The 243,793-nt window shown below is 50.3% G+C and overlaps 3 protein-coding genes, 1 long non-coding RNA gene and 1 pseudogene across 8 annotated transcripts in view; 3 read left to right on the plus strand and 2 right to left on the minus strand.

Annotated features, from left to right (window-relative positions):
• Positions 1-16,762, minus strand: part of YY1 (YY1 transcription factor) — a 33,790-nt gene extending 17,028 nt beyond the window's left edge. The window contains exon 1 of the mRNA XM_055303887.1: positions 15,978-16,762. Coding sequence (XP_055159862.1) covers positions 15,978-16,644 — 667 coding nt within the window. The 5' untranslated portion in view covers positions 16,645-16,762. The remainder of the gene's footprint in view (positions 1-15,977) is intronic.
• Positions 16,763-23,008: 6,246 nt separating this feature from the next.
• Positions 23,009-39,177, plus strand: LOC129496095 (uncharacterized). Of its 2 annotated transcripts, none has more exons than XR_008661659.1 (3): positions 23,009-24,100; positions 29,861-30,074; positions 38,838-39,177. It is a non-coding gene; the product is annotated as an uncharacterized LOC129496095 (long non-coding RNA). The 2 variants fall into 2 exon arrangements; XR_008661660.1 differs by lacking the exon at positions 38,838-39,177 and having other exon boundaries at positions 23,009-23,754; positions 23,958-24,100; positions 29,861-36,494.
• A 32,583-nt stretch (positions 39,178-71,760) lies between these two features.
• On the plus strand, positions 71,761-93,903 carry DEGS2 (delta 4-desaturase, sphingolipid 2). The gene is made up of 3 exons (XM_055304151.1): positions 71,761-71,897; positions 89,321-90,063; positions 91,670-93,903. The coding sequence occupies exons 1-3, from the start codon at positions 71,816-71,818 to the stop codon at positions 91,814-91,816; spliced, it is 972 nt and encodes a 323-aa protein (XP_055160126.1). The 5' UTR covers positions 71,761-71,815; the 3' UTR covers positions 91,817-93,903.
• A 44-nt stretch (positions 93,904-93,947) lies between these two features.
• Positions 93,948-238,379, minus strand: EVL (Enah/Vasp-like). 4 transcript variants are annotated; one of them, XM_055304149.1, is made up of 14 exons: positions 238,101-238,379; positions 148,675-148,843; positions 145,010-145,187; positions 114,617-114,680; positions 111,191-111,258; positions 109,309-109,538; positions 108,506-108,627; positions 105,518-105,578; positions 101,723-101,786; positions 100,074-100,140; positions 99,921-99,983; positions 96,337-96,403; positions 95,922-95,979; positions 93,948-94,121 (listed from the first exon to the last, which is right to left on the minus strand). In XM_055304149.1, exons 1-14 carry the CDS (start codon positions 238,103-238,105, stop codon positions 94,084-94,086), a joined length of 1,254 nt encoding a protein of 417 aa, XP_055160124.1. In that variant the 5' UTR covers positions 238,106-238,379; the 3' UTR covers positions 93,948-94,083. The 4 variants fall into 4 exon arrangements, with proteins under 4 accessions (XP_055160124.1, XP_055160121.1, XP_055160122.1 ...); XM_055304146.1 differs by lacking the exon at positions 238,101-238,379 and adding an exon at positions 200,820-201,004; XM_055304147.1 differs by lacking the exon at positions 238,101-238,379 and adding an exon at positions 164,373-164,492.
• Positions 233,129-233,333, plus strand: LOC129496501 (U4 spliceosomal RNA; annotated as a pseudogene).
• Positions 238,380-243,793: the final 5,414 nt, after the last annotated feature.

The raw sequence follows: 243,793 nt of genomic DNA on the forward strand, positions 1-243,793 counted from the left end.
AGTGGGACCTTCCGTTTCTCCTAGGCACATGCCCTAGCTACTGCAACCAGGCTGTGTTCTTCCCAGGTTAACTCACAAACATCTGGCAGGAGAGATTCTTCAACAGCTTGTTGATTCTACTGCTCTAGCCTCAGATTCCTACCTTTTCCTTAAACTCCTACATTATTTCTTGATAACAATGCTGACAAACTCTAAATCATGCTGTTTTGATTTTTTTTTTGTTGGTTTTGTCTCTGACACTAGGGTGAAGTACAGAGGCCCAACTGGTTGGTCTTCAACCCCTTTGGTGCTGAAAGCAGAAAAATAAAGATGCTCCAAAGTTTTCCATGCTCACTGAAATGTTCTATTTCTCCATCAAAATGTTTCACAAAGAACAATAACAATAGCTTTCTGAATTGAAAACTAGCTTGTTCAAGTCTTACCTTTCCACCAGTGTTACAAAAATAAAATGAAAAGCGGTGTCTAGGTGGCTCAGTAAGTTTTAAGTGTCCAACTCTTGATTTTGCCTCAGGTCATGATCTAAGGGTCGTGAGATCGGGCCCTACATTGGTGTAGGGTTGTGTGCTGAGCATGGAGTCAGACTCTCTCTTCCTCTGACCAGCCCTCCCCACGTCCCTCTGCGTACCCTCTCTCTAAAGTAAAATCTTAAAAACAAAAATCCCACAAAACCAAAACCCAAACAAACCATACCCTCTAAGTGACATCACTCACTATCAAAAAACTATGCCTAGGGATCCCTGGGTGGTGCAGCGGTTTGGCGCCTGCCTTTGGCCCAGGGTGCGATCCTGGAGACCCGGGATCGAATCCCACATCGGGCTCCCGGTGCATGGAGCCTGCTTCTCCCTCTGCCTGTGTCTCTGCCTCTCTCTTTGCTCTCTCTGAATGAATAAATAAATAAATCTTAAAAAAAAAAAAAAAACTATGCCTAGCTGTTTATCACCAGGATCTCTGACATCAGGGTATGAGGACAAAATAAAGACAATGTAGGGGGCACCTGGGTGGTACAGTCAGGTCAGCCTCCCACTAGTTCAGGTCATGATCTTGGAGTTGTGAAATGCGAGTCCGTGTTGGGCTCTGTACTCAGTACAGAGTGTGCTTGTGTTTCTCTCCCTCTGCCCCTCCCAAGTAAATAAATAAATCTTTAAGATTTTATTTATTCATGAGACACACACACACAGGCAGAGGGAGAAGCAGGCTCCATGCAGGGAGCCTGATGTGGGGACTGGATCCCGGCACTCCAGAATCATGCCCTGGGCCGAAGGCAGGCGCTAAACCGCTGGCTGAGCCACTCAGGTGTCCCAAATCTTTTTTTTTTTTAAGGTAGAATGTAGGTTCACCTGATTGAAGTGGTCATTATCATGTTCAATCAACCACTCCCAATGATAAAAGCACAGAACAGGATACTCTTAAATGTCTCTCTTCTCCTACCACTCTTCATTTTATTATTTTTTAAAATGATTTTATTTTATTAGTTTATTTTTTCATGGGGGGGGGGCACAGACACAGGCAGAGGGAGAAGCAGGCTCCATGCAGGGAGCCAGATGTGGGACTCGATCCTGGCCTGGGCTGAAAGCAGGCACCAAACCGCTGAGCCACCCAAGGATCCCCAAAAGATTTTATTTTTAACTCATCTTACACTGAATGGGGGCTCAAACTCACAACCCTGAGATCAAGAGTCACATGCCCCAGCGACTGAGCCAGCTGGACTGGACTCCCCTACCATTCTTCATTTTAGAAAACATTATAGGTCACTGCCAGGAAGAGAATAGCAGCATTTCACCGAATGTTTACTGTGAGGGCACTATTTTCATTACTGCGCATATCGCCGTAGAGCTGGGCAAATTAGCAAGTTCACTCTTCACAGGAGAAAGCTGAGGCCCAGAGAGATCTGTAACTTGCTCAGGGCTAACTAGTCAGTAAAGGGTAGATGTGAATGCAGGAAGCCCTGATCTCGGACCCGGGTTCTTTACTGTTAAGCCCATTGCCTCTAGTTTGGAACTAGAAGGATCTCAACAACATGTCCTGGGTAACCTCTTTACAGACGAAGATGAAGATCATAGTGAGATGCACTAATGAAGGACAAGAAATGTGGTTAATGATCATAAGTTAGAAAGCTGGGACTCTGCACTGTAATCTGATTATTTTCTTAGGGCTGTGAGAATTCCTTCACCCTCCAATCTCCCAAATGAGGAACAACCACATGGACTTTCAGGGGCTACAGAAATACACAGGGAGGGAAGCTAATTTTCCTCACTTGACGTTTTGTACTTCTAACACAAGAATGCTAGCAAGGCTGAGGATCGCTGCTGCTCTGAGGAAGCTACTACGGATGAGGAGAGCTGCATCTCAAGTGTGCTACGGCAGAAAGATGGCTCAACTTCAGGCTTACGGAACCACTGGCTAAATCATTCCTTGCACAGTTCAACACATAGAAACTGAGGGTCTCCTGTGTATGCCTGGCACTGTTCCAAGACACCAAGAACAAAACAAAGTCTCTGCCCTCAGGAACTTGCTTGTCAACAGAACCTTCTTGGTGTGCCCTCACATGGCAGAGACATGCCTCATCATTTCTGTGTCTCTTCTTTATATGTAAAGAGCACTAATCCCACTAGAAGGACTCCACCCTCATAACCTAATTACTTTCCAAAGGCCCCACTTCCAAATACCATCATTTTGGGGATGGGGACTTTAACTTATAAATTTGGGGGGAGGACACAAACAAGTCAAATGAGGAAATGCTTCCTGAGGCTTGAGACTCAGTTCTTTGTTCCAACATTCGACAAAACCAAGCACCCAGAGAATAGTCCCTATCATCTCAGAACTACATGTATGGAGTCTAAGTAGAGACTGACAAGTTTCAGGGTCTGCAAGTACAGCCCATGAGCTGGACTCAGCCCCAACATTTTTCATTTTTCACAGTTCCTTTTCTGTTATTTTTTTATTGAGAGAATAAATCTGTGTCTGGCTGATTTCACTAAGCATAATGTTTCCAAGGCCCACCCATGTTGTAGCATGTACAAAATTTCATTCTTTTTCACAGCTGAATAATGTTCCTTTATGGACAGACATATCACATTTTGTTTGTCCACTCATCTACTGACAGACACAGGAGTTGTTCCCATCTTTTGGCTACTGTGAATATAATGCTGCTATGGACGATGCTGTGCACATATGCCATCTATTTTTATCTTTTAATATTTATTTATATAAGATTTTATTTAGTTAGTTATGAGAGACACAGGCAGAGGGAGAAGCAGGCTCCCCGCAGGGAGCCTGAAGGGGAAGTCAATTCTGGATCCTGGGATCAGGCCCTGAGCCAAAGGCAGACATTCAACTACTGCCCCACCCAGGTGTCCCACCACCTATTTTTTTAAATAAAGTTTTACTGAAACACAGCCATGCTTGTTTATATGTTACTTTCCCGCTACAGTGACACTGGAGTTGATTAGTTGCTTTTGGATAGCCTTAAAACCTAAAACACTACTACTATCTAGCTCTTTATAGAAAAAGCTTACTGACCTTTCATCTACATGATGGGATTTTACCTCAAAAATATGATTAGGGATCCCTGGGTGGCTCAGGAGTTGAGCGTCTGTCTGCCTTTGGCTCCGGGAATGTTCCCACCCGGAGTCCTGGGATGGAGTCCCCCATCAGACTCCCTGAATGGAGCCTGCTTCTCCCTCTGCCTGTGTCTCTGCCTCTCTCTCATGAAGAAATAAAATCTTAGGAAGGAAGGAAGGAAGGAAGGAAGGAAGGAAGGAAGGAAGGAAGGAAGGAAGGAAGGAAGGAAGGAAGGAAGGAAGGAAGGAAGGAAGGAAAAGAAAGAAAGAAAGAAAGAAAGAAAGAAAGAAAGAAAGAAAGAAAAGAAAAGAAAAGAAAAGAAAAGAAAAGAAAAGAAAAGAAAAGAAAAGAAAAGAAAAGAAAAGAAAAGAAAAGAAAAGGGATCCCTGGGTGGCGCAGCGGTTTGGCGCCTGCCTTTGGCCCAGGGCGCGATTCTGGAGACCCCGGATCGAGTCCCACGTCGGGCTCCCGGTGCATGGAGCCTGCTTCTCCCTCTGCCTATGTCTCTGCCTCTTTCTCTCTATGTGACTATCATAAAATAAATAAAAATTTAAAAAAAAAAGAAAGAAAAGAAAAGAAAAAAGAAAAAGGAAAGAAAGAAAGAAAGAAAGAAAGAAAGAAAGAAAGAAAGAAAGAAAGAAAGAAAGAAAGAAAATAGGGTTAAACTAGAGTGGAGATTTTTCTTTGTGAAAAAAGAAACAACTTCTGTGAGATTACCCAGTAACGGGATTTACTTCCAAAAGAGACATTTGTCAGCAGGTCTTTAAAACAGGTTAGATTGTTTTATTTTGGAGGACTCCACAAATCTGGGTAATGAATCAGATGGGTGGGGGGGTAACGTGGGTGGAAAAGGATGTTAAGTATGCCTTCTAGGTTTCTGGTTTGCATTTCTGGGAGGATGTCATTAGCCAAACTGGAGGACGTTTGACAATGCAGCAGAGGACCTGGAGCTCTGCTTTAATTTGAGGTGTCTGGGAGACACCTAGTGGACAGACCTCAAGGAGATACTTGGATATGCAAATGTGGACATAAATGAAATCAGGGCTGAAGAGAAATATGTAACATTATCTATTGGAAAAAAGAGAGGAGAGGGTTCAGAATGAACAGAATGAACACCTGGGTAACTCCAGTGCTAAACGAATGAAGATGACTTTGCAAAGGAGACTGAAGGGATATGTCCAGATGCAGGAAGAAAACTAGCTTGGTCTCAGGAGAATTGTACTCAGTGACTTACCAAGTGAAAGTGACACACAGTCAAGCCAGTCTGTCCCGAGTACGGCCAATAACTACAAAGTCTGTACATAATAAAATCACAATCTGATTAAGGACAATCTGCTTTTGATGACCACTCTATACCTGCACTTCTGAACAATGTCAGTGATAAAATATTCTTGCCCTAAAAAAAATATTTTGTTGGGTCATTCTAAATAACTGCTGTATGCTTTCATGATACCTATTTAAACTTCACATTATCACGTTTGTTACTTATTCCTTAATAAACAGTGCATTACACAGAAATTAATTTGGTAAACTCCTCAAAGACCAGCACACAGAAATCAACCAAAGGGTCATTAACTCTTCAACAACAAAATGCTAGGAAATAAACTATATAGAAAAAAAATATTTTCAAAAACCTGCTAAAGAAATGACAAAAGATGCTTGGTTTTATGGTCAGAGAAATCAAAGACAGTATTTGCCTCATTCTTTTTTCTTTCCTTTTTTAAGTAGGCTCTACATCTAGCATGGAACCCAACGCAGGGCTTGAGCTCTCGACCCTGAGGATCAAGACCTGCACTGAAGAGTTGGGACACTCAGCCAACTGAGCCACCTGGGCATCCCACCTCATTTTCACTGAGAACTGGACACACACTAAAACAACAGATCAAAGAATGTTAATATCTGCTATTTTTTTGGTCATTTAAGTTTTGCAAAAGAAACCTTTGGAAGTTTTTGCAAATATAAATTTATGATGCTCTAAAAGAGAAACTATTATTTTTATTACATTTATAGGCCATATGTACAAAAGCTTCCCTCTTAGTTCAAAAAATATTAGTGAAATGTTTTTCTTTTTTGTACAGTTTTATTGAAACATGTTTTACTGATATATAATTGCCCCTCTCTGCACTGGCCATTATTTGATTCCTTTCATTTCCTAATGACTATGAGAACAGATTTGCTCTGTAGAGTGGGGAAGAAGGTGTTAAGCGATCTGCTCTGAATGTCAAGTATGTAGGCCTACTGGCTGGCAATAGGGTAATAACGAATACACATCTAGGCAAGCATGTTTATGAAGCAAAATATCTAAATCTCCTTTAAAAATTGTTATACACATGTATATGTGTGTGTGTGTGTGTGTGTGTGTATATATATATATATATATATATATATATGCGTCTCTCTGGAAGTTTCCTTGAAGGCAGGACTTAGCTAATTCTCTCTCCACTGTTGTTTCAGGGAGACAGGGTTAATCTACATGAGAAATTTCACTGCAATGAGTTTCTATAACCAGTTTAACTTAAATTTATGATTGTGATTACAAGAACACAACTGGACAAAGCAAATTAAAACCAAATTTCAGAATTCCAAATTGGAAAAAGCTGAGAATATAGGTCACTGATTCAAAGGGGGTAGGAGTGGTGTGGAAGGAGAAAATGTAACAAGACCTTCGAGTCAAATCTGATCAGGTGATTCCGGTATTCACTAATACTGGCTAAAGGCAGATGACCTACAACAAGCAAATCAAAGTAAAACGGCTTCAGGTGGAAGATGAAAAAAAAAAAAAAAAACCTAGCCAATAGCACCTATAAATGGAGCACACACTTTGTATTCAAATGGTTTGGGGGCAGAGGATCCTCTCCAGCTACCTCCCAAGATCCCTCGAGGACCTTCTCCTTATTGTCTCCTCTCATAAGCATTTCACCATCTCATCATCACGAGAATGAGTGTAGCACAAGATATTTTAAGAGAGAAACCACATTCACATAACTTTTATTACAGCATATGGTTATAACTATGCTATTATATCAGTAGTTAAATTTTTAAAAAAGAGATTTTATATATTTGGGGGGGGGCAGAGAGTAGGAGCAGACTCCCTACTGAGCAGGGAGCCGGGACATAGGGCTCAATCCCAGGACTCTGGGAAGGCAGACACTTAACCAACAAAGCCACCCAGGTGCCCCTCAGTAGTTAAGTTTGAAGTGGGAGTGGCTTCAGGCCTCTACTGGGGGTCTTGGAATGCACTCCCACAGATAATAGGGAGGGGAGATGGGTTCCTATAGAAATAAGCCCCTGTCCTATCCCCATCTCTCAACTATTCAGTCTGGTTCTATATTACCAAAGCTGTCATCACTCCCATCCTAGTTTGAGAGGCAAAGCAAGAGACTTAAAATAATCTCGTCAAAAAGAGCAGTGAGGCACTCAGCCGGCAGAACACGCGACTCTTGATCTTGGGGCCGTGACTTTGAGCCCCACATTAGGGAGGTAGACCGTACTTTATTAAAAGATTTTATTTATTTATTCATGAGAGAGACATAGGCAGAGGGAGAAGCAGACTCCTCACGGGGAGCCCAATGTGGGACTCGATCCCAGGATCATACCCTGAGCCAAAGGCAGTCGCTCAACCACTGAGCCTTCCAGGTGCCCCAGACCGTACTTTAAATAAATAAGCCAATAAATAAGTCTTTGAAAAAGACTCAAATATATATATATATTTTAAAAAAGATAGGATTAAAGAACTAAACAGAAAGGCCGGAAGCACTCTACGGATCCAGGGAAGAGGAGCCCTCCCGACTTCTACCAATACGGCCCTCTGGCCATATTACTCAATGTGGGAGAAAAGGTGTAAGGTAACTACAACTACACCTTTCCCTCTGCCCACCTCTCACCACCACCCCCAATTCACTCTGCTCTCCAAAGCACAGACCTACTTCCTTCAAGAAGCCTTTCACTCCTGTCACTAAACTTCACCTGGTTTCCTCATTTCTTAAAAAAGAGAAGACTACCGATAAGGCTTAAAGCAGAGAACACTTTAAATGGGAGCCACTGTGTTTGGGAACACAGGGAAGAGAGAGCCAGAACACCCTTGTTCCACTTTCCCTACCCTCATGGGCTTAAGGGGAACAGTAGGTGCCACGCTGAACAGTTGTGAAAGAATGCTGAACTTTTCTTAAAAGAGAATAATAAGCCTGTGAAGAACATGAAAATTCTGAGTTGCCTTCAGTTAGATTACATTTGAAGTCTTTGACTGTTCTAAGACACCACGTGAATATACTGGTTGGAATCTGTGCCTCAGTACTCAGTGGTCCTCTTCATATATGAGCAGTTTACTTTGGAATTCAGTCCTCAGAAAAGCTTGATTTCCCTACAAGCTTTTCTCATCTTAGTTAGAATCAGTTATCAGTAGTACACTTTCCTTTTTTATGTGACCTGCCAGGAAGCTCATGAGGTCTGACCCTAATGCTCCCCCCCCCTTTTTTTTCTGTGATCTTGATTTTCTATTTTCCCCAATTTACATATTTATTTACCTATATGGGTTGGCTAGGTTTTGTTCCTCCATACCTTTCATCTTAGGCTGCTGGCTTCAGTCTGACCTTTTAGGTGACTTACAGCAAAAACGACATCATCGATTCACCACTACCATCACCCAAACCTTCACTGGGGAAATGGGGGAAAGCCAACTGTTAAGCAACAGGCAGAAATCAGTCACAGGCTATTTCCACGTTTCCCCACCAAGAGACCTTAAGACGAGGTCCTATCATTTACTGAGTACCTGCTTCATGCCAGCAACTGTCCTATTCCTCAATGCAGACAAAACCTCAAAGATACTAACCCCATGTTTTTGGTTTTAAGAAAGAAGCCTCAGAAATGCCAAGTCATATATCTGAAGTGCTGTTAAGTTGCAGATCTAGGATTTGAAACTAGGATCAACTGTGTAGTCCATGCCTTTCCTAAAAAGGGAACACTCCTGCATACCCTCTCTCCTCACCCTTTATCCTTCTTTTCCACCTATGCAGTCAGAGAGGAGGACCGTATTCTGGTCTCTAGGCCACGATTCTACCTTACTGTGTGATTTTCATGTGCTCATTCGCTCAGTTACTGAGAATCTTCTATATGCCAAGTGCCATCTAAGGCTGCAGGGTTACAGGCCCCAAACTTAGTCTCTGGAGGAAACAGAGAGAAGGAGGTTAAAAGGAAAAAAAAAGCAAGATAATTTCAGACAGTGCTACAAAGAGCATAAAATAGGGTTAGGAGACAGAGTGAGAGCGGAGGACAAGAGGGTAAGGGCCGAGATGAGAACTGAGAGCTGAGATGGGAACAACAAGACAGCACAAAATATGAACCTCTGGGGTCACCGTGCTGGAGGCAGAGGTAAGAGCAAAAAACAAGTTCAAGGAATGGCAAGTCAGCTGGTTAAGGCTGGAACATAGAGGGAGGGAGTGAGGAAGGGAAAAAGCAGGGGCCAAATCATGTGTGGCCTCATAAGGAGTTTGGATTTTACTAAATGTGATTGAGACATCTGCAGGACGTGTGTGTATGTATGTGTATACAAGAAAACACAAAACAGTATTTACCATTTTAAAGCCTATAGTTTGGTGGCATTAAGTATATTCACATCGTTGTGTCAGAGGTGTTTTAAAGCAGAGGAGTGAAGCCATCTGATAAGTCTTAGAAAATTCAGGAAGGTGTAGATTGTGCGCACCTAGATCTACAGACGTGAAATCCGGAAGTCTGTATGTAGTCCTTTTTTTTATGATTTATTTATTCATGAGAGAGAGAGAGAGAGAGAGAGCGAGAGAGCGAGAGAGAGAGGCAGGCAGAGGGAGAAGCAGGCTCCATGCAGGGAGCTCTGACGTGGGACTTGATCCCAGGTCTCCAGGATCACACCCTGGGTTGAAGGCGGCATTAAACCGCTGAGCCACCCGGGCTGCCCAGCATTTAGTCTTTGTTAAGAATCTATATAAAAACCAGGGCACCTGGGTGGCTCAGTTCATTTTAACTGTCCGACTCCTGGGTTCAGTTCAGGTCATGATCTTGGGGTCATGAGGCAGACCTGTATCAGGCTCTGCGCTCAGGACTCGGCTTGAGATTCTCTCTCTCTCTGCCTGCCCCCCCCCCCACTTGTGCACTTACTCTAGCTCAAGCACTCACTAAAATAAATCTTTAAAAGATCCTGGAGACCCGGGATCGAATCCCACATCGGGCTCCCAGTGCATGGAGCCTGCTTCTCCCTCTGCCTGTGTCTCTGCCTCTCTCTCTCACTGTGTGCCTATCATAAATAAATAAAATTTCAAAAAAAAAAAAAGAAAAAAAAAGAATCTATGAAAATCTATTTAATATAGGAACCATATGTATTAGCACAAACTGTAAGTGAGTTACCAACAAAGTAAGCAATTAAAAGCCAACTGTCAACTTGGAGAAGTAGCAGCAGCTTCTTTCCCTCAAAGTTCCCAGAAAACATAAAAGGAAAAGAAGCAGAGAGGATTGAGTTGAGAACTGCGAAAAGAGAAAGATACTTCAGAGTGTTTTCGGGAGTGTGATCACCTGTGAGATACTAGAAATTCTACTGTAGTTTGGGACTCTCCTGGAAGAGACAGGGTCCGGGCTCCAAAACAATTGTTTCCAGCACAGCAACAGCAGCCTCCTTCCCTACTCCACATTCCTTACATTTAAGAGAGATCACTTACACAAGAAAAAAAAAAGAGTCCTTCACAACCACTTACATTGTCCTCATGTGAAATCGTATCTGAGACCACTGTGTAACACTCAAGTGATGGAATGGTTAAGAATTTTACTCAAGAGTTCCTAATACCTCATTCACCAGGCCACATTAAAATTTGAGCATTCTTCTTTAAGAAAGTTGAGTATATACTGCTTCCTACAGTCATGTAGGAGTTCAGAAAGGAGTAGAATTTCTTTGTTCTAAAGGAACTGGAAATGCTTTCAGTGATCCTCCTACTCTAAGTCATTTTACAAAGAAACCAAGGTCAAAAGTTAAGATGTTCTAAGGCAAGACAGTTTGGTCAATGCCCTCTAAAGTGGAAATTTGATGCTGTTACTAATACGATTCCCAGAAACCACTGAGCTTGTTGTTATTGATAATTACTCATAAAGCTAAACAGAATGGGACCCACTAACACAAGGCACTTAGGAACAGGCGACAGTTCTCTTGTGTATACTGTAATTAAGTCCACCACACATAGGAAGGTACAAACTCATACACTATATTTAACTAACGTCTGAAACCTTCACACACCTTCCTAATATACTGCTAAGAGTAATGAGATTAATATTATCACAAACCTCAAGTAGCATTTCAGATGCCAAATTAAAAAATGCAAGGTTTGAATGTTTACCCAACAATACTAGAGAATGCAACCCACTGGTAAAAATTCACATTTAAAAGTTAGGGACCCCTGGGTGGCGCAGTGGTTTGGCGCCTGCCTTTGGCCCAGGGCGCGATCCTGGAGACCCAGGATCGAATCCCACGTCGGGCTCCCAGTGCATGGAGCCTGCTTCTCCCTCTGCCTGTGTCTCTGCCTCTCTCTCTCTCTCTGTGACTATCATAAATAAATAAAAAAATTAAAAAAAAATAAAAGTTAAAACAAGTTTTCACTTTCACATACTCCTATGGGAAGAAGAGCAGAGTTTACAGAATGGTCCCCTGGGAAGAGCAGATCGGGAGTTAACAAAGGAATGCAGACCTTAAGAAACATTCCTTCTAATAATTGTTTTTGCTAATAACCTGTTACAGGTCCTAAATTTCTCAGCCTTAAACCCACCTTACTAAGCACACTTCAACAACAACAACAAAAGTAGGAAGTTTCTGGTAAATATTCACCCAGGAGTCTAGCTTATGTTTTTAAAGTTATTATTTTGTTTATTCTCTTTCAAACCCTAAAATGCTGGTTGTAGGTAGGTCAGCAGCCCTAACCTTTTCCTGAGAGGGATTTTTCCTTTCCCACTAGGGGGAGTCAGCTGTTGATGGTGGGAGGGAAAAATAGAGGTGAATACCCTGGAGTGGAGAGTCCGACAGCAATGAAGCTGTCTCAGCAAGCCAGGCTTTCAGAACTACCCTGTCAGGAATCAGAATCTAGGACTTAGACTGCCCTATGTAGATCACAGGCTTGACAAGATCACTTTGAGGGGGGGGGGGACTTCTGTGGCTTGGCTCCATGGGAATTTATGTGTACGGCATCTCTAGTTAAGGATAAACCACGGGTAAAAAAAAAAAAAAAAAAAAAGGAGGAAGTGGAAAACCCACAAAAGAGGCAAACAGGACTAGTGACTTTTAGCAAACTTAGAACTTTCTGAATATATAAAACTAAGAAACAGATACTTTAAACTTTCTTTCAGTTTACTGATTTTAATATCAATGGTTTTCTGGCCTTAGATGTTTTGCTCAATCCAGCATAAAGCACTTCTATATTTGGTCTAACAAAAGAGAAGTAAAATACCAACAGCCTTGAGTGAAGGTCACAATTTCTAAATAACTGAAACCTCAAGATTTTATTTTTTTTTAATTTTTATTTATTTATGATAGTCACAGAGAGAGAGAGAGAGAGAGAGAGAGAGAGAGAGAGAGAGAGGGAGGCAAAGACATAGGCAGAGGGAGAAGCAGGCTCCATGCACCAGGAGCCCGATGTGGGATTCGATCCCGGGTCTCCAGGATTGCGCCCTGGGCCAAAGGCAGGCGCCAAACCGCTGCGCCACCCAGGGATCCCCAAACCTCAAGATTTTAAAGCCTTCTTAGGTTTTTCTCAAAACAATGTTTTAAGGGCACCTGGGTGGCTCAGTTGGTTAAGCATCCAACTCTTGATTTTGGCTCAAGTCAAGATCTCAGGGTTGTGAGATCCCAAATGGAGCCTGTGGAGAGTCTGCTTGAGAGTTTTTTTTTCCCTCCCCTCCTCTCTAAAATAAATAAATAAATAAATAAATCTTAAAAACAAAAAACCTAACAGCTAAATGTTTTAAATACCCAGTTTTTAGCATGAGCTTCCCTACTCGGCCCAATGATTAAGTGGTTTAGTTTATAGGAACCTCTATAAAATAGGATGTTACTCCTATACGATAATGATGACAATCTAGGGGAAAATATATGAATGAGACTCTGCCCTACATTTGGCAACATGGAAATGTTCATTAATCATATGCCAGGAAAAAACCCAAAAGTAAACGAGGGCCTTAAAGCAGTGTATTAAGCACGTTTAAGACACAATGGAAGTGTGATAAAACACCACAACACACTCAGCCTCACAGGGCCTTCATCTTCCCATGTGTGAAAATACAGGTCCTGCTCTAGCATCTAAACAATAGAATTTTATTCAGCCTTAAAAAGGAATTACATACACTCTACAATGCGGATGAACCTTGAACACAGACTAAGCTGGACACACAAGACCAGACTGTAGGAATTCCATCTCAATGAAACGTCCAGAATGGGCAAATCCAGAGAAACACAGTAGATTAGTGGCCGCCAGGGACCGGGGGAGAGAGGGAAAATGGGGAATGACTGCTTATGGGCATGGGGTTTCTTTTTGAGATGATGAAAATGTTCTGGAATTAGCTAGCAGTGATGGCCCCACACCCTGGTGAATGCAGTGGAAGCCACTAAACTGCGCCCCCGTGAATTCTATCACTTAAAAAGGGGGAAAGAAAAAAAGCCTATCTCTAAGGACCTTTCCAGGTCTAAAACTACTCTAGCAGAACCACTAGATTCCCTTACCATTGCTCCATTAAAAAGATGCCTATCACACAGATTGCTGTGATTCTGTGGGCAATTAGAGCAGGATATCACCTAAGCAAAAGAAACCCATACAATCCAAAGATTTGGTTTCCAGAAACATGCTGGCTCTAATTTTTTTTTTTTTTTTTTTTTTAGCCAAGAGGTCCTAACGAGTAACTAGAGCCCTGAGAACACCCTGTGTACAATTATTTTTATAAGGACTTCAGGAAACTCAGCTTGGACTCAAGCAAAACTGTCACCTCACAGCCCATTCCCACCTAAAGGGCTGTTCTAATGAAAGCACAGTGTTGTTCAAACTCTTCTTGCCTAGGATCAGAGGAGATGGGAGTCCGTGAAAGCACTGAGCATACTGCCTACCACGGTCAATACACACACACCGAGAAATTCAACTTAGCAATTAATCTACTACTCTGATTTCTCCACCTATTACCAATTACCTCACTTCAGTTCCGAAGATTCCACTATACCCAGAATTTGAACTTGGGCCGTGCATAGTTAATCACAAACTATTTAGCTTCTCTTTGGTAATAACTCCAAACCACAAGGACAAGGAAGAGGGATAGTTCAGCACAAAACATGTCTGATGAAACAGGCCACGCTACGTTACTGCCATCAAATATTTATAACTACCTTTAGGCACAGAGTACTCTAACGTGCCAGACAACTAACTCTGCAAAGAAATGGGCATTAAAATAACCCCAAACTGTGTAACTCTGTAAGCAGCCACTTGCACAGGGGAAGTAATGACTTTTAAATGCTGGCTTAATTGTAAATTAACTCCCATTAGTCAGGCCCCTCAGACCAGACCATACCATTCCACCCCCACCCCCCCACTCGATACACATCGCTTCATCAAGGAAAGCCATCCCTACCAAGTTTTCTGGGTATGAAAAAGTAGGCAGGCTATTTGGTCAAGACCAAACACAGAATATGTAAAACAACAAAACACCCCGGCTTTCTAAATTTTTATGACCGTGAGAAAAAGTACATTCAACTTTACGTGGTTAAGGCCTCTCTGTATCGGTATCTAATTTTAGACGGGACCCTGAATCCAGCCAACTCCACGATAACACATTGGTGCGAAGACACGGCCTTTAGTTCCAACAGCACCGGCGTGCGTGCTACCAGTCCTGCGGAAGGTATCCCGGTCACCATTAAATAAGCACACCGGTCTCACCGAGACATATCCCTGCTGGTAAACTCGCCCCACTCAGGCCTCCACGGGGCCCTCAAACCCGCAGCAGCAGCGCGCGAACACCTGCAGACTGTGGCAGCACCTCGGGTTCCTGCGCCCGGTCCCGAGTCCTAGCTCCACCCAACGACGCCAGTCATCCCGCCGCGGGCCTGATTTCAGGAGGTACAACCCGGCCAGCCTTCCGCCTCCCACTTCACCGGTTCCTCCCAATCGTTAACGGGCCCTTCACTCAAGGGTCATCGCACCTTGAGGCTCCACCCCGCCCTGACCACGGCCCTGCGGTAACCAGGGGGAGGGGAGGGTCCTGCGAGTCAGGCCAGGCACGGAGGGTGACCCTCCCAGTGTTGGACTTCAGCAGCCGCGGGAGGGGAGGATCGTCCTCGTCGATCTACCATCGCGGCAACTTAACGAGAGCGTGTGACTGAAACAACAGGACACCGACAAGGGGAAGAAGAAAGAAATCCAGCTTGTGTGTGTGTGTGTGTGTGTGTGTCTGGTAAAGTGAAACAGAGAGGCCTTAAAACACGCAAGTAGGTCCCTTTCGCCCCAGTTCTTTCCTCTGGGTTTCTAGAATCTTTCTCTTCACTACCCACTAGAGAGGGCACCGACGCCAGGTGCCCGATCGTGCCCCTTAGTGACAAACGTCCCCAGCTGCGCGGCTCCTGCCCTCCGCGGAGGCAAGCACTCAAGGGGAGCTGCCCAAACGCAAAGGGTTAAGGACGACTCCGGACCCCGCGGACCCGCTCCCCGACCTGCCGCGGGCGGGGGGGGGGGGGCCGGGGCGAGGACCTCGCGGGCGGGCGGGCGGGCGGGCGGCGCGGAGCCCGCACACGCGAGCCCTACGTGCCGCCCAAGTCCCGCCCCAGCGAGGCGAGCGCAGGGAGCGCGGCCGCGGGAAGGGTCCGGCCCGCGCGCCGGGCGTGGGAGCGGAAGGCGCCTCTCGGGAGCGGCGGAGGGTCCGGGGAAGGGAAGGGAAGAGGAGGGGGCGGGGCGCGGACGCCCCCCTCCCCCAGGAAGGCCGCGGCAGGCCCGGGCGAGCAGCCAGGCCGGGCGCGAGGGCGGCGCAGCCCCGCCGCCGGGCCCCCCCACCCCCACCCCCACCCCCGCCCTCACCCTCGGCCTCGCGGGGAGCAGGCCGGGCGGGGGTGGGGGTGGGGGCGGGGGCGGGGGACAACGGGCCGGCGGCCGTCCGTTGGCCCGAGCGCGCCCCGCCCCGCTGCGCCGCGCCGCCCCGCCCCGCGCCGCGCGGCCGCCCCGCCCGGGGAAACTACGCCATTGCGGCCTAGCGGGCGGCGCCGCGCCTCCCGCCGCCATCTTCGGCCCGCCGGCCCGCCGCCCGCCGCCCCCGCCGCGGCCCGCCATCTTTTGGGGCCGCCATACTTGCCCTGCGAAGAAGATGGCGGCGCCCATCACACACATAAAACATGGCTTCCCTTCAAAACAAAAACATCCCGGGGGCCGGCGCGCGACGGCGCTCACCTGAGGACCACATGGTGACCGAAAACTCGCCCTCCAGGGTCTTGATCTGCACCTGCTTCTGCTCCCACTTCTTGTTGCCCGCGTCCGCGCCGCCCGCCGCCCCGGCCCCGCCGCCGAGGTAGCCCTTCTTGCCGCTCTTCTTGCCGCCGCCCTTCTTGACGCGGCCGCCGCCCGACGACGACGAGCCGCCGCCGCCGCTCTTGCCGGCCGCCGCCACGGTGACCAGCGTCTGCTCGATGTAGTCGTCGTCGCCGCCGGCCGGCGCGGGCACCGGGATGAGGATCTGGTCCTCGAAGCCGTCCTCGGCGCGCAGCCCGTCCGAGTCGTCGCCGCCCACCACCTCCTCGCGCGTCTGCACCAGGATCACCTCCTGGTGGTGGTGCACCTGGGTCGGGTCGTCGGTGACGAGCGGCTGCAGCGCGATCATGGGCGGGTGGTGGTGGTGGTGGTGGTGGTGGTGGCCCGCGTGCCCGTGGCCGCCCCCGCCGCCGTGGTCGCCGCCGCCGCCGTCCTCGTCGTCGTCGTCCTCCTCCTCCTCCTCGCCCACCACCGTGGTCTCGATGGTCTCCACCGGGATGGTCTCCACCTCGATCTCGTGCAGCTCCACGATCTCGGCCGGCATCTCCGAGCCGTCCGTGGCGATGTAGAGGGTGTCGCCCGAGGCCATGGCTGAGGGCTCCGCCGCCACGGCCGCGGCGGCCTCGGCTCCGGGGCTACGGGCGGGCGGGCGAGGAGGCGGCCGGCCGTGGGGAAGGAAGGCAGAGGGAGGAAGGCGGCGGGCGGGCGGGCGGGCGGGCGGGGGGAGAGGGGGCGGGCGGCGGGGGGAAGGGGCGGGCGCGGCGGCGGCGGCGGCGGGCTTCCCCGCCTCCTCGCCTCGGTGCGCCCCGCGCTCGCTCGGCCGCTGCTCGCCCCGGCGCCCCGCCTCGCCGCGCCTCGGCCGCCCGCTCTGGCCGCGCCTCCTCCCGCCCTCCGGGCCGGCGCTCCGCTTCCCCCTTCCTCCTGCGCCTCCGCCTCCTTCCACACAAATACCAACTCCTCACCCCGAGCCCAGATCTCGCCGCCGCCGCCGCCGCCACACTCCGCTCAGCCTCGGCCTCGCGAGACTTCCGCGCTGGCCTCGGCCCGCCCCGCCTCGCTCCCACTCGCCCGCCGGCCCTCTCGCTCCGCCCCCTCCGCCAATCGGTCTGCGCGTTCGCCGCCGCGGCCCCGCCCACTCACCCGGGCTCCTCCCGGACTGGGGTCGCAGGGGCGGCCCCCCGCGCGCGCCGGCCGGCCGTGGCGCGTGACGTCAGCACGCCGCCGCCGCCGCCCTCGCCGCCGCCGCCGCCCTCGCCGCCGCCGCCGCCCTCGCCGCGAGTCGCGCGCCTCCCGCCCTCCGCGGTGGCCCAGCCGCGAGCCCCGCGAGCCCCGCGGCCCCGGCCGCCCTCGGGACAGGGCGTCGCCGCTGCAGCCGCCGCTTCGGGAGCCGGTGAGCGGTGCGCGGCCCCCGGCGCCGCGGGGGAGGGCGGGGCCGGCTGCGCGCGGGGGTCGGCGGGCGAGCGGCCCGGGCGCCGCGCGGGGGAGCGGGCGGCACGCGGGGCGGCCCCGGCGCCCAATAAAGTCTGCTTTGACGGGACACGCCTGTGCCTCCTCCTTCGCGTCGGGCGGCGTTTGCTCATGGCGCGGGGCTCCGGGCGGGCGGCGGCGGCGGCGGCGGCGAGCGCGCGGGGCGGGCGGACAAAGGCGGGCGCGCCGCGGAGGCGCGGAGGCGCGGAGGAGCAGGTCCCGGGCCTCCGCCGACGCCCTGCCTTTCCCTTCCCTTCCCTTCCCTTCCCTTCCCTTCCCTTCCCTTCCCTTCCCTTCCCTTCCCTTCCCTTCCCGCGCCGGGGCTGCCCGCCCTCCTGCTGCTGCGGCCCGCGGAGCTCGGGAGCACCGGGCCGCGGCCGCTCGTCGCGCGGCTCGGCCCCTTGCGGCTTTCTAGAATTCCCTCGGGAGCGCCCCTTTCTTCCCTCTGCAGCCAATCGGTGTCGCCCCGACCACCGTCCTCACCAGTTTCGCGCTTCGCGGACGCTCCTCCTCGAGCCCCCCCCGCCCCCCCCGGCCTGCGCCGGCCTCACCCCGGGGGCGCCGCGTTGCCCGGCGCTGGCCGCTCCACCTGCCGCGGAGCCCGGGTTCTCCCGCGCGCGCCCCAGCGGCGACCGAAGCCTCCCCCGGTCCGAGTCTAGCCGCGTGCGGCGAAGCGGCTTCGCCCTGACTCGTGCTTTTGGCCCACCCGACGGGTTGCTTTAAAGCCCTAAAGACTCCCGGGTCTTCAAGAAAACCTCGGAAAACCGTACATCTGGGAAGGTGTCCTCGCCGTCGTGCTCGTGTGGCCAGCGTAAGGCCCGTGCGAGTGCCTTGATCTCCTGCAGCAGCCGTCCTGCAGTCCACGCCCCGGGAGGGATCAGGCCCAGCCTGTTTGAAACAGCAGGTGTCTTTGGTTACATGTTAGAGAAGAGTGGGTGCATGCTGATTAAAAAAAAGCGACTTGGTCAACTTAGGTTTTACTTATTTCTGAATGCCGTCATTTGAACTTGACTTTTGAGAGTTTTAGTGTAAGGAGCGAAAAATTAGATCGTTTTCTCTCTGAGTCTCAAAACCTGAGTAATTCCCCTTGGAGTGCTGCACCCACACAGTTTGGCAAAGTCGGATCTGTTGAAAGAAGTCATTTCTGGCTTCATAGCTTATAAATTGTGCGTAAATATTTCACAAGCGAAAACCGATTGCGGGAGAATTTTTGTGTGTGGCTTAATTTCCCTTTCCCCACTCTCCAGTAATTGATGGGGAAACCCGTCTAAGTAGTTGATACGTCCCCATAGATAGGAGAGAAATGGGGGGAGTACCTGCTTAAGTAGCCTAGCTTCCAAGTGGTAGATCTATAGACGTTCACCATCAAGTGGAGAAAGCTCAAAGGGGTTTAAGACTTGAGAAGGATGGCAGGTGCGACACCGCATTAAGGTGTTCCTTTTTTTTTTTTTTTTTTTAAGATTTTATTTATTTGTTCACAAGAGACACAGAAAGAGAAAGGCAGAGGAAGAAGCAGGCTCCCTGTAGGGAGCCCGACGTGGGACTTGATCCCGGGACCCCAGGATCACGCCCTGGGCTGAAGGCAGCACCAAACCGCTGAGCTCCCGCCCCCCACCCCCCCCACCCCCCTCACCCCGGGCTGTGTTCCTAACTGCTTTCCCAGCACCTGCTCTACAAGTAGGTTTTAAAGATTTATTTTAGAGGGAGGGAGTGTAGGGCAGGGAGGGGCAGAGAGAGCATCTCAAGCAAGCTCCACTCCAGATGTGAAGAGCACGATGCGGGGCTCTGTCTCCACCCTGAGATCAGGACCTGAGCCGAAACCAAGAGTCAGTCACTAAACCAATTGAGCCACCCTGGCACCCCTCCACAAATAGTTTTTACAATTCCCCCAGAGCAGGGGCACCTTGGTGGCTCAGTGGGTTAAGTGTCTCACTCTTGATTTCAGGCTCAGGTGGTAAACTCAGGTTGTGAGATCGAGCCCAATGTCAGGCTCCTTGAGTGCAGAGCTTGCTTGAGATTGTCTCTCTTGCTCTGCTCCCCCCATCCCCCCCCCCACTAGCATTCTCCCTCTCTCCAAAAAACAAAAAACCCAAAAAACAAAATTTACCCCAGAGGGCTGTTGTGACTAGATGCTCAAAGATAGTGTGTTACTTTGGCTCTAGCTTGCTTGCACTCGCTACTAAAAGTGACAATTTAAAAGGACAGGTTAAATTGCCATTTCAGAGCCATGGGACTTTAGGGATAATTTAACTGTCTTTACTCTTCTGTTTGGCCAGAATGAATTGAGCCAATGAGTTCCTTCTGAATGTCTAGAGTCTCTTTTTGCTTTGACAACCGGACAGGTGATTAATGTCAGTCTACAACTGAGTGCCTTGTACATGGAATGATTGATTGCTTTTTGGTTTATCAAAAAGTGAAGTTCAAAGCACCATGACAGTAGTTGTGCGTGATAATGCTTGACTCAAACATCTCAAAAGCTCTGACTTTGCATGAGGCTTCCAGTCTTCCACAGAATGTCATCAACTGCAGAAAAAACTCGAATATTGGAAGAATCCTAAAAGTCATGCAGAAGTTTTATTGGGGCTAGAGAAGTCAGAGCTTACTAATGGCTGAGGAGATGGGAAGACAAATATCCTTTTTTTTTTTTTTTTTAAGATTTTATCCATTTATTCATGAAAGAGAGAGTTGCAGAGGGAGAAGCAGGCCCCATGCAGGGATCCCGGCGCGGGACCCGATCCCCAGTCTCCAGACTCCGGCCCTGGGCTGGAGGCTGTGCTAAACCGCTGAGCCACCTGGGCTGCCCCCTGATGACAAATATCCTACAGGGATTGTGCCCTTTGGCCACCTGAGCGGGACAAAGATGCGGACTGTTAGCTACAACTCTTGAAGTCTCCTGCCTCCCTCATTTCCCCAGTGGTTTCTTTCCAGAAACTCCATTAAATGCTCAAACTGAGTTTTAAGAGGATGTAGTTTCAGGACACATGGAGAGGGCAAAGTTCAGGAGTGAGAGGAAGAATAAAGGGTGTGAGTTAAAAGATGCTGGTATTTACCATTTTCAAACAGTCTTATTTGTGGATCATAAGGAGGCTGGCTGTTAAATCTAATTCTGCCTTATGTGTATCTCTGACAGGTTAGGAATGGTTCAGGTAGTGAACTCAGGATGCTAAGTAATTTCCCTTACCACAGGGATGCTGGGGTGGCTCAATCCGTTGGGTGTCTGCCTTTGGCTGAGGTCATGATCCCAGGGTCATGCGGGGTCCGGCTCCCTGCTCAGTGTGGAGCCTGCTTCTCCCTCTCCCTCTGCCTGCCACACTCCCCCTGTGTGTGTTCTCTGTCAAATAAACGAATAAAATCTTACAAAAAAAAAATTCTCTTACCACAAACTAACGTAGCTTCTTCATGAAATTGCCTTTGGTTAGTTTAATGTGTCGTCCTTGGGAGATTGCCTTGGTGGGCAGTTAGGCACAGGACAAAGATTGTTAGAGCTGTGGGTATTTTTGCATTTTGCCTGCAGGGAAAGCAGCTGAGAGAGGACCTGCTCAAGGTCACAAGGTCACGTTGCCAGGGCTGCAGGTAGAGCTGGCATCTGCATTGTGTTAGCTCTGTGGGGAGGGGCGGCAAGGTGGGGGTGGTGGGAGGAGGTTGAACGCCATTCTAGTTTAGGTCCATGCTGAGTTTCAAATAAAATACTTGGGAAAATCAGGTTGGAATTTCATGCTCGGGCATATAACTTAGTTCTACCCAGTTGGTATCAATACAGGTCAAATGAAGGGCACCTTGGGTGACTCAGTTGGTTAAGCAATCTGTCTTAGGCTCAGGTCACGATCCTGAGGTCCTGGATCAAGCCCCAGGTCACCTGGCTTCCTGCTCAGCAGGGAGCCTGCTTCTCCTCCCTGCCCCCTCTACTTGTGCTCCTTCTCTCTCTCTCAAATTAAAAAAAAAAAAAAATACAGGTCTAATAACACATAGGTGTGTACTTGAATAAACTAGTTCCTGGTTGTGGGGTCTGTGAAATCTCGGCTGTCAGAAGGATGCTCCCTTTCCACCGATGCATATTAGATTCAGAGATTAAGTGGCTATAAGATATCCTAACTACCTGCTTCTTAAGCTGCTATTTATGTAACATCTTATGTCCTTTACTTTTGTAAGATCTTCAGTAAATTCTTTTTCTGAGGTCAAGTAGGTTATTTCAGTCTGTCGTCTGGTTACCACCCATGACTCTAAGTTGAAGTCTGCAGTCCTAAATTAGCCTCGCTGTTCTCTACTTCTTAGTGCGGTAGGGACAGAACAGCTTACAAGGTCTAGGGAATTAGCTTGGCCTTGCTGAGAGTCAGGGGCATAGCAGCCTCCCTGTTTTCTCCGGAAAGAGGGGTGACCTGGGGAGTTAGGCAGGTCTAGCTGATTGTTCCTCTTGCCGAGTGCCCCAGGGACACAGCCGTGAACCAGATGACACACTTGTCTTCATCGAGCCTGCAGTCTGGAGAGGATGGGTCATGAACAGGTGGGTCACAGGTACTTGCCATGAATCTGGTTGTGTAAAGTCCTAGGAAGAAGAGGAGAGGCCGGGGACCCTGTCAGGTAAAAGCCTTCCTGGGTAAAAGGCAACCCGGCCGGGACTCACAGGTTGAAGGAGCCAGAAAGAGCCTGACCCAGCACTTGGCTGCGTACTGGCCTTTTTTTTTCTTTTATGCTAATTTCTATTTGGAAAAGGAGTAGATAGAGTAAATCAGGTGATGAATGTGTAAATAACGTGGCAATCCCGTAACCCTTGTTTTTTGTCTTGGAAACTCATCAAATTCGCGGATTCACCCGCTGAAAATGCTGCTGGCGTTGGCTACGGTTTTCTCGCCCCATACTTGGTTCCTAACATCATGTCCTATTTTGTTTTGTTGTCTTTTATGAGCTATTCCCCGTTCAGAATTCACACTTGAACTTGGGGATTGATAGCGGAAATCATTTTGGAGTTCCAGGCCTTGCAAGTTAGAGGAGCTATAACACTGATCAGTGGGAAAGGCAGATTGGAGTCACCCAAGCTTGGGTTTGGGTCCCTGTTGTGCTGTTTATCATCCATGTAACATCAGCAAAGGCTCGCAACCTCTAAACCCTCCATTTCCTGAGCTGTAAAGGAAGCCTAATGATGCCAGCCTTCGGATGTTATAGGGGAGTGCACGGTCATGGTAAGTAAAATGCCCAACTTGGGCGTGTGGGGTGCTTGTGCTCTTCAGAACCAGTTATATTTTTTTCCTACCCTTCTCTTTCCTAGGTTAGCCAGCTCCTGCCACTCACATCTCAGTTTCCGGGCTCGTGCTCTGCATCAGGCACTGCTGGCTTGATGGCTAATGCTTATAGACGTGCTTATAGAGGGGACCCAGCACTCCTGTGGTTTCTTAAAGCAGATGAAAATTCACATACCAGCCAGCCTTTTTTTTTTTTTTTTTTTGAGAGATTTTTCCTATCAATGGTAAGTATTAAATCTCTATAAGCTAGGTGGATTACTGTCTGTTAAAAGTAGAATAAATAGCTTGCTTTTATGTTTTCCATGTTGATCAGAACTCAGTTTCTCCACATTGGAGCTTCCTTTGGAAGGGTCTATACTGTGATCCAGCTGCTGGTGTCTTACTGCTCACTTTTCTTGTGGCACAGGTGCTTTGGCTGGTGGCGGGGTGGGTGGCTAAACCTAAGGAGACTTGGCGGGGGCGTTGTCGTGGGGTTCAGCTGCCATGGAAACAGCAGCCTGAGGTGAGAGTCAGGGAAGAGGAAGGCTGTTGGTCTCTGCCCCATATTCTAGCGAACCAGGTTCTGTTGCAGAGTTGCCACGTGACTTCCTTGGCACACTCTGGTGCATGATTCTTTCCTCCCTTAGGTCACATTGCAGTTTTGAACTTGGCATTTAAAGGATGATGGAGGTAGGCAGGAAGGACTATCCTATCTAAACCGTGCCATCCTATTACTACCCGAGGAATGGATTGGGAGCGTCCTTGCGCCGTTTCTGCTCAAATGGCAAGAATGCAGTCATGGGTGGCCTGCATCTTTTTCTAGTGATGTTTTCAACCTGAGCCTTCCAAAGGTGGTGTTTGCCCTGAGGTGGTGTGAGGCTGTTGCCATTCTAGATGCCACTCTCCACCATCTTGCCTGCTCCCGTGTTCGTTGAAGAGCTGGCGCTTCATCTACACTCTTCCTCTCGAACCTGAGCCACACCAGCCCTTAGCTGACTTGAGTCACCAGCACTCAGGTCTGTATTTTGTCCGCTGCAACTTCCATCACCTTGTTTCCCCCCTTCAGCTGCTGTATCCCGGTCCTTGTTCCAAAGAGCAGCACTCCATCTGGAACCTCAAAACCCGATTCCTTGTCCTCTCCAACTCCTACCTTCTCTCCCGTTGACCCTCGGCTTGAGCCTCAGACCTTCAGTTTTCTGATCCCTCCTTTCTTTCCTAGATTGGAAATCAGTCCGTGGTTAATCATCAGCATCCTCAGCATCACACTCTGCTTCTCTCTGACCAAACATCATCCTCGGATCAACCCACTTTTGTCTCTCTCCTTCTGGAACCCTGGGACTTTCTGGAGGAAACACTACTCACGTAGGTAGACTTTTGCCATAACTTCTGGTCTCTAGCATCAGCTATGTGTTTAATGTCACTTGACGATTCTCCTTGTTTGTCCTAATTCCACCTCTCCATCATTTTGTTCAGCAAATTCTCTACTTTCCTCCAAGTCCTTAAGAAATGTGCTTGTGGCCCTCTCTCCCCCTCCCCGTCCAGCCTCCTACTTGAAGAATATTGGAGGGATCTGGATTCATTTGTCCAGACACCAGCTGTCCCTTTGTAGCTGTCTCCCCTGCAGAATAAGCAGCAGGCTCCCTCTGTTCTCTGACCCTGCAGGGCTGCTGACTGAACCCCTGTCCCCCACCTGTGCTCTGCTCCCTGCTCTCTGTCCTCTGGGCCCTTCTACCTTAGCTTGTCTTCGCTCCCTGACAGGCCATCTTTCCCTGGCTCTTCTCATTGGATTGTGTCTCTCCTAGTCTTTAAAAACTAAGGCTCGGGCAGCCCGGGTGGCTCAGCATTTTAGCACTGCCTTCAGCCCAGGGCGTGACCCTGGAGACTGGGATGGAGTCCCACATGAGTACCACATCGGGCTCCCTGCATGGAGCCTGCTTCTCCCTCTGCCTGTGTCTCTGCCTCTCTCTCTGTATTTCTCATGAATAAATAAATAAAATCTTTTAAAAAATAAAAAAATAAAATAAAAAACAAGGCTCTTGCTTGACCCCGTGCCTCCCTCTAGCCATTACCTGTCTCTTGTTCCCATCCAGGCATCCTGAGCCTGTCTTTCCAGCCTTTATTTGGTGTGTGTGGCCCCAGGCCCCGTGTCTCCCAGCAGCCTGCCAGTCATTCTGTCAGCCACCAAACAGATGAAGGCTTTCTGATCTCGCCTCCTTGCCTTCTCTTGCACCTGACCTGATGCCAGCTGCTGCTCTGTCCCCGGACTTCCCACCTATGCTGTCCTCAGCTCTCTGCTTGGGCTCCATCTTCTCGAGTGTGACTTCTTTTCTTTTTGCCACCCTCCTTGTTCCGCATGGCCCCCCAGGTCATTGGGTCCCCACATGTGGCTCCAACAGCCCCCTGCGTGCTGACTGTTCTTCACTTCTGTGCCTATTCTGGGTTCACCCCAGAGCTCTGTTGCACTTCGCCCTGTTCCAGACAGCCCTGCTCCGTGGCCCACGGCACCCTAGCCACCCTGCCAGCCTACCTGTGTCTCCATCTGCGCCAGCCCGGTTCCTCCAGCAGTTTCCTCTCCTTAACACCCATTGCTCAAGACCAAATTTGGGACTCCGTCTTAGACTCCTCTCTCCCCCTCATCCCCTCCTAAATATTTTTCAAAACCAACTTTTCTGCATTCCCGCTCCTCTCATCCTTGTGTAGGCTCTGGCTCTCTGTCACCTACGCATTTGCCAACCAGCTGCTCTACCCGCCGCCACCAGCCCCTCCTTCCTCGGGGGTCTCCTGAATTTCTCTCCCGCGCTGATGGGACCACGTCACTTCCCTTTTCAAACTTCTCAGGGGCTCTGGGAGCCTTAAGACTACCAGCCCCTCGGTGTGATGTTCCTACCTGGTGGCCTCTTCTTCCAGCCTTTGAGCCCCCTGCAGACATGCACACTGTGCTAGCTCGTACCTTGTTTCCAGACAGTTCGTTTTCCTAGGCCTAAAACATCCTTTCCTACCTCCTCCAATTTTGTCTCCCAAAGCTGCTCAGGTGACTACTCTGGGAAGCTTTCGCTGGAAGGGTATTTCCATAGTTACCATTGTTCTCCCATTATAGTGGAAGTGACCGTTAATAGTTCTGCTTTCCCACAAAATCGTACAATGTTTGAGGGCAGGGATGGTGTCTGGCTGGCCTCTTGTTCCTGGAGGGAATTGGGGCCAGTCCAGTGCAGGACACGTGGCAGGTCTATCTGAGCAGGAGTCCCTGCTGATGCTGCTCCCTTGTCCTCCTCCACCCTCCTGCATGTAGAATGAAGTCCAGCTGGGTTTTAACAGGCATAGCAAAAAAAAAAAAGAGAGAGACAGACCTGGATTGAATATTTGTTTCACCATTTATTAACTAAGTGACCTTAGTTACATGAGTCTTTTACCCCTGGGGTCAGTTTATCTGTAAATTAGAAATACTAATGTTCAACGTTGTTGCAAAGTTAGATTGAAATCACGTGCATGGGGGCGCCTGGGTGGCTCCGTTGGTGAAGCATCTGCCTTGGGCTCAGGTCATGATCCTGAGGTCCTGGGATCGAGCGCTGTGTCTGGCTAAGCAGGGAGCCTGTTTCTCCTTCTCCCTCTGACCCTCCCCCCGGGCTCATGCTCCCTCTCTCAAATAAATAAATAAATAAAATATAAAAAAAAGAAACCATACGCACAGTGCTCCTGGCTGTAGGAGGTGGTAATATGCTTCCTCCTTGTTACTATTTCTCTGCTTCCTCCTGCCTCAACCCCTCCCTCCCGAAACATCCAGCTTCACAAATTTCATCTCTAGTTTCCCTGCTTTTGGTAGTTCTCCCTGCATTAAGGAATGCCTTCCTCAGATCCACCAGCCTCTTCACGCATCTCCACCCATTTGGCCTCCAGGCATGCCCAGGTAATTCAGTTAGAAATAACCCCTGTAGCATAGGGTGTTCCCTGCAGACTATCCTGTTAGCAGTCTTTTAATTACCTGTAGACAGTTCCTGCGTTGAAGACCTTCCAGAAAAGGCAGAGATGTTTCTCCTTCAATTTTGTAGCTCTCCCTTGCTTCTGACAACCCAGGGCCTGGTACATCCTAAGTGTTGAGTGAAGGGCTGTTGACTGTGACTGGTGTTGGAAGGAAGAGGAATGCTTCTTTGTGGGGTTAAAATGTTGTCAGCGTCTTAAAGGAATCAAACCCTCTGGGAACTTGGAATTTTAGCTTATTTGCCCATAAGATTTTTTGCATGATGTGAATGTCCACTTGCAACCAAGTAAGTGTCTAGAAATTAAACATAATTCTAGAAAATTCATTTCAAGCACAACGAAAAATTGTTAGTCTGGAAATTAGTTTATAATGTGAAGAAAGTAAAGATTGTTCTTTGCTCCGAGCTACAAGAAAGTGGTGTGTATTTCTAACATTTTTCAAAAGCATATTCAAAAAGGAAATTCTTAAAAAAAAACAAAAGAAATTCTTTAAGTAGAAAGTGCTTTGGGAAGATAGTTTTTTTTTTTTTTTACTTTATTTTTTTTTTTATTTTTTTTATTCATAGAGATGCAGAGAGAGAGAGAGAGGCAGAGACACAGGCAGAGGGAGAAGCAGGCACCATGCAGAGCCTGACGTGGGACCCGATCCAGGGTCTCCAGATCACACCCCAGGCTGCAGGCGGCGCTAAACCGCTGCGCCACCGGGGCTGCCCTGGGAAGATACTCTTATTTTGACCTGCTCAGAGGAAGCTGATACCATTCTTCGTCCAGCCCTTTTATTTTTTTCTAAGTTTTTATTTATTTAAGTAAACCCTACACCCAACGTGGGACTCGAACTCGTGATCCTAAGATCAAGAGTCGCACGCTCCACCAACTGAGCTGGCCAGGCGCCCCTCATCCAGCCCTTTTTTTTTTTTTTTTTAATTTATGATAGTCACACACACAGAGAGAGAGAGAGGCAGAGACATAGGCAGAGGGAGAAGCAGGCTCCATGCACTGGGAGCCCGATGTGGGATTCGATCCCGGGTCTCCAGGATCGCGCCCTGGGCCAAAGGCAGGCGCCAAACCGCTGCGCCACCCAGGGATCCCTCATCCAGCCCTTTTAAAGAGAATGGTGTCACAAGTGAGGTCCTGTCACAACCACCACAACAAAGAGAGAGTCCACATAAAGAGACCATTTCCTGTGGAAATAAATGCCTTATTGATTTATGTGTTAATCCAACGGTTAGCAGGTTGGCAGAGCTCTTGGCGTTACCGACTGATAAAGGTGTTTATAGACCTGCTCCCACGTATCTCTCACAGCCATTAAGTAGTGATTTCCCTAGGACACAGCTCCTCCCCTTTCTTCCCCAAACCAGTGAATTCTAGATGCAAAGCCTCCTCATTGTGAGCATGGAAGCAGTCCACTTCTGGCTGCAAACGAGGCAGGTGGCCATGGCCTGCAGCGAGCTTCTGGTGTTCCAGGTTGCGAACTAGCCACTGCTTACTCTTCACACACGCTGACTTTTAAATCCCATCTCCCAATGAAGCAACTTACCTGTTACGTAACAAAACGTGTAAATCTTCACAGGCTGGAGATGGGGAGGTGTCTTGACTGTACGGCAGCATATTCTCCCCATCAGCTCAGTACCAGCAGCTGGCTCTCAGGTGGCCCTCGTGTAAACTGAGGTCCCACATCAGAAACATCTTCTAGAAATGACCTAGAGGAATAGCCAAATGCATTACTGTGTGTCACAGTATGTTTGTGGAGCAGGATGTGGGGGTCCCTGTGGCGTCCACTTTGTTTATGGCTGATGACTGCCCTTAGCACCCAGTGCTCCCTCCTTATAGAGCCCCAAAATTTTCATGTCATGGGGCAGGGAGAAATCCGATTCCCTAGGAAAGGGCTGAGGAACTGCCTTTGCTTCGCAGATAAATCGTGCTTGGCTAAACATCCAGGCCCATCTTGTTTCCTTTAGCCAGTGACTGTTCTGAGAGACAGTCAGAGGGAATGTGACCCAGTTCTGGCCAATGAAATATTAAGGAGAGGGTGTATTATCGGAGTGGCTTCGCTTCCCAATGAAAAGGTAAAGCTTCCAGAAAAGACTGCCTCTCTTCCTCGTTCCTGCCCCAAAACAATGTGATGACTAGGGCTGTTGCAGCCATTTTAGGACTGCGAGGAAGAGACTTACAGAATTAAGGTCATTGGTGGTAACAGCCCCGTGGAGCTGGGAACCCACGGGTACCACCCAGGCACACACACGAGCCATTGCACGGGTCTGTTCATGAGACTCAGGAGCAGGTTGGACCATCAGTTCCCTCTGAGAATAGGGTGTGCCATGGAATGGAGGAGTTGGCGCATCAGAAGGGGAATCTCGGGGATCCCTGGGTGGCTCAGTGATTTAACGCCTGCCTTCAGCTCAGGGTGTGATCCTGGAGTCCCAGGAGGCCTGGAGTCTCGAGTCCCATGTTGGCTCCCTGCATGGAGCCTGCTTCTCCCTCTGCCTGTGTCTGTCTCTCATGAATGGATGAATAAATCTTTTTTTTTTTTTTTTTTTTAAAGAAGGGGAATCTCTGTTCTATATGGCTGAAGTGTTTTCTCTTGGTAATCTGATAGCCCATCCGTGTGGAACATTATAAAGCCATTGATTTTTTTGTATATGTCGGGTTTCAGTTTTGTTAATGGTTTTAATAATATAAAGAAATGCAGGTAAGATAGTCAGAAATGTAATAGAACACTGAGTTATGTAATGTAGTCCCGACTTTCTTTGGAAAAAGGTAGAAAAAATTGGGGAAGTAAGTATGTCAAAACAATGGTTTGCCGCTGGGAATTGGCATTCTGGGCAGTTGCTTTGTTTATGTTTGTGTGTGGTTTTCACATACGGGTTCCCCCCCCCCCCCCCGTTTTAATTTTTTATTGCAGTTAAAAGACAAAGCATAAAATTAACCATCTTAGCCTTTTTTTTTTTTTTTAATTTTTTATTTATTTATGATAGTCACAGAGAGAGAGAGAGAGAGAGGCAGAGACACAGGCAGAGGGAGAAGCAGGCTCCATGCACCGGGAACCCGACGTGGGATTCGATCCCGGGTCTCCAGGATCGCGCCCTGGGCCAAAGGCAGGCGCCAAACCGCTGCGCCACCCAGGGATCCCCTTTTTTTTTTTTATAGTAGGCGACACACCCAGCACAGAGCCCGACTCAGGGCTGAGCTCACGACCCTGAGATCAAGACCTGAGCTGAGATCAGATTTGGATGCCCAACCGACTGAGCCCCCAGGCACCCATCACCTTCTCTGTGTGTTTAAGTCCACAGCACGGGGGCATCAAGCACATTCACTGTCATGCAGCCACCACCGTCTCCAGTACAGGTCACCTTGCAGAACGGTAAGCCTCCGTCCCATCCCCGCAGCCCTGGCTCCCACCGTTCACCGTCTGCCTTGGCGAATGTGACCATTGCGGGTGCCTCACATGTGAGTGCCTCCTGCGGGGTCTTTCCCTTTGTGACCTTCACATCTCAGAATGTTCTCCGGGTCTGTCCATGTGGGAGCAGGCATCAGAATTAGTGTGGTATGTACGCATCGCATCTTGCCTGTCCGTTCTTGTCTCAGTGGCCGCTCGAGACTGCTTCGATGTTGTGAATAATGCTGCCATGCACACAGGTGCACAGATAAGCAGGTATTTTGTAGTCAGGAAAAGTAGCAGGGGTGCCTGGCTGGCTCAGTCGGCAGAGCATGCGATTCTTTCTCTGGGGGTTGTGAGTTCGAGCCTCACCTTGGGTCCAGATCCTACTTCAAAGTGAGAGAGTAGCAAATGAAGGTCTTGGGGCACCCAGATCATCTGTGTTGAATTTGTACGTCCCCACCTCAGTCCTCATGCTCTATCAGGGCTTCTGAACACTTAGACAACAGTAGCATTTCCCTGCCAGAAGGGAAAATTAGAACCTGGACACTCTCCCCCCGCTTGAAAGCCTGATGGCCGCACAGGGTTAGCTGCGCTCACGTGCTCCACCTGCTTCCTCCGGGAGTCCTTCCTGTCCTTCCCTTGCTGGGCAATGGTGACTCCAGCCCTGACGCTGTCCCCAGAGAGGCTGGTGCTGTGCCTACACCCTCCTTCCCTGTCCTTCCAAGCTATGTCGGCTGTCTGTCTGTCTGTTTCCCCAGTGAACTGTATGGAAGACAGAACAGCCACAGGTCAGTTCACCAGCTACCTGGGGCTCCCTGTGGTCACCGCCCTGCAGGGTGCCTGGGACTCGGGGACAGGCAGGGCGAGCAGTGCAGGGCACGCTTCACCCAAGCCTCTTCAGGTAGAGGAGGTCCTGTGGGAGCTCGCTCACTTGGTGGGAAGCACAGCACTCGAGGCATAAAAGACCCTCCAGGGGCACCTGGGTGGCTCAGTGCATTAAGCATTGGACTCTTGGTTTAGGTTTTTGTTTTTTTTTTTACTTATGATAGTCACCGAGAGAGAGAGAGAGAGAGAGAGAGAGAGAGAGAGAGAGAGAGAGGCAGAGACACAGGCAGAGGGAGAAGCAGGCTCCATGCACCGGGAGCCCGACGTGGGATTCAATCCCGGGTTTCCAGGATCGCACCCTGGGCCAAAGGCAGGCGCTAAACTGCTGCGCCACCCAAGGATCCCTTGGTTTAGGTTTAGATCATGATCTCAGGGTCGTGAGATTGAGTCCCTCGTTGGGCTCCACGCTCAGTGCAGAGTCAGCTTGAGATTCTTTCCTTCTGCCCCCTCCCCCTGCTCTCTCACTCTCTCTCAAATAAACACAATTTTTTATTTTTTTTTTAAGTTTTATTTATTTATGATAGTCACAGAGAGAGAGAGAGAGAAAGAGGCAGAGACATAGGCAGAGGGAGAAGCAGGCTCCCTGCACCGGGAGCCCGACGTGGGATTCGATCCCGGGTCTCCAGGATCGCACCCTGGGCCAAAGGCAGGCGCCAAACCGCTGCGCCACCCAGGGATCCCAAACACAATTTTTTAAAAAAGCCCCTTGAACTGATGTAGTCCAACTACTTGAGATACCCAGGCCAGGTGTCCAGGCATGAGGCTGAACTGAAAAAAGTGCCTTTCCTGCCACCTGGCAGCCCCCAGCAGGGCTGGCCTGAGCCAGCTGTGGGGCACTGACCCGTCCTCAAAAGCCTTTGGTGGGCTCTGCTCCCCTCTGCCAGCTGGCTCTCGCTGCCCCTGCAGGCTCTCCTCGGACACCCAGATGTGCCTCCTCTCTGCCTGCCTTCTTGCCTCCGTCAGGTCTTCCTCCCCAGGCTCTGCCTCTGCACACGGGCCCTCACTGCCGCCCCCAGTGCCCCCCAGCACTGCAGCCCCCAGAAGTCCACCCCCTTCTCTGCAGTCGTGGTCCTGGTTCCCGGTGCCTGCCCACCCACCCGTGCGTGTTTATGGTGCTGGCGCAGGGCTCTGGGCTGGTGTGTGTACAGGGCCTCTCTCCCCTCTCCCCTCCTCTTCCTCTCCTCCCTTCCCTTCCCTTCTCCACCCCCCCCCCGCGCCATCCCCTCCCTCCTCCCCCTCCTCCCTCTGCCACCCTGTACCCCCATGCTACCTGAGCCAGGAGGAAGGGCCCAGGGATGCATGCTCTTCAGTACTGGTGACCTTTGGCACGGCTCTGAGAGCACAGAGAATTGAAGACCAGCCTCTGTGTGGAACTGGAGCAAGTTGGGGAGTAAGGGAGGGCCGGGAGCCGGAAGGAGGCTGGCACCCACCCGTGGGTCACTGGGAGAAGTGCACCAAAGCTGCTCCTGCCGGTTAGGGAGCTGGAAGCTGCTTCCAGAAGCACGGGGTTATCTCTTACACGTACAGTGAACTGAACAGAGTTCTTTCTTGGAGAAGGAGGAACAAACACCCCTCCTTGCTCGTCGCTGCCTCTGCAGCTGTGCGCCTGCCATTCCCCGCTTGCTGCACCCCCCTCTCCCTTCTCGCTCCTTCCTTCCCTCCCGCGCCTCCCATGTCCCTCTCCACCTCTGTTGTTGGCCCTGCCCTGTCCCTGTGGTCTGCCTCCCCTGCGGCTCCCCACAGACCCTCTTTCACACGGAGGCCGTGTCTGTACATTCCACACCTGTGTCTGCCAGCCACGGCGCTCTGTGTTATTAATAGAGCCAGTAGATGACTTAGGGCTTGGAGCTTTTTATTCTCCTAGAAAAATTCCAGCTGGTTATTTTTTTTCAGTCAACGGGTTTTCATTGATTTTCCTCCCCATGGATCAATGATCTTGTACCAAAAAGCTCACCACCACCCTGAGAAATGCAGGCCTGGGCAGGAGCCCCAGAGCCTCAGAGGTCTGTGTTTGCAAAGCGGAGCCCCGGCCCTTTTGCTCGCCCTTACAGCCCACACCCCGGCACACACCTGAACTGGGCACCCACCTCCTTCCTCCCCGTCCAGTTATCCAGCCGGCGCGCAAGCAGAGTTAGGTCTCTGAGGCACTTTGCTCTCCTAGCCTCATGCTGGGTCCTGCGCCGCTTATGGGAAGGCAGAGACCAGGTCAGGACCATCCCTCACGCTCCCTGGTAGCTGGGGTTCTGGACGACAGTCGGGTTCCTTCCATCAGATGCCCTATTTGGAAGGCAGACGTTAAGGGTAGGCTTTGGGGTATATGGGCGGGTGCCGTGTGCCCATTACAGGCTGAACGGCTGTGTGAGGAACCGGGAGGCAGAGGCCCCTCTCCACACGAGGCTTCCCCAGGACAGGTTTTCTGGGCATCACCAGGAGGGCCTCTGCGCCCCGGGGCCTGGGCAGTCGCTACAGTAGCGCCTGCACTGCTTTCTGATCCCTGCACCTCCCTCCCCCCACTCCTGTGCTGCACATGCTTGGCTCTGGGCCTGGTGGTGGCCTCCTGGTTCCCCACCTTCTGACCTGAGACCTTTCTGGCAGCTCAGCCATTCCTGGGTCCCTGGCGACAATTCTGTAAGCCATTGTCCCTTTGAAATATCACCCCTGCAAAGAACCCACTAAGGGCTGGATGTCTGGGTCCCTGCTGGAGGCCTGCGTTGCAGCCTAACCCCATTGGAGGGCATGAGGAGGCCAGGCCTTTGTGGGGGAGTGGGTTGTGTGGGTGGAACCCTCCCCGAATTGGTTAGTGCCCTTGTGAGTGAGACCCCAGAGAGCTCCTCTGCTCCTTCAGCTGAATGAGGTCACCATGCAGCCTCCAGGACCATGAGAACTAGTGTTGTGGGTGAGCCTCCCCCCCCCCGCCCCATGGTTACGGTAGCCCCAGAGGACCATCCACCCCTCCCCGTTTCCAGGTTGGGGTGCCTGTTGGTTCTCCCCATTTGATTGTCAGCTGCTTGAGCACGGGCATTGTGCATTAGTGGTGCCCCTGCAAAGAGCTCACTCAAAGCTTGCTGAGGAAAAGCTGGGGTCAGCTGCCCCCCACCAGCCCCCCATGCCCCAACAGCAGCATGTCTGGCTGCAGTGGTCACTTGGGAACTGGACTGAGGGTCACAGCCCCTCCGGGAGCCTCTGCCTTCCAATTCCCAATGCAGATGGCCCTTGGCGTCAGGGAGGGGACAGAGCAAACCAAACCACCGCCACTTGGTACCTGGAATTCAGCCTGTTATCCTTGCAGGTGCCTGGTGTTGCTTCAGGCTGTTGAGACCCTGGCCTTGGACTAAATCGCAGATTGGTTTTACAGAGTTCTGATCCCACAAACAACCCAAACCCATCCTAGAATCCAGGAACTCTGGAGGAAAACCAGGGTCATGGGTGTGTCTCTGTGTCCTGAGGGCAGATTTCTAGACAGACCACAGAAAGAACTCTGGAACCTAAGTCAGCTTACAAGTTGTAAAACAAGTACAGGCTATTTCTGGAGGGATCACGGGGAGGTGAGGGAGCCGCCTGGATCGACCCGGGAGGTCAGTGGGGCGGTCAGCATGAGGAGACTTCCTGGAGGCAGTTCCTCCACCGGGGCGTCTCTCCTGTGTCCAGCTTCAAGACGAGCTCAGAGTGTGTGGCAAAGACGGTGCAGGGCACCTGGGTGGCTTGAGCATCTGCCTTTGGCCCAGGCCATGATCTCAGGGTCCTGGGATCCAGGCCCGCATCAGGCTCCCTGCTCAGTGGGGAGTTTGCTTCTCCCCCTGCCTCTGCCCCTCCCTGCTGCTTGTGTGCGCTCTCTCAAAAAAATAAATAAAATCTTTAAAAAAAAAAAGGCAAATTAAGTGGGACAGAACGTAGGAAGAGAGCGAACCGAGCAGCCTGTACCTGTGTTGGCATGAGAGCATGCGTGGCTGGGGCCCCTGTCTCTGGAGCCTTTCCTGGTTGTGGAGGGAAATGCTGTGGGGGACACTGCACCCCCGCATCTGGTGGTGCTCTGACCAAGGCTTTGTGTGGAGGCAGGGAGCATTGGCCCGCAGCCCGAGACCTGAATCCTGTTTATCTCTGCTGCTAACCCCCTGTGTGCCCTCTGGGTTGAAGTATTTATTTTATGGCATCTATGAGAAGTATCCACCCCCACCCCCATCACAACGTGGCCCATTTCTGCTAGTTTTTTTTTTAAGATTTTTATTTATTTATTTATTCATTCATGAGAGAGACACACACAGAGAGAGAGAGAGAGAGAGAGAGAGAGAGGCAAAGACAGACACAAGGCAGAGGGAGAAGCAGGCTCCATGCAGGGAGCCCGACATGGGACTCAATCCTGGGTCTCCAAGATCAGGCCCTGGGCTGAAGGTGGCGCTAAACCGCTGAGCCACCCTGGCTGCCCTCTGCTAGTTTTTACCTGGGCTTTCATCTCTAATTTGCAGTAGCATCCTGGAGCTCAGGGCCCAAGGTGGGGAGCCTGCGGACCAAGGAGCACCCCGCAGCCAGACTGGGGCAGGGGCTCCATCTAACCTGCTTCTGTGGGTGGAGTCACCTGGCTATGGAGGCCGTCCTCTTGGGAGATAGCTTTCTCTTGGGAGATTGGTCACTAACCTGGCTGGGTGTCAGGTGCCTCAGTCATCCTGAGGGGCCAGTTAGTGAACAATCTCCCAAGAGAAAGCTATCTCCCATGAGGATGGCCAGGGGTCAGCTGTCTTTCTCCCCGTGCCCAGCCAGCGCACAGGAAATGCAGAAAATGTTGGTTGATCCAAACAGAGGTGCTCGACAGTGAGTGGGCAGTCAGTTGCTTTGAAGCCGGGTCCAGGCCATACCTAACAGGTGTGTGAGCAGGTGCTATGCTGCAGACAGGTGCTGCTGCTGCCTGCTGTGGTGAGCCCTGGCAGCTGGCACAGGGGGCTCTGCTGGGTAGTGACAGCTGGACCTAGCTGGAGCCCGTTCGGGATGGGGCTCGCAGGTGGGTGCTTAGCAAGCTCAAGTGGCTGGTATAACCACGCTGGGTGCAGCAGGCAGGCAGCTGGGTGAAACACTGAGACGAGCAGAACGGTGGGGGTTTGGAGCCGTGGGACATTGTCTCCAGTGCACCTGGGCAGGCGGCCAGAGCCCTGCTGGCTGCATCAACCTCAGGAGCGTCGTCCCCCAGGTCTCTGGATTCAACCTTCATTCTTACTCCAGGAAGGCCTCCAGGGGCTGTTGGCTGGGTGCCAGGTGCCTCAGTCGTCCTGAGGGCCTGGGTACCATTCCCACCATTTCACGCAGGAAGAAACTAAAACCCAGAGAAGAGGGATCCCTGGGTGACGCAGTGGTTTAGCGCCTGCCTTTGGCCCAGGGCGTGTTCCTGGAGACCCGGGATCGAATCCCACCTCGGGCTCCCGGTGCATGGAGCCTGCTTCTCCCTCTGCCTGTGTCTCTGCTTCTCTCTCTATCTGTGTGACTATCATAAATAAATAAAAATTTAAAATATATATATATATATATATTTTAAAAAATCACTTAAAAAAAATAATAAAACCCAGAGAAGAGAGATGCGTGGGGGGGCTTAGTCGGTGAAGCGTCTGCCTTCAGCTCTAGTCATGACCCCAGGTCCTGAGGCCTGGCTCCCTGCCCCTCCCTTGAGCCTTCCCCATGCTCATGCTCTTACTCAAATGAATAAATCTTAAACCCCAAAAAGCAGAGAAGAGTGGCCTTGCCTGATGTCAAGCAGCTAGTAAGTGGCAGAGCCAGAATTCAAACCCCACTGCTGGATGCTGAAGTTTTACTCTCCTGGTTTTCAGTTTTGCAAATAGAGTCGGCAAGGAGTAAATTATGTTTTTTTTTTTTTAATCATTGGGATTATTTTCAGGAGAATAATTACAAGGTCAAAGCATAGGACCACTTTCAGAAATCTTGATGTATTAGTTGTCAAAATTTGCCCCCAAAGAGGGTGCATCAACTTATGTGAGGCCAGCAGCAGTGAAACAGCTTCACTGTTAAATGGAGTCGCTCCTTCTAAACACCGCTTCACCTTAGAAAGGGCCCCTGTCCTGGCCTCAGCCCTCCCTTCTCCCTGCTGGTCAGCCCACCACAGAATTTTGTGATGAGCTCTTTAGGGTTTTAACTAGGATTGCATTGAACTTATGAATCACTTTTCATAAAGTTAAGTCTTCTAATCTGTGGTCATGGTCTATTTTGCCACTTACTGAGGCCTCTAGTTCATAATGGAGTTGTTGGTTTTTTTTTTTTAAGATTTTATTTATTTATTCATGAGAGAGAGACAGAGACAGGCAGAGGGAGAAGCAGGCTCCTTGCAGGAGCCTGATGTGGGACTCGATCCCAGGTCTCCAGGATCACACCCCAGGCTGAAGGTGATAAACTGCTGTGCCACCTGGGCTGCCTGTTTTGTTTTAATTAAGCTCTAGGCCCAATATGGGGCCTGAACTCAAGATCCCAAGATTAAGAGTCACATGGTCGGGGCAGCCCTGGTGGCTCAGTGGTTTAGCGCCGCCTTCAGCCCAGGGTGTGATCCTGGAGACCCAGGATGTGATCCTGGAGACCCAGGATCAAGTCCCACGTCAGGCTCCCTGCATGGAGCCTGCTTCTCCCTCTGCCTGTGTGTCTCTGCCTCTCTCTCTCTGTTTCTCATGAATAAATAAATAAAATCTTAAAAAAAAAAAAGTCACATGGTCTTCCCAATGAGCCATCGAGGCGCCCCCACAATGGAGTTTTCATTTTCATTTCTCCAAAGAGATCTTGGACTTCATTAACATGCGTATGTTTGAAAAAAGAAAAAAAAGAAAGATGCGTATGTTTGAGGGGTGCCTAAGTGGCTCAGTCAGTTGAGTGTCTAACTCTTGATTTGGGCTCAGGTCATGATCTCAAGGTCCTAGGATGGAGCTCCCGGGCTCAGCAGGGAGCCTGCTTCTCCCTTTCCTTCTGCCCCTCCCCCCACTGATGCGAGCTCTAAAAAAAAATAAAATCTTTTTTAAGAAGATGCCTATGTTTGATGTCCTTGTAAATGGCTTGTTCTTCATTTTCTAATTGTTGTAGCTAGAATATTTTAGATGGAGGGATTTTTTTTTTGCATACTGATTTTTATGCCCGGCAACCTTGCTAAACTGTTGTGTTCTGATAACTTCTCCGTTAATTCGTTGACTTTTCCTGTCATCTGTAAATAATGCCAGTTTTGTTTCTTCCTTTCGAATCTTTATACCTTCTTTTTTCCTTTGCCTTAGAGCCTTGACCAGGACCTCCAGTACCATTTGACCCACGCTGGACGTGGTGACAATGGGCCTCTTTGTCGTGTGTCCGTGCTCACAGGAGAGCCTTCAGCGCCCCAGCATTGCCTGTGATGTGTTGGGGGTTTGTAGCTGCCCTTTATCAGGGCGAGGAAGTCCCTTCTGCTCCTAGTTTGCTAAGGGCTCTTCTCATGAATGAGTCTCCAGTTTTATCTGCAACTGTAGAGAGGATGCTAGGACTTCTCCTTTTTTCTCTCAAGTAGTCTGTGATGCTGCCTTTTCCGTTTACCGAAGCAGCCTTGCACTCCTGGGAGAAACCCAATGTGACGGCATTGTATTATCCTTTTTAGGTATTGCCAGGTCCAGTTTGTTACTCATGTAGGACTGTTGCATCTGTGCTCACCAATGAGATTGCCCTGTGCTTCTCTTTCTCACGTTTCCTCTATCAGATTTTGGTGTCAAGGTTATGATTGCCTCACAGACTAACTGGGCAGTTCCCTCTTTGTGTTCTGAGTTAACCTAAGGCCCGAGCCCTTTGTTCCCTAAAGGCTGTGAAGGGGCGGCTGGGTGGCTAGGTTGACCGAGTTTCCAACTCTTGATTTCATTTCAGGTCATGATCCCACGGTTGTGAGGTCCAGCTCTGCATTGGGCTCCATGCTCAGTGGCTGGGGAACTGCAAAGCTGCCATATCCTCAGCACCTGCCTTTCTCACTCCTTCCCTGGGTGTGGTGGAGAGCCTCCTAGATCTCTTCAGGGCAGCAGGTGATTCATTTTGGAGATGGAAGGAATCTGTCCTGCATTGGGAATAAACTTATGATGCACATTTGGGGGGAAAAAAAAATCAGTGGGGAGGCTGCTTGAGATTCTCCCTCTCTCTCTGCCCCTCTCACCCCATTCCCTCTTGCTCACTCTCCCTCAAACAAATAAATCTTGAAACGCGTATGAGGAGACATCTGGGTGGCTTAGTGGTTGAGCATCTGCCTTTGGCTCAGGTTGTGATCCCAGGGTCATGGGATCGAGTCCCACATCGGGCTCTCCGCAGGGAGCCTGCTTCTCCCTCTGCCTGTGTCTCTGCCTCGCTCTCTTGTGTCTCTCATGAATAAATAAATAAAATCTTTAAAAAAAAAAAAAAAGCCTGTGAGAACCCCAGGTGGGACCATCTGGGCCTGCTGTCTGCTCTGTGGGAAGGTCAGCTCCTGGGCAGCTTTCTCTTCCAGAAATCATAGCCCTTACTTCCCAACCTGTCAGACCACACAGACTCCCACCAGACCGTGTGCGACGGTCAGGGTCACGCCCAGGCCTCCCTAGGGAGTCTTCCTGAAGCTCGTCTGTGATCTGAGCTCTCTCCTGCTCCAGAGAGCCCACTGGCCCCCAAGTCCAGGTCTGCAGCAGGACACTCTGGGCCTGGTCAGTGGCCGTACCACCTGCACCCCCCCACCCTGCTTCAGCTGCGCCCTGCAGAGCCTGTGGCACACCAGGGCTTCCTCCACACAGATCGCTACACAGGCTGTCCCACCAGACCCTTCGTGTACCTGATGCATGCCACCTCTTCCAGCGAGTCTGCCTTCCCTTTAGCTCCGGATCCCCTTTCTCCTATGGCTCTGTGTCTGCCTGTTACCACAATCACTGCATCTGAGTATTCTGTACTCCAGTGAGTGTTCTGATCGTTCACTTAGTCACCAGATACGTCCTGGGCACTAGGCACTGTGCTAGGTGCCTACGGTCGATGGGTTCCAGCCACTCTGGAGTTGTCCAGTGAGTGGGAAATAAAATAGCTTGGACTCTATAGGTCAACATAAAACCCCACAAAACTAAATCACCTAGAATCTCACAGTTCATGTATTAGCACATTTCTTTCTGGCTTTAAAAAATGCTTGTAATAGCATATCTGAGTAGGTAGGTACTAGCTTGTTTTACAGATGAGCAAAGCGAGGCATGAGCACGCAAGCCAAAGGTCACAGGAATGGCTTGGTCAGGACTTTTTTTTTTTTTTTAAGATTTTTATTTATTCATAGAGACACACAGAGACAGAGAGTGGCAGAGACACAGGCAGAGGGAGAAGCAGGCTCCGTGCAGGGAGCCCGATGTGGGACTTGATTCCAGGACCCCAGGATCATGCCCTGGGCTGCAGGTGGCACTGAATCGCTGCACCGCCGTGGCTGCCCTTTTTTTTTTTTTTTAAAGATTTTATTTATTCATGAGAGAGAGTCAGAGACGCAGGCAGAGGGAGAAGCAGGCTCCCTGCAGGGGAGCCCGATGTGGGACTCAATCCCAGGACCCCAGGATCATGCCCTGAGCTGAAGGCAGACGCTCAATTGCTGAGACACTCAGGCGTCCCAAGGGTCAGTACTTTTACTCAGGCAGCCTGGCTGTGAGCCCCTGACCTTACTCCACTCCCTATCTTTTAAAAAATATAATGGGTAGAGCTGTGTGTCCCTGCTGGAGGCCCTAAATTTTCACTTCTCTTACTACATACATCTTAGGTTGAGAACACAGAAATGTGCATTCTGTCCCCTAACCTGGTATCACCCCAGGCCTGTTCTACCCTCTGCCTTCACAGCCTGTGCTGGGGACAGACTCCACTGGGGAGTCCGAAGGCCTGAGCTCTTGTGGCCTTGATATCAACTAGCTGTGTGACCTCAGACTAGTCACTTGGCCTCTCTGGGCCTCAGTCTACACATCTGTAACAGCGCTGGGATTCAGTCACACTCCTGTGGGAGTGAAGAACCCTCTGTTTAGGGAGCTGAGTCCCCTGGAACTCTACCTGGTGCAGAACCCAGAGCTCTGCAGCTTTGGGCAGATGGGGAGAGGGGCTGGGGCTGTGCTGGGTGCTCCGTGGGACATCTGGGGACCTCTGCCCCCTTTCCCACCTGGCCGCCTCACCTGTATCCCCACGAGGTGTAAGAGTAACCCCGAGGATGTGCTCAGAACACCGGGTATGCTGTGGCCAGCATGCCAGGCCTGTCCGGGTCTCTGCTCCGTGGGCTGGGCGGCCAGTCCTTCGATGGTCCTGTCCCCAGCAGCGTGCCCCTGCTCCCCGCCTGCTGGTTCACACCCCACCCCCGTGACTTGTCCTCTCTCTAGACAAGGCACCTTTGACCTTTGCATGCCATGGGCCCCTGAGTCCATCTGGAGAAGAGTATGGGCTGCTCAGAACAATATTTTTATTTTTATTCAGTTTTTAAGCGCATTAATTAATTTTAGTCCTCTCTACCCCAAACGTGGGGCTCAAACTCACGACCCCGAGGTCAAGAGTTGCACGCCCTTGTTCCTGAGCCGGCCGGTGCTGCCCCAGGACAGTATTTTTAAATACATAAATAAATGGAGGAAAACCATGACATAGAAAAGCAATTCATAAAAGGTCTAGATAAATGTGCGGTGTGGTAGTGTATTTATTACCACGTTGGTGAGCCCCAGGCTGCAAGTCTACCACTCATCATTTTGAAGTAGCAGTGAGTGTAAATGATACGTAGGGATCTCTGCTTCTGTCGCGATGTGATTGGAAACTATCTGGGTTACTGTTGGCGACAAGGTCACTGGTGCAGCTCACACCACTGAGGTTTTGCGGCCCCCATTCCTAACGGGATGGCAAATATTAGACGTGGGTGAAGAGGAGGATGTAAATGTTTTCTGCCCAGTTTCAGAAACCCCAGGCTCCCATCCCTGGGCCCCTTCCCCTCCCAGGGTTCTCCTTGTGGACCCTGGTTGAGAAACCCGACCCCAGGCAGCATGGTTATGTAGGAGGAGCTAGGAGAGAAGTGGGTGGGGTGAGGGGCTGAGAGGGAAGGAACAGTTGATGTATGGTCTCTTTAAGAGGGAGGGACTGGGGATCCCTGGGTGGCGCAGCGGTTTGGCGCCTGCCTTTGGCCCAGGGCGCGATCCTGGAGACCCGGGATCGAATCCCACGTCGGGCTCCCGGTGCATGGAGCCTGCTTCTCTCTCTGCCTCTCTCTCTCTCTCTCTCTCTCTCTCTCTCTCTCTCTCTCTCTCTGTGACTATCATAAATAAAAATTAAAAAAGGAGGGACTGGGCAATTTCTGTGCCCCTGGGCCTTTGTATATGCTCTTCTTTCTGCAGGGCTCCATCTGCCACCCTCAACGCCAGCATCTCCTGGGAAGTGGTCCTCTTCCCTCTTACCTGCACTGAGTTCCAGGTTTGGATGCTGGGCTGAGCCAGGCGAAGCTCTGCTGGGGCTGCTCTATCTAGATCTCCAGGGCCCAGCTCCACACTGGTACTTGGTTGATGCTTGTTGAATAAATTTATGAATGAGTGACTAAATAAGTGGGTAAATGAATAAATGAATAATAAAGTCATGCCTTGCAAGCAACAGCACTCCCTACAGGTCTCACATTTCAGAAAGGACTGCTTGCAGTGATGTGTGGCCTTCCTAATACGCTTCTTTAAAAAAAAGTTACTATTTTTATTTTTTTTAAGATTTTATTTATTCATGAGAGAGACAGAGAGCGAGAAAGAGGCAGAGACACAGGCAGGGGGAGAAGCAGGCTCCATTCAGGGAGCCCGACGTGGGACTCGATCCCAGGTCTCCAGGATCAGGCCCTGGGCCAATGAGTTAAAACCAAGAGTCAGACACTCAAAAGGCCACCCAGGTGCCCTAAAAGTTACTTTTTTAAAAAAAGGCAGATTAAAACAACGCATAACAACAATGGAATATTATTTGGCCATAAAAAGGAATGAAGTACCAATTCACACAATATGGATGAACCGTCAAAATGTGGTGCTCAGTGAAAGAAGCCAGCCACGAAAAGCCACATATTATGGGATTCCATTTATATGAAATGTCCAGAATTAGCAAATCTAAAGAGACAGCAGATTAACAGAGCTAAATCCTCATCTTTCAGCTGCAGTCATTGGATTGTATCTAAAGGCAGCAAATCAGCAGCTGTCAGCATAAGCCTGTCACACGTGTATAGATGAGAGCCAGAAAAAAAACATCTAGAAGAGCACAAATGGCTGCTTCTCAGGGAGGACCCGGGCTGTGCAGAGCTGGGGGCAGGGGACTGCCGCTTGTCATTATAAGCCTTGTAGTTCCATCCGTCCCTTAAAAGCGTGTGCCTGTTACTAATTTTATTGGAGATAAAAGCTAAGGGGGATGCCAGGGTGGCTCAGCAGTTTAGCACCTGCCTTTGGCCCAGGGCGTGATCCTGGGGTCCTGGAATCAAGTCCCACGTTGGGCTCCCTGCGTGGAGCCTGCATCTCCCTCTACTGTGTCTCTGCCTCTCTCTGTGTGTCTCTCATGAATATATAAAATCTGAAAGAAAAAAAGAAAGAAAAAGAAAAGAAGAGAGGAAAAAGATGGAGGGTCAGAGGCGCAAAGTAACTTGCTCGATGTCACACAGGATTCAGAGCTGAGCCCGTCTGAGTTCAGGCTCGAGGTGGAGGTGGATCCTGAAGCCCCACTGGCCTGATGCCGGGCGTGGGTGGTTGGCCATCTGTGTGGCCTCTGAGCAAGCAGGTTATTTTCACTCACATGTTGAAGTGAGAGGCCGTTCATGTCAACAAGCTTTTTTTTTTTTTTTTAAGATTTTATTGATTTATTCATGAGAGACAGAGAGAGAGAGAGGCAGAGACATAGGCAGAGGGAGAAGCAGGCTCCATGCAGGGAGCCCGACGTGGGACTCGATCTGGAGTCTCCAGGATCACACCCTGGGCTGGAGGCGGTGCTAAGCCGCTGAGCCACCCCAGCTGCCCCTCCACAAGCTTTTTGAAACTGAAAGGCCCTTTTCGTGTGCCTGACCCTGCAGGCTATGTCCTGGGGACTCCATGTCCACCAAAGCCCCAGCTCAATGCCAGCAGATCAGGGTGCTCCCAAAGTAGACTGTACTGTTCTGCAAGCCTTCTGATAAGCTGTTCTCTGAGGGCAGCCACAAATGTGTCAGGCAGAAGGGCTGGGTTTGAATTCAGGTCTCAGCATCTGCATGTCCTCAGGACAGTGGTGAGGCCAATGCTGATCAAGGTTTGGTCTGGAAAGTAGACTCAGGTCCTGACAGTGTGATGAGTCAGGACTAGGTAGACAGACCCAGGAGGGAGTAGCATGTGCAAGGGCCCAGGGGTCTTGGTCTGGGAGTCAAGATGGGTCAGTGAAGCTGGAGAAGGGGTTGCAGTAGCAGGCTTTGAAGGACTTTCAAGGTGCCATCCAGTCACTGGATGGTAGTGGAGGCTTCTGGACACCCTGAGTGCGCACCTGTGCATACCTCCCCAAGTCCCTTTCCCTTTCCTTTTCTTTTTAAAGATTTATTTATTCATGAGAGAGACACACACAGAAAGAGAGAGAGAGGCAGAGACACAGGCAGAGGGAGAAGCAGGCTCCATGCAGGGAGCCCAACGTGGGACTCGATCCGGGGTCTCCAGGATCACACCCCAGGCTGTAGGCAGCGCTAAACTGCTGAGCCACCAGGGCTGCCCTCCTTTCCCTTTCTAATCTGCCCCAAGCCCTGACCTTCCCTTAGAGGGGGGTCTGCCCATCAGGGACCCAAGGCCCAGGCTGCCTGGCATGGGGTCTGGCCCTCAGATGATGCCCTGAGGTCATAGTTCCTTAGCCGTCAGTTCCTTGGTTCATATCCACACGAGGGGTGGGAGTGGGGTGTAAGTGCCTACCGTGTACCAGGCTCTCTGCTTGGGGAGATAGAGATGAAAGATCCTGGGGTGTATACAAGCAGGCCAGCAGCCCAGGGTCAGGTGGGCAGGGCAGGGCAAAGGGAAGATGCCCAGGCTCTGCGCAAGCCCCCAGTGCAACCTTACTTAACCCTATGCCGGCAGGGTCTGGAGCGTCAGCCAGAGCAAGCCAGGAGCAGCGGGAGGAGGAGCAGCGGGAAGGGCAGGCTGAGCAGAGGACACAGGCCAGGGTAGAGGCCTGGGGCTGGAGGGAGCAGGTGGCCAAAGGCCGGGGAGCTGGCGGGAAATTCGAGGCCACAGGCGTCACCGCAGGGCCGAGATCCGAAGGGCCTGGGGCCTGGCGAGGATTGGGCCTTTATCCCCAGAAAGCTCGGAGGGCCGCTGGGTGGGGAAGGAGCGGGGAGCCGCGGCTCCGGGGCGCTGGGGGCGCTGGGGGCGCTGGGGCCCGGGACCCCGCGAGGCCGGTGCGGGCGCAGCTCGCCCTCCCCACCGCTCACCGCCCTGGGCGGAGCCGTCGGTCCTGCCGCCCCGCCCACAGCCGGCGGCGAGGCCCCGCCCCCCTCTCTGGTTGGTCGGGGCGGGGACACCTGAGGCCGAGCGGCCAATCGTCGCGCTGGGCTCCGGAGCCCCGCCCTCCCCGGCCCCGGCCCCGACCGCGCGCCGCGCAGCTCACCGAAGCGCCGGCAGGGGGCGGCACAGGGCGGGCCAGGCGGGCCAGGCGGGCCAGGCGGGCCAGGCGGCCCGGACGCACCGGCTCCGACCCCAAGGCCAGTCGGAGGTCAGCAGTTCCCGAGTCGTCCCCGGGCCAGATGACCGGTTCCTACGGAACTTCCCGTGACGTGTTCTCCAGGCCGCCCCGCGGGCCGCGATCGCTGCTTGCGCGTCTGGCACCTGGTCTCCGTCCCACGCCGCCCTGCCGAGCCTCGGCCCCGGTGCCCGGGCCGTTGCAATTACAAGTCCCTTCCCCCTCGCCCCTGCAACGCTCCTCCCGCTCTGCGAGATCCCGGGCTGCAGGCCGCCTCCTCCGGGAAGCCTTCCCTGCATCCCGCCTCCTCCGGGAGGCCTTCCCTGCAGCCCCTGCAACGCCCCTCCCGCTCTGAGATCCCGGGCTGCAGGCAGCCTCCTCCGGGAAGCCTTCCCTGCATCCCGCCTCCTCCGGGAGGCCTTCGCTGCAGCCCCTGCAACGCCCCTCCCGCTCTGAGATCCCGGGCTGCAGGCAGCCTCCTCCGGGAAGCCTTCCCTGCATCCCGCCTCCTCCGGGAGGCCTTCGCTGCAGCCCCTGCAACGCCCCTCCCGCTCTGAGATCCCGGGCTGCAGGCAGCCTCCTCCGGGAAGCCTTCCCTGCATCCTGCCTCCTCCGGGAAGCCTTCCCTGCAGCCCCGGGCGGCGACTCCCCGCCATTCCCGGGGCTCCGCGCTACTCTCCCGGCCTGGAAGCGTCGTTATTTGGGGATGTCTCTCCCGGAGGGCACGGGGGCACGGCGACTTCGGGGCCACCTGTCGTCACCTACAACTGACCCGAGGGAGATGCAGATGGGGCGTCCCGTGTGAAGTGCGGGGGTCTGGGAGGCAGGGAAGCCCCCACCTGGGCGGGTCCGGACGGGGACGGAGTGTGTGCCGGACCCTTTGCGGGAGACGCGACCCAGGGGTCACCCGGCACCCAGTGCTCAGCCGGTGGAAACAGCAGCTTAGCGCCAGGAGTCAGGAAGGCGCTAGGGGAGCGCGGGCGGAGCCTCGGGAGAGGGACGAGGGGCGCGCAGGCCCTGCAGCGGGGGCGCTCACCCGGGGGCGAGGGCTGTGCCGGAGCGGGGCGCCCAATGGGACCCTACTGCTTTGGCTTGCCGGGGCCTCCTCCCCTCTAGAAGGGCAGCTCTAAAGGTGCCACAGGTGCTGCCCCTAAAAAGTTTACCCCGTTATCCTTCTCTTTACCATGTTTGTATTTATTTTTTTTTCCTTTTCTGTTTTTGTTTGCTTTTTTTAAGTAATTTCTACGCCCAAGTGGGGCTGGAACTCACAACCTGGAGATCAAGAGCCCCATGCTCCACCAACTGAGCCAGCCAGGCGCCCCTTATTCCGTTCGTTTTTTCACTAGATGAACTACTGATTGATGATTGATTGATTGATTTAAAAGATTTTATTTATTTATTCAGGAGACAGAGAGAGAGAGAGAGGCAGAGACACAGGCAGAGGGAGAAGCAGGCTCCATGCAGGGAGACTCGATCCCGGGTCTCCAGGATCACGCCCTGGGCTGAAGGCAGGTGCTCAACCGCTGAGCCACCCAGGAATCCCCTGACATAGTATTTTTAAAAAAAATTTTTTTAAAGATATTATTTACTTATTTGTGAGAGAGAGAGAGCGAAAGAGCACCAGCGGTGGGGAGGGGCAGAGGCAGAGGGAGAAGCAGATTCCTCACTGGATCATGACCTGAGCTGAAGGCAGAGGCTTCTTTTTTTTTTTTTTTTTTTTTTTTTTTTTTAAGATTTTATTATTGGGGGCAGCCCTGGTGGCTCAGCGGTTTAGTGCCTGCCTTCAGCCCAGGTTGTGGTCCTAGAGTTCCAGGATCGAGTCCCACGTCAGGCTCCCTGCATGGAGCCTGCTTCTCTCTCTCTCTCTCTCTCTCTCTCTCTCTCTCTCTCTCTCTCTCTGTCTCTCATGAATAAATATATAAAACTTAAAAAATAAATTTTTATTGGGGTAGCCCAGGTGTCTCAACGGTTTAGCACCTGCCTTTGGCACAGGGCGTGATCCTGGAGTCCTGGGATCCAGTCCCGCATCAGGCTCCCTTTGTGGAGCCTGCTTCTCCCTGATGCTGAACCACTGAGCCACCCAAGCATCTCTGAAGGCAGAGGCTTAATGGATTTTGCCACCTGGATGCACCAGCTATTTAGAAAATTTTTATGAATTGTTTCTACTGGATTTATTTTTATTTTTAATTTTTTTAAAGATTGTATTTATTCATGAGAGACACAGAGAGAGGCAGAGACATAGGAAGAGGGAGGAGAAGCAGGCTCTATTCAGGGAGCCGGATGTGGGACTCGATCCCAGGATTCTAGGATCATGCCCTGAGCCAAAGGCAGATGGTCAACCGCTGAGCCACCCAGGCGTCCCTACTGGATTTATTTTATTTGGATTATTTCTACTGTTATTTTTCTTTTCTAAATCATAATTTTACACTTTTATCTTTACTATTTCCATCCTGTTTTGTGTGTGTGTGTGTGTGTGTGTGCTTACTTCTATCTTGAGTTAGGTACTTAGTTCATTAATTTTCATTCATTCTTGTTAATGTAAGTATTCAGAGCTATGAATTTGCCTCTGAGTACTGCTTTAGCTGTTTACCTTAGGTCCTGATATGCAGTGTTTCAATTATGGTTGTTTTCTAGATATCCTGAAATTTCAACTTGATATCCTTTCTTACTCAAGAGAAACTTAAGAGTTTTAAAATGTAGGGACGCCTGGGTGGCTCAGCAATTGAGCATCTGCCGTTGGTTCAGGTGGTGATCCCAGGTCCCAGGATCGAGTCCTGCATCACAGGGAGCCTGCTTCTCCCTCTGCCTGTGTCTCTGCCTCTCTATCTCTCATGAAAATAATTTTTGTAAAAAAAGAGTTTTAAAATGTACAGGTAATAAGGTTTTTTTGGTTTTGTTTTGCCTTGTAATTTGATTATTAATTTCTGGTCTGATTTACATTGTAATTGGAGAATGCTATATGTTCTAAATCTGCTTTTTGGAATATATTGGTTTTTTTAAAAAATGATTTGACCTATGGTTGATCTTTGTGAATACTTAGATGTCCAGTTACAAGGGAGTAGTCTGTTTTTAGGGGAGAGAGCTTGATATAAATTAGTTAAATCTAGTTCAATAATTATGTTTTTATGTCTTCTCTAATCTTGATTTTTTAAAGATTTTATTTATTCATGAGAGACACAGAGAGAGAGGCAAAGACATAGGCAGAGGGAGAAGCAGGCTACCCGCAGGGAGCCCGATGTGGGACTCGATCCCAGGACCCCGGGATCATGCCCTGAGCCCAAAGCAGACGCTCAACTGCTGAGCCACCCAGGTGTCTCTTATTTAATTTTTTGTACACATATCTGTGAAAGATGTATTAAAACTTCTACCATTATGCTCTCTCTCTCTCAAATAAAATCTTTTTTTTAAGATTTTATTTTAAAAATAAATAAATAAATTTTAAAAAATAAAAAATAAAGATTTTATTTATTTATTCATGAGAGACATGAATTCTTCTCCCTCTCTCTGTGCCCCTCCCCTGCTTGTGTGCTCTCTGTCTCTCTCAAATCACTAAAATCTTTTTTAAAAATACTTCCTACTATTGATGTGCTTTTTACTCTTCCTCCTCATATTCCTTTCGTTGTTTGAATGCGGCTACCATATTATTTGATGCACACATATTAGTGTTTGCTCTTTAGCACATAGGAGATATGTTCTATTATTGTTGTGACTTGCATTTGTCATCATTACAAAGTGTTCCTCTTGATCTCAACCAATATTTTACCTTGAACTTGGCTACTGCTTGCTGCTGTGGGCATTGCCCCTTGCGCCATCCTTTTATTTTCATTCTCTGAGTCTTCTTGTTTGGGGCGTGTCTTTTGCCTCCAGCTTACTGCTGAATGTGAACCATCTGACAGGCATTTCCTTTTACAGATGAGTTAACTCATGTGCACATATCAATGTGACAAATCTATCCCAGTCTCAAGTCATCTGATCTTATGCTTTCTATTTTTGTAGGTTATAAAATATTTGCTTAATTTGGGTGCGAGTGGGGTTTTTTGATACTTTGGAAATTTTGTAGCTCTGTACTTGTGGTTACCTTTATAAATAATTTTATATATAACACACTTCATCCTTTATTTCTCTAAAGATTATCTATTGACTCCCAACAATGAGTAATGATGACACTATTATGTTTTTTCTCCCTCCTTCCCTCCACCATCCTTGTCACAATATAATTTTAAGTGGAAACAAACGTCATATATACCTACATACATCCTTGCGTCTAAGGTGTCATTGATTTTAAGATGCTCCACTGATGTAGTAACAGCTTCTCGAAGGAGAATGAAAGTCTGTCCCATGGTAACGGAGGGCTAGCGGTGGCCGTGCTTGATGTGGAATTCAGGGGCATCTTGGTCTTCCTCCCTCTGAGCCCTATGTCCCCATGTCCCTGCCTAGGCACCCTGACAGATGCTTGTCCTCCCACCACCACTTGGAGGAGGCATCTGGTGTCCTTGCCAAGGACCACAGCCATGCGTGTCTCATCAGGAGCCACCTGTGTCGAGGGGCTGGGCTGCGTCCTGCTAGATTTCAGGCGGCCCAAGGCTCTGTGCTTAGGTACATGATGTCAGATGCTCCTCTTTTCTGAATCTGGGCATAGCTGGCTGACACTAGCTCCATGATTGATACCATCTTATCAGAGCATTCTGGAGGCTTCTCAGGACCCCATAATTCCCAGAAGAACCCAGCATTCTCTGGTCCCGGCCGGTGGCGTGCCAGTCACACCCACCCTGCTGAGCTTCCTCTAGCTCCTGTCCTCACCACACCTTGTACTCACCCCTCTCCGGGCCTTTCCGTCTGTGTTTCTTCCGCCCAGGCTGCTGTCCCCCCTCCAGTTGCCAGAAGCATCAGTCCCTCCTTCTCTGGCTCCTCACAGCCTGCCCATGGGAGCTGGCCCTGGTGCTCCCTGGATGCTCAGGCTCCATCCTCTGACCTCTCTGCCTCTCCCCCCAGAGCTGGGGTGGCCACAGAACTTTCTGGGAAGAGGTTTGGAATCAGGACAGGCTTCCATGAAGAACGCAGTCTCCAAGGTTGTAAAATGGGGACATGGGCACGTTTCAACCTCCGAGCCTCTACCAAGGGCAACTACTATTTTGACATTTGCCACTACAGATTAATTTTGCCTGGTTTTTGGACTTTATTTATTTATTAAAGATTTTATTTATTTATTCATGAGAGACACACAGAGAGAAGCAGAGACACGGGCAGAGGGAGAAGCAGGCTCCCTGAGGGGAGCCCAAAGCAGGACTGGATCCCAGGACCCCGGGGTCACGCCCTGGGCCAAAGGCAAACACTCAACCACTGATCCACCTTGGACTTTATTTACATGGAATCACGCAGTGTGTGCTCTCTCAGTTCTCGCTCCTTTCACTCAACACTATTATATGTTATTCATCTATCTGTTGTTGTAATGATAATAATAGTATGGCAGGTGGTTAGTTCACAGAGACTTGGTTAAGGGAATTTGACCCATTCAGCTTTTTTTTTTTTGTATACTAGAATGTGACCTGAACCAACTCCATTGTTGAGAAAGGCACTGGAGGTGGAAATCTGAACATCAGAGCACACCAAGGAGCTCATTTTACAGGTCACTGGCATCTGGGGTTTGGCTTGGCTGTGTATAAATGCCCCTGGCAGCAACCTGAGGTCACCTTGGGCTGGTGGCTGTGATCTTCCCATAGGGTCACACTAGGCCCTGCCCCTCCTCTCCCCCGGCCCTGCAGGGAGAAGTGCTTGTCCCTTGCCTAGGCTTGGTGTCTCTGCCTGTCAGGTGGACTCCTGCCCTGGTCTAGAGTGGGCCCCCAGGAGGTGAGACACGCAAGACGTCCCTGGGTTTGGTCTTGAAGAGAGACAACATTCCCTACTCCTTCTCCGAAGCCCCCAGGTAGAAATCTCTGGGCGGATGGCAGCCCAGAGGCTCCTGGGGGTGGATTCCCAATAGCCCCAGTGCCAATCACTCCTGTGCACCAGGCATTTCTGGAGGGACAGGCCATGATTGAATTTCCCAGCACCTACTCCACAGCTGGGAAACCAAGCCTCCTAGTGCAGGCTGAGTCTTTATTTGGTGGGTGGGTGAGGAATGCACTCAGTCTGCACCTATTAGATACCTACTGTGTGCCTTGTATTGGGACTGACAACCCAGAGGTAAGGACAGCCATGCTCAGGAGAGGTGTCTGGGAAAGTTTCACCAAGTAAGTGGCCTTTGAAATGTGAGTGGGACTCCTGCCAGGCCCAATAAGGACATTCCAGCCAGAGGAACTGCCGGAGCAAAGGCATACCAGCGTGAAAGGCGCCGGGCCTCATTGATGAGCAGAGCATTCAGAAGGGAGGGTTGGTTGAAGCTGGTCAGAGACCCTGCTTGGAGGTGGTGCTGGTGAATGCTGAGACTCTTTTTTGGGGCAGGTGCAGGACCTCAGCTCTAGGCTCTCCCCTCCACCCTCTGGGTGACCCCGTGCTGGCCCACTAAATCCTCCTCTGTGGCAGATGGATGAATAGGGGTGCTGAGTCAATGAGTAGGGTTTAAAAACAGGCAGGGCCAGGTCAGCAGGTAGGGTTCAATAAGCCAGGACCCTGGGCCCATGAGGTGATAAAGTCAGCACAAGGATTAGTCCCAGCCATGCTGTCTAGCCTTGCCTCCTGGAGCAGGCCATTCCTGCACTCCACTCTCCAGGGGAGCCAATATCTGGTGGGACCAACAAGAGGCTTGGCAGCCCCTGGTTCCATCTGTGACCAACAGGCTAAGCGTACCGGTCTCTCAAGATCTCCCTTGCGGTCCCCCATTTGCCTTTGCTCTCTGCAGAGATGGATGTGTCACAGATCCAGCCCCTGCCAAGATGGCCCCAGGAGCAGGAGACCCAAGAAGAAATGTTCAAGGAGGAGTCATTCTTGGATGGATTTCTTTTTTAAGATTGTATTTATTTATTCATGAGAGACACACAGAGAGAGGCAGAGACGCAGGCAGAGGGAGAAGCAGGCTCCTCGCAGGGAGCCTGATGCGGGACTCGAACCCGGACCCTGGAACCATGCCCTGAGCCAAAGGCAGAGGGTCAACCGCTGAGCCACCCAGGCGTCCCTTGGATGGATTTCTTTTACAGGACTTTTAAAAGTTCTCTCTTGTGGCCGCGTCTCTTCCATGCCTCCTGTGACCTCCCAAGCCTCTTGCCATGGCCCTTCCCCAGCCAGGAACACAGCAAGCGGCTCCTTCCCACCGCCAGGCCTTTCCTCTGCTGGGAATCTCTTTCCTCTCAGTCAGGAACCCTCTCTCCTCCCTGTCCTTGAACCTGAACCCAGGAGCCCACCCACACCTTCAGGACTCACCTGTCCCCAACCCCAGACCGTGGCGCTGCCTTAACCACCAGCTTTCCTCCCTTCCAGCACCAGCCCCCCGTGCGAGTGCATAGAGCCCTGACTTGTCCCAGGATGGAGGGGGAGTTGGGGGGAGCGTGGGGGGCTGTTATCCTTCCCCTCCCCAGATAGGGGACCTGTGGACCCCTGGCAAAGAGTTTAAAATAAGAATTCCAGGGATCCCTGGGTGGCGCAGCAGTTCGGCGCCTGCCTTTGGCCCAGGGCGCGATCCTGGAGACCCGGGATCGAATCCCACGTCGGGCTCCCGGTGCATGGAGCCTGCTTCTCCCTCTGCCTGTGTCTCTGCCTCTCTCTCTCTGTATGACTATCGTAAATAAATAAAAAAATAATAAAATAAAATAAAATAAGAATTCCAAAAGCCAGTTTCTCTGCGCTTCCTTTTGCCCAGTGCTGAGACACTCTCGGCCTCTGTGGTCCTCCCCTGTGGGAGAGTGGGAGGGGGGCTCCTGGACAAGGGCGATGATGCGGTTCCCACCAGCTGCAGGCACATTCTTGCCCCAGGAGAGCCCCCAGGGCAGGAAGGGGATTGGGTTCCTGGGTGGCACCTTGCTCCTGGGCCTGAGGGTGGTGCTGAACCGTGACTTGGTGACTTACCCTCCTGAAGGCGGTGCAAAGGCCCTGGGGCCATCGGGAGTGCTGGCGGACCTCCTGCCAGCAGGGGACACAGAGCTGCCAGCGGGCAGGGGCGAGTCTCAGGGATGCTGCTGGCCCTAAGGGGTCCGCTAGTTCTAAACATTAATTAACTATCTTTTATTCTTTTAAATGACCTGCGCTTGTAAAACAGAGCAGAGGCGTTGAAACAACAGCCCTGGCCCTCACCTCCCCGAAGTCACCCCTGCCTCCGGCTTGGGAGCTTCCTTCCAGGTTTTTTCCAGAGCAGTTGCTCTGACGCAGGGCACGTTCACACACAGAGGCTGCCATGCTCACAGGGGTACATGTGGGCGTGCACATGCACGGGAACACGAAGAGGTCGGAATAGTCCGTGCTGTGGGCGTATCTGTGCAGACACATCCAGAGCCGAATCCACAGGCGCAGTTTCTTTCTGCAGGTTTTCCGGCCCTCCTCCTGCAGCACCATCGACACGCATTCCTCGTTTCCAGCACATCTTTCCGGCGGCGGGTGGGGCGAGGCCGAGGTTGCAAGGTTGCAAGGTGCAAGGTGCAACTTGTTTGGGTGGCGGTGACGGGGTGCCCTGCGCGCAGGCTTCGGGATTCAGAAAGATGCCACGGGCGTGAGGGCAACAGGGAGGGTGACCCTAAGCCGGATAGAGTCCATCAGTGGGGCCCGGCGATTGACGGACTTCCACTGTATGTGCCTTGGGTGGCGGGAGGTGACCATGGTCCTGCCTCCCCGCCAGGCTTTGAACCATCAGCCTCCTCTGTCCAGGGACCAGCTCCAGGCCCTGGCTTGGAAAGTGTTTGGGTGGCGCCAGCACACCCCACACACGATCTGAGCTCCTGAGTGGGTCTCTGCAGACTGTGGGGTCCAGGAGCTGGCCCTGGGGAGGGTGAATCCTGACGAGACCCACAGGCAGGTGACAGGGAGGAGGCAGGAGGGCAGTGAGTGTGCAGTGTGCCAACCCCAGACGGGCTGCCCCAGTGCCTGCCTGCCTGCCACGCTGTCACACCTGGGCCTGGACTGGAGTCCCAGCCCTGGAGACCAAGAACATTCTAGAACTTTGATTTGGAAGCCTCAGCTCTGCGGACGTCAGTATCCTGGAGGAGTGCACACAAGCCGGACAGGCCCGGGCCGGAGCTGTGCCTCGGCTTCTAGCTGAGCCCGGGTCCTCCACTGTGCGATGGGAGAGTGAGCGTTCCCCGATTAGAGAAGGGCAAGAACTGTCACTGCTGACCCGGGGTGGCCTTGGCAGGGATCTACAAGGGCCTGACTCCTTGGGGCCTGGAGCTGGCTCCTGCCAGAGGGGCTGACGCCGCATGCAACGTCCACACCCGATTAAGTTTGTTTGTTTGTGGTGAGCAGCTGAAATCCCCCTCCCCTCCCCAAAACAGGGCCGACTTCTCCAACCGGTTTTTATTTTGTCCTTAAGCCACATGTCTGAAAAATGACTTAGTCAAAGAGGTGCCATGAATTATATCTCGGGGCCTGGCTCTTGGCCCGGCTCCCAGAGCCCGATGGAGGGGACCTCGGGTGATCGGGGCAGCTCTCTGGGCAGCTGGTGACTTCCTACAGGCCCCACGTGCACTCCCGGCCTCCGCAGCCGCTGCTCCCCGCGGACCACTGCCCAGGACTGTGGGCCCAGTGCCAGGCGCACAGAGGCGGCGCCCGGTGCCTAGGGACACGAGGCCAAGATAAGCCTCCTGCTCTGCCTGGCAGATCAGGAAACTTCTGGGAGGAGGCGGCACTTGGCCTGGGCATGAGAGATTGGAGACAGAGATGAGGCAGGAGGGCGGGATAAGAGATTTGGGGACACGGGGAGGGGTGTGGGTGTGCACTCAGCTGTGTGTGCGCGCGTGCATGCAGGGGGCAGGCCGGGGTCTGCAGAGGGAGAGGCTCAGGGGGGTGCCGGGCCCCCCTGCTCCACCGCCTTCCTGGCCACAGCATTGCTGTTGAGGTCTATGGCCAGGTGATGTCTTTCCTGTTTCTTCTTAGGGACTTTTGGGGATTTTTCTGTTCCCTGGGTGCTCGGAAATTTCTGTACAGTGTTTCTAGGTGGTGATGTCCAACTTTTTGGTTATTGTTTTACTTTGTCTTCACTTTTGAATTAAAGTGTAACATATAAAATGCACACATCTTAACAATACAGCTCAATGGAGTTTTTACCTTCCTCTACACTGGGGTAATCGCCGCCAGGTCCAGATATACACCGCTCACTGCCAGCCTCTCTCTGCTCCCCTGCTCTCTTTTATCTCCAGAAGAAATCACTTTTTTTTTTGTTTTGTTTTGTTTTAGTGAAATCACTGTTCTGACCTCTAGTACCACTGACTAGTTTAACTATTCTTGAACTTCTTATAAATGGAGACATGTAGGGGGCACCTGGGTGGCTCAGTGGTTGAGCGTCTGCCTTTGGCTCTGCTCATGATCTCGGGGTCCTGGGATCAAGTTCCGCATCGGGGTCCCTGCAAGGGAGCTTCTTCTCCCTCTGCCCGTGTCTCTGCTTCTCTCTGTGTGTCTCCTGTGAATAAATAGGTAAGAAATCTTTAAAAATAAAAATAAACGGAGGCATGTAGTGGTATGCTTTTATCTACTTTTTAAAAAAATAAACATTTAAATTTTAGAACAGTTTTAGATTTACACAGTTACTAGAAAGATGGTACAGAAAATTCTTGCTTCCTATTTTATTTATTTTTTAAAATTTTAAAGTCATCTCTAGGTCCAACATAGGGCTTGAACTCATGATTTGGAATTTAAGAGCCGCAGGCTCTACCCACTGAGCCATCCAGGAGCTCCTCCCCTCCCCTTTAATTAACATCTCATGCTAACGATATGGTGTGGTAGGTTTGTTACAACTAATGAACAAGTCTTTATATATCGTTACTAACTAGAATCCATACTTCATTTAGATTTCCTCAGCTTTTTTTTTTTAACATCCTTTTTCTGTCCCAAGACCTTGTCTAGGACACCACATTGCATTCATTCATCATATCTCCTTAGGCATCTCTTGGCTGTGACACATTCTCAGCCACTCCTTGCTTTTGATGACCTTGATAGTTTCACGTAGTACCGGCCAGGTATTTTGTCTCGTATGCCTGAACTGGGATTTGTTTGGTGTCTTTCTCAGGGCTGGATTGGAGTCATGGGTTTGGGGGAGGAAGACCACAGAGGTGAAGTGCCCTACTCATCACATGATTTCATCATCTCAAGGGTGTATCCCATCCACCTGACACATCACTGTTCCTGTTGACTTTGGTCACCTGGCCGGGGTATGTTGGTCAGATTTCTCCATTGTAAAGTGACTCTTTTCCCAGGTTCCACACTTTGGAAGTCACTGGGCAGCCCACACGTGAGGAGTGGGGAGTTGTATGTACCCCACCTCCTTGAAGTGCTACATCAAAAGGACACAGGAGCGATCTGAAAGAGCTCCTAATGGCCAAAGCTAGCAGAATGTGAGCAACAAATAATAAAGCAGCATTGGATTGTAGACCAAAGTGGGACACCCAGGTGGTTCAGCGGTTGAGCGTCTGCCTTTGGCTGAGGTCATGATCCCAGGGTCCTGGGATGGAGTCCCACATCGAGATCCCCACAGGGAACCTGCTTCGCCCTCTGCTTGTGTCTCTGTCTCTCTGTGTGTCTCTCATGAATAAATAATAAAATCTTTAAAAAATTATAACCCAAAGTATTAAATACATCTCATGAGTCCATACTGATACCAATAAATAACTGAGTAACTAAATGGAGAAGAGAGATCTTCCATGCAGAAGAATACTGAATAATTTTTTAAAAATATTTTATTTATTCACGATAGACATAGAGAGAGAGAGGCAGAGACGCAGGCAGGCTCCATGCAGGGAGCCTGACTTGGGACCTGATCCCGGGACTGCAGGATCAGGCCCTGGGCCAAAGGCAGGCGCCACACCGCTGGGCCACCTAGGGATCCCCGGAATTCTGAATAATTTATGTAGATACCCCACCTTCAAGGTGTGTGTGCACAAGCGCCTGTGTTCTGAGCACTTAATTTCTGGCACTGCAGATGCTCCAGGCTCATCTCATATATCTTCCTTTGGTCCTAGAATCTGCCATTTCGGGGATCCCTGGGTGGCGCAGTGGTTTAGCGCCTGCCTTTGGCCCAGGGCGCGATCCTGGAGACCCGGGATCGAATCCCACATCAGGCTCCTGGTGCATGGAGCCTGCTTCTCCCTCTGCCTATGTCTCTGCCTCTCTCTGTCTCTCTCTATCATAAATAAATAAAAATTAAAAAAAATTTAAAAAAAAATAGAATCTGCCATTTCTCCAAGGAGCCCTGGTTCCTTTTGCTGGAGAAGGGTGTTAAAAATCAAGATCAAAAAAAAAAAATCAAGATCACAGGGCACCTGGGTGACTCAGTCAGTTAAGCGTCTGCCATCGTCTCAGGTGCTGATCCCGGAGCCCCGCATCAGGCACCCTGCCCAGTGGGGAGGCTGCTTCTTCCTCTCCCTCTGCCCCTCCTCTGCTTGTGCTCTCTCTCTCTCTCTCTCAAACAATTAAAAAATTAAAAAAAAAAAAAAGTCGAGATCACATGTGATGAAAGCTACTGGGATGTCCTTGCTTCTGGGTGCTGTCAGCTGACAAAGCAAGGAAATATATGGACATATTCTAACCTCTGTGTATTCACATCTGTAATTATTTCTACAAGTAACCATCTGTATCTAAGTTAAACTAAACATACATTTTTTTATTATTTTTAAAATTTATATTTATTTATTTATTTGAAGAGAGAGAGAGAAGGAACAAGTAGGCAGGGTGGCAGGCAGAGGGAGAGGGCGAAGAAGCCTCCCCGCTAAGCAGAGAGCCCCATGTGGGGCTTGATCCCAGGACCCCGGGATCATGACCTGAGCTGAAGGCAGATGCTTAACAAACTGAGCCACCCAGGCACCCCCTTTCCTGGGATTCCTGACTCGTAAATGGTTTTATAAAATGGCGTGTACATCACGGTTTGCTCTGTGATATCAAGTTCTACGAGTTTTGACAAATGTCTTCTAGCACTGTCTCAGGATCCTACACTATGATTTCACCTCCCTAAAAATTTCCTTGTGCTGCTCCTGTTCAACCCTCATCACCCCCAGCAGCCCTGGCAACCTCTGTCCTATTTATAGTCTCTATAGTTTTACCTTTTCCAGAATGTTATATAATGGGAATCATAGTCTATAGTGTTTCCAGACTGGCTTCTTGCCCTTAGCAGTTTGCTTTAAGGATTCCTTCATGTCGCTTAGTTACTTGTTAGCTCATTTCCTTTTTTTAAAGTTTATTTTTTAGTAATCTCTACACCCAACATGGGGTTCCAACCCATGACCCAGAGATCAAGAGTTGCATGCTCCTCCCACCAAGCCAATCCAGGTGCCCCTCCCTCATTTCCTTTTATCTCTGATATTTCCTTGTCTGGATGGACCAGAGTTTGTTTATCCATTCGCCTATTGAAGGGCACCTCAGTTGCTTCAGATTTTAGGTAACTGGAAATAAAGCTGCTGTAAACTTTCACATGCAGGTTTTCACATCGGTTAGGTAAACACGGAGCGCAACTGCTGGGTCGCATGGTAAAATCATGTTTAATTTTGTAAGAAGTCACCACACTTGGGGCACCTGGGTGGTGTGGTTGGTTAAGCATCCGACTCTTGGTTTCAGCTCAGGTCATAATCTCAGGGTCATGACGTCGAGCCCTATGTCAGGTTCTGCACTCATTGTAGAGTTGGCTTGGGACACTATCTCCCTCTCCCTCTGCCCCTACCCTCTCAAATAAATAAATAAATAATTTAATTAAAAAAAAAAAAAAAGAATCTGTCACACTGTCTTCCAAAGTGGCTGCGCCATTCTGCATCCCCATCGACGATGAATGGGAGTCCCTGTAGCTTAACATCCTCCTCAGAACTTGGTGTTGTCAGTGTTGTGAATTTTATCCATTCTCGTAAGTGTGTTGTAATATATCACTATTGCTCTAATTTGCATTTCCCTAATGACAAATGATCCTGAGCATCTTTTCATGTGCCCATCATCACCTGTATGTCCTGAGGGGAGGTGTCTGTTCAGGTCTTTTGCGCATTTGTTGATTGGGTTATTTGTTTTCTACTGTTGACTTATAAAATTTGTTTATATATTTTGGATTCAAGTCTTCATCAGACTTGTGTTTTGTGAATATCTTCTCCCAGTCTGTGGCTTATCTTCATGTTCTTATGACATTATCTTTCACAGAACTAAAGTTATACATTTATTTTTTTAAAAGATTTTATTTATTTATTTATTTATTTATTTATTTATTTATTTTATTATTTTTTTAAAATATTTTTTTCTTTATTTATTTATGATAGTCACACACACAGAGAGAGAGAGAGGGGGATCCCTGGGTGGCGCAGCGGTTTGGCGCCTGCCTTTGGCCCAGGGGGCGATCCTGGAGACCCGGGATCGAGTCCCACGTCGGGCTCCCGGTTCATGGAGCCTGCTTCTCCCTCTGCCTCTCTCTCTCTCTCTCTCTCTCTCTCTCTGTGTGTGTGACTATCATAAATAAATAAATAAATAAAAATTAAAAAAAAAAAAAGAGAGAGAGAGAGAGAGGCAGAGACACAGGCAGAGGGAGAAGCAGGCTCCATGCCAGGAGCCCGATGCGGGACTCAATCCCAGGACTCCAGGATCACATCCTGGGCCAAAGGCAGGCGCTAAACCGCGGAGCCACCCAGGGATCCCAAAAGTTATACATTTAATAAAATTGAAGCTATATATATTTTTTCTCTTTCATGGGTTGTACCATTGCTGTTATATTTAAAGTCTCAACACCAAACCCAACGTTATGTAGGTTTTTCTCCTATGTGTTCCTTAAGAAGTTTTGTCATTTTGCATTTTATATTTATGTCTGAGATCCATTTTGAGTAAAAAATTTTTAAGATCTAGGGCAGCCCCGGGTGGCTCAGCGGTTTAGCGCTGCCTTCAGCTCAGGGCATGATCCTGGAGACCCGGGATCGAGTCCCACGTCGGGCTCCCTGCATGGAGCCTGCTTCTTCTGCCTGTGTCTCTGCCTCTCTCTCTCTCTCTGTGTGTGTGTGTGTCTCTATGAATAAATAACCAAAATCTTTAAAAAAAAAATTTAAGTGTGAGGTCTGGTCTGGGTTCATTTTTTTCTTGTGCATATGGACGTCCAGTGGTTCCAGCACCACTTTCTGAGGAGACTCTCCTTTCTCCACTGAATTGCTCTGAAAAGATCAGTTGGCTTCATGAGTGTGAGTCTATTTCTGGCTTTCTACTCTGTTCCAATGATCTATGTGTCTGTTCTTTCACCAGGGACACATTGTCTTATAGTTAAGTCTAGAAATCTAGTCTGTCCTCCAACTTTGTTATTCCTTCCTACTGTGGTGCATGGGCTCTGGATTGATAAACCTGTGTGTGAAGGCAAACTTCCAAGCTCATCATTATTTCTAGGAACTGGCCGTGGGAACAGCAATCTCTTCATGGTCAACAAGATAGCACAACATGAGAATTACAGAGAAGAAAAAGGCATGATTAATACAGTTGGCACTCTGATGCTTTGACATCATGTTAAGGAATCTCTGCGGTGATGATAAGGGGATTTGTGGAGAGTAGGGTGTAAGTTTTCCTGAAAAGCACAGAAAAAAATTATATAAGAATAGAAAGGAGTGACACAAGTGGAAATATTTGGGGCCCTTCTGGGCTGGCCAAACCTAAGTTTCTCATTTATATGGCCCCGACCTAGAAAGTTGATCTGAAATTCCCAGGGTTTCTAACAATATCTTGGTGGGGTTGGAGATTGTTAAAAGTGTGCATATATATAGTTGTTTGTTTGTTTTGTTTTCTTTCAATAATTCTACCTTTGTGTGTTTTGGGGGGGTCAAGCTGGCAGGTCTAGGTTACACTATTGGGAGTATGAACTGTTTGTTGGTTTAGTAAAGTCTGTGTGAAGAGTCGTGGTGTTGTGCGTAACCAGGGGAAGCACAGTTGTAGTCATGGTGGGAACCTCAAGGCTTCGTGGAAAGCTGGCGGGGTTAGTAGGGAAAGACACTGGGAGTGGGCAGTCCTCTCCCCAAGGGGGTCACAGGGTTCACTGGTATGAGGCAGGTGCCCCTGGGGGAAAGCAATACCTCCATTAATTGTTGAGTGGCCCAGATAGTAGTGACCTTGGTTAGATCTCCCTTTGGGCGTGGAGTGTTGACACATACGTGTAGGTGTGTATGTTTCCACAGAGAGCAAGGAGTCAACCAGGATCCTGGCTAAGCAGACAGCAAACTCAGAAACATAGTAGGACCCCTAATCCCAAAGGAAGAAAAGCAGTCAGGGTCTGTGTCCACTTTGTGCCTTAGCAGAGGCAGCCTGTGGGAGTTGCTGGGGCAGAGGTGTGTGTTGGAGTGAACTTGTCCCAGGGGTCTCCAGCAGCCAGCTCCCGGGCCATGGAGATGTCATCTGAAATGGGGGCCCGGGTGTGCTTTCCAAACTGATCCCCACTCAGGGAGATGTGGGTGCCATTCTTGTGGCTCCGTGATGTTGTGACAAGGCTGAGCTGGGGCTCCAGCATGAGCCTGTAGGCAGGGCCTCTGATCTGGCTGATGACTCCGAGTCCTTTGCTACAGTTGTTGGTTTGGTTGGAGATGGCAAAGTGGCGAGGTCTTTGGGTTGTAGGGCTTGTATTAGGCAAACTCGATGCCTGGTTGAAACAATGGCTCACTTGGAGTGTTGGGGCCTTCGCTTATGAACCAACAAAATCTTCCAGAGAGACAGGTACTGAGATCGGTAGTCGACAGAATGGTGTGTGGTTGCACTTGACAGGTTTTGTGTGTATTTCATGTGTGTGTGTGTGTGTGTGTGTGTGTGTGTGTAAGTTTAGCTTTGGATGGACCCTCTAGCAGATGAGCAGCTGCCTGGCCCAGGGGACGATCTCTGATAAACAGGTCCTAGGAGAATAGGTGCCCTCCCTCTGGCCCCAGTCCTTTGGGAGGGGGGCAAGATTGGAAATTTATAAAGATGGGGAGACATTATCAGAGGCCTGCATATAGTATATAATAAGTCTTTATGACCATGGAGGGGAGACAAATCCCCCTTTAAGTGTAGGAAAGGGAGTGTAGGACATTTTTAAACTTGACATTGAGTTTTGAGTTAGCCAAGGATTTGAATGAAGAGATATTAAGGCCGGAGGCAAGAAAGAGGCCCTGTTTGGGGTCCATTTGCTGGAGCGGAATTTGAAAAGAAGATTTTTGAGGAAACCATTATGTCTCTGAGCTAAATCTCTCTGACACCCATCAGGGACATAAGAGCTCGAGTGAGTCCCTTTTCTAGGAGCCCAGTACTGTGTATCCTGAGAAGTGAAATGTGTCCCTGGTTACTACCAGTCCTGTCTGTAGCTCCAGAGGGGTAGGAGTGGGCTGGCCAGGCCTTGCTTTGTGGCCTTAGGATATGGGGAGACAGTTTTGGGCTATCTCTTGGACAAGAGATTCGAGTCCTTTACCCTCAGTCAATGGCCCTACAGTGTGTATAATCCACGTACAGATGGGGCCAGTTGTTGCCCAGGGGGCCAGTGCCACGATGACTGTGTTGACCATTGAGTCCTGACCTTTGCCAGGACATCCTAAGAGGTGAAGAGCAGCAATGTTCCAATGAGTGCTGTCATGGCTATGATTGTTGCCTGTCCAAGTCACACAGTCAACAAGCTCTCACTGAGAGCTGATGTTCATTCAGTTCATGGGGGGCTCCTGGTTAGCCAGGGGGCCTGGGGGAGGGGGACCTCCCTCCCCGCTGGCAGGAGCACAGGGCTTCTGGCCAGGGACTGGGGACAGGGGAAGCCAGGTGGTTTATGCCGGAGGGCCCAGGCTTGGCTCCTTCCTGTTGTAGGGGGGCCTCGTCAGCTGTGCTGAGCTTGTGGGGTACAATTTCCATGACCCAAGCAAAGGGGCAGCTGCATTTGGAGGGCCTCAGGCTCAGAGTCCCGTGAGTACCTCTATCTGCAGGAAAGCCCAATATGTAGCCAGCAATGTTTTTTTAAAGATTTTATTTATTTATTCATGAGAGACAGAGACAGAGAGAGAGAGAGAGAGAGAGAGAGAGAGAGAGAGAAGCAGCTCCATGCAGGGAGCCCGACGTGGGACTCGATCCTGGGCTGAAGTCAGCATTAAACGGCTGAGCGACCCGGGCTGCCCAGCAATTTTGGTTTTAATGGTGTTTAGCATGAGGCCAAGAGAGGCAGTTTCTTGCATCAGAGGCCAAAAGAGGCAGTTTCTTGCCCCTTGGGCAGCTCATGGCCATCCTGGGTGGTCAGAGATCAGAGGGGGGGCGGGCAGGAGAGGAGGTTGCGGGCCTCCAGGGTGAAGGAGTCTCTGAGGCCCTGCAGGGAGGGCCTGCTGACTTCATTTGCTCGGATCTTAGAGCCTTTCATTAGAGGGGGGCCTCCGAGGTGGGCCGACTCGAAGGAGCAGCCAGAGTTGGATTTCGGCAGAATTTCTCAGTGCGGAACCCGCCGCCAGGTGCTGGATTCGGAAGCCCTGGGGCACAGCGTGTCGGGTGACTCTCGCCAGAGGGAGCCGCCATCCACGTGATGTCCCAGCTGTGCTCCTGGAGGAGGGAGGGCCGGGTCTTGTCTGCGAGGCTGGCGGGCGGAGGCAACGCTGTTGAGGCCACACGTAGCCTGGAAAAGGCGCGTGTCCCTTCAGGGGTGAAGGTGGACAGGCTGAGGGGCCACTGAACCTATTAGCCAAACTCTACAGGCGTTGGTTGGTGGAGTTAATTTTAGCAATATTGGGTATTGGGTGGGGGCTGGGTGCCCATGGCCAGCTCCTCCCCCTCCCCCTCCCTTTCACCCTCTCCTTCCCCTCCCCCCCTCCTCCTCTCTCCCCTTCATCTTCTCGCTCCTTCCCCTCCTCCTCTCCTTTTCCTGTCCTTCCCCTCCCCTCCTCCCCTCTCTCTCCCCTTTACCCTCTCCCTCCTCCTCCCTCCAAGTTCTCTGTGGATGTGATCCCTCCTACCCCACTAGATCAGAGGAGGAGTGGGGCTTTAGCAGACAGCACAGCTAGGGCAGGACCTGTGCGGATGCCATGGTGCCCGAGGGGGGTGCCCTTCACTCTCAGTGTGTGGTTCGAAATTCACGGGTACCTCTAAGGAGTGCTCCCCACCTGCTCCCCTGGACAGGCTGATAGGTAGGGAGCTCCGCACCTCAGTTTGCGCTGCGGGCTCAGGCGCCGCCCCGGCGGGGGGGGGGCGGGGAGGTAAGGGATACCTGTCCCTCCGGAGGATCCCCTCATAAACTCAGACCCGAAGAAAAGGGGTGCCCGGAGCATCGTCCTGGAATCTTTGCACGTAAGGGCTCTGGTCAGAACCTAGGGAGGACCCGGCCTCCGAATTCTAGGGTGGGATCTGTGACCATGGGGGTGGCGGTGGGGGCAAATGCGCAGGCCCAGTGGCCCCAGCGGCCCCAGCAAGTGGCCCGAGCCGCTCACAGCTGGTGTGGGCAGTAGGTGGGCCCGGGCAGGTGGCCTCCTGCTCCCTGGGCTACTTGCTTACGATGTTGGTGTTACTACTGTTCAGGTGGGTGAGGCCGCAGCTCGGGAGGCGGCTGCCACGGGCGAGATGGTTTGCTCCGTACAGTTCCCAGGAGCGGAGGGGACACGCCTGCTGTCACCTGTCACCCCACTGGCCAGGCGGAAGGTGGGGGGTGCGGTGAGGAGGGGAGGCGGGGAAAGCCTGGGCGGGGTAGACAGGTTAGGACCGGCCACGGATCATCTCTTTCAGCTGCCTGTCCCCAGTCCTTGGCTCCCTGGCTGAGGGGGACCCTGGTCCCAGCTGTGAGCCCCAAGGCCGCGGCTGTGGGTTGGCGGGTGCGCAGGAAGGCTCCCGGGCTCCGCACTTACTGTCGCTAGGCACTGGTTAGCCCTGCGAAGGGCGGTCTCTTCAGGCTCGGGGGTGACAAAGCGTCAGAAATACAGAGATTGGGGTGCTGGCTGGCTCTGTCGGTGGAGCGTGCGACTCGATCTTGGGGTCGCGAGTTTGAGCCCCACACCGTGGTAGTGATAACTTAAAAAAAAAGAAAAAGGAATAGCAAGTCGGAAGGCCTGAATAGTACCCCGGGTTGGGGTCCGTGGAGCATTTCCTGCTCCACTGCTGCACAGCATCCCAGGGCGCTCACTGCCGCGGGTGTCTGTCCGTCCATCCTGCTGTGCGGGGCGGCTGGCCTGGTCTCCAGGAAGGGGCTTCGACCAATGAACATCCTTACACACGTCTTTGGTGGCTGTCTAGTTTCATCTCTTTGAGCCAAGCGCCCCGCTGTGAAATTCCTGGATCACAAGGCGGGTGTAGGGATGCTGGGGTGGGGGGGTGGGGGGGGCTCAGCGGTGTGCCTGCGTTCAGCCCAGGGCGTGATCCTGGAGTCCGGGGATCGAGTCCCACATCGGGCTCCCTGCAGGGAGCCTGCTCCTCCCTCTGCCTGTGTCTCTGCCTCTCTCTCTCTCTCTGTGTCTGTCATGAATAAATAAATAAATAATCTTTAAAAAAAACAAAACCCAAGGCGGTTGTATGTGGTGCTTTAAGGAGATGGCCCCGCACCCAAAGTGGTGGAACCAAGCTTCAGTCTTGTTGGCCCCTTAAGCCTTTTAAGGCTGAAGGCTCATGTCTGTCTTCTGATCTGGGGAATCCCTTTATTCCTTGTTTGATGGGACTCATCCATTCTTTCATTCAGTAAATTAGTAGCTATTGAGGGCATCTCTTTCCCGGGCATTAGAGACATCAGGGGCGAACCCACGAGAACAAGAGGCTCTAAAGAAAGAAACAGACAATGATCAAGTATGTAAGTACATGCTATAAAGATTTATTTCAGATAGGGATACTCATCCTTACATATAATTAAATTATAATTATAATTTCGGTGACAGATGACTTCTGTGAAGACACTAAGGCTGCAGAGAACAAGAGCCCCTCCCCTCTGGTAACTGATGGTTTGTTGCCTGTACCCGGGAGCCTGCTTCTGTTTTGTTTTGTTTTTTAGATCCTACATGTAAGCAAAATTGTGCCATATGTCTCTTCACTTAGCATAATACCCCCTAGGTCCATCCATGTTGTTGCAAATGGCAAGATCTCATTCTTTCTTATGGCTGAATAATATGCCACAGTGTCTGTGTGTGTGTGTGTTTACACACACACATCTCCTACCTCTTCTTTACCCATTATCAGTCAATGGACACTGAGGTTGTTTCCACATCTTGGCTATTGTAATTAATGCTGCAATGAACATGAGATGCATATCTCTTCAAATTGGTATTTTCTTGGGTGGCTGGGTGGCACAGTTCGTTAAGCATCCAACTCTTGGTTTCAGCTCAGGTCATGATCTCAGAGTCGTGAGATCAAGCCCCGTGTATGGCTCGCACTGAGTGAGGAGTCTGCTTGAGATTCTTGCCATCCCTCCCCCTCTGCCCCACCACCGACCCCTCAAGCATGCTCTTTCTTAAAATAAATAAGTAAATAAATAAATAAATAAATAAATAAATAAATAAATAAATATTTTCTTTTCTTTAGATAAATTCCAGAAATGGGATTACTGGATCATAGGGTGGCTCTGTTTTTAACATTTTGAGGAACCTTTGTACTGTTTTGCAGAGGGGCTGCACCAGCTTGCATTCCCATCAGCAGTGTGCGAGGAGGGTTCCCCTTTCTCTATATCCTCACCATCACTTGTTACTTTTAGTTTTTTTGTACTAGCCATGGTGACAGGTGTGAGGTGATCTCTCATTGTGGTTTTCATTTGTATTTCTCTGATAATGCATCTTTTCGCGTCCTGTTGGCCACTGGCATGTCTTCCTTGGAAAAATGTCTGTTCAGGTCCTCTGCCCATTATTAAATCAGGTATTTTGTTTAAAAAAATTTTTTTTTAATTTATGATAGTCACAGAGAGAGAGAGAGAGAGAGGCAGAGACACAGGCAGAGGGAGAAGCAGGCCCCATGCACCGGGAGCCTGACGTGGGATTCGATCCAGGGCCTCCAGGATCGCGCCCTGGGCCAAAGGCAGGCGCCAAACCGCTGCGCCACCCAGGGATCCCGGGTATTTTGTTTTAATATTAAGTTGTGTAAGTTCTTCATATATTTTGTACATTGACCCCTTATCAGATGTATTACTTGCAAACATCTTCTTCCACTAAGTAGGTTGCCTTTTTGTTTTGTTGATTTTTTTTCTTTTTTTAAAATATTTTATTTATTTATTCATGAGAGAGACAGAGAGAGAGGCAGAGACGACACAGGCAGAGGGAGAAGCGGGCTCCATGCACCGGGAGCCCGATGTGGGATTCGATCCCGGGTCTCCAGGATCGCGCCCTGGGCCAAAGGCAGGCGCCAAACCGCTGCGCCACCCAGGGATCCCATTTTTTTTTTTTTTTTTTTTAAAACAGGTAACTTTTACCTGCCCATCTCTGGTTTATTTATTTATGTACTTTGCAAGTGAAACAGCAATAGCCTTTTGTGGCTCTTGAAATAAGAGTCATTCTCATTTCTCAACTCACTTCTGCCTTTCCAGTAGCTCCTTTTCCTAGGTGGGAAGTTCTTCCCTTTCTTGGGGTGGGTACCCTCTTTTCCCTTCAGTGACTCCCTCCTGTGTGGGCTGACTGTGAGTCACGGGCTGTGAGCCTCCCCTGGCTTCGGGCAGGGTCGGGAGGGGCTGTAGGGAATGCATTCTGGCCTGTTCTCCGCAAACATGCGTGGCAAAGAGGGCTTTGTGCTGGGGAACAGCGAGTACTACAGTTAAGACTTCATGGGTGTAGGTACCCCCGCTCCTCACAGGCAGTGGAAGACACCTGGGTCTGCAGTCAGGGTCCCTCCTGTGAGTCAGTGAACCCCCCACTCGGGGTGCTGCTCCTCCCAGGAGAAATGGGAACAGGGAAGATTATGGAGGAGTCACAGAAGTTTGGTTATATATACAATGTATGATAAAGATTTTTGAAGAAGAAATTTCATTTCAAAAAGTAACTTTTGGGCAGCCAGGGTGGCTCAGCGGTTTAGCACCGTCTTCGGCCCGGGGCATGATCCTGGAGACCCCAGATCGAGTCCCACGTCGGGCTCCCTGCATGGAGCCTGCTTCTCCCTCTGCCTGTGTCTCTCATGAATGAATGAATAAATAAATAAATCTTTTTAAAAAGTTCCTTTAAAAAAATATTTTATTCATTCATTCATGAGAGACACAGAGAGAGAGAGAGAGAGAGGCAGAGACATAGGCAGAGGGAGAAGCAGGCTCCACGCAAGGAGCCCGATGCAGGGCTTGATCCCAGATCCCGGAATCATGACCTAAGTCGAAGGCAGCGCCCAACTGCTGAGCCACCTGGCATCCCAAAAAGGAGCTTTTTAAAAAAAGATTTTATTTATTTATTTGAGACAGACAGAGATAGAGAGAGAGCATGAACAGGTAACAGGGGCAAAGGGAGGAGGAGGGAGCCAGATGTAGGGCTTGATCCCAGGACTCTGGGATCATGATCTGAGCTGCAGGTAGATGCTTAACTGACTGAGCTGCCCAGGTGGCCCTTAAAAACGAACTTTATGATTTCTAGAAATATTGGGAAGATAGTATCAAGAATAACTTCCACACCCAACATTGTTTAAGATCTTATAGTAGTATGGCGTGTTTGTTACAATTAGTGGAATCACAGTTGATATTATTATAACTGAAGTCTATATTTTATTCAGGTTCTCTAAGTTTTTACTTAATGCCCCTTTACTGGTCCAGAATCCCATCCAGGACACCACCTTACAGACAAATAAGTATTCTCTGTCATTGCCAAAACCAGGGGCATGCTGGGGAGGCTATATCACCTGTGCTATGATCAAGTCCATCATCTGGAAGTCCATTCTGTGTTTCCGGCTGGCCTCAGGGATGTGGGAATTACTTGGCCGGGGTGCCAGATTGGGAGTCCCTGGGCTAGATTCATCTGGACAGGTTGAGTCTTGGGATAGATGTAGGAAAAGAAGGTTGAGTCTTGGGGAGGTTGAGTCTTGGGGTAGATGTAGGAAAGAAGGTTGAGTCTTGGGGTAGATATAGGAATAAAGGTTGAGTTTTGGGGTAGATGAGTCTTGGGGTAGATGTAGGAAAGAAGGTTGAGTCTTGGGGTGGGTGGTTGAGTCTTGGGGTAGATGTATGAATGAAGGTTGAGTCTTGGGGTAGAGGTACAAAGGAAGTTTTCTGACCCTGTCCTGGGGTGGAGGGAGCTGGTGGGAGTGATGGTACCCCAGAAGGCAGAGCTGGGACCCAGATCTCACTGAGTGTGACATGGGGGTTAACACACTGACTTTGGGCTTTTCAAGTCAAAGATCAGGGGCTTGTCCCTGTGTTGCTGCTTATTCTTGTATTCTTAGGCGAGGCCCTCATGAGCTCCGAGCCTCGGTTTACTCATCTGTAAAGTGCCAGCTGGTGGGAGGTCCTTTTGGCTGAGAATAGAACAGGTTGCCCTGGGGAGCAGTGAGTTCTCTGTTTTTGAGGATGTGCAAGCTGGGCCGGGTGACCCCGATGGGTGCTGCGAGGGGTGGTGGCACCACTAGGCTCTGAGGGTCTTCGTGTTGGACTGGGAATCCAACCTCTGTGCGGGCCCATATCCCCACCCCTAAGCCGGGCAGGTGGCTGGCTGCCGAGGGATGCCCACACACGGTTGCTTTCCTTTCCAGCTCAGGCGGGGACTGCCTTTGGGCCTGGGCGAGGGGAGGCCTGCCAAGTGTACCACACCCCTGGGCCATGCACTTCCAGGAGACTGGAGGGAGACGCACCATCGTTACCTCCCTGCCTGTGGTACCTTTGGCTGCCAGGCCAGTCTGCTCCCCAGGCGGCTCCCAGCACAGGCCAGCTCCGGGCCTCAGGAAAACCAGCCACACCCTACAATACAAGGCTCCGGAGGAGTGAGAGGAAGAAGAGAGGGATCCCTGAACAGGTGAAAATGAGGAGCCTGGTCTCCCTGTGCCCCCAAACCCTGGACCCTCTATTTTAACAAAGTCAGCGTTCTTCCGAGCTCCCAGCTTTTGCACCTGCTCCTCCCTGCACCGCCAGCACGCTCCCCCTTTGCTGGCTGCCGACTCCTACTCATCCTTCAAGGCCCAGTGCAGAAGGCTCCCCTGCTGGACCCTACCTACCCCTGCCTGTGTCATGGCACGTCTCACCCTGAGTCATAATAGGCCTCTTCCGTGTCTGTGTCCCTGTGTCCCTCCATTTTCCTGAAGGTAGGGGCGGGGCTGACTCACCTCCATTTGGTTGCCACGGACACACCGTCTGCCCCTGGCGATGTTGTGGCGGGAGAGGGCCGGGTAGGGGACGGCTGGGGGAAGGGAGCGTCGCTGTGAACCTCTCTGGGCGCCTTCCGCTCACTGGCACCGTCGCCAGCATCGCACCTCCAGCCCCCCCCGACCTCCCCCCCAAGCGGCCGCTAACCCGGCAGGTGCCCCGAGGCAGGGGCGGCGGGCGCGCCTGCGCGGCTGGGTCTGGGCCGCGGAGAGAACGGGCGCTCCGCCGGGAAACCGGACCGGCCAGGCGGGGTTGCGGGGCGGCCCCGCTCGGCCTGGGGGCCGGGGACTCCGGCGGGCCCCTGGGTAATAGTCCCATTTGCAGCCGAGGTGACCGAGGCTAGGGAGCCGCCGCCGCCCGGCCCAGGTTCCGGTCGCGCCCGGGTCCCCGCGGACCTCCCGGGGGGCGCCTGGCCCCGCCCACCGGAGGTCCCGCCCACCGGAGGCCCCGCCCCGAGCCGCGAACTGGTCCCCGCGGGTCTCCCCGCACCTGGCCCCGCCCACCGGAGGCCCCGCCCACCGAGGCCCCGCCCCGAGCCGCGAACTGGTCCCCGCGGGTCTCCCCGCACCTGGCCCCGCCCCACCCGAGGCCCCGCCCATCGAGGCCCCGCCCCGAGCCGCGAACCGGTCCCTGCGGGCCTCCGGGGATGCACCTAGCCCCGCCCACCCGAGGCCCCGCCCCGAGCCGCGACTGGTCTCCGCACCTGGCCCCGCCCACCGAGGCCCCGCCCACCGAGGCCCCGCCCCGAGCCGCGAACTGGTCCCCGCGGGTCTCCCCGCACCTGGCCCCGCCCCACCCGAGGCCCCGCCCATCGAGGCCCCGCCCCGAGCCGCGAACTGGTCCCCTCGCCGCGCGGGCGGGCAGACAGGTGGAGCGGAGTCGACCAGTGCGCCGCGCTCCCACCTGCGCTCCGACCTGCGCTCCGGGCCGCACCATGGGCAACAGCGCGGGCCGCGCGGACTTCGAGTGGGTCTACACCGACCAGCCGCACACGCAGCGGCGCAAAGAGATGCTCGGTGAGCGCGGCCCGGCCCCTGCCGCGGGTGGGAACAGCCTCGCGGGGCCGGGAGGTGCGGGCCAGCGCGGCCCCGGTGCCCCGCGGGTGCTCCTGGGCCCCTGCCTCAGGGCGGGTGGGAGCGTCCCTCCTCCTCCCCCCCGCCCCGGGGACCCGGCCCGCCCGCGCGGGTCTGACACTCCTCCAGCGCCTCTGCCTCGGCCCGGGGTCCAGGGGTCCAGGGGTCCAGGGGCCCAGGGGTCCAGGGGTCCAGGCGTCCAGCATCCGAGGACCCGCGCCCGGATCGCGCGCCTCGGGAGCACGTCTCAGCTGCTGCATCCCCGCGCTGGGACGGGAGCCAGTCGTGGGGCGGGGACCGCGCGCGAGCTCGGGGCGCGGGGACGTGGCGGGGCAGGGGTCTGTCCCCGGGGGCCCTCCGTGTGCGGGATGCGCTCGAAGGCAGGGCTCGCGGGGCGCCAGGGGCCGCTGAGCTCGGCCCAGGCCGGGAGTTTTCAGGCAGGAGGAGCGCCTGGGGGGAAGCAAGTGCGAAAAGAGCAATATACTTAAAAAAGAAAACAAACAAACAAACAAAAAACAAAAAACGAAGATATGCCAAAGGATCCCATTTGTCCGTACCGTCCTGTATTTTAACGGCCACCCCTCCCTGTCATTTAGTGTCCTGCGAAGTCATTTTTACCTACGTGGTGGCTGTCCTTCAAGCCAGTGGCTCCTTTTAGACCTGGGATGTCCAGTCCCTTTGCTGGGGACGAGGGTAAAAGGGCTGGCGCCTCCAGAACGGTTTTTTACTAGATGCCACCAAATCGCCCCGCAGCACCAGGCAGGCTTCCAGCAGGGCGGGCTCGCTACCCTCCCTCCTGAGAAATGCCCAGGCTATGATTTCCACACACCCTCACCTACACCTGGGGTTGGCAAACCTTTTAATCAGATTGACTAGGTGTCATGTACTATTCATTGTGTTTAATTTGCAGGTTTTGGATGATGGTTTCCAATGTTTAATTGGCCACTTTAATATTTCCTTTTTTTTCTCTTGGGTTGGTCTCTGGTTTGTTGATTGTTAGAGCTCTTTGTACAGGAGGCTTGTAACTCTTTGTCTTACGTGTTGCAAATATTTTCCCCCTTTATACCTTGTCCTTTGCTATCATAAAAGCTTTTTTTTTTTTTTACAGAAGCTTTTTTTTTTAAGATTTTATTTATTTATACATGGGAGACACACAGAGAGAGGCAGAGACACAGGCAGAGGGAGAATCGGGCTCCCTGTGGGGAGCCGATGTGGGGACTCGACCCTGGGATCACGCCCTGACCCAAAGGCAGACACTCAACTGCTGAGCCACCCAGGCGTGTCCCTGGAAGTTTTTTTTTTTTTCTTAAAGATTTTATTTATTTATTCATGAGAGACACAGAGAGAGAGGCAGAGACACAGGCAGAGGGAGAAGCAGGCTCCCCGCGAGGAGCCCAATGCGGGACTGGCTCCCAGGACCCCGGGATCACACCCTGTGCCAAAGACAGATGCTCAACCACTGAGCCACCCAGGCGTCCCGGAAGCTTTTGTTTTTAACGCATTCAAATGGATTGGCTTTTCTCTTTAGTTTTCCATTTGGTGTCTTCCTGCCCCACTCCAAGACCCGGGGAAATATCCATCTTATTTTAAAGCTTTCAGACACCAGATGCAGTGAATGGTTAGTGCATGACTATTCTCCACTGTGGTGCGTCCCTGGCTGGAGACCCCTGGGTGGGTTTGTGACTTTTGTGGTTTTCTGTCGTGAGGTGAACAATAACCCAGCACTGTTGTGGTCTGACCCGTGACAGCATCCTCTCCTACACCTGTGAATTTCTTGGGGTGGCTCAAAGGGGTCTTAGTGATCATCTGGTCCTGCTTCTCCCAAGAGGGCAGGTGTCTTGGCTGCTTTCCTCAGTGGGGCTGAGGCAGGGCTCTGTTCCTCCCCTCCCCGACTGTCCCCTACCTTGCTCGTACAGGACTCACTGGGCACCTGGCCCCAGGTGGAGAAGGTAGGGAGACTTCTCCTGGCCCCCTGCCTGCAGGGGTCCAGACCCTCTGGGCTGCAGGCTCACTTTCTGAATCTGCAAAATGGGCACAGTCATCCTGTCTGGCAGAGAGGGTGCAACATGAAAAGGAGATCTTGGTTGTTAAAAGGTGCTCAGTGCCGGTATCCGGCACCCCAGGACACGGAGAAAGATCTTTCTCTGAAGAAAGGAGACATGGGCCCTGAAACCAATAAAGGAAACTTCCAGGACAGGGTGGCAGGGAAGGCTAGAAAACGTGGGGGAGAGGAGGTGATGTGGGCCAGGGTGGGGACGGCACCACGATTCGGGGGCTGGCCCTCTGGGGAGCTGTGCTCATTCCCAGTTTCTACTGGGTGCTGTGGATTCCTCTGTACATGTCTGGTTTTGAACTCATGAACTTGGAGTGTGCCATTTTCTCTTGCTCCCCAGCATTTGAGAGCTCCTGCCCTGCCTGGATGTCCTTCCTGCTCTGCCCAGCTGGCTCTTTGTTTTTAAATATTATTATTATTATTATTTAAGATTTTATTTATTTATTCATGAGAGACACAGTGAGAGAGACAGAGGCAGAGGGTGAAGCAAGCTCCATACAGGGAGCCCGATGCGGGACTCAATCCTGGGACCCCAGGATCATGCCCTGGGCTGAAGGCGGTGCTGAACCATTGAGCTACCCGGGCTGCCCTTAAATATTATTTTATTGAAGTGTAACTGACATACAATATCATGGTAGTAAGTTTCAGGTGCAAGTGGAGTCACCAGTGGTCACCACACAGTTACCACGGTTTCGTTGACTACCGTCCCCTTGTGTTCATAACGTTCCCATCACCCACTTTCTAACCGGAAGTTTGTATTTCTTGATCCCCTTCACCCAGGCCTGCGTGCCCCTGCCCCTGCCCCCAGGCAACCACCACCAGTCTGTACTTTGAGTCTGGATTTGGCTCGGTTTTGTCTTTTAGATTCCACCTATAAATGGAATCATGCAGGATTTGTCTGTGTCTGTCTGACTTACTTCACTTAGTGCAATATTCTCAGGGTCCATCCACCTTGTTACAAAATGTCATTCTCTTTTATGGCTGAGTAGTTTTTTTTTAAAAGATTTTATTTATTTATTCATGAGAGACACAGGGAGAGAGAGAGAGAAAGAGAGAGAGAGAGAGAGAGAGAGGCAGAGACAGAGACACAAGCAGCCTCCGTGCAGGGAGCCCAACGTGGGACTCGACCCTAGGTCTCCAGGATCACACCCTGGGCCTAAGGCAGCGCTAAACCACTGGGCCCCCCGGGCTGCCCTGAGCAGTTCCTTTTTTTTTTTTTTTTTTTTAAAGATTTTATTTATTTATTCATGATAGAGAGAGAGAGAGAGAGAGAGAGAGAGAGAGAGAGAGAGGCAGAGACACAGGCAAAGGGAGGAGCAGGCTCCATGCAGGGAGCCTGACGCGGGACTCGATCCCGGGACTTCAGGATCTGCCCTGGACCAAAGGCAGGCGCCAAACCGCTGAGGCACCCAGGGATCCCACCTGAGCAGTTTTTGATCATACATGTGCCACCTCTTCTTCATCCACTCATCCGTCAGTGGACACTTAGGTTGCTTCCATATCTTGGCCCTTGTACGTAATGCTGCAATGAACAGGGGGGTGCACCTATCTTTGCGAATCAGTGCTTTCGTTTTCTTTTCTTTTTTTAATTTTAATTTTAATTTTAGTTTTTTTGCTTTATTATTATTATTTTTTTGCTTTCGTTTTCTTTGAATAAATCCCGTGGGGTGGAATTGCTGGGTCATGGTAGGGTAGTTTTAGTTTTTTAAGGAACCTCCATACTGTTTTCCAGAGTGGCTGTACCAGCTTACATTCCCACCAACAGGGCATGAGAGTTCCGCTTTCTCCACATCCTCACCAACACCTGTTTCTTGTGTTGATTTTAACCATTCCGACAGGTGCAAGGTGGTAATCACATTGTAGTTTTGGTTTGTATTTCCATGATGATGAGTGATGTTGAGCATCTTTTCATGTGCCAGTTGGTCATTTGTATGTCTTCTATGGAAAAATGCCTGTTCAGGTTTTAACCAAATTTTTGTTGGTTTGCTATGGAGTTCATGAGTTTTTTAATATACTTTGGATACTAACCCTTCATAGGGTATGTGATTTGTAGATTGCTTCACCCATTCCATGGGCTGCCTTTTTGTTTTGTTGATGGTTTCCTTCGCTGTGCAAAAGTTTTTTAGCCTGAGACAGCCCCATCTGTTTTATTTTTGTTTATTTTGCCTTTACTTTTGGTGTGAAATCCAAAAAAATCATTGCCAAGACCGATGTCAAGGACTTTACTGCCTGTTATTTTTGTCTAGGAGGCTTTGGGTTTCCTGTCTTACATTCAAGTCGTCAATCCATTTTAGGTGTATTTTTGTGCCTGGTGTAAGAGAGTGGTCCAGTCTCATCTGCATGTGACTGTCCAGTTTTCCCAGCACCAGTTACTAAAGAGTCTTTTTTCCATTGCATATTCCTGCCTCCTTTGTTGTAAATCAATTGACCATATGCGTGTGGGTTTATTTCTGGGTTCTGTATTCTGTTCCATTCATCTCTGTGTTTATTTGTACGCAAACTTACACTGTTTTGATTACTGCAGTTTTTTTTTTTTTTTTTTTAAGAATTTATTTATTGGGATCCCTGGGTGGCGCAGCGGTTTGGCGCCTGCCTTTGGCCCAGGGCGCGATCCTGGAGACTCCGGATCGAATCCCACGTCGGGCTCCCGGTGCATGGAGCCTGCTTCTCCCTCTGCCTGTGTCTCTGCCTCTCTCTCTCTCTGTGTGACTATCATGAATAAATAAAAATTTAAAAAAAAATAATTTATTTATTTATTCATGAGACACACAGAGAAAGGCAGAGACACAGGCAGAGGGAGAAGCAGGCTCCCTGTGGGGAGCCTGATTCAGACCCCAGGATCCCGACCTGAGCTGAAGGCAGACACTCAGCCACTGAGCCACGCAGGCTCCCTGATTACTGCAGCTTCATAGTATAGTTTGAAATCCAGGAGCCGTGATACATTTTTTTTTCCTCAAGATTACTTTGGCTATTCATGGTCTTTTATGGTTCCACAGACATTTTAGAATTATTTGTTCTAGTTCTGTGAAAAATGCCATTGACATTTTGTTAGGGCTCTCTCTCCCATTTCCTGCAGGAAGGCACCCTGGCCGCCCTCCTGGACTTTGGCCTCCACTGGGTGAGGGCATTCCTCTGGGACTTCCTTCCATGGCTCCAACCCATCAAAGTTCTTATCTCTCTGGGGCTGGTTGCAGGGGTCTAGAGCTCGGCTGTGGAGCTCATCTCCTAGCAAGTGCCTTAATGCTCACTCATTAGCCGCGTGACACTGGGCAGGTCAATCATCAGATGAGCAAATTGAGGCTTGGTTGAGTTAAAAGGGGTTATTATTCCTTACAGAGTTGTGTGGATTAAATGAGGTGATGTTAAGTGCTTAGCCTCTCACACAGTAAATGTTACAATAAACGTTAGCTACGATGATAAATATTACCTCTGGCAGGTAGTCCCGAGTTCTCCCCAAGGACAGGGAATGCCTCTCCGCCTCTCCGGCTGCTTGTGCTTGAGGATGTGCTCAGGGCCCCACCTAGGTGGCTGCTGGAGCTCCTGCCAAGCCTCTGGGGGCCAGTGGATGCTCAATAAAGATCCTAATCTGGGAGGAAGTCAGAACCCAGGAAGCCCTTGCACAGGGCTGGCTGCAGTTGCTCTGGGGGCAGAACCAAAGTCCATCTCCAGCTCCTGCCTAAATGGAGACGTGCTCCCCAGGGCCCAGGGTCCCGAGTAAATGGAGTCCCACGCAGCCCCTAAGAGCCGTGTCTGCCAGGCCGAGGCTGAGCCTCCCTGTCCTTTGAAGGCAAGAGCTACGAGACTGTGATCCCATGGCAGGCCAGGGCCCAAGCCAGGCGTGGCAGTGGAAAGAAGCAGGCTTTGGGTTTGTCTTTAAAAACAAATAGCTTTGTGATTTTTTTTTTCCCCTTATGAAAACAGGGCACACACATGGTAAAACAAAACAAAACACACAAAAATTCAAATAATCAAAAGAAAACAAAAGAGGAAACAAGGAAGTAAGACTCTTGGCAATTGTTGGATTATTTGCTTAGGAAAGGCCCCTGCTGGGGCTTTCTCAGGGGCAAGTGGTCAAATCCAGAACCAGAACCGAACTGGCTGAGGCTCTCAGGGGAATTTGTGAACTGGCCCCACCCAGCCCCAGGGATGCTGGCCCCAGGGGAGCAGGCATGCTGGGGCCTTTTACTCTGTGCCCCTGGTCCCTGCCACCACTGGTTCGTGGCCTCCTCCCTGCCGGGCAGGCTGCACCAGTGCGGGCTTGTGTCCACCCGACTCTGACAATCCACAGGAGGAAGAGAGCCGCCTCCCTCGCCTCCTGACGCCTCCTGACCCCGGGAGCATGACCTCCCCTTGAGCCACTAATCTCTGGCCGGAGCTGTGAGTCCTATGGCTGGTCAGAGGACAGGGGGCTGCGGTGGGCAAGCCTCCCAGTGTCACGTGGTCAGGGCACAGAGGAGTGGCTCTCCAAGAAAAGGAAGGGGTGCTGTGACCCTGAGTGTGTGGGGAGGGGTGGGTGTACGGTGCCCAGTGGCACAGACCGCAGGTGATCGATCACTGAGGGGTTACTCCTGGACCCTCTTTGACCTGCTTGTGTCCCCTTCTGCTGAAATTCTCCAAAGGCTTCCCTTTCTAAAAAAAAAAAAAAAAAAAACAACTCACCTCTGCCCTGACCTCTGGGGCACCCCCATCTCTGGCCCCTGCCCTTTCTCCCCACCTTTTGTCCTCTAGCCACTTTGTGAAAGGCACCCCATCTGCCCAGTCCCCTCTACATGGCTTTTGCAAATGCTGTTCCCTCTGCTGGAATTCTTTTTCCCTATTTTTCATGTACCAATTCTATGTATCCTCCAGGTTCTGCCTAAATGTCCTTTTAGGAACACTCTCTAACAACCCACACCCGGTATTATGCTGCAACTTTCTGGAGGGAACACCCCCCCCCCCCCGCCCCAATTTGCAAACTGGCATTTGGCAATTTCTGCAAATCTCTCTATCGTGGCCAATTTCAAGCTACCAACATGCATCGCCAAGCACGGATTTGGGAAGGGAGGAGTGCATGCGGGTGGCCTGCCGTGCTCCCCCCCCAGCTCCCAGCTCCAGGGTCCTCCCTCACCCCCCTGCAGGGTGCTTTTGCCTCCTAGCCCTGGCCTCTGTGCACCTGCGGGCACCTGTGGGGTGACTGCGCTTGGTCTCCCATGTCCCATCTAGCACGCGCCCCTCGCCCCCCAGCTCGACTCAGCCTCCTGGGGCGGGGGCAGGCCCACCTCGCGCCGCGGCTCCCCTGGCCCGGCCGCCGCGCTCCCCAGACTGGCTGGTGACAGGTGCATGCACCTTTGGCGCGGCTTGTGCAAAGGCTGCCGGGAGGCCGGGCTCCCTCGTCCAGCACCCCAGCACTGCCGGGGACCCCTCAGCCCCGGGCTTCCCATGGGGCTCCTTCTCGCCAGCCAGGGAGCGGAGTCAACCCCACCGAACCCGCATTTCCAAACTGGTGGGCGAGGCTGAGGATGCTTCCTGGATATCCGGGGTGACCTGTCCCCTCCTGCCCAGGCTCCTCCTCCCAGCCCAGCAGCCCTGGCTCGGACCCTGGCTCACGCCCTTGCCCTGCCCCTGTCCCCCCGGCCCCCCCTGGTGAGGTGCTCCCCGGTCCCCCAGCCGACCTCCTGCCCTCCCGCGTGTGGCCTTGGCATGACCCGAGTCCCTGTCCCCGCACGCGGTGCCTGCGCAGCTGCAGCTCTGCAGCCGGGCTCCACGCTGTCCCCCCCCCCCCACCCCGCTTCGTTAATTTGTACCAGCTTTTATGAGGCTTGATTTACATGCCCTCAACTCCCTCATCTGGAAGGTACGGGCCAGGGCCAGTGACTCGGGCCAGTGACTCGGGGGAAGCTATAATGCGGTTCTGGAGTATCTGCATCACCCGGAAGACCCCTGTGAACACGTGCAGTCACCCCAACCCCGCCGCCCGGGTTCTCACACCCAGACCCCCCATCCTTCGAGTTTCGGCTCTGATGTTGCAGACGTGTGTCCCTTTCCTGGGCCGCTGGGGGGGGCGGGGGTGGGGAGACACGCTGTGTTGGCACCCCAGGAGGGGGCACCCCACCCCCGTGCAGCCTGGGAACCCTCCCTCCTCTGCGACTGGGGCCTGGCTGCCAGAGGTTCTCAGCAAATATTTGTCGCTGAACAAAAAGCAGGTTTAGTGAGAGGTGGTGAGGAGGCGGGTAGAGTGGCTTCCGAAGGCACTTTGGGCCACTTTCCAAGTGTTCTGCCTCGAACCGGGTACCCCCCCCGCCCCTCCCCCGTGCCTCCCACACTGAACAGTCGGGGTTAGGCAAAGGAAGCAGGTGGGGGGTGGGGGGCGCTGTGCAAGGGAAGGCCGCTGAGCTGGGCAGGGCTGCAGCAAGCCCTTTAGGAAGGAGGGGATTAAGAGGCTTTAGGTGCCTTTGTTGGGAGAGTCGTCAGTTTACTCAACAGTGGGTGGGGGATGTGAGGGAAGGAGCCCAGGATGCAGGTGGGCAGCTGCTGTGTGCGATGGAATGTTCTGGATGGGAGCACACAGGTGATGAGCAGCAATGACAAGGACCTCCCCATAGCTATCTAGGCTGTCACACGATGGCATTTGGCCTCTTTGGAGAAGTGGTAGGAGGATGCAGTCCCAGCTGGTGCCAGGCCCGGGGGCACGGAAGGGTCCAGCGTGTTGGCGGAAAGAAGCCCCGTGTGGTCCCGGGGCCCCCAGTCAGAGTCCAGCCGTTGGCAGGGGAGGGCAGAAGGCCTGCATCTGGGACGAGCAGCCCGGTGCTCGGCCTTGGGGCCCCCTTGGCTGCCTGTGGGGGGCAAGGGCCCAGCAGCCTCCCCGGCCAGCTGCCTGCTTCGGCCTTCCCTCCCCCTGGTGGCTGTCAGAAGTTTGGGGATGCCCTGGTATCCATGGGGAGTCTGTTCCCAGGACGGGGGTGTGGGCACTGGGGGTCCAGGGCCCACCATCCTGCTCTGCGCCCTGCCTCCTATGAGCAGGTCTGTCGTGGGTGGATCCCCGTGATGCATGGAGGTGAACAGCTCTGGGAGCCGAGCCTCCCCACGCCCGGGGCCCTGGGGCACCTCCACCTGCCCACAGCCCGAGGGCCCTCAGAACCAACACCTTCCAGGGAGAGGCCGAGAAGCAGGCCCAGAGAGGGCCCGGACGTGCCCGAGGGCACCCCGCAGCGGGGCTGGGCGGGGCTGCGAGCAGGGCTCCAGTCCCGGACCCAGGATTTTCTCTGGGTGCCTTGCCCTGGTGACCCCCTGGCTCGGCCCGGGAGCGGCTCCCCTGGGGCCTGCAGAGCGCTTTCCGGGCTCTCTGGGCGTGTGTGTGTGTGTGTGTGTGTGTGTGTGTGTGTGTGTTTCACCTCGTGGTAGCAATCCCCGTCCCGGGCAGGGTGGCGACGGCTGAGTGACAGCGTGTCAGACCCACGCGGAGCGCCCACGGCCTGCGCAGCCCTCACCGGGCCTGGTGCCGGGGATCCCGAGGTTGGCCTGGCCCTGCTGCCGCGGGCTCCTCCCGGGCCTCCCCGGACCTCAGACCCTCCTTGTGCGGCGGGCCTGGGCAGCGCCACGTCCACCGATGGCTGGTGGTGGCAGTGCGTTGCCCAGTTGACTGGTGCCACGGCCGGGGGACGCTTGCACGGCTCTGTCTCTGGTCCCAGGTGGCCGTCCTGCTGGGCTCCGCGCTGCGTGTCCTGGCCCAGCTACTGCGTCCCTGAGCCGGGGGCCTGAGCCGGTCCGGCACCCCTGCCGTCAGCTGGGGACCCCGCAGCAGGGCCGGGCTTGGGTGTCCAGCCGGGGCCGGGGCTCCTCGGGGGGCTCCCGGGGAGTGTGTGGTCCTCTCCCTCCTCTTCGGGGATCCCCGTCTCTGGGGCCCAGAGAAGCCGGGCCGGGAGCCCTGGGTTTGTGGGGTCAGCACCCCGTTGCCCGCCCCGGGACCCCTGGCCCAGCATCTCTGTCCTGTCCTCTGCCATCCCTGGTGCCTTCCTCTTTCCCGTCTTACCACTGCCCTCCCCCGTGCCCACACTCAGCCTGCCCCCCACCTCCTGCCCCCCGCCACCCCCTGGCCCCGGCTGTGCTGGAACGACCCCTGTCAGGCCCTCATGACCTTGCCAAGTCCAGTGGGGCCCCTGCTTGGTCTTCCTGTCCGTGACCCTCCTGGGCCCCAGCAGCTAGACACCTCGAGCCCTCGGCTGCTGTTCCCTGTCCCTGCTGTGCCTAGTGGCCTCCGCTTCTGGACTGAGTGGCCGGTGGTCCCCAGAGCATCTCCCCTGGGACGTCCCCCAGGCCTCCCCCCTCCCCGGGAACCAAGAAGCTCTGGAACTGAAAAGTTAGACATTTATTGTTTTCCTTGAGTGGGGATTGACCTTTCTCCCGGTGGGCAGGCCCAAAGTGGCTCCTCTCCTAAGATGGGGAGTCCCTGGGGTCTCCCCTGAAGGCCTGGGGTGTTCAGTGAGGCCTGCCAGCCGTGCCACCTCCGGAATCTGTGGGGCTCCCAGCTCCTGGGCACCATCTCTGGGCCCTTCTAGTGTCCTGCCCCTCATCCGCTTTCAGCCAAGGGCCCTGGGCTCTGCCTCCTGCCCCCCCACGCCCCCAGGCCGCTGGGCCCTCCCCCCGGCTCCGTGGCCCAGGAAGTGCCACACGCAGCGTGGAGGTGAGCTGGGGCGAACGTGCTCGGCCGCTGGGAGCCATCCCCCCTGTGCGGCCTGCTGTCCGGCTTGGACACCGGCCCCGTTTTTCACTGCTGCCAGCAGGATGGCTGGGCCCAGTGACCCTCGCGGCCTGTGCTCGCAGGTCAAAGCAGGCCGGGCCAGATGGGCCTCACAGGTAGCACCCAGTGCCCCGAAGATCAGGAGTAGGAGGTCCTCACCCCTCCCGGCTAACCAGGAGTAAAACAGCTCGCAGGGCCCAGAGCCATGGTCCCAGCCTCGCCGAAGCCCAGAGGGGCAGGCGGGACCGTCATCCCCACCTCTCAAGGTGGAGACAAGGGTGGGAGGCCGTGAGGCCACCCGAGCTGGGAAACTGTTAGGAAAAGGAAGAAGGTGCAGCCGGGGTGGGGCCTTGGGCGGGGGGGAGGGGTCCCCCTTTGCTCCCTACAGGTAGGACTTAGATCTTGGGTTGACAGATGGGACGCCTGGGGCCCATCATCCAAGGTCATAGCTGCCTCCGAGGCACACGGGGGTGGCCTGTTTGCATCCCAGAGCTGGGGTCCCACTGCCTCAGAGCTTGCCTGGCTGCTCACCTGCTGCAGGTGTGGCCTGCCCCGCCCTCCCGCCCCAGCCATGGCCTCCTTCCAAGGGGAAGCATGGGAACCAGCCCTGCAGAAGCGGGTGACCTCCAGCTCCCCGGGTCTTCCTCTAGGTGTGCCTCGGCAGGTGAGGGCCAGGCTCCTGGGTGCCCCAGAAGAAGGCTGATGCCCAGGGGCTGTCCCTGATGAGAAGGAGGCTGGTGGACCTGTGATCCCAACTGTGACCTGTGGTCCCAACTTGACACCCAGGTGTGCAAAGGTCAGGGGGCTGTGGGTGAGCGCATTCCTGATGCGCAAGGTGGCCAGCGCTTCCTTGTCGCCTTGGCCATCGTGAAGTCATTCTTCTGCTCCACTTCACCCTGGCTGCTGGATTCCCACCTCCCCCGCCCCCCAGGTCCCCGCTGGAAGCACCTCTCTTCCCAGGCAATACAGGCCTACTTTCTGAAGTGTCCCCTCTCACTCAGACCCCCGTTTTGGGGAAGGAACAAGATGGGATGAGGCCTGCCCCATACCCGCTCCCAAGTGGGGCCCACACGGTGGCTGTCCCTGCTCCCAGGCTCCGGTCCTTTTGTCTCTTGTCCCACCTGGTGGGATGACAAGTGCCGGGCTGGCAGGTGCCGGGCTGGCAGGCCGTGGCGGCCCTTGGGGACAGGGCGGGCTATGAGTGGCCCTGGGCCCTGGGTACTAGAGTCCTCACGGTTGCCGCATCCCCTGCTCAGCTGCCCTGAGTGTCCTTGGGCTGTGGGGACAGACGGCCATAAACTGGGGGGCTTCGAACCACACACACGTATCTTCTTACAGTTCTGGAGGTGGAAGTGTGACTCGGGGTTTCACTGGGGCTGAAGTCAGGGTGTTGCAGGGCCATGCTCCTGGTCTTGGGGAGGATTTTTTTTTTTTTTGAAGATTTTATTTATTCGTAAATAAAAGACACACAGAGAGACACACAGAGAGAGGCAGAGACACAGGCAGAGGGAGAAGCAGGCTCCCTGCGGGGAGCCTGATGCGGGACTTGATCCTGGGACCCTGGGATCATGACCTGAGCCGAAGGCAGATGCTCAACCACTGAGCCACCCAGGGGTCCTGGAGGATCTGTTTCCAGGCCTTTCCAGCTTTGCAGGCACCTGCAGTCCTGGGCTTGCGGCCCCTCCTCCACCTCCACCTCCACCTCCACCTCCACCTTCTGGGGCCCCAGGGCTCCCTCTCCTGCCCATGGTTCACCGTGACACCGGGCCACCTGGATAATCTAGGCCATCCTCCCGGCGTGAGGTCAGCCGCGAGCACCCCGGCTGCCCTGTGCGGCCTTGGTTTCCACTGCCTCAGAGCCTCCTTGGTTATGGGGTTGGGACATGCATGTCTTTGGGGGCACCGTTATCCTGCCCCCCCATTGCCGTATCTCTCCCCACTCTGCGAACGGGCTCTCCTGGCTCCACGTGGCACCCCGAGTGTTCCAGGCCTCCCACGGTGGGAGGTGACCTGTGTGGCAGCCAGGTCCCATCCCGTGATGCGGGCACGCCGCCAGAGGCCACTGCGCAACATGGCAGGCCCCGGGGCGAGCCGATGGTCAGCCTGGTGCTGTCCCCTTGCTGTCCCTGGGGCCTGTTGACACAGCTGCCCCGTCCCGGGTCCTGCCTCTTCTTGCCGTCATCCCGCGGCCGCCGCCGGCCTGTCCCGGGCCTCGCCTGTCGGGCCTGCCGGTGACCCTGGCCGTGGTTTGGACGCCGAGGCTCGCGGCTGAGCTGACCTGAGGTTACTTAGACTTTTCTCTTTTGTTTTTGACTTTTTTCTTACTGTGGTAAAATACACAACATACAGCTCGCACTGGGACTGCGGGAAGTGTCCTATTTGATGGCATTCACAGCGTTGTGCACTGCGGCTATTTTTCTTAAAAAATTTTTTTTTTTAAGTTTTTATGTATTGGGGTGGCCAGGTGGCTCAGTTGGTTGAGCATCTGCCCTCGGCTCAGGGCGTGATCCTGGGGTCCTGGGATGGAGCCCCGCATTGGGGTCCCTGCTCTGCGGGGATCCTATTTCTCCCCTTCCCTCTGCCTGCAGCTTCCTTGCTTGTGCTCCCTCTCTCTCTGTCAAATAAATAAAATCTTAAAAATAAAAAGATTTTATTTATTTATTCATGAGACACAGAGAGAGAGAGAGAGAGGCAGAGACACAGGCAGAGGGAGAAGCAGGCTCCCTGCAGGGAGTCCGATGAAGGACTCGATCCCGGGACCCCAAGATCACGACCTGAACTGGAGGCAGATGTTTGACCGACTGAGCCACCCGGGCGCCCCTGTTTGTGGCTGTTTCTAAAACCTTCTCAGGGCTCCAAATAGACCCGTTCCCAGCCCCCCCCCCCCCGCTGACCCCTCTTTTCCATCTCTGTGAACCCCCTGCTCCCCACACCTCATCCAGCGCCGTCCTACACCGCGTGGCCTTCGCGGCTGGCTTCTTTCACTTGGTGTCGTGTCTTCAAGGCCCATCCGTGTGTAGCCTGTGTCAGCACCTCCTTCCTTCTAAACAAATGGTTTCTGGGAGCCGGTCGTTTACTTGTGAGTCGGTTTCAGGCAGCAGGAGTAGGGTGTCGGCATTGTGAAACAGGGACGGTGGAAAATTCAATGTAGAAATGTTTTTTATTGAGGTATAATTATATAGAACGTGGTCTTAGTTTCGGGTGCATGACTCCGTCTGTATTGCAACATGATCGCCGCCGTAATTCTACTTAACGTCCATCACCATACATAGTTATAAAAACTTCTGTTCTTGAGCTCTTGGATGAGAAAACTTTTTTTTTTAAAGATTTTATTTATTTATCCATGAGAGACACACACAGAGAGGCAGAGACACAGGCAGAGGGAGAAGCAGGCTCCATGCAAGGAGCCTGATGTGGGACTCGATCCCCAGACCCTGGGACCATGACCTGAGCCCAAGGCCACCCAGGTGTCCTGGATGAAAAACTTGATGAGAACTTTTAAGATCTACTTTTAAATTTTTTTTAAAGCTTTATTTATTCATGAGAGACACAGAGAGAGAGAAAGAGAGGCAGAGACACAGGCAGAGGGAGAAGCAGGCTCCATGTAGGCAGCCCCACGTGGGACTCCATCCCGGGACTCCAGGATCACGCCCTGGGCTGAAGGTGGCGCTAAACTGCTGAGCCACCTGGGCTGCCCAAGATCTACTTTTTTTAAAAAAAAAGTTTATTTACTTAGAGAGAGAGCAAGAGAGCGAGTGTGCATGCACAGGAGTGGGGGGATGGGCAGAGGAAGAGAGAACATCAAGCAGACACCCCACTGAACGTGGAGCCCAACGTGAGGCTCGATCTCACGACCCGAGATCATGACCTGAGCTGAAACCAAGAGTCACTCAACCAGCTGAGCCACCACGCGTCCCCAACATGGTATTCGTAACTGTAGTCATCGTGCTGTACGTTACCCCCCAGGACTTCATTATGTTTTGGCTGGAAGTTTTGTTCCTTTTTGTGGCCGAATCAGATTCTGTTGTGTGGACAGAGCACGTTTCGGTTATCTGGTCACCTGTGGATGGACACTGGGGTTGGTTTCAGCTTTTGGCCGCTGCGAACAACCTGACGAACCCTGGGGTACAAGGATCTGTGTGTGTCCCCGATGTAAAGTCCTTTGGGTGCACACTTAGAAGTGAAGTTGCTGGGGCGTATGGGATTCTACATCTAACCTTTTGAGGAACGGCCAAGTGGCCTCCCGCGGCACCATTCTGCATCCCCGCCCGCCGCGTCCAGAGGGCTCCAGTGTCCTCGGAGCCTCGCCAACACTTGCAGGTGTCTGATGTTGAACCTGTCCATCCTGGTGGGGTGAAGCGGCATCTCATTTGTGGCTTTAGTTTGCATTTCCCTGGTGACTAATGATGTTGGGCATCTTTTCCTGTGCTTCGTGGCCAGTTGCACGTCTCCGCAGCCACGTCTACTCAAGTCCTCTGCCCATTTACATTGGGTTGCTCATCGTCTTTGTTGTCGAGTCGTAGGAAATCTCTATGTATTCTGGATATGAAACCCCCACCCACCCAGGGTGAGGACTTGAACCCGCTCTGAGGGATCCCTGGGTGGCGCAGCGGTTTGGCGCCTGCCTTTGGCCCAAGGCACGATCCTGGAGACCCGGGATCGAGTCCCATGTCGGGCTCCCGGTGCATGGAGCCTGCTTCTCCCTCTGCCTGTGTCTCTGCCTCTCTCTCTCTGTGTGACTATTATAAATAAAATAAAATAAAATAAAAATAAAAATAAAAAAAAAAGAACCCGCTCTGAGCTGCTCCTCCCAGGCCCCTGTGCTCCCCGGTGAGTGGGGCTGAGGACTGTCCCCTGGGCCGTGGCTTCCTTGGTTCTCTGCTCGTGCTGTGACCACCGTCCTGGTGGGGTCCTTGGCCGAGCTGCAGGGAGAGGGCCTCCGGGATCCAAGGGCCCGGGCGGCTTTGTCAGCTTGGAGGCCCGGGGGCTGGCGCTGCCCCAGGCTGGAGGTGGCCCCTGCGTGCAGGGGGAGGGCAGCTGCCGGGGGAGCCCCGGTCCTGTCCGCCCGCCTGGCTGCCGGGGGTTCCGGCCCCACCTCAGCCACCCGCAGGCTGTCCTTAGGGCCGTGGAGAGCGGCTGCTCGCTGGGCCAGAGCCCCAACCACCGGAGCTGCCAGATGAGGCGAAGGCTTGGGGGGCGCTCGTGGGGGATTCTGCTGGCTTCCGGGCAGAGGCGGCCGGCGGTTCTAGGACTTGAGAGCCCCAGCTCCCCGCGGCGTCTCCAGCAGACGTGGCTCTGCTGTCCTGGAGCTAGGATCCTTCATGGGGACAGGTACTCCGCAGAGCACATGGCACCCCTGCCATCACACACCGGGACACCGACTAACCCCAAGATGGGCTTGTGCGGTGGCAGCTCAGGCAGGAGGATTTTGAGCCGGAGTCTCCCTTCCAGACTCCCGTTGCCCCTGTTGTGTGTTTCTCCTTGCATACTCCCAGGGACAGTCGGCTCACTACCTCTCTTCAGCCTGTTCCATTGCCGGCTGGCTCTGACAAAGTTTTGTGGGCTGGGAGGAGGGCGGAGGGGCCTGGCTGTGGGGACCTTGGGCAGCTGAGCCGAGCTGTCACATCCTTCCCTTCTGAGCACAAAGGGGAAGTGACTTCCTGGGTCAGCTGGAGGAAAGGGCCGGGCAGGATCTGCCCTTGGCCTGGCCGGTTCCGGGCCCTGTCGGAGGGTGGAGGGTGAGCCCGAGGCTGCCCGGCTGCTCTGTGGGCAGGAGCGGGGAAGACGCTGGTGACCAGCACTGGCTTTCCCGAGGGTGCCCGGGTAAGCCCCGGGGACGTGGGCCCGGTTTCCAGGTCTGTGCCTCACGCGCGGCTCTGCCTCTGAGGGCCTGGGAACCGGGGGGCAGGTGCCGCCCTGAGCGCGTGAGCACCCCTGGCCGGTCCATCCCCAGCCCTGGACACAGCACCGGACTCCTGACCCCCCTCCCACCGAGCAGCCAGGGAGGTTTCTGGACGGCACCGCCGTCCTGGCCAGGGGCACCCCCGTACCCCACTCTTGTGCTCGCCCTGCGGGGTCTGGCCTGGCTGCTTTCTGGCCAGAAGGCCCTCCCCTGCTTGGCTCACTCCCACCATCATTGTCTTTTTCTTTCCTGTAGAATAAAGTACAGAAAAGTACAAAAGATCCTGTAACGAGCACCCCCCACCCCCCAAAGTAAATGCATTCAACATTTTATCGAGCTTCCTTAGGGCTGGGCTAGGAGCGGGAACCCTGGCGACAGAGCCGGGCCCCCCTGCCGCCCCCCTGGCCCCAGGGCGCTTACCCTGCGGTCTAGGCCGCTGCTGGGCTTCGGGCCTTAGTGTCTGTGACCCGCGGTGACACCCGCTCTTTCTTCAGGCAGGTGGCGAGGACCGCCTCCCGCCCCCCTTTCCGGGGAGACTTCCCCAGAGCCCCCAGGTGGGGCTGCCCCAGCGGCCCCGGGGGCAAGGCTGTCCCTAGGCCCCCAGGGCCCTGGTGTCACGGCGGCGGCTCGGGGGCTGGTGCGGGCGGCGGGGGGGGGGGGGCCCGGCCTCACGGTCTGTCCTCGTCCCCCCGCAGCCAAGTACCCGGCCATCAAGGCGCTGATGCGGCCCGACCCGTGGCTCAAGTGGACGGTGCTGGCGCTCGTGCTGGCGCAGCTGCTGGCCTGCCGCCTGGCGCGGGAGCTGCCGTGGCGCTGGCTGCTCTTCTGGGCCTACGCCTTCGGCGGCTGCGTCAACCACTCGCTGACGCTGGCCATCCACGACATCTCGCACAACGCCGCCTTCGGGTCGGGCCGCGCGGCGCACAACCGCTGGCTCGCCGTGTTCGCCAACCTGCCGGTGGGCCTGCCCTTCGCCGCCTCCTTCAAGAAGTACCACGTGGACCACCACCGCTACCTGGGCGGCGACGGGCTGGACGTGGACGTGCCCACGCGCCTGGAGGGCCGGCTCTTCTGCACGCCGGCGCGCAAGCTGCTCTGGCTGGCGCTGCAGCCGCTCTTCTACTCGCTGCGGCCGCTCTGCGTGCACCCCAAGGCCCTGACCCGCATGGAGGTGCTCAACGCGCTGGTGCAGCTGGCCGCCGACGCCGCCCTCTTCGCCCTGTGGGGGCTCAAGCCCGTGGCCTACCTGCTGGCCAGCTCCCTGCTCGGCCTGGGCCTGCACCCCATCTCCGGGCACTTCGTGGCCGAGCACTACATGTTCCTCAAGGGCCACGAGACCTACTCCTACTACGGGCCCCTCAACTGGATCACCTTCAACGTGGGCTACCACGTGGAGCACCACGACTTTCCCAGCATCCCCGGCTGCAACCTGCCCCAGGTAGGCGGTGCCCGGGCGCGGGGCCACCCCCAGCCCACGCGGCCTTGCCCCCTCAGCCGCGGTCCCGCCGGCCAGCGCCCGGCTGCAGGGGGAGGCGGGGGCAGCGGGGCGGGCAGGGGCTCGCGGCCGCTTTATGGTCAAGGGCACCTGGTGGAATGAGAACCTGTCGGAACCCAGCTGCGACATTTGCGCTCTGCGGGCTGACGTCCTTGGGCAAACCGCTTGCCCTCTCTGTGCCTCGGCTTCCCCCTCCTTAAGCTGGGGTGGCACAGCCTTGGGCTTGCGAAGGGCCTCCCCTCCCTGGCTCCTGCCTCCCCTGTCCCTGCTCATCTCGTCATGGCCCCGTGACCCTCGAGGGCCCCCTCATGGCACAGAGAGGACAGGGTGGGCCTCGCCCTATGTGACCAAGGGGCTTGGCCTGAGCTGCACCCCACCCTGGGGAATTTCTGAAGGTGGGAGGAGGGAGGGGGGGAGGAAGAGAAGAGGAGGAGGAGGAGGAGCTCTGGCCCATGCTGGTGGGTTAGACAGAGCGGAGGGGACCCCAGGCACGGGCTGGCTGGAGTGGGCATGGGGGGGGGTGTCGGAGTGTGCGTGCCTGCCCTGTGTGCAGGTGTGAGTGCTCGAGTGCACGCCTGTGTGCAGATGCTTGCATGGGTGCCTGAGTGTGCCGGTGCTGGTTGCTGGCCCGTGTCCAGCCCTGGCCGTGCAGCCCCCGCGCCGTCCCCTGCCCACGCTGCTGAGGTCCCGCGGGGTGCCTGCGCCTTCTCAGCCTCACCGCGGCCCAGCCCCCCATTATCCACACTTCACAGGCAACACAGAGCTCAGACGGGGCGTCTCTGCCTCAGGAAGTAGCAGAGCCAGAGTCTGGACCCCAGGCCACGGAAACTCCTGTCCTTAGCTGGGAGCCCGTCCTGACCTCCCCCAGGCTGTCACAGGCTCCCTGCCCCCGCCCCCGCAGGTGGGCTGGTCACCTGCTATAAAGCGCCTGTCCTGGGCCTTCCCTGGGGGGAGAGAAGGTCGTCCTGGCAGTCAGCTGAGGCTGGGAGTGCTTCCCGGAGGAGGTGGGCTGGGCCTGTGTGGGTGCAGAGGCTGCAGGAGGCTGGGGGTGTGTGTGCGTGACACACATTCGGGGAAATGGGAAGCACCGGGCCTGGGAAGAGGGCGGTGGGGTGGGGCCTGGTGGGATCCGATGCCAGAGGGGCTGGGGCACAGGAGAGGGTGTGGGACGCTGCGTGACCAGCTCCGGCGGGCCCGTGGCTCAGCGGAACCCACGCCGGGCTGGGGCTCAGGAGTCCTCGGGTGCTCCCCCAGGATTCCCTCGGGGGAATGCAGGTCGGCCCCCGGGGGGCTCCTGGATCAGACACTTGCACGGGCTCCAGAGGGGGAGGGTGCACTTTTAACCGCTCACCCCTGCGTGGGGCAGGGGGCTCACAGCCTGTGGGGTGTCGCAGGCCAGAAGCCCCTCCACGTCGGGCAGCACCCAGCCGGACGTGCCCCGGGGGTGACGGGGTGTGTGTGCCTGTGTGCATGCTCACGTGCATGTGCATGGGTGGGGGGCGGCGCGTGCCCGGACCGCGGCCTCTGACCCTGCTCGCCCTCCCTGCAGGTGCGGAAGATTGCACCTGAGTACTACGACCACCTGCCCCAGCACCACTCGTGGGTGAAGGTGCTCTGGGATTTTGTGTTCGAGGACTCCCTGGGGCCCTACGCCAGGGTGAAGCGGGTTTGCAAGCTGGCCGAGGACGGACTGTGAGCCCCTGGTGTCCCGAGTGGACGGACCCCGCGGATCCCCGGCGGCCGGCTGCCCCGCCTCGCTCCTCTGCCGCCACCAAGCTGCTCGTCACTGCCCACCCCACCCCCAGCCTAGGGCCCAGAACTGGTTTGGTTGCATTTGGTTCCCACACCCTGGCTGCGCCCGGTCACCCAGAGCCCAGGACCACATCTGGCCTGGAGAGGCCTGGTCTGCACCTGCGCGGTCGACCCCCGGCCCGGCCCCCCTTTTCTGGGGCTCGGGAGAGAGGCCTGGCCCTGGCCTGGGTGCTACGTGCCCACAGTCTCCACGGGGCTGATTTTGCTGCTGTTCCCACGCCCTAAATTCAGTTCAGCGTTTGTTTCCACACCCGCAGATCAGATCATGCTTCCCAGCGGCGGTCAAGGCTCCAGCCTGGCCTCAGAAGGGGGCCCTGGCTCCCCCCCACCCCGCAGGCCTCGGGGCCCTCCATGGCCACACCAGGTGGCCCTGAAGCCCCTCCTTAGCAGCCTTCCCTCTCCTCTGGCCTGTCCGAGTGCTGCAGACACTGCCCCCCTCAGCCGCACCCCTGCTCCTGCTCCACCTTGAGGCCTTGGCCTGAGGGGAGCCCTCCCGGAGCCCCGGAGGGTTCGGGTTGGACAGGGTGGATCTGTCTCCCTGGCCAGCTCCCCCAGGACTTGAAGAAATCTTCAGGGACAGGTGCCGCAGGCCAGATGGACGGAGGGTAGACAGGTTGGCTGGACAGACAGGTGACTGCCTGAGTGAACTATAGCTCAGGGGAGGCAGGCTGGTGTCCTTGGTGAGGACCCTGTCCTGACGGGTGGGGGCACAGCTGAAACCTCGGGAAGTCTTGTCAGCCCCTTGGCCCCAGGGGCTGGCGGCAGGAGCAGGAGGGGCACCTGGCCCGACCACGGTAGGTGTGGCCCTGAGGCTGGGGCGCACCCCCTGGACAGGCGCAGAGGGGCTGTGCTAGCGGCCGAGGAGAGGGAGGGCTGGAGGCAGGCCTGTGGCAGCCCTGGAGACCCGGCAGGTGCTGAGCAAGGACTTCCTGCCCAGGGCTGGGAGTGGCCTCCTGTGGTGCCAGGCACCCCCGTCCCCAGGGCCTGTGGGGTGAGGGAAGTGTGGCTTGGCCTGGGCAGGCCCCCCACCCCCACACAAACAGGCTGGCCTGAGTCGGGGGCCCCAGGAGCACGGCTCCTGCAGGTCACCCACCTGTCCATCACCACCTGCCAGCTCCCCCCACTCCGGACCCTAGGCAGGATTCCCGGGGCCTATGGGGGCAAACGCAGCTAGAGAGAGCAGCTGCGGACCCTGCCGCCCTGGGATACAAGCGCTGCTGGATCTGGGGCGGCCACTCTGGGGTCCAGCTTCAGGCTGCTCACCCCCAACAGGCAGAACCATCCTGCTTCTGTCCTTACGGTTGTTGGGAGCACCTGAGCAGGTGGGGTGTCCAGAGCCGGACCGGAGAACAGCGGTCGCTTGACGTCAGCCAGACTGCGGGCCCTGCCTCCTCCCCTCCCCAAGGCCCTCCCAGGACGGCCTGCACACTGCTGAGTCCCTGGGGGACGGGAGGTGGCTCAGCATTAAGGCATAGAGCCAGCCCCTGATGCTCCAGGTGTGGGCAGGACCCAGGGCCCGTCTCCGGGGGAGGTTGTGGGGGTAGGCCCCCTCAGGCTCCCCCAGACCCCTCTGCCCCCCCCCCCAGGCCACCCAGGCTCACTCCCACCTTCCCGTTCAGCGCGGCCACCTGCCAAGGCCGCCTCCTTGTCCCCGCGGCTCCTGGCCAGCACGCTCGAGGGCCGTTACCCAAGGGAGCATCCTCAGCCCGGAGGGCCCAGAGCCGTGAGAGAGGGAGCCGGAGCCCGGTGTGGACAGTAAGCGTTTATTACCACGTGGACACAGGCAGCGCAGTGCGTGGGCAGATGCGCCACGCCGCTGGGGACGGCTCGCCACTGCCGGCCAGGCTGCTAACAGCATCACCTAGGAGAAAACTCGGAAACCATCTAATGAAGCGCGTGATTCGGGGAGTCCTCTATAAACCAAAAGGAATGTACACTTAAATAGGCAAATATAAAATACAAAAAAGGCGATAGACCTGGAGTTCTGTCAGGTAGAATCTAAAAAAATCCAGAAGTTGAACTTGTTTCCTCATTTTAATATTTCATCACAGGTTAAGACTTTGAAACGAAGCCCCTCCGGCTCCAGCGCGAGCTTGCGTGCGCCGTCCCCCGCCGTCGCGGGCCTGGCGTCTCGGCGGCGGGGCCAGGCCGTTACGAGGTGCTGATCCCGCTCAGCTCCTGCCTGATGGCTGCGGGGCGGACAGGGAGGCTCAGGGCGGGCCTGCTGGTTCTCTGGCGCCCTGTCCCCGCGCCCCCGGGGGGACTCTGGGCTGTGCCCGGCCCCGTGTCCTGGGCGCCACACCCAGGGGTCCCCAGGCAGCGGGCTCCGGCGCAGACCCTGGGGCGACAGCACAGCCCTGCGGGCGACCCGACCTGCCTGCCACCCCGAGCCGGTGCGGGCCTGTGAGCCGCTCGGGCAGGTGGCCCCTGGTTCCGGCAGCGGCAGCAGGTAGCGCTGGGCCTTGAGCAGGGGGACTGTCCTGGCAGTGCTGCCTCTCGTCTTCTCCCCACCCCCCGTAACCCCACCCCTCTCCCCACACTTGGGGGAGAGCGTTTAGTACCACGTGGACACAGACACCGCAGTGTGGGGACAGATTTCACCACGACGCTGGGGACAGACCCCGCTCGCCCCCGGGCCTGGAGCCAAAAGAGCCAAGTGCTGGGCACTCATCCAACCAGAGGATGCTCCTCGGAGCCCTGGCCCGGCCCGTGCTGCCCCGGCCTCAGGGGAGGCCCACCCTCGAGGCAGCTTCCCCCCGGGCCTGGCCTGCGGCACCCCCTCCCCGTCCAGCCTCCAGCCTTGCCGGGTGCCCTGCAGTCAGGCTGGCTGTGCAACCCCGCTCTGGCGCCCACGGGCTCTGGCCCCGGGGCCAGCTGGCGGCCCCTCCCTGACGGGGCCCCCAGCAATAAAGTGGAGTTAATAGTTGGCCTGTGTCCTCTCTGGCTCCCCGCTCAGCCTCGCTCTTCATTCATTAACTCCTTATCTGCCCATCCCAGGCCTGTGGGGGGACTGGACAAACAGGAACACCAGTTCTGGGCTGGGGCAAGGACAGGGCGCGGCGCTCACAGCTCGGGGCAGGGGGTTGGATCTCTGGCCCCACACGCAGGCTCCCATCCTGGCCTCCCCTCTCTCCAGCCGCCTGCCACCAGCCCCCACCCCTTTTAGCTCATTGCCCGGGTCCCCTCTGCTGCCTCAGGGGCCAGGCCCAGGCTCGGTGGGGGGGGGGGGGGGCTCAAGCTGCGCCTCTCTGCTTGCTCCCGGGGCCAGCCGGCTCTGCCTGAACCTCTCCTCTTCCTCTGGCTTGGGACCTGAGCCAGTGTATCAAAGGCTCTGGCAGGAACCGGAAGGACGGATGTGATCCACTACAAGGGCCCTGCCCTCGGGAGCCCGACACTCAACACTTGGAGCGGGAGACACATGCCTGCCCTCCCTGCCCAAGGCCAGGCCCGCTGGGAACTGTGTCAGACCCACAGGTCGTCCTGGAGCTTCTTGGTGTCCGTTACCCCCCCACCCCCACCCCCAGGAAGGCAGCAGCCGCCCTCCTAACCCAAACCCGGTGATCAAAGGTGGGAGACTCAGGGACGGCGGTCTGAGTGCACAGATGCTGAGGCAGCCAAGGATCACCGTTGAGGCTGCTTCAGTGGTCTTGCTCAGGAACGCATCCTCGGATCACTCTCCCGGTCCACACTCTCACATGTTCACCCCAGGGAGGAAGCCGGGTGAGTGCAGATCTAGCTGTCACCCCACCAGGAACATACATATCTTGGGCAAGTCACTTAACTGAGCCTCAGTTTGCTTGACCACAGAACGGGGGTGATGTGATCAGCAGGAGGGACGGAACCGTGGCCATGGGACCTTGGGCGTCTGGGCCCAGGATGGTCTCCCTGCTGGGCCAGCACGGCTCTGCTGTCTCGCAGCCCAGGGGGCGGGCCGCCCCGCCGCCCCGCAGGGACCCTGGGTGACGTCCCGGGGCAGGCCCTCCACTCACCGTCGATGATTTCCTCCTTCACTTTGTGGAGCTCTCGGACTACCTCCTCGAGGATCTCCTGTAGGGAGCAGAGCTTCAAAGTGAAGGGACAGGAAACAGAGTGGAGGAAGCTGGCTTTGCCAGGGGCGGTGTGTCCCAAGGACGCGTCTCATTAGCGTCCCCACAGGGCAAGGTCGGAGTGAATGGGAGACGGCACCCCACCCCAAGTCCCGCTGCAGAAGCCAGGGGCGGCCCCAGAGCAGGCTGGGGGGTCCAGAAGGGCAGAGGGAGGCTTCTCTGCTGCTGATGGGGTTGGGGGCCCAGTGCTGAGCGTGGGCGCCCCGACAGACCTCTGGCCACCCTGCCTGCCCGCGTGGACAAGAGAGGGTCCCAGCCTCTGGCTCCTGCACAGCCTCTCAGGAAAGATCACACTCACCTGTTTCATCCGATCCAAATCTAAGGCATCCAAGGCCACGTCATTCACGCTCCCCACCGGCTTCATCCTGGAGAGGGTGGCAGGGTGCGGTAAGGAGGGCAGCAGGTCCTGGAGGGCACCCGCCACGCGGGGACAGATAAGGCAGGCGGGTGTGCCAGGGCCTCCAAGCGCAGGGCCGAGGCCCGGGCGCCAAGCACTGCCCTCTTCCTATCAGAAGCTTTTGCTTTTACGCCTGGCCAGCCTTAAGCTACCCTGAAAGTAGTGGCACGTCTCCACCTCAAGAGGGTCTCATGAACACCGTGGCCAGCCTTCCCAACCGCGGGGTACAACGAAGGGGCTGTGTGGGGACGTGAGAGCTCGTACACAGACGTGGCAATGCCACGGTCACTGTTCCAGTCGCACTGCCCGCTCTGGACAGCAGACACCGGCAAGCTCCTCGTTGGTGAGGGATCTGTCCCTGCCTAAACCGAGGCTCGGGGAAACCAGTGACGAGGACTTTACGTAGGATGCAAAGTCACAAAAATCACACAGTAAACACTCATCCCAACAGCATCTGCTTCCAACAAACCAACCTCCCTGGCGCTGGGAACTGGTCCTAGCGTGTAACTTTTTTTTCAGGAAACGTCCTTGGATGTGGTGTTGCTCTTCTCAGGCAAAGGGGTCTCGGTCACACGGACTGTCCTTTGAAACGCTGCTGAACTAAGGTTAGCTAGTTCGATAGTTAGTGTCTCTTGCATGGGAACCATCCCTGGAAAATCTCTACAAAATGCTCATCCGGGCACTCAGCCTCTTTAGAACAGGGCAGTGGGGGCGGAGGGGCCCACTTTCTGAAGCCCACTCATCTCCCGTGGAGAGAATGGCGGCTGGAGCCTGCGGGACCAGGGAAGTGGTGTGGCCCGAGCCGGCTGTGAGGACCACGGAGGTGACGGATGGTGGACACACACGTGACCCGGCAGGGCCAGCATGGCTGTGAGGGGCTCCTCTCTAGGGACAGGGCAGGCTGGGCAGCCGCAGTGTGTGTGGGCGGCCACCTCGGGCAGCAGGGAGGGCCCACGACAACCCAGGCCGGAGCTGCTGCTGGGGGTGTCTGAAGGAAGGAAGACTGCGGTCCTGAAGGCAGGGCCCCCCGGGTCACGGCAACGTTACTGACAGTGGCCTCGCCGTGGAAGTACCGTCTGCTGACAGACGGACGAAGAAGATGCAGTGCACCCGGCCCTAAAAACCGAGTCCTGCCCGAGTGACAACAGGGACGCCAGGATGCCCCGAGGGTACGACGCTGGGTGGATCAGCAGGCAGAGGAAGACAAGCACTGCTGGTCTCACTGCGCTGCGGAATCTCGGGAAGGCGAGCCCACAGGAACCGGCCGATAGGTGTCCGCGGGGGGCGGGTGAAGGAGGTCAAAGGGCACACGCCTCCGGGTGTAGTCGTGAGTTCTGGGATCTAATGCGCAGCAAGGTGGCCACAGCTGAGCGCATGGTGTGGCACCCTAGAGGCGGCTAAGACACGGATCTTGACCCCGAGCGGTGGCTGTGTCCGCTAACCTCATCACGGTGAGCATCTCACAGACATCTCTCAGACACAGATCACACAGACATCGGTCGCCGTGTTGCACACATCACACTCAGACGATGTTGGATGTCAACTATATTTTTAAAAAGCTGAGAAAACCAACCCCTGAATAAATCTAGGGGTATAATACCTAAACCTGGAATAAAAAAAAAAAAAAAAAAAAAGGAGGGGCTCAGTTGGTGAAGTGGCTGCCTTTGGCTCAGGTCATGGTCTCAGGGTCCTGGGATCGAACCCTGCGTGGGGCTCCCAGCTCAGCGGGGAGTCTGCTTCTCCCTCTGCCTCTCCCCCCTGCTCTTGTGCTCTCTCTCAATAAATAAAACCTTAAAAAAAAAAAAAAAAGAAATCCAAGAAGAACATGCTCCTGCTCCTCTCCTGGCTGAACTGGAGAGAGGCCAGTGTGGTTCTGAAGGAGTCTAAATAGCTTTGGATCCTGGTGGGGAAGGAGGTGCAGCCTGAGACCCCTGGCCCACACGTCCGTCTGTGGGGTCGGGGCCTGTTCCAGCAGCCATTTCTGGGGCCACCTGGACAAACTGCTTCACCTGTCGGGGCCTCGGTTCTCCCACATGCACACCTGACAGCTCCCCCGGGGTCACCCGAGGCAGACTGCTGCCGCCTGCCCCCTTCGGAGCCCTCCGTGGAACTGGAGAGCACACTGGTCTCAGAGCTGGAGAGCCCCATCCCAAGTGGGAACACTTGGCAGCCCACCATGCTCCACCCGCAGGAAGTGCTGGGGGGCCACAAGCGCACCCCTGGCCACCTCACCTCCTTCCTCCTCCCGGGGGCCCCTCCTTTGGCTCCGGCCCCCTCACAGCCAGAGAGAGAGTGTTGGTCCACCACGGTGAGCACATACAGAATGCAGCCCAGCCCTCCAGCCATGTGACCCCTGCTGACCCCTCCCCACCTGCTGCCACCTGCTAGCCACGCTGGCCAGCTTCCTGTTCTGTGAACTGCCAGGTTGGTGACAGGGCCTCAGCACTTACCATCTTCTCCAGCTCGGAAGACTGTCCCCACGCTCTTTGTAGGGCAGGCTCCTCCTCATGCAGGTCAACTCAAATGCCACCTCTGAGAGGCCTGTCCCAGCCCCTGTGCTAGAGCACCTCGGTCCCCAGCATGGTCTGCCATGCGACCCTCTGTGTTCCACACAGCACCTCTCAAACACACGGCCGCCTCGTGCATGGGCCTTCCCAACAGAAAATGGGCTCCTTGCAGCAGGGACCTGCAGGACCCAGCTCAGAACCTGGCTGACCCGAGACCTCACTCCTGGGGGCCGCGTCTGTCCTCAGCGCTCCGGCAGGAGCCAGGCCAGGGCCCTCCCCGACAGGCTCGCTCCACTGCTACTGCTCTGAGAGCGGCTCCCCTGCAGTCTGTGCCGGGCAGTGGCGACCTTTCCTAGTACGGGTTCCAGAGACCTGCAGCTTTAGGCCGCGCTCGGCTCCGGTGACTAGGGGGCTGTTTGCCTCTCACTTTTGGGGACACCTCAGCTTTGAACATTCCATCCTGCTATGCACACCAGCTTTTGGTCTGGGAAATATGGTCTCCCTGGGGGAGGACGGCTGTGTGCTGTGGGCAGAGGAGGGAGGGGAAGGAGGAAGGGTGCCGGCCGGTCCCGGGATCAGTTGAGCTGTGGGACTGTGTCCAGCTGTTGCCCACTAATCGCTGTCACAAGACGCAAGGGCTCACAGACCTCTTTACGGGATCGAGGAGGGGGGGCCGGGAGGGGCCACCGGCTTGCCCGATGTCACAGCGAGCCCGGAGCACTGTCATGGGAGTCCGATGTCAGCCTTGCCTCACTACCTCCCCAGGCCCCAGTCTCTCCCTCTGGGAGGGGACAGCCAGAGTAGGCGTGCACAGTCCCTCACATCTGCGTCCCTCCAGCCCTGCCTTCCCCAGGTCTGAGGGAACAGGCCCACCCTTTCCCAGAGCAAACTGTTAGGTGACAGGACAGGGGGCAGGTTTGGGAGTGTTAGTCACGGGCAGGGGACAGAGGAGGCCCCCGAGACGGGGTTGTTCGGTACCTAGAGTGAGGCTGCGCCTGAAGGGGGCTCTTAGCTTCGGGGCTCTTGGCCACAGACGGGGTTCTACGGCACGGAATGAAACAGACATGTGAATTGGCCCGCCGCCCGCCGTGGCCCGCCGGACTCGCAGTGCCGCCTCGTGGGGCAGCTCACCTGGACAGCAGCGAGGACACAGGCTTCTCCACCGAGTTGCTCCGCTCCCAGGGCTTCCGGCCAGTCTCTGTCAATTCATACCGTAGACAGGGAGCCTCAGAGCTGGGAGACCTCTCGGCGGCCACGTTCCCCCCACAATCCCAGGCAGGGGGCCCCCCAGTGCTGAGGGTGAAGAGCTACCCCATCAGGAAGGGCTGCTGCAGGTGGAGCTGAAGCCTGGCCCCTCGTTCCCAGTCTCCCCATTCAGGACACAGCTCCCATTCCCTCGACCTGGTTGACCTTGACTTGTGGCCTGGTTCTGAGTCCTCTCACCACAGCTGGGTTTCATCTTGATGGGGGAGCCTCTCAATCGTGACTCCCAGAGTTGAGTCATGACTCCAGCAAAGGGCTGGGGGGGTACAGAGGGAGCCCTAGCCGGGATGCTCTCAGGTCAGCCTGAGGGCCACGTATACACCTGCTGCCCAGAGACCGCTTGTCTCCCCTGCACCCTGCAGCCGGCCCCTTCCTGCCCCGGCCCTCAAAGCTACTTTCTTTTTCCATTTTCTCTTTTAAGTGGTGTTAAATTAATGTTTCATTTTACTTCAAGAGATTTTTGGACTGAATTGAATTCCTAGACTTTGCAGGATGAGCGTAGAGGCAGGAGAAAATCCCTAGAGGAAGCAGGGAAGCCACCCAATGGGTGTGAGGAGAGTGTCCCCAAAGCCACACTCCAGGGCACATGCTGGGCCCACAGGCATAGGGCCTTGGGCAAATCACGTCACCTCCTAAACTGGGAAATAGAACCATTCACTGGGGTGTGCAGTGTTCATGGAGTCATTCACCAAGAATCCATGGTGGCAGCTCTCAGGAGAAGAGGACACAGCGGCAGTCTCACGGGGCAGGCAGGCAGCCACACCAGCAGAGTGGCAGGACCAGAGGCTGGTGCAACAACTGGTCAGAGCCTCCCTCTGCTGAGGGGGGCTAGCGGGGTTCCCCTCTGTCTCTCCTACTTGTTTGGGAGTACAGGCCCGGTGTGGAGCAGATGCTGAACAAATGTTTGTTGAACGACTGACCAAGCACAATGGCTTCTTCCCACCCTGCAGCCTCCAGGAACTGTCCTAACTCCATCTCTGTACCCTGGGGCTCGCATCCTGGGGCTCACACGGGGCTTCTGAGCAGGGCTGGGACTGTTTTTCCTCTAACGCATAACTTTGGAAGCATCGCCTGGTAGACTTTCTTTGAGCACCACAACGAGCAAGACTCATGGGTGATCCCTGTTATACCTGCCACAGCTGGCGTTTCACAGGGAGACAGGAGTGTGGCAGGTCCGTAATCCTCCTCAGAGCCCTGGCCTGAGGCCAGGAACCTGAACCCCAGACGCAATGCCCTCCTTGTCTCTGTGTGGGAAATGAGAGGGCTGGATGGGGGGTTATGGTCTGGCCAGCTCTGATGCCCTTGGGCTGTCGGCACAGGTGGCCACACCAGCATCTGCTCTGCATCAGTGTGGAGGCTCAGGGCTTTCGGGTGTCAGGGAGACCAGCTAATGCCACCTCACTGGCCCTCACAGCTCATCTGTACAGTGAGATGGTTGGGTTGAGTCATCTGCCTGGAGGGGGCCCCTCCTGCTCTAAGACCTTGTGCCTGTTGCAGGGCAGGACGGCGCCCCTCACCTGAGGAGTTAGGTGGCTGGCTGGCTGCTCGGGTCCCAGGAGATGGAGAGGTGCTCGACTCTTCCTGAAACGATAAAGAAAAACGCTGCCCTGGGGGATCCCTGGGTGGCTCAGTGGTTTAGTGCCTGCCTTTGGCCCAGGGCGCAATCCTGGGGTCCTGGGATCGGGTCCCGCGTTGGGCTCCTGGCATGGAGCCTGCTTCTCCCTCTGCCTGTGTCTCTGCCCCCCCCTCTCTCTCTCTCTGTGTCTATCATGAATAAATTAAAAAAAAGAAAAAAAAGAAAAAAAAGAAAAAGGCTGCCCTAAGAGTCTGCATAGGAAAGCCAGTCGGGGCAAGAGCAGGGTGCCTCTGACCGGGTCACGAGGACACGTCAGTTTCTCGCATTTTCTAAGGAGCACATATTACTTTGACAATCAGCAAGACAATGAAAATTATCATTAACACGTGAAACCCCCCAATCTTGGTGGGGAGTAGGGCTGGCCCATGGACAGTCAGGGAAGGAGAAGGCCGCAGGGAGAGACATGGGCTCCTGTAGAGTGGGCAGACAATCTTTGGGGCTGGCGACAAGCCCTGCCCATTACTGAGTCCCCTGTGAGCCCACCTGGCCAACTCCTTATGAGCACAAGCACGGCCTGAGCCCCAGGGGAGTTTCTGCCCCACTGTCCACTGGGCCCCTTCTGCTGCCTGCGGGAGTAGCCGGGCAGGACCACGGAAGCAACCTCCCTTCTCACATCTCCATGGGCCGCTGTGAGGACCAGATGTTAGGGAACCCTAGAGGGGGGTGTGCAGGCAGGCTGCTGCAGGGCTGGGCTGCCCAGGGCACGGCCCATGTCCTGGTTGTGGAAGACCCTGCTCACTCTCTTTTACCAAGAGAGGAGGATGTGGTAAGAACCCATGCTCTCTCTCCTCCAACCAGTCCACAAGTTCCTCAGTGTTGCTGCCTAAGTGAGCTCTAGAACCTAGCTCTGTCCTCAGTGCCCCTCTGCTAAAAGTACCCACCTGCCGGGAGAGGCAGGGTTGACCAGTGGGCCGGGCGGAACCCAGAGCAGGGCCGTCTCTTGCTGCCCAGCAGTGGGTGTGTCCCACACCACTCTGTGCCTCTGCCTCCGTCCCCGCTAGCACCGTCCACTGTGTCTTCCCTGCAAACTCCGCTCACCATTTAAAGCTCTGGGTAAATGTCACTTCTCTTGGAGGCTCTAGGCATGTTTTAGGACTTCTCCCTCTCCCCCAGGGCCCCTGCTGCTCCCTCTCTCTTTGCCCTCAGCACTTTCTTTGCTCACTGTGTCCTTTCCCTTGAGGACAGTGGTCACATCCTATCGGCTCTGGACCCCCCGCACACATACAGCACCTAGCCCATGGTGGGGGCACTACAGACCCCAGCAAATGCGTGTCTGCTCTGCCTGGGGGATGTCCATGGTGACACGCAAATAAAGGAGGTGAATGACTCAAATTAATTCAGAAGTAATAAAAGCTGACGTTTGTTGCACACCTGTACTTTAGAAAAATTTTATATTCTTGGGAAGGTGGTATTTACTAAGTAATAATAATTCCTCTGCTTTTATTAAGCAACATGCACAACTGCCATGTGGAGCACTGACCAGGGACAGCCAACCGCCCTGCCGAGGCTGAACTGGTGTAATTCTGACCCGAAGCCAAGAACTACCTTCTCTTGCTGCCCATGCCGCATCCTGTCAGCTCTCTGCTTCCTTCCTCTCTGGTCCATCAGAGGCTTGGGGTGGAAGGACTGGGGCCCCATGGCCACCTCCAGGGTCAGGACACCGGGCTCAGCGCTCTAAGCAGGAGGCCCCCCAGCACCCGCCCTCCTACAATGTGAACCTGTAAGAGCCACTTGTTCTTAGATTGTGAACAGATCTGGCACCCACCAGGAAGCACCTAGATACCTGCGGGGTGAGCAGGCGAATCCTGAGAGCCTCTGGTCTAGAAACAAGAGAATGTGCTGGGCTCTGGTATTGGGAGGAATCTCCTCGGGCCTCTCATCTCAGAGCGGAATAACTGAAATCACGTGCATTAGCACATGTGCATGGGGACCCGAAGGAAACAGGCAAGAACGGAGGCCAGGGTGAAACTAGGATAACTGAAACATTACAAGTTTTTCTCCCATGCCATCCTATTATTATTTCACTAATAATTCAAAGAAATGCTCCCTCTACAAAGGGAAGTTCTGCTTCCCCTCCGAGCTGGGAAGGAGAGCATTCCACACCTCCGGGGCACCTTCCCACTCCTGGCCAGCAAGCCAGCTCCACCCCCAACTCCACATTTGGGGCTTTTTCCCTCTTTTAAATAACACCTGCTTGTTTGCCATTTGTTATTGAACCTACTACAGGTTCAGTGAAGAGACTTTGGAAAACACTGAGCAGTACAGAACAGGAGAGCCCTGGCCCGCAGCGTGCTTGCTCTGGTGCTTGGGGGGCTCTCTCAGCTCCTGCTCTGTGGGGAGGCTGGCCCTGGGCGTGTGGGGGGCTCCTGACTGTGCGTGGGACCACAGCAAGCTGAGCCAGCAGTGACCCGGATGCATATTCTAAAAGGAAAGAAAGAATGGGGGTCAGAAGATGAGAACTCCCACTTGGAGTGGAAGGGTTCTCCCAGAAGTGCCTGGGATTTGAATCCACTCTTCTCAGAGCCGGGGACTGGGGTATGTCGAGGGTTCTGGACAGGGCTAGGTGGCCCTGCAGTTGCCTGGAAAAGCCAGCGCTGATTCAGGAACGCAAAGCGAGACCACAGGCTTTTGGTTCCTGTGACAGCCCTGCAATTGTAGAAATGCGTGGGGCGTTAGCTGGGCCAACTCCAGGGAGCGGTACACCAGCCTGGTCCTCCCAGGGCCTAGTACCAGCAGGACAGAGTGCATCTGAATGAGCACAAGTGCGTGCACAGGGCTAGGGATCAAGCAGTGGGCAGCCTCACTTAGCCTGGGGGTCTGGGATGCTATTTTGGGGGGAGCCATGTTTACACAGAGATGAGGAGAAGCTGGCTGGAGGGGCCGAAGGACTGCATGTGCCCAGGCATGAGGGTCAGAGAAAGGGAAACCCGGTTGGCAGGGCCAGAGCGGGGGCGGGGAGGGGGTGTTATCCCAGATGAGCCCAGCCTGCTGATGGAGGCACATAAGGCAGCAACCAACCTGCTGGTTATACTTGTCCTGGCTCCTACCCCTGAGATGCAAACTGTACACCCCTTATAGTTAGGGTCTAAGATCAGCCACTGCACCAGGGGCCTATTTTTGTAAGAAAAGCTTAACACAGAGGGAAAGTCAGCCACCCCAAGTAGAAGCAGATGCTTGGAGCCCGTATGGCCAGATTGGGCTCCAGGGTCCTCTGCTCAGCTCACCTGCAGCTCCTAGTGGAATCGATGGACTCAAGTGGAATCTTTTTAGAAATAATTTGAGAACATAAACTGCCCCAGTCTTCCAGCAGACGTCACCTACTGCGAGTGCACTCTGACTGCAGGCCTGCAGGCTTTTCCCTCACGGGACTCCTGGGCTGGATCCTGCTTCTCAGCCTTTTATCCAACCTCGTGAAGTTGTGACCTCCAGGGCAAAGCAGGGCCTGTTGGATGCTCAGAGAGCCCAGGCCTGCTGCCCAGAGTGTGGGGAGGGCCAGACCGAGTGCTTGGCAGGCTCTTCTGCACCCCCCCACCCCAAACTCTCTTGTCCATCCTGTGAAACACCTGGTGAAGTTTCTATCACAAGTATGTCCAAACCAGGCGCACATCAGTGCCTCAAAGGCCTGGCATCTCCCACTGGCGAGCGCCCAGGGTGGCGAGGGCTGGGGTCTGCTTACCGCTTGGCTTTCGTCTTCCTTTTTATCAGCCGGCTTGTCTGTTTGGGAAGCTGCTTTTCTCCTAACACAAGGAGGAAGAAGGTGCAAATCAGCTCCTGAAGATTTTCACGCTGACCCAGATGCCTCTGCTGGACACAGCCTGGTCCTCAGAGGAACCTGTGGTGGGGATCTGAACCCTGTTTGGTGTGAAGGAGGCAATGCCTTGTTGAATGCCCAGGGCTTCTGTGCTCGTTGCATGACCCTGGACACAAAACTGGTCTGGGCAGGGGTTGGGGAACATTCCTGTGTCTGTTTACAGCACCTGAGGGCTAGAAGAAGTTGATTTGCACCCTGTCTAGGTTCCCAGGGGCCTGGGCTTGGGTGGGTGGCAGCTCTTCCCCCAGGATGCTCAAGGCCAGGCACGTGGGATGGGGAGAGGTGCCCCTGGGTCACAGGTCGGGGCTGAGTGAGCATTCTGTCTTCAGCCTGACTGGCTTTGGTAAGTGAATCCCACTGCCTCGTAGGAGGCAGAAGTACCTCGTCCTGCCTCAGAACTCAGTCCTGCCGCGGTGCCTTCCCTGATCACCGCTGAGTCTGCCGCTGCTCAGAAAGGGGAGGATCCCAGAGAGCTGCAGCTGATGCCCTCTGGTCAACCTGCCTGCTCCCCACTTGCATGGACCCCTTCTCTTAGCCCCTAAAGCCCACCTGTGTTTTGGCCTCCTCAGTGGCGAACGTCTGGCTGACGCCCTGAGCTACACACCCCTCCGTATTCCTCAGAGTATGCCCTCGGGGCTCCTCAGCTCTGCGAGGCTGAGGCTGTCACAGCCGAGAGACACCCCCAGGGAATCCTCCCCACCAACCTCTTCCTCACAAGAGCAGAGCCAGTTCTGGGGGCGCCTGGGTGGTTCAGTGACGTGTCTCCTTTAGCTCAGGTCACGATCCCAGGGTCCTCAGATCGAGTCCTGCGTGGGGCTTCGTGCTCGGCAGGGAGTCTGCTTCTCCCTCTGCCCTTCCCCCGGTTCATGTTCCCTCTCTCAAGTAAATACACAAAAATATTAAAGAAAAAAAAAAAAGAGTAGAGCCAGTTCTGCCTCTGCCTGGTATTTCACGTCTGTCCTGTCTTCCTGCTGATACCCAGCACCAGCCGGCAGCCCCTCTTCCTGGACAACGGTGGCCCCCTGGCTGGGCTCCCCACTGCCACTTTGCTCTATGACACTGTCTCCCCCCAGAGCCAAGCTTTCATTTTCTAAAGACACAGAGCAGGCAGGCATGCCAGTCCTGGGAGGGCTCTTGGCCGTGCGGACTTTCCCGCCTGTGCCCCCTGCCGCTGGGAGAGAGGCCAGGCAGAGGCCGAAACTCCGTGCTTCCAAGAGTGCCTCGCTGAACCGTGCAGGCGGGGTGTGCGGGCGGGGTGCACTCATGCTTGTTCTTGGCAGGGCCTCGGCTGTCCCGCCAGCATCTGGGCGTCTCACGGGCTCCTGGTGACACCAGCCTTTTCCTGTCCTCAGGAACTTCCTCTGCATTTGGTCTGAACCAGCTAGGCCTACTTGTTATTGTTGATGCACTGCTTTTGGACTTGGAGAAAGTGTATTTTCTTTTCAAAAAACATCTATTTTTACCCAAGGCTCTGTTCACCTCTGTGAGATGGAGCCCGACGTGCCTGCAAACAAGGCTATCTCTTGCAGCCTGACCTTTGTCACTCCTCCACGCCCTGGGCTCTAGGCCCAGCGGCTATCTCAGCCTTCCCAGTATTGTAACACTGCCCACTCGCCTCTGCCTGGGCATGTGTTCTCCTCCTTCTGGGCCGTGCGCATGTGGAACCTCCCCTTTGGAGCCCTCCTGGCTTTCCCCAGGGAGTGGCTTGCACTGGTGGGTAGCCATATCACCCTGCAAGCCTCCATTCTGTTGTGTGACAACTGCTCACAGTCTGTCCCTGTTCTTGGTTACCTTGTGTGCCGTAGGTACTCAGCCTCACGGCTCTTTCTGCCACTCACAGCAGGCTCCTTCTCCTGTCCCTTGCCATGTGTGCAGAGGCCCTGGGCAGGAAATGCTGGCTCTGCCCTTGCTGCAAAGCCCAATGACCCGCACTCTGGGGGCCTAGGTTTCCCACTTCATCCTCTCAGAGCTGTGTGCACTTAGTGAGGTGATCCCCCAGCCCAGTTCTCACTCAGGGTGAGCCCGCTTGGAGGACAGGGGACGTACCCAGAGAGTGAGAAGAGGTTGGGGGGTGGGTATCACTGTTGGAGCGGGCTCGGATGCTGCTTCGTGGACAAGAAGGAACATTCTGATGGTTGAGGTCTGCCCCTGAGCCCCCTGCTCTGGTGCCCAGGGGAGCCATGGCATTGGCAACCTATGTCAGCACATTCCTGCTGCTGTGCCACGTTTATAAGGTCTGCCTGCCTGGCCTCTCCAGCTGGGGAGTCACTGTGTGGCACAGGGACAGGCTGATGGCCTTGGGCAAGCTGGAGCCACACCTGCTAGTGTGGTAGAGAAGGAAATGACTAGGCCCGCGGCCCCAGCACTCAGCCAGGACGTGGGTGGAACTCCCAGGGTGGTGCCCTCTGGGCTCCTCTGCTTCAGAATGCCTTCCCTGTGTCCTCCACAATGGTCCCTGTAGGACTGGTCCCGCAGCACGCATTTGCCCTGGTAGACTGAGTGGCTCCAGCACTGAGGCATCTCATTTATGCTGGGATCTTAAGTGTGAGGAAGGAGCCTCTTCCCCCCCGAACCAATGTCTAAGATTAGCTCCAAATTTCCCCCTGCTTAGGGTGAGGTTGGTACATGGAAGCTGCGTCAATCAGTGAGGTCAGGAGGAGCTGAGAGCTGAGACGACTCCTCTGGGCTTGATGCCTCAGGGTGAGCCCTCGAGGAGAGGAACTTGATTAAAGTTCTCTGCTTGGCTGAGCCCAGGTGACAGTGGGCCCTGGGACTGGGCAAGGGCTATGCTCTGATGCTGAGGAGCAGGAAGTCCCTGACAAGTAGTTGGGTCTGGGGGGCCTGAACACCCACCTCTTGGCCAGCAGCTTGTTCATTTCTTCCATGAGGCCTCCTCCTCCACCCCCACTGCTCGCCCGGTTGGCGTCAGACTTGGAGGTCCCGCTGGGGCTGGAGCCTCCAGAGGCATCTTCTGGCTAGGAGGTAAGGAGGTAGCATTAGTCTGGGGTCTTGGGGGGGATGCCACTGGAGGGGGAGGGGGCACATGTAAGAGTGGATGGGATTCCTATGATGGTGGCAAGGAGGACCACGGCTCTCGAGGCTCATCCCCCCAGTTCCACAGGGGACCAAGCCAGAGTCCAGCAAGGGAACAGGACTGGCTGGTCGCTGCCCAGCACTGCTGGCTCATGTCAGTACCCTTGCTAAGGTGGGTGTAGACATGAAGGGAAGGAGAGGCAGTGTCAGAGATGCTGTCAGAGTCACAGCCACTCAGCTGCCCCATGGCCGATCCCCCTTCCAGGTCACTGCAGAGGTGCTGGGACAGGCCACGGGGCATGGCACTGCTGACATCTAGGATTGGTGTGGGAAGTGAGAGGGACCCAGATCCAGGAGACCTGGGTCTGAGTCGGAACCCTGCAGTTGACCGCCACACGGTGGGCAAAGTGCTTCCATGCCTGTGCCTTGGTCCCCTCATCTGCAAGGGGATGCTTCTTGCCCTGCCTATGACGGTCAGCGTGAGGGAGGTTAGAAACTGACAGCATCTTGTGACTGGCACAGTGCCGGGTGGCACAGATGGTGTCTACTCTGGAGGGCTTTCCTGGGGTCTTATACATGGGGGCAGTTAGGGGCCCGGCCCGTCTGTACCCGTGGACGCTTACCCGCTGGACTCTCCTCAGCTTGGCCCCAGCCAAGGCGGCAGCCAGGCCGGACACGGAGCTCTCGTCGTGGCTGGCACCCTGTGCTCCTCCGGCTGGCAGTGGGGGTGGGGGTGGGGGGGTGGCCCCCGTGGGTGGAGGTGGGACAGGGGGTGGGGGCGGGGGCGGGGGTCCGCTACATGAGAGGGGGGCACTGGCTGCAGATGAGGGGTGCCCCGGTGGGAGGATGGGTCCTGAAATGCAAGAGTGGGGCTTAGTCAGTCCCTAGTCCCCCGCGGCTACTTCCCTGGGTGGAGCAACAGAGGGAAGCCTGCTCCTCTGAGGGATCAGCTCAAGGCTGCTTCTTCCAGGAAGCCCCCAAGGGATGCGCCTAGCCCTGGTCCCTTCCCTCCCTATGCTGGTCTCCCCAGCATTCTGGGGCTTGGTTGGACTTACAGTGTCACATAGTGAACATCTGTTGAGCTCAGCTAACTTTCTCTTGCTCTAATCATGGTCTGCCCATGGGAGATGAAGGGCTTTGGTGGCACAAATTGTATCTCTTTGTCCTTCTCTGTACCTAGCACCACCCCAGGGACCAGCCCTTTTGGTCTCTGAGATGCAGCTGTGACTGACCCAAGGCCTCTGGGGACTGTAGCAGGTAACTGTGGTCTCAGGGCCGTTGGGGGCCTATGTGAGGGGGCAGTGCTGAGCAGTCCTCTGTCCACCATCTGAACAGCCCTCCACCCAGCGCTCACTGAGCCTCCCTCGTGTGCCCAGCACAGTAGCAGGTGCTGGGGAAAGCAGCCACAGGCTCCCTGCTCATGGCCTCGTGGGCAAGCAGGGAACGAGTCACAGATAAATGCACATCTACAACTGCGGCAGAATGACACGTGCTACTGGGACCAGGCACATGTGCCACCCTGGCATACAGAAGGGGGGGCTCTGACCTCAGAGCCCAAACTGCAGGGAAGTGGCCACCGTGCCAGGACGGTGACAGATGAGGAGTCAAGTCTGGTATAGGAGGAGTGAGGTCGAAGAAGGAAAAAGAGGAAGGGAAGTGCAAGAGGCACTGAAAGAGTAGGAAGAGGGGCCAGGAGTGCTGTGGGCACCAGGCCTCTGCACCTGGGGGCCAGCTGTGACAGGCAGGAGTGACGGGCAGGGCTGACACAGGACGGGCGGGGGGGGGCCCACCGGAGGTCTAGCGGAGCGGGGGGTGCTACCAGCTAGCATTTGCATGAGGTGGGGGTGCTCTTGCCACTGGGCAGAGGCTGGTGCTTGGTTTTTCTCATCAGTGAAAATCCACCATCCACCCGCTTACTGCGCAGGGCGTTGGAGGGAAGTACGTAAAACAAAGGATCTGAAAGCGCTCGCTGAGCCGGGAAGTCCTGTGCTCACTAACCAGCATCGTCACTCTTCAGGGAACCTCTGGCCTTACTGTGCTCAGTTCTGGTCAATGCTTAGGACGATACTGCACCTTGTCTGCAGGGCTCCTGACTCCCGGGGCAGGTACGCCTCGCACTGACTTAGTCGCCCTGCGTGCACTGTGATGCTTCAGTGTTACCCTGACAGGGGCTCCCTGACAGGATGTCCCTGACAGGACGCTGAGCTGGGGCTGTCTCTGCCTTGTTGACTGCTGTGTTCCTAACCCTTAGCAAGGTGCCAGAGACACAGGCTATGCCCACCGAGCATCTGCTCAGGCACTGAGTGCTGGGGACCAGAGGCTGGTGGCGAGGGCCGGACAGAGCTGAACTGATCCTCTTCCCCGAGCTGTTCTCTTGTCCCCCTGCTTTCATGGGACTATCACACAGGGAGATCTATGCAACCAGCAGCTCTTCATGGAGGGCCAGAGGTGCCCAGTAAAGGAGCCGGGAGCAGCTAGAGAAACAGGCCCCACAGGGCCTCTCACCTGTGGCTGAAGTTCTTCTCTCTAGAGACTCCTGACGCTGTTGCTGGTGCTGCTGCTCCATCACTTGTCTGAAAAACAACAGCAGAGCAGGTCTGACTTCTCAGAGCTGAGAACAATGTGGCTCTGTGTCTGGAAGCCTGGGCTGCAGAGTTGGGTTTCACTGGCACTCCCTGAGAGTCACTGCATGCCCGGGGCTGGGGGCCTCAGCGGTGAGCTCGCCCCCTCCACCCTGGCCCCGCCTGCCAGGCTCGCTGTCCTCACTGAAGGGAGGTGGGGCATGTGACTGGTTCCAGGTCCCCGAACAGCTGAGTGCTGGCAGTACCCTTGAACAATCTCATGAAGGCTGGGGCGACCATCTGGCTGAGTGACCAAGCTTTTCCCCAGGCTGGACATGTTCATCTAGCTTTTGGGGGGCCTAGAACCTCAGCAGACCTGACCTAAGGGTCACCCATTCTTAATACAAATGACTATGTTTCCTGGAACGATTTTTAGGCATTGTTGGTTGCCAAGAGAAGGGACACTAAGCCGACATGTCCTCATTCTTTTTACCCCAGATCTAGCTGCAGGCCAGGCCTGCATCAGAGAGCCATCTGGTAGGCTGCAGTGTGATGCTGTGTGTGCCTCAGTGGGCACTAGCATCCTGGGTCCTTAAGGCAGAGTGACCTTGGTGCTCTTGAAGGCTGGTCGAGTGAGGAGACCAACCCACGAATATTTCTACAGAATCCGGGACTGAGATGTCGAGGCAGAAGTCATGCAGACTCCGGAGAGCAGCAAGGCTTTAACTGGTTCAAACCACCTTTAATTAGCTCTGCTGATGAAGCACAGGGTGAGGGACGTTCTCACACCTACTCTGGGCTCAATGGGAAAGCGTGCTAGAGGCAGGCCATGGTTTCTGCCCTGGCCACGAAGGGCAGCGGCAGAGTGGGAAGCTGCTGGCCATGGGTCTGCACTGCACCCTCAGTTTTCAGTGAGCTGATGCTTCTCTGGTGCTGGAACCATGCCTGGCACGTAGCAGCTGCTCAGTAAGTGCTTTGTGAAGCAACAGATACACACAGGAAGGAATAAATACAGCTGCCTTCATCTTCAAGAAAGGTCAATGACACAGCACCTTTTCCAGAGGGGATCCAGAGTTTACTGCAAAGACCATTCAGAGGTAGCGAGCTTTCTGGGCTCCTGTTCTGGGATCAAAGCTTTGTTACTGTGGGCAAGTCACACCCCTTCCCCAGACATCGGCTTCTCTGCAGAAGCACCACAACACATGTTCAGGGGGCTCTTAGAAGGGCTATGTGTGATCCCTATGAAATCACGGTAAAGACCCTTCTGGCACAAAAGGTGTTTGAAAAGCTCCCAACAGTGCCTGCATCAGCTTCTCTATCCAAGATGCTGACACATCACCCAAAACTCCAACTTCCCAGCAGGATCCGTATGCTTAGCTGCCCCTGGTAAAATGAAGGCACTTGGAAGTCCTCAAAAATCAGGTGTGGATTTCAGACCCTGTTTGTGAGAGGGTACAAGGTTCCTGGGCTTAGAGTCACCACCTCGTGTTGGGCCCCCACGGAAGTCATCTCTCCCCTGGGCCTCCCTCGGTGTGAGGTGACCGGCAGGGACAGAGGAGCAGGTCGTGGCCCTGTGGCCGGTGCTGACTCCTGCAGGTCGCAGGCCTCCAGGGGGCGCTCCAGCCCACGGAGCGCGGATTGTAGGTGGCCTCCGAAGGAATGCTGGCCTTCCGTGGTGGGGCAAGGTAATGCAGGCTGGTGTGTAACCAGTTCTGAGAGCTCTGCCCTGTACATCATTCCTGAGTCCACCTTCTCAGGGTGGAAGCAGCCCCGAGACCCAGCAGAGGGCTGAGCGGGGGCCGATCCTGGTGCTGCCTCTAACTGCTCGTTACCTTGGATAAGTCCTTTCCACTCTCCAGGCTTATGTAAGGGATGGTACCAGTAAGAGGAGCCTTGGAAGGTTAGTGTGAGAAGTAAAACGAACCAAAGCCTGTAAAAGCCCTTCACAGGCAACAACATGCTGTATTCTTGAGGGGTCCGGAAGACAGGCCCATGGAATCAAGAGACCCGTGGGAATTGATAAAAGGAGTCTCCTGTCCATAGGCAGTCTAGAAGCACAGTCCCATCTTTATTTCTTTGAGGTGGGCAGGGTGAGGAATACCACTGTTATGTTCCAATGGGTAACAGGCCTAGAGCAGGAAGGTGCCCAGGGTTACAGAGCACCCCGTGGGCCAGAAGGCACTCAGAGGTTACCAGCTATGGCCTTCAGTCCTCAGGGTGGGGGAAAGGCTAGAGGAAGGAGGGCCCTGGAGATCCTCCCAGCCAGCTGAGGGGTGGGGATGGGGCCTCCCCAACTCCCAGCCCAAGATTCCACATGAGGCTAGCTGCAGGCCCCCGGCTCAGCCCGTCGTCCAAGAACCTGGGTGGGGAAGGCCTGCACCCGGCCCTCGTCCTGGGCACAGCTCCCACAGAGCCCGATGCAGAGCCTCTCAGAGACGCAGAGCCCCTGCCGAGGCGATGGTAGGCCGGGTACACGCCCTGGCCCTGCCTTTCCTGGCAACGTGACCTGGGGTGGCTGCTCCCTCTTTGGCCACCACGAACTCTTCTGTAAGTTCAGGACAATGGTACTGGCCCCTCCTCCCAGTCTGAGTGCTTTAGAAGCTCCTTGGAGGGGATCCCTGGGTGGCTCAGTGGTTTATCGCCGCCTTCAGCCCAGGGTGTGATCCAGGAGACCCCAGATCGAGTCCCACGTCTGGCTTCCTGCATGGAGCCTGCTTCTGCCTGTGTCTCTGCCTCTCCCTCTCCCTCTCTCTGTGTCTCTCATGAATAAATAAGAAAAATAAAATCTTAAAAAAAAAAAAAAAGCTCCTTGGAGTGGGGGTGGGTGTCATTCAAGGCTCACATCCCATGGGAGCTGCCTCCTCCACGGCCTGGCAAATGAGGACAACCCGGCCCCGGCCAGTTGGAGAGCAGCTGCAGCCGCTGAAGGGCATTCACCACCTTTGTCCATCTTAGTCTCAACTGGGAGGTGAGTGGGCCGGGGTCAAGATCCTCCTGAGAGGCTCTGGCACCCGCCCAAGGCAGCCAGTAGGGAGTGGCGGGCAGCCCTGGGTAGGTCGGCCTGCCTATCTCCAGCAGCGTGGCCTTGGTCACATCACTGAACCCCTCCACAGCATGACAACCACCTCCTAACACACGTGGGAGGGCTGAGTGAGATAAGTGAACAGCACCCAGGATGCTGCAGACCGGAGGGCTCCATGAGACCGCACGTTCCCTTCCTCGCTCTGGCAAAGCCACAATGAACGTGCTCCCTCTTCCTTCTGGTCTGGCCTGTCCCCACCCTAGTGTGTGTCTCTGGGAGTCCTGGCCCTAGCTGCAGGCGTATCCTCTGCTTGCCGCAGGGTGCCACTGGCCCTGGCTGGGGGATTACCTTCTCTGGATGTCCATCTCTTCAGGAGAGGGGCCATTCTGCACCTGACGCTGGGTGGAGGGGCCTGTGGGGCAGAGAAGCACAGAAGCACAGTGGTTAGTGGAGAAGGAAGGCCCTGGCAAAGCAACCTGGAGCTCTCCCCGTCTCTGCCCTCCTGGCCCACAGGAGCAGTCCCTGTCCTTTCAACGGGTCGCTAGCCTGTCCCATCAATCACCTCTCTCTCCCCGTCTTGAGGTTCTTCTCTCAGAGCCCAGTACAGGACAACATTGGTCGCGTGGCTCAGAGTCCATCACGTACCTACTGAACCCTCTCTCCTTCCCTTTCACACTGCACACACTTGCCGTGTCCTTACTTCTTCACTGTCTCGGGCCTCTCCACATCCCACCAAGCCGTTCCAACTAAAATCACCAGTGTGCTCAGCATCACCAAACCCAGGAGATCCATTCTGTCCTGCCTTTGGAGCAGAGGGTTCAGTGGGTTCAGTGTCAGAGCCAGGGATTTCACACCTGGTCTGGTGGGGCCGCAGCCCGGGCTCCTCACCACGATGCGGGGCCCTCCTGTCTGCATCTAGGAGCCTGCAGCTGTGGGTGGGAAGGACACAGTGAGGCACAGATGGCAGAGGCTATCACGGACAGGGCCTTCCAGGCCACACCCTTGCCCTGGACTCTGAAGGCAGGGCCCAGAGCAGTCCAGGTCTGCTGCGTGCACCCTATGTTCAGATGGGGGCTGGTGCTGTGCCACACGTGCAAGAAAAGGCAGGCTTCTGCCCTAAACTGAGAAAGAGCTGATTGTTCCCTTCTCTTTGCCAGCTCAGATGTCATTGAGGAACTGCACAGAGTCACAGTGACAGGGAGGGACCCTGGGCAGGCTGGTCCGACCTCACTGACTACATGGGGAAGGAGCTTGTCTCCCCTCTAGGACAAAGGGGCAGCCACAGTTAGCCCACAGCAAAGCCCACAGTGTGTGCAAGGCTTCTCCCACAAGTGCTTTGAGCTGCAGAAGGACTGGCAGGTGGTCCCTGGATCTGGGGCACAGCTGGGGACAGAGAACAACAGAATCTCAAAGCCAAAATGGATCATCTGATTGTAGGGCAGTCTCCTGCCCATGCAGGAGTCTCCTGTGTGCCTCCCAGGCAGCTACTGCTGCCCAATCCCAGCAAAGGAAGCCACTACCTCCACGTGACCACGACCACATGCTTGCTTCCACAGAGGTCTTAAACTTGCCCACCTCAAAGACCCTGTCTCTACCACCAGGAGGGACACAACATGGGTCAAATCTTTCCGTGCCCTGAGCGAGCTTCCATGTTCAGCAGTCTCTAGACCTTGCTGTCCTGGGCCCTAGTACCCACTTTAGTCAAGTTCTCAGGGAGCCACGTCTTGCTGCTTTCCTGGCCCCAGTATGAATGTTCCAGCTGGGGAAGGAGGAGGCCAGTGGGCCTTCTGCTTGGTGGGAGGAGAGTGCCCTCCAGCACTCAGGGAAAAATGCTTCCCTGGGTCAAGCTGCTGGAGCCCGCCCTTGCTTGGTGCCTTCTGCTGCTCTCTCATGATGGGCAGGAGAGAAGGTGCCTAAGTGCTTTTACAGACATGACTTGTAAATACCTCGCGTGGCGGCCTGGCACACGATAGGCATCAGATCAATCTCAGCTTTCTTTCTCCAACTCTAAACACGTTTTAAAAATTAAATAATTTAACATATAATTTTGATCTTTTTAATAGAAATTGGTTTTTCTGACTTTAAGTAACATGTTCAGCACAGACTTTTGAAAATTTAAAACACATCCTTGGGGCACCTGGGTGGCTCAGTCAGTTGGGCATCTGCCTTCGGTTCAGGTCGTGATCCTGGGGTCCTGGGATTGAGTCCCACATCAGGGTCCCTGCCTCTCCCTCTGCCCCTCACCTCACTCGTGTGTGCTCTCTCTCCAGTAAATAAATAAAATCTTAAAAACAAACAAATAAACAACAAATCCTTGATGGGGCTCTTTCTCTCCTACAGGGAAGACCCAGGTGCTAGCGCTCCTTCCTCCTTGTTCTCAGGAAGTAGGAGTGGGAGCAGATCTCTGCTATACGGCAGAGTCCAGGCACTTTCCTAAATTGTTTTAAAAAGATTTATTTATTTATTCATGAGAGAGAGAAAGAGAGAGGCAGAGACATGAGCTGAGGGAGAAGCAGGCTCCATGCAGGGAGCCTGATGTGGGACTCGATCCCAGGACCCCAGGATCATGACCTGAGCCCAAGGCAGACGCTCAACTGCTGAGCCACCTAGGGGTCCCCACTTTCCTAATTTAATTGAAATTCACCTTCATTCTCGCAACCCTGTCAGCCACTGAGTGGAACTGTAATGGGTGAGGTGGCCTGAAAGGGGAAATGACTTGCTCTGGGTCTCACAGACAGCAAGTGGCAGAGCCAGACTCAATTGACCTGCATAAGGCCACTCTCCCTTCCGTTCAATCACACCATGGGGTCGGACTGAGACCAGCTTAAGAGTGAAGAATGAAGGTGGCAGGGTGGCAGGCTGGCTCTCCAGGGCCACAGGTTGGACAGGTGTCCTCTGACCCCCACCCAGAGGGTCTATGCCTCTACCCACTTGTCCTGGCTGAGGCAGGAAGGATTTGAGACATCTCAGCCTCCCCTCCTCACCCCATTCTGGGAATCAGGGGCAGCTGCTCTGCCTCACCTCAGGGCCTGGCCTTGGCTGAATCTGGAGTCGCCCTTCTTCCAGGGTTGAGCCCGTCCCAGAGACCCTGTCTAGCACGTGGTCTAAGGACTAGAGCCCATCCTTATCCGAGCTAGGCTCTCCTAGCACTGAGGTCATGTGATGCTTGAGCTCTGCTAACAGCTCAGACATCTGTGTGTCTGCTGGCCTGGTCTGGCCTCGGTCACTGGGACTCTTTCCCATCCCATTGTTAGGACCCTAGATGGCAGCAGATGGCCTCCACAGTGGTCTGTGGTGGTCTTGTGCTGGTGACCCTCAGCACAAGACCTGTTGGGCCGGACTTCCTCCCAACACCTTCAGCCAGCCAATTCCTTCAGAGGGTGTAGGATGTTGGACAGGAACCTGGCTGTTCCCAGGGGGCTCTGGCCCCTACACTGCAGGCATATTTCAAAACTAGACAGTTGGGGGACGCCCAAATGGCTCAGTGGTTGAGTGTTTGCCTTCGGCTCAGGTCGTGATCCCAGGGTCCTGGGACTGAGTCCCACATCGGGCTCCCTGCAAGGAGCCTGCTTCTGCCTCTACCCATGTCTCTGCCTCTGTGTCTCTCATAAATAAATCAGTAAAATCTTACAAAAAAACAAAACACTAGACAGTTGGAATTTTAGACACTGCAAAGGAGGAAGAGAAAAGGCTTGGCTGTATAAGGCGTTCCATTCTTCTCAAACCAAGAAAATGTTAGTCTGTTTTGAACTACAAGGATCCTTAATGTTAGGAAGCACGGTCCCTTTGTCTCAGAGGTGGGAGCTGCGGCCCGGGAAAGGGCCTGGGAGTGTCACACGGGGTATCTGCAGCAGCCATGAGGTTCCCACTGTCTCCTTCCTTACTCCTGGCCTATTCCCCCACTGGCCCCAGTGGCAGAGCAGGGAGGAGGGCAGGGGGGAGGATTTCTCCTCCTGAGCTGTCTAGGATTCCTTGGGAAAGCCCTGGCACAGCCCATTTGCAGGAGCTTTCTCAGTGGGAAATCCCGGGGTGGGAACACTGGGTGGCTGTTAATCACTCCCATGTGTCCCAGAGCCGAGTTATTTCTGGGTAGTCCCTGTGGTGCAACTGGAAGCCAAGGTGGAGGCCATGCAGAGACTCCTGCCATGGAGTCGTCTCAGGTCAGCCATGCCCTCGCCTTCAGGATCCTGGTGAGAGGGGTAGGGGGGACCCCTGGCTCCCCCGCCCTCCTCGGCCTCCTACTTCCAGTTGGTGATCAACTCTTACTGCAGCATTGTGCAAGAGCCCGACGGAGCCCACCCGCCTCTCCATGCCCACATGCCTGCCTCGGCATCTCTCTCCTGGACTGACGGGACCCTCTGTCTCCACCCTCTCCCCTTGCTTCCTGCCCCTCTTCCACACACATCACCGCCTCCATGATCGGTGGCAAACACAAGCCTGACCCCCCAGGGGGTTGGGGCTACACTTGGTAGAAGAGGACTCCAGCTTACCCGGTAGCTGCTGCTTCCAGCCCCACCTCTGCAGCAGACCTTTCACATCTGCTCCCTCAACTGACCACATGCTGTGCTCCCCACCTCTCTGTCCTTGGCTGGGGCACTCAGTCTACCTGGGGTGCTGTCTGCAAGGCTCAACGCCAGTCACCTCATCCAGGAAGCCTTCTTATATCCTCACACTCCTCACTGCTTGATATGCAAGGGCTTGTCACAGCACAGCTTTCTCACTAATATTATTAATATAGTTTGCAAGCACTCTTCTCTTCCCTATGAGGTCTTGGGCTGCTTGAGGGCAGAGACCATATCTCTTACTCATCACCCCGTGCATAGCACCCAGCTCACACCAGACACTTGGTATGTTTTGCTGAATTGAGGTGGGATGGTTAGAGGGAATTCGTGACCACAGGTGAAGGGATGGGGCTGAACTCACTCAGATGAAAATAAAAATCCCTTAAGAGATAAGCCACAGAAACACAAGCGATCCCTAAATTCAGGCTTGTTCAGAGAGGAGGCTGGTCAAGGGAGGGTTTCCTGGCCAACTATCCCTTGCCATAACTAGGACTGAGCTGGCAGCAGGACCCAGCCTTTGTCACAGGGCTCTGTGTTTGATGTGCTCTTCGGCACAGAACCCCCTCGGCTCTGCACATAACTGTGTGCTGACACCCCTCTGTGGAAACGTAGGCCAGACACTCGTTTGGGGAGATCATGTTTATCTGCCTTGTCCCCACAAGGTACTGATCTGGGCAGGCAGGCAGGGAGATGGCCCAGGGTTGGGAGGGAGAAGGCCTGGCCAGGGCTTGGGCCCACACCTGTCAGCTGGGCCTCCTTGCCTATAAAATAAATGTAAATATGACTTCTAAAGCCAATAGTGGCACCTCACAAAGCTGCTGTGAAGAATAAACAGACTGCATGAAAAAGTACTCTGTAAACCATAAAGGCCTGGAAACTTTTCTTTTTTATTAGTACTAAAAGCAAATTCCTGGGGTGCCTGGGTGGCTCAGTCGGTTAAGCATCTGACTCTTGATCTCCGCTCAGGCTGTGTGAAGATCTCTGTGCTGGGCTCTGTGCTGAGTGTGGAGCCCCCTTAAAAAAAAAAAAAAAAAAAAACAAATTCTCTGGTTGGCCTCTCCTCCGAGTCCAACATCTCTTGCTAATCACAGGCCTGCCTGCATCCTTGCACACTCAAACGGTCCTTTATACCAGTCGGGCTGCTGGTGCTTTTAGGAAGGCTCCCCACTCACAGAGCAGTCCTCTCTGCCAGCCTCCATGCCTGCCTGCACCGCCCAGTCGGTCCCACCACAGCCCTGTATAAGGTGTGGTGGTGTCTCTGGCAGGTGAGGGGACCTGCTGAGGCCAAGGGGCTCCTGACGCTGGCCTCCATGTCACAGCTTGCTGAGGATGGGCGTTGGTTTGGGGCTTCAATGAAGACAACCCTCATCCTCATGCATCTCAGATAAGTGTTGCCAAAGTTACAATAGAGAACCTGTCGGCACTACAGACATGTGAACGAGAAAAAGGGAAATGTGAGGTGGAACAGCAAACAAAGGTGGGGAGAAGCAGGGTGCTGGTACGTGACCGGTGTGTGGGCCCGGCCCGGGCGGGGGGTGGCCTGTGCCTGCCCTGGCAGACGCCTGTCTGAACAGAGCGAGGGGCAGGGCACGGGGGTGAGGCCCACACTGATACTCGCAGCCGGCCGGGCCTGTCTGCTCCACGTCCCGCTGGACAGTGATGCTTCTCGGGGGAAGGAGCTGACTTCCTGCCATCTCTGAGGCCCACTTTCCAGACAGCTTTAAGATCCATCAGACATCTGCTCCTACAGAACATGCTGGTGACCCAGAGGAGGACTATTCATCCTTAGGGGTCAGGAGGTGGGAGAAGATAGAGGAGAAAACAAAGTTAGATGGGGCTGAGGCTGGGCCAAACTCCAGCCATGAGCCCATCTTGGAGGGGTGATGCAGGAGCCTGGCCAGAGGGGCTGGGGCTGGCCCCCACACCACAGAGGCTGGGGTTACCGGAGGGAGAGTCCACATGACTACCTGGGGCACTGGTGTCAGCCAGACCAAAGGACAAAGTGGGGCCAGGGGGTCTGAGGTCATCTCTGAGCAGTGGCACTTCTCCCTGGGACTCCTGGAGGATGTGGGACCCACAAGCAGGGTGGCAAAGATCATCCCACCCTTCACAGGGCTGTTGTGAGGTGGGATGTGAGCACACCTGGCGCTGGTACTTTCTAAAGGCTTCTACAGCTCTGTCTTTGACATAAAGATTTGACAGAGGATTCTAATGTGAGGTACACTCATCTTTGGGAAAGCCACCCTTGTGTAACAGAAAGGGGCTGGGGGAGAGCAGCTGAGACAGGAAAACCAGGTCGCACGACTGGCTCCAGGAGAATGAACCAACCGTGGGGGATGCTTGGCCCCGGTCCTGCCCAGTGGTAGGGGGCACCTCCCTGTGGGGACTCAGCTAGTGCGGAGCTCCTTGGCCACGAGGACACAGTATGTACGCCTGCCGGGACCAGGAGAGACAGTCAAAATGAACCCAGGCCAACAGCGGTCTGACTTCTACTCTCCAGGGACAGAACTGTTTTGTTCTCTGTATCCCCAGGACATGGTTTCTGGCCTACGATCAACACGCGGGCAGCATTTGTTGAATAAACGAACGATGAGGCCCCCAAGCAAACTGTGTGAAGATTTCCAACCAAATGTCGAGACTACAGCAGGTGAAGTTAAAGTTAAAGTTAAAGTTAAAGAACTTAAAGTTCTCAGCTCACAGCTGGAAACAGTCAGTGGTCAGGCCGGCGACTGTGCCTCATAAGCCTTGAGATATTACAGCAGGAGAGACACGGCAGGTCGCCAACAGAGGTGGTGCTCAGAAATGACCACAGATGGGGTAAGGGAAGAGGGAGCCCAGGTTTCCTGAGGAGGTATTATGTTCTGCGCACAGGGTCTGTGTGGGGTTCCCACTGCTGGTCCTCGTCCTCATGGGCGGGAACCTTGCTAGCACTGCTCCCACGGGTGCCTTCAGGACCAGGCAGGCGGCCTTTCAAGTGCTGGCCTAGAGGCCTCTGCACCGGGGACAGTGCTCATGCACCCAGCAGCCCCCACCGGGAGTGAACAGCCCAGGCTTCCTGCTCCCCCTTGTTCCCATTTTCCCTCCCCATTCCTGGCTGGCCTCTTCTGTACTGCTCCAGTTTATACAAATCCCCTTCAGAGTGAATTTGGGGCCAGGACACCCAAGTTCTTGTTTGAATTCTGAGTAGTTAGGTACCTTGAGAAATCCCTCCTTCTCACTTTACCATAAAGTGAGAAGGATGGAACCAATGATCACCTAGTTCTAACTCTCTGAAACTGAAAAGGACAAAGAAGGAAAGAGACCAAGATGGGGACAGTGGTTACCTGCAGATTGTGGGATTATTTCCCTCTTTTTCAACTTCCAAATTCTGTACACGTGTGACCTATTACCTTACAATAAAGAAACACATGGCTGAGAGTCCCCACGGAGGGAACAAGTGCTCCTCTGTGATTCCATTCTCCATGAGTCTGGTGGTGCGGGGTAGATGGAGGCCCTTACGGCTCCTGGCCCAGGTACCCCACTTTAAATTATACAGCCTAAGGTAGGCAGATAAGCCGAGGTGTTGCTGACACCTCCTCCTGAGAGAGACTGTCCTCCTGCCTGTCCATTAACATTCATGAGGCTCTGGGACATCGACCCCCTGGGCTCCTCTGGGACAGAAGGGACAGGCTAGGTTTCGAGTTAGTCTCTATAGGAAAGGCATCCCCCGGGCCTCCTGAAAAGATGGAACCTGAGATCCCAGGAGTGCCAGGGACAAAGGATCCAGCACCTGCTCAGTGATGCTTGATGGCATTTCTGGCCAGCAAACGACAGCTACTTAATCTGGGTTGGGCAGAGTCCCAAGCCCCTCTGAGGTCCCCTCCTCCTCTCTGCCATCTCTGGCTGCCTCCTTCCCCTCTCTCTAGAAGGCCCCTGCATTTTGGGTTGATTTAAAAGCGGCTCTCTGTGATGGAGGCAGCCTTCCTAGACCAACGCCTTAGCACCCATTCCCTCTCCTTTCAGGGCTTCTACTGCCAGGTAAGCTAGTACCCCGGGAATGGAGTCTGTGGTCTGGGCTGGAGTCTTTGGAATTGCCTTGCCAAGGCCACACAGGAATTGGTGGTAGAGCTGGGACCAGCGCCCAGGACAAATGTCTCCCAGCCCAGGGCTCTGGCTGGACAAGCAGCTGTCTCCCCACTTCCACGCTTACAGAGCCAAGGTGTCTGAGCAGTAGACAACCCTGACTGCCACATGCTGCTTGTCTGGGTTACCCTGGGTGAGTCTTCCAGTGCCTTTCCCGCCAAGGCCTTGCTAATGAACCGAGGCTCACGGTGGGCTGATACGTGAGGTAGCTGAGGGGTCACCCATTATGCCCTTGTAACAGACCCTCACTCCTGAGCCTGCACGTTACGGTTCAATCATCACCCCCTGGTGACCAATGGCTAACCCTGCATCAAAGAGGCCAGTGTCTAAATGACCCGAAGCTCTGGAAGGTCAGCCAGTGCAGATGCGAGGACTGTGATTCCGAGAGGGAGCTAAGGCCTGGGCCATACAGTGAGAAGCACCTGCCTGGAGTCTAGAGAGGACAAGCCTTTGCACTGTGTCAAGCGCAGCAGGAGGCCTGTGGAGGCAGCAGCCCCTGCTCCCTGTCCCCATCCTTGCATTAGAAGGCCTGGGAGGCCCTGTTCTCGGGACAAGTGAGGCTGGGACCTAGGCCCCTGGCTTCCAGGCCAGGATACCGCCAACCAGCCTGCCTCATCCCCTCAGGCTGTGTTCCTCAGGCCACTTATTTTCCTGCTGAAATAACTTGTCTCCCTTTCCTAATAAGCTCACTGCAGCGCATATAACGAACCTTGAAAAGAATCTCAGAATAAAGAACAATAGAAATCTGTCATACCTTGACAGTGTGCATGACAAAGTGCCCCTGCATGATTTGGTCATTAACCTGCTCAACTTTCCAGGGTGGGGCCTATCAGACCTCTCTTAGAGGCGAGGAGACAGAGGCTCGGAGAGGGTGAGTGACCACCCAAGGCCACAGAGGAGCCCACGTCTCCTGAGCTCAGTCTGTACACTGCTTCTGCCCACATTTCTGTGATGCCTCAGTGCAAAACAAGGTTTACCCTCTGGTCAGCCACTAATGGGTGCTCCATCCCAAGACCCAGAGCTCATGCCCACCATCCCAGCTGATGGGAGCAGAAGGAGAGGCCCGTGAGGGGCAGGGAGGAGGGGTCCATGAAGAGGAGCAGGGAGGAACCCTTGTGAGGAAGAGGAAAGACCCCCCCGCCCCCACCCTGAGAAGAGCAGGGAGGAGCCCCCCGTGAGGACGGGAGCAGCCCCCTTCCCACCCTGAGGAGCACGGAGGGTCCCCATCACCTACAGCTCACTCTGCAAAGCACGGTGCAGTCGCAGTGGCAGAAGCAGAAGCAGTGGAAGGTCCACTCTCTGCTGACCATTACGGGCAGGCCCCCGGGCGCAGTGCAGGAGGGCGCTTCTCGCATCCCGGCCACTTACCTCTTCTTCCTCAGCCTCCCGGCTTATGCAGTGGGAAACCGATATGCCAGCCAGCCGTCAAATGGGCTTCACTGTCTCAATCTTTAATGAGGCTTCCCAGCTAACCTATCAGAACCCTCCCACCTACCTGATCCCAGCAAGCTCTGGGGGCTGTGGAGAGGTGTCCAGGCCCCTGTGGGGTCAGCTCACAGGCCCTGGTGACAGCAGGTGTCTGCCAGAAGAACCCCCCGCCACAGCTCTCCTCTTGTCCACTGTGGGCAATGGGACGGGGCAGGGTGGGCACAGAGCCAGAATGCAACAGGTGAATAGCTGGAGGCCGGGGTCTGGGCACTGTGCGCCTAGGCCACCCGCCCTCCCCAGACTCCCCTGGGGTCCCGGCTGATGGTCCTCACGCGTCCCCTCCTTGCCATCATGTTTGCTTCCTCCCAACCAATCCCTGCCACTCCTGGTTTCTTTCCCAGCCCAACCAGCTTGAAGGCCTGCAAGAGCTCAGTCCTTCTACCTGCCAGCAGGCATGCATCTCTTGCACTGCCCTGGGACCCCTTCCTGTCGTCACGGCCATAGGCACGGAGGCCATTCCTTCTGCTGAGAAGACACATCCGCCCTTCCCTGACTGGCAACCCCACAGAGCCCAGGCTAGGTGGGTCTGTCTCTGCGGAGCATTCCCTGGTTCCCCAGGGAGCAGCATGGGTAGCATCCCCCTCAACCCTTTGCCTGCTCTACTCTAGTGACCTTTACTGTCATGCCCTAAGGAATGCACCCACTGCCAATATCTGAGTTTCTCCTCGGTTTACTCCACTGAACTGTGAGCTCCAGAGCAAATCCCACGCTTCTCCCTGCTTGTCCCCAGTCACCCTGCACAGGGCCTGGTAGGAAGTGCACCAAGCATGTCCATGCAGCCTGCCCAAAGCCAGCGTCACATTCTCCCTGTGGGTACCTTGTCAGCCCTGGTCCGACTAGGCTTGCCCCTCTGTGCCTTTTCTCGGTCCCCAGGAAACGTCGTCTCTCCAGAAAACTACCTCTCAGGTCTGCCTTCTCCGGGCTGTCTGGGCCCCAGCTCTTGAATGGGGTCTCTCAGCCTCAGGCTCACCCCTTGAGCCATACCTACAGACGAAACATCAGGAAGCACAGCTCTTCTGTGCCGTTCCCCGGCCAGGGCCCGAGCAGGTCCTACCAGCACTCACGGGAAACTCTCACTTTTGGGCCTGAGGCCTCCTCTGCTCAAACGTGCCTGGCCCAGCCGCTAACCGCCTTCTCCAGCTCCCTCTTCCCCTACCAGTGACTTACTTGGGCCAGACCCCACCCTCTTTACCATCTTCCCTTGTGGATACTGATTGTTCCCTCTTTCTATCCCTGGGTATAAACTGCAAATATGCAAAATATGCACAAATTTGTAAGGGACAGCACTGGACTTCAAGGGAATTGGCATCTCCGTCTTCCCCAGACACTGACTGGGAGGGCCACCTGGAAGCTGGCAGCTCACCTCCCCCTCTACTTCCCTGAAGCAGGGCTCACGTGGTCCTGCCTGTCCAGACCATCCTCAACAAATGACATCCATTCTCAGGGTCTCTGGGACCCTGGGCTAGGTAGTCAGGGTCCGTTTTTGGGATTGTACCTTCCCGTCTGTGAGTTTAAAGTAGAGAGGCAGCATCACTGTGCGGACAGCGGCCCCACCGTTATGAGGTTCTCACCATGTGCCAGGCACGGGGTGCCTGGACTTAAAGTCACTTGGAGCTAGATGCAGCCCTGGCTCTGTCACTTACTCTTGGCCTTGGATGGGCTACTGTAACTCTGTTTTCTTATCTGAAAAATAACAAAAACACCCTCTGTCTTGGCTGATGCGGCCCATGAGGCCCTCTGCAAACTAGCTAATTAGATATATTTGTTTCTTCAACAGGTATTTATTCCCAATTTTTTACTCTGATGGAGGAAAGCAAGAGAGGGAAGTTATTTCTAGACCAGATCATGTAAGAACATTCTGTTAATGGTGTGTGGCTTGGCTAATCTCCAGCTGTGCCGGAGTCCCCGGGGTCAAATCTGGTGGGCAGCAGTCCCCCTGTGCCAGTCATTCCTACCCGCTGCTTCTGAGGCCGGTTTACTCTCTGCCGTCCACGCCTAAGCTGAAACGGCTCCCACACCTGCAGCAGGCCCTCCCACTCGGGGGTGGGCACCCCAACAGCTTGGTGGTGCTCTGGGGGTATATGGAGGAACGGAGAATGCAGACCACCTGGAGAATCAGGTTTACCGCAAATAATAATTCAAATAATTCAATAATTCAAAATTGGGAGATAAGCACAGATAGATCAAGGAGTAGAACAGAAAATGTGCATGAGTCTGGAGTGACTTTGGGCTGCACCACAACCAGCACAGGAGGGGCAGGCTCCCAGCCAGCACACCCAGCCCATCCGTATACTCCAGCCCAGCCCCAGGTGCCCCATCGCCTAACGGCTGCTCCTCTTCAGGAGGTCACGTGCATCTTCCTGAAATGTTTCTGTCTTTCCTGCCTCTCTCTGGTGGTCCCTCTGCTTGCACTGAGGCGTGTCCCCTCTTGTGCCCCACAGGCCTGCCATCCCCCGAGGCCTGCTCTGGGACTTGCACGAGACACCTCCTGACATCTTCACTAGGGAATGCTCTTCCCTAGAGTCCTGCCTGGCCTGGCACCCTGACTGTCTTTTATTAGAGCCGTGTAGGTGCTTGTCGGCACCCCTACTGGACTTCGAGTACCTTGCATAAGAGAAACACCCTGTATTTATGCTTCTGCATCACCGTGTTGAATTCTCAAAACAATGTGACAAGGTATTATTATTGCTCCACATAATAGAACAGAAAATGGAGCTTCAGAGGCATGAATCACCCATCTAAATCAGTGGCAGAGCTGGGTCAAGCCAGGAATCTTTCAGTTACACCTTTCTGCCATCACCAACGGGGCCTGTGTTGCTCTGAAACGGAGAGACAGGCAGGTGTGCTGTCTGTGCACAGTGGTGACCGAGGCCAGCCTCCAGACAAACCATCACTGACTCCATCACTGACTCCATCTGGGAGGAAGTCAGAATGGCTCAGAAGCGGGGCAGTCAGAGCCTGAAGCTCTCAGGCAGCTGCAGGTCAACTGTGAATCTGCTGGGCCCCTGCTAAGCGCCGTGGCTCCGGGGCAGAGATATCCAGGCTGTGATTCTTCACCTTTGAAGAACTGTTTGGCCGGGAGAGGAGGCCATGAAGGCCTGGGTCTGGGGGGGAGGGCTCCTTCCTCACAGCTCCGGGGAAGGGCTATGCCTTAGAATGTTATACTCAAAGGTGGTCCTTCAAGCCCTGGCCCTGCCGCCTATTCCGCAGCCTCGTCCTGTCTCCCACAGCATCCAGGATGGGCAGTGCTCCTGGCAGTGAGGGGGGCCAGACGCTGGCAATCTCTGTGCCTTGCACACATAGCTGCCTCTTTCCGGAACTGCCTCTTCCCTCACTGGCAAACTTCTCCCCGTGCTTTAAGAGCCAGATCAGGCTCGCCCACTGCAGAGGCTTTCCTGACAGCCCCGTCCCTCTACCTCAGCCCTCGTGCCAGGCCTCCTCTCTAGTCTCCACAGGCCCTGCCCTGCCCTCTGCCATAGCACCCGCCATGCTGCACTGTCAAGTCTCCCTTCTCCCCTTGACTGAGCCCCGAGAACACTGCACCCTGCCTCCCCACCTTTGTGTGCTGGTGCACCGCCCAGAATGGATGCTCTGTAAATGGCTGTGCATTCATTCATCACACAAATATCCCTGTGAGAGGTGTACAACTGCTCCCTTGGAACTTACACAATGAAGACATACATGTAACAAGAACATAGGAGGTAAGAAAACCAAAGTGGTAGGTGATAATTAGGGGATGAGTGAGCAGAGGTGAAGGAGCTACGGGCTATGTGTAGGGAGGAATGCTCCAAGCCAAAGGGACATAGGTCTAAGACCCTGTGTCAGGAGCATGTGTGGCATGCAACAAGGAGGCCAATGTGCCTGGAAAGAAGTGGCTGAAGTAGAGTGAGGGGGAGGTGGGCTCAGAAGGTGCCAGGACCAAGTAGTCCTTGCAGGCCTTGCTAAGGATTTGGGTGTGATTCTGAGTAAGACTAGAAGTGTCTGGAGAGTCTTGAGCAAAAGTTGACCTGACCTGAAATGGACTCGAAAAGACCAATCTGTTTGCACGTGAAGAACAGACTATCATGAGCTGAGCATAGAAGCAGGCAAAACAAGTAGGTGTCTGCCGTGAAAACCCAGTCATTCACTGAGTGAATAAAATGGGTGAATGAAGACAGGCAGCAAACAGGTGCGGGGCAGGGCCTCAAATGCTCACACCCTGTCCACTTCGGAAACTGCAGGTCGTACTCAAGTTCTGCACTTGGGTTCCTGAGTCCTTGTGACTATTACTTATTAAGAGATATGAGTTGGCTCTTATCCTGCATGAGCTAAACTTGGCAGGAGGCTGACCTGTGAAATGATCATTCTTTAGGGAAGAAAGACATGCTAGATGAGCAAACAGAAAAGGGATGCTAATGAATTTTTGACTTCCTTCAGATGTAGGAGTTTGGCCACAGAGCTGGGCCCGGCTGAGGGCACCTAGGAGTCCACCTATGATCAAGCTGGGTTACCACACTCAAAGCGTGGAGGCCACCAGCTGGCCAGCATCTCTTCTGAGAAGTGATCAGTGCGACAGGAGAGACTTGGATTGGCAGTTAGGAGGCTGGGGCTGTGTCCCTCCCCAGTGTGGCCTTGGGCAAGTCACATACTGCTCTGAGCCTTCATTTCCTTGTCCTGAAAGTGGGGACAACTATCCCTAATGTCTCCCTGATGATCGCAGAGGATGCTGTGAGACCCAGTGGGATGAGCAAGCACGACGGCGTATGGGACATAGGGGGCCCTGTCCTCTCCTCAAGGAGTGGGAGGATGAGTCCCTGGGGCATGCTCCAGCTTCTCCCATGCCAGTCATGACCCTGCCATTGTGGAGGGGTGAGGTCCCAGGACAGTGTTCTAGGAACAAGGACACTCCACTCAAACGCTCACAGGGCTTTATAGCTGACGAATGACATTCCCATCCACTGTCTCACTGAGCCTTGTCGCGACTTTGTAGGCGGTTACTGCATCCATCGTAAAGATAAGGAAGCTGGGCTGAGGGTGGCTTGCTCAAGGCTGCCTGGCTGCTCCGTGTGCCAGGCCAGAGGCATGGGTCTGCCACCCTGTCATCTGTCCCCAGGGTCTGTGTCATTTCTGCCAATCACCTGTGCCAACCACAGGCTGCTCACCATGCCCCAGGCAAGGCCGACCATGCAGCATCCTGAGCCCTGACTGGGCCCTGGCATGTAGGCCGTGGCTGTAGAGAACTAAAAGCCCCCAAAGACATCTGCCCACTGGTGTTAGGGAGAAAACCTGGGGGCTGGTGGAAGGGGGTATTTCTTCTCCAGGAAATGAACTGCAAACAAACCAGCAGTTCTTTAAAGGAAGACAATGGTGGGACGTTTGGAAATCAGAGGTCCCCAAGAGGGATACAGAGTGCTGTTAGCGGGTAGAGGGAGACTCCAATATCAGGCAGAGCTTCTTTCCAGACCCTTGATTTGAAGTCCCAAACTACGGAGACCTGCTCGTGTCCCATCCTCCTTATCCTCGGCTGCTCCCACCTACCCTGCACTCCTGACCGTCCCAGCCCTGCAGCCTGGCCTCCCCCTGTGTCCCAAAGCAGGGCGGTCAGCATCACCACAGGAGTTGATACAATTAGTTAACATTTCAAACATGGGGGAAAAAAAAAAGTAACTTCAAAGTGTTATAGTCATTTCCAGGTGACAAAGTCATGAACGCCATGTCAGGTTACCCTCACAACAACCCTGTGAGGTAGGTATGATGAACCTGTTGTACAGAGGGAGAAACGTCTCCGAAATGTACGGTAGCTTGCCCAAGGGCACACTCTTGGCACAAGCAGTGCTTGAACCCAGATCCACCTGACTCCACGTATGATGTGCACACGCCGCAAACAACTGTAGGTTCGTGAACACAAGGCTGCCGGCCGAGGAAGGTGCGCTCCTTTGTTTAGGGGTGGTGGTAGGCGGGCCAAGGTGACGGGTGCGATTTCTGTGTGAGACAATTCTATTTGCCATGTCCCTCAATCACAGATAGCACCCCTCACCTTGCGCCCAGTTTCACAGGCTTGCGAGCGATGCTGGTTCAGGAATGCCGTCTTGGTCTCCAGACGATGGCGTGATGGCAGGAAGTGCCAGGCGACGTGAGGCACACAACACAGACACAGAAATGAAGGGGTGAGCTCCCCCACTCTAGGGCGCTGGAGATGGGAGGAGCAAGATGCCTGCCCTCGAGGGGCTCACAGTCTAGATCAAGTAGGCTGGATGACTGCACATTCAGAGCCAAGGAGTGAGCCCTGAGGTGCACTGGGGCACCTGGAGGCTCCCCTGGCACAGCAGCACGAGGGACGGAAAGGCCAGCCAGCACACACAGTGGAGGACCCACAAGTATGACAGCGCTGTGAGGGGACAGCATGGCATAGCTGGTGTGACTCATGCACACGGTAGGAGGACAATGTACATGGGGCAGGAGTGGGCTGTGGAGGGGCTTCCTGAACTGACCCCGGTTCTGCAGAAAGGTCATGCTGGAAGCACCAGCAGGAAGGACAGGCCAAAGAAGGGAGGAGACGCTGACCTGTTAGGGTCCTGCTATGAGCCTTCAGGGGACAGACAGTGAGCGTATGGGATGAGTCAGAGACATGTCAGGGGTCAGGCACATTGCACATGTCATCAGTGTAAACTGCCCAGCGCCATCAAGGATGGGATTGGGGGCCTGTGCCGAGTTCTAAGATACGACAAGCCTTTGAGTCTTGATTTGCTCACTTAACCTGGCATGATACAGCAAGAGCTCCTAAGTCGGACAGTGTGCTGGTTTCTGAGGGCCCAGTGTCAGGACACTTAATGATGCCCAACCGACTGGATTCCCATGGGACAATGCCAAGTGTTGTGAACCTTGGTGATGGAGGCAGAAGTAAAGCTGGGGTAGGGGTGGATGAGGCTGCCACAGTGGCTGGAAAGGCTTCATCCGAGGGTACCTTTTGGACAGGAGGAGTTGGCCTGAAAGTGTGGGGTGGTGAGTAGGACAATAGTAGGGGCATCCAGAAGTGTGGTAACATGCAGGCGTAACCAGGCACAGATGTCTCGCCATCTGTGGATCTTGAGCACAGAGGCTAGTCAGGAGCTGGCCAACAGAAGGCGGTCAGGAAGAAGGGGGTAGGACGGGGAGGAAGTTTGTCTTTCAGGTAGGGCCCTGCTGGCCCTATGTTCTCGTGTCACAGGTGAGGCAGGTGGGAGGTGAAGACAGCCAAGTGTTTTTGTTTAGGGAAAAAAGGTAGGTCCATTTTCCACAGAAAGGTTTATGAGAAGGGAAATTAAGCCCCGAGTCTAAGAAGCTATGAAGTGGAATGGTGTGAAGACATGGAGCTGGGCCTGTCTTCATGAGCAGGTGTGTCTAGAAGTCCCGTGCTGGGACTCCTTCCCACGTCTGTTTCCCTGCTGCCTAGGGTATCAACCAAGGACACAAGAGGCTGGGAAAACTGGGAGAACACTGCTCGCCCAGCACCAGCACAGTCAGATCTCAGAATGTACCGATGATGTTATTACAAGCAAACCAAGAAAGAAAAGGATATTCCGTTACATTCCTTGAGGTCAATGAAAATATGAACTTCACCATGTGTTTTAATTCACTCCATGTGGATTTCCACTAAGCTACCAGGTTTTTCTTCTTTTTCTTTTTTTAAGGGCCCTAATATAGATAAAATAGATACAGGGGAACAATTTTTGTTGCAGCAGGGTAAGGTCCCTGGTACCTAGTTGGACCCTTGGAGCTCCTCGAAATAACAGTTTGAAACTCACCGCATGCCACCCAGAAACTACAACCAAAGTGGCCTTCCACTCGACGGCTGCTGTTCCAGCCCCTGCCCAGCCTTCCAACATCAGGCTTTAACGTCCTGGGGGCATTCCCAGCTCTAGCCCATGGCCTGGTCTAGGCCTGTAAAGGAAATCTGATACACGAGGCATGAACTCATTTCTAGACAGCTAGCCTTCAGGACTCCTGCCCTCAGCACTGCGCTTTCCTGGAACCCTCGACCTCACTGAGACAGGCATCACCAACTCATCCGACAGATGAAGAGGCAGAGGCTCAGAGGAGCGGTTCTACCTGGGGCCAGACAGCCTATCTGCAGCTGCCCCGCTGCTCCTGACTTGCACCCGGCGATGCAGCTTTGCGTTACCGCCTGCTGTCCCAGGCAGCCTATCCTGCGACAGATGTCCGGGTGCTGGGACAGTGTACTCCAGGACACCCCCCTCAGGAAAAGCCTCCTTCCTCCAGCTCTGGGGACTATGGCTGCCTACCGGGAGTGTCCATGGGCCCCAGACCCAGGCGATCTGTGTGGAAGGCCTCAGAGCCACTGCGGGGCGTTCTTTTCTTTTTCCTGACATGGTCTGGCTCAGTCACAACATGAAGTTTGGCCAGCTCCCTGCCAACCCCCATCATTCCCAGTGACCTACTGGGAGAGGCCATGACTCTGGCATGAGTTGGTGGTTGCTGGATCTGCTGATTTCAAAAGTTTCTTGGGGTCTTAGTGGGAGTCTGAGGAGTGAACCCTCTGTTTTGGTCCGGGGTCTCCCCACCCTGTCCTGAGTTGACAGCAGGAAAGGTGAAGTGCTGGGAGGGTGAGGTGAAGGACGCTGTGGCTCCTTGAGGCTAGAACAGGGAAGGACTGCCAGCAAGGGCGGGCTGTCCCTTCACCCAGAAACTGACTCAACACCATCAGAACCAAGAGGGGAAATGATGGACAAATGAAGCTATCTGGAGCCCTCCTGAGCACTGCCCTTCACGTTCCTCAGGTCTCTTCTCAAAGAACCCGTGGTCCTAGGTTCCAGGGAAAACCCCTTCTTAGGAAGGAGCAGATGGATCCAGCCTGGGTCTCTGGGGCTAGTGGGAGAGACCTTGGGTGCAGCCCTGGCTCTGCCCCCGATTTTCTGCGTGACCTGTAAGTCCATCTCTTGTCAGGCCTCGGTCCTGTCATCTGCAAAATGTACACTGCTTCATGGCACCCAAGGCTCTCTCCTGGTTCCCACTCATTGGCCCACCTGGGCCTCAACTGTCTTCCACATCAGCAACGGCCTTGAGGAGGAGGCAGCTTTTCTCAAAAATTCCCTCCACTGGGTGGCTGGATCCCATCAGCTGGGGGGCTCACTTCAGGTGTCGCTAGGGCCCTACCATCCTGGAACAGCGGGAGAAGATGATACAGAGATTGTGGCAAATTCTGAGAGAACCTCAAATCCTCCAACAGAAGAGTGCTGGAGCTGAGGGCGAACAGGGGAGCAGGGCTGCGGGCAGCGGAAGGAAACAAGCTCTATGTCCTGACACCTGTGAGTATCTCACACAGGAACTGTGTCCCGGAATCCTCCGACAATCGGTGTTTCTATTCTACTCAGTTTACAGATGGACTGACTTGCTCTAAGCAGCAGAGTAGGAATCGGAGCCTAAGTGTGGGGAACAGCACAGCCAGAGAGCATGGAAGCTCCTTCCCCCTTCCCTGCACCTCACCCTCAGCATCTCATCCATCCACCGGGTTCTTCCTGAGTTACATCCTTTATAATAAACCGGTGATCTTAGAAGCAAAATGTTCTCCTGAGTTCTTGAGCAAGTTACTCAAACCCGAGGGGCTTGTGGGAACCTCTGATGTACAGCCTGTTGGCCAGATGCACAGGTGACAACCTCAGCCTGACTGGCGTCTGAAGTGGATGGTGGGGCAGGCCTGTGGGGCTGAGCCTTAACCTGTGGGGTCTGACGCCACCTCCTGGCAGACAGTGTCAGGACTGAGTTAAGTTGTAGGACACCCTCCTGGTGCTGCGGGACTGCCTCATGTGTGGAAACCGCACACACCGGGTATCAGAACTGAAGGACTGTGGGCAGAGGAGACACACAGGAGTGTGATGGGGGTGGCCTCCCTTCACCCAAGGGACCCTGGTGCCAAAATGGACATTCTTACCACTGTGACATTTTTTTTAAGATTTTTAATTTATTTATTCATGAGAGACACAGGAAGAGAGGCAGAGACATAGGCAGAGGAAGAAGCAGGCTTCCTGTGGGGGAGCCTGATGTGGGACTTGATCCCAGGATCCAGGATCATGACCTGAGCCAAAGGCAGACGCCCAACCACTGAGCCACCCAGGCGTCCCCGCACTGTGCCATGTTGCTTCCATCACACCTCCTTGTTTGGGAATGAGAAGAGGAAAGTGAGTTAACCCAGCTTCTCTTATTGCCTGGCCAAGTGCTCACTTTTTCCCCCTGGGACTCAGTTTTCTCAGCTGCAAGATGGGCACAGACAGGGTGTTATCCACCTGGCTCTGTCAATCAATCTGTGACAATCAAATGAGACTTCAGACACCATCAAGAAGGAACGAGTCTGATTTTCACAGAACTTCAGGCCTATCCTTTCACACTCAACAGACCTTTTTATTATTACATGTTTTATAATGCTCCTTATATTAAGTGAGGTTCGCAGATTATATAACCTACCTACATAAATTAGAAAAAAAATACTGCCTTCAGGGTACCATAAAGGAGAGTAAGAGAGGAGTGATCCATACTGGAACGCACACTGCCAATGTGCCAGGCAGGCAGAGCTCCACTAGCAGACGTGGGGGGCTGGATGCTTGCACCTGCCCACAGACTCGCAGTGGACACAGACTCACAAGGAAGGGCTGTGTGGATGGCAAACAATTTCAAAGTGACAGCACTTCCAAAACAGAAAACAATTCTTGGTAAAGTCATAAACTAAAGCAGACTTTTAAAGTATGCGGTGGCTGTGTTCCTAAAAAGTTCAGCACACATTAAGCCTGGCTGAAGGAAAAAGGAGTGCTTTTCCTTAAAGCAGAGCTAAGTTCTGGCTCTAATAATTAAGTTTTTCACCTCCATGTGCTCAGTGGGACATGCAAAACTATTCTTCATCTGTAGGACTGCCTTGCACACTGCAAGACATCCAGCAATCCTCGGCCCCTGTTCACCAAGTCCCTGTGTCTCAGCTGTCCCTGCTAACTACTTGTCTAGTCCAGCCCGGGCACTTCAAGTCTAGACTATGCAGGGCCTGCAGCCTGCCTGAAGTCATGTGGAAGGCAATGGCTGACTGGGCCCAGAACCGGACTCCTTATGTCTAGGCCAGGCTCTCCCATGGGCTCAAGTGAACTCCTGGAGGGTCAGATTTTCCCAGAACTCAGACACTGAAGCAGGAGAGGCATTTTCCTTAGCTAATGGGATTTGGCCAAGCCACTACCGCTGGTCACCAACACAAACCTTCATACCTGTGCTGTGCAGGATGCCTCAGAAGCTGTCCACACCCATTTCCTCTGCACCCCCATACTGGGAGGCACACATACCACCCATCTTACAGGTGAAGAGGTTGAGGTCCAGAGAAGGAAAGTGATTTGGCTCAGGACACATGTCAGTTAAATGTCATGCCAGGTCCAGCATCCGGGTCTGCTGACTTCCTGGTTACCATGGCCTCTTAGTCCCTGAGCAGACAGCGGCTTAGTATGACACAGAAAGGGCTGTGACTGGCCACTAGCCTCGTAAGAGACCTCGGAGGACAGCTGATACTCCATGTTTTAGCTGAGGGAGTGGAGGCCCACAGAGGTCACTGGGCCTAACTGAGGTCCCACAGCCAGCACATAGCAGGACCAGGACCAGAGCTGGGCCTGGTGAGTCTCAGTCCAGAATAGATCCTGGGGACTCTGGTCCCTGCAGGATTGCTAAGGGCCAGATCAGAAGGCTGACGCAGCCCCTCCCACCTCACGAGTTCTGGGGAGTAGTGATTACCCAGGCGGGGTGCATGTGCAGGGCTGGGGTGCTGCTTACAGCTGCCCAAGCATGAGGCAGTGGTGACGCAGCAGGGACGAGGCTGGGCCGCAGCTAGTCCCACCAATGTCTATGCTCTCTAGAGCCTGGGGCTCCCCTGCACCCGTGCCTTCAGCCATAGAAGCATTTCTGCAGTCAAAATGGAGTTCTGGGGAAAAACCGAAACTAAATCTAAGATCTTTCTCATCTTTAACCTCATTTCTAAATATAAGTAAATATAAATACATAGCTCAGTGAGGGAATAATTTACCTATTTGAGTGGTTTTCCAAAGGAGCGGCCACATTTCTTTCCTGGGATACTTCTGTGAATCATTCAGGAAGATGCTTTCTCCAACAAGCAGCAGACCCCAAAATTATAGCATAAAGACCATCGCTATTCCTGTCATTGTTTCTGTTACTTTTAACGCATAGCTATTTCATCCCCACCATGACGGGAGCTTCACAAAGATTATGAAAAGTTGTCCATGGCAAGGGCAAAGAGGGGTGAGAACCAAAGGGGAGGAGACCCGGCAGCAGCCTGGAACACCACTTCACTGGGGCGCAGATGGCCTGCCGACACACATCTGCCGCTGGTGTACATGGTGCCACATTCCCTGGGATTTTCATGAACAAATCACAGGGTCAACGCCACCAATTAGGAGGCATGACCTGGGCAATAACTCATGGGTTGGGACAGAACCATTGGCATTAATAAACAGGAGAAAAGGAGCACCAAAGCCAGGTCTCTGATCAACAGTGAGAAGTAGTGGCCTAGAACTTGACAGAGAGGAAGGAGATTTAAACAGCCACCACCAAACAAATAGGAGAACTCGAAGAGTAAAGTCCTCTGGGGCTGAGGAATGCAGAGGTTGGTACCTCCGCATGTGTCCCCAGCCCAGCACCCGCTGAAAAGATCACAATGGGTTTTAAAAGAGCGTATGTTTATTGGGCAGGTACTGTGTGTCAGGACTGTTCTGGGCACTGTATAGGGACAAGCACGGCTAATCCTCAGGACATCCCATGAGGCACAGTGCAACGACTAACATTCCCTCTCTACGATTCAGGAGCCTGCGCTCAAAGAGATCAAGCAGCTTGCTCCCCACACACAGGGACGTATGCAATACCTGTATCACTCACATGTCTGCAGCCTGCAGCACGCGGGCACTGGACTCCTGGCTGTGAACACAGAGATGGTAATAGGTGACCCCTGCTCTCATGGCCGTGCATGCAGAAGCACTGCAAAGGTGCTGGGGCACCCTGGGAACAGGTCACATACGACAGACATGACTATGTCTCTCTCACAGTAGCCGGGCTTGAGCATTATGCTGGCAAAGGCAATGTGGAGACGGAAGCTCTGAGAGCATGGAGAGCTGCAGACTGGGAAAGGGGTGGCACACAAAAGTTCCGGTGAGAGAGGAAAGGTTAGTACAAAAGGAAGTACAAAGAAGGAAGAATGAATAAAGAGAGGCCAGATGAGGGAGCTGAGAAGGTGGAGGAGGGGTGAGCTGGATGAGCAGGGCGGGGGAGAGCAGGGCTGGATGGGCAGGGCTAGGGAGGGCAGGGTGGGGAGGGCTGAGCTGGATGGGCAGGGCTGGGGAGGGCAGGGCTGGGAGAAGTAGAGAGGGAAAGAAATATTCCCAGGGAGGGAGTAATATTTGAAAAGCTTGGCATCTACCCCTGTGATTATCTGCCCTTTCTAGATTTGTCCTTGGCTACGTGCCCTTATTCTACTGGTTGCATATTGTTTGAAAAGACCACAAGCTCAGCAGAAGGCTCTCCGTGTGCCCTTATCACTTTTGGTATCCTTTCTTCTTTTTAAAGATTTATTCATTTATTAGAGAGAGAAGAAGATTGTGTGCATGTGCGAACACCCACCTGCATGTGTGAGTGGGGAGAAGAGGCAGAGGGACAATCTTGGGGAGACTCCCCACTGAGTGCAGAGCCTGACATGGGGCTTGATCTCATGACCCTAAGATCAGATGAGCCAAAATCAAGAGTCAGATGCTTAACCCACTGAGTCTCCCAGATGCCCCTTGGTATCCGTTCTTCTTTTAAAAAATATTCCTGAGATAATTTAAAACGGTCACATTTCCAGCCTCCTCAAACCCTAGAGCCATGGAATCCTGCCTCTCTGGTTTCTGTCCATTTTTAAAGTAGGGGACAGTAGGAGGGTAGGTACTGGGGCCAGCAGGCAGCAGGGAAATACCCTGGCCAGACATACCCTTCGGAAGGGGGAGAAGGGTGAGTGGGGCCTGTGCTAACAGGAAGCCGCTCTACCTACATCTGTGCTTCTGGCAGAACTGAGGTCTTCTAAATCTGAGGCCTCTCTTCCCTCCTTTAAGAAGCCAGATGAAGGAACAGCCAAGCAATCTCCCTGCAACCTGCTGACATGATTCTAGATACTGAACTTGAACAAATTCCTCCAGTGGAAAGAGAGATCCAGGGAACAAAAGACAAGTGAGAATTTTCTCCTATGGCCATGCAGACACAAGTCACGAGTCACGGTAACGATGCCTAAAGCACAGATAATGCAGATGCAACTCTACAGTGGCCTGGGGAGGGAGGCGCATTCACTATCTATCACATGCCTGATTCACACCACATGATGCCAGACTGCCTCCATTTTTCTGCCAGAGGAAATACAAGACCCCATTGTCCTTTGAGGACACACACACTTTGGGAAGCCCTGCAGGTCTGACTCAAGGTGTGGGAAGCTCACACTTGGCCATACTGTCCTGCATCTAGTACATCCACTGCTGCAAATAACGGAAAAATGAAGTCGCCAATTAATGTGAGAGAAATGTTCACCCATACTAGTAAACAGGAACACAAATGACAAGGATATGTTTTTCCTTGTCTTGTGCTTACTGGGATGAGCAAGAGTGTGAATGTCTGGTACTGGTGGAGGCTGGGGCAGAGGGTGACTGTCACACATGCTGGGGAGCGTATTAACTAGTGCACTCATTCTGGGAGGCATTTTGGCAAAATAGATCCGAACTTTAAAAGTGTACATATTGTTTGATGCAGAAATATACCCAAGAAGTAACTGGACAAGTATGCAAGGATGCACCTGTACAGCACAAAATATCCATACAAATACTCAGATAGACATACGTTAAGGCCCTCTATTACCTCGATGTAACAGTGAAAAATGGGGACATCTTTTACGTTTAAAAGCAGAAGACTGGTGACATCATGGTGCATCTTCATACAGCACGCAATGCGATACTCTGGCCACTCAGATGGTGTGAAGACCTGATGTCTTGGTATGGAAAGACATTCATAGCATAGGGCTAAGTGAGAAAGGGTTATGGATAGTATATACAGACTATTTATGAGGAAAAACTATTCACTCATCTATAAACACAAAGAAGTCTGGAAAGATATATATGAGTTTTAATAGCGTTCATCTCCGGGTTATAGGATTACAGGCAATTTTTGTTTGCTTATCTGTATTTTCTATTTTCCCTGACAACCAAGCACTGACTTGCTCAGTGACTCTGAATGACAAGTGGCCCTGACTCTCCAGTGTGTGGGGGCCCCACAAGGGGTGAAGAGGACATCCCTCCGTTCCAGTTTCTGCACAGGGCTCTGCCCACTGCTAGCCATGGTCCCTAAGCAGTGAACTGGAACTCACTCCTGCGTGACACCATACACAAAACCACTAGGCCTTACAGAGATCTGATCAAGTCCCTAGCTTTTCATCCCCAGAAGGGGAAACTGAGACCCCAAGGAGGTTACATAGTAGGTCCGAAGCAGGCTCACACAGCAGCATGTAGAAGCGGATGCCTTTATAAAGGCTACTGAACTGTGAGAGAAGACAGTGTGGGGGAAGGAAAGCCGAGCCCGGCTGGGGTGGGAGTGCGGCCCCGAAACTGGCTCTAATCAGGTGGGGTTGTGCTCCCACTAAAGACGGTACCCAGAGCAAGTCAACGTAAGCGCTTTCTGGAGTTGATGTCAGTGACACAGGGGTCATGATGATGTGGACGCACTGACACAGAAGCTAGAGAATTTGGCTATCCTGTGAGTGGCTGTGACATGCCATGAGCCTCGCTCGCTGCCCAGCCCACGTTCCTGCGATCCCCCCAGTGAGAAGACTGGATGCAGCTGGCTTTCCTCTCTGACCTCCTGAGGCCGAGTTGAGGGAAAAACCCTGGATTTCTAGCCAGAAGCCCTAAACTTGTGTCTCACTCCCACTGGTAGGTTCTGGCAGACAAGCTACCTTTTTAAATCTCCCGTGCCACCCCCACCCCGTCTGCATAAATGTGTGTAACAGTAGCTGGCCTATCTCCTTGTAATAGAAGCCAAATCATAAGCACTTTGGAGTGTAAGGAAGCACTTTCTTAGCCAGCTAAGGTTTTTCTATTGCCCCAACCCCTGAGGCTACTTGATTAGTGGGGACCTTTCCTTGAGAAGGACAGAGAAGGGGCATGTGGGAGAGGTAGCTTGGTAAAAAACAAAGTGTTCAGGCTTTTTAAGAGAAGGTACAGTATTACTCTATTATTATTATTATTATTATTATTACTGGTGTCCTCCAATTAGGCCAGAGAAGCCTCACTCTGAGTTCCTACCTCAGCACAGGCACCATCCTTAGCCATCACACCCTGTCGTGCAGCACCTGGAAACCCAGAAAAGCGGAACCACACAGTCTGCGAGCCAAGCTCTGAGAAGAGCAGGGGCTGGGAACCTGCACGGCAGCAGTGACTACAGTGAGAAAGGACCCACCCTTTCCACTGACGGGGGCCACACGGAAGTGATGCTCCTCCCTCCACTAAGAAGGCAGCCAAGCGTTAGGAACATTTCCTCTTACCTCCCAAAACCACCTCCAGATGTCAGTTCCTGTAGAAAAAGCTCCAATAACCCAGTGACTGGCTGCCCCTAGCCTCTGGGATAATCCCTGAGCCCAGAGATTGTGGGTCCCAGTGAACCCCAAGCTAGCTTTGTATCCTTGTCCTCCACCCAGGGAACCGAAGCCACGGAGCTCCAGGGTGATTATTTTACTTGCTAAAGTGACTTTTGGCTCTCTGGGTTGGGCCTGAAGTTGACAAGTGAGTATTGAAAAGTTATTGCAGAAGAAAAACAGATTTTGGGAGTACAAGGAACAGTGTCACTAGAAGACCTTCCAAGGTCAAGTGCCTGACCATCACTTCCATGTAGGCATTAGGTAGCAAAAATAGGATGGTGTTGTGTCCGTCCTATTCTTTCTCCAGAATCCTGGCTGACAGTGAGCCTCACGAGGTGGAGAGGCAGGAAGGAACAAAGAAAGAGCACAGGCTTGTGGTTCTCTGTGGTCTTTAGCACACGGACGGTGCAAACTGCTGAGTGAGCACAGCTCTGGGTGTGCATTTCAGCTAATTCTCTGGCTGGGGAATCAGGGAAGTCACTTTCCTCCCTGAGCCTCAGCTTGCTAACTAGACTTATCTGGGCCCTCCTCCCCCAGGACTGGGTCGGTCGAGAAGTCAGGGAAGAGGAGGGGGTGTGACGGCAGTTTGCTACACAGTGCTTGGCATCTACAGTTTGGCATGCCGGGCGACTTTCAGGTTTGTAGACAGGCGTCGTGTATATACCAAGCTCTGAAGACCCCAGAGGGGCCCCACTAGTGTCTGCCCACAGGGGAGGAGGTAGAGGTGGGACATGCCCCGTAGGACTCAACCTGAGGAGACCCAAATCTTAGGAAAGGCTGTGATGGGAAGGCAAAAGCCCCAGAGGCCCACCAGGGAGCGAGGCATCCACTGAGGGGGGGGGGGCAGCAGATGAGCACTTAGGAGGTGCCAGACACTCATGGGGTCCCGTCCCCACCCCCAACTCTGTAGTGGGACCGATAACCCTATTTTAGCAGGAAGGACACTGAAGCTTAAGGAAGATAATCACATCTAACAAGGACAAAAGGCAAAGAACCAATAGTATTTGTGCTCTTATCACATACCAGGCACCGGATGCTAAGTGCTTTATAAACGTTTCTAAATGAATCTCCTTAACAACCCTGGGAAGTAGGGTTTATTATCCCAGGGCCCCAGGCGGCAGAACAAAGACTTACTCTAAGATTTACCTGCCCCCCCAACAAGTGCTCTTTTGACTACAGCGAGTTGCCTCTCCCCAAGGGAGGGTAGGATGGGATTTCCCTGATACAGAGGGGATTCAGGAGAGAACAGCACAATGACCTGGCAGCCTGAGGCCTTCTGCAGTGGCTGGTGGACAGAGCTGGGGGGTGGGGGGATTCGGGTGCACGCCTGGGCTCTGACAGGCCAAACTACGTACAGCAGATGGGGCAGATCCATGGGCCATGGCCACACAGTGCAGACGTCGCAGCCACAAGGAGTCGACAAAAGAGATGAACCATTCCCTGAGTGGATCCCTCATACACACTGCTGAGGGAGAGAAATCAGGTACAAAGTACGCCCTGTACGAGCTACACACACAACAAAGTCCAAACACAGGCAAAACTGCTCTGTCATCTCAGAGGTGACATCCCCTGTCCTTGGGGATGGGGGAGGGATATGGTTGTTCTGGGGACCTACGGGGCTGGGAGGGGGCTGACATATACACGTATAAAAGTTCATCCAGCCGCATACTTCCAGCTTCTGCACAGTACTGTCAGTAGGTCTCACTGCACATGAAGGAAAAGCTAAACTTGCTCAGAGGGCCTGGATCTCCTTCCACCAAAGGTCACTCTTGCAGAAGTAGATTAGGCCTCCGACAAAGAACTGGGACAGGCCACTGCTATACATGGTGTGAGCTGCCGGTGAGGCCACCCTCACACGGTGACCCTAGTCCTACCCTAACCAGGATGTTCGTCCAGCCCGAATGAGGCAGAGGAGCTCTGGGTCCTAGCTGACGGGGCTGAGTGACTTCCTCATCATGGTCATGGGCTGCTCATTTGGAAATGAGGGCTGCATTAGCTAACTCCTCTGTGACTATGGTAAATTTAACAAAGCAACTAGTAGTTTTTATTTAATGAGCAGTTGCTTTGTGAGGGTCAGTTGTCTGATTAAATTAAAACTTTGTGTTTGGGGCAGCCCTGGTGGCTCAGCGGTTTAGCGCCACCTGCAGCCCAGGGCGTGATCCTGGAGACCCTGGATCGAGTCCCACATCAGGCTCCCTGTATGGAACCTACTTCTCCCTCTGCCTGTGTCTCTGCCTCTCTCTCTCTCTGTGTCTCTATGAATACATAAATAAAATCTTTAAAAAAAAAAAACAAACTTTGTTTTTGACTCTTGATGCGTCCACCTGTACAGATCAAATAAAGCTTAGCTCTCACATCCTGGGGCACGGTGAGGTGGTTCAGATCAGAAACCTTAAACCCAGCTCATTTCACCATGAAGTACAAGGCCCTTGGGTGGAAAACAGTTTAGTAAACATCTGTTGGGTGCCTTCAATGCTTCAGGTACTGCTCCTGTCAGAGGCTTTCTGAGGTGAGGAGAACACTCCATGAGTTCCTGTTCTGTGCATGACCCATGGGGAGCATACTTAAAATGTATTCTTTATTTTCTTGGAAAATTCTCTTAGGGTTTAAATTGGGCTGCCACCTAACAGGCCCAATAGATATGTAGAAGCCATCTCCCTCTAAGTACCACGTCCCCCACTTCCCACCCCGACTCTGGCAGCAGCCACAATGGGAGTGACACTACCGACAAGCGACAACGCTGGGTGACTGCTGTGTGTCTGGCAGCCTGCTACGTATTTTACACTCTACCAAAGAAAATTAAAAACAACTCTTTATCACCCTCATCTGACAGATAAGAAAACTGAAGCCCAGAAAATGAAGTAACTTGTCCAAAGGGTCCTCAGCTAGGATGTGTGGCAGAACCAGGACTCAAACATAAACCTTGCTCTTGATTATCAGGCTCTACCAAGGTTAAGACCTCCAGCAAAGCACAGGACCGTATCCGTGGATATCAAGACACCTGCGCCCTGGACGGCTTCTGGATTCCCTCTGAAGCTAACACTGCAAATGTTCAATCAAAGCCACATACGTTTTTGCCCTGCTTAGAAACTTTTGCTAGTACCACCCTGCCCCACTCCCTTTTGCAGCTCCACTGTTAACCCCAAGTACCAAGCCCGCCCATAGTCTTCCAGGTCCTTGGGACCCTTCACTGTGAAATTTCACGTCCAGCTTCTTTCCTCTGTGTGCCCAAGGCCCCAGAAACATTGCAGTACACTCCCCTGCACATGCTGGGCTTTTAGGCCTGGATGCCTTTGCCATCAAGCCAGCGCTTCCTCTGTCTTGTGACCTCCTGGGCCTTCCAAACTGCAGCCCAGATTTCCCTCTGTGTGTTCACTAAGTACCACACCCACACCTGGCTGGAGCACTCACCACGACTCATTGTGTTAGCAGTGTACGAATCCATCTACTTAGAAGTGTCCTGAGCAGAAGGACTCCATCTATTCATTTCTTACCTATTTGCCTGGCCAGTTTCTTACACTCAGTAAATATTCAGTAAAAGGTCATTAGCCGCATGAATGAATACTTTAATTCAACAATGATTTGTTGCTTGTTCCCTCCCATCTCTGCTAAATATATGTTCTAGAATACAGAAGATGATGCACATAAAACATATTTGGATATATGGCTTCGGGAACACATCAGTGCAAAGCTCGATCTCACAAATGGCAAGAAGATGTGAACACCATTCTCTCTTCCTTCAAAGTGTTACTAGGTCCTTTCAGGCTGGAGTCAGGCAGCAGGCCTCTCTGAGAACCCAAGTCATGTCAGCCTGATGCAGTTACTGGGCTAGGATAGCAGGGAGCCAATGCCCAGGAGGGAGGGCGCGGTGAAGGCCAGGGTCCCGGCACGGGGCCGAGACAGAGCCCCACTTACCTCCTTCTTGGGAATTCATGATGTTCAGGGCAAACAGCATGGCATTGGAGAAGGTGGTTGCCTCTTCCTTACTTGCAAAGTTCAAGCCGTACACTTGGCGGGCATCTCGCCACTGGTGGAAGGTCGGCGTCGCCTGATTGTACTTCAGCCCTTTCACGATTGAATAATTGATCACAACCTGGAGGGGAAAAGAGACAGAAATACGTGTAAATAAATACAAGGTAAGTGAGCTGGAGAGCGCAGCTCTGGGGCATGGATCCTGTATCCCCTGGGGCCACCAGAGGACAGAGAGGTGGGGGTGGGGTCAGAAGGAGGGGAGAACGTGCCCAGGCAGCTATTCAGTATGACCGACAGAAGGGTGAGGCTTTGAAAACCAGCTATTTCTTTCTTTCTAACAAATTTATTTGAGAGACAGAGAGAGAGAGAAAGAGAAAGAGAGAGAGAAAGAGAGACAGAGCAGGGCGTAGGAGCATAGGGAGAGGGAGAAGCAGACTCCCCGCTGAGCAGGAAGCCCCATGCAGGGCTTGATCCCAGGACCCTGAGATGATGACCTGAGCCGAAGGCAGACGCTTAGCTGACTGAGGCATCCAGGCGCCCTGAAAACCAGCTATTTCACCTAACTAACAATGCTGTGTCGTCATACCCTCTAGACGAGAGGTCTGAGCTGGGAGTCAGGTTCCCAGAGTCCAGAGGCTGGTCCCTCCTCCCGGCCACGTCACCCACGTCACCTCCTCCTTCCACATTATATCAAGAATGGTTAAGGGGTCTTGAAGTAAGATGAAAGAAGACTCCAGTCAGTGTATCATGACCACTACAAATGGTCTATTTGGTAAATATTCAATGCAGACTTGAGAAGACTGTATATTCTTGTTGTTGGCTGTAGTTTCCATAAACGTAAATTAGGTCAAGTTGGCTAATAATGTCATACAAATTTTCTATCACTTTCTGATTGTTCAGTCAGTTTCTCAGAGGTTTTGAACCTTGGACAATTAGAACCCCTAATTCTATTTCTGGATTTGTCTATTTCTCCCTTTAGATCTACCCAACTTTGCTTTATATGTTTTGAAGATATATTATTAGATGTGTACAAATTTAGGACTGTTAGGTCCTCCCTTTCAATTGATCCTTTCATCATTAAAAAGGTACTTATCTGGGCAGCCTGGGTGGCTTAGTGGTTTAGTGCCATCTTCAGGCGTGATGCTGTGCTACATATGTTGCTATGTATGTACACATATGTATGCAAGTACTAATGTATGCACATATATATGTACTACATATGTATGTATGCCCCATCCATTTGGGGAAAAGAGTGTCAACCACACTCTAGGAGCCTGTCTCTTGAACATGCAATTCCAGGTAGAAAGCTGTGCTATTTGACTGTCAGATTCTGAGAGTCTCTCAGAGTCAACACAGCCTTTGAATTTATGGCCCAGGAGGCCACTGAGGACTGCTGCCAGTCCCTCCCCACATGGGGAAAAGGTCTCCTCCCACATGAGCCTTGAAGTGTGGTTTCTGCTGAGGGGGCAGTGAGGTGCTGAGGCTTCAAGAACAAGGTGCACATTGGTTTCAGGGAGTCTGGTTAGCCAGTACCCTGTCATTTCCAGCACACTGTGCTATCTTCCTAGTATGCCCTGGAGGACAACCACAAGGTGTGAAGGAAGGGCGGTGTGGGAAACTTGTCATAATAGAAGCAATCGTTCAGGGAATACCCACTATGATTTAGGAGCTGCACCAGGTAATGGACCTCATGTCAAAGGCAAGTAGCAGGGAGGTACTACCGTACTGGCCCCTACCCATGTGTGTTAGGGAAATGTGTCAGATGCTTTTGGTTGTCACCAAAATCGGGGCTATATATCCTGCAATATATAGCACAGCGTAGCTCTAAAAGGCAGAGCCAGAACCAATGAATTGGAAGAATAGGGAAGTGGCTTCTGGAAGGTTTCCTTTTCTTTTTTCTTCTCTTTTCTTTTCTTTTCTTTTTTCTTTTCTTTCTTTTCTTTTCTTTCTTTCTTTTGATTTTATTTATTCATGAGAGACAGAGAGAGAGAGAGAGAGAAAGAGAATGGCAAAGACACAGGCAGAGGAGCCTGATGTGGGACTCAATCCCAGGTCTTCAGGATCACACCCCAGGCTGAAGGCGGCACTAAACCACTGGGCCACTGGGGCTGCCCTTCTAGGTTTCTTGAGCTGCCTGGGCGGCTCAGTGGTTGAGTATCTGCCTTAGGCTCAGGGCGTGATCCTGGAGTCACAGGATCCAGTTCCATTTTGGGCTCCCACAGGGAGCCTGCCTTCTCCCTCTGCCTATGTTTCTCTCCTCCTCTGCCTCTCTCTCTGTATCTCTCATGAATAAATAGATAAAATCTTAAAAAAAAAAAAAAAAAGTTTTCTAGAAAAACCTTCCTACTGGTAAGGCTCACTGACAAGGGAAGGCAATGAAGGTACCGGGAGTTCCAGGTTAGACCTTTTATCAGGGGTCCCGAAGTGGGGCTGTCCCTTTTAGCCACAGACTTTGAAACTTAACAGAGCTGTTCTGGCCATAGCAGAAACCCATTCAACAGGCCACATACTAAAAATAGAGTCCTAAGTTTCTGTTCTTTGTTTTCTAATTGCCAACATGCTGATTTTTACAGAGATAGCAGCTAACGTGCTGCTTAGTTTAGCAAGGCCTTGACCAACAAAGGAGGCCAAGAGAGGTTATTTGGGTAGAGTTTTTCATAAATGCTGAAACCACAGAACTGTTAATTTCACTGCTAAAAACGCCCTTGTTGATCTCAATGAAGAGAGCTGGAGGCAGAACGCTGAAGAAGTAACCAAAGTCGCCGACCGCGGGTAAGCTACACAACCCCTTCCTCCACATGTCTACTTCATCCATGTCATGTCAGATTACTCTTAGTTATGTGCACGACTACTTCAGACAGAGGTGGACTTCGGTTTGTGTACCAGGTATACTCATAAATGATCTTGTCTGATTTGCCCAGGAGGTACCCTTAGGGATAGAAATGATCCCAGATTCTTCGAATCATGTTTTGTTTCTTAAGATTTATTTATTTATTTATTTATTTATTTATTTATTTATTTATTTATTTGAGAGAGAGAGAGAGAGAGAAGCACGAGCTTGAGTGGGAGGGGCAGAGGGAGAGAGAATGTCAAGCAGGCTCCATGCCCTGCATGGGGCTCTAGCCCATGACCCTGAGGTCACAACCTGAGCTGAAACCAAGAGTTGGACACTCAACCAACTACACCACCCAGGTGCCCCCAAATCACCTTGATATTCTTTCCAAGGTAAGACGGGTGATGGTGGGGGGGGGGGGCTGATGAACCAAACATCGTCATGGCATGTTACCTACGGCTGTGCAGGTGGGAAGAGGCAGAGATTTAAAAACAGCCCTGCAATATCACTTCTTCAGCTGTTTCCCATCTATTATGCTACTCTAAAGTAATAACATGGTGAGGCACATAGAGTATGGATTACTGTCTCTGTAAGACAGATGTGAAAAGTGAGGCTCAGAAGAGTTTGCTCAATGCCTCAGACGTTGGAGCAGAGTGAACCCAGATCTTCCAACTCCAAATCCTAACCTTATTTTTTCCTGACCTCGTTTTGCTGTATGTGGGGAGGGGAAGGGGGGCGTATGTCCATGAGTGTAGCCTGCCACCCGAGAGCCTACCTGCTGATCCTGAAGCTTGACCCCGACGACTCTGAAGGTGTTGCTGGCAGTGTTGTGGTAGATGTTTATCCGGCTGAATCCCTGCTGGCCAGGTTTGATGGGCACCCATTTCTTACTGGTGTCATCGTAGACCATCACGGAAGCCCGGGCTTGGCAGATACTCTGTTCACTGCGGACCAAGACAAAAGTGAAGTGTCAGCCTCAGCTGTAAGGGGTGGAAGCTGGCTTCCCTTTACTGAAACAGAGGCCAACTGCTCCTTGACACACAGAACGTCCAACTGTCCCCGGAAGGGCTGTTCTATGAGGAGACGGGTTTTCATTCGCCAAAGTCCACAGGGAGCAGAGAGCAAGGTCTGTGCCAACATCTTCCACCGCTCAGAAGATGCACAGCTTTCCTTTCAGGGAATAAGTACTTGAATGACAAAGAGATTCTGATTACAATTTGCTAACTGTCTACAACAGCCTAGGCACTATGTTAAGTAAGACCTGCATTAAAGCATCTAAGTGTCACAACTCAGGACACAGCCGTCCACTGCCTCCATTTCGTACATGAGAAAAGAGAAGAGAGTGGCTCAGAGACTTACAAAGATTTACACAAATTCACGCAGGTATTCAGGGATTAAATTTGGGACTTCAAGCCAGTTCTGTTGGACTCTAAGCATGTGACATAGATAATATTCTTCACAACACCCAACAAAATGTTCTATTTATCATATTACAACAGGATAGTATCATACAAGTTATATAGACAACAAAATGATTAGATGACTTTCTACAGAACAGCGATATAAAAAAACTAAATAGATGGCTGCACCCAACTTTGCTGAAGACATTTCCCAAACAACTTCATCTGTTCAGAACATGACAGAAAACCAGGGAAGAATCACTAGAGCTTCTCAGAGTCCACTGGCCTTTTCATTTGCATATGAGCCAAATAATATTGAACACGTAGTTTCTTAGTATCTAGCATACTAGAATTCCCAAATCGAAAAGGCCTGCTTACTATAGGTGGGCATGCCCACAACAGTGAGAAGTGGTTGTTACCAGAAGAGAGGCCATATAAATACAATTTAAGAATCAGGAACAATATTTAAAGCTCAATAATTTGAGGTCAATTAATATAGAAGCAAAAGTGTATATCCTAACGGATAACCCTAATGATGAGACTAAGTAGTCAACAAAAAGTCACATTATGTCCACTTTACCATATTTAAGAAAGCAGGAAAAGCAAAATATTTGAAAAAGATCCCTCTCACCACCCTCCAGTAGTTGGGTGACAAAACAGTTTTTTATGAGATTAGCCCTCAGTGACTCGGAAACCTCAACTTGACCTACACAGTCAGTTCCTAAGTGTTCCAAAGGCCTGAGCTCCCCCAGGACTCAGACAGTGGGTGATCCAGTGGACAGACTGTTTGTTACAGTCTTAACAAGGATTTTGTGTTCAGCGCATATACAAGCCTTTCCACACATACTCCTCCACTTCACTGCACGTGAACCTCTACACACATTATACGACTGTACAGGCAGTGACTTAATGTGCCAGGTGCTGGGTCTCAAATTCTTGGCTGCCCCCTGAGCTGTGTGCTCTGGGGGCTCAGGAGCCTCCGGTGTGTTTAACATCAGCCGACCATGCCATGTGCTGAGAGCTCTGTGGTGGGCAGATGTATCGGGAGTGAATTGTAAGGGTTTTGTCGTGTAATTGTGCTACTTCTTTTTTTCCCCATAATTTATTGCTCATTCAACAAACATTTAAGGGGAAATCAGTGATGTTCAAAACAGGCATGGGTCCTCCCAGGAGATAACTATATTAAGGGAGAAAAAAGAAAAAAACAAAAATTTTGCCATGTCTTGACTTCTCTGAGTTTGGGAGCCTGAAATCACGTATCTTTTAAAAGACTACACCTTGGAGGAGGAGTTCCCTTTGTATCTGGGTCCTAGGAGTGGATAGGACATTTTCATCTTGGTCCAACAAGCACAGATGCCAGTAAGTCAAAGATATTTAGTGATGCAGAGACAAGATGACAGTTCCTGCCCTCAAAGAGCTCGCACCTACCTCAAAAATGAGACAACTCATCACACACTTCGGTAAACCTGGAGGGGCTGGGGGAGCCAGGAGACTTTCTGAGGAACTGCTGCCTGTGCTTCAGACGAAGAGCTTCAACCCCAGGTGAGCTGAGGAAGGGGATGTGGGATTCTCGGTGGGGGAGGCAAACAGCCAGTGGAGGCAGGGAGGCAAGAAGTGTGTGTTCTGCAAGGAACCACAGCTCCTGGGGAGCTGGCGTGTACCCGGGGTCACCATATACCTTTTAGGGTACCCACTACTGTGCTCGCCCCTAGTTGGTGCTGAAACACCAAGCGATATTTTTCTTATTGTAATTATAGCTCTGGTTCCTTGTTGTTAACACTTCATGTTCAAATTGAACTTGGAGTTAACCAAGAAACCCACTTTTTTTCCCCCATGTGAATAGCACTCGCTATCTCTGCTTATTTTATCACCACTACAAAACCTAAATGGAAGAAAATACCTATTTCTTCTACTTAAAGATTCATCTTGTTTATATTCCTTTGGGATCTTTTGTTTTAATAAAATCTCGATTGCTGTCCAGCCTGGACATTGTCTCTGAGCTCCATATAGCCAACTGTCTTCTCTGCATCTTCCCTGGATATGAAAACTCTGTAGTATCCACAGGCATCATAAACTTCATCTGTCTAAATCAGTTATAATTTGAGGGCAGTCAGATAAATGTTTTCTTTCTAAAAATCTTATTGGACAAATGAGCTATTTATGAAAATGTACATATAAAATTTGCTTCACTAAATGAAAACAGACAATTCCTCCCCACCCAGCAGGCCACATATAATCTGACCTGTGCCTGCCATGGCCTCAGAGCTTCCCCACCCCGGCTCTGAGGAGCCCCAAAATGCATGAAGCTGGAGGGAAAGCTAAGGTCAATTTTGAGCAGGGCTTCATTTCTGACGGGCTGTCTTTAAGTGATCCAAACAACTAGCTGATTAGTGGGGGAAAATCCGTCACAATACACCGTTTGGTTTGTGCCACATGGTCCTGCATCACCAGGTTGGTGGACTTTCCCCCCCTGGGGATCTACTGCTCTGAGCAGTAGGACCAACCAGTGTCTTTCCCAGAGGAAGGCTCTCTTGGAACAAGTGGTCCAATCCCACTGTCATCTGGCTTTCGGACAGATGCACACAGGAATTTGTAAAAAAATTGAAGCCTGTCATTTCCCTGCTAGTGGCATATGAGACATTCATGAAGCTTTAAAGAACCCTTTCATCAGGAGCTCAGAGAAAGACTATGTGACTCTGGGCCTCAGTTTCCCCATATGTTCAGGCTAATCTGACTTCAGGGGGTCCCTCAGACAGCAGGGAGTACTTTCTGAGCCCAGCTCCCAGCAAGGCACTGTTCATGGCTTGTTAGCAGTTTGGCATTTTACTCTTTTAGACCACACATTGGAGACTATATTGAATATCTGCTGAGATCCCTCACTTTCAAAGAGCAAACCACACTGCAAACTTTCTGTATATGACCAGGGATCCTCTTGGACTTGACATAAAATCCCCACTCATGTGTCTGGAGAGAAAACTTAACTGGCAGGGCACCCTGTGGCATGGCCTGCAGTGCCGGCAGCTATAAGTGCATTTCATGCTCTCAACCCATCGGTGCTTCTGGAAAAGCACAGGACCCCGCCCCACCAGCCACAGGACCTGACCCACATGACTGGGAAGAAGGTTTCCAAACTTCTCCCAGGATCACATGGACACAATATCCCAGCCACGCGCTCTCCAACGCAGTCAACTGGGAAGCCCTTTTCACCCCCCCAGGTTCAGGGCCCTTTCAACAAAAACTTAAAGGATGGTGTGTAAATTCACCTAAGGACAAGGGATGTAAAGCCAAAAAGGGCACAGAGAGGAACAGGGCTGATTGCAGGGGCTTGCTGGAGAACAAAGTCTGGGGTTGGGCTGGAGAAGGGACAGCCTGAGACCCTCCAGCCAGAGCAGCACTCGTCAGTTTGTCCCGGGTCAGTTTCCCCTGCCTCACTAGACTGTGAGCTCCTTAAAGGCAGGACCCTGCTATTTGCCCCTTTGTAGCCCCAGTCCCTTGCATGCTGTGGATGCTAATAACTGGTGAATACATGACTCTCAGTAAGTACGTTTAGGATGGTGAGCCCGTGGGAACATTCCATTTACAATCCTACTCCATTTATTCTCAGAGATCGAGTAGCTGCCAAATAAAAGCCTCTGTTACAGATTACCACTGCTCTCTGTCGCATGACATCTGGGATGGGAGAGCCGGGAAGTGGAGACTCTGAGGTGGGCTCACCATACACGGTGCCTGGGAGGCGGCCACCTCTGCAGGAACCCCTCAGCCTCGCCTGCCTTCCCACCCAGGCTTGGGGAGGCAGAAGGTTGTTCTGGGCAAATGTGGGCTGCTGTCCCTGGCGCCTCTGACTGAGGAGCCACATTCCCTGTCCTCAAATCTCTTCTGCAAAGACGAGGACTATATCTCCCTGCCCCCCAGCTCTGGCAAAGCCTCCTGCTCAGCCCAGCGCCCTGACGTGGTCGCCCCCTGCAGACAGAACAACTCATCACGCTGTCCAACTCCAGCAGGACTGGGAACCAGGTCTCCTTGGGACTGAGGGGTTTCCTGGGAGGCAGGCAGGTCATTTGTTACGAAAACCTCAACAGTCCCAGGCAGACCAGGGTGAGCAGTCACCCTACAGGTAGCTCCTTCTTTATCTTTTACTCAATAGCCATGACAGGCTTAAGCACCTGATACACATCCATGAACATGAGTTTGGCTGATGTGAGTTGGTATGAGCTGGTGCCCACTGCCTACCCCCCACACCCCCACCCCACTGCTCCTGCTGGCTGTCCCTTTTTTTCCATCAGGTTTCAGCCTGCCTACTTCCCCCATTTCCTCGCCACACGCTCACATGCTCCAAGCCCCTTTGGAACCTGGCTTCTGTCCCTGATGTACACTTACACAGCTCCACACAAGGTCGCCAGTGGGCACTTCCCAGGACAGGTGGCTGCTCTGCAATTCTCAAACCTCTCATCTCTCTTATTGAACAAATGCAGCAACAACGTCCATACTTTTACTATGTTCTCAAGGGGGTCTTTGCTCCAAAACAGATGTTAAAACCACTTTAAATGCTGGTGCTCCCCAATATGAGCCATTTAGAATTTCTTTTCTTCTCACTTTGTGTCTGTGACTCTCAAAATTGCGTGGAGCATAAAGGTCAAGTAAGGTGTTTATGAAAATACAAATTCTCAGAGCGCTCTTCAGGGGATCCTCCATATGCGTAAGCACTTGGAGCAATACCTGGAGTCCTAAAGCACAGAAAACTTGGATACAATCCCTGCTCTTGGCCCTTCACGCCTCTCCTCCTTGCCCACCTGTTCAAGACCTCTGTCCCCTATTCTCTCTGGTCCTTCTGCTCTAGCTCGTGCTATTCCCTTGGCCTGGGATGCTTTCTCCAGCCTAGCTTACCAGTAATTCCTACTCATCCTGAAGACTTAAGATACATGTTACTTCTGTTAGAAAGCTCTCCTTGAAGCCCCGGGCTGAGTTAGATGGTCCATCTCTGAACCCACTTAGCATATCCTGTACCTTGGCACCTAACAGCTCTCACAGCAAGGGACTCCAACCACCTCCTACCTTGGGTCCCTCTACTGGGCATGAGTGCCACCAGTGCAAGGACTACTTCCTCAAGACAGGCTTCCCTGTGGGGTTTAGGCCACAGTTCCTGTCCCATTTGTTTATCTCTGGAGTTCTGAGACAATAGGGCAAATTCTTTGTGCTCTCTGGGCACTGGGCTGCCCACTGTGCTTGGCACAAACCTGCAAGGAAGGGCAGTCTGTCTGCACAGCCCAACCAGCAGCCTGCTGATAAAGTTGGTCTCACAGCAAAAGCATCCTCCTGACACTGGGCCAGTTACAGTGACTGGCCAGTATTATTCAAGAGATTGAAGAAGAAAGGTCTTTCCTTGGCCCAAGGTGCCTTCCCCCTCCTATGCCCATAGGTCTGAGTCTCACCTTTTCTTTCTTTTTTCTTTTTTCTTTTCTTTTCTTTTCAAGATCTTATTTATTTATTCATGAGACACACAGAGAAGCAGAGACACAGGCAGAGGGAGAAGCAGGCTCCGTGCAGGGAGCCTGATGCGGGACTCGATCCAGGGTCTCCAGGATCACACCCTGGGCCAAAGGCAGGCGCTAAACCCCTGAGCCACCCAGGGATCCCCAACGTCTCACTTTAAAGCTCAGGACAAGCGTCACTGCCTTTGGCAAACACCTGCTTCATTCCCACTCATGTAGTAAGTGGGAATGAAGGGAAGGGAAAGGCACTAAGGGAAGGGCACTAAGGGAAGGGCACACAGTGAGCCTCTGGGGAAGAGCAGGACACATCCTTGACCTTAAGGAGATTACAATCTTGCAGGAAACACAAGGTGTTACAAAATGGGCACCTGCTACTAGTGCCATCACAGGGAAAGCAGGGGTTCTCTGGGAGAAATGCTCTTCTGTCAGAGCCAACAAAATGTAGGGTTTTTTTTTTTTTTAAATGTAGGGTTTTTTCTATATGAAGGTGCCTAGCATCCAGTAGTCTGTGTGCTCAGCAAGTGTGTCTGCCCCTTCCCCCCTCGTTGGCCCCATGTCCTCTGACCCCTTTCAAGCTGCCAGAGGGCAAGCCCCATTGTGAGCCACTAGCTCCCCACACCCTCCCCGATGTAGTATGGGGCCACCACCCTTGCAAGTCTGGGCTCAGTGGCTGCCGAGCAAACTAATAAGTGACGAGGGAAAAGGAGAGGCCAGAGAGAAGTAGCCATAAATAAATGTTCCAAAAGCCAAGCAGAAACGGAGCCAGACCCTGAGGCGGCTGGTAAAGTCCCGACTTGTTTATTTTCAGCATGCATGCAACGAAAGTGATCTTGAAACGTAGGCTGAGAACCATTGGGAAGGAAGCCCCTCAGCTGGCAGGATGCAGCCGCTGTGCAGGAGGTTGGGGCCACAGGAACGTGTCTGGGCGTGTGAGCGTGAGAATGTGCGAGGCTACCCCCCAGCACTACGGTGAGGGGCAGTGGGGAGGGGGGCCTGTCCTCTCCTCCACCACTCTTTCTGTCTGAAGCACGAAGCATACCTCCCACCTCACGGGCAGGCCCCTCGCAATTGAGGCCTGTGTGATGTCATGGGATGCTCAAAACAACACTCCCAGGCAAGTGATTACATTTGTCCCTATTAAGTGATTCGTCCCCAACAACAGATGCCACTAACTGAAGACCACTTTTCTTCCTTTCTCTGGAGGCCTCTGCTTCTGGCTCCCTATGCCTCACCCCGAGTGCTCCCATCGCCCTTCAGCACTCCTCCACGCCTCGCCCCTCGCCTACCTCGCTGTCTCCTCCCGGCCCAGGCCAGCACAGCACAGGCCTCCACCCACTCCACTCACGTCCCTCCCTCCAGGGCTGCTGGTGGCCTTCCAGTAGCCAGTCTTGGAGTCTCACACTCGCCCTCAGTCTTGTCCTCTTAGCCTCCTTTCTGCATCTTTCCGTTGGGTCTTCTGATGGTGCTAGCTGGGCTCATCTCTAGACTGCCTCTTCTCTGACCAGGACTTCCCATGAACAGGGGCAGAAAGAAAGTCATGAGAAGTCTGAGTGGCTGGTGCTGGCCAGGGACCAGAGGTATATCAAAAATACAGGTCAGGGGCATCCAACCAACACTGCCCCTCATGGAGACAGTGCAGGAATTGAAGGGGGACAGCATCAAAGTCCAAGCTCTGCCAGGCCTGGCCTGTTACCTGTTAGCCATACGACCTCAGGGAAGTACATGATGGTTCTGTAAAATGAGGGAAATGATTTTTCTTGATAGGTTTTAAATTTCTTAGAGCTTGGATAAGTCTGAGGAGATAAACAGGAGCGTAGTTTACTAATAACATGATTAGCTCCCGAGCTACCACCTTGAGCAAGGAAATGTTGGCTCTGGTAATGGCAGATGTACATGAGTGGAGACTTATGGAATCAGTATGAAGTGCCTTTGTACCCACACGCAGAGCCATCAGACCTTATTCTTTCAATCTCTACAGAGAAAACCCAGGTCTCCAGCAGGTTCTTCAGGGTGGCCTGGAGGGGCAGGTGCAGAGAGAGCCCAGTAGCCAGGCCTGGATGCAGGGGTAGCTCAACTGCCAGGCCCTGCTCTGCCTTGGGACTCTCCTGTCTCCAGCCTGTCCTCTGTGTCACCTCCTGGGAGAGTGATCCCTTCCCACTGAGAAGAGGCTGCTTCACTTTTCCCTATACCATTCAACATTGTACCGAAGGTCTGTTGATTTTCTCTCTCCCCCATGAGGAGAGAAACGTTTCTTTTTCTGGTTTGTTTTAAAAATATTATTCACCTCTGTAGCTCCAGTCCCTGTGATTAGTGATTGCTCAGTGAATACCTTTGGATAAATGTCTGCTTTTGGGTTTGCCTACTTCTGCTGGATATTGCATTTTAGACCTTCAAGGGCTCTTTAGTGGAGGTACAAAGGCCACAACTCACACATGAAATCTGGCCAACCTCTTTTTCTGAATGCTCTCTCTTTGCACTCATTTAAAAACAAACCCCATTTACTGTAGTACTGACCACATGCCAAATATACTCCCATGCCTACTACTTAAAGAAACTCAACCACTTGTTAAACACAAGATGTGGTCTCTGTCCTCAAGTGGAGGGCACACGTGCACACACCACATAGTCCACAAGGTTCAGGTGTGTGCCAAGAACCATGGGTACAAGAGACAGTGGACATTTCAGGCACACAAACAACATCAGTAAAAGCATGGAGGGGAGAGCTCAGCTTCCCTGGCCATCGCTCTGGGCATCCTGCCAATATTCAACACACATTTAAGACCCATTTAACCTACACCACGGGTGTCACGATGACCCAATTCAGTGACTGAGGAACAGAGGGACTTGGAATCACAGCTTTGTCAGAGCTCAGAAATACCCACAAGTACTTTATTTACGTGGAGGAAATAGGCCTCAAGAATGGGAGTATCCCAGGGTCCTGTGGTGTTATGCGGATGGGCTGTGTCTAGACCACAGATCTTCCTTTTTACCATACAACAGGACTTTGTTGCTTTACTTAGTAAAGCATTTTTATTACCACGTGACTTATCTCTTATGTTTTTCTTCCTGAACTATTTGAAAGTTACAGATATCATGATACTTTAATTCTAAGGTTTTTAGCACATTTTTAAAAAATAAAGACATTCTAATGGTATAATTAAAATACCATTATTACATCTAAGAAAATACTTTACTAATAGCTAATACAGAACCTGTATTAAAGTTATCTAATCTCCCAAATGTTTTGATTTTTATAGGTCCAGGATCCACTTATTTGATTAGGCAGTTTGCTTACTCTCTTTTAAGCTAGAACATTAGGCCATTTTTTGCTTTTCGTTGGTGTTGACTTTTGTGTGTGAAGCCTTCTGGCTAATCGTCTTGTAGGCTGTCCATGTTCTGTACTGTTTCCTCATGACTAGGTTCAGAGCAAACAAGTGAGAACCAGACATAGGTGATGGTGGATACTTACTGGATCCCAGCACATTAGGAGGCACATGAGGGTAGCTGCCTCCTCTTCCAGAGGCAAAGTAGATTAAGGAAACTACCACCAGATCTCTCCGGTGGAAAGGTACATTCTCCCCTTGGTATTCCCCCCCTTAGCGGCAACAGGCTTGAAACATGTTTAATGTTATGTTTTCAACTTAAAACATGTATCCTGAACTATTTCATACCTGTGAGAAGTGGTTCCCACAATCCCACTGCTCAGTCTGGGAATAGGTATCACCTCAGGTGAAACTGTTGCACCTTCTCCCCAGATCTCAGGACCCCTCCCTTCCCATAGGAGCCGGTGTCTTGAACTGGATGGTTACTGATTCTGTGGGTGTTTCTTGTAGTACATGCATATGAACTATTTTACAGAAGTGGTTCTTGAGACCTTTTTGTTTCAGGACCCTTTCATGCCCATAAAAACTACTGAGATGCCAAAAAGCTTGTTTACGTAGGTTCAGTCTATCCGTATTTACCACAGTTGAAATCAAAACCGAGAATTTTTTAAAACACAGGAATGCACAAGCACACATTTCATTACCTGTCACATTGACTATGTCAACACATGTCATGAAGCCTCTGGAAAATCCCACCGAGCGCTTATGAGATGAGTGAAAAAGGCAAACAATGTCTCAGTGTTATTACAAATATAGTTTTGACTCACAGATCCCTAAAAGGGCAGTTCTGACCACATTTGAGAATGGCTGAACTACAGCAAAGAAAACAGTGGGTGAGGTTTGCATATTTTCACACGCAGAAACTCAGTGCTAACTGTTTGAGCCCCATTTTTGTAAGCATCAGAATGAAAGAAAGGCTTTGGGTGAATGAAGCCTAAACTCAGTGCCCAGATCTCTTTTCTTCCAACCAAATTGGTTGGGAGAATCAGATCACTACGTCACCTGCAATCAAGATGTTTGCCTTTTCTGTTATAATGCCACTGGCCCAGATGCTTGGACAGCTGCTCTCAACTTCTCCGCAGAGGCTAGTGGAATCTGGAAAAAACACTCCAGCCAACTGTTGAGAGAGTCTGATATTCTTAGAAGCCGTCTCACAGCCACTTCCCACACTTTCTTTCAAGGCCACCAACATAGACCTTTCCTTGGGAAGCCGTTTGACAGTCCATGTGGACACTAGGGCTACTTGAACCTCAAAACCATTTATAAATTCTAATACATGCCCGTTTCCTCACAGTATATGATTCCAATCACTTGTGGACGTAGAATGGGTTTCAACACAGCCTTGGGACAGCTGCAGATCTCTGGCAGGACCAAGGACTGGGGCAGTATGCTTATCTCCAAGGGCAAATTAATAGCCCAGGAATGAGACCTGGCTTAGCCCCTGATATTATCAGCTCAATACACATCTGAGTAAGCATAGGGACAAGCAGAGAGGAGTAACACCAGGTCCTGCTGCACGCTGGGCACACAGTGATGAATGACTGACAGAGACAGACACGGTGAGCCATAGGAGGACAGAGCTGTCCTCCTCTCTTGTGGGATGAACGGTGTGAAATCAGAGACCACAGAGGATAACAGGAACGAGGAGGCCCTGATCTGAATCTTGACTGCAATTTGGGGTGAGTTCCTTCAAGAGGCTACAGCTAAGGCTTAGCTTTTGAGAACACAAGAGATCTGGTTTTAAATCCAATTCTGTCAAGTGATACCACTGTGACCTGGAATCAGTGACCTCTCTGCTGACCCCTGTTCTTACCCGCAAGCTGTGACTAACAGCACAACACATCAGAGGATGAGGATAAATACAGTGTCCACCGCATGACTGGAACAATGCTTGGCAAGAAACACTCTAGAAAGCGTAGCTGTTTTTCTTTTTCGCCTTTAGGGGTTCAGCTACAAAAGTAAAATGACTGGATGAGACCAGTTTTCAGCCACCTTCTGCCCAGGACGCAACAGGAACGCAACATACTCCCAGGAGAACGGCCTAGAAGCATTGTGGTAATGTTTTTCAATTGGAGGCACATTGGGTTCTTTGGAACAGAAGAAGACAGAAGTCTCAAGAAGCTCTCCAAATGACCTGGCTACATGTCCCTGGGAGCAGCAACTGAACAAAGTGATCTCTGAGGGCTTGTTTGACCATAGGCTTCTGGGACTCTCTGACTCGCCTGTGAGGACAAGACGTCTAAGGAAATGCCAGCTACTCCTAGAAGCAGTCTTCCAAGCCCTGCTACAGAGACAAAGGAGGGGGCTGGAGGGACTGTGGGGCAGACTCATGCTGTGTGAGGCTTCTCACACCTTTCCATATTCCAGATCTGCAAGGCAGTGGAACAAGTGGTAATTACCATGTCTGAGGAGCCAACTATCTGACTGTACAGGGAGCCTGGGTGCCTTCACTCTGAGAACAAGCAAAATGTCTGCTTTTCTGGCCTCTTCTCCACCCTGCCACATCCACTGAGCAGGAGCTTTGGTAGCTCAGGCATCTCTAGTATCAGGCATCAAAAGTAGTTAATTAAATCCAGCAACTGGATAAATGTGTATTGTTTTTGGATTAGTGAGCAAGACAGACAAAAGTCTGGGCTCCCTTGTGGAACTTACATTTTACAGGCATGGAGAAAAAGATGAATAATAAAAATAACAAATAAGTTATGTAGTATGTTGGAAGGTGATAAGGCTTTAGAAAAAAACAACACACCAATCAGGCACGGTAATGATGAGAGGGAGACAAGGGAAGGGACTGGAATGAGTAGGCTCTACCAGAAAGGGGCAGATACTCTCTCCGCAGCCTTCCTGCTGCGCTCTGGGATCAGCTGGTTCCCATTTAGTGCAGTCTGGTTCCACCAACATTTACTGGGAGCCTGTCCTGCACAGGCTCAAAAATCCTCCAGAACTCCCAACTAGCCCTCCAGCTGCTTACCTCAAGCCCCCCACCCCACGCTGTGGTGAAAGAAACCACAGGCCACCTGAGTTGGGATCTGACCCAGCAGAACGTCCTGGAGGCTGTGCCTTCAAAGTGCATCCCAAAGCCCACTGCTTCTTCCCATCTACACTGACTGCCTCATCCGCAGCCCCAATCACTGCCTCCTACCAGGAAGAGGGCAAGTGCATTGGGAGGTCTCCCTGCCTCCACTCTTGCTACCAGACAGACATTAATCCACCCAGCAACCACAATGATTTTGCTTAAGCCTCTGTGGGATGCCTTTCCCTGTGCTTAACCATCCCCCAAAGGGTTCCCATGACACAATAAATAAAATCTACTTCCTCATTAGGCTTGCCAGTCCTATATGAGAAGGCCTGTCCATTTCTTGGCCTCTATCGCCTTTCCCTGTCCCCTGGCTCAAGTAGCTTCACCCTCCTTATTCTCTGACCCCTGACCTCACCAAACCAGGAAACCATTCCTGTCAGGGCCTTTACATTTGCTGTCCCCACTTGCCCCTGCCTCATGTGTCCATCTTTGGATTTTTGCACAGCAGCCTCGTGACCTCACAGCTGAGTGTCTGAATACATGTCCCCCACCTGGGTGCTAGGCGAGGTGATGGCCCAGTCATTTGCTACCAGCCTCTGGCGCTGTTTGGTTTTTCTCTCTCATCTTTGGTTTATGGTTTCTTGACTACATCCCCTCCCTACTCTGCCCCAGTGCAGTTTTCTGGACAGGACGGCCTGTCTTGTTCCCTTGTTTCCCTGGCACCTAGAGCAGCCTCTGGCTGACACTGACTGGAAGGCTGGCTCGGTTCCTTTCTAAAAATCATGCCCTATCCTCCAGGGTCACCCAAGGTCAGAGTCATTCCCAACAGCCCCAACTTCTCAACCCCTGTTGCTCTTCCTGTCTGTGCTCATCGCTGTGTGTCTTGTGTGGAGCTGCAGACTCACAGGCTCTCCACCTATGAGTGCTATCTCCCTGACTCTGCGTGTCTCTGCATCTCTGAGCAGAGACCAGCTCTTGGTCATGGCAGAAGGACAGAGAACGAAGCATCTGGAGTCAGCAGCTCAAGGCTATGTCGCCTAGTAGGTCGCTCCTTCTCTGCTTTGGTTTCTTCCTCTGTGAAATGAAAGCAATAAAAACAAGACCTGCTGCCCTCAGAACTGCTGACAGAACGGAAGGCAACATTGCCAGCGAGGGCAGGCTGGACACTACCATGTACTCAGCGCACTCCCACTCCCAGCCCGCAGCTAAGCACTCGGGGAAACGTTTCTTGGCTTATGGATGGCCAGAGTGGGGGCTAGAAGACAAGTTTTCATGATTCCAAGACCCTGTGGACCCCCCCCACAGGCACGATGGTGTCTGCAATCTAGATGTTATATACCTGTTATATCCTAGTAGGAAGCAAAACAAAAAGCTTGCTGGTTTTCTAGCTGCTGTGCTTGTGGATCCTGCGGCGGCCTTACCAGCCTTGAGTGGGGAGGGAGATGCAGGACACCTGGGGTTTCCGTTTGGTTGGGCCACTACTTCATTCACCAGCCCAGGCCTGCCTGAACTCTGGGCCTCTATTTCTTGATCTGTGTACCTCAGAACTGGACTCACTAGGAAGTTTTCAGATTTCAAAACCAACATCGCAACAATACACACTTTTTCCCTCAAAGAAATACTGAGTAATACTTTAAAAAGATAAAAGAGTTAATTTGGTTGAAGTGGAGGGTAAGAGGCCTAAAGCACCACTAACCTGGATGATCGACTGTGGATCAGCTCTAAGGGCCTTTCAAGATGGAAAACTCTAAGACTCTTACTATTTTAAAAGATCTTCAAAAAATTGTTTTGCTTCCTCCCCATTTATTTCAGATATGCTTTTCTGCAGCAGCAGTTGACAGGATAGAGTAAACTGCATGAGCTTCTCACACTATAATTCATAGCTGAAAATGACTCTGATCCTTACCCACTCTGGAAGTTCACATGGTTTTGAAATGAAAGTTTTCTGTTCTCCACAGCTCCACCCACAAGCCCTTTAAAGTTACAGGAAAATTATTAAAATGATAGAAAACCGGCTGCAAAGGAGCAGGTATAAAGCCAACCATTAAGAGAGTTTCCCTGGCCCTGACGACTCTGGACCTAGAGAAAGGAGACTCCAACAGCCTGTCCAAGATTGCTACGTCCCCTCACCAAACACTCCCTTCTGTTGAGCAGAAGGAGTATCGGCCAAGACCTATTTACCGTAGGGCCGGTTTTATTAGCTCACTGCCAAAGGCTTCCTGAGTGTCTGTGTGGTGCTCTGGAAAAAATGCGGGGTGCGGCTGTCCTGCCTCTCCCAGCCAGGTGACCTTGGGCCAAAGCCACCACCTTCCAGAGGCTGGGCTTCCTCCTCCTCAAAATGGGAATAATAGCACCTTCTTGATCCACCCAACACGGTTGAAAGAACCAAGTAAGAAAACAGGTGAAACAGCACTTTAGAAACTGTAAAGTACTTTGCAAGGTGAGAGATGATCATTTCATGCTAAGACACAAAGTTGTAATGAATCAATCAAATAAACACCAAAAATCCCAGAGGATCAAAAGTCTTATCACCTACAGTCTTACAACATGGGGTCGCAGGGTGGGAAGAATCACAGCTGAAGTGCCACCCCACCTTTACAGAGAGCACTCACAATTAGACATGCACAGGATAGCCTGATTGCCACCCAAACACACACTGAGCAGCGGGAGTCTGAGTGGCCAATAGCCTAAGTCAGTCACCAGTCTCTCAAGCAGGTCAGGACTCTGCTAGTCAGTTCATGAAGTTTCTATTATAAAAGAAACCTTGGTGCTTCTCCGCTTTGCCCAGTATTTAGAGACAACAACCTGAATGTTTTCAGGCCATTCTGGAGAGAAGAGCCAAGGCCCTCAGAGCCAAACCACAACCCCCTTAGATTGTTCAGAGCCACTCTACAATCTGAGGCAGGTGTCTGACTTCTGAGTAGTAAGAAGCCATGAAAGATCACAGACATCAAGAGACACAGGCCCATATAATGACAGATCCGCAGAAGGAGAGTGGGCAGGCTCTGTGACTAATGTGCTGTGTGACCCTGGGTAAGTCCCTGGCCCTCTGGTCCTTGATCCCCCCATTAGTAGAGCAAGGGGATCTGGGATGATGTCTATGGTTCCTTCAGCTCTACACCATTCTGACTGTGGGTTTCCTCTTGATGTTCCTCTGTCCCCTTTTTGGTCCCCATACTCACCCAGTGGCCATGGCTGAAAGGCTTTAGCACAGGGAACCCTGAGGAGGTGAGTCCTGTACTCCCCACAGGCTATGTCGATTAGAGGACCACAGACCCCCGGAGGGCAGCAACTTGATTTTTAGACTCTACTTAAAACCAAACAGGAAAAGGAAGCTGAACCAGAGATAAAGGGGAAACAAACCCCGGTTATAAACTGAAACCTAGGGAGAAGAGAGAGAAACAAGAGGCGCAGAGCGCAGAGCCCCGCCAGCGTGGGCGGCCTGGAGCCACTGAGCCACCCGGAACTCCCATGCCTCAGCCTCAAGCCCCGAAGCACTTCCTGTGAGGGTGCAGCAGCAGGCTGGGGTGGGACCTGTGGTGGTGCTGGCTCCCCCACCCGTCAATGCCTGTCTGCTCAGCCACAGCCACCTCGGAGGTCTAGGCCTAGCTTCTCCACCTGCTATAACAAGGGGAGGGTCAGTGTGGACGGCTTCCTCAAGGCATCTGTGAAAAACCTCTGAGAACTCAGAACTACCCTAATCGATCCTCTGGAGAAAGAAGGCTGTTTTGATAGGGGCTGAAGGTTTAATATTGACTTTGGTATCAGTTTTGCACCTCTGTTGGGGAGACACTTCTCTCCAACGCTGGTCGCTCAGGCAGCAGCTGAGGGCCTGTCAGGGAGATGTGTGAGGCAAACTGGAAAACTGGCTCTGTCCCTGGTTCACTGAGTGACCCGGGGGCTTCAGTTTCCTTAGGTGGGGGATGGGGCTCACCACCCTGACTCTGCCTGCCTCCACCAGGCTGTCATGGAGATGAGGCCCATTCCCAATCCTTCGTTCAAAATGAATGGACACCGCAGAGTCAGGCCTTGTCCTAGAACCAAGGGACAGAACACAGAAGAGGACGGCAGTCCGTAAAGTCCGTGAAGGGCTTTCAGAGTATAGAAAGGAAGACACTGGAATGCTAATGAATAAATGTATGAGAATGCTATGATTGATACAGTGAAGGAGGGCTGCTCAGAGTACTTGTCCAAAAGAAAGGTTTAACATTTCCAACTGGTGATTGTGGATTTGTCAACTACTCTCATTCTGTCCATTTTTACTTCATGTATCTTGGAGCTCTTATTAGGTACATATATTTTATGGCTATTGTGTTTTCCTGATGAATTGATCCTCTGATTGGTATGAAATTGTCCTTCTTTATCACTGGTTATATTTTTTGTCTTTAAGTTTACTTTATCTGGTATTAGTGTAGCCATTTGGTTTTCTTATGCTATTTGCCTGGTGTATCTACACCCCATACTGGTCTTCTGTTGTTGCTGTAACAAATTACTGCATACTTAGAGTTATAACACACATTTATTATCTTAGTTTCATGAGATAATAGGTCAGAAGACTGACATAGATCTCAAGGGTTTCACTGAGCTAAAGTTAAGGTGTTGAAGTGCTAGCTTTCCCTCTGGAGGCTCCAAAGGAGAATAACTTCCTGGCCTCTTTCAGCTTGAAGAGGCCCTCACACTCCTTTCTCACGGCCCTGTCCTCCGCGTGCAGAGCTAGCAAAGCAGTGTCACTACAACTCCTTCTCCCACCCTAACATCTCTTCTTGACCAGAGCCAGGAAAAGGGTCTCCCCTGCTAGCTCTTCTTGTGGTCAGATAGGAGTCTTTTGTTGGGAGAGGGGCTTTTATTTTTTTCTACCCTTACTGAGGTACAACTGACAAAAATTGTGTTTATATGTATAATTTATATTTGAGGTGTATGACTTGATGTTTTGATAGATGTAAACACTGTGAAATAATCACCATGGTCAAGCTAATTAGCATGTCCAGCACCTCCCATAGTTACCATTTTCTTTTTTTTTTTTTTAAAGGCAGTTTCTCTGCCTTTAAGGGCTCAGGTGATAAGGCCAGGCCCACTGGATAATCAGGATAGGTGCCCCACCTCAACGTGCATCTCTCTGATCACATCTGCAAAGTCCCTTCTGCCACACAAGGTAACATATTCATAGCTTCTGGGGACCAGGGTGGGGTGGTAGCATTGCTTTGCCTACTGCACTTTACTTTCAGCCTCTTGTACCTCTGTATTTAGTGTCTCTTAAAGACAGTATGCGATTAAGTCTTGCATTTCATTTGGTCTGACAATCTCTATCTTTTAACTGGAGTATTTAGTCCATTTACATGTAATTTACTGATATGTTTGGATATAGGGCTCCCATTTTGCTATTTGTTTTCTATCTGTCTCGTCTGTTTTGGTTTTTCTATTTCTCTTGTCCTGCATTCTTTTGAGTAGTTTTAAGAATTCCATTTTCATTTCTCTTTTGACTTTTAGGTATGCCTCTTTACATTACTTTTTAGAAGTCTTTCTGGGGTTTGCAATACACATCCTTACTTTTGTAGAGTATACAAAGTATACACAACAGTAATCACACGCATTACATAGTCACTATATGTCATGTTACGAATTTTTGCTTTAAATGGTCCTATACGGGAAACCTGGGTGGCACAGCGGTTTAGTGCCTGCCTTTGGCCCAGGGCGTGATCCTGGAGACCCGGGATCGAATCCCACGTCGGGCTCCCGGTGCATGGAGCCTGCTTCTCCCTCTGCCTATGTCTCTGCCTCTTTCCCTCTCTGTGTCTATCATAAATAAATAAAAATTAAAAAATAAATAAATGGTCCTAACAAGGGACGCCTGGCTGGCTCAGCAGTTGAGTGTCTGCCTTTGGCTCAGGGCATGATCCTGGAGTTCCGGGATCAAGTCCCACATCAGGCTTCCTGCATGGAGCCTGCTTCTCCCTCTGCCTATGTCTTTGTCTCTCTCTCTGTGTTTTTCATGAATAATTAAAATCTTTAAAAAAAAAAAGGTCATATACACATATATATGCAAATATATATTTTTAATAAACAGTCTTCTATTTACTCATACTTATGCTTTCTAGTACTCCTCATTCCTTCCTAAACATTCAAGTTTCCTGGGATAATTTTTCTTCAGCCCGAGGAGTATATATCAGGTATATCAGCCACAAATCCCCTAGTTTTCTTTGGAAAACACCTTTATTTTGTCAACATACCTGACGGTGCTTTTTTTCTGAATAGAGAATTTTGAGACTTTTTCTTTTAGCAGTTAAAAAATAAATGTCATTCTACTGTCTGACATCCATGGTTTCTGATGAGAAGTTAGCCATCATTTATATCATCATCCTCTGTATATAGTGTTTATTTCCTCTAGTCACTTTTAATATTTTCCTTTTCTTTGGTTTCCAGTGACTATGAAGTGCTGAAGTGTGGCTTTCTTTGTATTTTTCCTGCCAGGGGTTTGCTGAGATTCTTGGATATGTAAGTTAAAGTTTTTCAGCAAATGGGAAGGTTATAGTAATTATTTATTCCAGCATTATTCTTCTGCCCCATTCCCTTTCTCCTTTTCCTTCCGGATTCCAATCACACATATGTAGAACTCTTGGTATCATCCCACAAAGTCACCAAGGCTCTTTTAAAATTTTTAATATTATTTCCCTGGTTTTCAGAATAGGTGATTTCTACTGTTCAGTATCCAAGTCCACCAACTCTTTTTAATACAATCTCTGATCCACTTTTGATCTCATCTAGTGAATTTTAGTATTTCATCTCTAGTACTAGAATTCTTATTTAGTAAATTTTTTACAATTTCCATTTCTCTGTATGTTTGCTCATTCTATCCACCTTCTAAGTCTTTGAATGTATGTATAATAGCAACTTGGAAGTACTTGTCTGCAAATTCAAACTTCAGGCTCTACTGATTGCTTTTCCCCCTTAAGTAGAGGCTGTATCTCTTGACTCGTTATGTGTCCACTAACTCGTGATTGTATGTTAGACATTGTGATGACATAGTGCAGATAGTCTAGGTAATACTGTTTTCCTTTAGAGGCATGGAATTTGTCCTGGCAGGCAGGTAAATTACTAGCAGATTCTTTTGATAAAGTCATGTGTGTATGTATTAATTCCCTTTTAAGTTCTATTCCCATTTTGAACTTAGCCCCAGGGTGTGGCCCTTACTCAAGGGTATAGTCCTCACTCCTAAGGTATGGTTGTTCTGGGGTCTCAACTGAATGCCTAAGGTGCTCAGTGAGGTCTCTTCATTTGGCTAACTAGAATCTCTTATATCTCCCAGCACTGCAAGAACTTTGGCATCATCATTCAGTCCTTAGCCCTTCAGCAGGCAATCTGTGATAGGCCTCATAGACAAGTCTTATTCTACACATGCACAGCTAGCCAGCCTTAGGAAACAAAGTGAATCCCTACATAAAACTCTATCCTTGCTCCTACCACAGGGCTTCCTCATCTCTATTTCTTTGTCCTGCAATATCCAGCTATTTTAGTAGCCTAAAATTCCAATATCTGCCTTCTGAACTCATTAAGATCAATTTTCTGCTTGAGTCCCACCATTCTGTGCCATAACCAGAAGGAGGCCCCAGGCAGAAAGACAGAGCCATCGTGGGGCTTATTATGTTTCTTCACTCAAGATTCAGTCCTGTGCTACCTGTCAATGCCTCAAAACAGCAAGAATTTAATATTTTATATGAGTTTCAGTACCCATATATTCAGATGCTTCATGTATTTTGTTTAGTTTCATAGTTATTTGGTCAAGAGAGCAAGTCTATGATCATCTCTCTGTCATGGCCTGAAGTGGAAGTCAGTGATAATTATTAACTACCAAAGGGTATTCTCTTTCATTTTCTGAGCATTTCCGGAGGATGCCAGCCTGGGTGTAAAATCTTCACTGTAGGAATATGCCTTTCACTTCCATTCTCCATCTCCACTGTCCTCCAGTTTTATAACTACTGTCTTTTCTTTTTCTTGGTTTCAACAAGTAGATAAAAGGTAAGACTGACCCTTCTGGGGGGCATTCTTTTAACTCTGCCATCTAGCTTTAATAAGGCACTTGCGTGAAATTAAGAGGAGTAAGAAATGAGAAATATCTTTGGCCAGTGTGTTATGAAAAATGGATTCTAGCCCATACTTTATTATTGATATCTATATCTTTGGGCATTTATTTCCCCACTCATTCTCAGTTTCCTCATCTGCTTAATGAAGGGACTGGCCATATTAATAACTATGAACTTCAGGTACGACACCAAATCCTAAATCAACTGTGTCAAAGCAATAGAAAATGACGGAAAAATAGGAAAGGAGCTGTTAACATCTGATGAGCAATTCTGAGAATGTTAAGAAATGTCCTGTTTAAGGCAGTACCTTATAAGGTGTTACTATGAATTGAGCTCAGCACTTAGTACACTGTTTAGGATGTAGTAGGTGCAAGGTAAATGCTGACTGCATGATGAATATATAAATGAATGAATGAATCGGAAAGTCAACAAATCTCACACAGGATACTAAATGCTAAGGCATTTGGCTCTGCATCTTGAGCATAATAAATGCTCAGTAACTGGCAACTGTATTGACTTGAATTGAAAGCGGTGTTTCCCATCTGCCTAGATCCCAACAGACACCAGAATGGTTGACAACAAATCAGGAAGCTATATATACTAAAGGACACTTTACTTAAGAGATCAAATTCAAAGACGTGTTTTGTGGCTTGGGAAAGTCATCTAACTTCTGTGGATCTTAGTTTTCTTTTCTGTAAACAGACTGTTCTCTCTTCTACTCTCTCTCAGTGGGATGTTTGAGCATAAGAGTCTTTGACTAAGAAAGAGAGGGGGAAAAAATTTGCTTTCTAATACTGGTTTTTTCATGAGAAATTGTGTTAAAAAAAAAAAGACTGTTCTGAGTAGAAGGTCCTTGTGTCCTATGGGTGCAAGAAAAGGGGACAGGGAGATGGTTGCACAGAATTAGTTACCATCAGTAACACATTGCAAAAATCTACTGGCAATGCTGCATGACCAAATGAAGACACTGGGTTTGCCCTTCAAGACCCAATTTACATATCACCTCTTCAACAAAGGGCTTATTGGGCCCCCAAGATAGACAAAATTATCCCTGCTGATGTGTTTCTTCTGTATTTTACAGTATTATCAATTTAATGTCACAGATGATTGTCCTTTAGGGAGGGGCTACCATGTTTTATTCCTCTTTTATAACCAGTTGTGCTCAGTACAATTCTTGGTATACACACTATGTGTTCAGAATGTTTGTTAAGCTGTTCTGCCTAAAATACTGGTACTCAGGAAGTATGTGAATTACTATTGCACAGAGAGCACGTTGACATGGTCTTGTTTTTCGTATCTCAACGTTTGTAAAGAGAATGTTTGAATCTAGTATGCAATACAGGGTTCTCTGCCCCAAATAACTTCCATCCCAACCAAGCTCCTGGCCAAACTCATCTGCAGCATAAATAGACATTACTAGCCAAGTCAATTGATTGTTCCAAGGAAATAATGAACTCACAGGGGAAAATGACAATATCTCTGAGAAGTGCAAGCACTATAACATACTTGGAAGATAAAGAACAAATGAAGCAACTGTGATATATAATAATAAATACATAATTGGGGATCCCTGGGTGGCTCAGCGGTTTAGCACCTGCCTTGGCCCAGGGAGCGATCCTGGGGTCCCGGAATCGAGCCCCACATCGGGCTCCCAGCATGGAGCCTGCTTTTCCCTCTGTCTATGTCTCTGCCTCTCTCTCTCTCTCTCTCTCTCTCTCTCTCTGTGTCTATCATGAATAAATAAATAAATAAATCTTCAAAAAAATACATAATTGATCTCTGTCCATTTCTGAACATAGGTTAGTGTCATCGTGGGTGTCAGCAATAATTTGTGCCTGGGTCTTAGTTTATAAAGGTAACTGAGTGACGACAATGCCACTAAAAAGTTTAATGTTACTCACAGCTCCCCCATGAGCGGGGAGGCATAGGTGTTAACACCTATAAGAGGTAAAAAATCTGTAAAGTTTCTTATTGCCTGAGTTTAATTATTTGATAGGCAATGATAATCAATAACCACTTTTAAAGAAAATGTATTGGGACACCTGGGTGGCTCAGCAGTTGAGTGTCTGCCTTTGGCTCAGGGCGTGATCCTGGAGTCCTGGGATCAAGTCCCACATCAGGCTTCCTGCATGGAGCCTGCTTCTCCCTCTGCCTATGTCTCTGCCTCTCTTTTTCTCTGTCTTTCATGAATGGATAAATAAAATCTTAAAGATAAAGTGTGTCTAAGTATAGAGCGTATACCTCTATACCATAAGAGGTATGGTGTTAGGGAAGCACTAGTGTTGTCAGGAGGCAGGAAGGAGCAAGGGGAAAGCACAGGCCACAACCTTTCTTGGGGTCTCTGAGGGAAAGGCAGGGCAGGGTAAACAGATCAGAATTGCTAGTTTGAGTAATTCCAGCAGGCTTGAGGGGACAGGGGCTGTCCCTAGTCATTTGGGGTAACTTGGGGCAGGGGAAATCCTGGCTTGGGGACTAATGAGTCAGATAAAGGAGGTATTGGGGATGTGGAATAGGGTGGGTTGGCTTGTACATGAAAGGTGGCCCCACCAACCGTTTATGGTCTATAGGACTTAGCTAGCTCTGTGAGGGGCAGTGTTTCCCCACCCAGTAAGTTCCCCCAAGGATGTCAAAACATCAAAAAACACAAAAACTATAATTAATGGGGGTGGGGGAAGCATGGGAAGAGACTGGCTTAATGAGTATGGAACTTCCTTTAGGGGAGATGAAAATGTTTTCAAACTGGACTGTGGTGATGGCTGAACATTGAAAATGTACTTAATACCACAGAATTGTAGATTAAAATGGTTTTAAAAAACTGGGGTAAGTAAAAATCTGTAAAATTTCTTTTTTTTTTAATATTTTTTTCTTTATTTATGATAGTCACACAGAGAGAGAGAGAGAGCCAGAGACATAGGCAGAGGGAGAAGCAGGCTCCATGCACCGGGAGCCCGACGTGGGATTCGATCCCGGGTCTCCAGGATCGTGCCCTGGGCCAAAGGCAGGCGCCAAACCACTGTGCCACCCAGGGATCCCCTGTAAAATTTCTTATTGCCTGAGTTTAATTATTTGATAGGCAATGATAATCAATAACCATTTTTAAAGAAAGTATATTGGGATGCCTGGGTGGCTCAGCAGTTGAGTGTCTGCCTTCGGCTCAGGGTGTGATCCTGGAGTCCTGGGATTGAGTCCCACATCGGGCTTCCTGCATGGAGCCTGCTTCTCCCTCTGCCTGTGTCTCTGCCTCTCTCTCTCTCTCTGTCTCTGTCTCTCTGTCTGTCTTTCATGAATGAATAAATAAAATCTTAAAGATAAAGTGTGTCTATAACTTAGGACAGAAATTGCAGAAACACCAACTCTTGTGCGTGTAGGTATTAGTCTATGAGCAACAGAGGGAAATAAGAGAATACTGATGCCTGAGGAGGCCACAGACATTGAGAAGCCTTAAATCAATGACAACAAAAAATAAGTGTAAGCAGGGGTCATACTGAATTAGGAGTAGCAACCAGGACAATGAAAATAGAACATACGATTTTGAGTTCATTTGAAGATAATTTAATATATGAACCCAGAAGGTGGGGCAGGAAGAAAAAAAATGAGAAAAAGCATTAAAACTGTAGAGAGAAAATAAAGAATAAGACAGCAGAAGCAATTGCTATTACTCTAGCTTCCTAATTTTTTCTGCTTGTGTACATTCTAGAAATATTTAGAAAAATGATGTAACCCCCCCAAAAAATGATGTAACCTGTTGTATATATTTTAGGTGGCATCTAGAATTTTTCCTGGTAAGTTGAGATGTTTGCAAAGGATTTAATATGTAGAAACATTATATGTGGTATATGTGCATTAAAAATGTGCATTAAGTATGTTACATTTGTAAATATAACTTAATATTGAGCTTAAGTGCTTTCTTTATTAAAATATTCTATTTTATTTATTTTAGAGAGGGAATGTGCGTGCACAAGTGGGGGAGAGGCAGAGGGAGAGGGAGAGAGTCTTAAGCAGACTCCATGCTGAGCACAGAGTCCAATGTGGGGCTCAATCCCAGGACCCTGAGATCATGACCTGAGCCAAAACCAAGGGTTGGATGCTCAACTGACTGAGCCATCCCAGCACCCCTAGGGATTTTATTTTTAAATAATCTCTATATCCAACACAGGGCTTGAATTCACAACTTCAAGATCAAGAGTTGCACGCTCTTCCATCTGAGCCACCAGCCAACCCTAAGCTCTTTCAATTTATGAAAAAGGTCTGTCATAAAACATAATTGGCAGAGCCTATTTACTCGATCAAACTACTCAGCCAAATCAAATTTACTTGCTATCAGAAAAATTTTGACTAATTTTCCAACTCAGACATGCTTATACACATCACAGTGAGAGCAGCACACCACATCTGAAGTCTTTAATTTTAAACAGATAACCAGAGAGATGAGGGGTGGTGCTAGGCCATGAGTTGGTGGCCTTGCTGAAATGAAAGCTGCCCTCTTCGATATTCTCCATAGCCACTTCCCCTGTACTCAGAGGCCTCTCCGTCAGGGCCAGGGTATCCTCAAATAAGTATATCCTCAGGAAGTCTCAATGTACCCCCAGGAACACACATGGCCTGGTTTGTAGGCCGCTATACTCATGTAATACTAGCGACCTATTGGGGCACCTGGGTGGCTCAGTGGTTGAGCGTCTGCCTTCAGTTCAGGTCATGATATCAAGGTCCTGGGATTGAGTCCTACATTAGTTCCCTGCATGGAGCCTGCTTCTCCCTCTGCCTGTGTCTCTGCCTCTCTCTCCTTGTGTCTCTCATGAATAAATAAATAAAATATTTTTAAAAATACTAGTGACCTACTAGACAGTTAAAATGAAAGGATAATTCAAACTTCAAACTTTAAAAATGAAAAAAGTTATAGGGCAAATATAAATAAAAGAACACCAAGTCAGCAATTCTGATATCGACAAACAGAATTTAAGGAGAAAAACCTGATTAAGGATCTAGAGGAATATTAATTACTGGAAAAAATAATCATGACCATGTATGTATGTATGTAATACAGACTCAACTCTGTAAAGTAACTGAAAAATTTTGGGGAGAAATACTTAAATAAACAATCCTGAGAATTTACTTTTATTTTGATTTTTTTTTTAAGATTTTATTTATTCATGATAGAGAGAGAGAGGCAGAGACACAGGCAGAGGGAGAAGCAGGCTCCATGCAGGGAGCCCGATGTGGGATTTGATCCCTGGTCTCCAGGCTCGCGTCCTGGGCCAAAGGCAGGTGCTAAACCGCTGAGCCACCCAGGGATCTCCCCCCCCCCCACTTTTTAAAAAGATTTTATTTATCCTACTGAGAATTTAAAAATACATGATTTCTTAGAAATTTTTTTTTTAAATCAAGAGATACAAAGTAAAGTAGAAGGCATTAGCTCCCTAGTCTGCCCTTATTTTAAAGTTGTATTTGTTTAAAGTCAGAAAATTCACACTATAGATGATACAGAAGGTAAATTAAGGGTCCTCCCCTCTCCCCAGGTCCTCTCTTCCTAAATATAACCCTTGTTGACACCAGGGAAATCATGTGCGGGCGCCGGTTCTCATTTCCCAGCCCAGTGCTGCTCTCCTTACACCTCTGTGTCTCCTTGAGGAGGACTGACTAAAGTCAGTCCTTCTGTCCCAGAGGGACTTAAACAATGTAACATCTCAAAGAGTGGTGCCATGTGCTCTACGGTGCGGAAGTCACACAGACCAGGCCAGTCATGGAGAACCATATACTCTATGATCCATTTACGTGGTATGTGCAGAGCAGGCAAATCCATAAAGACAGAAGCAGACCTGTGGTTGTCTAGGCCTGGGAGAAGGGACTTGGGGAACCCAGGAGTGACTGCTAAGTAGTACAGAGCTTGCTTCTGGGGTGACCACAATGTCCTAAAATACATTGTGGTGATGGTGGCAAGACTCGATATACTGAAACTGTTGGACTGTACACTCTAAGTGGGTGGAATTCTGTGGTTTATAAATTATATCTCAATAAAGCCATTACTAAAAAATGCTCCAGAAGCGCCTTTGGTGGCTCAGTCAGTTAAGCATCTGACTCTTGGTTTCAGCTCAGGTCATGATCTCAGGGTTGTGAGATCAAGCCCCATGTCAGGCTGTGTGCTCGGCGTGGAGTTGAGAGTCTCTCTCCTACTCCCTCTGTTCCCCCCTACCCTTGTATACATGCTCTGTCTCTCTCAAACAAATAAAGTCTTTAAAAAAATGCTCCAAATGCAGATGGAAAATGTTTTCAAATGAGTTATAAATTAACTATGGGACTTTGAGATTGTTGGAGAAAATCATCTCACCATTTTGGCTCCCACCAGAAATAATACTCAGTAGAAAGGACTGCATCCAGGGTGGCAATTTTAAATTATTTCAGCATTCCAGAAAGTGAAGGGAAAATATAACAAAAGCAAGGGCACCTGACTACAAGGCGTCCCTAGAACACAGCAGGTGCAGAGTCCATGCTCAGGCTTCAAGGGGAGTCTATGAACTCAACCTGAGAACTATTCATTTCTCAAGCCATATGCTGAATACTTTAATGTTTCTAAACCTTCTGCCTCCTTTGGTGGTTTCTAATAGTTTTACTGAGCATTTGAAGAAAACAGGACACTTGACTAGCTTTAGCTGACTACAAATACAATCAATCCGGAGGAACATAATAATGAGACATCATTTTTCATCCTTCAAAGTACTGGAGCTTTATATTTGTTTCTCAGAACTTTTTGTTGGGTTTGGTTTTGAATGTATGTCATTTTTATGAATCTAAACCTGTACAAATCTGTGCAATCACTGCTACAATCAGGAGGTTGCCTCTGTCCCTCCCCAAACTCCCTCTAGCTGTCCCTGAGTGGTTGCACCTCCACCCTCCACCTCCACACATTACTCCCAGCAGCCATTGATGTGTCCTCCAGCTCAGTCCCTTTCTTCTGGACAATGCTATGCTAATGGAAACATATGGCATGTAACCTTTTACGAAGGCTTCCTTCACTCAGCATAATGCCTCTGAGACTCATCCAAGTTGTGTTTATTAAATAATCTGGATTTTCTTGTTTGTTGTTTTTGCATGCCAGTTTTCTGTTGTATGGCTATATCACAAATTGTTTCTCCATTAAATGGAAGAACATCTGAATTGGTTTTGGCCATTATAAACAGAGCTGCCATAAACAGCAATGCACACACATTGCACAGGCCATAGGTTTTTATGGAACATAAGTTTTCATTTCCATAGGGCAAACATAGAGGATTAAGATTGCTGGGTTAAATGTTCGATTTTATGAGAAACAGTCGCACTGTTTCCCAGAGTGGCTGTACCACTTTTCTTCCTACCAGCAATGCAGGGGAAATCCTGCTACTCTCCATCCCCATCAGCCTCTGGTGTCCTCAATGTTTTCTTATTTCAGACATTCGAACACATATGCAGTAATATGTTATTGTAATTTTAATCTGCATTTCTCTGATGACTGCTGGTGCTTTGCGTCCTTCCATGTGCTTGTGCGTTACCTATGTATCCTCTTCGGCGACATGTCTACGTAAGTCCTTTGCCCACTTAAAAATACAGATCTGTTTTCTTACTGTTAAGTTCTGAGAGTTCTTTACACATTCTGAAGACAAGGCTTTATGATGTGTAAATGTTTTCTCCAAATTTGTTTCTCATCTTTTCACTCTCCTAGCATCGTTTTTTACAGAGTAACAGTTTTTTAATTTTAAGTTCTATTTGTTTTGTTTTATGTTCTACAGAGGGTGCTTTTGCTGTTACTCATGCAGACCATTTACCTAATCTAGTGGTCATGAAGACTGCTGCAGGTTCTCTTGCAGCAGTTTCCCAGCTGGACATTTAGATTTAGAATCCATTTAGAGGTACCTTGGTACAAAGTGTGAGGACTGGGCCAAAGTCCATTTTTTTTTGCGTATTGATGTCTGATTGTTCCAACTCCATTTGTTGACAAGATAGTACTTTTTTCACTGAATTGCCTTTGCCAGACATCAACTGACAACTGATTTCTGGACTTTCCATATAAGTGTCCAACGTCTCCACAAGTCATCTTGAAAAACCCCCAGGCAGGCTTGTTGGTACTGCATACATGGCTCACGAAAACTAAGAACTCGACAAGGAACAGTGATAGGGTCCTTGACTCATCTATTTTGTGGTGAAGGCTGTGGAGTATGTAACCCCTTTCTCTCTGCAGGTTGGACTGCACATGGAATATTGAGATTAGTTTTTGGAGAGGTACTGGCAACCTGAAAGCATTCTGGAAGGGGGACTGAGTTGATGAGGCCAGCAAAGATCCTAACACAGGAAGACAGGCCGAGGAAAACGGGGCATCTTGCCTGGAGAGATAAATAGAGAATAAGAACACCTGCTCTGGGCCTCTGAGCTCCTTGGAAAGAAAGAATCCCCCCTTCATGTGATCCCTAGGAGAGGATGAGGGCCAGTGGCTACAACCAGGCACTGTGCTAGGTACCAGGAATCCAGAGATGGACAAGATAAGTTTTTGCTTTCAGGAGGGGGGAGCCACAGGGACAACTATTTTGGTTTGACAAAGGTCACCCAGCAAATTGTAGGAGACTGGATAAAATGACGTGTTTTGCCTTTTATTTTGCGTGATTGCCAAAGATGGCCTAATAGCTCTATTTTCAACAAATGATTCATTCTGTCTTTGGGTTTAATGGCCAAATGAAGGTACTGAGGTCATGTGACAGCAAGAGATCTGCTCAAGGTCTCAAGTAGAGACCTTGCTTGCACAAACTGAGTCTGGAAACCAAGCCTCCCAATGCTTAAACCAGGATTCCTTTTTACTATCTGTTAAAATTCTTAATCAGCACTATGAGAATAAATAACGAATGCTTCAATAATTGAAGAATAAATAACCGAATGCTTTCTTCTTGCAAATCCTGTCTCCAGGGTTCTTCTGACCCTTTAGGTTTTCAGTGTCGCAGGCTGTCTCAGAGGCCTTTAAAAGAGAAAAGGATCCTCCACTTTGAAATGTCAACCCTTGTTTTCAATGACAAGATGAGGAAAAAAAAATCATATCAAATCAGGCAGGTATTTTCTGAAGATGTTATTTCTGCTCTGAGCTGCTTCTGGGTCACCTACTGCTCTAATTATGCTGGAAGTAAACCTGGCTTTCATGAGATTCAGGATATGGCTGGAGGAAAAAGTTGTCAAGACTACTTAAGATCATCAGTGCTCACACTGGGCTCAGAGCATTCCAGGAATTCATTGATTCATTCCATAATTCATTCCGCTGGTTAACCACAAACACAGACATCACTGACTGCTTTAGTCCTACTAATATACTCAGGGCAGGACAGAGCAGGAAAATAGTTAACACTTTGGTTTAAGGCCAGGCCCCCCCTCCCTGAGCTCTTTACGTGAGCAGCATGGAACAGAAGAGAGACAGGACTCGAGGTTCCTAGCCCCACTTCTTTCCTTCTAAGGTGGGCTCACTACAGAGAGAAGCAGTAACTCCAGTGCTTTCCAGCTGACAGAGTTCTGGTGAGAATCAGTGGAGATGACGGGTGGGCAAAGTGCCTGGCAAACTGAGAAGCACCGTACCCAGGTGAGAGATTTATTCATTTAACAAACATGTTTGGGCTCTTTTAAATGACGTGCACCATGCTGAACACTAAGAATAACCAGTTAAATAAAATATATCCCACATTCAAGAAGACAATGAGATGTGGCAAGTCTGATGATGAGAACACTGCAGGATGGGAGGCCCGGTAGAGGGGGAGCCCTCACCGTTCTGGGCAGGAAGGAAAGATGACTGTGAAGATGGCCCATGAGCAGAGGATTAAAGCAGGAGAGAGAGAGTATACTAGGTTCCAGAAGATTTCTCAGTCTCCTTATTTTACTTAATATTTGACATTATTTGCCGAGTGGGCACTGATTTTATGGCCACCCTTTCTGCATTACAAAGCAGTTGGCTTCAACCTCCCACAATGCAGAGCCCCCACAACAGAGTGATCCAACCCCAACATCAATGGTGCCAGGCTGAGAAAGCCTGTTGTGAAGGAAACTGAGGCCCATAGAGGAGAAGCAACTAGTCCGAAAGGCTGTAGTCAGTTAGCAACAGGGCTGAGACCTGAACGCAGGTTGCCTGTGACCCAGGACCCGAGACAGGGTTCCCAGGTTACATAGATATGGGTCTGCAGCTGGGCAGCACAGGAGAGGAGCTTGGAGGGCGACGGGGCTGCTGATGGGACAAGAAGAACTCAAGTGTCCGTGGAGGAGCACCGCCACCAGACAGAGCCATGAGTAAGGAAGGCAGAGAGAAAGGGGGGACAGGAAGAAGCAAAGGAAGGAAGTGGGCAGCCGTCGTCTATTTCTGCTCTCTGACAGAGCACCCTCTAACATTTCTATAACGAGCTGGTTTCATGTCCAATCATCACAACTAGTGAAGTGGGTGAAGCAAAAATTAACATTCTTACTTTCCGGAGCCTAGAAGAGTGAAGTGCTTTACCCAAGGCTCCAGAGTTTTGCAGACAGGCAGAACTCCATGCTGAAGACTCTTTCAGGTGGTAGGTGTCTCCCACCAGCGCGAGCCCAGACCCCTGTTCCTTGACTTGCCTGCAGTCCATGGAGGCAGGACGACTGTCTGAAGGGACTTTTGTGTGAGCTCAAAGGAGAAACTGGGTGCAGGAGGGCAAGCCCTCAAAAGCTAAGAAGCTGAGGTAGGAACACAGAGGCACTGCAGAGCTGAGCTCCACTCCCTGGGTCTCAGGATCAGGGCTCTAACTTCAGGTGGGTCACCTGGCTCCTCTGGGCATCCCTGCCTGTCCTGAGAGCCAAAGAGCCATAAGATCGCCTTTAGGAGCACTCCATGCTCTAAAGATGAAATCTATTCTATTTTAAAATTCTCTTGTCCCGAAGCCAACAATACTACTTTCAAGCATAGCCAACAAAAACCATTACTAGGAGGACAGCTGAGATAGCTTAGTTCCTTGGTCTAGGCTGACAGGAAATAAAATTATTCTGCTAATGAATTAATTTTCAAAAAACTGAAATCCTTAAGAAATTTCTGTCCAAGTTTTGAGCAGTTCTGCAGAAGACTGATTTAATTTCCTCTCATGCTAACACTTCTGCTACAAATGATGCACTTATGCACTGTCGTGTGTTGAGTGGCAGCAGCGATCCCACAGATGCATGTGGCAGGGTACGACGGAGGGAGCATGGGGTGGGACAGCAGGACAAAAACTACACCTGCTCTAGGGCCCCAGGTATATCAGTCACCTTTCAGGGCCTCAGTCCCCTGATCTTTCACATGAGGGACTGGATGCACAGGCCACTGGAGCACGTCCAGCACTGAGTCCCCAGAACTATTCTAAACCCCGTCTGAGTCTCGGTGTCTTCATTTCTACTCTGCTAACGAAGATTAAATAAAGCAATGAACAGGAAAGGTTCTTGAAAAGTAGAACACTTCACTTGCCAGAGAAGCTTGTCAGGGAGGTGTGACGCTGAGCACTTTGCTTTATTAATCCTATCAATGGCCATTTGCTCTGAGGCTGGTTGACTCCTGCGCAGGGGCCCAGATCACCAGTCCTTAACTAAGGAAGCACACTCACTGGTGTGGCAGGAAAGGCCCCACGCAGACCGCACTGCAAGTACTGGCTGTACGTGTCAACATCTGCAGGAGTCACACTGCTCCCTACCACAAAGCCAGAGTTAGCCCTGTGGCATCATTCTCACTAACTTATACAGTCATGGGGTCTTCTCAGCCAAGAGGGGAATTATATTCCATATGACCCTGGGTGTGCATCCTCCAAGCAATGGCCATCATCTGACACTCATTTCCTAGCCTGCAGCACTCTCTCCAATCAACTTCCAGTGAATTCCACTTCCATTTCATCAGTCTGGATCTAGCTAATAACAGAGTTCCGGATTTAAAAATAAAATAAAAATATCCCATCATCCAGGCCTGAAATCAAGGCATTTGTTTTTTACACATGCCGCTAAAATCTTTCCATATTAACAACAGGCACCCGGGTCTGCTGGGCTCTACCCTGAGTGTCCACGCATGCAGCACTCCTGTGGAAACTTCTCAAAGCCACAGGTCTTGAAGTCACCTATTGGACAGTGACCCGATACACCTTCTCCCTTTGCCGGAGCCTCAAGGAGTTTATAAACTGTTGCTCCTCACAAAACACTTCACTTCTTGTTAGTAATACCCCGCCTCTACTCCCACCCAATCTCCATCTTTTTCTAACATTGAGCTCACCGACAGGAAATGTGCCCTTGATCAAGATTCTGCCCAAACTGATTCAGAAGGGATACACCGGGGAGCCCTGCAAGGGGCCTACGGAGGGACAGACCCCGTCCCCTGCCCCCCACCCATCTGTGTCTATCACAGCAGGTATGTTCCCTGGGAAAACCTTGTGTGGCTGCCCAAATCCAGCACGTCTGCAGGGCGAGGCTGGAGAGGTGGACTGCAGGGGGCAGTTTAAAGGGCTGGGCAAGTGGGGTCGGGGTCTGCAGCTCATCTCTGCAGCCCCAGGCTGAGTGTGCCCAACTCATGTTTATTTTCCTGCAGACTTCAGACTTGGTCAAAGCTCTCTCAACACTTTTAATGTGGGATTCTGGAGCAAGGGGTGGTTGTTGTTTTGTATGTTGTGTATGTGTTTAAGCAAAATCTCTGTTTGAGAAATGTTGCATGTCATGAAAAATAATTTTAAAAGATCTCCCTCCAATCCCAGCTCCCCCAGCTGGAGGAAACTAGAGGCATACCTTGAGAGGTACTGCAGGTTCAGTTCCAGGCCACTGCAATAAAGTGAATACTGCAATAAAGTAAGTAAAATGAAGTTTTGGTTTCCCAGTGTCCACACAAGTTATGTTTACACTCTACTGTAGTCCAGCAAGTGTCCAGGAGCACTGTGTCAAGAAGAAAAATGTATATATCTTAATTAAAAATATTTTAATGCTGGGCAGCCCCGGTGGTGCAGTGGTTTATCGCCACCTGCAGCCTGGGGTATGATCCTGGAGACTCGGGATCGAGTTCCACGTTGGGCTTCCTGTATGGAGCCTGCTTCTCCCTCTGCCTGTGTCTCTGCCCCTCTTTCTCTGTCTCTATGAATAAATAAAATCTTAATATATATATATATTTTAATGCTAAAAAATGCTAACCATTATCTCAGTTTTCAGCGACTTATAATCACAGATCATGATCGCAGATCACCATAACAAATGTAATAATGAAAAAGATTGAAATATTGTGATAATTACCAAAACGTGAAGCTCTTGAAAAAAAAAATGGCACCAACAGACTTGTTGGATGAAAAGTGGCCATAACCATTCATTTTGGAAAAACAACCTGCAGTATTTGGGAACCGCAACGAGTGTGCCTGTACTGGGTACTAGGTACTCCCTTTCATGTACCTTCTTTCCCAACCATCCCTTGCACATTCAAGTATGTGTGTGCATCCCAGCCACTTTTCTTTCCTCACAGGGGCACATACTATACATCCTGCTCCATACCTGAGGTGCACAGATGGGTTTTGGGAATCTATATAACCCCTGAAACCATATGTAATGCTGTAGTTTGAGCATTCTTAGGGGACTATATTAAAAACTTCCATAATTTCTCAGAGGTGCTTCTGATCTCCAAGAAGAGACCTTCCCACCACAAAAAAGCATACAAATTGCCCCCAGTCGAGGGCCTGCTCCTGAAGCACTGTCATGGCATCCTCGCCCTGATAAGAGATCACTGAGCCCACACATGAGGAGGTTTCAGGAGGCAGCATCTCCACTGTGCTCTTGCTAGTAACAGAGAAATCTGGAGCAATTTGCAGGGTATTTGGAAGCTTCCAGTATCAATGCAAATGTAATACAGAGCGCTACATAAATCTGGGAATTCTGTTTGGCCAGGTACCCTGAAGTCTATTTGCTAAACACAACAATGTAATAGATGTCTATGAGTCACTTTCTAGATCTCAGTTCCCTGGGACTCTGGAGCCACACTGTCTTATCCTACAGCCTCAAGCCACACATGACAAGGAGAGCTCTTGAAATGTAGCTACTCCTTTTTTTTTTTTTTAAATGTAGCTACTCCTAACAGAGAAATGATGTTGACATAAAAGACATACCAGACTTCAAAGACTTAGTACAAAAGAGTCAGACAATATAGTTCATCAATAATTGTTCCATTAATTACATGTTGAAATTACACTATTTTAGATATAGTTAACTACATTATTAAAATTAATTTTATCTGTTTTTACTTTTCTTAAGAGGGCTACTACTAAATATTTACAATTCCACACATGGCTAGCATGTGTGGCTTGTGCTATGTCTCTGTTGGACAGCAGTGGCCTATGTTTCTCCATCAGTGAGTACTCAAGTCCCACCTTATGAAATGTTCTATTCTTTGCAATCAGAAGCAAAGCTTTCAGATGGAATTTTCTAAGTCAGGCATTATAACTGGCACACAAAAAAGCAGTTCACCAAAAATACCAGGGAAAATACATTAAGTCAGATGAATTTACTTATGAGGTCTAAGTTCATGGTGAAATCTGTTTGGTAATACATGTAGTTAAAATTGAAAATATCACATCCAGGATATACCTCTAATACAATCTCTTTTTAAAGGCACTTATTGAGCTCCTACTGTGTGCCGGGGTCTTCACATTTATCATCATGATTGCCATTAAACACGAGAGGACTGAGGCTAGTGGCTCAAGACTACTCACTCAGCAAGTGCAGGCCTCCTTGAACCCAGGTCTGCATACTACAGCGCGCTTGGTCTCATCATTCCTTTGGCTGACATTCTGCCTTTTTAATGTTTGCATCACACTTTATAGTTTACAAAGTACTTTCAGATATATTATAACCTTCAATTATCCAAACTATTCTGTGAATTAGACATGGAGGTTATGAATCACCATACTCACAGGAGGGTATTACAAGCTCCCAGGGGGAAGAACTTGCCCTATGTCTCACAGTTAAGTAGAGTATAATCTTACACCAGGAGTTTTTTTTTTTTTTTAATTTTTATTTATTTATGATAGTCACAGAGAGAGAGAGGCAGAGACACAGGCAGAGGGAGAAGCAGGCTCCATGCACCGGGAGCCCGAAGTGGGATTCGATCCTGGGTCTCCAGGATCGCGCCCTGGGCCAAAGGCAGGCACCAAACTGCTGCACCACCCGGGATCCCTACACCAGGAGTTCTGAAAAAAAGTTCAGTTTATCTTTTCAAAAGTTTCCTCTCTGTTCTATTAAAGATAACTTTTTCCTTTTAATTAATACTGACTGCTTTCCTGGTCTCAGAGTTCAATGGAACAACAGAAGGAGAGCCTTTGTTGTCAATAATTATGTTCATATTCAATGATAATGCAACTATTTGTAGATACATATTACTGTATATTATACATTCTTACAATATTAATGTAGTAATAATACCCTGACCTTATAGCATGCTATTATATTATTATATCCACTATTTTGTTTGCATGGGACCTCCTATGGTATCATACCAATTTGAAAGAGGAAGAAACTGAGGCATAAAACGACTTATGGATGAAATAAAAACACAGGTAGAAAAGGTAATGAAGAGTGAATGGAGAAGCATCGAGCAGAGAAATCTTTCCTCTTGGTCCTTAATGTCCCAGGGAAGGCATCTGGCCACACTTTGGTGCAGACTAGGGAAATGTAAAAGCAAAAGGACAAGAAGATCCATAAAAAGGCTTAATTTCTTGGGAGTGAATCGTATTCATTGTGTGGGAGTCAGGTTTTGTTTTGTTTTATTGTTTTGCTGTTTGTCTAGGAGAATTTTCTGAAGAGCTCATGAGCAGCCACCCTCTACTCTCTCTGTGCCCTATTGCCTCAAGTCAAACCATGGGGAAAACAATGAGAAACAGAAGCAATGTGAATCCAAGAGGAGCAGGTGTAGCCCGAGTGCAGCCCAGATCGAGGCCGGTCTAGCCAAGAGGGGGAGGATGTGGGCAGAGGAGTAACCATCCAGTGGATTATGACCAAGGAGTAAGGAGTTCTGGAGAGAAAAAAGTACAGTAATTTTCAAAGTGCTCAAAACCAAGCAGGACAGAGAAAGCAGAGAAACCAACAGAGCTTATGAGAGTCCGTAGCAGGGAGCAAAGTGCCTGCAACATGACCACTGTGTCCTGAGGCATCCAGCACGTTGTCGAAGCGCCAGAGCAAGTGTGCACAGGGGCAGAAGCCAGCAAGGTCCAGAGCAAGGCCACAGGGTCGGCTGCACCACCACAGAGAAGAGATGGGCTAAGATGCCAGCAGAGTCCAGGCAAGGAAACCACTGACCTCAGTGTGGGGCACGGGCCACACCACAGCTGTTTCTTTGGAACTTTCTTATGTGGGGTTTACTGGACACGTCAGCAGCTATTCTTTTACTTTTACTGTGCACCCAAGTTACTCATTTTATTTCAAGTTCTACCTTATGAAGCCTAACAAGCATTGTTGTAATTAGAATATGACTGAACTTCATCTAAACCAACAGTGGGAAAGTCAGAAAATCTGCAATTACGGGGTAGGCGAGGAACCTTGTTTAAACAGTGTTTATCATCTGTGAGTTCTCCAAAAAGCTGTACTGTTCTTCACCGTCTGTTTTCCCTTCATGTCTCATGCTTAGTTGGTGTCCTAGTTAAGAACTACTTTCTTCTCTAGACTGTGCAGGGGCCAGATTCTTGATATATTCAAAAGAACTCAAAGGAAGTCATAAAAGTAACAAGAACCTAAAACTTGTCAGTGAATTTCTAATCCTTGTGGGTAAACACAGACATATTCTTTCTTGACAGCATCTCTCTCTCTCTCTCTCTCTCTCTCTCTCTCTCACATACACACACACACACACACACACACACACACACACTGAAATCCCAAGGCACACAGGACCTGAAGTTGTACTTGAGACCATCCCAGACAGCTTCTCACTCAAGCTGTGGCCTCTGTGAGTGCTTAAGGATCTCAGTGGAAGTCTGAGTATTATTTGAGCTTTTTGTTATGAGCTACCATGACTTTTTCAATTACTAAAACTAGATTATTAAAAGGAAAAATGTTTATTAAAGGGGCAAAGGGGCAGGTGACGTGTGAACAGGTCACAGCCCTGCTCGCCATGTTTACAGAAGTGACTTAAGACTCAGCCCTGGGGGTCACAACCACATGCGCATTAAAGGGGCACCGTGCCCACTGGCCTCTGTCCCTTGCCTCTGCCCTTTGATACGCCAGGTCAGGGTGTCTGCAGCCCAGCAAAGCGGGTAAGGTCTGCCCAGAGAACAGCTTTTTAGGTCAGTTTGTCTGAAACCTGCCATATTAGCTTTGCCCATGCTTAGCGATTCTCTCCACTTGCCACAACTTCTTCAATTTCTGGTTTCTTCTGCTAACTGTACAGGGCATGCTCAATGTGGTGCTTTATTAAATGGACAGGGCTGGTTGCCAGTGTCTCTGGCTCCCTTGGCAGATGTCCAGGATCCAGGATTCAGCTCTCCATCTGCAGGCATCCTGTCAAGGGCTGATTTCTGCACAGCCTTTCCTGGTCTATGCTTTCCCCTTGCTGGGCCAGGGAAGAAAGGCAACAGAATCGGATCAGTAGAGGTGAGTTCTAGTCCTGGCTCTTCTATTAACTTCCATGGTGACCATGACCAAGTTCTGGCCCTTTCTAGGTTTGTTCTCTCATCTGTAAAAGGGAAGTAATTTCTAACTAGCTGTGTGTGGTGCTAATTAAGTAATACGTTGTAAATACAGCTCTGGGCACTTCATAGCTGAATCAACAGAAACTATCCCCACTGTATGCTAAGGTCTAGCTCTGAATGAATAAAAAGAGAAACTATATATCGCCTGGACAGAGAGGGTGTTCAGTATCACCTTGCTTTCCTACTGGAAATGCCTCAAGGACCCTGACAAATGTGCTACAGGGAAGTGAGAAGTAAACACCATGTCCAAACAAGTGTCTCCTGGAGCACTAAACCAGGGGTTACTTAGGGAGTTCTGCTGGTTCTCACACTGCCTATTATTTCTCAAAGAGTTCACCCCAGGCCTTCACCAGGCTGTCCCTCGGATGTGGTCTTGAGTACCCCTGACAGCCTCCTTTCTTTCTTCTAAAGTACCTGATAACTCAGCTCAGGCTCATGTAACAAAACACCAGACTGGGAGGCTTAGGGGCAGAAATATACTTTCTCACAGCTCTAGAGGCTGGAAGTCCAAGGTCAAAGTGCTGGCAGGGCTGATTTCTCCTGAGACCTCTCTCCTTGGCATGGCACCTCGTTCCCGTGTCCTCTGCCCTCTTCTCTGTGTGCGAGCACTCCTGGCATCTCTTCTTCTAAGGATACCAATCGTATTGGATCAGGGCCCCACCCGTATCACCTCATTTAACCTTAACTACCTACTTATCTCCAAATACAGTCACACTGGGGGTTAGGGGCTTCAACCTATGAATTTGAAGGGACACAATTCAGTCCATAACAGGATCCTATACCATGGTCCTTGGTTAAACATCCAGATGGAATACAAAATTGCGAATGTGGTCTGGGGATTCTGAAGATGGAAAGGATGGTCACCTCTCTGGAGGGATAAGTGATACAAGTTTTAATCTGCTTTTTATTTACCTTGCATATCTTGTATATTATTTGGGATTCTCTATGTTGTGACAGACACTAATGAGGAAAAATGGAATTTATTAGTTCAGATAATGCAAAAAAAAAAAAAAAAAAAGCCTCCCGAATAAGCCTGGCTTCAGCAGAGCTGAGTGCCTGAAGCATAAGTCCTCCACTTGAGACCTCCACTTCTTTGGCCATTACTGACCTCTGCCTCCAGCTCTGTTGGCTTCATTCTCAGACACTTTTTCCCCACATGCTGGGGAAACCTCCACTTCTTTGGCCTCCACTTCTTTGGCCATTACTGACCTCTGCCTCCCGCTCTGTTGGCTTCATTCTCAGACACTTTTTCCCCACATGCTGGCTGCCAGGGACTTGAGGCCTTCTTGGTCCCGACAGCTCTTGATCCCAGAAAACCAAACCAAACCAAACCAAACCCAGCATCTTTCCTAACAGTCCTAGGCTGAGTGCCATGGAGAACTCTTGGGTAACAGACCTATTCTCACACCAATCCCCACGGCCAGAAGACTCAGTCGAGATCACGTGCCTCACCAAAGCAGGGGTGAGGGGCTAGGCACACACATCACATGGCCAGACTGTGGGGAGTGCAATGTTGGCTCCCCTCCCCTGTACCCCTCCTTTCTAAACAGGCTGCTGGCAAAACACAGTTTCTCTGTAGGAGGAACAGTGCACTATTCCAACAGTAGTGATCTAAGACATTATCCGACCGCCTCTCTCTTCTTTAAGTTTTAGATCTTTGTGCAACATCTTACTCTATTAGAATGATCTCAAACTCATATCTGTCTCTTTTGGTCAACTGCTAAAAAACAAAGGACTTATTTGAAGTAGGTAAAGAATGCCCTCAACTCTCCTTCCATCAGTAGGAACTGCACTGGTATGCAAACTTGCAGTAAGTTTCTCTTCCTGACAGTCTTTAAAAAGAGGAAACATCAAGAGTAATTACATCAAGAGTGTGATACATTAGAAATTCCTTTAAAAAACACACACGCAGATGGGCACATCTGAGGGAATGAGCAGTGTTAAAAAAAATATCCCAACAACAACAACAAAACCAACACATGCATGCTGTTGAATGAAATTTACCATTTTGGAACTGTCCAAAAAATTTCTTGCTGCCAGGGACATGTCAGGAAAACACAAAATAAACTGCCTTAGCAGTCCAACTTGGGGTGCAACAGAGTGAATGAGAGAAACATGGTTCCTGATTTTCCAACTGAGTGATTTCATTAAACTCCAAAAATATAAACACTAGTAAAAACACAATTGAGAAGGAAAATTCAAGGAGCAAAGTATCATGTTTTAAAGAAGTTTCACTGTATGTCAGTTGGATCTCAAATAAAACTGAAAGGAAAAAAAAAAAAAAAAACGAAGTTGTAACATACCAGTTACAGAACCCAGAGACACAGAAGGCAAAATCCACTCATTCAACAACTGTTAATTGCCCTTCAAATAGTTAGTAGATGCTGTACTAATAAGGTACTTGGACAGAAATGATTTGGTAAATAACAATTAAAAACTATGAGTTTCATCCAGTATTTCTGTAACTATAATCACACTTCTCCTCATAATGATCCCATTTTATAGGTAGGGCAAGTGAGATCCCAAAGAAAAAATTAATAGCCAATAAGAGCAGGAGCCTAAATTCATACTCACATGAGACTTCTTTTAACTTCTTCTACTTAGGGATTTTGCCCTTAAGACTCTCTCTTTCCTCCCATTTCTAATTCCCAGGCTCTAAATTTCTGCTATATCAGGATTTTCCAGAGTGTCAACTAAAAATCAAGTGTTAGGCAATAAACATTCCTTCACTAAATATATGTGGGAATGTCAGGGGTGAAACTCCCACCCACCTCACCCTCACCCCACAGGACTTCTCAGAGCCTTTGTGCTACTTGTGTGCTGGGCTTTTTCCAGGGGAGCTGGCACATGGTTTTTCTCAAACAACCAACCACGGGACTTTTTTCTGTTCCCCATGAAGCCTCCTGTATGATTAAGATGGCGGTTAAGGGCAGCCCGGGTGGCTCAGCGGATTAGCGCCGCCTTCAGCCCAGGGTGTGATCCTGGAGACCCGGGATCGAGTCCCACGTCAGGCTCCCTGATGGAGCCTGCTTCTCCCTCTGCCTGTGTCTCTGCCTCTCTCTCTGTGTGTCTCTCCTGAATAAGTAAATAAAATCTTTAAAAAATAATAAATAAAAAGATGGCAGTTAAAAGCACAGGTGCCAGAGCCCGATGATCTCAGGTTCAGAATGCCAGCTCTATGTGATGCTGCTTACGTGATGCAGCTGGTGTATGCCTTGGTTTTTGTTATCTGTGAAACAGCGGCCACGTCCCAGGATCCTTGCAAGGACAATGGTACATACGTTTATGCATATGAAGTGTCGAGCAGGTTGTAATGTTCAGTTAAGGCTCAATAGATGTGACATGTTCATTTTGTCCACAAAACAGTATATAAGAAAAGTATCGCTAGAGTACCTGACGGATTTTCCTTGTTTTATGAAATCAGGGCTGGAGGCAGCTATGAAATGACAAAATGAGCACTGGTTTTTTGGTTAGAAGATTCAGATCCAATTTCCAGCTTTGCCACCTAAGCACATGTCTGATGTTGGGAGAGCACTCTGGCCTCTCAGAATCTACTGGGTGCTTCCGAGGGGACCAGTAATGGGAACACCCAGCCCACAGGCCTGCTGCGAAAATGAGGGGCAACATCTGGGCGGCCAGCAGTACATGCGTGTGATCTTGTCTGTATCGGAATCAGGACGAGTCAGAAACATTTCATTTAAATACGTAAGGGCATTTTAAGCATCACATGCATTTTTAATAGCTCAAAGCCTCGTGTAAATCCCTACAGTTTTGAAAATCTACCACTCAGTGCTTTTAGGCCTTCCTGCTGTTCTACTGCCTGGACCAATTCTGCCCATTCGAAAGCACTGCTCACTGGACTCAGTAGTTCTTTCCAAATCCTAATCACACTTTCATGCTACAAAGTGAACAGACATCAAAAAGGCAGCAACTGTCCTCTTTCCCACCATTTCCCTTTCCAGGATCTTTAACCATGACTGGCGTATGACAGGAGGTTAAAGAAAAAGGTAATATAATAACAGTGAATAAAAGGTGCAGAGAAAGCATGATGCACCCAGCTCTGCTCCAGTGGGACAGGTGGGATGCACTGGATCCAACATTCTTTCTGCCTTCAAGTCACACTTGCTCTAGTTGAGAAAATAAGACTGAGAAAGATTAAATATCAGATTACATGTGATGGGCTGAATGCTGTTACAGGAGTTTAGAAAATTTTCTGTGGATAAAGAGGTCAGAAAAGGAAGTGTGCATGCTGAGTTTCGAAGGACTTCATGGACAGACAAAAAGGCTTTGTGAAAAGGAAGCAAGGTGGTGTGCAGATCCATGGCCAAGCCGGAACGTTCCCTGAGGCAGAAGGAAGGTTCCTGGGAGCTTAGCTTTAAGAGAGCATGCAGTCCGACCACGGAGGGCTCCATACGCAGAAGACAAGAGGAGCGGGGCTGGTAATGGACAGAGTTCTAGAATAACCTGAACCCCAAAGTAGGAGGACATATTCCTCTCAGTCTCCATCAGTCTTGAAGCAAGCTGTACTGAAGTCTTCAGGCAAGGCTGAGATGAGTTGATCCTCACTTGGTTTATATCAGGGATCTGGTTATCATGAACGTCCTAACCAACACCAGGAAAACAAACAACGTTATCACCTGAAGCAAAATGTGTCTACCATCGTCTACCTTGGGATCTCTACATCCCTCATTCTTCAATAAGCTGGAGAATAATAAAAGCATGCAGTCTTCACTCTACGACTTTGGAAGGGCTCCAAGTTTCTGACTATGGAAACATCCTCTCTCCAGGAAAAGGAATTTCCTCAGTAAGTACAAACACTTCTTTAAATCAGAGTCTGATGTCCTGATCATCATAAAAGATTCTAACCACACAGTCTTACCATTTCCTCATCTCCCTCAAGAGGGCTCTATCTTGACCTAATACATGGCTTCTGAACTAGTGCATCCAGTGAAAGATGGAGACACAACTTGTGAATGCTTGGGAGGGAGCCCTGGAGGGGATGCCAACCATCCTGCTCCTGGTTCTTTCCTGGCACCCCTGGTGTGTGGCCTACACACCAGTGGCCAAGAGGTGATCTTCGAAGATGGAGGAGCTCCAAGGTTCCATGTTTTCTCCAGGGCTTTGCAAGGAAACCCAGGTTATCTTTTTCTTTTCTATCACTTGTGCTGATGAAGATAGAGGGAGGCTAGTGGCAAAGAATGCACAGCAAGATCAATCCTGGCATTCCACAGGCTCTGAACTGGCTGGAGTGAAAACATCCCCCTCACTTGTAAACAAGTCCAGAATGAATTCCTGACAGCTATGCAGTTCCCAAACCCAAGAAAGACTGTGATCCAGCAGGAGTCTAGTTCAGATTGAATGCTATAGTCTGCGCTAGCTGCATACACTGAACATACCTGGATTCATAAGTTCTAATGCATATGTAACAGCATGTTTCTGTGTCCTGTACTCTCCACCTTCCAAAGCTCCCACCCATATGGCCATCGTCTTATTCTCTCTGAACTACCTCTCTGTAAACAAAATATTATTTCTATTTTTTTGGGGGGGGGACTAAATCCCAGTGAAGGTAAGTGACTTATTCAATGTAACACAATTATCACTAGATCTGAGGGTTTACAGGTGCCCAAGCTCAAGCTCTTCTCGCAAACTCTAACTGGGAGTGTGCACCAGAATCACCGGCAGAGCCACACATGGTGCACACACTGAGGTTCCATGAAGGGATATCTGGACTCAGTGAGGCTTAGGTGCAGCCTGGGCCCGTGTTTAGATCTTGATGGGCCCTCCCAGTTGAGAACCATCACACAAAATCCTCGACTTAAGGATTTTCAGGAGCTTCCCTGATGTCCAAGAGAACAGAACCCCCCACCCAATGAATCCTGTCATATGTACAACAGCACCTTCTTGTTGGAAAGGTGCTCACCACTGTGTTTTTGTTTGTAATTCACCTAGGCCTCCCCACCCAATGGAAGAGCCCTCACACATCATACCTGTCCAATACAGCTCATATTAACTCAACAGACATTTATTTCTTACAGCAGGCTCTGGAAATAAAGAGATACAGCACAGAGGGCTGCAAAACAATACATACTAGGCTATGGACAGAGTATACAGGTACTGGGGGAATGTCCACACTGGGAGTGGGCTCTGGCCATGCTATCCTAATTAGACAGAAAGTACCAGAGTCTCAGTCTGTCAACTGCAAGGGACTGAATTAATCTCTCAGACCAAGGAGTCTGCATGTTGGCCAAGCCAGGGTCCAAGCACACAGCTGATGAGTCACATCATGGTTGGTTCACTGTGGCATAAACATTTCAACAACCAGAGTTATCTTCCAAAGCCTAATTCCTGGCACTCTGAGTCTGCACTCTCAAGGAGGGGGTTAGTTTAGAGGTGCTCCAGGCCTCTTTCCTGGCTCCTATACAGTTTCTAGTCCAGGATAAGGGTCTGCTTTGCTACGTAAGGGAAGTTAAAGGAATTAATTTATTGAGTTTCTACTAGGGCGTCTTGTCTGATGCTTCACGTCAGTAATGCACTTTAATCAACACCATAACTCTGGTAGGTGGGCCCCCTATTTTACAGACAGGCAACCCAGAGCACAAGGGCCAAAGGAACTTGCTCAAGGTAGCAAGACTAGTGGAGAGGCAAAGGTGCCAGCACCGCTTCCTATGAATGTCACATACACCCTGAAGGTCCGCCAAGTAGTGAACTTCAGGGCAGAGAAGTCCCCAGTCATGAGGAAAAGACAAAGCTGACTTGTTATGCTGAGAAGGAGAAAAATCTCCTGCCCTTAGGTTTCACCAGCCAAAGTGTGGCTGGGAGCACACAGTATATCCGCTCCTACATCTCTGCCCCTCCACTTCTCCACGCCCTTCCCTTATTTTCATCCAGACCCTGCACTTCTCTTGGGACTCACTCAAGAGCTACCTCCTCCTGAAGGTCCCCCTCAACTCTCCATATAGCAAAACCACATCCTCCTTCTGCCCACACGCCTCATCAGGGTCCCTAAGGAATTTATTTTACTTTTCAGTGTTTATTTGTCTTTGGCTACCTCACCCCATACTTCTGGTGTTGGTTCAGCACCTTTTCAGGACAGTAAATTTCTGCAGGAAGGTCTAAAGATTACATATATTTGCAGTTTCCACTACAGTTTATATTTAGTAAGTGTTTAGGTAGTGTTTTTTCAGTGAATGGTTACCCTAACTGCAAAAAGGCCCTTCCTCCTTCCAAAAGACATACATAGGGTGTTTAGAACCCACAGAGTTGGGAGATCCTTTTGCAAGTATCCTAAGTAGCTGGCAAGAATCCTCCAAATCCAGGTTTGTGTCCTTTTCCAGGGCCCATTCCTTGGGGAAATGAGTCCAGTTAAATTCTTTCCTCTCCGTGTTATTCTGCTGTTGTTTAACATAAGGGGTTACGACTATGCTAAGCAATAAGAAATGGGGAATGGGGGGATCCCTGGGTGGCTCAGTGGTTTAGCACCTCCCTTTGGCCCAGGGCATGATCCTGGAGTCCTGGGATCGAGTCCCGCATCGGGCTCCCTGCGTGGAGCCTGCTTCTCCCTCTGCCTGTGTCTCTGCCTCTCTCTCTCTCTGTGTGTATCTATCATGAATAAATAAATAAAATCTTAAAAAAAAAAGAAATAGGGAATGGAAATCAGGACTGTTTTAAAAAATAACTTCTAAGCCCGTTAAATGTTAACTGATTAAGCTTCCACTGATTCCGAAATATAACATACAAACATTATAGCAAAATTTGGCCATTTATACACCTTCTTTCCTATATATTATCCTCAAAGTAGTCCCTTTCCTATACATGAAGTAACCAAGGCCTAGAGAAATGAAGTGACTTGCCCAAGGTCACAGTTTTTAAGTTTATATTATACAAACTGAAACCAAGCCTCTGGGTTCCAGATCCACCACACTGCCTCTCTCTGAGCAAAACTCCACAGTAAATGTAACACTTATTTAATAATGGAGGATAGATTGATATTATTAAATATGTCTGCTTTGCCATCCTTACAGCTAAATTATTTCCCAAAATAACATTTTGCTTGTGGCTAGTCAACCACCAGGCAAAACCGTCAAGTCATTGCAATCTATCTGTCCTTCCCCTCTCCTGCTCTCCTTTTCTCTCCTGAACTCTGCCACTTCTTCCAACCAGTGCTCTGGCTACCACCTACTGAACACCCACACGGTTGTGCATTCTAACAGATGCTGGGTGGCCACAGATAGCGTGATCATAAGCTCCTCTTATGGATTGTGACTTAAGTAATTAAAAATCTTTTAATGCCTACTATATCAATCTTGTGGGCATTTACCAATCACTCCTAACAGTTGGTAGTGATGACTGAGATATGCTCCCTGACTCCCAAGAGTGCAAACTGCAGGGCAGAACAGTGTGAAAGAAACACCGCTGTATGATTACCCTGCAGGAAGCGCCAGAGAGAGATGGGCAGGAGAGCCAAGGGAGGCAGGACAAGGGGTCAGTCTATTCCACCCTAGGTGGGGGATCCTCTATTCTCCTTCTGTTTTCCCCTTTGCCACAGACATGGAGGTGCGCAGGAGCCAGACACTACAACAGGCTCTAGGCCTGCAGGAGAGACTCAGGAAGGTGTGGCAGCTCAAAGACAAGAGGTCAGTGCACAGGATGGCATTCCAGGCACAGAGCAACTGGAAGATGAACTGAACTGAAACTGAACAGACCTCACCAGGTGACTTCAGGCAACGTACCCAACCTCTCTAAGTGTCTGCTCTCATTTCTTTCATTCATTTAACAAGTATTTATTAGACACCTACCATGGGCAAGGTACTAGGGATACTGTAACAAACAAAAGTAATTTTTACTTTTATTTTTAAAAAATATCTTATTTATTCATGAGAGATACACAGAGAGGCAGAAGCAGACTCCCTGCAGGGGGCCTGATGCGGGACTCGATCCCAGGACCCCGGGATCATGACCTTAGCCAAAGGCAGACGCCAAACCACTGAGGCACCCAGACTCTCCCAAAAATATATTTTCAAAACCCCACCTCGTAGCACTTACATTCTGCTAAAGGAAGACAAACAATAAACAAGTATAAAATTCAAATCCACAATATATAGACGGCAGTATGTGATCTGATGAAAAAATAAAGCAGAGTCAGGGGAAAGGGAATACCCCAAGAGAGGTCAGGGCCACAGCTGAGCAAAGAGCCAGGAAATGAGGAAGCAAACCATGTGGGCATCTGGAGGCAGAGGCCGGGGGAGGGGATGCCTGGTGTGCTCAAGAACAGTACAAGGCCAGTGTGACAGAGGGCGGGCGTGAAGGACACAGGACTCTGTTGGAGATGGAATATGGTGGCAGCAGCAGGGCCAGGCTGAGCAGGCCCTTTCAAGATTCCCCAAGAGCTGGGGCATGTGCAGGCAGGCAGGAAGCCATTGGAAGGTTCTGAGCACAGGACTAATAAAACTTGCCCTGACATTTTAAGAAGAGAAATGAGTGAAGAACCGGGAGCAGGAAGACAAGGCAGACAGGATGCTGGGAGGCCGGTTACAAGGCCACTGCGCTGAGTTGGGTACGAGATGGTGTCAGCATGGACCAGGCTGGTGGCATGGAGATGCTGGGAAACGGTGGGACTCTGGGCATACTTTGAGGTACAGCTGACAGAACTTCCCTTGACGGCTCAGACATGGAGCGTAGGAGAAAGAAAGGAGTCAGGGATGGCTGAGCAGCCAAAAGGAAGGCCAGGCTGTGGACACGTGAGGAAGGAATGGCTTAGGAAAGAACTCGGGAACAGTGTGAGATGTGCTAAGTTTGAGATGCCTGGTAGACTTCCAGACAGCAACGCCAACCAGGCAGCTGAAGACATGGGACCAGTCTGGGGAAAGGCTGGGGTGGGAGGTATACATTTTGGGGTCATCTGTATCCCTGAGCTTCTGTCGTCATTGATGGTATGTGGCATGGGCTAAGCAACTAGTGGTGCGTGGGCCACAACAATCCAGTCTTGTGCCTTCCCCATTCCCCATCTCCTATTGATGAGCAAGCAAGCTTGCTCACTGCAGTGTGACAGTCACTGTACCTAAACACCTGTCTCTTCAAGGGACCACAGAGCTCAGGAAATGCAAGGGGCTCGACACTGGGTGGGCTTGACATTGGGTGGGCTGTCCTGGCTTCCAAACTTCAGGTATTCCCTCATACCACTCATTTTGACTTATTTCCATAATCCAGTGAAAGAGCAAGAAAAGTTAAAACTTTTCCCAAGACTAAATGTAAATCTGAATAAAGAAACAACTAGCTGGAGTTTGAACCTCAATTTTATTTAAAAATAAAATAAAACAGACTTGGAGTAGTGACTTCTAATTGTCATGTGACTGACATATTCCAACTTGGATTTTAGATCTTGGAGTTGGTATGCCACATTCCTTCTAGAAATAAATCAGAATAAGTATCAGGAATTCTGAGAAACAGTGGATTCTGATTTGGGTTCCATTCTCCCTTGTGAGATCATAGAGCCAAAAATCACATTTAAAAATGTTGATTCTGGGGATGGCAGGGAATGTAGTCACCATTCTGGGTCTAGAAGGGGAAGGAAAACCACACAGTATCCCATGAAGCTGTCTCCAGGGGTGCTCAGAAGGCAGCCTTTGAGGTATGGAGTAACTAAATGTTTACTAAACTATGAATTCAGTACACTTCTCATGTAAGAAGTTTTTTTGAAAAGGTAAAAACAGAGGTGAAGTGTGTCTACCACAACAGCCAGCAGAATAGCTTGCCTGGTGCTAGAACAATACAGTCCTGAAGTCAATGGCAGGCAAAATAAATACTCTAGCTGTCTGGAAAATGCTGGCCCAACTACTCAAGCTCTCAGGATTCTGCAACTGTGTGGGTTTGGCCCCAGCAAATCATTACAATCGTCAGCACGTTCTAGAGTGAGATCATCTGCAGAGATTCCTTATGAAATGTGATCGGCGTTCTCCGGCACTCCCGCAACTGGGGTGTGCTGAGGACACTTCACATTTTTCTCAAGAGGTCAGCTGTCAGGTTTTCGACATGCTCTTCTGAAGTAGCCCACTCAACGGGCACCATGGTACCAATATCAGGCCTGCACCAAGCTAGCTTGCTTGTTTTTCCTCCCTTATTAAATCCCCTGAAAACAAACTCTGTCAACTGCTTACCTATTAAGGCCTTACTGTGTGTCAAACAGTTTTAGGCACAAAGGGAGACAAAGTTAAAAACCCAGGAGACCTGGAAGCTCTCAAGGAACTCTGTCCATGTTAAAATCAGACTTCTTTTTAAAATGAATGTGGCCCTTGTGCTCTCGTGGTCGGGGTGTGTGCATGGAGGAGTTTGTGCACTCATGGGCCTGTGAACACGTGTTCAGAGGCTGATGGCGCTGCCCCCGGGTCCTCTCTGCCAGTATGCTCATGTAGAAAGAACGATATAATGTATAAAGTTAAGTTCATGTCATCTCATTTAACTCTAACAGCATTCCAGACTTTCTTACAGAAAATTCATACAGAAAATTGAGACTAAAAGAAGATCAAGAAACTTGCCAAGTCCCCACAAGCCACACATGGGAGAACCTGGGTTATAAACCGATGCCCCTACCCTCACCCGTCCCCAGGAGGAGGGGCTGTGGGGTGAGTGATCATGGCTATAGTTTAACCTCCCACGTTGCTTCTGGTCCACCTGCCTGAACTTGAACTACAGCTTCTGGCTCTGGATTTCTTTCCTGCCTGTACCCCCCTGCCTTTGCCTCCAACTTCCCATCTCCATAATGACAGTCTGTCAGTTTTCCCCAAGCCCATGGTTCTGAAAGTCTGGTCCCCAGACCTACAGCATCAGAATCACCTGTGGACTTCCTAGAAATGCAGAACCTCAAGCTAACCCCAGACCTACTGGATCTGAGCCTCCGGGAGTGGGGCACGGCAATCTGGGCTTTCCTGGACATTCCAGATGATTCTACTGAAGGCTACAGCTTGAGCACCACCCTGACCTACACTGACCAGGCTAGCTCCCTGAGAGTGCTTGTGTGGGACCATCATGATCACTTGGCCTCCACACATGTAAATCCCAGGACTAAAGAAGAAAGCGATTTGTCCAGCACATGCAGCAGTCACAAAATGCAATCATTCCCAACAAAGTTCTTGAGGACCAGCTTAGGGAAAGCTGGAAGCATAGGTAACAGACCTCCCCTTTCTGGTCTTTCTGCAGCCGGCCCCACTTTCTCTGTAAGGCACTGCAGTGGCCTTCAACCTGACCCCCTTCCCACTCATCAGACCCAGTCTGTGGGCTAGGAGCTCACCAAAGTGGGAACAGGCTTGTTGATACTTATCCCTCTTGCCTAACTGGGAAAGGAGGTGAACAGCTCCACGCTCTGCTCAAGACAATTAGTTAAGGCTTACTCCATCTAGAATAAATGCTTACAATAAGATATGAACCTCACAACTGTATTACTTTCTACAATCCCCAAAACTCCTTTCTCAGATGGATCAGAAAAGCTAATTTTCAAATTGGGATTAGAACCAGGGACTCTCAACTCCCTCTCTATGGACCTATCTACTGTAACACATGAAGCATAAAACAAATTTTTGTTAGTTATCTAATCAAGCTAAAATAAAACAGTAAGTCCTGGTCATTGTATAAGGGCATGGACCCATGTCACCAGAGCATACTGCCACAAGGAAAGAATGTCCTTTTCATAAGCCCAGTCCATTAGAAATCATGCAGAGACACTCTCTTAAACAAAGGATAACTTCCTAGATCCAAAGCTCCAAGTTTACAGGAAGGGCGGGGGACAATCTTTATAGCCTGCTTTTCTTCATGCAGATCTGGGGATCCTCTCATCTACTCCCTTGATTTTGCTTAAAAGGTCGCTAATTTCTTCCTAGAAATAATGAAAGGTGGTTATTCTATTATCATTTTAATGTCTATTGCAGCACCGTTCTTCAGAGGGAACAAAAAAGGCCTGTAGAGACAGAACTGAGGTCCCCACACAATCACCCCCTTGCCAATAGATATGGTATTTACACTCTGTTCTAAAATATACCGAAATTCCATTTGAGAAACGAGAGGCTGCCGGAGGTTAGGAGCAGACACACACATACACACTCTCTTCCATATGTTCCAAAAGGTGGAAATATGCACACGAATGATCAGATCACCCTCCCATTCCGCCTCCTTTATTTTCATTTCTTAGAAACTATCTCCGTTGGAACATCCCTTCCCACATTCATACCCAGAGACAGATCCGAGGAGAGGAGATGGAGGAAAGAGAAGGAATAAGATTCACAAAAGACTAATTTGGAGCATTGATAATTACAGCAGCTGAAGAGCTAACGAAAGCAGAGAAGGACCCTGTAACAAAACACCATCAGGGCACTTCCCAGGAAACTGCCCAGGCACAAGATTCCTATTAACAATGAGGAAAAAAATCAGAGCCAAAATCAAATCTCAACTAAGCAGGCAGACTTGCAGAATTTTTCACCTTCACTGCTAAGATTAGCATTTTTTTAAAAGAGCACTAGACTCCGTGAGTTTGACAAAGGAAGAAAAACAAAAGATAGCAAGAGACTCATTCTAGATAAACAGTTGCTATTCTGCATTCATAACTCTACACCAGCCACAGCAGCTCGAATGAGGCACAAGGTGGGGTCCTCAGCAAATTTACACACGATCAAACCAATTATCCACGCTGCACTTGTGCATGCAGTAAACACCCTCCACCTGCACCACCTCTCTGCCTCCCACCCCCAAAACCGAGATCGACCCCACCAAATGCAGAAAAGAACCCTTTTTTGGGTGAGAACCAGCCAGAGCCTAAGCTGTCATTACACAGCAAAAACCTAGCGAGAACAAAAACCCAGCAGCAGACTGATGTAGGAAGCCCAGAACGTACCTGAATTCTTCAAATGCAAACATGACCTAGTCAGAGACAATTTCCTTAGATTGTCTGGTAGCCTTTTTGGTTCGGAGGACAACCATTTAGTCAGTCAGATGGTGCAAAGTGCAGAAAAAAGAGGCGGGGTTTCCACACCCCCCAATATTCTGAAGTAAAAGGCTTTCTGCAGACAGGGGCCTGCAGCCTCCAGCTCCGCCAGCTGCTGACAAGCGGCAGCTAACAGGGGAGGCAGCTAGAGGACCATGTGATCATTCCAGCAAGTCTGATTAATGCAGTGTATGCTTAGGCTCCAGGCTGGGAACTGGATTAACCCAGAGAAATAAGTCGAACCCCTGGGCACGCCTGGCATCCTGGGTGAATCACATATACGTCCCCCCCCCCCGCCCCCACACACACACCCAGCCAGAAATTTGCACGTTGGGAAATGGGAGGCAAAGGCCTAAAGCAATGTCACCAGCTCCATGGTGACCTGCCCATTACCCCATCTTGGGTGGCTGCTGCTGTCACCATCAGGTATGGCCAGTGTGGTCAGTAAACAGGACAGAGTGTTACTCATGTTACTGAAAATTCCTCAGAATTCCACTATTGAGCATTTGTTCAGCACAAATGCATAAACTGCTTCAGAACCACAGAAGTCACATTCTATACTTACCACTTTACCATGAACAACATGACCTTGTAGGTCAACTGTGATGACTGATCTCATTTACTTAACTATTCATTTATTGAGTGTCTAGTGTGTACCAGGCTCTTATCAATTCCTTGAGGTACAAAAATTACCATAATAATTTCAGAACAGAAGTTAAGAAAAAGGAAAAGAGATGTCAGAAAAAAGAAAGAAAGAAAGACAGAAAGAAAGAAAGAAAGAAAGAAAGAAAGAAAGAAAGAAAGAAAGAAAGAAAGACAGACATGTTTACCGGTTTGTAAAGCCCAAGCTGGCAAGATTTGGCTGTATTCTGAAACTTGCCATTACGGAGATCTTCAGCATTTAGAGCGCAAATCTTTATAAAATAAGGGAGACAGATCTCAAATAAAAACCTGTGAGTCACTCTTGAGTTTCTTACTCCCTCACAACACAGGAACAATCAGTCGCTAATTCTGATTGTACCTCCAAGAGGTTTCTTTGAGTCCTGCCCCTACCATCCCAGGCCCTTAGCACTTCTCAGGCGGCCTTGCACCTTATAACCGGTCTTCCTCACAGTCCTTCTCTAAAAAATCAGCCCAAGCCATTTTCTAAATCTGATTCTGCTGCCTCCGCCCTTTCCAACCCTGCAGTAGTTCCTTGGTACCCATGGGATTATGCAAAAATGCCTCAGCCCTGCAAAGAAAGTCTTATTTCTCCCACTCTTTCTTCCACCAAAACTCTTCACAAACCCCCAAATTCAGCCAGACATTCCAGGTCCCCAGATATGCCAGGACCTCCTTCCTTTGGTCCATGAGGCAATGGCCCAGATTATTTCTTGTTTCGTGTGTGACGTGTGTCCTCTCATGCAAGGCTCTGCCCCCAGGAGCCTGCACTACCCCCAGGACAGTCAGCCACTGCCACTGAGCCATGGCATAGCGCTCCGCCTGCCCCACACATCCCTGAGGCCCGTAGGGCAGTGACGTGCATTCCCAGAGCCTGGCACAGAGCTGGACAAAGAGAAGCCATTCAGTAAAGGTCCAGGGCAGGAACCTCCTTTTGCCTCTGCCTCTGGGATACAGGTATCCACACATGCAGGTGCTCTGGGATGACTGTGCCCCTTCCCGTGTTCTCTCTACCTTGAAGGGCAGCCAGAGTCCAGAGCCCAACTCAAAGAAATGAAGTGGTAGTGGCAGGCTGACTAGTGAGGACAATTGGGGGGAATCCTGGGATCCCTCAAACCACGCAGCAATCATCAACTGAGCCGATCCGGAATGCCCTGCCCAGTATTCCTTACAAGTCTTTGCAAGGGACCCTTCAGTGACAGCAGCTTCTTGGCAGCATCACGATACAACAGAAAACACAAGAGATACAGAGTCCTTAAATAACCGAGTTCACGTCCCAGATCTGCCACTTCCTGACTCCATGATCACTGACAGGCGACTCGAGCTGTCCGTGCCCTGCTCCCCACATAAACAGTTGGAATAACGCAGATGCTGCCTAGGCCTCTCACAGGACAGCTGTCGCGACCCCACAGGGTAGCACCGGGGAGCTGTGAGAGGTCCTTGTTGAGTACATCAAGTTGTGGAAGGTTCTTCATCATCATTACCGCTTCACAAGGCCACCTCCCCTTGAACAGTGCTGATAGCTGCACGATCTTCTCTGTGAGACCACCATCCCCAGGGAAGTGTTCGGTCTGCATTGGGGGGCAGGGGTCAAGGTATTTCTATCTTAGGATTTTCAGGACAAGGGGTGTGTGTGTGTGTGTGTGTGTGTGTATACATACACATATATACCATGTATGGATATATGTATAAAATAACTATCCTAAATTCTAAGTTAAAAAAAAGCAATAAAGACTATCCAGGGGATCCCTGGGTGGCGCAGAGGTTTAGCGCCTGTCTTTGGCTCAGGGCACGATCCTGGAGACCCAGGATCGAATCCCACGTCGGACTCCCAGTGCATGGAGCCTTCTTCTCCCTCTGCCTATGTCTCTGCCTCTCTCTCTCTCTCTCTCTCTCTCTCACTGTGTGCCTATCATAAATAAATAAAATAAAATAAAATAAAAATAATAAAGACTACCCAAATCTTAGAAAGAGCAATTCACCCACACCAAATGCAATTACATGATGTTGTTATTTACTAAACTACCTGGGTACAGTCATAGATGGGCTGGGGTAGGGGCAGCTGGTAATCAGCCAGACACAATCTTCTTGAGGGAAAGGAGATTTAGAGCATTCTGTTACCACTCCTTTGCAGCCTCAAGGACAGGTCTAGTAAACAGCAGACACTCCATAATTACTTCTGATTGACAGATGTGTTAGTTGGTCTAATGGCCAGAACCCACATTCTTGGCACTATCTGCAAAGCATGGGGAAGAGAAGCAGTGGTCTTAACTCCTAGACATTTGTCATGGAGTTACAGATGTTTGTGAGAACTGGCCAGATGTGCTTTAGCCTGGCCATAAGGCAGGTCCACTGTGGCACAGGCCCAGGGGATAGACACCTCTCAACTTCATGGCTGGTTTCCACCAGTAACACAAGAATCTCCTCTTGGAATGCTGGTTATACCTCTCAGGGCAATTCATAAGGTCCTAGTACAAGGAGAATTGCTGAGAACTTGTGAAAAATCTTCAAATCCCAGCACCAAATGTATGGTAGACAAAATTTTATGAGATTCCCCAATTTACTAATAAGGAAACAGGCCAAAGAGGTTAAGTAACTTGCCCAAGGTCATACTGCTGTCCAATGAGAGCAATGACTTGGAGCCAGGCCGGCTTAATGCCAGTGCTTGCAGACCCCATGCCCTCTCAGGTCCCAATACCAATGATCCAACTGCCTCTGGCGGCCTCCAGAGACAGCTGATCCCATAGGTCTCAGGCAGCCTGTAGCTCCAGAACAGGGCTGGGCCACAGTGACCCTCTGGGGTTCCTCTACCCAGCCAGTCCTAGCTAGTGCCTGTATGTCATGGCCAGGCATGCATGTCTGCACCGCCTGCTTCAGCTGCCGCAGGAAGGAAGGGCTAGGATCCTGGATTGTCACAGGACCAGACTAGGAACGGAGTCGGCTTCAAACCCTAGGCACTTCATTTGATCCCTGATAGCACCAGAGTGTCAGGAAGAGGGACACAAGTGAGGGTCCGTGCCTCCTGACAGCTCCACTCTCTCTGAATAGGCTGGGAAGGCACTTCAGTGACCAAAGAATGTTAAAAAAATGAAAGGTCATCCCAGGAAGCCTGTTCCTGCCATGGAACCTTTTTTTTTTTTTTAAATGTCACTTACATGGGACATAAAGCTGATACATGTAGAGGGTTCTGGATGAAGGAGGAGTGGAAGAGCCCACAGTCCCTGCCCCCAGGCTTTCCCCTCCCTCCAGCAGGGGCAGGCCAGACTCAGCCGGAGAACACCTGGCTCAAATGACTGGCAGCCCCACCTGACATTCTGGATGGGGTGGAGCTCTCTGAGCTCGGGTCATCACACTCACCCTAGTTAATCTGGACTCACCCCCTTTTTTTAGTCTCATCCTAAGAATAAAAGCCCCCCCCACACACACACACACCTGGACCCTGCTGTCATCGTAGAACACTGTCCTCCTGCAGTGACTGGCCATGAGAGCTGCCTGAGGAGTCCCCAGAGAAACAAATGTGGAGATACTGAATACAAATGCTATCATTAACAGGAGATGTTCCCAGGCCCAGGACAATCTGGGAAAACTAACATTTCTAGGCATGCAGTAAGCCTTTGGTAAAAAAAAACTTGTTGAATTCATTTAATGTGCTTTTGTTGCAGCTGAATTAACCTTTCCAAAAAAAAAATTAAAAACAAAACCCAAAACAAAATCCCTTCTTCAACTGATAAGAAATGTTGAGTCCTACATGCTGAACTATTTCTTTTCCCCAAATTACATAAATTCAAATGAACTTCTACAGTGACATTTACTTTAAAATAAAAGTTTTAAATAAAGCCATCCCTCATCCCTATTTTGAGAATTCTATTTAAACTAAAAGCAACCCCCCCCCACCCCAAAGCATTTTACTACAGAGAAAACACAAGTATCTTCAGTCTACCACTACTCAAAAGTAGGAGTCATTGGTAATTACTTCTGCATTCCTGTCTACATTGGTCTCTCAGCAAATAAGCGCTCTCTAGATGTGCCAGGTGACTGGAGATTATTTTTGCACTCACTCAACAAACAGCTGGAGGGCTACTATGCTAGATGCTATTCCAGGTGCTGCAGAGAAAGCAGAGTACATCAACGTCCTCTGTCTCCCAGTGCTTGAGTCTAAGGGTGGAAGGCAGATCACAAATGAATAAAGATGGGCACTGAGCCATGGAGTGGTGGGAGCTACTGAATTTAGCAGACATGATGGGAAAGACCCCTTCAGGGGTGATATTTATGCTCAGATTTGAAAGACAACCAGGGGACGGGTATGCAAATCTCAAGGAAGGATTACTGCAAGCAGAAGAAACAGCTGAGGTGGGAAGGAACAAGCCTGGCTTTCACCCAGTCATGCAATGTGGCTGGAATGGAGGAATAAGGAACAGAAGAAATGGAGATGAGGACAGACAGGGTCAGCAGGGTGTTGGCAGCCGAGGGGGAAGCCACTGTGGAGTTTTAGGCAAGGGAGTAACATGACTGGATTTTCGTTTTTTAGAAGAATCATGGGAGTGGGGAGACCAGTCAGAAGCTGCCATGGCAGTCCAAGTACAAGCTGGCGGGGTCTGGACTCCGGTGACAGCAGGGCACAAAAGCAGAAAACAAATCGATGGACTGCAGGTATGTTTCAGAGATAGTCTTTTCTCACAAGGCAATTGTTTTATGTGGTTCTTAGGTCAGTGAGGAAGCAAAGACGGACTTCAACAGAAATACTAAGCACCCTCTGAGGACCAGATACCAAAGAAGTGTAGGCCCCATGAGAGGAAAGACATTGTCCCATATTTACCACCACACCCCAGGGCTGGCATCCAGAATCATTCAATAAATATCTGTTGAATTAATGAACCAGCAGTTTGTAGACAGAGAGAGAAGGTTTCATAAAAAGATGAAATTGCATGAAGTCAGCATCCTCTTTCTGGTGCAACCATCAGATAAAAGGGCAGATTATCCTTTTGAATAAATAAGTGCAGCTGCTCCAATGTCACCCAGATAGACAAAACTTTGCCAAGAAAATCTTACCAGGAATAGAGGGAGAATCAAGAAGATAAAAGCATGCAAAGCAAATTCAGATATTCCATCAAGTACTCACTGCTAATAAGTCTAGCACCACACTATCTCTGAAAGATAAGGAGGTGAAAGAAGATTCAAGACACCCCTGAGGCCCTTCCAGTAGTTGGGAACAGACCACAGGCCTCAGAAAACCCAAGAATCAATACTGGTAAATCATTATGAAGGTGCCTACAGCTGTGGGCAAAGGATTTTATAGTTACCCTGTTAGCAATGGTTTTCTTTCCCACCTCACCTCACTGCTCTTAGCAAGATCCTTTTGCATCCTGGTTCTGGCATACAGTAGCCCATGAGCTTGGAGTGTGAAAGGCTGAGCTGTGGTCCAAGCTCCACCCTTCACCAGAAGAGCAAGTCACTTGACTTGTCACAGTCTCGCTAACTCACCTATGAAATGTGGGCAATAACTCCTGTCCTGCTCTCTCACAAAGAAATAGCGAGGGCTAAATACAATAGTCAGTGTGCCAGTGTTTTGTAGATTACATGTGCTAGATACATAAATAATAATACTATTATCAACAACACAGGAAATTACCCTTTTCCACTTGGTGCCACTGAGGTCCTGACAAGGCAGGAATTTTAAGTATTTTTCCAGGTCACATAATTAGATGATCCATAAATGCAACTGACTATCCAAGTGACCAAGGGAGTTTACAAACACATGGAACTGTGGGAATTCACAGTCAAATGAGTCAAACCCTACTTCGGGGACAGTTGAGCCATCTCAGAGCTTATCTCCTCAATGCATGTTCATTCATCAAAGTGTAATTTTCAAAAGCTAAAAACCTAATGGTCATACAAAAATATAGTATGCCTGTGTCAAGGACTGACTTAAGTAATTTATGAGGGAACACCAGGATGGCAAAGCTAGTTCAAAGGTTACACTAGAAACACACACAGAGTCAATGGCAAAAAAAGAATGTCGTGATAATCTTGCAAAAGTTAGATCCAAAACTGGCTCATGTCCCACAAAGAAATGAAACTATAACCTTTGTGGTTACTTTTTTCTACTAAACACAAAGCATTTAGATCTCTACTGGGCAGAAATCATGTGTAATTTATCCATCTTCTATAAGTTAGCATCTAACTTTACAACTTTACAGAAGGACGTCTTCTCTAAGAATGCCAGGTGTCCTTTAGGTAGGCTTGCTAAACGATGCTCTTGAGGGATTCAGAAATAGCGTACAATAATCTTTCTGCCTTTTGTCCAAGTCTTAGATAATTTTCCTACAATATCTCACCATAGCTTATCATCCGTCCCCATGAACTGGTGGATAAGAAAGAAGTTCTTTCCTATCTAGTCCGTTTTTTGCTTCTGCCCCATTTATATCCTCTTATTTTGTGAAAATCCTTCAAATGATTGAAGTCAATTCTAAATTATTACTTAGTCTTCCGGGTCAAATCATCCTGAAATGGGGGTGGGGGAGTGCATTTTCCCTAATTTCCAGCTTTCAGCGCTTCTCTGAATTCTCTCCAACTATCACACTTGTGGGTCTCTTAAAGACAAAAAAGGGAACGTCTGATTCATAGGTGCTGATTCAGAGTCCCTCCCCCTCCCCCAGATCTGGCTATTCTGAAGCACTTACCATAATTAACTCTAATCCCCCAACCTCACAAACCCACCCCTATCATCCCTTTCCTCCCCATATGATAGTGCTTGGAAGTCACAAACTAAACCCACTACAGAGACACATACAAACCCAGCCCACACTAACTGGCACAATAATATGAAGTCAAAGAAGAAATGGAGGGAATCAGAGAGAATGTCTTGTTCATACCTGTATCTTCCACATAGGGTAGGGAACTGGAATGAATAAACTAATTAATTAATTAAATGTTTTAAAGGCCGGGAAGAATGAATGGATTCCAAAGGCTTTGGCATGTGTCTTCCAAGAAGTTAAGTTCCCAGTCCAGTGGGAGCCTCTGGAAGATGGAGACTGCCTCAGTTTGCTTGGGTTATGGTGTGACAAAATACCACATGCTGGGCAGCTTGTACCTCTCACAGTGCTGGAGGGTGGAAGACCAAGATCAGGGTACCAGCACAGTCTGGTAAGTGCCCTCTTCCAGGCTGCCTTCAAATAGGGGAGTTGCCCTGTGTTTTGGACACCTAAGGTCTACAGTCTAGACACCAATCCTGACCGTGCATCCCCTTCCCAATAATACAAGCCCTAAAAACGAGAACCTTCATTTAACACGTTCTGTCTAGAGAAGGACTTACAGGGAAGACATAGAACGGTAAAGAAATTGTATGAATATGTGCCTAAGAGAGCCGTAATTTGAGAAGTCCTGCTTTAAATTTTGTTCCCTCAAAAAGCTAGTTTTCTTTCTCACATTTTATTTCTGATAATCAGGCTTTCTCTATTTCTGATTCCCTACTAAAATGTACAAGGTGGTGTTTTTCCTCCTCCAAAATAGCACTGCTTCTTAGTTTCCAAAAAAGTTCCATTTGCATAAGTCCTGCAATGGTGTTTATATTCCTTCTTACAAAAAGCTCCGATACCCAGCCTAAAACCCTGGTGTTTAAATTAATAGGTATCAGACAAAGTGATTAAGACCTTCCCATGCAGCCCTAATGCTGAGCTGGGATTTGCCAGGGAGCTGACTACATTTGGAACAGCAGTTCTTTTTTTAAAATGTATTTCCACAAGCATGAAACAATACGAGCGCCTGATTATCTTCCATCCCTCATTCTCAAACCATTCACTCTCCTCTGATCCTGCCTCCCTTGGACCCCACAGCAAGTACTGAATAAAAAACAAGAATAAGGAAAGCAAAAGGGTTACAGGCACTAGAGGAACCAAACTTTGAGAACCACTGTATTCTGTCCAGAGAACGTGGAACCTAAAGGGCATCATAGATTTCATTAAGTGGCCTACGTGACTCTAAGAAAAATGCTGGTCTGGTCTCATTTAGACCACAGGAAGAGAAAAACACAGCACCTTGCTTACGGGCAGAGATGGAATCAGAACCAAAGTCTCCTGGGTTGTAATGTAGGCGCTTATCCTGTAAACCAATGCCTCTCAAAGCAGGGACTTCCACGGGTGGTAATGGCATCACCTGGCCCACTTGTCAAAGATGAAAGTTCTTAGCACCTCCCCAGTCTAACTGAATCGGAGATTTCAGGAGCGAGGGCACAACCCAGCAATCTATGTCTCCATGAGCTCTACAGGGGACTCAGATGCACGCTGAAGTTAGAGACCCACTGGGCCCGGAGAGTCCCAGCTGGTACAATCTCCATGCCTCAGGGGCCATCTGGCACCATGTGGAGACATGATCAGCTGTCACAACTGGGCCGGGGGAGCGCTACTGGCACCTGGTGGGTAGAGCCCAGGGCCGCTGCCGGATATCCTACTGTGTACAGCACAGCCCTCCACAACAAAGACCCATTGGCCCCAACTACCAAGGTGGGAAACACTGTTCTCTTCCTCCTACAGGGCGGCAAGAGAGACAGAAGTGGCTAATCCTGCATGCTCTCTCTCAGAAGCATCTATCCCTCTCAGGTGGACATTTTTTCTTTTCTTTTCTTTTCTTTCTTCTTTCTTTCTTTTTTTTATTAAAATTTTTTTATCATTATTTATTTATGATAGTCACAGAGAGAGAGAGAGAGAGACAGAGACAGAGACACAGGCAGAGGAAGAAGCAGGCTCCATGCACCGGGAGCCCGACGTGGGACTCGATCCCGGGTCTCCAGTATCGCGCCCTGGGCCAAAGGCAGGTGCCAAACTGCTGCGCCACCCAGGGATCCCCCTTTTCTTCTTCCTTTCTCTCTTTCTTTCTCTTTTTTCCTCCTTCTTCCTTTCTTTCCTCCTCCTCCTCCCCTCCCCCTCCTCCTCCTCCTTCTTCTGACTTTATTTATTTATTCATGACAGAGAGAGGCAGAGACATAGGCAGAGCCAGAAGCAGGCTCCCTGTGGGGAGCCCAATGTGGTACTCAATCCTAGGACCCTGGGATCATGGCCTGAGCGAAAGGCAAGTGCTCAACCACTGAGCCACCCAGGTGCCCCAGATGTTTACTTCTCTTTCAAAAATGTGTCCTCTTGAGCAGGGCTTCTCGGTGAGGGGCTCTGGGATCTGGACCCCTTGGCTCTCTATCAGGCCAGCGCACCAGTCCCCAAAGCCAGTCCCTCCCATGGAAACAGCTATGTCTAGTTCCCTGGGTGTCACATGAGCATTGTCATTTTCCAAGAGAGTCATCATGGGACGAGAGATTAGAAATTAGCAGTGATCTTTAAAATAAAGTCAGAGCAACTTCCCATTTCCAGTGATGGTGAACGGGGTTGTTTATTTTTTTTTTAAGATTTTATTTATTTATTCATGAGAGACGAAGAGAGAAAGAGAGAGAGAGAGAGGCAGAGACACAGGCAGAGGGAGAAGCAGACTCCATGCAGGGAGCGGGACGTGGGACTTGATTCCAGGTCTCCAGGATCAGGCCCTGGGCTGAAGGCAGCACTAAACCACTGCGCCACCAGGGCTGCCCAAGAATGGGGTTGTTTAGATCAACCCTTCCAATGAAAATAACCACAAAAAGAGTAAAACTGCTAAAAAATGAGCAGACATTTCTAAAGGTATCAAATTGCTGTCAAGATGGTAAGGAATTTCTAGGTTAAAACTAAAGAGAAAGAAAATGGTCTGAAAAGGTAAAGGGGCACAGAAGCCCCTTTTTGCCTTGAGGGCATTGGTTGATCCTGGAAAATACAAACTTCCATGCCTGCCGAGCAGCCTAGCAAGACAAAAGAGTCACCCTCTCAGGGTGCTCCTTTTTCCTGGGAAGGGATCCACAGACATGTCCGCAGAAGCATTCCACAGCACCTTAGTTGGCAAACTCCTACCACCTCCACCAACCAGTGCCCCGTAAATAAGGGCTAACGCTTATTGAGCAGTTATCACGTCCCCGTTCTGCTCTGCCTAGTATATCAACTAACATAACCCTGGGGGAGCAGCATAGAGTCAGGTTCCCTTTTTTTCCATTTTACAGATGGGGAGACCTAGGAACAGAAAGATGGATAATTTGCCCAAGATCCCACAGTTCAAAGGTGGCAGAGCTGATCATACTCAAACATAACAGGCTGCCTGATTTTAACTACCACAGAACAAGTTAAAACCAAAAGGGCACAAAGATGTTGATTTTGGTATGACTTAAAAACAGTAATAAACTAAATATCCATCAATAGGGATTGATCAAATAAAATATAACATATATAAAGAATCATTAGAGGGGAACCTGAGCAGCTCAGTCGAGTGCTGACTCTTGGTTTCAGCTTAGGTCATGATCTCAGGGTTGCGACATCGAGCCCCACATTGGGTTCTGAGCGCAGTGTGGAATCTGCTCAAGATTCTCTCTCCCTCTCCCTCTGCCTCCCCCTCTGTCCTTCCCCCTGCTCACACATGCACACAGTGCATGCTCTCTCTCTCAAAATGTTAAAAAAAAAAAGTCACTGCAAACCCAGACCTACTAATACTGCTGAGTAAAAGCATTATAGAGGACATGAATTATTGTTGTGTAACAAACACCTCCACAAATCAAACAAAAAAGCAAGTTACAGAAAAGAACCTCCAGTACAGTGTATTCTCAGGGATGTACTACTATATATATACAACCCTGCGGCCTGGTGGTCACAAGCTCAGCCTTTAGATTCAGAGAGCTTACCTCTACTTGACCTTGGGCAAATTAAATGACTTCATTGTTCTAAAACATGTTTCCTTCTGAGTAAAATGGGGTAACATTATTATCGCAAAGGATTTTGGTGAGAATCATGCAGCTGCTCAAGCCAGAGCCACTACAGAAGAGCTCAGTAAACAGAGCTCTTCTGTTATTATTATGCTTTTATGTGTGTATGCATGTGCATAAAGAGATGTCTGGAAGAATGTCAGCCAAAATGCTAACAACCGCTTATATTCAGGGAACTGGCATCCCTAGTCATCTGTACTTTGTACTTTAATGTACAGCCTAATTTTTACAATGAACTGGTATGATTTTTATATATATCCTCCCAGCATACATATTAAGTGTAAAACTGAACAAACTATTCCAACAGCGTTGACATGATAGGGGCCATCTCCAATAGAGATCCATGGGAAACAAGAGCAAGCTAAGGAAAGTGAGACCCTAGGCCTGGGACATCACCAAGCATAGAATAAATATTTGTTGAATGAGTGAAGGAATCTACAAACTGAGAGGCAACAGTGTGCAGTGGTACTGAGGTCTGGAACTGTGCATAGCTGGAGTCAAATCCCAGCTGTCTTCCTAGCTGTTACCCCTTGAAAACCGATTTTTAACCCTGAGGATCTTCAGCTGCCTCACCTATGAAATCAACTTGCCAATTCGTAAGACTGTCGCATGGTTAAACGAGGCTGTAACTGTGAAAGCGGTCTGCAGTTAGTAGAAGTTTGGTAACAGCTAGTTCTTCCTCTCCCTTTGCCCTAGGGGTGCCAATAACAAACTGGGTGACACTGAACAAGTTGTTTCTCTGAGCCTTAGTTTTCTCACTTCTAAAATAAGAATAATATTTACCTACCTCTTGGGATGCTTTGCTAATTATGTAAAAGATTTCTGTGTAGTATACATGGGAAAACTTGCTAATGATCATTACGGGAGTTTTTTGGGCCAGTTTTATTTTATAGCCTCTTGGCTCCAATAAACAATTTTTGGAAGCCTCTAAAATCTAAGAAACATGTAGATTTTATTAATGAGTAATAATTTACTGACCTTTGTGAACTTTCCCAGAAGAGCCTAATCTCTGTCTACCTGAAAATACAGTCTGCCTCGATGTGACTGGAATTAGTGCCTCCCAAGAAACCCTGGTCCAGTCTGGCCCAGTGTTCTGATGACACAAGTGCTGGTGCCCACAATTGCAGTTTTGTTCTCCTCATGATGAAGATGGGAACTCTTGCTTCTTTCCACTGCTTCAGAGGAAGTGCTAACTTCTTTGAGGTGCCACCAGCTGAAACCCTTAAATAGCTGGCATGTCCATACTCTCTCCGTGTAGCACCTTAACAATATCTAACATTTACAGAATTCTTTGAAAGCATTTCTTAGACATTGTCCTCTGTGGTCAAAGAACCATCTAGCATGGTAAGCAAACCAGGGACTACTATCCCTATTTACAGAGAGGAAACCATGGATCGAGATAGTTCAGTGAACCTGATCAAAGACAAGCTATGCACTGACAACCATGCTTGACAAAAGAAAGGGAATGGTTTAAGTATATCCCTTTGGGAAAGGTAAAGAGGAAGGAAAATAAAGCCGTGCCTTCAGCCCTACTTAGGAGTATGGCCAGAGGCTGACACCAGGGAGCAAAGCAGAGTTTGGAGTATACTTCTATCAGAATCATGTCTCCCTAATGAAACCAACCAAGGAAAGGAGATATTTATGTTTATGGCTCACATAACTTGGTTCTGCTCTAATTTTGCATGTCCAGCAACCTGAATAGGTCTGTCCTGAGTCAGAAAAGGGACAATTCTCCAAGATCAGTACCAAGTTCAGGCAGAGCCAGGCCTAGCCCCTAACTCCCCTGAATCTAAGCCCAGCTCCCTCTCTCATTCCCCACTGACAACCACACTACTTCCAGCCCAGCTCCCAGGACCCCTGCCCTAACCCTTTCCTCTCCCAGAATCTAAATCACGTACCCTGGCCAATGGACACTGAACAGATACGATACACCCAATTGTGGCAGTAAAATTTCCCATTTCCCAACCTTTACTATTTAAAGGATAAGCCTACATGCCAATTAATATGTGCAAAATGCCATGACCCTGCCTTTTAGGCAAACAACTGACAGAAGAAACTAAATTGTGAGTCTAAACATCTACATTACACTTTCCTTCCAGCTTAACTTACTCGAAGCTTGAAATTCTCAATGAGAAGCCAGATAACTATGTCAGCCCTACCAGAAATGCCAAGAGAGTTACACTTAGGCAAACAATTATATTTACAAGTGATTTAAAAAAATGAACACAATAACAAAGATGGGAGATATGGAAAACAAACTGAAGGCTTGGACTGTAGATTACATAACAGCTTCTGGAACTCCACACTGGTGAATTTTTAAGCAGTATTCCCAAGCTTGGGACCTGCTGGGGCCCATGCTTTCCAGCCAAATGCACAAGTCACTTGTCTTTCTGTGCCTTAGGCTCCTCGCCCATAAAAAGAGAGCAACAGTACTACCTAGGTTCCTCGGTCATTGCAAAGATTAGAGACAATGTACGTTAAGTGGTTAGAAAAGTGCCTGGCACGGTGAGCAATGCTCATTAATACCAGCTACTGTTATCATTGCTACCAAGTACATTAATTAGGAAATAGCGTTCAGAACTTCTTGCCAAACTATACTTTTGAACTCAAAGTTCACATTTTGTCACATTTTCACAAACTGTATAAAGGGATTAAATTATTCCCCAAAGAAAGTAGACTTCAAAAGAGAAAGCACTGGAAAAACCCAGCTTTCAGTCTTAAGGAAGTTTTCTGAGCTTTGCTGATATCCTGGTACATGCCAGAAGATGTTTTTTCAGTTAAAGCATTCACTCAATCACTGTGCTTGTGAAAGCTTCACTGCATATATAGTTATCACTCACATTCCTAGGCAAATAACCAACCTCAATGACAGGGAGAAGCGGCAAGAACAGGGTACCCTTGACTCTATTATCCCAATTCTTTACAATTCCCATGCCTCTGCCACCCATCATCTGTGAGATCTACCACAGAAAGTAAACTGTTCCAAAATGCTTGGTATAAATAAGCCATCAGGAACAGAGGCATAACAGAGTTTAAAAGAGATGAGACTTACTCTATTCTGTACCAAGTTTAAAAAAAATCTAAGCTAAGACAACTCACAGAGAAAAGCCTGTTTTTTTTTTTTCAACAAATGGCACTGAAATAATTAGAAATCCATATGTAAAAATGTGAACTTAGGCCCTTACCTCACACCACACACAACAATTAATTTAAAATGGGTCACAGACTAAATATGAGAATTAAAACTATATACACCTTCTAGAAGCAAACACAGGAGAAAATCTCCCTGATTTTGGGGTAGGCAAAGAATGATCCATAAAAGAAAATATTAGTAAACCGGATTTCATCAAAATTAAAAATGTATATACACCACTAAGAAAATGAAAGGGCAAGAAAGGGAGGAAACACTGCAGACAACAGATTTGATAAATGACTTGCATTTAGAACATGTAACAAAATCTCAAAAATCAACAATGAGACAATATAATGTAGATGGAAAACAACCTAAGTATCTAACAACTGGTTGACGATGTGGTTAAATAATCTAGATACCTCTAGTCAGAGAAATACCATACAGTTGTTAAAAGGTTAAACTCTTATAAAAAAAAAAATAGATGGATTCATGAAAAGATAGAAACATAAATACATGGATAGAAAAGTGACGAAGCAGGGATCCCTGGGTGGCGCAGCGGTTTGGCGCCTGCCTTTGGCCCAGGGCGCAATCCTGAAGACCCAGGATCGAATCCCACGTTGGGCTCCTGGTGCATGGAGCCTGCTTCTCCCTCTGCTTATGTCTCTGCCTCTCTCTCTCTCTGTGTGTGTGACTATCATAAATAAATAAATAAAAATTTTAAAAAAAAGTGACAAAGCAAATTAAGTAAAATGGTGGTAGGTATGTAGGTGTGTACTAGATAATTCAATTTTTTGAGTCTGAAAAATCTTCATAACCAAATGTTGAAAAAACTTAAGCTCTAGGGGAAGCCCAGGTGGCTCAGCGGTTTAACGCTGCCTTCAGCCCAGGGTGTGATCCTGGAGACCCAGGATCAAGTCCCACATCAGGCTTCCTGCATGGAGCCTGCTTCTACTTCTGCCTGTGTCTCGGCCTTTCTCTCTCTCCGTGTCTCTCATGAATAAGTAAATAAAATATTTTTAAAAAAAACCAACACTTAAGCTCTAGAATGACACAAATATGTCATTAAACAAGGTGTACTGGTAAGTAAACAGTACAAAGCTGTATGTATAGTACAAATCTACAACATATACATTCTTAAAAAATGTGTGGCCATAGAAAAAGGACACACACAAAAAAAAAAAAAAAGAAAAGGACACAAGTAGTATAACCTATGGTGACTATCTCTGGATGATGCTCCTATTCTTGCTATTTACCCATATTCTTTAAATTTTCCACAATGATCAAGTATTTTTATGATTAAAAAAAAAAGAGGTGCCTTAAGAACAGTTAAGAAACAATTTCAGGGGCACCAGAATGGCTCAGTTGGTTGAGCATCTGACTCTTGATTTCAGCTCAGGTCATGATTTTGGGGTCATGGGCTTGAACCTCAAGTTGGGCTCTGTGCTCAGCATTGAGTCTGCTTGAGATCCTCTCCCTCTGCTCCTGCTAATGTGTGCTCTCGTTCTCTCTCAAATAAATAAAATCTTTTAAAAAAGAAAACAATTTAGATAAGAATGATTAAAATTTGATGACACACCCAGTGACAGTAAACAGTGTCCTCCAAAAAAGGTTTAAAAAGGTTTTTTTTTTTTAATTTTATTTATTTATTCATGAGAGACATAGAGAGAGAGGCAGACACACAGGCAAAGGGAGAAGTAGGCTCCATGCAGGGAGCCCGATGTGGGACTCGATCCCAGGACCCTGGGATCACGCCCTGGGCTGAAGGTGGCACTAAACTGCTGAGCCACCCAGGCTGCCCAGAAAGTCTTAATTCAATACACATTCAATGAATAATTTTCAGCCGGCTACTGTGCTAACTGCTAAACTTTGTGGCAGATGCTGGCACTTATAACTATAGGGCTGCACAACCTGAAATGTGTGTATCAGAGAGAGAGTTGATAAAGCCCTGAATTCTGCACTGGTGACACCATATTTGGAGTCAACATTTCTAAGAAGCACTAACAAACTGGAGATGGCTATGTTATACAAGACTTTGAGGAAATGACTGCCATAGTCTAATAATGCGGGTACTGTGTGGATGATGTAGAACTTGGAATCAGTTGGCAGAAATTTCAGAGAAGCAAATACCAGCAAAGTGTAACAAGAAGAAAGAAAAAGATAGCTAGGGCTGACTGAGGAGTCTAAAATGCTGCCTCTCATGCCCCAGGGAACATGAAAGCAGAAGCTGGGTGAATGCCTGTCATAGATAACAGCTATGATCACATTCATTCATTCATTCAGCAAATATTTACTAAGTGCTTATGCTACAATGTGGAAGTTCTACAATCTGTGCTGTCCAATACGGTAGCCACCAGCCTCATGTGGCATCCATCACTTGAAATGCGGCATTGCAATCAGGAAGAGTATCATATGCAAAGAATATGTGAGGGTAGATTCCTTATAAGGAGACAAGAGGAAATTAATCTGAAGAGGCAGAGAGAGGCCAGTTCTTGCAAGACTTTAAATATGGAGTCATGGCTTCATCCAGAAAGACATAGAAATAGCCTAATGAAACTTAGGAAGAGAACATTAACTCAGATTTGATTATTATTAATTTAACAAAGTACGGAGAGACTTTTTAAGAGGTAACAAACAAAACTGGAATGTAATTAGAGTGTTTTAACGATGATGAAGACCTGACTTAATTCAGTATCGTGGCTCTGAAGAAGGGAACAGACAAAAGAGATTTTAAGGAGGAAAAAAATGACAACATGGCCACCTCGATGTGATAGGAGGGAACTAAATGACTCCAGTAAGCCTCCAGGTCTCCACTGTGGATCACCAGTGTCCCATTCACAGAGAATGGGACGGAAAGCAGTGAGTTCAGTTAAAAAAAAAAAAAACAAACAGATCTACCGAGAAACAGATTTTTATTCCATGATATTCATCCACTTAGAGTATACAATTCAATGATTTTTTTAGTATATTCACAATGTGGTGTGACTATCACTGCAATCCAAATTTAGAATGTTTTTGGGGCACCTGGCTGGCTCAATCAGTGGAACATGGGAATCCGGATCTCAGGGTTTTGAGTTCCAGCCCCACACTGGGGGTAGATTACCCCCAAAAATGGGGGCGCCTGGGTGGCTCAGTTGGTTAAGCATCTAACTCTCGATTTCAGCTCAGGTCATGATCTCAGGGTCAAGAGATTGAGCCCCACATTGGGCTCTGTCCTGAGCGTGGAGCCTGCTTAAGATTCTCTCTCTCGTCCTTTCCCCCATTCACCTGCTCTCTCTCTAAAAAAACGCTCCAAAACTTAAGTTTCCACCACCCTCCAAAGAAACTTTGTACCTATTAGCAGCCACTCCCCATTCCCACCCCCACCCACCCCAAGCAACTACAAATCTACCTTGTGCCTCTATGAATTTGCCCTTTCTGGACATTTCCTATTAAGACCACAATATGTAGTCTTCTGTGACTGGTCTCATTTAGTTAGCATCATGTGTTTAAAGTTCATCCCCATTGTGTCAGTACTGGTACTTCACTCCTCTTTGCTGTGAACAATATTCCTGTGTGTGGCTATATTACACCTTGTCTATTCAGTCATAGTGCTGTCACCACGGTTTGGCTGTTATGAATAATGCTGTGATGAACATTCGCATATAAGTTTTGTATAAATCTGTGTTTTATTTTCTCTTGGGTATGTGCCTAGGAGTGGAAATGCTGAGACATAAGATAACTCTATGTGTTTAATATTTGAAGACTTGCCAAACTGTTTTCCAAAGCCACTGTGCCCTTTTACATTCTCCCCAGCAATGGATGAGAGTTCCAGTAGATTTATCCATGTAGCCACTTACTCAGTGACAGTCACGTATGTCTTCACCAACCTTTATTACTAGTATTTTTATTCTAGCTGTCCTAGTGGGTGGTAAAGTAGTGTTCCATTGTGGCTCTGGTTTGCATTTCCTCATGTCTAAGGATGCTAAGCACCTTTTTGTGTGCTTATTGGCCATTTATATATCTTCTCTGGGGAAGCATCCATTGAAATCACTTGCCCATTTTTAAATTAGATTGTTTCTTTTTATTAAGTCATAAGAGTTCTTTATATATATTCTAGATATTAAGTCCCTCATAAGAGTTCTTTATATATATTCTAGATATTAAGTCCCTTATCAGAGATATGATTTGCAAATATTTTCTCCCATGCTCCAGGCTGTCTTCTCTACTTCTTGACAGTATAGGTTACATGTAACACACAAGCTTTTAATTTTGATGAAAACCAATTTACCTATTTTTTTTAATCATTTGTGTTTTGATTTCTAAGAAACCATTGCCTAACCCCAAGCCATGAAGATTCTCTCATACTTTCTCCTACAATTGTTTTAAAGTTCTACTTCTTCCTGCTTAAGACTCTCTCTCTCCCCTCTCCCCTTCCCCCCATTTGTGTGCTCTCTCTAAAAAAAAAATTTTTTTTTTTTTACGTTTTCATCATTCCCCAAAGAAACTTACACTGAAATGCATAATCTATTTTGAGTTAACTTCTGTTCATGGAGTGAAGTAGAAGTTCAACTTCATTCTTTTTTTGTGTGGATATTCATTTGTTCCAGCATTTGTCAAAAAGGCTATCCCCTGCCCCCCCCCCCATTCAATGGTCTTGTCATTTCTTTCAAGAACCAATTGGTCATAAATTTAGCAGTAATAAGGTCAGTTTTAGACATGGTGAACCTAAGGTGCCTGCATTCTGTCTCCTTGGGACTGAGCTACCCATCTAGAAACCTGTGTCTTCTACCTACAGCCCATGGATCAGCACAGTACACCCAATAAATACTCCGTGAATGACTACCCATCTGTATGATTCCCAGTTATGCTGTTGCCTCATCACCCAGACTTGGACACTCTGAGGCACATTACTCTTGCTCTTGTGAAGGGACTAGCTGGTTCACTTTCCAGTGCTGCTCTTCTATTTGGGACTCTTTCTTAATCTGATTCAGTATGTTGCTTGCAGTTCTATTTTGAGTAGTGAAATAAATTGAGGAGAGCATTTTTCCTCTTCCCAGGAAAGGAAATGTTTATAAACAGTACCCTAATGTTGCTCAGCGAGAAACCTCAGCTGGTACAAGAAAGCAGAGCATCTGATCGGTCTACAGGCACAGAGGTTCTAAGGTGTGGTGTGTTTCTATTTTGTATAAAGGGTTTTGTTTGTGTGCCAAGGCCAATATTGTTCTGTGATCAAGCCTGTTACAAAATTTAAATTTTTACATTGCTAATAGGGCTTCAGCATGTCAGAGCTCAGTGAAAGGAAGGCCCCTCAAAAGGGGATACTCATTAGAGATAAACCATGAAAAACTGAAAGAACTGAGGATATTTGATTAAGATATTGCAAGACTTTCTGAAGAACACTGGTCTTCAAATTACTGAAAAACCAACAGGAAGAAATGACCCAGCTCAAAGAAGTGCAAAAGGGATGAACAAGAACAGAAGATAACATCCCCTAGCCTAGCCCAATGCAAATGCAAAAAAATAAAAATAGATAAAACCAAAAATTCACACCTCCTTTCTGGCACTTTCATCTCATGCTCAGCTCCCCTTCTTGATTCCCTCTCTAAGGGCCTGCTCTTGCTGGTGTCTGTAGCCTTGTCCCTGGCCCACTGCCTTGCATGTGGTAGGTACTCAGTATATATATATTACATGTAAAAATTTAAGTAGATATGATATACAAAAACAAATAAGTAGTAGGCATGTAGTTATAATACAAAAAAGTCTATACTTTAAAAGAATCACATTTGGGATCCCTGGGTGGCGCAGCGGTTTGGCACCTGCCTTTGGCCCAGGGCGCGATCCTGGAGACCCGGGATCGAATACCACATCCAGCTCCCAGTGCATGGAGCCTGCTTCTCCCTTTGCCTATGTCTCTGCCTCTCTCTCTCTCTCTCTGTGACTATCATAAATAAATTAAAAAATTTAAAAAATAAATAAATAAAAGAATCACATTTACTACAGTTAATTTAAAATTTACAAGTATTTTTAAAGAATTTACATTTACTGAAATAATGTTTGTTAAATATTTAACCACCTTTATTGTATAAAACTACATCCACGAGTGTTTACACTGCCTAACCCAATCACAATGTCCCCATCTCTCAAGAATAAAAAGCATAGTAAGAGCCAAAGACTGACCTTCATGGGTTCTTCTAGCTCTCAGATCTAAAAACCTGTGGTCATCATTCTAATTTCTCTCTTGTCCCAATCTCAAAGCTACCCAGGATGGGATTAAACAAAGACGCTTACAACTATGCAAATATACCTGAGGACAAGAGGCAGACATACCTGCCCACCACAGTCAGGCTAGAAACACCCATGGCTGGAGTCTAAGTCAGCCTCTCGGCTGAGCTACCCATGATGAACAAGGAAAGGTCAAACCCAATTTATTTCCTTAAACACACTACTCTCAGTTCTTTCAAAATCTAAGATGATTTTTTTTTCAAGTCAAATGATTTTTGATTTTATTCCTATTGTCTATGTTTTCCCTTGCTTCTTGGTTAAGTTTTATCATCTTAAAGATCTGATCATTCCTGAGTGCCACTCACTGCAGATGAGGACTGCACAGGTAGTCGGAGACTCCTCTAGAGAGGATTTACTTTCCCTTCCAACAGGCAGGTAGGTCAGGGGTACAAACAAACCCACATCACCTGAAGATAATCAGATACTGGGGTGACTCAAAGCAGTCCTCCAGTTTCTGAGAGTGCCAGTCTCCAGTGTCCGTAGGCAGAGCCTGTAGGAAAAACCTGGCACATTTACAAGAGCTCTTCCTCCTTAGCAGGCTCTAAAACCAGTATCTCCTAAAGCTCTATTCATCTCTCAGATAGCAATTTCAACGGTTTCAGCAGTGCTGCAAGGGGAGAAATGGTGCCAAACGTCAGGCATAGCCCTCTGCCCTCTCCCAAACCTCAGGTCTGCAAATCCTTCTAGCCTGGTAGCTCTCCCAGGCCTTCAAACTGACTTGCTTTCTTAACTTTCCACCTTTTCCTGTTCTTAGTAGGATTGGTCCAAACAGCCCAAAAAACCACTGCCAGAAGAACGCCCAAATCCAGCAAACTTAACACAACCTTTGTTTAAAGCTGCACCAGTTCTGAAATTTGAGTCTTTCCCAGGAACTACCCAAATCAAGAATGGGCTGTAGGAAAACAGAGATTTGGAATTACTGCTGACTAACAGAAAACCATACATCTTGACTGAAATAAAACATTAATTAAAAGTAATACCATGCATTCTAATTGAAAATCTAACATGCTTTATGGCTGGCACTGAGGGTGTGAAATTCCCATCAAAAAACTGAGACAGCTGTAAACTGGCAGGCTGAGCTTGGCACGCAGCAGGTACACAGTAGCAGCACTTGGCTGTGTCCCTGACCCCTTCTCCTGTCAGCCTCCCCACCCCACGAGGGGGGCTGATGCCAAATACAAGCTGACACAGTCCAATGATCTTAACCACAAAGTCTCAGGTTCACCCCTGAGCTGTGCTTTTTGCTGGACTGAGAAGGTGGAGCTAGGGTCGAGGGTTGGGGTTGTCACTGGACAACACGTGAGTCAAGATAGCAATAGCTCTTGCCCACTTCTGCCTGTAAGTAAAGGAGAGGATGTGGACAGAGGAGAGTGGGAAAAAAAGACGAGACCTGTGCTTAATGCCCTGTTAGCCCCACTATTTCGTGAGCCCCAGGCAAGTGACTTCTGGAGTCTGTGTCTGTTTTCTCATCTAAGAAAGGAGAGACTCAATTACTCAAAAACATTTACTGAGCACTTTCTACATTCCAGGTCCATTGCTAGGTGTTGGAACTACATTGCCAGAAAAACCAGCCTTGCTTTGGACCTTGTGACTAGGTCAGTAGTTCTCAATTCTGGATGCACATTTAATAATAATCTAGAGATTTTATCAATAAACCAACAACAGAACACTTTGCCCCAGATTAATGGAATCTTCTGAGGTAGAGCCCTGGCACTGGGGCGAAGCCAGGGAAGAGGGCCTTTTCAAGTGTTTCTGACACCCCAGTGAGGATTAAAAACCACCAGACTTAGAAGATTTCTAACTTCCTATGGTTTTACAAATGAGTAATTTTAACAGGTCAAAAATCCAAAATAAACTGTGGTTTCATAAGTAATTTGGGGGGAGGATGACTAAGGGTAAGGACTGCCTTGATAGGCTAACAATTCTCTTCCGAAAAGTCATACTGACTGTGAGTGATCCTTAGCCTTACTCTTATCTCTTGGATTCATATTCAAAAGCCACATGCATCATGCCATAAAGGAGAATTCTCCCAAAGGGACATAGAGATGCCTGAATCATATCATTCCAGATTTGTTCCTTTGGGCTAATGTACTATTTCCCAAACTCTAGTCATTTATGATTTTTGTCATGTCTATTTAACATGAGTGCTATTACTTAAGACTTTTTCTTTAAAATCAACTTACTAGAACAACAAGAGAGGACTAGCCCTACTAAATATTAAAACCTATTATAAAGCCTCTTTAATTAAAAGTGAAGTATTGGCACATGAATAAATATAGACCAATGGAATGTAACAGGAAATCCAGAAATAGGTCAAATTAGTTAAATATGAAAAAGACAGCATCTCAAAGCAGAGGGAAAAAAATGAAACTTTTAATAATTGGTACTGGGATAACTGAAAAAAAAAAAACAGACAAAAAAGGATAAAACTCAGTCCATCTCTCCAACGTATATATCATTGCAAATGGATCAGAGATTTAAACGTTTGGGCACAATAAAAAGAAACCATAAAGTACTAGAAAAACATAGGTGAAGTCGACCTGGAAGTATAGAAACTTTCAGCCAGAAATGACTGAAAATCAAGACGCAATGCACTAAGAAATTAAAACAATGAAATCTATTTCCTTTCTATTTAATAATATTCACAAAACCACACGCATGAAGCACTTCTTCTGCGTCATTTCCACTCCTCCTGCCTCACCTGTTCCAATTCTAGCCACCACGGAAGTGACCAGTCTTGCCCAGACTCTGACCTGCTTCCTTGTCCCTGCCCAGGGGATGGCAGGGAGCCCTCTGAGGGCCACAGGGAAACACCTCCAAGTAGAGCAATTAATGCCCTGGGGGCAATCCTTTGTCAAATGAAGACAATAGCTCATGGGTATAATGCTTCTCCCCTTCTCCCCACAAATAAGAGTCCTGTGAAAAGGAGTCATCACCAGTCGGTGGCTTAGAGCAATGGCCTAATCAGGACTGAATGCCTGTGCTGGCTCTTCCTTCTTCCATTGCACTGCTCTCCCCTCATTCCTGCTCCCAGAGGGAACACTCTCTCGAATGCTCCTCTCACATGGGCCTTTGTTTCAGACAGCCCTCTAGGGAACCCAGTTAAAATACCATGGATGTGATGCACTATTTTCTTCCAATGCATATCAAAATACTTAAGTATTAATATTTAAAAAGCACTCATCAGAGGAAGCAGCATAACTCCCTACTCAAGTGTGGGCTGTGAATAATAATTTTCTTAAAAAGGGGACTAAGAGACTAACTTTACAAGGATGATATCTGATAAACACTACATCAACCAGGTGCCTGAGGTCAATATCAACAGCCATAAACCCCCTTGCTAGTATGTACTCTCTATATGATGTGAGGAAATGGCACCTTATTTCTGTGATCTTCCTTCCCTAACTTATGACACCACACTAACCCTGAGAAAAATATGAGACAACTTCTAACAGAAGGGCATCCTACAATATACCTAACAAGTCAAGGTCATAAAAAATAAGGGAAGTCTGGAAAACTATCAAAGCCAAGAAGATTTAAGGAGATACAACAATGAAATGTAACATGGTGTCCTGGAACAGAAAAAGGACACAAGGTAAAAACGAGGAAACTTGAATGAGGTATGGATTAGCTACTAAGAATGTTATCAATATTAGCTCATTAAGCGTAACAAATGCCTGTTAAATGTAAGATGTTAGTAACAGGGGAAATGACACAATTTATATGTGTGCAGGGTATATGGGAACTCTCTGTACTATCTGCTCAATTTTTCTGTAAACCTAAAATTGTTCTAAAATATACATTATATTAATAGAAAGAGAAAAAAAAAGATTTTAAGAAAGCATTCCTTTACCTTTGGCAATGGGATTTGCATTTTGGAAGAACATTCACAAGTGATTCCCAGGCACAGTAAAGTTTGAGAAACATCCAGGACACCAAAAGTTACAGTACATAACGTCCTTACAAGGAAATAACAGGAAAAACAATCCATCCACACTCAACAAATCACGTCCCACAGCAGCAGTATGGAAACAACAGACTAAAGCACCGTCGTCCCAGTAACGCATTAACTCATTATTCACATAATGAAACAGCTCTCATTTGAATGCCAGCTTCCACAGTTTGGGGTGGCTGCCTGGAATGTTGTACTTGGAAGGACCTGGGCCAAGATGGAATGAATGTCATGATTTACTATCCATTTTAGGTATAGGTAGCAGCATCAATATTTACGAAGCATCTACCAAGTGCCAGGCTCTAGGGATCCAAGAGAGCTCAAAACAGGCATACTCCTTCACGAAGTATAGGAGGAAAAATAGAAGTAATTACAAATATAGTTACAGAGGAGGAAATACGGGATGCCATATAGGCAAGAACAGGGAAGGGCCCCCTCAGGGAAGGAGTCAAGGGTAGACTCCTGGAAGAAGGGACATTTAAACTAAAGATCTGAAGGCTTGCAAATTAGCAAAGGGAAGGAAACAAGGAAGTAGACTTTGGTAAAGTGGTGAATTAGTCCATCAGACCTTTTCTTACTTAGGATCCTCTGAGAGCTAGAAATAAGCTCCACAAAGAGAGCCCAGAGGAGGGCAGAAGCCAGAGAATGTTCACGGGTGCAGAGAGCGTCTAGGGAAAGGGCCCAGGTCAAATCTATCATAAGCGAGAAAGGGCAGGAGAAGTATATGAGGCTTCCAAAACCACGCTCTGGTCCACGGTCTCTATGATACTCAGAAAATGTTTTAGAGCTCCACAAAGGTGTCTGTGTTACTGCAGCCCACGAGGCACACATCACCAGCTCATGCTGCCCTTTCCGCTATGGCTTCCGTGAGCTTTAGAGCTAAATGTGCTCAACTGCAGCAACGATTTCTTAATGTAAATGTTCTGGTACAATGATCTCTTCTCCCCCCAAATAGCCTGCCTCCTTTTTATCTTTATTTCAAGAGCTCTTCTATATCTTTTATAGATAATCATTTTTAGCAATTGAAGCATTAGGGCAGCCCTGGTGGCTCAGCGGTTTAGTGCTGCCTTTGGCCCAGGGCGTGATCCCAGAGTCCTGGGATCGAGTCCTGCATCAGGCTCCCTGCATGGAGCCTGCTTCTCCCTCTGCCTGTGTCTCTGCCTCTCTCTCTCTCTCTCTCTGTCTCTCATGAATAAATAAATAAAATCTTAAAAAAAAAAGAAAGAAATTGAAGCATTAGTAGCAACCATGGCTTCTAAACCAAAAAATTACCCGTTACGGTAGATAAGTTATATAGTGATTAATAAAGGACAGAATATCTGAATTCAGAATTGTTCCAGATTTTGCACGGTTTATCTTCCTTGTACACAACAAATGGGGGGGGGTAAGTAACTAACCTTTATTAAATAAGGCTAATAACTTATGCATCCTCATCTGATCCTCACAAAACCCTGTGCAGAAAGTGGAATTATCCTCAGCACATGTGAAAAATGGAGGTGCATAAAGGTTAAGTCATTTGCTCAGCCAGGTAAGGAGTGGCTCTAAAACCCGGGCTGCTTAGAATATAGGGGGCAAAATGTGGCATAACACAACAGGTTTTTAGAAAGTTCATTCACAGTCGGACATTAACTCCAAACTGATTCACACAACCTTAGAGACAGAGGCAGTCCACCTTCACGCCAGCAGTTACAGAGGAATCAGGAACTGGGCTCCCCCAACTGGTGAGCATATGGAACCACACCATTTACTTCTTTTTCTAGTCCTTTGTTTTTTGGGGGAACCTCCAAGTTAAGACAGGATTAAACTTCCTTTTACTAACTTTATCTTTCTTTCTTTCTCTCTTCTTTGCTCAAAATTAGCTTTCCAATACTGTGTATCAGTAGCCTTTAAAATGTTTATACCCTTTGGTGCCCATAGTAATACCATTTTACCAATTTATCTTAAGGAAATAAAGATTACCCTAAGAATTATGTACACAGACATTAACCACTGTGTTACTTACAATGATGAAATACTAAAAGCAAGTTAATGGTCCCAAAATTGGGGTACTGATAAATCAATTATAGTATACCATATCATAGATATTATTCACCTACTTAAAATATTTTCAAAGAATATTTAACAAGGGGCTAATATATACATGTTAAACATAAAATGTCCAACACAAATACATCATACGATATCAATTTTGTGAAAATGTTCCTTTACACACGTAAAGGAACTACAGTCCACACAGTTTTTCCTAAACAGCAAGATCAATGCTGATTTGTACTATCTTCTCTACCTTCCTATGTTTTCAAATTCTCTACCTGCAATATATACCACATTTAAATCAGGAAAAAGTAATTTTTCTAAAAACTGAGAAAATTCCCACTAGAAATTATTTCTATGGGGACTTCTCCTTTGGGCTAGGAAAGAGAAAATTTAAGAGTTGTTCGCTGAGGGGGCCCTTCCCACCCTTATGTCTGCTGGAGGTGCTCTTCACATCACCATAGCACTTATGATATATTCATTTAACAGACTCATCAAGCTTATAGTCTACTGCAAAGTTCAAACTTGGGTAGTATATAGATTCCCTCTAAAGAAAAACTGATTTATTTTCATGCAGTTTCTTTATGTACAATTACAAAACCAAGGTTAAATTTATTATGTTTATAAAACAAGATACAAACAAATCTACTAAATTAGCAAAATTCAAAATGACAGCATTTTAACAAAAGGATAATTTTGCTCATATTAAAAATCATCAACCCACAACTATATAGCCAATTAATCTTTAACAAGGCAGGAATGAAGATCCGAGGCAAAAAGTCTCTTTAACAAATGGTTTGGGGAAAACTAGAGAGCAACATGCAGAAGAATAAACTCGGACTTTCTTACACTATACACAAAAATACATTCAAAATGGAGAGCACCCGGGTGGCTCAGCTAGTTAACAGTCTGACTCGGTTTCAGGTCATGATCTCAGGGTTGTGAGACTGAGCCTCCAGACAGGCTCCATGCCCAGCATGGAGTCTGCTTAAGACTCTCTCTTCCTCTCCCCCCACTCCTTCCCCTGCCCTCATGTGTGCACATATTCTCTCTCTCAAATAAATAATTTTTTTTAAAGATTTGATTTATTCATGAGAGACACAGAGAGAGAGAGAGAGAGGCAGAGACACAGGCAGAGGAAGGAGCAGACTCCATGTGGGGAACCCGACGTGGGACTCGATCCTAGGTCTCCAGGATCACGCCCTGGACCCAAGGCGGCGCTAAACCACTGAGCCACCCAGGCTGCCCAATAAATAAATATATATATTTTTTTAATTTGCCATTTTATTTATTTATTTTTTATTGGAGTTCACAATTTGCCAACATATAGCATAACACCCAGTGCTCATCCCATCAAGTGCCCCCCCCAATTAATAAATATTTTTTAAAAAATAAATCCAAGGGATCCCTGGGTGGCTCAGCGGTTCAGCACCTGCCTTCGGCCCAGGGCGTGATCCTGGAGACCCGGGATCGAGTCCCACGTCGGGCTCCCTGCATGGGGTCAGCTTCTCCCTCTGCCTGTGTCTCTACCTCTCTCTTTCTCTCTGTGTCTCTCATGAATAAATAAATAAAATATTTTTAAAAAAATTCAAAATGGATTAAATACCTAAATGTGAGGCATGAAACCATTAAAATTTTAAAGAACAGAGATAGCAACCTCTTTGACATCAGTTGTAGCAACTTCTTTCTAGACACATCTCCAGAAACGAGGGCAACAAAAGCAAAAATGAACTATTGGGACTTCAAAATAAAAAGCTTCTACTCGGTGAAGGAAACAACAAAATTAAAGGGAACCTGTGGAATGGGAGAAGATATTTGCAAATGACATATCTGATAAAGGATTAGCATTCAAAATACATTAAGAAAACTTATACAACTAAAAAAAAACCCCACAAATAATCCAATTAACAAATGGGAAGAAGACATGAATGGAATCTTTCAAAAGAAAACATACAGATGGCCAACAGACACATGAAAAGAAGCTCAACATCACTCATCAAGGAAATGCAAGTCAAAACCATGATGAAATATCACCTCACACCTGTTAGAATGGCTAAAATCAATAACACAAGAAACACGTGTTGGCAAGAATATAGAGAAAAGGGAATTCTCATGCACTGTAGGTGTGACCACAACTGGTGGAGCCACCCTGGAAAACAGTATATAGGTTCCTTTAAAAAGTTAAAAAGAGAACTACCCCATGATCCAGCAATTGCTCTACTAGGTACTTACACAGAGAATACAAAAATACTAATTCAAAGGGATACAGGAACCCCCATGTTTATACCAGCATTATCTACAATAACCAAATTATGGAAAGAGCCCAAATGTCAATTGACTGATGAATGGATAGAGAAGATATATATACATACACATACACATATAATGAAATATTACTCAACCATAAAAAAGAATGAAATCCTGGCATTTGCAATGACATGGATAGAGACTATTATGCTAAGTAAGTCAGTGAGAGACAGAGAAACACATGATTTCACTCACAGGATTTAAGGAACAAAACAACCTAGCAAGGAAAAAGAGAGGCGGGCAAACCAAGAAACAGTCTTTTTTAAAGGATTTTTTAAAAAAATTTATTTATTCATGAGACTCGGACACACACACACACACACACACACACACACACACACACATACACACAGAGAGAGGCACAGAAACACAAGCAGGCTCCACACAGGGAGCCCGACATGGGACTCGATCCTGGGTCTCCAGGATCAGGCCCTGGGATGAAGGTGGCGCTAAACCGCTGAGCCACTTGGGCCGCCCAAGAAACAGACTCTTAACTATAGAGAACAAACCTGGTGGTTACCAGAGGGGAGGTGGGGGAGGGGGAGGATGGGTAAAACAGGTGATGGGGATTAAGGAGTGCACTTGTGAGTACCAGAGGATGTATGGAAATACTGAATCAATAAACTGTACACCTAAAACTAATATTACACTGTATATTAAATGGAATTTAAACAAAAATTTAAAATAAAATAAATGCCGCTATGATTCATGGTGACTTCTTTTCACCAGCTTGGGAAATCTCTATAATTAGCTGATAGAACCATTTCCATATATGCCACATACAAAGAACACTGGAATACTGCTGGGCTGAATGAATATTTTGTCAAACACTCTGAAATAGGTTTCTAAACTGCTCTGTATTCTTTGACAAATTATTGACATTAAAACTTTCATTAAAAGTAAAACTCAAGGGATCCCTGGGTGGCGCAGCGGTTTGGCGCCTGCCTTTGGCCCGGGGCGCGATCCTGGAGACCCAGGATTGAATCCCACGTCGGGCTCCCTGCATGGAGCCTGCTTCTCCCTCTGCCTATGTCTCTGCCTCTTTGTCTCTCTCTGTGTGACTATCATGAATAAATAAATAAAATCTTTAAAAAAAAAAAAAGTAAAACTCAAGACGCCTGGGTGGCTTGGTTGAGTGTCCAACTCTTGATTTCAGCTCAGGTCATGATCTCAAAGTCCTGAGACAGAGCCCCATGTTGGGCTCCACACTCAGCATGGAGTCTGCTTGTCCCTCTCCCTCTGTTCCTCCCCTCTGCTCGCACACACTTCCTCTAAAATAAAAAAAATTCTTTTTTAAAAAAGTAAACTCAGAATTAAAAAAACAAAACAAATCATTGTCTACAAGGTCAACAAGACAGTGGCACTAGCCTAAAAACAGGCAGAAAGAAGAACAAAAGAGACCCTAGGAAGATACACACACAGAAACTCCACAACTCTATGGCTGGTCTCCCTAATATGACTTCCAATGACTCCATCCATTACTTGGAGAAATGCTCTTCTGCCCCCAATCTGCAGTACTAGATTCAGAAATGTACTTGGACTCACATGTGTTAGCTAGTGCAGGTTCATGGTGATAAATAGGGATTGTGTTTCTGCCTGTGTATCTTATACTACGCCCTATAATCACACTGCATTTTGTATAACTCCAAGATTGATAAACTGCCCTTGGCCCAGATGAAGTAGTTCCTTGGCACAAAACCAGACCTGCAGGATGCTCGACTGGCCACGCCTTCACAGACAAGGTTGGCCTTGTTGGGGGCAGGTAAACATTCTGAGGACTGGGGGATGATCCTCATTCAGATGTTACTGGCTGTAACCATGCACTCTTGAAGACAATTTGGGATCTGGATGTCTGTACTGCCATCTAACTTAGAAAACATTCCTGATATCTCTGCCATGTATCTATTATTGTTACAGTCAAGTATCTGATCAGCAATTTTGAAGTGTAATTTGACTTTCCTCTCATATTCTAGACAATTTGAAGGATGGCTTTTTTACATTTTGTATATAAAACAGAAAAACAACTTAATACTTATCAAACTTCTGGAAGAACGCTATCTTAAACGTAAGAAATGATGGAAAAACTACAAAGAAAAAGACTTAATGACATAAAAACCTTAACCTTCCATAAATTCAATCTTTAAAAGATAAAAGGCAGATAGAAAAAATGTTCAGAGGGATCCCTGGGTGGCTCAGCAGTTTGGCACCTGCCTCTGGCCCAGGGTGCGATCCTGGAGTCCCGGGACAGGATCGAGTCCCATGTCGGGCTCCCTGCATGGAGCCTGCTTCTCCCTCTGCCTGTGTCTCCGCCTCTCTATGTGTCTATCATGAATAAATAAATAAATCTTAAAAAAAAAAAGAAAAGAAAAAATGTTCAGAGAAGAGAATGTTTCCAATGGATAAACGACTAAAGCATATAAACAGAAATATACTGTATACTATGTATTGGGGAGTGTTTTTAGTTAAAAAGGATGCAGAAAGGGATCTAGTAAATGTCTGTAAATCATTTAGGGATGAGGTCTATTTGGGAGAGGAGGTCTGCTTCTTTTCAACCCCTTACTCACCTAATCCAGAATCAGGCAACAGTATGCCCTCAAAAATTGATTTTTGAATGAAGACATGAAAATACTTAAGGTCTGTTAGGAAAATGGAAGAATTCAGGCAATAGTCTATAAAATAAAAAACTCAGAATACAACCTTAATCTGAGGAGTTTGATTCAACAGGACTTTTTTCCTAAAATCTGTGAAAAATATGTGCCTCAAATGTTCAGTTTATTCATGGGAATTTATCTTGAGCCCTATGCCTTTCTTAGACACTCTTTAAAAGGGATAGTTTGGAAGGTGCCTTGCAGACCTTTCCGAAGAGGTCACATTTCTATACTCCCATGAGATTATCTAGCAAGAAAAATAATGTGTTATCTTAATTGAAAAAACTCACAATTGAACAGAAAACAAAGTATTTTTCATGGATGAAGCAAGTTGCTTATAAATATCCCAATCAAATGAGTTGACAACAGAGATAATGAATGGACTCCCTAACTCATTTAGTTCCCAGCTTTGTGCAGTGGCAGTATCATAGCCAATGAGGTTTATCCGAGGCGCGATTATTGCTAACTGAAAACTCATTTAGGCCCTTCTGCGAAAGCCAAGTACTTGAGGTACATGTCAATATACATGCATTGGTGTTTAATTATAAACAGTGTGACAGAGAACTATTGTAAACTGTTAACATTTTTAAAAAAATCTCTGTAAAAACAGACAAAGAAAAAGAATGACTGAATGGCTCATTTTGGAAAAGCCATTTACAAACCTTCATTTCTACAGTCACGCCATTTTATCTGATCCCAAAGAATAGGATATGAGAATGCTATTATGCTATTGTTTTTTTTTTTTTTTCCCAAGTCTTGGTAGTGGCATTTTAATGGCTTCCATTGGTGGCTGGATGTTTTTTTTTTTTTTAAGGTTTTATTTATTTATTCATGAGAGACACAGAGAGAGAGGCACAGACACAGGCAGAGGGAGAAGCAGGCTCCATGCAGGGAGCCTGACGTGGGACTCGATCCCAGGTCTCCAGGATCAGGCCCTGGGCTGAAGGCAGTGCTAAACCACTGAGCCAACCGGGCTCCCCTATGCTATTGTTGATCAAAAGGTTAAATGTTCTATTTAAGAGGACCAGATAAAGGGTAATTTTTATCAAATAAGGAAATCAAAACAAGAGAAAGAAAGAAATATGGAAAAAAGAGAGTATCTGCTTCCAAAATCCTTTGCATCATAGTAATGACCTACACTAAACTGCCATTTTTTTCAACTAATTATATATTAAGGGGAAATAAAGATTTATTATTATTTTTTAAAAACTTTATTTATCTATTTAACAGAGAGAGTACAAGCAGGGGGAGTAGCAGAGGGAGAGGGAGAAGCAGGCTACCCATTGAGAAGGAGCTTGACTCAGGGCTCAATTCCAGGGCCCTGGGATCACGACCAGAGCCAAAGGCAGATGCTTTAACCAACTGCGCCACCCGGATACCACCCTTATCACCCAAGATAATTTTAAGATTACCTTGATTCTAGGAGCATTTCACAGATAATCTAACATAGTTGACATAACACAAGAAAATAGCTGTTATTATTCTTCATAGCTTCTGTAGCCTGCTAGCTTAAATCTCCTGCAGAATCAGAAACTGACTCAAACTGCCCTACTGTGCAGGCATGAGGGGGTTTTACTGCCAGAACCATTGACTAAGTAAATCAGAACAATCTCCAGCTGAAGAGAACCAGAAAAGCAGGGAAAAAAGATAATAAATATCTGCTTGGAGGCCTGGGGGAGGAAGACACATAAGAAACTCAGGAAAGTGAGCTCAGTAGTCAGAGCTACTTTTCCCTGGGGATGTTTGCCAATTCTGCAGGGAATGCTAAAAGTTTGGTGTTGGTTTACGGAGTAAAGGTTGAACCAAACATGCGAGGCCTCACAGGGACTGCATCTCAGTTTAGAAATGGCTTGATCCCCTGAGAGTACATTGAAGTGACTCCAGGTCCCAAGTGTCACTTTCGCCTGACAAAAGCAAACCTGAATTATCTTTGGCAGAGGAAAACATCCTCTTAGTTCTCAAATGATTTCTACTAACAATTATGCAAATTCCACGTCCAGCACAAAATTAAAAAAAAAAAACACACCAAAAACTAGGTATATAAGGAGATAAGACTAAATGAAAGAAAACCAAGAGAAAACAGACTTTGGACAGGACTCACAAATAGTGCCATAACTGGACAAATTTTAAAATAATTATGCATACCATATTCAAGGAGATAAAAGACAAGGTTGACAATTTTGGCAGATAATGGTAAACAGATAAAAAGAAAACCCAATGGAAATTAAAGAATTAAAAGATATATAACTGAAATGAAAAATTCAACTGAGGGGTGCCTAGCTGGCTCAGGGGGTAAAGCATGTGACTCTTGATCTTGGGGTTGTGAGTCTGAGCCACATGTGGGATGCTAAAAAACAAAAACAAAAACAAAAACAAAAAACCCACCCTTAATTGTTTAAAAGATCATTTATAGCAGACCAAAAAAAAAAAAAAAAAGTAAGTGAGGAGATATGCAGGTTGAAGGACAGAGACAAATAGAAAACAGAGAAAAAAGGTTGAGACAGAAAATCCAGTGAATGATCTAACATGTGCAATTGCAGACCCAGAAAGAAAGGTGAGACGGAAGCAATATTTGAAGTACTAATGGCTGGTGACTTCTAAAACAAAGGGAAGACGTCAGGATACAGACTCAAGAAGCCCTAAGCACCCCAATTATAAGTAAAAAAAAAAAAAAATCATATCAGGGACAGCACAGAAAAGTTGAAAACCAAAGACAAAGAAAACATTTTAAAAGCATCCAGAGAAAAACAGTACTTTGAAGAGAATTGACAGATTTAGTGGCTTCTCAATAGAAACAATCCAAATCAGAGATAATGAAATATCTTTGAAATGCTTAAGGAAAACAACGGCAAACCAAGAATTCTGTAAGTACCTAAAAGGACCTTCACAATGGAGGAAAAAGTTCTAAAATTAGATTGTGGTAAAAATAAATAAATAAATAAATAAAATAAAATAAAATTAGATTGTGGTAATCGTTGCAGAACTCTAAAGATACTTAAAAGCCACTGACCTGTATACTTTTTTTTTTTTTTAAGATTTTATTTATTTACTTGAAAAAGAGAGAGCGGGCACAAGCAGGGAGAGCCACAGGCAGAGAGGGAGAAACAGACCCTCCACTGAGCAGGAAGCCCGATGTGGCGCTCTATCCAAGGAGGCTGGGATGATGACCTAAGCTGAAGGCAGACGCTCAAACAGCGGAGCCACCCAGGCACCCCTGAACTGTATACTTTAAATGAGCAAATTTTATGCTGTGTGAATTGTATCTCAATTAAGCTATTTTTTTTAATGTGATGTAAATAATGACATTTGCAAACACTGTAAGAATCCCAGACCTGCACTAAAGGAATACATCAGGTGGAAAGAAATGGTCCTATATGGAAGTCTGGAAAGTGACAAAGGCAGCACTGAAGAGCTACGGGAGGGTGGGGGGAGGGTGACCTTTTTGATCAGTGCCAAAATAAATGATGCTGGTAAAAATGAAATGTAACCCCCTTTTCCACAAAAAAAAAAAAAAAAAAAAATCAACGAAAAAATTACACACACATACACAGTTACACAAATCAAATTCGAAGTGGACTGCAGATCTTAATGTGAACACAAAATAGCAAGATTTCTGCAAGGTGTTATAATAATCGATCTTCCTGATTTTGGAACAGAACTACAAATTAGGGGAGAAAAGACATGTAATACCCCCCTCCAAAAAACAACTGGGCAAAACATCTGAACAGGCACTTCGTAAAAGAGGCTACCAAATAAACATGACCTCATCAGTCGTGAGAAACAATTGTTTTTTTTATTTTTAAAGATTTCATTTATTTATTCATGAGACACAGAGAGAGAGAGAGAGAGAGAGAGAGAGGGAGGGAGGGAGGCAGAGACACAGGCAGAGGGAGAAGCAGGCTCCATGCAGGAAGCCCGACGTGGGACTCCATCCTGGGTCTCCAGGATCACGCCCTGGGCTGAAGGCGGCACTAAACCACTGAGCCACCCGGGCTGCCCTGAAACTACAATTTTCAAAAAAGATTTTATTTATTTATTCATGAGAGACAGAGAGAGGCAGAGACATGAGCAGAGAGAGAAGCAGGCTCCCCACGGGGAGCTGGATATGGGGACTCTATCCCAGGGCCCTGGGATCACAACCTGAGCCAAAAGCAGATGCTCAACCACTGAGCCACCCAAGTGCCCCAGGAAACTACAATTTTAAAACCACAAGGAGATACCACTCCACACTTACCAGGATGGCTAAAATTTAAGGCCGACAATATCTAGTGCTTGCAAGGACGCAGAGCACAAGAACTCTCTCACACTTGCTGGAAGGAGTGTAAATCAGTCACACACTTTGGAAACCTGGTATTTTCTGCTAAATTTGAAGATATGCCTATCTTTTGACCCCGAAACACCGCTGGGTATATACTCCACAGACAGTGCACGGGGAGGCACTGAAGTGGATTCAGCAGGGCCAAAGGGCACGATCCAAACGTCCACCAACAGTGTGACGGAAAACATGTGATGCACCCATACAGTGTATGGGCTGATACTGCAGATCAATAAGAAAATGGATGAATCTCAAAAACAACCTGAGTGAAGCCAGACACAAAAGAACACTTATCGCATCGCTTCGTTCCTATAAAGTTGGAAAAACAAGCAAGATGAAACCACAGGCACCGTAGGTGCGATGGGATGGGCGTTCAGAAGGTAAAATCACACAGGAAAAAAGGCAAGGAGGTGCTTATCCCACAAGGCAGGGTCGGGTTACCTCTGGAGAAGGAATGCCGGCTCGGGGGCGCCCGCAGAGCCCCGGCTGGGGTGGGGGGGTGGGGGGGGTGCGGGGGTGCGGGGGTCCTGCACTTCCTCGGAGCGCCTGAGGCCAAACAAGGGGGGCGGGAGGGGAGCGGGCCAGGGAAATCGGCTCCCGGGGCTGCGGGAGCCCGGCTCGCAGCGCCGTCGGGGGTGGGGGAGCGCCCGGGGGGAGGGGGGGAGAGGCCACACCTGCCCGCCGGCCTGGACGCCCCCCTCGCCTCGCAGGTGCCCTCCCCACGGCCTCGCAGGTCACCCCCCCCCCGCCCCGCAGGTGCCCGTCCCGCCGCGCAGGTGCGTGCCCCGCCCCCGCGCCCCGCAGGTATCCACCCCCGAGCCCCGCAGGTGTCCCCCGCGTCCCGCAGGTGCCCGTCCCGCCGCGCAGGTGCCCCCCTCGCCGCCCCGCAGGTGCCCCCCCCGCAGCGCAGGTGCCCCCCCGCGCCCCGCAGGTGCCCCTCCCGCAGCGCAGGTGCCCGCCCCGCCCCGCAGGTGCCCCCCGCCGCCCCCCCCGCCGTCCTCGACGCCCCCACACCGCCCCGAGGCCCCCCGCCAACGCCCCCGCGCCGCCGGCCCGACTCACCTCATTGTCGCTGCCGGGGCGGGCGCGCGGGGCCGGGGGCGCGGCGCGGGGCGCGGGGCGTTAGCGGGGGAGCCGGCCCCGGGCGCGGCGGCTCCGCGTCTCGCTGGGCTGCGGGGGGCAGCGGGGGCGCATCTTCTCGGGCGGGCGTCCGGGCCGCTAGCTGCGGGGACGGGCTGCGGCGGCGGCGCCTGACAGCTGGGCCCCGGCCCCTGCCATCTTGGCGGGCGCGTGCCCGGGCCGGCGAGTGCGCGCGCCGCCGGGGGCGGAGGGGCGGGGGCGGGGGCGGGGGCGGAGGGGAGGGGAGGGGAGGGGGTGCACGCGCCGAGACGCCAGGCGCCGGCCCGGGCGGGCGCGGGGACCGCCGAGGGGGCGGGCGGGGGCGCGCGGGCGAGCTCCGCCGCGAGCCGGGACCGAGGGGGCCCCTCCGCCCGCCGAGGGGGTGCGCGTGCTGCCCGCCGCCCCCGGCCGCCGAGGGGAGAGCGCGCGCCGCGGCCCGAGCCCGACACAAAAGGCGCGGGGCCCCACCGCCCGCGCCTCCGGGAGCCAGAGCCAGGGGCTGCGAGGGGCGGGGCTTTCGCGGAGGACGGCCCGGAGGGGCGGGGCGGGGCGTGGGGCCGCGCTGCGGGGATTGGGCTTCCCGGAAGGACGAGCCTCGGGGGGCGGGGCTAATACGGAGGTGGGGCGGGGCTAGGGGCGGGGCTTGGGGCCGCGCTGCGGGGATAGGGCTTCCCGGGAAGGACGAGCCGCGGGGGCGGGGCTTAGGCGGAGGCCGATCGGGGCGGGGCGAGGGGCAGGGCCGCGGGCGGGCGGGGCGGGGCTTGAGGGGCCGCGTTGCGGGGATTGGGCTTCCCGGGAAGGACCAGCCGCGGGGGGCGGGGCTTAGGCGGAGGCCGACCGGAGCGGGGCCGGGGGCGGGGCGCCAGGTCGGCACGTGGAGCGCAGAGCCCCACCCCGCGCGGGGCGCCCCCAGCATCCACCCAGGGCGCTTAGTGCGCGGGCTTCGGTGGCCGCGCCGGAGGCTTCCCGCTGTAGTCGTGGCGCGCCCCAAATGCTCGGACGCGGGGGCGGGCGGCCGGGATCCGGCGGAGGGGGGGCGAGCTGACGTCACCGACCACCGAGCCCTTTACCAGGTCTGGGACCGGAGGACCTCCCCTAACCCAATGGGAGCCCCATCCGGCGCCCCCAGACCAAGCCTGTGCAAAATCACAGCATAAAGCATGTTGTCCAATTCGCGTCCTTCCTGAAGGTTAGCGCGATCCTCACTGCTGCCTGGAGACCTTTCGGGGTCCCACTCCCCGATCGTCCTGCTTTCTCAATCTTGCAGCGGATGCTCCCTCTCCTGTGTGTCACAGTAACATTGAAGCTATAGCTACCTTCTTAAAGATTGGGTCCAAACAAGAGCCTATCAAGCATCTGGAGAAGTCTGGCATTTAGCAAGAGGGCGGGAAAGGGTCGCTATTTGACTCCTGGCCCACATGAAGAGGCTTTGTGAGGTATGTGATTTTCCCCAAGATACAGGAGGTGGGGGAGCTAGTTCTCCAGCCAGGATTTCTCCGACTCAAAACCCCAGTGCTCGTTCTAGTCCGCTGTAGTTGGACGTACTTCTCACTGGTGGCAGGGTGGGTCTCCAGGTGCTTCTTCCCTTCCCTACCCCCTGCCTCTCCCTCACCATCCACTTGTCATGAGTTCCTTAGTGACTGGTTGTCACATTTTCACTTTCTCCCTATTTGTTTGGGCTGGAGTCTTCAAACCGAAAAGATCACATCGATCCCCCATAGTCCTATTAGCAGGTGGAGAGGGTTTAGGCTCCTTCTTGCCTTATTTGTCTTTCTCCTGCCAGGGTCAGAGGTGGCTCTCTGCTATAGGGGAGACTTGTTAGACACTGAACATCACTACAAGCTCCGGGGCTCTTGGAGACATGCAGGTTGCTCTGCAGAGGCAGTGTTACCCTTGGTCAGTGCATTTCTGGCTGTGGGTGAACACCCCCCCCCCCCCGGCTCCCAGGCCCTCCGGGATATTGGCCTGTTTATTCCCAACTTGGTTTAAATTGAAGCTTGTGGCCCACTCTGACCTCCCTGCTGCCTTGGAGTCTGACAAGTTGAGAATGTCCTGTAACTGGAAAAGGGTCACCGGACCATGTTGGTAGTACATTTACTGTAGAACAGTAGCATCAAAGGTGAGGGGCATGCACCCCTTGTCAGCCTTTCCCGTTAACTCCCAATATCCTGGAACAATAAAGACAGGAGGACTAGAGAATAGTGATACTGGAAAGGACCTGCAAATCCTTCTGTTGGTAGGAGATGGGGTGTGGAACACCAAGAAAGTAAAAGGGCTCCAACATCACTCAGTGAATTCACAAGATCAGCAGTTGGGCTCCTGGCGAGATCATTTCTTAGATCTGGGGTTTGTTCCTCAGAGGGCTTTATGAGAAGCAGGAAGGGCTGGGGAGGGCAGGTAGGGACTCCTGGCGCCCTAAGCAGAGCCCTGCTTCTCCACGAATGGGTGTTGGGTTTTGCCTACCCAGCCCAGGATGCTGATGAAGGAGAGCTCCATGTGTTGCTGCTCCACCAGCAGTGTAGACCTCTCTGAGCCTGCCTTTCTCACCCCACAGATGGGACTCCTACATTCTTGTAGGCACTGCTAAGGAACAGCACAACGTAGGCTCCTGAAAAGAGCCTTTCCACCCTCTACCAGCAGCCTTACTCCTGCCTCTCCTTCCCCTCCCCCTTAACCATGCAGGTTTTGAAACCAATCTACTTAGCACATTTCCTACTTGCCGAAAAAGTCCTTATTCCTTAAAGGTACATGAATTCATGTTTTACATTCTTCTGATAAAAAAAGAAATTAACATTACTTTTGACATGTGTGACCCCGATACGATTTGTCTCTGGAGGTCGCCTGTCCTTGGACTTGAAAGATTGCTCACCAAAGTCAGTGACTTTATGACACATGATGTGTTTGGGTGTAGGGCACATAGCCAGGCCGACTACCCATGGGGCAACTGGGAGGCCCTCCCAGACTGGTTTTCCCATTTGTGGGGGAGGCAGGAAAGACAGGCTTTCTGATGTTAGCCCAGGCTTGTTGTAGAGCCGCAGACACATAAAAGAACCAGGAAGTGCTCAATGGGTATTTGTCTAACCTCCTGTCCAGAGGGTGAAACTGAAGCCTGGCGATGACACGGACCAGCAGATAAAGAGCCAGATGAACACACATTCCAAATTTCAGGACTGCCTCCATAATCCCCTGATCCCTCCTTGTTTCTTGAAGCTTTTCCATCCTGGGGTCACTCTTGAGGAACCAAGCCTGTGGACCATCTTCTCTCTCTCTTGGTGTTGCCAAAACAAACCTCACTCACCACAAATAATCCAAAGAAACACAGTTGCTTTCGATGATTCACCAACCAGACCATGTCTGATTTATATTGACAGCATAAGTAAATTACTAACTCATGCCAGAACCCAAAGTGAAGATGTGCTTCTTTGAAGATGACAAATATCTTATTGACCTTGGGGACCACCTGTAACACTGCACCTTTTTTTGAAAATCCTCCCTCACACCATTAACCTCATTGCCCAACTCACTTATTACCAACAGTGTTTTCCTTAAATATAACACAGTTTGTTTTCAAGCACTCCTTCATTCAAGGTTTCTTGAGCACCTATATGTCTCTGCCTTGCTGAGGCCCAGCACACTGCCTCTGTCTACCTGGCAAACCACCTTCAACTCCCACCCAATATGTCACCTCTCTCCCAGACCCCTCAGTGCCCCCTTCCCACAGAGCTGCATGCACCATCCTCCAAACTGCTTTGGGGTTTGGGGGGTCAGACCCATCAGACCTTTACCATCCCATATTGGATGGTCTTTTTACTTGCCAACTCCCTCATAAGACTGTGAACTTTGGGAGGGCAGCAAGCAGGTCTTATTCCTCTTTGATCCCATGTCTGTTACGGCACAGAAATGAGGAGACCCTGTGGGCTCTTCACCCTCATCCAAGCAGTGCCTGTAGGAGGTAGGGACAAGCCTGCAGGCATTACATTTTGGAAGCCACAGCTCCTGCCTGTGCTCTTCCATCTGTCAGGAAACAGAATTGCTTCTAGCCCATTTTGCCTTCCCCACACTCAAGGATGGCCTGTGGCTCACCACTGGAGCTTCTCTTTTGGCCCCACCTCCCAGGCTACCTGGCCTCAAAAAGCAACCCTCCTTAAGATCATCTTTCACTTTGAAGGCTCAGGAAGGGGCACCTTTTGGGAGAGGGGCCTGTAGTGGTCATATGGGGATGACTCCAGCTTCCTGATGAGTGTCTCAAAGGCCTGGACCAACCAAGGGGCAGCTTGGTCAGCTGTATGTGTGTTGGGGGGCTAGAGGGGGGGACCTTGGGTACCCCTTCCAGCAGAGGTCAACCTCTTAGAGGCACTCTTTGCAATGGGAGAAGCAGACTGAGGACCCAGGTGGGAGAAGGCCTGCTTTCGGGAGGAGGCTGGAGCTCCATCCTGCTATCCCAGGCTGCCTGAGTGTTCCCACTTAATTAAGTTCAGAAAACTGAGCCAAGTGCATCCCTCAGGTCATCCTAACCAGCAACCCTGGAGAGAGTTGCTGATAACTGTTTCCCAGGAGCCCCAAGGCTTTTGGGAAAGAATGTCCCACTCAGCCGCACCTTAGGGATGCCCAACCTCCCTGGGCCTTCCCAGCCCGGGAGATCAGGTCCCAGCTTGCCGTGGTGTCCACTGTCATCCCTGGGGAAGAAACTCCCTGGCCACACCTCCCTGTCAGCTCTCTCACACCTGCTTAGAGATCCTGACAGCCAGGCCTTTGTGGGGCCAGGAGGCCTGGGCCTCTGAGCACACATTTTAGGGGACTTGGGAAATTTGAAGGCTTCAATCTCCTTACATGACGTTCTCCCAAGCTGAGTGGTCAGCAAGTGGCATGGCCAATGGAGGGAATGATAGAGAGTCAAAAAGATCTTGCATGGGATCCCTGGGTGGCACAGTGGTTTGACGCCTGCCTTTGGCCTAGGGTGGGATCCTGGAGACCTGGGATAGAATCCCACATCGGGCTCCCGGTGTATGGAGCCTGCTTCTCCCTCTGCCTATGTCTCTGCCTCTCTCTCTCTCTCTCTCTCTCTCTGTGTGTGTGACTATCATTAAAAAAAAAAATCTTGCATGAAAGCAATATATGAACACAAAGTAATTCTTGGGAATAAGCATTATTATTTCAAAATTGGAAAAATGAATTAGAGGTAGTGAAAAACAGAAAAGACATCAATCTAAAACTAAGGTTGGCACACTTTTCCTGCAAAGGGCCAGATAATAAATATTTTTGGCTTTTTGTAGGTCATTCAGTCTTTGTCATAACTACTCTATGAGGCCATTGTAGTTTAAAGGGAGCCATAGACAATCCACAAATGAATAGATGTGACTGTGTTGCAATAAAATTGTATTTACCTAAACAGGTGGCAGGCTAGAGTGGGCCTGCAGGCCATAGTTTGATGACTCAGGCCCTAGAAGATCAAATGAAAAAAATTACTTCGCAAGCAAAGTACAAAAGAAAGAAATGGAAATTATCACTGATAAAATAAAACACGTAAATGATAGATTCAAGAGATCTAACTTCCCAATAGTAAGAATTCCAAAAGGAATGGAAGGAGGAAAAGTCATAATTGAGGACACAATAGATTTTTTAGGTCAAAAGAGCTC

The sequence above is a fragment of the Nyctereutes procyonoides genome, unplaced genomic scaffold (assembly GCF_905146905.1).
Source record: "Nyctereutes procyonoides isolate TBG_1078 unplaced genomic scaffold, NYPRO_anot_genome, whole genome shotgun sequence".
Lineage (NCBI taxonomy): Eukaryota > Metazoa > Chordata > Mammalia > Carnivora > Canidae > Nyctereutes > Nyctereutes procyonoides.

What these genes read in the sequence shown, in the direction of transcription:
- DEGS2 (XM_055304151.1), top strand. Translation starts at nt 71,816, where the DNA reads ATGGGCAACAGCGCGGGCCGCGCGGACTTCGAGTGGGTCTACACCGAC. An exon ending in GCGGCGCAAAGAGATGCTCG is followed by an intron (nt 71,898 to 89,320) that starts GTGAGCGCGGCC and finishes GTCCCCCCGCAG; the next exon opens with CCAAGTACCCGGCCATCAAG. An exon ending in CCGGCTGCAACCTGCCCCAG is followed by an intron (nt 90,064 to 91,669) that starts GTAGGCGGTGCC and finishes CCCTCCCTGCAG; the next exon opens with GTGCGGAAGATTGCACCTGA.
- EVL (XM_055304146.1), bottom strand. Translation starts at nt 200,842, where the DNA reads ATGTTTGCATTTGAAGAATTCAG. An exon ending in CATGAATTCCCAAGAAGGAG is followed by an intron (nt 114,681 to 145,009) that starts GTAAGTGGGGCT and finishes TCTGCCCCACAG; the next exon opens with GCCCCTCCACCCAGCGTCAG. An exon ending in ATTTGGATCGGATGAAACAG is followed by an intron (nt 95,980 to 96,336) that starts GTGAGTGTGATC and finishes TGCTCCCTACAG; the next exon opens with GAGATCCTCGAGGAGGTAGT.